Source organism: Hyla sarda, chromosome 2, assembly GCF_029499605.1.
Source record: "Hyla sarda isolate aHylSar1 chromosome 2, aHylSar1.hap1, whole genome shotgun sequence".
In the NCBI taxonomy this organism is placed as follows: domain Eukaryota; kingdom Metazoa; phylum Chordata; class Amphibia; order Anura; family Hylidae; genus Hyla; species Hyla sarda.
The window spans coordinates 409,779,441-410,067,798 of record NC_079190.1 but is presented as its reverse complement, the minus strand read 5'-3'; the positions used below and the strand labels follow the sequence as shown (position 1 = coordinate 410,067,798).

Below are 288,358 nucleotides of genomic sequence, written 5' to 3'. Positions count from 1 at the left end.
GTTCATATGTCTCAGGTTTTCCCAGGTTGCAGTGAAGCCGGAGACACTACATCACTAGTCAGGTGTTCAGAGGGAGCCTGTCTGCTTCAATGGGTGGAGCGACCGCTGCATTCTCCACAGGGCTGCAGCTGTACTGCAATGGGTGGGGTGGCTGATGTGTGGGAGGGAGAAAATTTTCCTCACACTTACAAACAAGTGATTATGGGACTTGTAGTTGGAGATGGGGACCTCCAACAGCAAATAGACATTTCACAAAAAGATAGCAGCAGCATTATGGTGAAGTCAGAACACAATCATTTAAGCCCAAGACAAACACAGATCCTTCCTAAGCATGTCCATTACTGTCTGGCAGGTAAGTACTGAAGTCACTTTAAGGTGGATAACCCCTTTAAATGGGTTGTCACATTTGAATATGCACTTTACACCTTGTTTGGATATTTAGATGTCATAGGTCTCAGCACAGGGGAAGGCAGATTGTTCCCCTCATGAATACACTGGACTACACAGCAATACCAAAAAAAATCAGATATCAGGAGCACAGGAAGAGTTTAAGAAAATTGTTGCCTCACAGGACACAATTCAGAAGCCCCATATGTGTAGATCCTACAGTATATTAAACAACACAACATTTCAGATCTCTGAGGGCCTTTCTGAATCTTTTCCGGAGCTTGCCTAAATCTTTTGTACTCATAAGCTGTTTGTCCAGGGTAGTCTATCAGTCCTAATAACCAAATAGCACAATATTTTTTGTGCCATTTGGCTAATTATAGAGTGGATCTATCTCCATATTACACAGAGAGAGCAAGGGGGCTCAACCTATCCAGTGTATTAACCGGGGTGCTACTAACAGTGAAAAATGCCATATTGCATAAAGGAGAAGAAGGATCGCTTTCAATTAAAAACGCTCATAAAAGAGCAAAAGCACAACAAGGGGAGGGGCCATGAAACCCCTGTCCCCAAGTCCTGTCCTGCAAGAATACTAAGTACAACAAAGCTGCTACTCCAAGGTGCACAGTGCTGACATTGGGCACAAAAATTCAGTGCAATAATATCCAAAATACATTAGAATAATAAATAACTTAACCAAACATAGGTAATAGAGGGTAGCGAACCACAGACGGAGGAGTAGCTGGATATGGTTTAGCTGGACAGGACAGCCGGACACGAGTCCGGCTGTCCTGTCCTGCTACACCATATCCAGCTGCTCCTGGGTTTTCTTGGCCAATTTATTACCCTGTTTATTAATTTATTATCTGCCAGCATTGTTTATGGATACAAATTGTTAAAGGTGCTTTTTCCTTTATACCACTAACGATTCTACTAAAGGGGATATATAAAAAAAACATTGGGCCAACTGCTGTTGACTTGTTTAAACAGAGTCTATAAGTCCCAGCATGCCCACTAACTAACATTGAGATTCAAAGAGCAGAGAATACCAGCTTACTCCTGTTGGATGCGCCTGGACTGGACTTGGACAAATCCACATGAATATCAGAGAAAAGAAGGAAGTGTCCAGCGCTGACTTTTAATCAAGGAACTGCTTTATTAAGTCATCATGGTTGCCATGGGATACAACAAGGGTTCATGTAATGTGACGTGTTTCAGCCCGCAGGGTCTTAGTCATACAAGTGTTACAGATTTGTGGATCAAATTATATATGCATGGTGGGAGTGGTATCAACAGGATCGGTACAAAATTGAACTTAAGACACATTATAGTTTTTTTTTATTATTATTTATATCTCTCCCTCGATACTGTCTGTCAAATGAATTTTTCATATAAATATATAATAGCTGTATAGAGCAAAAATATAAATCATGCTTATATTGTCCAAAAACAAGAGACAGTCAGAGAAAGAGGGAGAGAGAGAAAAAATCCACAAATAGAAGGAGAAAAGTGCATGAAGTGGGCACTACTGGAGACTGCTTCATCGGTAATATCAAGCTGGAAAACATTAGCTGCCATACAGAGAAAATTGAAAGGGTATGGAAGTATATTGAAACATTGAGATTGTACCACACTGGAGGCTTAAAATCAATAGAGGCATAAGGACTATTGACCCCAGCCCACCTAAACATAATATATGTATGGCAAGCAGCATTTTTAGACATTTTTATTATCGTATATCATTATGTTGTTTTATTGTTTAAATCCATTTGTATTTACTGGTGGTGAGTCACAAGTGCCCCATTACTGCATCATCTAGTGCATTTCTAATTTTATATAAAAAATGTATATCTATTACACTAATATATACTGATCTATCTTGGTTCCTAAATCTGCACATATATCCTGATACTTATTGGAGACTATTGCATCTATTTCAAAAAATATCCATATAACCTAGAGGACTGAAAGATTCCTTGCTTTGCATTATCTCTATTATCTACTCCCGGGGTGTGGGAGTCCTTTTTAGTAACCTCGGCTATATATAGAAAAAGTGAGCTGAACCCAATTCTCCCTTTGTATATTTTACACACATGTACATGCATTTATCATCACACAGATCCACAGCTTGAGTGTTGTTGTGCTGTGCTGAAATAGGTTGGGCAACTGATGTGTGGGAGGGAAATAAGTCACCTCCCATCTTGAAACAAAGGATCATGGGGATTGTATAGATCACAATTTTAGGGACAAGCCCCTCAGGACTGCCCTAAACTAGAGACTGCCTACAGTCTTGTTAAAACTTAGCTTTTATTTATTCTTGTATAAACGAGGAACTTAAAGTGCTTGTGGTATGTACAGTGAAGAAATAAGGGGGGGGGGGGGGGGTTTGGATAAAAAATCCGTCCAGCCCAAGTGCGTGCACTTAAGTGCAGATTTGCTTGTCATTTAGACCAAATAAGCAGTTTATCAGTGTACCGCTACTGGCAGCGCCACCGCGCCTCTCAGTCTCAGCGGAACACTGGAACACTGCTGAAAAGTACCGATATTTGTAGTGCCGCTGGGAATGCCGATATTAAATTAATGCCTCCTAAAATAACGTTTCGCCCGTGGACCGGGCTTTCTCAAAGTAGTGAGGTCCTCACTACTTTGAGAAAGCCCAGTCTCTGGACTTTACCCAGCATAGGTTTTGTGTCCTTCACCCGTTTCTTAAATTAAAAGGGAACCCTTCAGCTCTCCTGGTATGCCTGTTTAAATAAATACTTAAAGAGTACCTATCATAAATTAGTCTGTCCCTAAATTCCTTCAGCATCTGTCCCTGACTGATCCTGACACTAATCCTGCCTGTTATTCTTTTAAATCTGCCAGGGCCGGCTTCCGCCCTTCTTCCTGGCTGTGCAGATTATATGGTCCTCTCTCCACGCCCACACCCACTGCACTGGGGTTGCACGCAGCGGGATAAATAATACAGGAGGAGAATGGGGAGATGCACGGGGCGGGTATATGTAAATTAGATGTGCGACGCCCGCACACAAGCACTGCGCTCGCTCTATTTAATCAGTCACCAATTGTGCAAGTTCTCCCACTTAAAAAGATGAGAGACCTGTAATTTTCATTTTAGGTATACCTCAACTATGACAGACATAATGAGAAAAAAATCCATAAAATCACATTTTCTGATTTTTTAAAGAATTTATTTGCAAATTATGGTGGAAAATAAGTATTTGGTCACCTACAAACAAGCAATATTTATGGCTCTCACAGACCTGTAACTTCTTCTTTAAGAGTCTCCTCTGTCCTCCACTCGTTACCTGTATTAATGGCACCTGTTTGAGGTTGTAAACAGGTGTCTTTTATACTAACAACAAGTTCAAACAGTCACACTCCAAACTCCACTAGACTAGACCAAAGAGCTGTCGAAGGACACCAGAAACAAAATTATAGACCTGCACCAGGCTGGGAAGACTGAATCTGCAATAGGCAAGCAGCTTGGTGTGAAGAAATCAACTGTGGGAGCAATTATTAGAAAATGGAAAACATACAGGACCACTGATAATCTCCCTCAATTTTGGACTCTCACCCCGTGGAGACCAAATGATCACAAGAACGGTGAGCAAAAATCCCAGAACCACACAGGGGACCTAGTGAATGACTTGCAGAGAGTTGGGACCAAAGTAACAAAGGCTCCCATCAGTATCACACTATGCCGCCAGGGACTCAAATCATGCAGTGCCAGACATGTCCCCTGCTTAAGCCAGTACATGTCCGGGCCCGTCTGAAGTTTGCTAGAGAGCGTTTGGATGACCCAGAAGAGTATTGGGGGAATGTTATATGGTCAGATGAAACCAAAGTAGAACTTTTGGGTAAAAACTCAACTTGTCATGTTTGGAGGCGAAATAATGCTCAGTTGCATCCAGAGAACACCATACCTACTGTGAAACATGAGAGTTCAAACATCATGCTTTGGGGCTGTTTTTCTGCCAAGGGACCAGGACGACTGATCCATGTAAAGGAAAGAATGGGGCTATGTATCATGAGATTTTGAGTGAAAATCTCCTTCCATCAGCATGGGCTTTGAAGATGAAATATTGCTGGGTCTTTCAGCATGACAATGATCCCAAACACACCACCTGGGCAACAAAGGAGTGGCTTCATAAGAAGCATTTCAAGGTCCTGGAGTGGCCTAGCCAGTCTCCAGATTTCAACCCCATAGAAAACCTTTGGAGGGAGTTGAAAGTCTGTGTTGCCCAGCGACAGCCCCAAAACATCACTACTCTAGAGGAGATCTGCACGGAGGAATGGGCCAAAATACTAGCAACAGTGTGTGAAAACCTTGTGAAGACTTACAGGAAATGTTTGACATCTCTCATTGCCAACAAAGGGTATATAACAAAGTATTGAGATTAACTTTTGTTATTGACCAAATACTTATTTTCCACCATAATTGGCAAATAAATTCTTAAAAAATCAGACAATGTGATTTTATGGATTTTTTTTTCATTATGTCTCTCATAGATGAGATATACCTATAATGAATTACATTACAGGCCTCTCTTATCTTTTTAAGTGGGCGAACTTGCACAATTGGTGGCTGACTAAATACTTTCTTGCCCCATTGTATACAGACAGAGAGCGAGCTGCACGGACATGACTTCATGTAGTTGGACCACTGGCCTGGCAATCAGTGGTCCGAACGTGCATTACATGAGGGGGAAATACCATCCTGGACCAAGTAGGGTGACACCTAGTGGCCAGGATTTCAAAGGACAAAAAATTTTGTAAATGTGAACAAATTTTTTATAGAAATATATTAGAAAGATTTTAATTTTTTACAGACCTATATTTTATAAAAAGTTTACTTTAATGAGAGTGCACATTTAAACTATAAACTAATACTATAATATTTTCCATGAAATACTAACTCTGAAATAGGTCATCTTAGAACTTTGCATGTGAAATGCTGTTTGATGTCCTGGAAATGTATTAATAAATGTAATTACATGTGCATTACCAATTTCATTCTCAACAGGTCATGCTCCTACTGACATTGTTAGCTCTGAATAGTCAGAGTTGGTAGGCAATGCCCCATTTATTGAACTGCAATGTCTAGTTGACACTTTATGTACACACACTTTTATGAAGAATTCAAGTATTTACTAAGCAGAAATGTCAGGAGGGCTCATGAGTACTCTGTGTTAAATTAACTCTTTTCACAAAAAAAGCTTTTAACATCAGCTCTCATTCATATGAGTAAAATGTTTAAAATTGTGTATGATTTCAGAGGGAAAACTAGACTAGAATTATGAAGTATGCTTGTTCTGATAATACTTAAACTGAAATTACATACAGTATGTAAATGAGATTATACTCCAGAGCTGTTTCATTTACACCTGTAAAAGATCCCCTTTGGAAACCTTACATCATTTCTCTAGACTAATGTGATCCTCTGACCCAGTAATTGACTTTGGAGAATGCATTCATGATTAATAAATCATCGCTGATGTGAAATCATCACTTGTGAGGATGCATAGTAAACACTGGTAAGTTTCAATGTTTCCCTATGGCAGCAATTACCAGCTTCCTGCTGTCAGACAGGGTGCCCAGACAAGAAATATTGCTGGAGCCTAAAGAGGAGCATAAACCACCTGCCATCAGTTACTTACTCCCTATTAGAACAATAAGGAAATAACATATACATTATATACTGAGACACAGTGACAGGAATGGTGGTCACAGATCACTATACTGTATTTCCCCAAGCTACCTGTCGTATGTAACCACAAGGCTTCAGGAAGGGCACATCTCATCCAGGGAAAGCTGAGTGATATATGGAAAATCCAGAAATACCTAAAGGGGTATTCCAGCCAAAGGTCTCTTATCTCCTATCCAAAGTATAGGAGAAAAGATGTCTGATCGCGGGGGGCCTACTGCTGGGACCCCCTGCGATCTCCCTGCAGCCTCCGCAGACTGCTCCAGTCCCGGAAACCTCTGTGTTTCCTGGACTGGAGATGTGAAGTCAATTCACGCCCCCCTCGTGATGTCACACCACATCCCCTGCATTCATGTCTATAGGAAGGGGCATGACGGCCGTCAAGTTGTCTTTGGCTGAAATACCCCTTTAATATCCCTGGCAAGACGTAGCTTGCTAAGGACTTGGGTAAGTCCTGTTTCAGGCCTGGATTTCAGGCCTTAAGGATGCAGTCCATTTTGACCTTAAAGACCAGGCCAAATTTTGTCTTTGCATTTTTGTTTTTTTCCTCCTCCCTTTCTAAAAATCATAATGCTTTCAATTTTGCACCTGCGGACCCATATAAGGACTTGTTTTTTGCGTCACCAATTGTACTTTGCAATGACATCAATTATTTAATTACAAAATCTTCAAAAAAAAAAAAAAATATATATATATATATATATATTTGTGGGGTGAAATAAAAAAAACGCCATTTTGTAAATTTTGTCGGCTTTCGTTCCAACACAATGCAATTTTCGGTAAACATGACTCCTTATCTTTATTCTGTAGGTCCATACGGTCACAAGGATACCCAATTTATGTAGGTTTTGTTTTATTTTAGTACTTAAAAAAAGCTTATAACTACATGCACCAAAATTAGTATGTTTAAAAGTTGACCAAATATGAAGTGACCAAAAATGCAAAATTTTGGACTTTGCTATTTTTTTTTACATGTACGCCATTGACTGTACAGTTTAGCTAACCATATATTCTAATAGTTCAGACATTTACGCATGTGGCGGTATCAGATATGATTATTTTTATTTTTTATTACATTAATTTATTTAAAAAATGGTAAAAGGGGGTTGATCCAAACTTTTATTACGGAAGGGGCTAATTCACTTTTATTAACTTTTATTTTACACTTCTCTTTTTTTAAGCCCCCATAGGGGGCTATAACATGCAATCTTCTGATTGTATATACTGATCAATGCTATGCCATAGCGTGGCATTGATCAGTGTTATCAGTGCTCTGCTGCCTCCTCAGATGGCGAGGAAGCAGGTAACGTCCAGTCAGCTGATCGGGATCCGCGGCGTTGCCGCAGATGTCCCAGTCAGCTCCACTGAGCTACCAGCACCGGTTAACCCACATTTTAGATGCCATAATCAACTTTCATCACGGCATCTAAGGGGTTCTTGCTGGGCATTGGTCCGATCAGCAGTGCTCGGCATTGACCTCGGGTCCTGACTGCTCCTAGTAACCGGGACCAACCAGGTTTAAAGCGTTTTCCGTGTCTGAGAATGGTTTAAACCCTATTAACGGGACCAGGCCGTACAGGCCTTAATACTTGTACGCTCTTCCCCTTACACCCTTCGTCCTGGTGGGGTTAAGGACCAAGCCCATTTTGGCCTTAAAGAAATTAAAATGAAAACCGCAATTTTGCAAATTTTGGAGAGTTTTGTTTTCACGCTGTATACTATACAGTAAAAATTACATGTTTTCTTTATTATGTGGGTCAATAAAGTTAAAATGTTAACCATGTTAGCATATTTTTCTATTATTGTACTGCTTTTAAAAAGTCTTAAACTTTTTTTTTTACATAACCAATATGTGTAAAATTGCCCTTTTTTTTACCACCTTTAACTTTTCGTATACGGGGCTGTATGAGGGCTCATGTTTTGCGCCATGACCTGTAGTTTTTTTTAGAACCACTTTTGTGTACATATCGGACTATTTGATCGCTTTTGTTTTTTCTTTTTTTTGTGAATGTAAATCTATAGCAATAATTAGATTACTAATACTGTTCAGTGCTATGCATAGACATAGCACTGATCAGTATTATCAGCGATTTTCTGCCTTGGTCTGCTGGAAGGGAGATCAGAGCAGAAGACCCTGGGAGAGTGGCAGAGGTAGATGATGGGACCTCTGTCCGCCATCTTGGCTGATCTAATCCCTGCTGGCTGTGCCACAGGTGATCAGATCAGCCATTACAATTGCATCACTGCCACAGATTCCATGATCTGTATTAAGCATGGCATCTGAGGGGTTAATGGTGAACATCAGTGGGGACCTGCCATGCATGACGTGAGTACCGATCCGATGCTCAGGTCATGTACAGGACATAAATGTACGTCCTGATGTACAAAGTACCAGCTCATCAGGGCGTACATTTAACCCCTTAAGGACGCAGCCCATTTTTACCTTAAGGACACAGCCGTTTTTTGCAAATCTACCTCTGTCACTTTAAGCATTTATAACTCTGGGAAGCTTTAGCTTATGAATTTGATTCAGAGATTGCTTTTTCGTGACATATTCTACTTTATTTAAGTGGTAAATTTTTGTCGATACTTGCATCATTTCTTGGTGAAAAATTCCAAAATGTCATAAAAAAATTTGAAAATTTAGCATTTTTCTTAACACTGAGCCTTTACACCCCAAAGGTGTATGAAGAATTTTCGCTAAAGTTGGACATGAAAATGAAAAATTTGATATTTTTCACTAAAATGATGGTGTTGCTTCAAATTTTTCATTTATACAAGGGGTAATAGGTAAAAATGTCACCCAAAATTTGTAACCCCATTTCTCTTGAGTAAGGAAATACCTTATTTGTGGATGTTAAGTGCTCTGTGGGTGCACTAGAGGGCTCAAAAGGGAAGGAGCGGGATTGGGCTTTTGGAGAGCGGATTTTGCTGAAATGGTTTTTGGGGGGTATGTCACATTTAGGAAGCCCCCATGGTGCCAGAACAGCAAAAAAAAAAAAAAAACACATGGCACTTCATTTTGGAGACTACACCCCTCAAGGAATGTAACAAGGCTACAGTGAGCCTTTATGCCCCACAGGTATTTGATGAATTTTTGCTAAAGTTGGATGTGAAAATGAGAGAGAATTTGGTTGGAATAGAGGTTTGTTACAAAGCCCTGTGCTGCCAGAACAGAGGACCCCTCCCACAAGTGACTGCATTTTGGAAACTACAACCCTCACAGAATGTAATAAGGAGTGCAGCAGTGAGCATTTACACCCCCCTGGCGTTTGACATATCATGCCAGAATCAGACCATATATTGCACAATCTTATCTCCACTATTACGGAAGGCAGCAGTAATAAAGTGATATTTCAACATTGACAAATGTATGCACTGTCAATCACTTATCTCTTAAGTTTGATGGCTTTAGCAGTTATCATCTTTTTTGGTTAATGTTCACATGATGAGTTACAGATCCTACATGTTTCCTCACATATGATTCATCAGGGATCTTGTTGTAGCTCTATTTAGTTGCATCTCTTATTTCATTTCTGGTCATGCTAATGTGTGCAGCCGCAAAATGTTCCATATAGGAGCATAGAGACTTCCTATGGCTCAGTGATCTTGTGATGCAATTGTGCAAAACATTCAGAACACACGGCACACAAAATAGACTACTACTGATGGCCAAGTATATTGGTTTCATTCATAAGTGTGTTATATAAATTTTTTAAACTAACCAATAAAAGTCAAGTTTTAAGGTTCCCTAACTTCTGCCCAATTTCACTTGTAAGGTCAGCAGTGATGAAGGGTGAAATAACAATTTCCAGCAGACCTGACTTGGTAATTGGTAGAAATGGTTATAAGAGTTTAAACAATTTTCTGTAGTGCACAATAATTTACATCCTAATGACATTTTAAGGTTCCAATTACATAGCTAGGGTCTTGCATTCCAGGGCAGGGGTCGGCAACCCCTGGCACGCATGCCACTCATGGCACGCGGGGTGCTTTTGAGTGGCACCCGGGGCTCCGGGAAGAGATGCGCTCTCTCCGCTAATGGGGATCCAGGACACTTGTCCCGGATCCCCAGGCAAGCCAGCGCCGCTTTCAGCTGTGTACGCACACACAGCTAAAGCCTCCTCTCAGTGTGAGCCGCAGGACTTGTAGCTTCACTGAGAGGAGACCTGTGGCCTCTGCCCGCACGCAGCGCAGGTGCCGATGACGTAACTCATCGACACCTGCACTGTAGCGGGAGAAGAATGCAGCAAGCTTCTGCTGCCTAGGAGATCCCTGTCTGCGATATAGGTGAGTAAAACTTTTTTTTTTTATTATCTTGGCATCAGCAGGGAGAGAAGGGGGGGTGCAGGTGAGGGGGGGGGGGACAATTCAGCAAAACAAATATACTGCCCTTAGGAAAAATAAAATACAATACTTTATTGGTAATCACTATTAAAAAGGTATCGGAAAGGTAATATTGGTAACCATACACAATAAAACAAAATCTCACACGTGGTTAAAGATGTAATAATGTGATGGTGTGCAGTAAAAGGTTGATGGGGTGACGATAGGGTTGGGTTATCATGTTATTTCAAAGTTCTCAGATGGAAAAATGGGATATAGTAAAAGTGCCCACCCTACACACTTCAGACCCCCTTGATACTGTCCCTGCGTTTTGAGGGACCCATCTCCTAAATAGGATGGCCATCCTATTAAGGGTGGGTGCAGGTGACAGGTAGGGGGTGATGATTTGGATGTGGAAGAGCACTGGCTACTTCCCTACCTTGCCACCTACACAATTACCTGCCTGGCTACTTCCCTACCTGGCTACATACCTTATTAATTTCCTGGCTACATACCCACCTACTTAGCCACATGGCTACCTATCTACATAGTTATTTACCTACATAGCAACCTAATTACCTAGCTACCTACTTGCTACCTACCTATCTACCCAGGTACCTACCTACATACATACATAGCTACCCCTTTTACCTACCTTGCTACCTACCTATGAACTTACCCCATAGCTACTTACAAACCAGAATAGCTACCTGCCTATATCCAAGGAAAATTGTAGCTCAGAATTCAGTGCAGAATTCAGTGCAGTTTATTCTATTTCAAATAGTGTTACAGAACAGGCTACATTTCCTCGCCTCTCGTGCTTGACAAAGGTGAAGACAGGTCGCTGAAACGTAGTCTGGTCTGGAATAAACTCCACCGAATTCTGCACTTTATACTTGAATTGTGAAGAGCACTGGAAAAATGCAGAAACTAAGATGTTTGTCTAGCAGATGCTGCAGTGATGGGTTTTGGCTGTAAGATGTCGTCATGGCGTTCTGAGCCAGATGGAGAACAGAAGGAAAGAGGACCATGCCGATAGTAAAAGACGTGAAATGTGAGTCAGTTCATGTAACTGTATGTATATTATTGCGCAACATGACTGGGGTCTGTATTATGAAAGGGGGGTATGTATTATGGTGGGGTCTGATTCTGAGTTATGTATTATGTAGAGACATCTAATTCTGGGGTCTGTATTATGGCAAAGTCTGATTCTGGGGTCTGTATTATGTAGGGACGTCTAATTCTGGGGTCTGTATTATGGTGGGTGGGGATTCTGGGGGTCTGTATTTTGGCGGGTCTGATTCTGAGGTCTGTATTAGGGAGGGGTCTGATTCTGGGGTCTGTATTATGGTGGGGACTGATTCTGAGGTCTGTATTATGGTGGGTGGTAATTCTGGGGTCTGTATTATGGTGGGTGGTAATTCTGGGGTCTGTATTATGGCGGGGTTTGATTCTAGGGTCTGTATTATGGTGGGGTCTGATTCTGGGGTCTGTATTATGGTGGGGATTGATTCTGGGGTCTGTATTATGTGGTCTGTATTACGGTGGGGTGTTAAAATGGTTGTTCTCACGGTAAGGTCCTTACAGGGAGAGCAATATTTAGGAACAAAAAATTTGGCCACAGCACTACCAAAAGGTTGCCTATCCCTGTTCTAGGGTATGAATTTTGGAATCTGGAATAATTTGGTGTCTGAATTAAAATGGTTATCCATTTATCCATACATAAAAAAAAACAAAAAACTGTAACATACATGTCGTTATATAAAAATAGTACAGAAAAAGTAAAAAATTAAAATTAAAAAAAAACCTGGATAGTTTTGTTAGAATAACCCATCAAAGTGGTAACAAGATGATTTTAGTGCTCCCACTGCTGAGCCACTGAAAGCCCCTTCAATGGGCTGTTTCCCAGTAGTACAAACACAAGGGTACTTTCTCCCTTAGTTGCTTGTTCAATCTCAGCAATACCTCACAACTCCTCACCATGCCATAACATAATGATAGTGAAAGTGCACTGAACAGGCTGGTATTGGGAAGGGTTAATGATTTACACAATACAGTACTATAGATGGTATTTAGGGTAAAATAGGGGCTACTGATACCCTAGCTTTGCCAAGTGCTAAGCGGAAACAAACCTAGAGGTCAAAACTTCAATGCTTTTTGTACTATTGTAAGGAGTCAAGTGATTTACAGACATGTTAGGAATCATATAGGCCAGTTGTCTTCAACCTGCGGACCTCCAGATGTTGCAAAACTACAACTTCCAGCATGCCCGGACAGCCATCGGCTGTCCGGGCATGTTTTGAAACCTCTGGAGGTCCGCAGGTTGAAGACCACCGATGAAGGGATTGACAGGCGGTGATGACGAAGGGGGGGGATGATGACGAGGGCCGCAGTGGTCTTCAACCTGTGGACCTCCAGAGGTTTCAAAACTACAACTCCCAGCATGCCTGGACAGCCGATGGCTGTCCGGGCATGCTGGGAGTTGTAGTTTTGCAACATCTGGAGGTCCGCAGGTTGAAGACCACTGATATAGGCTATCATATATATAGATGGAAGTGCCTCATCCCTCAGTATTATCCTAACTGTAAGATTATTATAGTGAAGACAATATGCAGGGAACATTCAGATTTTTTTTTATATCTAGCAAATCCTACCAATGACAAATCATGCTTTAACAAACCCTGCCACTGCAAACACAACCTTACCAACAACAAGCCACACCACGCACTGTGAAAGACAAAGTCCTGGAAAAATGTTTATGTATAAAAGATGTGCTATAATTCATAAAAATCCTATAATGTAATGACTGCTCAGAAGTGAACTTTACAGAATAGGAAGTGTTGCTAAAATTCTTAAAAAACAAGATATAATGTCCAATCACATTTGTGCCTACTGAAGGGGCTTTGGTTCATTAAATAGTGTATTTTATCTCCTGGATGAGTATCTGGTGGAACTTTTATGATGTACCAAACTCTTTGCCTAAGGTGCCTGAGCACACGCTCTATTTTGGTTGTTGATTTTTTTTGTCTAATTGCTTTTTTATTTGATGAGAATAAAAGTTATATTATAGTTTTTTTTTTTCTGTGGCTTATTTGGCAAACTCAGTCTCACATATTATTGTCTGTGATATGTGTTGATATGTCCTGGTTTTACTTGTTCCGATTTAAATATCATTGTGTATCCCAGTTTAATTATACAATACATACATTAAAGCCCCATTAAAATAGGACCATTAACCCCTTAAGGACCCCCCGGTCCTTAAGGGGCTAATGGTCCTATTTTAATGGGGCTTTAATGGGGCTTTAATGTATGTATTGTATAATTAAACTGGGATACACAATACACAAATGAAAATGCAAAAACGGAAAAAAAACCGTTTTCCATTTTTGCATTTTTGTTTTTTGCTCCTTGCCTTTAAAAAATCATAACTCTTTCAATTTTGCACCTAAAAATCCATATGATGGCTTATTTTTTGCGCCACCAATTCTTCTTTGTAATGACGTCCATCATTTTGCCCAAAAATCTACGGTGAAATGGACAAAAAAATCATTGTGCGACAAAATTGAAAAAAAAAAACGCAGTTTTGTAACTTTTGGGGGCTTCCAATTCTACGTGGTAAATTTTTCGGTAAACATGACACCTTATCTTTATTCTGTAGGTCCATACAATTAAAATGATACCCTACATATATAGGTTTGATTTTGTCGTACTTCTGGAAAAAATCATAACTACATGCAGGAAAATGAATACGTTTAAAATAGTCATCTTCTGACCCCTATAACTTTTTTATTTTTCCGCGTATGGGGCGGTATGAGGGCTCCTTTTTTGCACCGTGATCTGAAGTTTATAACGGTACCATTTTTGCATTGATAGGACTTATTAAAAAGTGACCAAAAATGCACTATTTTGGACTTTGGAATTTTTTGCGCGTACGCCATTGACCGAGTGGTTTAATTAATGATATATTTTTTATAATTTGGACATTTCCGCACGCGATGATACCATATATGTTTATTGTTATTTTTATTTACACTGAGTTTTTTTATGGGAAAAGGGGGGTGATTTAAACTTTTAATAGGGGAGGGGTTAAATGATATTCATTCACTTTTTTTTCCACTTTTTTTTTGCAGTGTTATAGCTCCCATAGGGACCTATAACACTGCACACACTGATCTTTATCATTGATCACTGGTTTCTCATAGGAAACCAGTGATCGATGATTCTGCCGCGTCGTTCGGCGATCGGACAGCGAGGAGGCAGGTAGGGGCCCTCCCGCTGTCCTGTAACCTGTTCAGGATGCCGCGATTTCACCACGGCTATCCCGAACAGCCCACTGAGTTAACCGGCAGCTTTTACTTTCACTTTTAGCAGCGCGGCTCAGCTCTGAGCGCACAGCTAAAGGGTTAATAGCGAGCGGCGCCGCGATTGGCGCTGCGCGCTATTAGCGGCGGGTCCCGGCTTCACTATGACGCCGGGCCCGCCGTGATATGATGCAGGGTTACCGTGTAACCCCGCGTTATATCACGGGAGCAGGACCAAGGACGTACCTGTATGTCCTTGGTCCTTAAGGGGTTAAATGGCATTAAAAGGGTATTCCATATTTTTTTTATTCAGCCTTTGAGCCCATGATGTCCAGTTATATTACTGTCTAATTTGTTTCTATTACTTCCATGCTCCGCTTTGTACTGTTTTCTTGGACCGGACCTACACCTAGAAGTGCTATAGTGCAAGTTTTTATTTTATTTTACTGATGTCTCTGACCTTTCCCTGCATTCTATGCAGCCAAAGACAATGGCCCTCATTTACTATTGCAAACCCGACATGTTTTGTCGGGCTGTGTGCCAGATTCTGTCGCATTGGTCAGATTTTCTGTCTGCGCCAGAATTTTCACCAGAATTGAAAAAACCCAGACTAACTCTCCATTTTGCTAAGAAAAACCCCCAAAAGGGGCGTGGCCACTGGGAAAAGGGCGTGGTCTCTCCAAAAAGGGGCGTGTTCCTGACATTTTCACAAAAAACCACCAACATAAGGTTTCCACATTAAATGTGGTGTATTTGAGCTGAGGAAAACCCTACAGATCAGAGCATGTGTAAAAAAAAAGCAAAGTGTAGGGAAAGTGAAAAATGTAGGGAAACTTAGTAAATACCGTGGAAAATAAATTGTAGGGAATTAAAACCCAAAAAGAAATCTACACTCCACTCTTAGTAAATAAGGGCCAATATGTCATAAGTCACATGGTCTACAGGGAGGGCATGGCTATTATGCAGGGTGGAAGGGATTTACTGAAGGAATGCTATCCACCAACTGCAGCATAGCCACACACCCTAAGAACCATGTGACTTATGATATGTTTGGTTTGTTTGTTTGTTTTTGCCCATATCATGCACATTCATCATTACTAGTCATACAGCGCCATCTGTTTCATTCCAGCAAAGCTGCATCCATGCATGTATTACTGTCATAACCAGCCTGATCTACATAAAATCCCAGTGTTAAATGTGTCAGAGGAAGTGGTCTGTCCTGGGTTATCTGACTTGATCTATGAACTACAGGAAGCCAACATCACCTATAAGATCTTTCTTGGCAGCTCACAGACCCCTCCCTACCCCTTCCAGCTATTTCTATATGCTGCTGTTCTCTCTCTATGGGATCATGATATATAGTTATTATACACGTCCCCTGGGAGTGTATTCACATGGGGCCTTTTTGACATGTTTTTTGTATTTGTCATGATTTTCACAAAGGTGCAGCAAAAATGGTGATCTTACTGCAGTTGTGCAAATAATGGTAAAGCCCTGTAATTTTTACAGTGAGTTTGGAAAATCAAAGCAAAAACATAGCCACAATGCAGTAACAATTCTGTAAAAACTCAATGTATGAACATAGCCTAAAAACTTAAAATCCTTATAAACACAATAGGCCAAATCACTTTCACCTCATGGCCATATTTCTCTAAAAACTGCAAGTTAAATAAGGAAACGCATCAATACTGCACATAATCTGAACTGACCTCAACCCACTTATGAGTCTAACCAGTTCACCTGCTGAAATGCAGTGATGAAATGCCATCCCCTCTCTCTGCAAATCCAAAGTGTTCATGGGAAATGTAAGTAGCATTATGAAAGAATTTTAGTAATAAATAGGATGAACGTGCTTACCTGCTTTATCAGGTAAGCACAAAGCATATGCAAGTACTACTAAATTATTTCTATTAAAAGCATATGCTGCATTATAAAAGAAAAAAAAATACATTTATCCTGGACTGCTTTAAAGCATTAAACTAATACATACAAAAAAAGTAAGTAATTCTATGTTACTGTTTTAAAAATACATCAAATGAATACTTTACAAATGGAGCAACTATCATATGGTATTATAGAGAAATTCAAGTACCTAGCATTTGGATAAATGCACTCCAAAGCAATTGATCTACATTTATTATGTATTAAGTATACAGTGACTATCCGCGTGTTGTGCATGTGCCAGCTTTCTGACATGTCTACTGAATGAGATTTATTTCTAGTCTCTAGAAAAATAATTCAAGTGTTCTAATGGTTGAATTGAAGTTGACAAACATATTTATTTATTCACAACCTGATTTATTGTAGACTTGCTTTCAGATCATTGTGATATATTATTTACTGTTTCTGAATGTGTCAGTTAAAGAATAATGTGTAAATTAGAAAAGTCGTCCTTTTTCTTAAAAAATAATAAGCTTTCCAAAGTGTTGGCTTGTCAAAACTCAGCTAAAAACAAATACAATATATTCAGTGAAAGACACGTTTTGTAAACAAAAAAAAAATACAAAATACAAAAGGTAACCAAGGACAACTGGTGTCCTATTGAAAGATAACCAAGGACAACAGGTGTCCTATAAATGTTGTATACATAGAATGTTACTTTATCTGGAACTAGCTGAATACCCGGCGTTGCCCAGTTTTTCCTTCCTAATCCTTGCTGGGGAGGAAAATAAACAAAGGAGGAAGCTTTTGACTTCATATCCCGTCCTCATATATTGTTGTCATATCCCAACCCTACATCCTGTCCTCATATCCTGACCTCCTATCCCGTCATCATATCCCAACCTCATATCCCATCCTCACATCTCGTCCTCATATCCCGACCTCCTATCCCGAACTCTTATCCCAACCTCCTATCCCGTCCTCCTATCCTGACATCCTATCCCATCCTCCTATCCCGAACTCCTATCCCGACCTCCTATCCCGAGCTCCTATCCTGTCCTCCTATCCTGTCCTCCTATCCCGTCCTCCTATCTCGACCTCCTATCCCGACCTCCTATCCTGTCCTCCTATCTCGACCTCCTATCCCATCCTCCTATCCCGACCTCCTATTTCAACCCCCTATCCCGTCCTCCTATCTCCACCTCTTATCCCGACCTCCTATCCTGACCTCCTATCTCAACCTCCTATCCCGTCCACCTATCTCGACCTCCTATCCCGATCTCCTATCCCGACCTCCTATCCCGTCCTCCTATCTCCACCTCATATCCGGTCCTCATATCCCGACCTCCTAACTTGACCTGCTATCCCGACCATCCCGTCCTCCTATCTTGACTTCCTATCTTGACCTCCTATCTCGACCTCCCATTCCGTCCTCATATTCCAACCTGTAATATGTGCACCAGGTATTGAAATATCTCCAGCCATACGGAAGTTATGTGAGAACATACATTTCCCATTGATTTGCATGGGACTATAAACAAAACCCCTGACCCTCACAAATGGGGGAAGTTAAGGGTTAAATCAACTATCCTATATTTTAAGTGGACATATAAGTAACATGTGACCAAGTATTATCGAAATATCTCCAGCCGTTTGGAAGTTATGCAGTAACATATATTTCCCATAGACTTGTATAGGACTTTAAACATAAACCCCGCCCCTGGCAAATTGGGTAAGTAAGGTTTAAATTATCTATCCTATGTTTGTTGTTGACATATAAGTAACATGTGTGCCAAGTTTCATGTTAATATCTTTAGCAGTTTGGAAGTTTTTGTGGAACATACATACACACACACACACACATACACACACACGTTGAGTTTTATATATATAGATAAAGATAGATAAATGGTTAGGATATGGACATTAATGTAGAAATTGTTTGGATGCACACAATCCCACATGACTTTTTGGATATAAATTTTGTTCATTCTATATCGAATCTGTGAAATTAATTTCACCATTAGACACACCCCTAACATTTTCTACTTACAACTGTGCCTTACAAACTAATTTCTTTAAAAAGACCTATGTCATACAACCATAACCCATAACATCACATAAGAAGATCATGAATGATGAAGCACTCAACCACAAAATGCTGTAAAATCTCCAGGCTTTATTCCATATAGAAGCAAAGAACAAACAGGTACAGGAGCACTGGGAGTGTGGTGGAACAGGTGAGGCAGCGACATGTTTCACGCTCTGTGGCACTTTATCTGCCCTGTTATGGGCCAGGTGAAGTGCTGCAGAGTGTGAAACATGTCGCCGTCTGCCTGAGCGTCCCCCGCCTAAAGATTTTACAGCATTTTTTGGGTGAGTGGTTCATTATTTTCTTATGTGATGTTATGGGTTATGGTTGTATGACATAGGTCTTTTTAAAGAAATGAGTTTGTAAGGCACAGTTGAAAGTAGAAAATGTTAGGGGTGTGTCTAATGGGGAAATTAATTTCACAGATTCGATTTAGAATGAAAAAAAATTGATATCAAAAAAGTCATGTGGGATTGTGTGCATCCAAACAATTTCTACATTAATGTCCATATCCTAACCATTTATCTATCTTTCTTCCAGATAAAGTAACATTCTATGTACACAACATTTATAGGACACCAGTGGTCCTTTGGACACCATTTGTCTCTATTTTAAATTTTTTTGTTTTTTTGTTTACAAAACCCGTCTTTCACTGAATATGTTGTATTTGTTTTCTAAAACTTTTTGCAAGTGCTTTCCAAAGGCAGTCCCGTAAGCCAGATCTGTGCTGATGTAGATTTGCAGTGTTTTGAAGGGGTTTGTGACTTTTTGTGCAACAGTCGCACTTGATAAATTCATTACCACTGCAACGTGAAAACTGAAATTGGCATTTCAAGTCCCCAGAGTAGGCAAAAAAAAAAAGAAAAATGAAAAATCTCCCCAATGTTTCCTCCTGTAGAAAACAAACCCTCATTAAACTAAATCGATGGGATAAAAAAGTTTTGGCTCTAGGAATGTGTTAAGGCAAAAAAAAAAAAAATGTAGTAAAATATTAAATTAAAATTAAATGTAGTTAAATATAAAAAAAGGATTGGACCCAACATCATTTTTCTCACTAAATACTGTTTCTTTGAGACAACAGTACCTGATAATTCCAGGACTTTTTGGAGCTCTCCATAAGTGTCCTTGGACAACTCTTCTGATTATTCTTTTCACTCCTTTGTCAGAAATCTTGCGAGGAGCACCTAGTCGAGACAAATATTGTGACAAATAAAGTGAATTTCTTGTCTTTTCACCTCTGTATTATGGGAGATGTGTCTGTAACCAACACCATTGTTATGATTTTCAACAATTAGGTTGTAAAGGTTTTAAGACAGCTCTTTGCCTTTACCCATCATGACATGTGTCTTATGTGACAACTTAGCAATGAGACATTTTTGTAGGCCATCAGTTGGGACTGAACCACTAATTTACGCAGACGAGGGGCTGGGTTGCTTTTTAATTACTGATAGATTTCAGTTGATGTCTTGGCTATCTATGCTTTTTGCACCTCCCTTTCCTCTTGTGTTTAATACTTTTTCCGTGTGTCATTTCACCTTATTACAAATAATACAATTTCATTGCTTATTTGTTTTGATTTCTTTGTATGTATGAATTACCTAAGTTGTTACCAACATCTGGTGAAAATTTCATGCCAATTGCACCTTTGGAAATATATTTAGTGATGCAAATGGTGACGTGTTCTATACTTTATTTCACCTGATGTATATGAGGCAAAAATAATGCATCATAATAAGGATGAATTAGTGGATACAGAAAAAAATTAGGGAAATTAGATCCCATTGTACTATTTATTGGTGAGATCTCTGGAGCTCTGTGTGAGGGACATTTATTTTTATTTTTTCATTTAATGGAATAAGTTACACATTGGATAAAACTATACTACATTTGACCAATGTGGCCGAAACTCTTTTGATTCCATGGCACACACTTAGGGTCTATTCACATTTCCGCACATCCGCACCAATTCCGCTTCTGCATTCATTTGGATGGTTTCTGGCTTGTGCAAATTTTGTGGGGAATCGGTGCGGAATTGGTGTGAAATCCATGCAGAATCCACATGTGGAAATTCAGAAGTGTGAAAGAGAGTGCGGAATCCCATAGAAGTCTATTGGGCTTTAATTTGATGTGGAATCTGCATCAAAAGTGCAAAATATAGGGAAACCTTATGTTAGGATTCGGCAGGCTGGTTGTGGATCCTCTGTGTCAGCGAGGGATTGGCGTGGACCGGGACGTGGACCGGTTCTAGGGTTGCTACTGGTTTTCACCAGAGTCCGCCGCAAAGCGGGATGGTCTTGCTGCGGCGGTAGCAACCAGGTCATATCCACCGGCAACGGCTCAACCTCGCTGACTGCTGAGAAGGCGTGGGACTGAAGGACTAGGCACAAGCAAGGTCAGACGTAGCAGAAGGTCGGGGCAGGCGGCAAGGTTCGTAGTCAATAGTAATAGCAGGAGGTCAGGAACACAGTAATGGTAAACACAGTAGTAGCTTTCTCTAGGCACAAAGGCAACAATATCTGGCCAGGAAGTGCAGGGGAAGTGAGATTATATGGACAGGGAGCAGGTGGAAGCTAATCAGACTGATTGGGCTCGGCACCAATCACTGGTGCACTGGCCCTTTAAATCTTAGAGAGCTGGCGCGCGCACGCCCTAAGGAGTGGAGCCGCACGCGCCAGGACGTGACAGCCGGGGACCGGGACAGGTGAGTGACTTGGGATGCGATTCGCGAGCGGGCGCGTCCCGCTATGCGAATCGCATCCCTGCCGGCCAAGTCAGTGCAGCGCTCCCGGCCAGCGGGTCTGACCGGGGCGCTGCAGAGAGAGGAACGCCGCGAGCGCTCCGGGGAGGAGCAGGGACCCGGAGCGCTCGGCGTAACACCTTAGTAAATACCGTGGGGAAAAAATTTAGGGAATTAAAACCCACAAATAAAAAAACACTCCACTCTTAGTAAATCAGGGCCAATATGTTTGCTCTTTTACTTGCTACCACTTTATCATCACTTTTATATGCACCATTTACGGTCATAAACACGCTTTACTTTAGAGCTAAGAAAATAACTCAATATGCAAATATGCTGCAATAAATGATGTTCATATTTAAGCCTTATTTCCCTTTACAAATTTAATCACTGTAACGAATTTTTACTTTAAGCTGCTCCCCAGTGATTGTAAAGATTCAGAACCGAGGAGAACCCTGTAGCACTTCTCCATAACACTTGGCTTGTCTCTATCATTTTTACCAGCCTTGATATGTTGATAACTTGAAGTTAAAACCTGTTTAACATGCAGATTTTCGCCCACAAGAGCAATTAAGAGTTTCCTTCATAAATATCAGTAAATGGCAGAGTAGCACAAACACCCACTGTCTTGCAGTTTGAGAATCTTCAGCAAGTGTATGGAAGGAAGATTGGATGTATATTATTCTGCAGAGTGTTAGGAATACGATGACTCATGTAACAGGTGTCCAGTTGTACAGCTCATGAAAGCAGCAAAGAAATCCAAGGCACAAGTGAAGCAATTGGAATACATAAATATGTTATAGTATATGGAGATACTCATGCTAAGTAAACATGTTAATAGCTTAAAGGGGTACTCCGCTGTTAGACATCTTATCCCCTATACAAAGGATAGGGGATAAGATGTCTGATTGTGGGGGGCCCGCAACTGGGGTCCCCCGCGATCCCCCTGCAGCAGCCCGGCACCTCAGCAGCCTGGAGCTAAGTTTTCTCCGAGGCTGATGATGGGCGGTGCAGGGGACAGGGCATCGTGACTTCACGGCCCGCCCCCTCGTGACGTCACGTCCAACCCCTTCAATGTAAGTCTATGGAAGGGGCATCACGCCCCCTCCCATAGACTTGTATTGAGGGGGCAGGGCATGGCATCATGAGGGGGCGGGTCGTGACGTCACAATGCCCCATCCCCTTCACCGCCCATCATCAGCCTAGGAGAAAACTTAGCTCCGGGTCGCTGAGGTACTAGGCTGCCTTTGGATAAGGGATAAGATGTCTAACAGCGGAGTACAATACAACACACAAAGAGGATGATCGGCACTGCTAAATTGTGCTGTCAAAAAGTCCTTTATAAAAAATAAAGAGCCAAACAGCTCACTGAATGCAATGTGTGGGTGCCAAATTGTAGATGTTTGTTCTCTGGTACAATACAAATTCAGTCTAGCCATCAAGACGCAATTTGTTATCATGGATTCGAAAAACGGCTGTTTTTATTTCCAGAACCATACCTGTCCTCAGTTTGTATGTGGTATGCTCCATTCACTTCAATGGAACTAACCTGGACACAAACTGAGGACCAGAGTGGTGCTGATTTTGGATATCCCCTTAAAGGGGTACTCCACTGTCCCAGTGTTTGGAACATTTTGCTCCAAACATTGGGTGCGGGCTGCAGGGGTTGTGACGCCACGGCCGTGCCCCTCATGCTGTCATACCATGCCCCTCAATGCAAGTCTATGGGAGGGGGTGTGGCAGCTGCATAAAGGGGCTTGGCATTACATCATAAGGGGCGTGGCCATGACATCACAACCACCGCAGCCCGTACCCAGAGTTTGGAACAAAATGTTCCGAACGCTGGGGCAGTGGAGTACCCCTTTAAAGGCAGTTTTGAGTTTATGGTGCCTGTCCAGTGGTACTTAGAGTTCTATTGATTCTGTTTTACCATGCAATAGGCATTCTGTGTCCGCCATAAATCCCCCACGTGGCACAGTTTTTCGCCACTACAAATAATGCTCCTAGGGAAGAATACAAATTTTTTTTCTCACTTATCCCAAATAATTCTTGAGAAAATAACTTATGTGCCTCTTCCAAAAAAACTTGAAGACACACAACAGTACTGTATGGGGTCATAAATTATTATGGGGCCATAGTACAGAAGCACAAAGCAAATATATGTATATTCATGTCCATATGGTGATGTGTATTGGTAAATGTGGATAATGGTGCTACTTTTATTATATGTACAAATTGCCACAACTGCCTCATATCTTTATGATGGTAATATTCAAAAACCTCAGTCACATACTTCTTCTGATATCTGCACTGTTTCTAGCGAATGCTGGTTTTCTTTTTATAAACAGTATGTCCTATCCCTTCAATTTTTTTCTCTTCTCTCTTTGTTTCCTTTGTTTTTTTTCCACACCTGGTTTTAAAGGGGAATTTCCATGGCATAAGAAAATGCATACAAAAATACCAGAAAACTGTGATAAAACAATGTACCTATGTAATGTCATACCTATTTCAGGGCCTGAGGGGTCAATGCAAAACACAAGGAATCTCTGTGGTGTTCTATGAATTCCTGTGTCTTGCACTATGCCCCCTCAGGTCCTTCATTAGATATAACTCATTGTATTGTTAGAGCAAAAGACGACCATAGCACTCACAAGAGGAGGTGTATTGTTAGGCATAACTCATTGTTATTTAAACCATTTGGACTCACTTTAGTATCTGAGCAATTCCATATATAATATGGAATATATGAAATATCTCATTTTATTATAGAGAATGTGTCATGAGAAAATGATCTATTGTTTTAATCACGTTTTTATATTTAAAACATTTTATTTTTATTTTCTATTCAAGTTTTTTTTTTTTTTTTTTTCATATACTGAAAATATTGTGGTTTTACCCTGGACACTGAGCCTAATAATAAGCTGTGACTGCCTGTTCTGTACAGATCACTTTTTTAGCAGTGTCATCAGAGACAGAATTACAGCGAAAGGAAAAACTTGTATATAGATAAGATGAAATCATTCACAATAGGCGATGGTCACAGGTCACTTCTTTCTCCTCTTCCTGCATTTAACCCCTTAAGGACCAGGCCATTTTACACCTTAGGACCAGAGTGTTTTTTGAACATCTGACCACTGTCACTTTAAACATTAATAACTCTGGGACGCTTTTAATAATCATTCTGATTCCGAGAATGTTTTTTCGGGACATATTCTACTTTAACATGGTGGCAAATTTTTGTCGATACTTGCATCCTTTCTTGGTGAAAAATCCCAAAATTTGATGAAAAAACTGAAAATTTTGCATTTTTCTAACTTTGAAGCTCTCTGCTTGTAAGAAAAATGGATATTCCAAATATTTTTTTTATTCACATATACAATATGTCTACTTTATGTTTGCATGATAAAATTGACAAGTTTTTACTTTTGGAAGACACCAGAGGCTTCAAAGTTCAGCAGCAATTTTTTTCACAAAATTTTCAAACTCACTATTTTTCAGGGACCAGTTCAGGTTTGAAATTGATTTGAAGGGTCTTCATATTAGAAATACCCCACAAATTACCCCATTATAAAAACTGCACCCCCAAAGTATTCAAAATGACATTCAGTCAGTGTGTTAACCCTTTAGGTGTTTCACAGGAATAGCAGCAAAGTGAAGGAGAAAATTCACAATCTTTATTTTTTACACTTGAATGTTCTTGTAGACCCAATTTTTGAATTTTTACAAGGGGTAAAAGGAGAAAATGTATACTTGTTTTTGTAGCCCAATTTCTCTCGAGTAAGCACATACCTCATATGTCTATGTAAAGTGTTCGGCGAGCGCAGTAGAGGGCTCAGAAGCGAAGGAGTGACAAGGGGATTTTGGAGAGTACATTTTTTTCTGAAATGGTTTTTGGGGGGCATGTTGCATTTAGAAAGCCCCTATGGTGCCAGAACAGCAAAAAAAAAACATGGCATACCATTTTGGAAACTAGACCTCTTGGGGGAACGTAACAAGGAATTAAGTGAGCCTTAATACCTCACAGGTATTTCGCGACTTTTGCATATGTAAAAAAGAAAAAAAAATTCACTAAAATGTGTGTTTCCCCTCAAATTTCACATTTTTGAAAGGGTTAACAGCAGAAAATACCCCCCAAAATTTCTCTTCTGAGTATGGAGGTACCCCATAAGTTGACCTGAAGTGCACTACGGGCGAACTACAATGCTCAGAAGAGAAGGAGTCATATTTGGCTTTTTGAGAGCAAATTTTGGTCGGGGGCATGTCGCATTTAGGAAGCCCCTATGGTGCCAGAACAGCAAAAAAAAAAAACACATGGCATACCATTTTGGAAACTAGACCCCTTGAGGAACGTAACAAGGTATAAAGTGAGCCTTAATACCCCACAGGGGTTTCACGACTTTTGCATATGTAAAAAAAATATATATTTTTTTCACTAAAATGTGTGTTTCCCCCAAATTTCACATTTTTGCAAGGGTTAATAGCAGAAAATACCCCCCAAAATTTGTAAACCCATTTCTTCTGAGTATGGAAATATCCCATGTGTAAACGTCAAGTGCCCTGCGGTCGAACTACAATGCTCAGAAGAGGAGGAGCGCCATTGAGCTTTTGAAGAGTGAATTTGTTTGGAATGGTAGTCAGGGGCCATGTGCGTTTACAAAGCCCCCCCGTGGTGCCGGAACAGTGGACCACCCTACATGTGACCCCATTTTGGAAACAACACCCCTCACAGAATTTAATAAGGGGTGCAGTGAGTATTTACAACCCACTGGCATTTGACAGATCTTTAGAACAGTGGGCTGAGCAAATGAAAAATTTTATTTTTCATTTTCACGGACCACTGTTCCAAAAATCTGTCAGGCACCTGTGGGGTGTAAATGCTCACTGTACCCCTTATTACATTACGTGAGGGGTGCAGTTTCCAAAATGGGGTCACATGTTGGGGGGTCCATTATTCTGGCACTATGGGGGCTTTGTAAACACACGTGGCCTTCAATTCCGGACACATTTTCTTTTCAAAATCCCAATGGCGCTCCCTCTCTTCTGAGCATTGTAGTTTGCCCGCCGAGCACTTTACATCCACATTTGGGGTATTTTCTTACTCAGAAGAAATGGGGTTACAAATTTTGGGGGGCTTTTTCCCTATTTTCCTTTGTGAAAATGAAAAATTTAGGGTAACACCAGCATTTTAGTGAAAAAATAATTATTTTTTTCATTTTCCCATCCAACTTTAACGAAAATTTGTCAAACACCTGTGGGGTGTTAAGGCTCACTATACCCCTTGTTACATTCCGTGAGGAGTGTAGTTTCCAAAATGGGGTCACATGTCGGTATTTATTTTTTTGCGTTTATGTTAGAACCGCTGTAAAATTAGCCACCCCTGTGCAAATCACCAATTTAGGCTTCAAATGTACATGGTGCGCTCTCACTCCTGATCCTTGTAATGCGCCCGCAGATCATTTTGCGCCCACATCAGGGGTATTTCCAAACTCAGGAGACATTGTGTTTCAAGTTTTGGGGGTCTTTTTTTCCTTTTACCTCTTGTGAAAATAAAAAGTAAAGGGCAACACCAGCATGTTAGCGTAAAAAAAATGTTTTTTTTACACTAACAGGCTGGTGTAGACCCCAACTTTTCCTTTTCATAAGGGGTAAAAGGAGAAAAAGTCCCCCAAAATTTGTAGTGTAATTTCTCCCAAGTACGGAAATACCCCATATGTGGCCCTAAACTGTTTCCTTGACATACGACAGGGCTCCGAAGTGAGAGAGCGCCATGCGCATTTGAGGACTAAATTAGGGATTGCATAGGGGTGGACATAGGGGTCTACACCAGTGATTCCCAAATAGGGTGCCTCCAGCTGTTGATAACTCCCAGCATGCCTGGACAGTCAGTGGCTGTCCAGAAATGCTGGGAGTTGTTGTTTTGCAACAGCTGGAGGCTCTGTTTTGGAAACACTGCCGTACAATACGTTTTACATTTTTATTGGGGGGGGGGGGGGGGGCAGTATAAGGGGGTGTATATGTAGTGTTTTACCCTTTATTTTGTGTTAGTGTAGTGTAGTGTAATGTTTTTAGGGTACATTCACACTGGCGGAGGTTTACAGTGAGTTTCTTGCTAAGAGTTTGCGCTGCGGTGAAAAATTTGCCGCAGCTCATACTTGAAGCAGAAAACTTACTGTAAACCTGCCCGTGTGAATGTACCCTGTACGTTCACATGGAGGGGGCAAACCTCCAGCTGTTTCAAAACTACAACTCCCAACATGTACTGACAGACCATGCAGGTTGGGAGTTGTACTTTTGCAACAGCTGGAGGCACACTGGTTGGAAAACCTTCAGTTAGGTTCTGTTATCTAACTCAATATTTTCCAACCAGTGTGCCTCCAGCTGTTGCAAAACTAAAACTCCCAGCATGTACTGATCACCGAAGGGCATGCTGGGAGATGTAGTTATGCAACAGCTGGAGGGATCGCAAATACAACTCCCAGCATGCTGGGATTTGCAGTTTTGCAACATCTGGAGAGCTACAGTTCAGAGACCACTGCAAACTGTGGCCCTCCAGATGCTGCAAAACTACAAATCCCAGCTTGCCCAGACAGCAAACAGTTGTGTGGGCATGCTAGGAGTTGTAGTTTTGCAAGATCTGGAGGGCTATAGTTCAGAGACTACCATATAGTGGTCTCAAACTGTGGCCCTCCAGCTGTTGCAAAACTACAACTCCCAGCATGCCCAAACAGCTGTCTGGGCATGCTGGGAGTTGTAGTTTTGCAACATCTGGAGTGCTACAGTATAGAGACCACTATATAGTGGTCTCGGACTACAGCCCTCCAGATGTTGCTAGGCAACTTACCGGCTTCCGTCGGATCCAGGGAGCCTGCTGCACGACATCGCCGCCCGCCGATCTCTGACAATGATCGTCGGCCGCAGCCTCCGAAGATCAGTAAGTCGACTCCGGCGCCGGTCCTCTGTCGTTTCCTCATCCTGCCCCGCCTATTGTGGATGGGCAGGACGGGGAAAAGGTAAGTTAACCCCCCCGCCCCCGATCTGCTATTGGTGGTCGCGTCTAGACCACCAATAGCAGGGATAGGAGGGGGTGACACCCCTGCCACCTCACTCCTATCTCTTCAGGGGGATTGTGGATGTCTTAGACATCCGCGATCCCCCTTATATTCCGGGTCACCGGGTCACCATAGACCCGTAATGACACGGAATCGCGCAAATCGCAAGTGTGAATTCACCGGGCGTACAGGGACCGAAATTCCCACGGGCGTACAGGTACGCCCTTGGTCCTTAAGTACCAGGAAGCAAAGGCGTACCTGTACGCCCTTAGTCCTTAAGGGGTTAAAGTGACCTCTACACAAGTCACACAGAATGCCTAGAAAACTCTCCCATAAAAGATAGTGGCCCTGATTTACTAAGAGTGGAGTGTAGGTTTCTTTGTGGGTTTTAATTCCCTACAATTTGTTTTCCATGGTATTTACTAAGGTTTCCCTACATTTTGCTTCTTTTTTTTTTACACATGCTCTGATCTGTAGGGTTTTCCTCAGCTGAAATCCACCACATTTTCTGTGGAAACCTTAGTAAATGTGTTGGGTTTTTCTGAAAATGTTTGGAACACACCCCTTTTTGGTGACCACGCCCCCTTTCTCCAATGGTCACGCCCCTTTTCAGGTTTTCTTAGGAGAGTTAGGCTGGGTTCACGTTTTCGGCCGTATGCGGTTTCCCGACCGCAGGCAAAAACGTGGTCGACCACGTTTTTGCCTGCGTTCGGGAAACCGCATACGGCCGAAAACGAAGCCGACTGGAGGCTGCGCTTCACTCCGGTCGGCTCATAGACATACATTAAATACGGTTCCCGAATACGGCTGAGTGCGGGCGCCGCAATTAATCCCCGCCCCCCCTCCTCCCAACCGTATAGGGGAGCCGTATTTAAGAAAACGTGGTGTGAACCCAGCCTTAGTCTGTTTTTTTTAAATTCTGGCGCAAATTCTGGTGCAAATTCTGGCACAGACAGAATTTCTGCCGCAATGCTCCAGAATCTGGCGCAAAACCAGATAAAACATGTTGGGTTTGCAATAGTAAATGAGGGCCAGTGGGTCTGTTGCAGACTACAGGTTTCATAATCGATGTTGCTACTGTAAAACATATCTCTAAACAAATTCTAAGGCAAGATATCTGCCCCCATACTCAAGTAAGAAAACTAAAAATTAAGAATATATTTCTGTGGTTCTAAAGGGGTATTCTCATTTTACAAGTGTGAACAGGATTGGAAACATTTCACTGAAGGTATCATTATATTTTATTCTTCTAATAAAGAACACAAAAAATTGTTATTTTCAAGTTACTATAAAGTTATGGTCACACAGAGTAATATTGTAAAAAATGTGCGCATAAAATCGCAAAAAAATTTCGCCCATACTTTTTATGCGCCCATACAACATAAATGTGCTCTGTGGTTGTCGGTGCACACAGTATATAAAAAGGACTTACAGTTGCGTAAAAAAATTACATCTTATTTATGAGGCTGGCAACAATACGTCTATTTTTTATATACTGTGTGCACAAACAACCACTTTCCAATAGACTTACATAGAGCCCATTCATTTTGAAAAAAAGGACATGATTTGTCTATGATTTTACGGACACATCTTTACTAATAAAATATAAAAATATGGTGTGACCATAGCTTAATAGTAAAAGGCCATGGATAATCTTTACTACTCTTAAGGTTTTCTGTCCTGTAATGTTAGGCCAGTGTTTTCATCTTATTGATTTTATAGTACTTTTAGGGTGCTATTACTAATTATATAGATTTACATATGGAATAATGTGGAATAATGTGGTTCTTTTTATGACAGAAAAATCATTTGAAGTCAGTTCTAAATGAACAGGAAACAGCTGTCTAGTTCCATGCAGTCTTAGGTATTTACCACACACTTACAGATACTTCTATTTCGTGCAGACATTGCAATTATGACCAACCAACATATATGTATTGCTGTAAAGAGATATTTCAACAATACCACTTCTTCATCTCATAACATATGTGTTGTGTTCAGAGTACTGAAGTTGGGCACTACACAGACATACAGCCTCCAGTCATACACTGTATATGGCTTAAGGCTGTATGTCTGTGGGGGCCACTGCCTACCTAATGTGGGGGAACTATACTGCCAACCTTATGTGGGGGAACTATACTGCCAATTTCATGTGGGGGAACTATACTGCCAACCTAATGTGGGGAAACTATACTGCCAACCTAATGTAGGGGGAACTATGTTGACAACCTAATGTGGGGGAACTATACTGCCAGCCTAATGTGGGGGAACTATACTGCAACCTAATGTGGGGGAACTATACTGCAACCTAATGTGGGGGGAGTCATGCTTACAACCTAATGTGGGGGGAACCATGCTGACAACCTAATGTGGGGGGGGGAACTATACTGCCAGCCAAATGTGGGGGAACTATACTCAGGGCCAGCCTTAGGGGTGTGCGAGCTGTGCGGCCGCACAGGGCGCCGTAGCAATAGGGGCGCCGGGCGTCCGACACAGCTCGCAGTGTAGCAGGCCGGCCGAAGATGGGGAGAAGCCATAGGCGTGCGCACGGGGTGTGCCTGGGAACACCCTTATCAACCCCGGGTGGATCCACGGCCGCCACTAAGCAGCCCACAGGGGCCCCATCACATTCTGGACATCCCTGTGTCCCGAAAGATCTTTTCAGGACACAAGGCTGTCTCGTTACCTCTCTGCGGCGGCTCCCCACATTAAATTTAAAAATGCAGGGGCCACCGGGAGATAGGGCATGCAGGGACGTCACTGACGTCCCATGCATGCGCCCATATCAACAGCAGAGCAGAGCAGCGAGGAAGAGGACACGCGCGCATGGTAAGTTACCTGTATGTTGTACATCATCTTCAATGTTCAGACCACCACTCCTCCGGTCCCAGGACCTACTGCTATGGTCTATAGGCCATAACAGTAGATCGTGACCCCGGAGCAGTGGTCGTAACACTGAAGTGGGGCAGTACACAGACATACAGTCTCCAGCCATACACTGTATATGGCTGGAGGCTGTATGTCTGTGGGGGAACATACTGCACCTAATGGGGGGAACTATACTGCCAACCTAATGTGGAGAGCTATGCTGCACCTAATGTGGAGAACTATACTGCACCTAATGTGAGAGAACTATACTGAACCTAATGTGGGAGAACTATACTGCACCTAATGTAGGGGAACTATACTGCACCTAATGTGGGGGGAACTGTACTGCACCTAATGTGGGGGAACTGTACAGCCCCTAATGTGGGGGAACTGTACTGCGTACCTAATGTGGGGTAACTGTACTGCACCTAATGTGGGGAGCTATACTGCACCTAATGTGGGGAACTATACTGCACCTAATGTGGGGAACTATACTGCACCTAATGTGGGGAACAATATGGCACCTAATGTGGGGGAACTGTACTGCCCCTAATGTGGGGGAACTGTACTGCACCTAATGTGGGGGAACTGTACTGCGTACCAAATGTGGGGGAATTGTACTGCACCTAATGTGGGGAGCTATAATGCACCTAATGTGGAGAGCTATACTGCACCTAATGTGGAAGAACTATACTGCAGCTAATGTGGGGGAACTATACGGCACCTAATGTGGGGGAACTATACTGCACCTAATGTGGGTGAACTATACTGCACCTAATGTGGGTGAACTATACTGCACCTAATGTGGGGAAACTATACTGCACCTAATGTGGGGAACTATACTGCACCTAATGTGGGTGAAGTATACTGCACCTAATGTGGGTGAAGTATACTGCACCTAATGTGGGGAACTACCATATATGGCACCTAATGTGGGGAACTATATGTCACCTAATGTGGGGGAACTATACTGCACCTAATGTGGAGAGCTATACTGCACCTAATGTGAGGGAACTATACTGCATCTGATTAAGTGGGGCAGGGGACTGGTGAAGGGGGACATGGGACTGATTAAGGGGGCAGGGGACTGATTAAATATTTATTTTTAAATTTGTTGCAAAGATTTTTTTCCTCTTTGTGTATGTTTATGGGGTAATGGGGGGGGGGGGGGCACAAGGTTAGCTCGCACAGGGCGCCTGAACACCTAAGGCCGGCCCTGACTATACTGCCAACCTAATGTGGGGAAACTATGCAGACAACCTAGTGTGGGGGAAGTATGCAGGCAACCTAATGTGGGGGGGAACTATGCTGACAACCTAGTGTGGGGGAACTATACTGCCAACCTAATGTGGGGGGAACTATACTGCCAACCTAACATACTGCAAACCTAATGTGGGTAGTACCTGGAGGGGTAGTCTTATATGGTGAGTATATCCCAAACTCAACGCCCAGTCGTCTTATACGGTATATGTCTTCACTCTACAGTATCTTTATTTCTTTGCTTTACAATTTCAAAGTCAGTATAGATGTTATACATAGAAGTGATGACAATGAACCACTCAATTGATCTCATCCCACAGGTTCCTTCAAGTGGAATTGTGTAGTTGTCTGGTTTTATATTGTGTATGTTCAATAACAAAACAAATATAATGTTTAACTTCAGGCAAAAGCAGATACAATATAAATCCTAAAATAGACAAATAGAAAGTGACAGTACTCGAAGTTAAATGAATACTGGGTCTCAATAATTGTAAATAAATGTATTAAAAAATGTATTTATTAAAATATCACAATAAACATAGCTGTTAAAAATATATTGATGTTATATATGTATCTATAGCTGTCTGGAAAAGCCACAGGGCCCTTGTGGCTTACTTCAAGCTATATAATAATGTATAAGCAAGTAATAAAATACAATGAAGCATAAAAATAGTAAAATAAAATATACTGAGGACTACTGCTGAATTAAAATGCAATTCTTATAACACTAGTATTAATGCAATAATCTCCAATCAGAGCAAAAAAAATGTCAAATGTCCATTAATCCGGCAAAATATTTTCAAATGTCCATTAATCTGGCAAAATGACCGGCAGATGCTTTTAATTCGGCAAAAAAAAATGTAACTGCAGAAATATTACTGTCACTGTTCAACAATGTTTTTAGATGTCTTGCAACAATGTAACTGCAGAAGTGTTACAGCGGTGCTATGCACCTATGTCTGGCAAGGAGATAACTGTAGCTGGGTTTTTTTTGGTAGTGAATAACAAAACGGGGGTGTTATGCACCTCTTACCTCTCCCTCCGATTGCAAGCGGGAACCGGGAGTGTAGACCGCGGCAGTGATTTTCGCAGATCCTGGAGGCAGCGCGACTCCGTTAGTCCAGGCTGTATGCAGCCGTCTCTGCCTTGGTGCAGGTACAGCAGTGAATACTTACAGCTCCTGGAGTTGTCCGCAGCAAGGGTAAGATATGATAGAAGATAGTTATTTTCAGATTACCAAATTACAAGGCACATCTTTACCAAATTAACAAATTCAGCATGTCATGTGGGTTCATAGTAAAACATGGGTGTGGCTTGAATGGTTACTTGGATGTCAGACATATCAAGGGGCTCTCCTAAAAATACGGAATACTATGTGATAACTATTAGTTTGTTCATGCTTGCAATTTAATGTGTAAATAAAGTATATATCAATCAACATTTAAAACCATCTGATATGTCAGACCGTAATGTGGGTGTATATCTATCTACAGCAAACTGTCTGATTGTATGTGGATGTTAGAATGTGGTAGGGGAAGTGAAATATATCTTGTGAATAGAATATATGTAGTACATGTGTAAGTGAGAATAGTGTATTTGTGAAGGTAAATTAAATATGTGCATACAAATAAAAACCAAAATAATAATAATAAACATCATAAAAATAAAATAATAAAAATAGAAAAATAAAAAGAAATATAAAAATAATTATAAAGAATATAAATACAAATAGAAATAAAAATAAAATAATAAAAATAAGAATAAAAAAAAACAGCAACATTTGTGGGTATAAATGTTTTGATTGAAGAAATAGGAGGTAAGGGGCCGTCTAAGGATCCGTCAGAGTGCTGGTAAAACAGCCTGCCTCTGACAGACCGTTCAGTGGTCTAGGAAGCTGAACAGTTCCAAATCTGAATTCAAACCTCTCGGCATAAGTGACTCAAACTCAAAACTTTTCTTGGACTCTGCTCTGGACATTTTGCTAAAGTAGTTTCCTCCACGCCAGATAGGTTTGACTGACATGATTGCTGAATAACTTAAATGGTTGGGGTTGCTATTGTGGACAAAGGGTGTTTATCATTTTTTTATTTAATATTGTATCTATGCTCAAGAATACGTGTTTTAAGTGCGCATGAAGTTCTGCTTATATATTGTTTGTGGCAAGGACACACTATGACATAAATCACTCCTTTGCGCATGCAGTTCAGGAATTCTTTAAGAGGGTACTTTTTTTTTTACAAACAGATTTGTAAATTACTTCTATTAAAAAATCGTAATCTTTCCAGTACTTTTTAGGGTCTGTATACTACAGAGGAAATGGTTTTCTTTTGGAACACAGAGTTCTCTGCAGACATCATGACCACAGTGCTCTCTGCTGACATCTCTGTCCATTTTAGGAACTGTCCAGAGCAGCATATGTTTGCTATGGGGATTTTCTCCTACTCTGGACAGTTCTTAAAATGGACAGAGATGTCAGCAGAGAGCACTGTGGTAATGATGTCAGCAGAGAGCTCTGTGTTCCAAAAAGAAAACCATTTCCTCTGTAGTATTATGCAGCTAATAAGTACTGGAAGGATTAAGTTTTTTAATGGAAGTAATTTACAAATCTGTTTAACTTTTTGGCACTAGTTGATTTAAAAAAAAAAGTTTTCCTTGGGAGTACCCCTTTAAATTCGAATTTTAAGTAATTAGCAGTGCTTGCGGTTTTGGTATTTTTTTGGGGAAAATTAGTCGCCTCACAGTTTGGACATTGTCCACATCTAAAGAATCCATTAATGTCTAAAACCATTGTATCTTTATTTTTAATTTTTGAGTTCTGTCATACGGTAGGAGCTACTTTTATTGCTAGGTTGGGGGCCTTGGTATAAATAATAGGTGGTTTGTCTGGTAAAAGATCCCCCAACATTTTATCCTGACGTAACAATGGCCAATATTGTCTTATCACTTTTCTGTGTTGCGTATTAAAAGGGATAATCAATTTTGGTGTTTCGGAGGTTACTGTACTAACTGTGGTGGTTGTAGGTTAAAAAAATTTTGACCAATCAAGTTTACAAACTTTATCAAGTGATATTTGAAGGTTGTTTAGTGGATATTTTTTCTCTAAAAACTTTTCTGTAAGTGTCTCAGCTTCTTTTTCGAACTGTTCGGGTATGGTACAGTTGTGTTTCAACCAGCGATATTGGCTAGTGGGGACATTGAGTAACCATTGAGGGAGGTGGCAATTGGTATGTAAAATAAAAGCATTCTTGGCTACTGATTTCCAAAATGTGCTGCAAATTAAATTATGTTCTGTTGATGTAATAAGTACATCTTAAAATTCAACTGAAGTGGTGCTGATGTGTGGTGTAAAATTTAGGTTAAAATTATTTGTATTCAACGTAATTAAAAACTGATCCAAATCATCTCTTGACTCTCCAAATAAAAAATATGTTGTCTATACTGCGGTGCCAGGTCACCAGGCTCCTGCCCAGTAGGGGTAAGATTGTAGTGTCCTCCCAATCTGCCATGAACAAATTGGCATAACTAGGCAAGAACCTGGTGCTCATGGCTGTGCCATTAGTTTGAATATAAAAATCTGTCCCAAATAAAAAATAATTACGTAATAAAATAAATTCAATGCTTTCTAAAATGAATAAAATTTGGTCTGCATGTAAATCCATTTTGGTGGTTAAAATGTGTTTTATTGCCTCTATCCCCTGTTTGTGATTTACAATTGTATACAGTGAGCTTACGTCTAATGTGCCTAACAACCAATCAGGATTCCATGTGATAGATTCAACTATTTGTATAATCTGGGTTGTGTCTTGGAGATAAGAAGGTGTAAGTTTAACGTATGGTTGCAAAAAGTTGTTTATGTACTGTGATAGATTCGCCGTTAAAGAGCCGATGCAGGGTACGATTGTATCCGGCATCGACTCTTTAAAGGGGTACTCCACTGCCCGAGCTTTCAGACCATTTAGTTCCCAAAGCTCGGTGCGTGGTCGTGATGTCACGACCACGCCACCTCAATGCAAGTCTATGGGAGGGGGCGCATGCCCCCTCCGATAGACTTGCATTGAGTGGGCGTGGCGGAGCTAAATGGGCTTTTGGAACCAAATGTTCTGAACACTGGGGCAGTGGAGTACCCCTTTAACGACGAATCTATCACAGTACATAGACAACTGTTTGCAACCATACGTTAAACTTACACCTTCTTATCTCCGAGACACAACCCAGATTATACAAATAGTGGAATCTATATAATTATTTTTATTTCTATTTGTATTTATATCCCTTATAATTTTTTATATATTTTATTCTATTTTTATTATGTTTATTTTTATTTTACTATTTATTGGTATGCACATATTTAATTTACCTTCACAAATACACTATTCTCACTTACACATTGTTAAGTTATGCGCTCTGGCCGTGAGCGCATGGTCCCGTTACCTACTGCTGCCGGAGGGGATGGGCCGGCGGCGCTGGGACGCATCCGCATGCGAGCCTCAGTCCATCACTCACCTGGTGCTTCTCCTGCCCCAGCCTCGGCCTTACTGCTCCGGCGCGCGTGTCCCCGTCCCCGGCATGTGCCGAAGCTTTAAGATTTAAAGGGCCAGTGCGCTCATTAGTGTGATTCACCTGTGGCTCATTTATATATTCCTCCACCCTCCTCAGTCCCCAGCCGGATCTTTGTTGCCTTGAGCCTGAGATAAAGCATTCCTGTTTCTGCCTTGCCGTGTATCTGATCCTTCGCTTTTTGACCCGACCTTGCTTCTCTGCCGCCTGCCTATTGACCTCCTGCTATGTCCTGACTACGCAACCCTGCCGCCTGCCCTGACCTTCTGCTATCCAGACTACGAGCTGCCTTATCCCTCCTGTGCCTCGCATCTCCTCAGCCATCTGTGTGGTCAAGCCGTGCCAGGGATAGCGACCTGGGTGCCGCCTGCCGCAGAAAGTCCATCCCGCTTTGCGGCGGGCTCTGGTGAAAACCAGCGACACCTTAGACTCCACTCCCTGGTAGGATACGAATCATCTGCCACACAGGTGCAGCGGATCCACATCCAACGAGGTTCCTGTCTTCTGAAACGTGAGTGTTACAGTAAGATCCGGTCATGGATCATGCTGAGGTACTCCTGCATGAAGTCCCGGATCTTCCCTCCATTGTGGTACGTCAGTCACAGCAGTTGTCCTGACAGGCGCAACAACTTTCTCAACTTCCAGCTATGATGCAACAGCTTTTGGCCTTGCAACAGCAGCAGGTACCGCAACCTGGCCCACTCCCACCACCAGCTCCTGCAGTGTCTTCTGGCTCCAAGTCATGCAGAGGCTTCGTTACACAGTGCTTCATGCACTTGGAGCTCATGTCTGAACTGTTTCCAACAGAACATTCTAGTCTCAGAACTGACATGGAATGATGGGGCCATGTGTGCCACATTCAAAAAAGGACTAGCTAGCAGGATTAAAAATGCCCTTGCTGCACTTGATCTTCCTTCTTCTCTGACTGAACGTATCCACCTGGCGACACGTATTGATTTGCGTTTTGCTGAGAGGCAGGAAGAATTGCGCTTAGAGATGGCACCTGCCCGAACACGGAGATATCCTTGCCTGGCACCCGTGTTTCAACGTTCACCTCTACAGTTTCCTGCGCCTCATGCCGAAGAGGCTATGCAAGTGGGTTGTTCCCGTCTTACGCAACAGGAGAGATCACAATGACGCAGTGAGAATTTGTGCTTGTATTGTGCTAGCCCCGAACACTTCCTCAAAGACTGTTCTGTTTGTCCACAGTATCCGGGAAAACGCTTGCACCTAGGGCACGTAGTAGAGGCATCCCTAGGTGTGAATACCACCTCTCAACATTTAAATATTTCAGTACAAGTCTTCGCTTCTGCCAAGTTTTCCTTCAGATCTACAGCATTTTTGGATTCTGGATCAGTAGGTGACTTTATTGATGCTTCTTTGGTCCACAAGTATCATCTTCCGCAACTGGATTGGAGAACTGGAGAGATTATTTGTTGGTGACAATCCTGTCAAAAAATTTGCCTCCAACCAGTTCTGCGTAAAGTTGTTTCTCGCCTTCCCCCTTTACCTGGCCTGCCACCACCTTACCAAGATTTCTCTGACGTTTTCTGCAAGAAACAGGCTGAGTCTCTGCCTCCACATCGTCCTTATGATTTCCCTATTGATCTTCTGCCTGGTACCACTCCTCCTCGTGGGAGGATATACCCTCTATCGGTTCTTGAGACCAAAGCCATGGCTGAGTATATCCAGGAGAATCTCAGAAAAGGGATTTATCCGTAAGTCCTCTTCTCCTGCTGAAGGTGGTTTCTTCTTTGTAGGGAAGAAGGATGGCTCACTCCGTCTATGCATTGACTACAGGGGACTTAACAAAATCACGGTCAAGAACCATTACCCTCTACCTCTTATCTCAGAACCTTTTGACCGTTTACGTGGTGCCAAGGTCTTCTCCAAATTGGACTTATGTGGAGCGTATAACCTCATTCATATCCGCAAGGGAGATGAGTGCAAAACGGCCTTCAATACTCGTGACGGACATTTTTAGTATCTTGTAATGCCATTTGGTCTCTGCAATGCTCTAGCCATTTTTCAAGAGTTTGTCAATGATATCTTCTGTGATCTTCTCTACACCTGTGTTGTCGTATACCTAGATGACATCCTGATATTCTCCTCCAACTTAGAGGAGCATCGTACTCATGTTCGTCTGGTTCTTCAGCTACTACAGAAGAATCATCTCTAAGCCAAACTGGAGAAATGCTTGTTCGAGAAATCTAGCCTTCCGTTTCTTGGCTACCTTGTCTCTCACCAGGGCCTGCAGATGGATCCAGATAAATTGTCTGCAGTATTGGATTGGCCTCGTCCTTCGGGCCTACGTGCTATTCAACGCTTTCTGGGATTTGCTAAATATTATCGTCAATTTATCCCACATTTTTCATCCTTGGTTGCTCCAATTGTGGATCTCACTAAGAAGGCATCTAATCCTAAGTCTTGGCCTCAAGAGGCTGAAGAGGCCTTCTCCCGTATTAAAGTCTGCATTTGTCTCTGCTCCCGTGCTTACAAGACCTGATCCAGAGAGGCCCTTTGCTTTGGAGGTTGATGTCTCATCTATTGGAGCCGGTGCCGTTCTTACTCAGAAAAACACCAAGGGCAAGACTGTTACTTGTGGGTTCTTCTCCAAGACCTTCTCTCCTGCTGAGAGGAATTACTCCATTGGAGATCGTAAACTCCTCACTATCAAGCTAGCTTTGGAGGAATGGCGACATTTATTGGAAGGTTCATTTCATTCGGTCAGCATCTATTCCGACCATAAAAATCTTCTATACCTTCAGTCTGCTCAGCGTTTGAACCCCCGCCAGGCAAGGTGGTCACTATTCTTTTCTAGGTTCAACTTCTTCATTCACTTCCATCCAGCAGACAAGAACATCAGGGCTGATGCTCTCTCCAGGTCCTTTGACGTAATTGGTTTGGACTACACGCCTAGGCATATTATTCCTCCTGACCGTTTGATTCCTGCAGCTCCTGCCAAGATTCAGCAAGTTCCTCCGGGAAAATCCTTTGTGCCCGCCAGATTGAGACGCAAAGTCCTGAAATGGGGTAATTCTTCCTTGACAGCAGGACTGTCACGATTCGGCTTCCAGGTAGTGGATCCTCTGTGTCAGCGAGGGATTGGCGTGGACCGTGCTAGTGGACCGGTTCTAAGAGGCTACTGGTATTCACCAGAGCCCGCCGCAAAGCGGGATGGTCTTGCTGCGGCAGTAGCAACCAGGTCGTATCCACTAGCAACGGCTCTACCTCGCTGACTGCTGAGAAGGCGTGGGACAGAAGGACAAGGCAGAGGCAAGGTCAGACGTAGCAGAAGGTCGGGGGCAGGCGGCAAGGTTCGTAGTCAGGATGGATAGCAGAAGTTCAGGTACACAGGCTTTGGACACACTAAACGCTTTCACTGGCACAAGGCAACAAGATCCGGCAAGGGAGTGCATGGGAGGAGGTCAGATAAAGGCAGGGAGCAGGTGGGAGCCAATTAAGCTAATTGGGCCAGGCACCAATCATTGGTGCACTGGCCCTTTAAGTCTCAGAGAGCTGGCGCGCGCGCGCCCTAGAGAGCGGAGCCGCGCGCGCCAGCACATGACAGCAGGGGACCGGGACGGGTAAGTGACCTGGGATGCGATTCGCGAGCGGGCGCGTCCCGCTGTGCGAATCGCATCCCCAACGGCCATGACAGTGCAGCGCTCCCGGTCAGCGGGACCGACCGGGGAGCTGCAGGGAGAAAGACGCCGTGAGCGCTCCGGGGAGGAGCGGGGACCCGGAGCGCTAGGCGTAACAGTACCCCCCCCCCTTAGGTCTCCCCTTTTTTTTGTCCGGTGACTGCCTCCCCTGGGATGAGGACACCGGGAAAGAATGGATGGTTTCCTCAATGGCAGGCAGTACAGCAGGAGTGGGAATGGGGAGGGAGGGCAGAGGGTGGAGCTTGGCACGGGGCAGGGAGACACAAGGACGGGAGCCATGAGGAGACACAGAGGCTTGCCTGATGGGACTGGGAGGGGGGGAGAGGCACTTCCTGTGGCAGGCAGAGTCCCAGTTCTTTATCTCCCCGGTGGTCCAATCAAGGGTGGGGGAATGAAGCCGGAGCCATGGCAGACCGAGGAGGACCTCAGAGGTACAGTTGGGGAGAATGAAGAACTCAATCCTTTCGTGGTGGGGTCCGATAGACATCAGGAGGGGTTCTGTGCGGTAACGCACGGTGCAGTCCAATCTGGCTCCGTTGACCGCGGAAATGTAGAGCGGTTTGACGAGACGGGTCACCGGGATGCTGAATTTATTAACAAAGGACTCCAAAATAAAATTCCCGGAGGCACCAGAGTCCAAGCAGGCCACGGCTGAGAGGGAGGAGTTGGCTGTAGGAGAAATCCGCACGGGCACCGTGAGACGTGGAGAAGAAGACTTAGAACCAAAAGATGCAACACCCACGTGAGCTGGGTGCGTGCGTGCGTTTCCCAGGCGTGGAGGACGGATAGGGCAATCCACCAAGAAATGTTCAGTACTGGCACAGTACAGACAGAGATTTTCTTCTCTACGGCGATTCCTCTCTTCCTGGGTCAGGCGAGACCGATCCACTTGCATGGCCTCCTCGGCGGGAGGCCCAGGCGAAGACTGCAAAGGATGCTGTGGGAGAGGTGCCCAGAGATCTAAGTCTTTTTCCAGGCGGAGCTCTTGGTGTCGTTCAGAAAAACGCATGTCAATGCGGGTAGCCAAATGGATGAGTTCTTGGAGGTTGGCAGGAATCTCTCGTGCGGCCAGCACATCCTTGATGCGACTGGATAGGCCTTTTTTAAAGGTCGCGCAGAGAGCCTCATTATTCCAGGATAGTTCAGAAGCAAGAGTACGGAATTGTATGGCGTACTCGCCAACGGAAGAATTACCCTGGACCAGGTTCAGCAGGGCAGTCTCAGCAGAAGAGGCTCGGGCAGGTTCCTCGAAGACACTTCGGACTTCAGCGAAGAAGGACTGGACTGTGGCTGTGGCAGGATCATTGCGGTCCCAGAGCGGTGTGGCCCAAGACAAGGCCTTTCCTGAAAGAAGGCTTACTACGAACGCCACCTTAGACCGTTCTGTAGGAAACAAGTCCGACAACATCTCCATATGCAGGGAACAATGAGACAAAAATCCACGGCAGAGTTTAGAGTCCCCATCAAATTTGTCCGGCAGGGACAAGCGGAGGTTAGGAGCGGCCACTCGCTGCGGAGGAGGTGCAGGAGCTGGCGGAGGAGATGGTTGCTGCTGTAGCAGAGGCAGAAGTTGCTGTAACATGGCGGTCAACTGCGACAGCTGCTGTCCTTGTTGGGCAATCTGCTGCGATTGCTGAGCGACCACCGTGGGAAGATCAGCGAGACTTGGCAGCGGCACCTCAGCGGGATCCATGGCCGGATCTACTGTCACGATTCGGCTTCCAGGTAGTGGATCCTCTGTGTCAGCGAGGGATTGGCGTGGACCGTGCTAGTGGACCGGTTCTAAGAGGCTACTGGTATTCACCAGAGCCCGCCGCAAAGCGGGATGGTCTTGCTGCGGCAGTAGCAACCAGGTCGTATCCACTAGCAACGGCTCTACCTCGCTGACTGCTGAGAAGGCGTGGGACAGAAGGACAAGGCAGAGGCAAGGTCAGACGTAGCAGAAGGTCGGGGGCAGGCGGCAAGGTTCGTAGTCAGGATGGATACCAGAAGTTCAGGTACACAGGCTTTGGACACACTAAACGCTTTCACTGGCACAAGGCAACAAGATCCGGCAAGGGAGTGCATGGGAGGAGGTCAGATAAAGGTAGGGAGCAGGTGGGAGCCAATTAAGCTAATTGGGCCAGGCACCAATCATTGGTGCACTGGCCCTTTAAGTCTCAGAGAGCTGGCGCGCGCGCGCCCTAGAGAGCGGAGCCGCGCGCGCCAGCACATGACAGCAGGGGACCGGGACGGGTAAGTGACCTGGGATGCGATTCGCGAGCGGGCGCGTCCCGCTGTGCGAATCGCATCCCCAACGGCCATGACAGTGCAGCGCTCCCGGTCAGCGGGACCGACCGGGGAGCTGCAGGGAGAAAGACGCCGTGAGCGCTCCGGGGAGGAGCGGGGACCCGGAGCGCTAGGCGTAACAAGGACATCCTGGAATACGCAAGACTCTACTTCTTATCTCCCGGCATTACTGGTGGCCCCATCTTGAACGTGATGTTTCTGATTTTGTTAATTCCTGTGAAACTTGTGCCCGCGACAAAACTCCTCGACAGAGACCTGCAGGACTCTTACAGCCTTTACCCATTCCAGAGACTCCGTGGTCCCATATAGCCATGGATTTCATCACCAATTTGCCACCATCTCATAACAACCCTGTCATCTGGGTCATTGTAGTTTGGTTTTTCAAGATGGCTCATTTCATTCCTCTATCAGGTCTTCCTTCTGCCCCGAAGCTGGAGAAGTATTTCTTGTTGCATGTCTTTCATTTACATGGTCTTCCTCAGCATATCGTTTCGGACCGAGGTTTGCAGTTTGTCTCTAAGTTCTGGCGAGCCCTTTGTAACTGTCTGGACATCAATCTGGACTTCTCCTCGGCCTACCACCCTCAGTCCAACGGACAGGTGGAGAAGGTTAATCAAATCCTAGGGACTTTTCTTTGGCATTTTGTTTCAGCTCGCCAAGACGATTGGGTCGACCTTCTTCCCTGGGCTGAATTCTCATATAATCATAAGGATTATGATTATCATAAGTCCACGAGGTCGTCTCCCTTTTTTGTTGTCAATGGACTCCATCCCCGTCCTCCCCTTCCTCTCCCAGTCTCATCCGGTGTGCCTGCTGTTGATGAGCTGGTCAGTGACTTCTCTACCATCTGACAACAGACCTGAAAGTTGTTATCTCAGGCTTCTTCACGCATGAAGGCACAAGCGGATAAAAGTAGAAGACCTCCTCCGTCCTTCTCTCCTGGTGACATGGTGTGACTTTCATCCAAGTACATCCGCTTCAAGATTCCCCGTTACAAGCTCGGTCCACGCTACCTTGGTCCCTTGCGGATTCTACAAAAAATCAACCCTGTCTCTTACAAACTCCATCTACCTGCTACGTTATGTATTCCTAATTCCTTAAACATATCTCTCCTCAAGCCTCTTGTCATAAACCGTTTTTCTCAGAAGAATCTTGTCCCCACACCTGTCTCTGGTACTTTTGACATATTCAAGGTTAAAGAGATTCTTGCTACAAAGACTGTGAGAGGTAAACAGTTTTTTTTTTTTGACTGGGAGGGTTACGGTCCTGAGGAGAGATCTTGGGAGCCTGAGGAGAATATCCTGGACCATGACCTTCTCAGAGGTTTTCTGAGTCGAAAAAGGAGGGAGAGTCTGAAGGGGGGGTACTGTTACGTTATGCGCTCCGGCCGCACACGATGGCCGTGAGTGCATGGTCCCGTTACCTGCTGTTGCCGGCGGGGCTGGGACTCGCATCACGGGATACGTCCGCATGCGAGCCCCAGTCCGTCACTCACCTGGTGCTTCTTCTGCTCCAGCCTCTGCCTCACTGCTCCGGCGCGCGTGTCCCCGTCCCCTAGGGCACGCATGCGCCGGAGCTTTAAGAATTTAAGGGCATTAGTGTGAATCCCCTGTGGCTCAATTATATATTCCTCCACCCTCCTCACTCCTCTGCCGGATCTTTGTTGCCTAGAGCTTGAGAGAAAGCATTCCTGTTTCTGCCTTGCCGTGTATCTGATCCTTCGCTTTGTGACCCGACCTTGCTTCTCTGCCGCCTGCCTATTGACCTCCTTCTACGTCCTGACTACACAACCGTGCCACCTGCCCTGACCTTCTGCTATCCAGACTACGAGCTGCCTTATCTGCTTTATTGGGCAGACTAGATGGGCCAAATGGTTCTTATCTGCCGACACATTGTGTTTCTATGTTTCTTTCCCTCCTGTGCCTTGCATCTCTTCAGCCGCCTGTGTGGTCGAGCCGTGCCAGGGGCAGTGACCCGGGTGCCACCTGCGGCAGCAAGTCCTTCCCGCTTTGCGGCAGGCTCTGGTAAAAAACAGCGGCACCTTAGACTCCGCTCCCTGGTAAGGTCCGAGACATCTGCCACATGGGTCCAGCGGATCCACATCCACCAGGGTTCCTGTCTTCTGAAACGTGAGTGTTACACACATGTACTACATACAGTGGGGATCAAAAGTTTGGGCACCCCAGGTAAAAATTTGTATTAAAGGTGCATAAAGAAGTCAAGGAAAGATGGAAAAATCTCCAAAAGGCATCAAATTACAGATTAGACATTCTTATAATATGTCAACAAAAGTTAGATTTTATTTCCATCATTTACACTTTCAAAATAACAGAAAACAAAAAAATGGCATCTGCAAAAGTTTGGGCACCCTGCAGAGTTATTATCTTGTACTGCCCCCTTTGGCAAGTATCACAGCTTGTAAACGCTTTTTGTAGCCAGTCTTTCAATTCTTGTTTGAGGTATGTTTGCCCATTCTTCCTCACAAAAGTCTTCCAGTTCTTTGAGATTTCTGGGCTGTCTGTCACGCACTACTCTTTTAAGGTCTATCCATAGATTTTCAATTATGTTGAGGTCAGGAGATTGTGAAGGCCAAGGCAAAACCTTCAGTTTATGCCTCTTGTTGTAATCCCCCGTGGATTTTGAGGTGTGTTTAGGATCATTATCCATTTGTAGAAGCCACCCTTTCTTTAACTTCAGCTTTTTCATGGATGGGATCAAGCTGGCATCCAAAATTTGCTGAAAATTTTTTGAATCCATTTTTTCTTCTACTCATGAGATGTTCCCTGTGCCACTGGCTGCAATACAACCCCAAAGCATGATTGATCCATCCCCCCATGCTTAACAGTTGGACAGAGGTTATTTTTATTAAATTCTGTTCCCCTTCTTCTCCAAACGTACCTATGCTCATTCTGGCCAAAAAGTTAAATTTTAACCTCATCGGTCCACAGAACTTGTTTCCAAAATGCATCAGGCTTGTCTATATGTTAATTTGCAAAGTTCAAACGCAGATTTTTGTGGTGAGGTCGTAGAAGAGGTTTTCTTCTTATGACTCTTCCATGAAGACCATATTTGTACAAGTATCTCTTTATAGTGGAATAGTGTACCACAACTCCAGTGTCTGCCAGATCTTTCTGGAGGGATTGTGCAGTCAAACGTGGGTTTTAAATTGTTTTTCTCACAATCCTGCGAGCTGCTCTGTCTGATATTTTTCTTGGTCTTCCAGATCTTGCTTTAACTTCCACTGTTCCTGATGACTGCCATTTCTTAATTACATTCCGAACAGAGGATATTGACACCTGAAAACATTTTGCTATCTTCTTATAGCCTTCTCCAGCTTTGTGAGCGTCAACTATTTTCAGTTTCAGATTTCTAGACAACTGCTTAGAAGAACCCATGGTGCGGATTGTTGGGGCAAGGTCAGATGAGTCTGGGCATTTAAAATCTTTGAGATTGATATCACCTGGTCTTCCCAGATGATGATTGCAGCTTTGCAAAGGGGGCAGTGCATGCTATCAATTCTACAGGGTGCACAAACTTTTGCAGACACCATTTTTTTTGTTTTCTTTTATCTTGAAAGTGTAAATGATGGAAATAAAATCTAACTTTTGTTGACATATTATAAGAATGTCTAATCTGCAATTTGATACATTTTGGAGATTTTTCCATCTTTCCTTCGCTTCTTTAAGCACATTAATACAAATTTTTACCTTGGGTGCCCAAACTTTTGATCCCCACTGTATGTTCTATTCACAAGATATATTTCACTTCCCCTACCACATTCTAACATCCACATACAATCAGCCAGTTTGCTGTAAATAGATATACACGCACATTACAGTCTGACATATCAGACAGTTTTACAGGTTCATATATACTTTATTATATATACTTTATTTACACATTAAATTGCAAGCATGAACAAACTAATAGTTATCACATAGTATTCCGTATTTTTAGGAGAGCCCCTTGATATGTCTGACATCCAAGTAACCATTCAAGCCCCACCGAGTTTTACTATGAACACACATTACATGCTTAATTTGTGAATTTTGTAAAGATGTGCCTTGTAATTTGGTAAAGATGTGCCTATATATATACTCTGAAAATGACTAGCTTCTATCATATCTTACCCTTGCTGCTGAGGAAAGGATCTATTGCGATCCTGAAACACGTCCAGCCTTTCTATACTTAAAACTTTATCACTATCTAGTGAGGTCTGCTGCTGTTGAGCAATTGCCACTTGCTCATATTTTAATCTTTCTTGACAGATAATACTCTGTCTATTTGCGAGCTCCTCGTGCTCAATTGCTACACGAGGATGCCAAAGTTATCATTATCTGCCGCAGAGCAGAGATCATTCACTGTGAATTTGACCTACATGGATCTTTAACCCCTTTACAACAATGGACGTAAATGTACGTCATGGTGCCGTGGTACTTAAAACGCACCATGGCATACATTTACGCTCCGTCATTACCGCAAGCACCAAAACGGTGCTCGCGTCATGCGCGGCAGGTCCCGGCTGCTATCAGCAGCCGGGGACCTCCTGGTAATGGCGGACATCCATGATCGCGCGGATGTCCGCCATTAACCCCTCAGATGATCTGCGCAGTGCGGCACTTTAAATAGATGATCAGATTACCCACAGCGCTGCCACAGGGATCCGATCATCCAACATGGCAACTGGAAGTCCCCTCACCCAGGTCCGGCACCTCCCGGGGTCTTCTGCTCTGATCTGAGATCGAGCAGACCAGAGGAGAAGATCACTGTTAACACTGATCAGTGCTATGCCCTATGCATAGCACTGAACAGTATTAGCAATCAAATGATTGCTATAAATAGTCCACTATGGGGACTATTAAAGTGTAAAAATGAAAGTAAAAAATTAAATAATAAAAAAGAAGTTTGAAAAATCCCCTTTCCAATAAAAATGTAAAATGTCCTTATTCCCATTTTACCCCCATAAAGTGTAAAAAAAAAAAAAATAATGAATACACATATTTGGTATTGCCACATGCATAAATGTCCTATCTATTAAAATATAATGTTACTGATCCCATATGGTGAACGGCGTGAACGTAAAAATAAAAAGTGCAAAATTGCTGCTTTTTTTGTCCCATTTTATAAAAAAAACTATAATGAAAAAATGTATAAAAGTTTTATATACACAAATGTGGTATCAATAAAAAGTACAGATCATGGCACAAAAAGTGATCCCTCATACCGCCGCTTATACGGAAAAATGAAAAAGTTATAGGTCATCAAAATAGAAGGATTTTAAACATACTAATTTGGATAAAAAGTTTGCGATTTTTTTTAAGCGCAACAATAATAGAAAAGTATGTTATAATGGGTATCATTTTAATTGTACGGACCCACAGAATACAGAACACATGTCATTTTTACTGTAAATGGTACAGCATGAAAACAAAACCTCCCAAAATTTGCTAAATTGCGATTTTCTTTTTAATTTCCTCACACAAATAGGTTTTTTTTGGTTGTGCCTTACATTTTAAGGTAAAATGAGTGATGTCATTATGCAGGACAACTGGTCACGCAAAAAACAAGCCCTCCTACTAGTAGATGAAAATATAAAAGAGTTATGATTTTTAGAAGACGAGGAGAAAAAAACGAAAATGCAAAAATAAAATTGGCCTGGTCCTTAAGGTCAAAATGAGCTTGGTCCTTAAGGGGTTAAGGAGACAGAACTACAGCACCGCCACATTGGAGTTGCGCTGACAACTCCAGGAGCTGTAAGTATTCGCTGCTGCACCTGCACCAAGGCAGAGCCGGCTGCTTACAGCCTGGACTAACTGAGTCATACCGCCGACTCCTGGAACTACGCAAATCACTGCCGCGGTCTACATTCACGGCTGCCACTCACAAAAAAAAATAAAAAATTACAATTATCTCCTTGCCGGACATAGGTGCATAGCACCGCTGTAACACTTCTGCACTTACATTGCTGCAAGACATCTAAAAACATTGTTGAACAGTGACAGTAACATTTCTGCAGTTACATTATTGCATTACTACTAAAAAAAAAAATTTTTTGCCAGATTAAAGGCATCTGTAGGTCATTTTGCTGGATTAATGGACATTTGAACATTTTTTGCCGGATTAATGGACATTTGAAAATGTTTTGCTCTGATTAGAGATTATTGCATTAATACTATATAGTGTTATAAGAAAAGCATTTTAATTCAGCAGCAGTACTCAATATATTTTAGTTTACTATTTTTTATGCTTCATTGTATTTTATTACTTGCTTATACATCAATATATAGCTTGAAGTAAGCCACAAGGGCCCTGTGGCTTTTCCAGTGAGCTATATATACATATATAACATCAATATATTTTTAACAGCTGTTTATTGTGATTTTTTTTTATAACTACAATTTATTTAATACATTTATTTACAATTATTGAGACCCAGTAGCCATTTAACTTCGAGCACCGTCACTTTCTATTTGTCTATTTTAGTAGTTTTTACACCTAGGGTATAGGTGTTAAGACGGTTAATTGCTCAGTTCAAGGTGTTTTTGAGATAGGTGAGCACTTTTCACTCCTCTTTTCTACAAAATAAATCCTGTTCGTTCAGCACTACCTACACAAAATCTTCCCTGTTTATATTGGTATCTTACTGCCAGCCACCAAACAAAACAGCCACCAAAAATGTATTACTCACACAAGTTAAATGTCCCCTTTTTCAGGAAGTACACCTCAGGGCTCCAACCTTTTAATTTACATTGTGTTTCAATACAATTGTCATCACCTTTGTTTGCTCTTAACATAAAATAATTATTTTTGGTATCATCCACAGTGCGAATACACAGATTTACTTCTGCTCACAGCTGATAGATACAATTGTGTATAGGATACACACTTTGAAAAACAGCTCCCCCTTAGGGTATGTTCACACATACTGCACACGCTGAGGATCTGATGGTGCAAACTGAATGATGTGCTCAGCTATTTATTTAAATTAATCGCTTCTCTGACTTTTGGCTAAGATCAAGTGTAGTATCTGTTCTTATCAGGCAGTCCACTGGTAGGAATGGATGGCTACATGGAGGAGCAGCTGTACAGGGGCCACAGGACACACTCAACGGCTGCCCTGATGTGACCTGTTTCCTCCGGGTCTCACCATGAGGCTGGGAGGGTCTAGAGCCGAGATACTTTTTTGCCTCGGGGAGTGGTGACCCTGAAGTGCCAAAACTCACTGGGTGTTATAACTCACTGAGTGAATGCACTGCACCACACACTCTTCACTTTTGGCACTCGCCTTTGGTATCCTGGCCTTCTGGCTAGGATCAGGGAAATGTTTATAGATCCGTCCGGATGACCAGGCAGTATATCTGCACCTATCCACTTACTTTTTTTTTTTGTATTGTAAGAAAAATATGGCACTCTCTATATGGGTTAATGGTGCTTGAATAGGGTCCCAATCCTTTATCAATAGTAGAAAATAAATTTGGCACTCTTTCTGAAGTTTTATTCCGCAATGTAGCAATCTGACCTTCATCAGATATCTGTAATAAATCCATATAAGGTCATAAGAATCTGAACAAAAAAAAGGGAAAACCAAACATGAAAAACTGCATATACGCCAGGGGGGGACGAGGATCAGGAGACAATTTGTAAACAGGACTCATATAGTAATCGGTACAAGGTAAGATATGTAAGGGTGTTAATTATGATCCTGTCTCAATTAAAACCCTTAGGCGTTAACATAGTATCAATGAGGATAGTATGATATATACAGGTAGTATACAAGAAGTATAGCTATATACACATCTGTGTATATTCAGACATTAATAATGGTATAGACTGTCTGTTTAGTACAATAACGAGGAATTGAATGTTAGAATCATTGTTGGGGATCACAACATCAGAAGTTAGGGAAATCTGGCCACAAAAGAAACAATTACAGCAATATAGATATAACTTGTTAGTGATCCCATAGCTTATAAACAGGCAGATGGCATACAGATTGTGAAAATTGTATACATAGGAGACAGACACTTGACTATCCAAGGAGAACCAGCCACAAAAAATCTGTCCCAGGTATATGGACATCATATGGAGGGGGAAGTACAGAGCAAAAGCAAGCAGGTATCTAAGAAAAATCTGTAAGGAAACTCAACAGGGATACGAGTTGTAAGGATTCCTCCTTGGGGATTAGCTCCGGGATCGTCCTGGACACTGCCACGGGACACGTTTCCACTCAATAAACCCGCAGACAATGGTTATTCATGCTAACCTGGCACCTTGCCAGCTTTATTTAGATAGGTTGCAGGTGAAACAAAACATAACTCAGGAACAAACCAAAATCCTAGACCGTCTGGTCACTGACTACACATATCAGCATGCCCTGACTACTATCTGGTGAGCTACCCTCAGCCAGCATAAAACATGTGCCCCTGCAACCTGTTACTCACAGTTCACACCACTTCTTCACTTCTTGGACCGCTCACAGTTCGCTGTGTGTTTCCTCAACAGGGTCCGTGTGTCTCCCCCTACAGCGACATGCTGTTACCCAGGGAGAGCCCCAACTATTCTGTTTCTTTTCCTTTTAAACACACTTTCCCTTCCTGATACCTCATTAATCAGGCCACAGGTGGAGCATTCAGCAGAGTTAGCAAGGGAAATACACCCTTTCCTTACCACACTGCCACATATCCCCCCCCCCCCCCTCTGCTCAGACCACCGGGAAAGAGCACTTGTATTCAAAAGGCAGAGTCCAACTGCCTTTCCTTTTCCTTGAACAACTACGTCCAACAAGTTTTGAGGCACTTGGCTTCCTTCATCAGTAGATTTTATCTGCACCACTTCAATGGTGCACCCTTCTTTCATTTGCACTTTCATCAGCCTCCAAGCACAAGACTTTTGGTCATCTTTGACAAATTCCTTGTAAAAAGCTCCCTTCATGTCACACCTTTCCAACACCAGGTTCTTCATCTTGGTCTGTGCAGTGCTCTGGACACTAGGTGCGGACAAGGCAGATGCTCCAGGCCATTGTCTTCTTCTGTCACTGGTATGACCATCGCCCGAACTTTTGCAGGACTTCTAAGACATCCTCTACAATTTCAGGAGGCTTCCCTTTAATGCACCTGTCCATCTTCTCCTTGAGACGGACTCTTCTCCAAATTCTACTTCTGCGGACTTTCTTCCAGTGTTTTCTGGAACTAATCCAGTGCCTCTCAGGGTTTCTACCAGGACCCAGTCTTCTATAACAGTGACCTCTTTTTAAGGACTCTGCTTTCTTATTAGCCCTTTCTTTAGGGACACCGACCTTCACAGGCTCATTTTTAGGCTGAGAACTCTTGGCTCCTTTAGCCAGTTTTTCACCTGCACCTTCAGATGTGTCACTGACTTTACTTGCAGCTTCTGCAGTTATCTCTGGTTTAACTTCTACCTCAGAGAACTTCTCTGCCTCAGAATTTTCACCATGCAATGTCAATATCTCTGCAGCTTCAGAGGACTTCCCATATGGTTTCACCTCAGTCTCAGCTTCAGAGGACCTTTCATATGGCTTCTTCTCATAGTCTTCAGACTCTACTGTTCCTTGCGTCCATTGTTCAGACTCCGCGTTTTTTAGAGAAAGCATCCCTGTCTCCAGTAGCTTTTGCCCCACAAGCAGTTTTTCTTCTTTTACATGGACAGCTGTGGCTTTGGCCTCAGTTTCCATCTGAGACACTTTTAACCTCTCGTTAGCCAGTTCTACTATAGCTTGGTCACGGCTTTCTTTTAGGACCTTCATGTCCCCTTCCAGCTTTAAACATTTCTGCTGCTCACTCTTGAGCTTAGCAGAGTTCTTCTTCTCACTTTCCAGCAATTCTGTCAAGTTTTTGACAGTATCCTCCAGAGACAGCAGTTGTTCTCTCATCTGCTCATTATCTTTATTCAGTTGCGCCATCTTGGACACTTTCTGCTCATAGATTTTTAGCTGAGCCTCTTGTTCAGAGAGCTGAGTACCCAGTGAATCCAAGGCAGCTGCGCAAGACTTAATGTGCATTTCGTTCTGCGCCTCCAGGCTCTGCACCTTGTGAGCCATTACCACTTTCTCTTTCTCCAGCTCTTCCATGACTACCAACCTAGCCTTGTGATCACTTTGTAGAGCCAGATATGCCCCACACAGGACATTCACTTCTTCATCCTTGAATGAAATCTGCTTGGCCAGAATCTCCAATTCTCTCTCCTTGCTGGTCATAAGACACTGGGAGCGGGACAGTTCATCCTGCAGAGCCGCAAACTCACTTTTGTGGCGCTCCATATCTTTCTGCACCTGAAGCGTCGCTTCCTGCTCTTCATTCAAGTCTGCAAGCATTTTTTTCTTTCTCCTCTGTCAGGTGATGAACCACTTCTTCCTTTTGAGACAATTTAGCAGAAACCATCTGTAAGGTTTCTTCAAGGTACTGGATCTGCTCCCTTTTTTACCAAGACCAGCGTGTTTTTTCCGAGATCTCTTACTTACAGTGGTCTCCTTACTCTCGCTGCTGGACCTTGAGACATTCTCTTGTCCTCTGACAGTCACCTGTCCTTGGCCGGTCTCTTCCTTCAAGCCAACTCGTTCAGACTCTTCTCCACCTTTAGGAGTAGTCTCCCCCTTTTCAAGGGTCTTGGCAACTTGGGCTTCAGGGTAGTTCCTGGACAGTCTCTCTGGACTATCTCTCTGCTCACTGGCAGACTTCTCTTTCACTTCAACACTGTCTCTCTGCTGCCCAGCAGAAAGGTCTAGGGCTCCTGGGTCTGCAACAACATCTGGTCCAGTGGTTCGAACTTCCTGGTCACGATCCATCTCTGGTCCAGATGTCACATCTCATTCACTCAGGACTCTGTCTGTGACAGTAAGCCCAGCACCCAGCTCCACATGTACTCTCTTCAGTACTTCTGCATTTTCCACAGACATCTCTGTAGCTTCTTTTCCAGTCACCTCTTCCAGATGACCGCGCAATTTCAACCCCACTTTTGGCTCATCTTTATTCACAAGGTTCAGCATAGCTTCCTCTTTTCCAGTCTCATTCACTTCTTCCAGGTGACAGCGCAACTCTAGCCCCACCTTGGGCTCATCTTCAGCTAGCGGATGGAACCCATGTTCCTGTACCTGATCCGTTTCTGGTTTCACTGAAGATTCTCTTTCAGTCAGAGGCACACTTGTCACTTGAGTCGCTGGATCCTCTTGGACTTGACTCACGGTCTGGTCTTCAGCTCCCCCAGCAGTCTGGCAGACCCCTATCTGACCTAAATCTAGTGACTGCTGACACTCCCAGTCCTCAGCCTCTGCTGAGTAACTCTCCACTAGTGTGTGGTGCAAGTCAAGAGTTGTGGGCCCATCAGGTGTACCTGCTCTAGTCACCTGACAGTCTTCCCATAATTGCTGAAAAAATGGAAAATCCGTCCCCAGTACTACATCATACTCCAAGGAGGGCTCTATTGCAACCTTGTGACCTATAGTACCATAGGGAGTAGAAATACAGACATTAACCGTTTTATATCCCCAAATACCAGCCTGCATAGACACTATAGCGGGGTCTGGCTTTCTGCTGCTGGACTTTACCAGACTTATTACACATCTAGGGTCTAACAAAACCATCATCTTTTTACCTTCTATTTTCGGCTCACACAGGTTTTCTTTTGTCCTGTCAGAGGTGGCAGCAGTACTCTTTACATCTGAACACAACATAAGTTTTTCAACTAAAACATTATCAGATTGCACATGTTCAAAATTTACAAGACAGTTCATAGCACTAGGACTTAACTCAGGCAAGTGTGTTTTGTTACATTTTCTCCCAGTCCTGCATTCAACATTTTCTGTTCACCAGATTTTTTCAATCCGATCTGCACAGTGTGAACAGTCTCATCAATCTTCATGAGGGGTTCCCCACCCTCACATGATTTTGCAACTGGACATAGGTTGGTACCACCTTGAACACTATTCACACAGTCAACTAGGGAAACACCACCCTCCGACTCAGCATTTTTATGCACAGTCCCATCATTTTTATGCACAGTCTCATAGTCTCTAAACATGGCCCCATAACCCCTGGAACAGTCTTACCAGAATCTCTTGCCGTCCAGTCAGTTAAGTGCTGGTGCTGGACACCTCTCACCAGCTTCTCTGCTGCAGAACATCGCTTCACTTGCTCTTTAAGTAGCTCTGCAACTTTAGATCCAGCATCACTGTTAGGCTGCAGTGCACTCTGTAGTGTTGCAGCTTGGCTTACTCCCACTTGAGTCAGGATCTCTGTCTTGACTTTCTCATAGTCCCGTAAGATCTTTGGATCCAGTTCACAATGAACTTTTTGGGCCTCCACTCCAATGAATCCAAACACCAAGTTTCCCCAGTGTGTCTTGGGCCATGCCTCATGCATAGCAATCCTTTCAAACTCTGCAAAGGTTGCTTCCTCTTGCGCTGCAGCTGTCTGCAACACCACACTTATCAGGACATCCATCTTGCAACACAGCACAGTCCTCTGCCAAAATGTCAGCCGCTTGGCAACAAAAATTTTCGTTGCCCCTAGCAACGCCTTTATACACAGTTTCAAAACTTAATTTGCACTCTGCAGGTGGCCTGTCCACCTGTCTCCTTACTTGAGAAAGAGCGCCCACTCACTTGATGCGATCTGTTGGCCCTAGCAACAATTTCACTGCAACTCAACCATTGGTTGCTCCTAGCAACGTGTTTGCCCGCATCCGACACCAATTGTAAGGATTCCTCCTTGGGGATTAGCTCTGGGATCGTCCTGGACACTGCCACGGGACACGTTTCCACTCAATAAACCCGGTCTGCCTGGTGGTTTATGTAAATTTTTATGTATTTTAGGTAAGGTGTAAAGTACTGGGGTAATGGGATTGTTGTTAATGAGAAAATCTTTCGTTTTCAGATCTATGGTGCTGGATTCTAGAAATCTGTTGACAGTAGTAATGATTTTTTCTGTGATATGATTAATGGGGTCTCTATCCAATTTCCTATATACATTATGGTCTGATAGCTACGTCATAATTTCTTGAATGTAGTCTTGTTTATCCTGAATGACTATGGCTCCACCCTTGTCAGCAGGTTTAATGATGATTGTATTGTCATTGCATAAAGATAGTAGTGTTCTGGAGTCTGTGGTACTAAGATTATTATGAAAGTGGAGGTGGCCTTTATCAATGTCCTTCCTAATGTTGGTAACGTCCTGATTGACAAGATTGATGAAAGTTTCTAAAGTCGGGGAACCTCTAGGTGGTGTAAATCTACTGGGCACTTTCAGACCAAGGTCATTAAGATTAATGGGACATGACTCAGATTGTTTGTCTTGGAATGTGTGTGTGTCAAAGAATGCTTTGAGACGAATGTTCCTGAAAAATGTCTGCAGGTCAAGATCCAACTGAAAAAGATCATAGTGATGGGACGGACAAAAGGATAATCCCTTTTGAAGAATGTTAATTTCAGTTGGATCGAGACTGCGGGAGGAAATATTTACAACAAGGGGGGGTGTGGCTGGTATCTCCTTACCTGGGATCTGGTTGTCAGTGTGGCCCTGTTGATGTCACCTCCATTGGCCCCCCGCCTTGTCTTCTTCGTCTGTTGCGTCTTTGTCCTAAAAAACGACCCCGGGTTTGGGAAGAGTAATTCCTTTCGGAACCTGAAGAGGCTGAGTCCTGTGACATGGGTCTGGTACCATGTTGGTCGGATTGATTGTAATATGGATCTTGCCATCTGTGGACACGTTTGTTAAGGTAATCTTCTGTGTCCCTCACAAACTTTTCCTTTTCTTTCTTTGTGATTCTTTGCGGTGAATAGATAGTGAGGTATTAATCTTGTCTTTGAGGGTAATTAACTCTTCCTGGTTGAGTCCGTCTGACAGTTGAGTTTCAATTGAAGTGATCTTGGTGTTGAGAGATTAAATTTATTTTTGTAAAAATTGTACTGTAAGTGTAATGATGTCAAAAGAGCATTTATTCAGAATTCTTTCAAAGATATCACAGTACTCTATGTTGTCATGGAAGATCGTAGGGCGAAGGCGAACTCTCAGGCCTCGTGGTATCCGTTGAACCCGAAGGTATTCCGTCAATGTGGCACAGTGGAGTTCTAGATTCGTAAGATGTCTGGTTTCTCGTTCGAAGTCACGTGTTCTGTATTCATATGCAGGTACTGATAAGAAGTCGCTCGATACTGTGGTCCTGGATACTATGTCTGCTGCATCTTCGGCGCTGAAGAAGAAGGTATTGCTGGTCATACCTCAAGAGGTGCCCATATAGGGAATAATAAATTGTAAGAAAAATATGGCACTCTCTATATGGGTTAATGGTGCTCGAATAGGGTCCCAATCCTTTATCAATAGTAGAAAATAAATTTGGCACTCTTAATTCAGATATTGAAGTTTTATTCTGCAATATAGCAATCTGACAGAATACATATGATGTTTCAGTCCAAGTAGAGGACCTTCATCAGATATCTGTAATAAATCAATATAAGGTCATAAGAATCTGAACAAAAAAAAGGGATAACAAAACATGAAAAACTGCATATATGCCAGGGAGGGACGAGGATCAGGAGACAATTTGTAAACAGGACTCATAGGATATAGTAATCGGTACAAGGTAAGATATGTAAGGGTGTTAATTATTATCCTGTCTCAATTAGAACCCTTAGGCGTTAACATAGTATCAATGAGGATAGTATGATATATACAGGTAGTATACAAGAAATATAGCTATATACACATCTGTGTATATTCAGACATTAATAATGGTATAGACTGTCTGTTTAGTACAATAACGAGCAATTGAATGTTAGAATCATTGTTGGGGATCACAACATCAGAAGTTAGGGAAATCTGGCCACAAAAGAAACAATTACAGCAATATAGATATAACTTGTTAGTGATCCCATAGCTTATAAACAGGCAGATGGCATACAGATTGTGAAAATTGTATACATAGGAGACAGACACTTGACTATCCAAGGAGAACCAGCCACAAAAATTCTGTCCCAGGTATATGGACATCATATGGAGGGGGAAGTACAGAGCAAAAGCACACAGGTATCTAAGAAAAATCTGTAAGGAAACTCAACAGGGATACGAGTATATAGTAACAATGCATAGTACTCACCTATAGATTGCTGCGAAGGCAGGTGTAGTATGGCCTATAGCCAGGTAGAAGAGAGAGTCGGTGCTTGCGATACAACGATCGCGTGGTGTGAGTAGGAAGATGTATGTCACTGTGCCACTTTTACGTGTTTGTTTGTACACAGGATTTGTCAGGATGTGGTAGCCCTTCTGGATGTCCCTACTGGAGGTCTAGGGGAGGTGTGTGTGGCCATCAGGTTCATCACCTCCCTGCAAACCCTGGGCATCTTGGCTCGAGATGCCATCATTATATGGCTCCTTGGCTGATACCCTGGTTAACGCCTAGGTTGAAGCCAGGTGCATTTTTGGCCCCTTAGTAGCTTTGGCAAAAAAGGGCATCGAACCCAGATCCTTGCAGGTGCCTTTTGGCCTGGAGGTGAAGGGTAGGTTTGCTCAGGGGCCTCTCTCCTGTTGGAGAACGGCTTAGCGATAGACCGCATGCTTTGTGCACATCTTTTTTTAGTGTGACACGTTTGCACTTTTTCTTGCACTTTGGGTGATAGAGAGCACTTGCCTAGGCTCTTAAAACGAAAAAAAAAATATTAATATTAATTTACATTAAAATTTTTTTTAAAATGTCTAAGGTGGTGTAAGGCACAAAAAAGATACACAAAAAAAGATGCATCAAGGTAAGGAGGCTATAAAAATACTGTTATGATTGTTACTTCTAAGTGTTCTAGAAATTATAGAGTTACAGATTCCACACTATGCAGACATGTAGATCTGTTAGGGGGCTTCTTTTTTTAAACCAATTTATACCATAATTGGATTAAAAAAGAAAAGTAGCATCTGTTTTTATATTATTTAATTCATTATGATCCACACCTGGTTATGACTTGAAAGCTGTAGCAAAAACTGTACAGTATAAGAGCACCCTTTATGGGGCTTATGGACCTCAATAGAATGATGCTTTATTTTTCAGAGCACACAGCTTAGGGGAAACTCTGGTTGTTATCTTCAGTTTATAATGAAAAAAGATCCATATGGCTAAGAAATCACCCCCTACCCATTGTTGTGTTTTTTTATACCCAATACTCATTATTTTTCTCAATTGTCTTTTACTGGGTCCACCCCGTTAATGCCCTCTGGAGTTTTTAAGGCCATCTAGGACAGAAGTACAAAGAATTGTGACAGTATTTATTTTTTCATCAGTGAAATGTAGGCTATTTTTTTAATCATTAGTCATTTCATATTTCTTTTCAGCTATCCAGAGACATTTACAGCCGTAAATGTTGGCACCCCTGAAATTTTTCTAGAAAATGAAGTATTTCACACAGAAAAAGATTGCAGTAACAGATGTTTTGCTATACACTTTTATTCCCTTTGTGTGCATTGGAACTAAACCAAAAAAGGGAGGGAAAAAAGCTAATTGGACAGAATGTCACACCAAACACCAAAAATGGTCTGGACAAAATTATTGGCACCCTTTAAAAATTGTGGAAAAATAAGATTGTTTCATGCATGTGATGCTCCTTTAAACTCACTTGGGGCAAATAACAGGTGTGGGCAATATATAAATCACACCTGAAAGCAGATAAAAAGGAGAGAAGTTCACTTAGTCTTTGCATTGTGTGCCTGTGTGTACCACACTAAGCATGGACAACAGAAAGAGGAGAAGAGAACTGTCTGAGGACTTGAGAAACAAAATTGTGGAGAAATATCAACAATCTCAAGGTTACAAGTCCATTTCCAGAGATATAGATTTGCCTGTGTCCACAGTGTGCAACATTATCAAGAAGTTTGCAACCCATGGCACTGTAGCTAATCTCCCTGGGAATGGACAGAAGAGAAAAATTGATGAATGGTGGATAAGCAGCCCCAAAGAAGTTCCAAAGATATTCAAGCTGTCCTGCAGGCTCAGGGAACATCAGTGTCAGCACAAACTATCTGTTGACATTTAATGAAACACTATGGCAGGAGACCCAGGAGGACCCCACTGCTGACACAGAGACATAAAAAAGCAAGACTACATTTTGCCAAAATGAACTTGAGTAAGCCAAAATCCTTCTGGGAAAAGGTCTAGTGGACAGATGAGAACAAGATAGAGCTTTTTGGGAAAGCACATTATTCTACTGTTTACCGAAAACGGAATGAGGCCTACAAAGAAAATAGCACAGTACCTACAGTGAAATATGGTGGAGGTTCAATTATGTTTTGGGGTTGTTTTGCTGGCTCTGGCACTGGGTGCCTTGAATGTGTGCAAGGCATCATGAAATCTGAGGATTACCAATGGATTTTGGGTCGCACTGTTCAGCCCAATGTCAGAAAGCTGGGTTTGCATCCAAGATCTTGGGTCTTCCAGCAGGACAATGACCCCAAACATACGCCAAAAAGCCCCCAGAAATGGATGGCAGCAAAGCGCTGGAGAGTTCTGAAGTGGCCACCAATGAGTCATGATCTAAATCCCATTGAACACTTGTGGAGAGATCTTAAAATTGCTGTTGAGAAAAGGCGCCTTCCAATAAGAGAGACCTGGAGCAGTTTGCAAAAGAAGAGTGGTCCAACATTCCAGCTAAGAGGAGTAAGAAGCTTATTGATGGCAATAGGAAGCGACTGATTTCAGTTATTTCTTCCAAAGGGTGTGCAACCAAATATTAAGTTAAGGGTGCCAATAATTTTTTCCAGACCATTTTTGGAGTTTGGTGTGACATTATGTCCAATTTGTTTTATTTCCTCCCTTTTTTGGTTCAGTTCCAATACACACAAAGGGAATAAACATGTGTATAGCAAAACATGTTACTGCATTCCTGTGAGAAATATTTCATTTTCTTGAAAAATGTCAGGGGTGCCAACATTTACATCCATGACTGTATAGACTTCAGGAGTTTGCCCATAGAGGTGTTTGACAAATTGGTAGACGTCCTGGGCTAGCACCGGCAAGATATAGATTTGTGGGTGCTGTTTATCACTTTATGCTGACCTTCTCCTGGCATATAATTAACTTTTTTCATGGTTTTGCCTTTTTGACCCTCTTTAGTATCGTATTAAATGAAGGTAGGTATGGTCAATTTAAATCTATATGCTTTCAGATACCGTATTTATCGGCGTATAACACAAATTTTTTAGGCTAAAATTTTTTGCCTAATTCTATCTGCGTGTTATACGCCGATAAGCCGCTGCAGTTCAATGATTTAAAGTGGGCGCTTTAAATCAATGAACTGCAGCGGCTTTTGCAGGTGCAGAGACCTGCCGTCACTGCCGGCTTCTCTGCCCCTTCCTGTCCTGGGGTCTAGAGCCCTGTTGCCACCACTTCTCTCCCCCTGCTATCGGTGCCGCTGCCCCTTCTCTCCCCCTGGTTATCAGTGCCGCTGCCCCATTGCCGGCGCCGATAGCCAGGGGGAGAGAAGCGGCACCTTCAATGGGGCAGCGGCGCCGACAGACAGGGGGAGAGAAGGGGCAGCGGCGCCGACAGACAGGGGGAGAGAAGGGGCAGCGGCACCCATTGCCGGCACCGCTGCCCCGTTGCCTCCCCCATCCCCGGTTGTATAATTACCTGTTGCCGGGGTCGGGTCCGCGCTGCTTCTGGCCTCCGGTGTGCGTCCCCTGCGTCGTTGCCATGCGCTGAGAGACGCAATGACGACGCAGGGGACGCACACCAGAGGCCTGAGGCAGCACAGACCCGACCCCGGCAACAGGTAATTATACAACCGGGATGGGGGAGGCAACGGGGCAGCGGTGCCGTCAATGGGTGCCGCTGCCCCTTCTCTCCCCCTGGCTATCGGCGCCGCTGCCCCATTGCTGGCGCCGCTTCTCTCCCCCTAGCTATCGGCGCTGGCAATGGGGCAGTGGCACCGATAGCCAGGGGGAGAGAAGGGGCAGCGGCAATGATAGCAGGTGGAGAGAAGCGGCGGCAGCAGGGCTCTAGACCCCAGGAAAGGCAGGGGGAGAGAAGCCGGCAGCGACGGCCTCTCTCCCCCTGCCTTTCCTGGGGGCTTCTGCGGGGTCAGAAACAGTGTATCGGCGTATACACATGCACACACACGCAACCTCAATTTACCAAGGATATTTGGGTAAAAAACTTCTCCTACCCAAATATTCTTGGCAAAATGAGGGTGCGTGTTATAGGCCGGTGCGTGGTATACACCGATAAATACAGTATTTAAAAAAAAAAAAATAATAATTCTGACTTTTGGAAGAAGGGGAGAGTTTGTATCATTATACCTCCAATTACAGCTTTGAACATTTACCCCATGGAGAATTGTGAGTAGCACATATCCCATGATCTGGCAGAACATACACTTCACTGTTATGCTCAGTCTAACCTATGAGGTCTTTTGCAGATTCCCCAACTGCATACGTGCCATCACTGGTAAGCACATACATTTACAGCAGCCACTGCAATCAGGATTACATTAGCTTAAAGGGGTTATCCAGGAAAAAAAACAAAACTTTTTTTTATATATCAACTGGCTCCAGAAAGTTAAACAGATCTGTAAATTACTTCTGTTAAAAAAATCTTAATCATTTCACTACTTATGAGCTGCTGAAGTTGAGTTGTTCTTTTCTGTCTAAGTGCTCTCTGATGACACCTGTCTCTGGAACTGTCCAGAGTAGAAGCAAATACCCATAGAAAACCTCTTCTGCTCTGTGCAGTTCCTGAGACAAGCAGAGATGTCAGCAGAGAGCACTGTTGCCAGACAGAAAAGAACAACTGAACTTCAGCAGCTGATAATTATTGGAAAGATTAAGATTTCTTTAATAGAAGTAATTTCCAAATCTGTTTCTTTCTAGAGCCAGTTGATATATATATATATATATATATATATATATATATATATCATGTTTTTTCCTGTAATACCCCTTTAACTACAAAGAGTACTGTTCTATGGTCCTGTGGCACTTCTAGCATCAGAAATCAGGTGCTGAGAACTGTAAAATCAGATGACTTCTCTAAAACCACCTCCAAAACCGGGTACCAGGCATACAGTCATACAGGCATACATACTACCTACGGAAGGGATTGGATGCCCAGGAGAAAGTCTTCAATGCCAGGCTTAGCCAGTTACAATTATTTTTGAAGTTTACGCTGAAAGATCATCACCAATGGGCTGTAGTTGGATGAAGCTACAGTTGACCTTGTTCTAATAATAAGCAGCCTCAATGGCTGTGAATTGTGACCATCAGTTAACCCATTCATCCCGGCATTTCTTGGTCCTGTTTAGCTGTGTTTTATTTATCCTGTTATCCAGTATTGTTCCAGTATTGTCCATATTATCATATCTACTGTTTATCATGTCTCTGGTTCTTCAACTGATTGTCAGTATGCTATATGTGCTATATCTTGCCTTGATATGTCTGTTTGTTGCTATTTAGCATTCCTGGTGTGTGTAAGGTCCTTAGTCCTGCTTGCTGGTTATTGTGTTAACTCCTTATGTTCTTGACGTGTACACCGACCTTGTACTATTTATTTATTTATATAGTGCCTACAGATTCCGCAGCGCTTATTTGTACTATCCATTTATTATTTTGACACTGATGTCCCAGCACAGCGTATGGACCGGCTCTAAGTTGTGATTCAGGGTGTCTTTGAAGGCAGGGAAAGTGGCTTTAGGGAAAGTTAGCACGCACTTTTTTTTCCTGCTATACGTGATGTGATCATGACAACATCACTCCAATTTAGGCTTTATGGCAGATTGGTCATAAATAAGGTTCTTCTTGGTAAAAGACACAAGATAGCCTGCCTGGAGTTTGCAAAAGCGCACTTAAAGGACACTCACACTGTGAGAAACAAAATAATTTGGTCTGATGAAACCAAATCTGAACTTTTTGGCCTCAATTCTAAGCATCATTCTTGGAGAAAACTGGGTACTGCTCATTACCTGCCCATAACCATCCTTACAGTGAAGCATGGTGGTGGCAGCATCATGCTGTTGGGAAGCCTTTCAGCAGATGGCACAGGAAGACAAGTAAGGGAGCATGGACCAAAGTACAGAGATATTCTTAATAAAAACTTGATCCAGAGTTCTCTGGACCTCAGATTGGGCCAAAGATTCCCCTTCCAATAAGACAATGACCCTGAGCACACTGCCAAGGCAACACTGGAGTGACTTGAGAGGCTCAGCAAAAGCCTTTACCCCCTCTGGAGAAATCTGAAACTCTCTATTCACCAACAGTCCCCATCCAACCTGACTGAGCTCGAGAGGATCTGCAAAGAAGAATAACAGAAAATCCTTGAAGCCAAGTGTTTAAACCTTGTGGTATAATACCCGAGAAGTATAAAGGCTGTTATCACTGCCAAAAGGTGCTTCAACTAAGTACTAAGCAAAGGGTCTGAATTCCTTTTTAATGTTTCCTTTTCAGTTAAGTAGTAAAGATTTTTATTATTTTAACCCCTTAAGGAAAATGGACATAATTGTATGTCCTGATGCGTTGGTACGCCATTAACCCCTCAGATTAATAAAGATCACAGCATCTGCGGCAGTGCGAGCATTTAACCCCTTAACCCCTTAAGAACCCAGGCTTTTTCCGTTTTTTCATTTTCAATTTTTCCTCCTTAACTTTAAAAAATCATAACTCTTTAATTTAATAAAAAAAACTTTGGGTTCACATATACAATATGTCTGCTTTATGTTTGCATCATAAAATGTATGAGTTTTTACTTTTGTAAGACACCAGAGGGCTTCAAAGTTCAGCAGCAATTTTGAAATTTTTCACAAAATTTTCAAACTCACTATTTTTCAGGGACCAGTTCAGTTTTGAAGTGGATTTGAAGGGTCTTCATATTAGAAATACCCCATAAAAGACCCCATTCTAAAAACTAAACCCCCCAAAGCATTCAAAATGACATTCAGTAAGTGTATTAACCCTTTAGGTGTTTCACAGGAATAGCAGCAAAGTGAAGGAGAAAATTCTAAATCTTCATTTTTTACACTCGCATGTTCTTGTAGACCCAATCTTTGAATTTTTGCAAGGGGTAAAAAGGAGAAAATTTTTACTTGTATTTGAAACCCAATTTCTCTCGAGTAAGCACATACCTCATATGTCTATGTTAATTGTTCAGTGGGCGCAGTAGAGGGCTCAGAAGGGAAGAAGCGACAAATGGTTTTTGGGGGGCATGTCACCTTTAGGAAGCCCCTATGGTGCCAGGACAGCAAAAAAAAACACATGGCATACCATTTTGGAAACTAGACCCCTCAGGGAACGTAACAAGGGGTAAAGTGAACCTTAATACCCTACAGGTGTTTCACGACTTTTGCATATGTAAGAAAAAAATTATTTTTTTACCTAATATGCTTGGTTTCCCAAAATTTTTACATTTTTAAAAAGGGTAATAGCAGAAAATACCCCCCAAAATTTGAAGCCCAATTTCTCCCGATTCAGAAAACACCCCATATGGGGGTGAAAAGTGCTCTGCTGGCGCACTACAGGTCTCAGAAGAGGAGGAGTCACATTTGGCTTTTTGAAAGCAAATTTTGCTCTGGGGGCATGCCGCATTTAGGAAGCCCCTATGGTGCTAGAACAGCAAAAAAAAAAACACATGGCATACCATTTTGGAAACTAGACCCCTCGGGGAACGTAACAGGGGTAATGTGAACCTTAATACCCTACAGGTGTTTCACGACTTTTGCATATGTGAAAAAAAATTTTTTTTTTACCTAAAATGCTTGGTTTCCCAAAATTTTTACATTTTTAAAAAGGGTAATAGCAGAAAATACCCCCCAAAATTTGTAACACAATTTCTCCCGAGTACGGCGATACCCCATATGTGGCCCTAAACTGTTGCCTTGAAATACGACAGGGCTCCAAAGTGAGAGCGCCATGCGGATTTGAGGCCTAAATTAGGGACTTGCATAGGGGTGGAAGTAGGGGTATTCTACGCCAGTGATTCCCAAACAGGGTGCCTCCAGCTGTTGTAAAACTCACAGCATGCCTAGACAGTCAGTGGCTATCTGGCAATACTGGGAGTAATTGTTTTGCAACAGCTGGAGGCTCCGTTCTGGAAACAGTGGCGTACCAGACGTTTTTCATTTTTATTGGGGAGGGGGGCTGTGTAGGGGTATGTGTATATGTAGTGTTTTTTACTTTTTATTTTATTTTGTGTTAGTGTAGTGTTTTTAGGGTACAGTCACATGGGCGGGGGTTCACAGTAGTTTCTCGCTGGCAGTCTGAGCTGTGGCAGAAAATTTGCCGCAGCTCAAACTTGCAGCCAGATACTTACTGTAAACCTTCGCCCATGTGAGTGTACCCTGTACGTTCACATTGGGGGGGGGGGGGGGGACATCCAGCTGTTCCAAAACTACAACTCCCAGCATGTACGGTCTATCAGTGCATGCTAGGAGTTGTAGTTTTGCAACCGCTGGAGGCTCCGTTTTGGAAACAGTGACGTACCAGACGTTTTTCATTTTTATTGGGGAGGGGGGCTGTGTAGGGGTATGTGCATATGTAGTGTTTTTTACTTTTTATTTTATTTTGTGTTAGTGTAGTGTTTTTAGGGTACAGTCACACGGGCAGGGGTTCACAGTAGTTTCTTGCTGGCAGTCTGAGATGCGGCAGAAAATTTGCCGCAGCTCAAACTTGCAGCCAGATACTTACTGTAATCCTCCGCCCATGTGAGTGTACCCTGTACGTTCACATTGGGGGGGGGGGGGGGGGGGGGAGAAACATCCAGCTGTTGCAAAACTACAACTCCCAGCATGTACAGTCTATCAGTGCATGCTGGGAGTTGTAGTTTTGCCACAGCTGGAGGCACACTGGTTGTGAGGTTGTGAAACACCGAGTTTGGTAACAAACTCAGTGTTTTGCAGCCAGTGTGCCTTCAGCTGTTGCAAAAGCTATAACCCCCAGCATGTACGGACAGCGGAAGGGCATGCTGGTTCTTGTAGTTATGCAACAGCCAGAGGCATACTACTTTGGCTGGGGATGCTGGGGATTGTAATTATGCAACAGCTGGAGACACACTGGTTTGCTACTTAACTCAGTGTGCCTTCAGCTGTTGCAAAACTACAACTCTCAGCAGTCACCGACAGCCAACGGGCATGCTGGGAGTTGTACCAGATGCACCACTACAACTCCCAGCATGCACTTTAGCTGATTGTGCAAGCTGGGAGTTGTAGTTATACAACAGCTAAAGGTACCCTTTTCCATAGAAAAATGTGCCTCCAGCTGTTGCAAAACTACAAGTCCCAGCATGCCCATAAGGGCATGCTGGGAGTTGTGGTGGTCTGCCTCCTGCTGTTGCATAACTACAGCTCCAAGCATGCCCTTTTTGCATGCTGGGAGCTGTTGCTAAGCAACAGCAGGAGGCTGTCACTCACCTCCTTCTGCTGCTCCACGATGCCACCGCACATGTCAGTCCCGTCGCCGCCGTCGCTCCTGGGGCCCCGATCCCAACAGGGACGCCGGGGATCGGGGTCCCCAGCACCCAGGGTCTTCTGCCCGCACCCGCTCACGTCCTCCGGAAGAGGGGCGGAGCGGGTTGCGGGAGTGACACCCGCAGCAGGCGCCCTGATTGGTCGGCCAGGAAACCGGCCGACGAATCAGGGCGATCGTGAGGTGGCACCAGTGCCACCTCACCCCTGCTGGAGACCCTGCTGGAGACCCACCTCACCTCACTGGAGACCCGATTGACCCGGAATCCGCCGCAGATCGCTGGACTGAATTGTCCAATGATCTGCGGCAATCGCCGACATGGGGGGACATAATGACCCCCCTGGGCGATATGCCGGGATGCCTGCTGAACGATTTCAGCAGGCATCCGGCACCGGCTCCGCTCCAGCTAGCGGCTGGGGCCAGAAATGCGCAGGGCGTATATATACGCCCTGTGTCCTTAAGGACTTGGAAACGGGGGCGTATGGATACGCCCTGTGTCCTTAAGGGGTTAAAATGGTCATCTTCTGACCCCTATAACTTTTTTATTTTTCTGTGTTCCGGGCGCTATGAGGGCTCATGATCTGAAGTTTTTAGCGGTACCATTTTTGATCTGATCAGACTTTTTTATCTTTTTATTCACTTTTTTGTGGTATAAAAAGTGATCAAAAATGCGCTATTTTGGACTTTTGAATTTTTTTGCATGTACGCCATTGAACATGCGGTTTAAAAAGCGGTAAATTTTTATAATTCGTACATTTCCTCATGCGTTAATACCACATATGTTTATTTTTATTTACACAGTTTATTTTTTTAATTCTTGGAAATGCCGCGTGATTCAAACTTTTATTAGGGGAAGGGATAATTCAAAGGGTTAATGATTTTTTTTTTTACACTTTTCTTATGCAATATTATAGCTCCTATAGCGGGCTATAACATTGCATTAACTGATCTTTAACACTGATTGATGCATCTCCATAGGAATGGATCAATCAGTGTTTTCGGCGATTGATTGCTCAAGCCTGGATCTCAGACTTGAAGCATTCATTCGGCGATCGGACAGTGCAGGAGAAGGTAAGAAGACTTCCTTCTGTGCTACAGCTGTTCGGGATGCCGCGATTATGCCGCGGCGATCCCGAATAGCTCCCTGAGCTAGCCGGGCACTTTCACTTTAGTTTTTAGCCGCGCGGCTCAGTTTGAGCGCACGACTAAAGGGTTAATAGCGTGCGGCACCGCGATCGGTGCCGTGCGCTATTAGCGGCGGGTCCCGGCTTCACTATGACGCTGGGACCGCCGCGATATGATGGGGGGTCGCCGTGTGACCCCGCGTTATATCGCAGGACCGGGACTCATTACGTACGCGTACGTCATGGGTCCTTAAGGGGTTAAGGACTGAGCCCTTTTTTGAAATTCTGACCACTGTCACTTTATGCATTAAAAACTTTGGAATGCTTTTACCGTTTATTCTAATTCCGAGATAGTTTTTTGTGACATATTCTACTTTAACATAGTGGTAAATTTTCGTTGTTACTTACATCCTTTCTTGGTGAAAAATCCTAAAATTTCATGAAAATTTTGAAAATGTTGCATTTTTCTAACTTTGAAACTCTCTGCTTGTAAGCAAAATGGATATTCCAAATAAATTATATACTGATTCACATATACAATATGTCTACTTTATGTTGGCATCATAAAGTTTACATGTTTTTACTTTTGGAAGACATCAGAGAGCTTCAAAGTTCAGCAGCAATTTTCCAATTTTTGACGAAAGTTTCAAAATCTGAATTTTTCAGGGACCAGTTCAGTTTTGAAGTGGATATGATGGGCCTTCATATTAGAAATACCCCATAAACTACCCCATTATAAAAACTGCACCCCTCAAAATATTCAAAATGACATTCACAAAATTTGTTCAAACTTTAGGTGTTTCACAGGAATAGCAGCAAAGTGTAGGAGAAAATTCAAAATTTGTAACCCAATTTCTCTTGAGTAAGGAAATACCTCATATGTGGGTGCACCAGCGGGCTCAGAAGGGAAGGAGTGACAATGGGATTTTGGAGAGTGAATTTTGCTGAAATGTTTTTTGAGGGGCATGTCACATTTAGGAAGCCCCTATGGTGGAACAGCAAAAAAGAAAACCATATGGCATACTATTTTGGAAAGTACACCTCTCAAGGACCGTAAAAAGGGGCACAGTGAGCCTTAACACCCCACAGGTGTTGGACAACTTTTCGTTTAATTCGGATGTGTAAATGTAAAAAATGCCCCCCAAAATTTGTAACCCCATTTCTTCTTAGTATGGAAATACTGCTGCTGGTGCACTACAAGGCTAAGAAGAGAAGGTGCCAATTTGGCTTTTGGAAAGCAAATTTTGCTTAAATGGTTTTTGGGGGGCATGTCTCATTTAGGAAGCCTCTATGGAGCCAGAACTGAAAAACTACATCCCTCGAGAAACGTAACAAGGGGTACAGTGAGCCTTAACACCACACAGGTGTTTGACGACTTTTTTTTCATTAAAATGCAGTTTTTTCCCCAAATGTAGCATTTTTACAATAGGAGAAAATGCTCCATTTTTACAATAGGAGAAAATGCCCCCCAAAATTTGAAACCTCATTTCATGTATGGAAATTCCCCTATGTGTTGACATTAAGTGCTCTGCTACTGCACTACAATGCTCAGAAGAGAAGGAGTGCCATTGGGCTTTTGGAGAGAGAATTTGTTTGGAATGGAAGTCAGGGGCCATGAGCATTTACAAAGCCCGCCGTGGTGCCAGAACAGTGCCCCCCCACATTTGACCGAATTTTGGAAACTGCACCAATCACAAAATATAATAAGGGGTGCAGTGAGCATTCACACCCCACTGGCATTTGACAGATCTTTGGAACAGTGGGCTGTGCAAATGAAAAATTACATTTTTCATTTTCATTGACCACTGTTCCAAAAATCTGTCAGACACCTGTTGGGCATAAATGCTCACTGTACCTCTTATTACATTCAGTGAGGCGTGCAGTTTCCAAAATGGGGTCACATGTGTGTGTGTGTGTGGGGGGGGGGGGGGGGGTATGTCCATTGTTCTGGCACTATGGGGGCTTTGTAAACACACATGGCCTTCAATTCCGGACAAATTTTCTCTCCAAAATCCCAATGGTGCTTCTCTTTTGAGCATTGTAGTTCACCCGCAGAGCACTTTACATCCACATATGGGGTATGTTCTTACTCAGAAGAAATGGGGTTACAAATTTTGGGGAGATTTTTTTCCTATCTTCCCTTGTGAAAATGAAAAATTTAGGGTAACACCAGCATTTCAGTAAAAAAAAAAAAAAAAAGTTTTCATTTCCCATCCAACTTTAACGAAAATTTGTCAAACACCTGTGGGGTGTTAAAGCTCACTATACCCCTTGTTATGTTCCATGAGGGGTGTAGTTTCCAAAATAGGGTGTATATGTAGTGTTTTATGCTTTATTTTGTGTAGTGTAGTGTTTTTATGGTACATTCACACTGGCGGGCATTTACGGTGAGTTTACCTCTAGGAGTTTGAGCTGCGGGGGAAAATCTGCCACAGCTCAAACTTGAAGCAGAAAACTCACTGTAATCCCGCCCGTGTGAATGTACCCTGTACATTCACATGGGGGGGGGGGGGGGGGGCAAACCTCCAGTTGCTGCAAAACTACAACTCCCAGCATGTACTGATCGCCGAAGGGCATGCTGGGAGATGTAGTTATACAACAGCTGGAGGTACGCAATTACATCTTCCAGCATGGCGAGACAGCCATTTGCTGTTCGTGCATGCTGGGAGTTGTAGTTTTTCAAGATTTAGAGGGCCACGGTTTACAAACCACTACACAGTGATCTCCAAACTGTGGCCCTCCAGATGTTGCAAAACTACAAATCCCAGCATGCCCAGACAGCAATCTGCTGTGTGGGCATGCTGGTAGTTGTAGTTTTTTACAAGATCTAGAGGGCCACAGTTTAGAGACCACTGCACAGTGATCTTCAAACTGTAGGCCTCCAGATGTTTCTAGGCAACTCACCGACTTCCGTAGTCTGCACCAAGGATCCAGCCGTATGTCATCGCCGCCCGCTGCCACCGATGGTAAGTGACCTCTGGCACCGGTCACAGGACAGTTCCTCGTTCTGCCCAGACTACTGTGGGTGGGCAGAACAGGGGAACCGAACTTTAATCCCCCCCCCCCCCCGCCCCCGATCTGCTATTGAACTGCTTCAATAGCAGGGATAGGAGGGGTGGCACCCCTGCAACCTCACTCCTATCCCTTCAGGGGGATCGTGGGTGTCTTGGACACTACCGATCCCCCTTATTTTCCGGGACAGCGGAGACCCGTATGACCCGGAATTGCCGCAGATCTCTGGTCTGAATTGACTGGCGATTTGCAGCGATCACCGACATGGGGGGTCTCATTCTCCACTCTGTCTTAGTGACTACTGCACAAAGCAAAACTACAACTTCCAGAATGCCCGGCTGTCTGGGCATGCTGGGAGTTGTGGTTTTGCTTTGTGCAGTAGTCACCAAGACAGAGTGGGGAATGAAGTGAATATTATTTAGCTGGGCCGATCGCTGAAGTCACTGTGCACAAGGCCGGGATGGTAGCCCCGTCCATGCCCCAGGCTGCTCATTTGCATATTCTGAAAAATAAAGATATTTCCTCAACAGAGCGACAGCTGGTTATTGCAGGTGAAACTTGTAACATATTTCCTTTACGTTCTCATAGGGGACTAATATAGGCAATTGTTTGATTGCATTCACTGTGCAATGCTTTGCTGTTGCATGGAATTGAACAGTAAATCAGAGCCAGAGGCAGATTGCAGGGGTGTGGGAAAAAAAAAAAAAAAAAAACTACTTGCCCAAGGGACTAAAACAGGAGCACAATCTACTTTTCTCTCATTACAATCCACTTGTCCTGGTACACAAAATAATATTTTGTAACTTTAACCCCTTAAGGACTTAGTACGTACCTGTACATCCTAAGCCCGCTCCCGGTGTTAAAAACGGGGTCACACCGTGACTCCGCATCACACCGGGTCGGTCCCGGCTGCTAATCATAGCCGGGACCCTGGGCTAACAGCGTGTGGCATCAATCGTTGTGCCACGCGCTGTTAACCCTTCAGACGCGGCGATCAAAGTTGACAGCCTCGTCTGAAAGTGAAAGTAAATGCTTCCCGGCAGCTCAGTCAGGCTGATCGGGACATCGCGATAAAATCGCGATGTTCCGATCAGCTGGGACGCAGGCGGAGGTCTCCTTACCTGTGTCCGCGGCGTCCGATCGGGGTTTGATTGCTCCAAGCCTGAACTACAGGCTTGAGCAATCGAGGCCCTATCTCGCTGATCCGTGCAGAGCTATGGCTCTGCAGGGATCAGCATAGGAGATCAGTGTGTGCAGTGCTATAGGTCCCTATGGGAGCTATAACACTGCAAAAAAAAGGTGAAAAAAAAAAAAAAGTTAACAAAGGTCATATAACCCCTTCCCTAATAAAAGTTCAAATCACCCCCCTTTTCCCATAAAAAAAAACTGTGTAAATAAAAATAAACATATGTGGTATCGCCGCGTGCGTAAATGTCCGAACAATAAAAATGTATCATTAATTAAACCACACGGTCAATGGCGTACGCGCAAAAAAATTCCAAATTGCAAAATAACGTATTTTTGGTCGCTTTTTTCATATCATGAAAAAATGAATAAAAAGCGATCAAAAAGTCCGATCAATACAAAAATTGTAGCACTAAAAACGTCAGATCACGGCACAAAAAATGAGCCCTCATACCGACCCATATGCAGAAAAATAAAAAAGTTATAGGGGTAAGAAGATGACAATTTTAAACATATAAATTTCCGTGCATGTAGTTATGATTTTTTCCAGAAGTACGACAAAATCAAACCGATATAAGTAGGGTATCATTTTAATCGTATGGACCTACAGAATAAAGATGAGGTGTCATTTTTACTAAAAAAGGTACTGCATAGAAACGGAAGCCCCCAAAAGTTACAAATTTGTGTTTTTTCTTCAATTTCGTCGCACAATGATTTTTTTTTCCGTTTTGCTGTAGATTTTTTGGGTAAAATGACTGATGTAACTGCAAAGTAGAATTGGTGGCGCAAAAAATAAGCCATCATATGGACTTTTAGGTGCAAAATTGAAAGGATTATGATTTTTAAACGGTGAGGAGGAAAAAACGAAAGTGCAAAAACCGAAAACCCCTCAGTCCTTAATGGGTTAAGGGGATTACGTTTCTACGCAGTGCACTTTTCAGTAAAAACAACACTTTTTATCTTTATTCTGTAGGGCCATACAATTTGCATAGATTTAAATTCATTGTACACAAATTATAACTTGTTGTACGAAAATAAGTATGCTTAAAATTTTCCTCTTCTGATCCCTATAACTTTTTTATTTTTCCGTATTCGGTGATGTATGAGACAATCCAAAAGGAGAAAGTGACTTGGCACTGCACCGCTTAAAGGGGTACTCCATCCCTAGACATCTTATCCCCTATTCAAATAAAAAAAAACATATCTGATCGCAGGGGTCCTGCCACTGGGACCCACCGCGATCTCCCTGCAGCACCCGGCTTTCACTTAGAATGCCGGCTGAGGCGCCTGAGGCTCGTGACATCACACCACGCCCTCTCAATGCAAGTCTATGTGAGGGGGCGTGGCTGTGACATCACGAGCCTCTGGCGCTGCATTGCTAGTTATCCGGCACGGAGCAAAGTTCTCTCCGTGCACCGGATAACTGGGGTGCTGATGCAGAGATTGTGAGGGGTCCTATCCTTTGGATAGGGGATAAGATGTCTAGGGGCGGAGTACCCCTTTAACTTATTCCTTATACAAAAGGAAGTCCCCAGCTGACAGCCAATGTCCCTTGTTCCTATTACGTTTGCATAATGGCGGTGTTAGCACATATAGTTGAACAGTCCATATAACAATCACGAGGAAAGAAGAAAATGCGCACTCACCATAGAAGTTGCTTGAAAAGTGTTCATACTTAATTAGATGTGTATCACAGACTGAAGGAAGGAAAGGGATCGCCGGGAAGGCAGGAAGGATTCAGGCAGGGGAAGAGACGGATGCCTGAATCCATCCTGCCATCCTGCAGTCCCGTTCCTTCAATCAGTCTGTGATGTACATCTCATAAACTGTGAACAGCTTTCAAGCAACTTCTATGGTAAGTGCGCCATTTTCTTCTTCTTTAAACTTTTAACATGGGAGGAATGAATGTATGTGGGTTAAACTAAATTTTTTTTACACTTTATTTGTCCCTTTTTAAGAGAAATCATTTGATTCCTCATTCAGATCAATGAAATTCAATAGAACTGCATTGATCTTTGAGCTCTGCGCTCGATTTATAGAGCCTTCTCCAGAGAGGTTCTATCAAACCCAGAGCGACAGATGGGGGGAAGGAGAGGTGTAACATTCACGTTTCAGTAGACTGGAACACTGATGAAAGTGGATCCGCTGGACCTGTGTGGTAGATGAGTCGGTAGGGAGTGGAGTCTAAGGTGCCGTTGGTTTCCACCAGAGCCCACCGCAAAGGGGATGGACTTGCTGAGGCAGGCAGCACCCAGGTCGCTACCCCAGGCATGGCCTGACCACACAGGCGGCTGAGGAGATTCGAGGCACAGGTGGAATAAGGCAACTCGTGGTCTGAATAGCAGGAGGTCAGGACAGGCGGCACAGTAGCGTAGTCAGGAACGTAGCAAATAGTCAGTAGGCAGGCGGCAAAGGAGCATGGTCAGGTCACAGAGTAAGGGTATGAAACATGGCAAGGCAATACACAAGAATGCTTTCTCTAATGCTCTAAGGCAACAAAGATCGAGCAGGGAAGTGTGGGAGGTGGAGGAATTTTTTATGAGCCATAGGTGTTACTTCACTAATGGTCGCACTGGCCCTTTAAATCTTAAAGCTCTGGTGTGCGGGCGCCCTAGGGGACGGGGACATGCACGCCGTAGCAGAGCAGAAGCACCAGGTGAGTGACGGGCTGGGATTCACATGCGGGCATGTCCCGCGATTCGTATCCCAGGCCCGCCGGCAGCAGCAGGTAACCATGCACTCTAGGCCAGCATGTGGGGACAGAGTGCATAATGTAATGGTACCCTCCCCCTTTGGTCTTCCCCTACTTTTACAATTCAGAAAACTCCTGAGAAGATCACGGTCCAGGATATTCTCCTCAGGACCGTAACCCTCCCAGTAGACCAGAAAAAATTGTTTACCTCTCACGGTTTTAGTAGCAAGAATCTCATTAACTTTGTAGGCGTCAGAAGAGCCGGAGACAGGTGTGGGGACAAGATTCAAGAAGCTTGAGGAGAAATCTGTGGAAGGAATACATAACGTAGCAGGTAGATGGAGTTTGTAGGAGGCAGGAAACATTTTTTCCTAGAATCTGGAAGGGACCAAGGTAGCGAGGACCAAGCTTGTAACAGGGTTTCTTGAAGCGGATGTACTTGTATGAAAGCCACACCATGTCACCAGGAGGGAAGGACAGAAGAGGACTTCTACTCTTATCAGATTGAACCTTCATGCATGAAGAAGCCTGGGATAACGACTGTCGGGTCTGTTGCCAGATGGTGGAGAAGTCACGGACCAGCTCATCAACCGCATGCACACCGGAGGAGACTGGGAGAGGAAGAGAAGAACAGAGATGGAGTCCGTAGACAACAAAAAATGGAGACAACCTCGTGGACTCGGAATCCTTATGATTACATGAGAATTCAGCCCAGGAGAGAAGGTTGACCCAGAGCTGAAACAAAATGCCGAAGATAAGTCTCTAGGATTTGATTAACCCTCTCCACCTGACCGTTGGACTGAGGGTGGTAGGCTGAGGAGAAGTCCAGATTGATGTCCAGATGGTTAAAAAGGGTGCTACAGAACTTAGAGACAAACTGCACATCACGATCCGATATGCTGAGGAGGACCATGTAAACGAAAGACAAGCAACAAGAAGTACTTCGCCAGCTGGCGGGCAGAAGGAAGACCTGGTAGAGGAATAAAATAAGCCATCTTGGAAAACCGATCTACAACAACCCAAATGACAGTGTTATTATGGGAAGGTGGCAAATCGGTGATGAAATCCATGGCGATATGGGACCAGGGAGTCTCTGGAATGGGTAAAGGCTGTAAGAGTCCTGCAGGTCTCTTTCGAGGAGTTCTGTCACGGGCACAAGTTTCACAGGAATGAACAAAATCAGAAACATCACGTTCAAGATGGGGTCACCAGTAGTGCCGGGAGATTAGAAGCAGAGTCTTGCGTATATAAGGATGACCTGCTGTCAAGGAAGGATGACCCCATTTTAGTACCTTGCGTCTCAATCTGGCAGACACAAAGGATTTTCCCGGGGGAACTTGCTGAATTTCAGCAGGAGCATCAGGAATCAAATGGTCAGGAGGAATAATATGCCTAGGCGTAGAGTCCAAACCAATGACGTCCAAGGACCTGGTGAGAGCATCTGCCCTGATGTTCTTATCTGCTGGATGGAAGTGGAGGAAGAAGTTGAACCTAGAAAAGAAAAGTGATCACCTTGCCTGGCGGGGGTTCAAACGCTGACCAGACTAAAGGTATGAAGATTCTTATGGTCAGAATAGACGCTGACCGGATGAGAAGAACCTTCCAATAAATGTCCCCATTCCTCCAAAGCTAGCTTGATAGCAAGGAGTTCACGATCTCCAATGGAGTAATTCCTCTCAGCAGGAGAAAAGGTCTTGGAGAAGAACCCACAAGTTACAGTCTTGCACTAGGCATTTTCTGAGTAAGAACGGCACCCACTACAATAGATGAAGCATCAACCTCCAAAGCAAAGGGCCTCTCTCCGGATCAGGTCTTTTAAGCATGGGAGCAGAGGCAAACGCAGACTTTAACCCCTTAAGGACCCAGCCAATTTTCACTGTAGGACCCGGCCATTTTTTGAACATCTGACCACTGTCACTTTAAGCATTAATAACTCTGGGATGCTTTTACCTTTTATTCTGATTCCGAGAATGTTTTTTCGTGACATATTCTACTTTATGTTAGTGGTAAAATTTTGTCGATACTTGCATCATTTCTTGGTGAAAAATTCCAAAATTTGATGAAAAAATTGAAAATGTTGCATTTTTTTTTTTTTTATAATTTGAAGCTTTCTGCTAATAAGGAAAATGAATATTCCAAATAAATGATATATTGATTCACATATACAATATGTCTACTTTTTGTTTGCACCATAAAGTTGACATGTTTTTACTTTTGGAAGACATCAGAGGGCTTCAAAGTATAGCAGCAATTTTCCAATTTTTCACAAAATTTTCAAAATCAAAATTTTTCAGGGACCAGTTCAGTTTTGAAGTGGATTTGAAGGGCTTTCATATTATAAATACCCCATAAATTACCCCATTATAAAAACTGCACCCCTCAAAGTATTCAAAATGACATTCAAAAGGTTTGTTAACCCTTTAGGTGTTTCACAGGAATAGCAGCAAATTGTAGGAGAAAATTCTAAATCTTCATTTTTTACACTGGCATGTTCTTGTAGACCCAGATATTGAATTTTTACAAGGGGTAAAAGGAGAGAAATCTTCCTAAAATGTGTAACCCAATTTCTCTCCAGTAAGGAAATACCTCATATGTGTATGTCAAGTGTTTGGCGGGCACAGTAGAGGGCTCAGAAGGGAAGGAGCAACAATGGGATTTTGGTGAGTTTTTCTGAAATGTTTTTTTGAAATGTCACATTTAGGAAGCCCCTATGGTGCCCGAACAGCAAAAAAAAAAAAAAAACACATGGCATACTATTTTTGGAAACTACACCCTTCAAGGCACGTAACAAGGGGTACAGTGAGCCTTAACACCCCACAGGTGTTTGACGACTTTTCGTTAAAGTTGGATGTGTAAATGATTTTTTATCACTAAAATGCTGGTTTTCCCTAAAATTAATTTTTTTTACAAGGGATAATAGGACAAAATGCCCCACAAAATGTGTAACCCCCATCTCTTCTGAGCATGAAAATACGCCATGTGTGGACATCAAGAGCTCTCCTGGCTCACTACAATGTTCAGAAGAGGAGGAGTCACATTTGGTTTTTGAAAAGCAAATTTTGCTGAAAAGGTTTTTGGAGGGCATGTCACATTTAGGAAGCCCCTATGCTGCCAGATCAGCAAAAAAAAAACACATGGCATACCCTTTTGGAAACTACACCCCTCAAGGAACGCAACAAGGGGTACAGTGAGCCTTAACACCTCACAGGTGTTTGAAGACTTTTTGTTAAAGTCGGATGTGTAAATGAAAAAAAAAATTTTTTGCACTAAAATGCAGTTTTTTCCCCAAATTTTACATTTTTACAAGGGGTAATAGGAGAAAATGTGTGGACGTCAAGTGCTATGCTGGTGAACTACAATGCTCAGAAGAGGAGGAGTGCCATTGAGCTTTTGGAGACAAAATTTGGTTGGAATAGAAGTCTGGAGCCATGTGCGTTTACAAAGCCCCCCGTGATGCCAAAACAGTGCCCCCCCCCAATGTGACCCCATTTTGAAAAACTACACGCCTCACAGAAGTTAATAAGGGGTGCAGTGAGTATTTACACCACATTGGCGTTTGACAGATCTTTGGAATAGGGGGCTGGGCAAATGAAAAAATGTAGCCCCCAACTTTTCGTTTTCATAAGGGGTAAAAGGAGAAAAAGCCCCCCAAAATTTGTAGTGCAATTTCTCCTGAGTACGGAAATACCCCATATGTGGCCCTAAACTGTTTCCTTGAAATACGACAGGGCTCCGAAGGGAGAGAGCTCCATGCGCATTTGAGGACTAAATTAGGGATTGCATAGGGGTGGACATAGGGGTATTCTACGCCAGTGATTCCCAAACAGGGTGCCTCCAGCTGTTGCTAAATTCCCAGCATGCCTGGACAGTCAGTGGCTGTCCGGAAATGCTGGGAGTTTTTGTTTTGCAACAGCTGGAGGCTCCGTTTTGGAAACACTGCCCTACAATACATTTTTTATTTTTATTGGGGGGGGGGGGGAACAGTGTAAGGGGGTGTATATGTAGTGTTTTACCCTTTATTATGTGTTAGTGTAGTGTTTTTAGGGTACGTTCGCACTGGCAGAGGTTTACAGTGAACTTACCGCTAGAAATTTGCGCCGTGGCGAAAAATTCGCTGCAGCTCATACTTGAAGCAGGAAACTTACTGTAAACCTGCCCGTGTGAATGTACCCTGTACGTTCACATGGGGGGGGGGGGAACCTCCAGCTGTTTCAAAACTACAACTCCCAGCAAGTACTGACAGACCGTGCATGCTGGGAGTTGCAGTTTTGCAACAGCTGGAGGCACACCGGTTGGAAAACCTTCAGTTGGGTTCTGTTACCTAACTCAATATTTTCCAACCATTTTGCCTATAGCTGTTGCAAAACTACAACTCCCAGCATGTACTGATGCTGGGAGATGTAGTTATGCATGCAACAGCTGGAGGTACACAACTACAACTCCCAGCATGGCGAGACAGCTGTGTGCTCATGCTGGGATTTGCAGTTTTGCAACATCTGGAGGGCTATAGTTAGAAACCACTGCACAGTGATCTCCAAACTGTGAACCTCCAGATGTTGCAAAACTACAAATTCCAGCATGCCCAGACAGCAAATAGCTGTGTGGGCATGCTGGGAGTTGTAGTTTTGCAAGATCTGGAGGGATACAGTTTAGAGACCACTGTATAGTGGTCTCAAACTGCAGCCCTCCAGCTGTTGCAAAACTACAAATCCCAGCATACCCAAACAGCTGTCTGAGCATGCTGGGAGTTGTAGTTTTGCAACATCTGGAGGGCTACAGTTTGAGACCACTGTATAGTGGTCTCAAACTGTAGCCCTCCAGATGTTGCTAGGCAACTCACCGGCTTCCGTAGGATCCAGGGAGCAAGCCGCACGACATTCTGCATGCGCCGATCACCGCAGCCGATCGCGTCCCGCAGCCTCCACCGATGGGTAAGTGGACTTCGGCGCCCGGTCCCCTTCGGTTTCCCCGTTCTGCCCCACCTATTGTGGGTGGGCCGAACGGGGAAAACAAAAGTTAACTCCCCCGCCCCCGATCTGCTATTGGTCGTCGCTTTTGACGACGAATAGCAGGGATAGGAGGGTGGCACCCCTGCCACCTCACTCCTATCCCTTCAGGGGGATCATAGGTATCATGGACAACCGCAATCCCCCTTATATTCCGGGTCACCATAGACCAATATGACCCAGAATAGGCGCAAATCGCAAGTGTGAATTCACTAGCGATTTGCGCCGATCGCCGACATGGGGGGTCTGATGACTCCCTGGGCATTTGCGTGGGGTTCCTGCCGATCGATATCAGCAGTCACCCCGGTCCGGTCCCCGCCCGGCGTGCGGCGGGGACAGAAATTCCCATGGGCGTATGGATATGCCCTTCGTCCTTAAGTAGCAGGACGCAAGGGCGTATGCATACGCCCTTCGTCCCCAACAGGTTAAAGGGGTACTCTGCTGGAAAAAAAAAATGTTTTAACTGGTGCCAGAAAGTTAAACAGATTTGTAAATTACTTCTATTTGAAAATACTTTCAGTACTTATCAGCTGCTGTATGTTCCACAGGAAGTTCTTTTCTTTTTGAATTTCCTTTCTGTCTGACCCCAGTTCTCTCTGCTGACACCTCTTTCCATTTTAGGAACTGTCCAGAGTAGGAGCAAATCCCCATAGCAAACCTCTCCTGCTCTGGATAGTTTCTGACATGGACAGAGGTGTCAGCAGAGAGCACTGTGGTCAGATAGTAGGGAAATTCAAAAAGAAAATAATTTCCTGAGGAGCACATAGCAGCTGATAAGTACTGGAAGATTAAGATTTTTAAATAGAAGTAATTTACAAATCTGTTTAACTTTCTGGTACCAGTTTATTTGAAAGAAAATGTTTTCCACCGGAGTACCCCTTTAACCTCTTAAGGACCCAGCCATTTTACACCTTAGGACCCGGCCATTTTTTGAACATCTGACCACTGTCACTTTAAACATTAATAACTCTGGAATGCTTTTAGTTATCATTCTGATTCCGAGATAGTTTTTTCGTGACATATTCTACTTTAACATAGTGGTAAAAAAAAATTGTAACTTGCATCCTTTCTTGGTGAAAAATGTGAAAATTTTATGAAAAATTTGAAAATTTTGCATTTTCTAACTTTGAAGCTCTCTGTTTGTAAGGAAAATGGATATTCAAAATATTTTCATTTTTTTTTTCACATATACAATATGTCTACTTTATGTTTGCATTAGAAAATTGACAAGTTTTACTTTTGGAAGCCACCAGAGGGCTTCAAAGTTCAGCAGCAATTTTCCAATTTTTCACAAAATTTCCAAACTCACTATTTTTCAGGGACCAGTTCAGGTTTGAAGTGGATTTGAAGGGTCTTCATCTTAGAAATACCCCACAAATGACCCCATTATAAAAACTGAACCCCCCAAAGTATACAAAATGATATTCGGTCAGCCTTTTAACCCTTTAGGGGTTTCACAGGAATAGCTGGAAAGTGAAGGAGAAAATTCACAATCTTCATTTTTTACACTCGCATGTTCTTGTAGACCCAATTTTTTTATTTTTACGAGGGGTAAAAGGAGAAAATGTATACTTATATTTGTAGCCCAATTTCTCACGAGTAAGCACATACCTCATATGTCTATCTAAAGTGTTCGGCGGGCGCAGTAGAGGGCTCAGAACCGAAGGAGTGACAAGGGGATTTTGGAGAGTACGTTTTTCTGAAATGGTTTTTGGGGGGCATGTTGCATTTAGGAAGCCCCTATGGTGCCAGAACAGCAAAAAAAAACACATGCCATACCGTTTTGGAAACAAGACCCCTTGAGGAACGTAACAAGGAATTAAGTGAGCCTTAATACCCCACAGGTGTTTCACGACTTTTGCATACGTAAAAAAAAATAATAATAATTTCATTAAAATGGGTGTTTCCCCCCAAATTTCACATTTTTGCAAGGGTTAATAGCAAAAAATACCCCCCCAAAATTTGAAACCCCATCTCTTCTGAGCATGGAGGTACCCCATAAGTTGACCTGAAGTGCACTACGAGCGAACTACAATGCTCAGAAGAGAAGGAGTCATATTTGGCTTTTTGAGAGCAAATTTTGCTCCCGGGGGGGGGGGGGGGGGGGGGGGGGGATGTCGCATTTAGGAAGCCCCAATGGTGCCAGGACAGCAAAATAACCCCCACATGGCATACTATTTTTGAAACTACACCCCTTGTGGAACGTAACAAGGGGTACAGTGAGCATTTACCCCCACTGGTGTCTGTCAGATCTTTGGAACAGTGGTCTGTACAACATTTTTAATTTGCACAGCCCACTGTTCCAAAGATCTGTCAGACACCAGTGGGGTGTAAATTCTCACTGCACCCCTCATTACATTCCGTGAGGGGTCTAGTTTCCAAAATGGGGTCACATGTGGGGTTTTGTTTTTTTTGCGTTTGTCAAAACCGCTGTAACAATCAGCCACCCCTGTGCAAATCACCTCAAATGTACATGGTGCACTCTCCCTTCTGGGCCTTGTTGTGCGCCCCCAGAGCACTTTGCGCCCACATATGGGGTATCTCCGTAATCGGGAGAAATTGCATTACAAATTTTGGGGGGCTTTTTTCCCTTTTACCTCATGTCAAATTGAAAAGTATAGGGCAACACCAGCATGTTAGTGTAAAAAATTTATTTTTTTACACTAACATGCTGGTGTAGACCCCAACTTCACATTTTCATAAGGGGTGAAAGGAGAAAAAGCCCCTCAAAATTTGTTAGGCAATTTCTCCCGAGTACGGCGATACCCCATATGTGGCTCTAAACTGTTGCCTTGAAATACGACAGGGCTCCAAAGTGAGAGCGCCATGTGCATTTGAGGCCTAAATTAGGGATTTGCATAGGGGTGGACATAGGGGTATTCTACGCCAGTGATTCTCAAACAGGGTGCCTCCAGCTGTTGCAAAACTCCCAGCATGCTTGGACAGTCAACGGCTGTCCAGCAATACTGGGAGTTGTTGTTTTGCAACAGCTGGAGGCTCCATTTTGGAAACAGTGGCGTACCAGACGTTTTTCATTTTTATTGGGGAGGGGAGGGGGGCTGTGTAGGGGTATGTGTATATGTAGTGTTTTTTACTTTTTATTTTATTTTGTGTTAGTGTAGTGTTTTTAGGGTACAGTCACATGGGCGGGGGTTTACAGCGAGTTTGAGCTGCCGCGCAAAATTTGCTGCATCGCAAACTTGCAGCCTGATACTCACTGTAAGCCCCCTGCCCATGTGAATGTATCCTGTACATTCACAGGGGGGGACCTCCAACTACAACTACAACTCCCAGCATGCACAGTCTATCAGTGCATGCTGGTAGTTATAGTTTTGCAACAGCTGGAGGCACACGGGTTGGGAAACACTGAGTTAGGAAACAGACAATGTTTCCCAACCAGTGTGCCTCCAGTTGTTGCAAAACCACAACTCTCAGCATTCTCAAGCATGCTGGGAGTAGTAGTTCGGCAACATCTTTAGAGCCAGATGTTGCCGAACTACAACTCCCAGCATGCTTGGAGTTGTAGTTTTGCAACATCTGGAGGACTACAGTTTGCAGACCACTAATACAGTGGTTCCCAATCTGTGCCCTTCCAGATGTTGCAAAACTACAACTCCCAGTATGCCAAAACTGTCCAGGCATGCTGGGAGTTGTAGTTCTGCAACATCTGAAGGGCCATATGTTACAGAACTACAACTCCCAGCATGCCTGGACAGTAAGGGCATGCTGAGGATGTGTAGTTTTGCAACATCTGGAAGGGCACAGTGGTCTCCAAACTGTGGACCTCCAGATGTTGCAAAACTGCAACTCCTAGCATGCCCAGACACCAAGGGCTGTCTGGGCATGCTGGGGGTTGTAGTTTACAGGGTCACATTACAGCAATGCATGTCGCTTTACGGCGACGTGCATTGCTGTAAAGGGCCCGACCGCGGCTGAAGATCTACTCACCTGTCGCCGCCGCCGCCGTCTCCGCCGCCAGGATCCGGGTCTTCAGGGACGAGGTAAGTACCGGGGCCGGTCCCCAGCACTCCCCCGTCCCCCGCCGCGTCCTCTGGTCTTCCTCCCGTCCTCTCCGGACTTTCAGGGGCCGGGCAGGGCGGGAGGAAGTAAACGTCCCCCCTCCTGCGATTGGTCGGTTAACTAACCGACAGATCGCAGGGGATCGGAGGAGGTGGCAGGCTTGCCACCTCGCTCCTATACATTAGCATGGTCCTGGCTGTCTGTGACAGCCGGGATCATGCAAAATTACCGGGCGGTTGGGTCGCAGAGACCCGATCAGCCCGGTATCGCCGCAGATCGCAAGGGCGATTTCCCTTGCGATTTGCGGCGATCGCCGACATGGGGGGCCTACATGGCCCCCTCGGCGTTTGCCCTGGATGCCTGCTGAAGGATTTCAGCAGGCATCCAGTTCCGATCTCTGCCCGGCGCGCGGCAGAGACCGGAAAACGCCAGGGCGTATGGATACGCCCTGGGTCCTTAAGGCCCAGGGTGTGAGGGCGTATCCATACGCCCTGGGTCCTTAAGAGGTTAAGTCATTCTGGGAGCTGTAGTTTTAAATGGTGAAGACTTCTTTAGCGCTTTCCCATTCTATGGCAATTGGTATATTTGATTATTATACTGGATTTTTTCACAATGTGCTACACCAGTGGCGTCTGTCGCAAGTGGCCCAAAAATTACTTTGGGAGGGGGGGGGGGGTGTAGGTATGTGGTGACACTATTTTCTACCGCACCGGGTGACACCAACCCTAGCAATACCACTGGCTGTATTCTATGGGTGACATTATATTTATATATATATTAATAAGCAAATTAATATAGATGTGTGTATATATAGAGAGGGAGAAGGAATCACTGCAGCACATCTGTGTTTCTTGCAAAAATAAAAAGTGGGTTTTATTCCAACGTGTAGAGTTGCAGGCAACGTTTCTGCTGGCTCACCCAGACATTGGGGGGAGATTTATCAAAATCTGTCCTAAGGAAAAGTTGCCTAGTTGCCCACAGCAGCCAATCAGATCACTTTTTTCATTTTTAAAAGGGCCTTTGCAAAATAAAAGCAGCGTTCTGATTGGCTGCTGTGGGCAACTAGGCAACTTTTCCTCAGGAAAGATTTTCTTTATAAAATTTGCTGTGGATTTGTGACCAGGATTCCTACACTTGCCTGCACTCTTCAATGCATTCAGGTGCTGTTTTCTTGAAAAAACTATACATACACACACACACACATATATATATATATATATATATATATATATATATATATATATATGCCTGCCCGCATGCCGGCTGTTGGCTGGCACAATGACACAGTGCTGTGGGGCTGGTATGCAATAATTTCCAGGGCTGTTTTTTGTCCCCAGTCTGGCCCTGCCCATGAGCACTTCCATCTCTACTGCTTATACTTCTCCCTATACACTCATGCGCTCTTCCCACTCTACTGCTAATACCTCTCCCTATACACACATGAGCACTTCCCTCTCTACCGCTAATCCTCTCCCTATACACCCATGCGCTCTTTCCTCTTTCTACTGCTAATACCTCTCCCTATACACACATGAGCACTTTCCTCTCTACTGCTAATACCTCTCCCTTTACACCCAAGAATTCTGCTAGCATTTCCCGCTGCTCTATTACATTGTCTTCCTACCTTTAAGTCTTCTGAAATAATGATCCCTAAATCCCTGTCCTCAGATACTGAGGTCAGGACTGTGTCAAATATATATTCTGTACTCTGCCCTTGTGTTTTTATGCCTAAGGTGCATTATCTTGCACTTATCTACAATAAATTTTAGGCTATGTTCACACGGCAGAATGTCCATGTGGAATTCACATGGACGTTGATTTCAATGGGATTCTGCTGCACTGCTCAGACGCCAGAATTTTTGCTGCAGATGATTCTGGTGCGGAAATTCAGATTCTGGCATCCGCAGAAAGAATAGTCAAGTTTGCAAGAAAATGCATTGCCATCTATGAGACGGCACATTACTGAGTGCTCCTAGCACCCGCTAGTCAGTCAAATGTGTGGAATGTCCGTACCTGTTTTTCGTGCAGACATTCCGCACATTTTTTGCCCGTGTGAAGTCGGCATTAGTATGCCTCAGAATTCAGAATGTCTTTAGGGTTAAGAGACAAATGACATTCGCTCTTACTGCTGATGAGGTGATAACATAAGAATAACAGTGAACTTTAAAGCACAATGGTTTGGGGCATATCACCTAACCACAGTGTGTGTAAAATATGTCTCCAGCCTTACTTTTATCCCTCTTATTACGGCTTTTATTGGCTCAAAAAACATTTTTATATGCAGTCACTGACAGTCGGATAGGCGTGGCCAGGGGTTCGCTATACCCCGCGGCAGCCACGCCTATCCCCTGTACACCAGCGCTGGGACTGCTGTGTTATTGACTGTGCTCACTCTCTGTCTCCAGTATTGCTCGGGCGCATGGAGGTGTCAGACAGAGCGCTCGCTCTGTAATGTTAGTCGGCGCTCACATATGAAAGATAAGGGGCGCATGCACTAGGACCTGTGTGTCAATCACACAGTGGTCCCAGCACTGGTGTACAGGGGATAGGCGTTGTGGCCACGGGGCATAGCGAACCCCTGGCCACGCCTATCCGACTGTCAGTGACTGCATATTAAAGTGTTTTTTGATCTAATAAAATCAGCAATAAGGCTGCATTCAGATAGCTGGGGGTTTGAATATGTCTCCAGCCTTACTTTTATCCCTCCTAGGCTGCATTCACATCTTGTTTTTACACTACAGGTGCCGAATCCGGCTGGGGGAGGGGCAAACTGGGCTCTCCCATACCCCAGCCGGACCAGCGCTGAACTCCATTCACTTTAATGAGCCAACTCATTTTTGAGTATACTACGGTTTTAGGTACGGTCACAAAACTGGATACGGGTCAAAAATGAGCCGACCGGATGGATAAAAGTAAGGCTGGAGACATATTCGAACCCCCAGCGATCTAAAACTTATCCCCTATCCTGTGGAAAGGGGATAAGTTTTTCTGTACTTCAAGGCCTGGGACTTCTTAACCTCTTGAGGACGCCGGGCGTATGCATACGCCCTGCATCCGAGTCCTTAAGGACGTGGGGAGTATGCATACACCCGTGGGAATTCCGGTCCCTGTCGCTAGCCGGTTGGGGACCGGACCGGGATGCCTGCTGAAATCATTCAGTAGGTATCCCGGCACATTGCCCAGGGGGGTCCTGAGACCCCCCCATGTCGGCGATCGCAGAAGATCGCATGTCATTCAAGACATGTCATTCAAGACATGTCTCTGGTGACCCGATCACCCGGAAAATAGGGATGATCTGAGCTGCCAGTGACAGCCCTGATCATCCTGAGGGATAGGAGCGAGGTCGCAGTGCTGCGATCTCCTCCTATCCCCTGCCATTGGTCAGAACTGATTCTGACCAATGGCAGCGCAGGACAGTGGATTGCCATGGCAACCCCCCGTTCTGCCCACCCCTGGGTGTCGGGGGGGGTTGGGGTTGATGGAGGCCGGTACCTGACCAGAAGATGAGTGGGGACTGCCGTGGGTGGCAAACTGCAACTCCTAGCTGGGTATGCTGGGAGTTGTAGTTTTGCAACAACTGGAGGGTCTCAGTTTGGAGACCACTGTTACAGTGGTGCCCAAACGGCAGCCCTCTAGATGTTGCCAAACTACAACTATCAGCATGCCTAGACTGCCCAGGCATGCTGGGAGTTGTAGTTCTGTAACATCTGTCCCTTCAGATTTTGCAATTTTCATGAAATTTTTGAAAATTTCTGCTCTACTTTGAAGCCCTCTAATTTTTTCAAAGTCTAAATATGTCCATTTTATGATGCCAACATAAAGTGGACATATTGTATTTGTGAAGAAAAATAAATTTTTTTTGGAAAATCCATTTTCCTTACAAGTAGAGAGCTTCAAAGTTAGAAAAATGCTAAATTTTAATGAAGTTTGGGGATTTTTCACCAAGAAAGGATGCAAGTAACGACAAAAATTTACCACCAAAATAAAGTAGAATATGTAACGATAAAACAATCTCAGAATCAGAATATTCGGTAAAAGCGTTTTAGAGTTATTAATGCGTAAAGCGACGGTGGTCAGAAGGGCTGCGTCCTTAAGGGGTTAATAATAGGGGATTTTCGCCCCATTATCCAAACATACAGCTCATCTCTCCTGGCAGAAGCGCTTAGCCTATGTGGCCTATAGGATACTTTCACACTTGCGGATTTTGCTGCAGATTTTCTGTTGATAAAACTGTGAAAAAAAATGCATAAATGTATCCATCCATAAGCCCGTGTTTCCCAAACAGGGTGCCTCCAGCAGTAGCAAAACTACAACTCCCAGCATGCCCACACAGGGAGTTGCAGTTTTCCAGCAGCCGGAAGTGCACTGGTAGGTGAACACTGCCATAAGAAGTATGACAGGACTGGGGTGAGACCGGACATACAATACTACAAACCAGCGGAAAGACCCCAATATTGTAGAGCTGACAGGAATCCATGTAAGAAGGGGACAGCACAGCTGGGGGTCCCATGTACCCCATACACAGATTCCAGTGAGTGACACGTCCCCCGTATACAGACACAGCACCTCTAGGTGTTTCTCTGACGTCACGGGCTCACCTGGCAGGGCGTGTGTAAGGCGGTACAGGTGTGCAGCCTCAGGCCAGGCTACGCTCAGGATTGGCTACACGATGCCCCGCCCATTTTCCCCAGCACCAGACTGTACGCGAAAACAAACAAAGCGGAGACGCCAGCCTGAGGAGTGGGCGTCCCCCTTGGGCCAGTGACAGCACGTGGGCGTGTCACATGACGGATAGGCTAATTAAATAAAAAAAAAAAGTCAGAAAGCTCTTTGAAAGCGCGGCCCTAGTGGGAGGAGTCAGGTGGTGGGCGCGGCTCGTGGGGAGTTTACAACCAGTAGGTGGGTCATTTGTGCGCTTCTTGGGCGTGTCTTAGAAAAGAGTGACAGGAAGGGGGCATGTCATTTTTGGTACGGGCTCCGGGGTGTGGGCGGGTCTTGTATCAGATTGACGGCGCGGAGACATAGCGACACGCCTTGTTACTTGAGGATATGGGCGGGGTCAACCGGATAGGCTCCGCCTCTTCTGGACGCTTTCCTTGTGTGAATACGCTGCAGTTTGAATCTGCAGGGAAGGGGAGGAGTCGGCGGCAATGTGGTGAAGCGGACACAGAAAGTGGCACAACCTCTCACTACTACTGTCCGGACTACCGCCATACAAAGCTGCCTGTGTGTGCGGGGCCAGGAGACGGGCACGGCTGCCAACTCAGGGCACTGACGGGAGGCGAACCCCGGAGAAAGGAGACTTCTTCCCTATTGGTGGGTCACACGTCAGCCAGCGGGGCAGAGGCCGGGTAACAGCGGGCTGCCCCAAGCTCCGGGTCACTTGTGAACTGTATTATGGGCAGTGCCATTGTCTAGATCTGCTACCTGCATCCACCAGTGTGGCAGTGCCAGGCTCCAGACACAATGACGGCTGACAGGTCCAGACTGATGACTGCCGGCAGTGCCACCTGCCCGTCCCCGGGGCTACTCCCGTCTGCCCAGTGAGGAGAGTGCTGCCCCCCGTACTGCCCCTGCTGGTGCAGCTCAAGTGGCTTCTCCCCGTGCCCGGCTCAGGTTACAGCGATCAGGTGGCAATACATGGTGCCCCTCACCTGCACATAGGAGAAGTGCAGCCTCACTCATCGCACAGTCCTTGGATATCGGCTAATCGAACATCGGGCTCCGATGGAGGCAGCAGCGACCGGATCCGTGAAAGCCAGAGCAGGTTCCAGAAGTGCCAGCAAGGGCAGCAGTGATGGGGGGGTCGCCAGCCCGAGCCCCGGGTGCCTTGGACTGACTGTGTGTGGGCACAGCTCCCCTCCCTGCCCCGAGTTCCAGCATCAGTACAAGTTGGATGACTTTGACACTGTGGCCACTGTGGGTGAGTTGTCCCGATCTATTGTATTGTAGACATATTGTCATGTGATCTGATGGACCTCCAGGACTACTCACTTATGGAGGGAGAGCTGGCATAGTGCCCCCTGCCAGCCATAGTGTCATAGTGCCCCCTGCCAGTCATAGTGCCCCCTGCCAGTCATAGTGCCCCCTGCCAGTCATAGTGCCCCCTGCCAGCCATAGTGTCGGAGTGCCCCCTGCCAGCCACAGTGCCCCCTGCCAGCCACAGTGCCCCCTGCCAGCCACAGTGCCCCCTGCCAGCCATAGTGTCGGAGTGCCCCCTGCCAGCCATAGTGCCCCCTGCCAGCCATAGTGCCCCCTGCCAGCCATAGTGCCCCCTGCCAGCCATAGTGCCCCCTGCCAGCCATAGTGCCCCCTGCCAGCCACAGTGCCCCCTGCCAGCCATAGTGTCAGAGTGCCCCCTGCCAGCCACAGTGCCCCCTGCCAGCCACAGTGCCCCCTGCCAGCCACAGTGCCCCCTGCCAGCCACAGTGCCCCCTGCCAGCCATAGTGTCGGAGTGCCCCCTGCCAGCCACAGTGCCCCCTGCCAGCCATAGTGTCGGAGTGCCCCCTGCCAGTCAATTGGTTTGGAGTATTGTTGTTTTCTGAGGGATGGAGTGTTTCCAGAATATTGACCATTGATTCCATGACGTTTCCCTGGGTTCCCTCCTGATACTGTTTGTATTTCCACATCTGAAACTGTTCTGCAGCTGTTGAAAGGCTTAGAGGCTGATCTTCTTGGACAGTGTTTTCCAAACAGTGTGTCTCTAGCAAAACTACAACCCCCAGCATGCCCAGACTGCCAAAGGCTGACAAAAGGGATTAGTTAGCTATAAACAAAAAGCCCCCCACCCCCTATACAGCTCCTAAAGGGGTACTCCACTGGCCAGCATTCCAAACATTGTTTTCACGTTGCGGGGGTCGGTCTCGCTCCCTCCCATAGACTTGCATTGAAGGGGTGTGGCTGTGACGTCACGATTGGGCGTGACCGACCCCACCAGCGCAAAAACAATGTTCGGAACATTTAGTTCCGAACTCTGGCCAGTGGAGTACCCCTTTTAAAAGCTCCCTCCATTAAAGTGTACACTCAAAGAAACTGAGCATGCATGTTTAGCACGATATCAAGAACCTGCATCTCCTAGGCCACAGTCGTGATGCCTCTTTACACGTGTGACGTCTGTGGGATCAGCAATTATTTAATCTGTGTGGGGAGTTCTTATGTGTTTTTTTATTGTTGCTTTGGATCTACTTGGAAACTAGTACAATGACCCCCCGACCTACGATGGCCCCGACACACGATCATTTCAACATATGATGGCCTCTCAGAGGCCATCACATGTTGAAGGCAGCATCAACATACGATGCTTTTGTATGTCGGGGCCATCGCATAAATGGCTATCCAGCAGCGCAGACTGCTTCAGCTGCCACCAGATAGCCATTTACTGTGCCCCGTGTGGTCCGCTGACGATCACTCACCTGTCCTCGGGGCTCCGGAGCGTCCTCTTCGGGATCCCCTGCATCGTCAGTGCTCTCCATCGTCGTCATCACGTCGCTGCGCACGCTGTCCCGTCATCCAATAGGAGCAGCGCGCGTAGCGGGGTGATGGCGGCGACGGGAAGCAGAGGCCTTGCCGGAGCGTCGGGGTCACCCGGGGAACGCAGCAACAGCGATGGAAGGCGACATCCAGGGCAGCGGTGACAATCCGGAGCAGACAGGTGAGTATAACCTCCAATACCAGTGGTCTTCAACCTGCGGACCTCCAGATGTTGCAAAACTACAACTCCCAGCATGCCCGGACAGCCGTTGGCTGTCCGGGCATGCTGGGTGTTGTAGTTTTGCAACATCTGGAGGTCCGCAGTGTGAATGGGTCTCGCGGAAGACCCGTTGACACTGTTGGTAATGTTCACTGCATGGAATTCCGCAGTGGGAACATACTCTTAGGGCCACAACCTGGCTCCTTTTACACTAACTCTGTGCTCCATCCTTAAAGGAGAACTCCAGCATGTACAAATTATCCCCTATCCTAAGGATAGGGGATAAGTGTTAGATCATGGGGGGGTCCGACCGCTGCCCCCCGCAATCTCCCAAATGGATATACAAGCATTTTTGACCATAGCACAAAGCTGCGGCAGTGGTAGAAAATGCCCGTTACATGCAGGGAGCCGGGGCTCTGTTCGGGAGATCGCGGGGGGCCCAGCAGTCACTTATAACACTTATCCTCTGGATAGGCCGGATAATTTGTACATCCTGGAGTTATCCTTTTAAACTTTTCGTCTACTACTGGTCCGCCTCTTCAGCCTCACTTGTCTCTCACAATGCAGACAAGGTCCGACCTACCTGTAATAGCAGACCAATAGTCGGCCTCCTGAACCCCACAAACAGTTAAACCACATAACACCAGTCGTGCCAAGAACACATCCCTGTTATCACAACCACAAAACCCTCCTCCTGGCGTTCAGGCACAAGTTACCTGTGTCACAACAAGCGCCATCATACAAGCCATAGGCGTCTCCAGGGCTCCCAACCTTCTCCGAGCAGCTGACAGCTGAGAGCGGGTCTATTCACATGGCGGAATTCTGCCCGAAATGAAAACCCCATCCACTTCTAATGGTTTCCGCACTCCTGTTGACACTTTGGAATTTCTGCTTGCAGATTTCCGTCAACGGTATCGCGTAATCCCATAGAAGTGTATTGGGCTTTAACTTCAGGCGGAATTCTGCCCGTGTGAATAGACCCTTATGCTTTGGGAGCCAGTGTGGTGTAGTCTGGGTTTTCTGCCAAATACTCGGTCCTAAAGTGAATTGTTTAATGTAAAGGAATTATGACCAAAAATCTGTTTATTGTATTTAATGGAAATGACCGTATTTGGACTCCATACCTGCTTCACCTGAAAGAGTTTGCTTTTTGTCACTGTAGTAAATTTGGTTGAGTGTAGATATTTCTAATACCGTGTGAGATGAGATATATATATATTCTAATTTGGTTTTAGTATAATTTAAATGGCCATTGTTACAAGGGCATGTCAAAAGTTATGATTTGGCTGGACCCCCGTGCTTGCCGACCGGGAGAAGTGTGTGGCATTGCTGTTTACTATCCAGCTCGTAGTGATCTTTGTCTTGCTGCTTTATTATAAGTCTGTGGAGCAGCAAGACAAAGATCGCTTTGAGCCAGGCAGTAATCAGCAAATCCGTGCACTTCTCCAGGTTTGTTCTCTTGGTTGGTGGGGGTCTCAGTGCTGAGGCCCAGACCAGGTGTGAATGTCCATTTTATGACATCATCAGTCATCAGGCGAAACGGCGTCCCACCTCATCTCCGTCAGGAATCAGCCACAACTCCCTCCTCCATCATCCAAAACTCCGTCATCCCTCAGACAAATAACTTTCCTGCCGTGTAGCGGAGCCGAGTCAGTGTTTTCTCTCTGGTATGCGGGTTCTGCTGTACACGCCATTCAGTGTCGGCTCTCTGCTATACGGGTTCTGCTGTACACGCCATTCAGTGTCGGCTCTGCTATACGGGTTCTGCTGTACACGCCATTCAGTGTCGGCTCTCTGCTATACGGGTTCTGCTGTACACGCCATTCAGTGTCGGCTCTGCTATACGGGTTCTGCTGTACACGCCATTCAGTGTCGGCTCTGCTATACTGGTTCTGCTGTACACGCCATTCAGTGTCTGCTCTCTGCTATACGGGTTCTGCTGTACACGCCATTCAGTGTCGGCTCTGCTATACGGGTTCTGCTGTACATGCTATTCAGTGTCGGCTCTGCTATACGGGTTCTGCTGTACACGCCATTCAGTGTCGGCTCTGCTATACAGACTCTGTAGCACATGTAGTGTCTGTAGTACGCGTGTAAGTTTCACAGTTTCGTCCCTGCTATACATGCTGTGCTATGCGGCAGGAAGTTTCGTCTGAGGGAGAATCGTCTGAGGCATGATGGGCGAGGGAGTTTCGGATGAGGGAGTTGTGGCTGAAGGATGACGGCGATTGGTCCAAGGGAGGAGGCGGGACGCTGTTTCGCCTTACGCGGGATGGAGTTACGGCTGATGACTGACGATGTCCTAAAATGGACGCTGTATGAATGAAAAGCAAGTGTCCTAAATTTGATATCGCTCTCACACTCTCTAAGGCTGGGTTCACACTATGTTTTCTCCCATACGGGAGCGCATACGGCAGGGGGGAGCTAAAACCTTGCGCTCCCGTATGCCTTCGTATGCGCTCCCGTGTGTCATTCATTTCAACCACGGTTTGAGGTCTGGTCGTAAAAGCGCATACGGCGCAAAAATGAGCCGACCGAACGTTTCACTCCGGCCGGCTCATTGAAATGAATGACACAGGGGAGCGCATACGAATGCATACGGGAGCGCGAGGTTTTAGCTCCCCCCTGCCGTATGCGCTCCAGTATGGGAGAAAACGTAGTGTGAACCCAGCCTAATACTGGTCACTGGAAGTTCAGCACGGCACCTCATGGCAAAGAACTCTAAAGATCTGGAAAAAAAAATCAATTGTTTCTCTACATAAAGATGGTCTAGGCTATAGGAAGATTGCCAGGACCCTAAAGCTGAACTGTAGCACGGTAGGCAAGACCCATACAGCGGTTTCGCAGGACAGGTTACTTAGAACAAGCTTTGCCTGAAACAAAATTTTTCACAGCAAAAATGCCAAAATAATGCTAATGCTAAAACAACATGGCATTTTTCTTGGTGCTTTTTTTTTTTTTCCTCCTATAGACTTCTTATGGGAGAGAAACATCGAAATTTTCGGGCAAAAAAACACCATTGTTTAAGCCTGGTGCTTTCTTAAAGGGGTACTCCCCTTGGAATTTTTTTCAGAGATAGAGATAAATCGAAAAAAAATCTTTTCCAAAGGAGTACCCCTTTTAAGAACCTTCCAGTGAGCCCAAAAGTGGAGAATAACATCAAACCCAAAAAAGTTTAAGTAAGTTTGGCGTTTCATAATTCCCTTTTGACTCCCTGCCAACATCTGGCCGCTGCATTTTTGCTGTAAAAAAGTGCTGTGTGGGGCACTTATGCGCCCCCCCCCAAAAAAATAAATAAAAAAAAGGGGGCAACACCATGTAATAATGGTGGTTGTTTTTGTGAAAAAGGAACTTTTTATTGAACTTCATCACTGTGTATAATGATCTGTGATTCTTATGGTACTATGCAGACTGTGGTTCTCGCACATATCTAATCCAAAAAATGGTGTTTTGATTTGTTTTTTAGCGCACCTATATGACTTTGAAGGCTGCTTAGTCAAGAAGATATCGAATGTAACTACCTCTTTGGGTCTGCTTTCTTTGTTGTAGTGTATGAACACACGGTGCAGAAAGGCTGCAGAAAATATGCCAAAGGCAGAAGTGGATCCAGCTGGAAGTGAAAGTATAACTGCTTCCATTATCTTTCCCTTTTCAGTTGGATCCACCTCTGCATTTTGGCATATTTTCTGCTGCAGAACATCTGCAGCATATCTACAACATGTGTTCTTATCCTTTTTGTAGTATTGTAGTATTTTAGGTGGCACTGGTATGGTGAAGATATATGTATATGGTGAAGATATATATATGTTCAAGGTTGTTAGACCTTTGGCTGAACGTGATCTCTACTTTCCTGTGCTGGAAATACTCACACAGTTGTTGCTTCCCTTCAGCCTTTTCTGTTAACAGGTCATACAAAGTGATTCGGGGTCAGGACACACACTTTTTAGCAGATTCTGTTTCAGTTCAGTAAAAACTACAGTAGAGACTATTATATAACCACAGTCTTTACTTTCCAAGACTCTGCAGTCAGCCCCAGACAATTTCCTTTTGGTTTACCATCCCACAGCACAGTGTTTCCCAACCAGGGTGCCTCCAGCTGTTGCAAAACTACAACTCCCAGCATGCCCGGACAGCCTTCGCCACATGAAGAATGCTTGTGTAACGTGCAGGGGTTGAATACCCAATACTATTGGAAATCCAGGGTTCCTTATGGCTTTACTGGATAATCTAGGGTCCATCCTGAGGTATTACGTGGGTCGTAATAATAAAATGGCACAGTGGTGTCTTGTCGTTCACATAGTGAGTTGTCAAGGTTGGTGTGTTGTTCTTACGTGAAGAGGTCTTTTACCAAAGGAATGTGCTTATACTTTATTTACAAATGTAGAATGAGAAACCAATCATCAGCACCAGTTTAGGTCATACCGTGTCCATAGATTTCCTAGGCCTCCTTTACACACATGCTGCTTCAGTTTTTTTCCCCCCTCCGACACTGCAGAAAATGCACCGGAGGGAAAATGAAGCAAGAACTGATCCCATTTGTTTTAATGAGACAATTCACAATCATTTGGTGTCTGTTTGGATGCCGGATGATTGGACCCGTTGGATTGGCACAGACAGGGGAACGCAGCTTGCTGTATTCCCCTGTCTGGCGATCACAAACAATGAACGCCGGATGTTACACAATGGATGCCAACTGATGCGCTTCTGTCATCAGTTGTGGCAATTTTCACCCAGTTTCAACAAAGCCAGACGCTTGATATATGTAACTCTAGCCTTAAAGGGGTACTCCGCCCCTAGACATCTTATCCCCTTTCCAAAGGATAGGGGATAAGATGTCTGATTGCGGGGGTCCCGTCACCGGGGACCCCCGCAATCTCGGCTGCAGCACCCCAGACATCCCAAACTTTGCTCCGTGCCGGATGACTGGCGATGTGGGGCAGAGGCTTGTGACCTCACGGCCATGCCCCCTCAATGCAAGTCTATGGAAAGGGACATGACTGCCCATAGACTTGCATTGAGGGGGTGTGGCCATAAAGTCACAAGCGGGGCACGGCCTCTGGCGCTGCACCCGACGCTCTTAACGAATGCTGGGTGCAGGCAGGAGATTGTGGGGGTCCCCAGCAGTGGGACCCCGCGATCAGACATCCCCTATCCTTTGGATAGGGGATAAGATGTCTAGGGGCAGAGTACCCCTTTAACACTTTAAGCCAGTTTTAATAAGATTTACTGTTAACCGCTATAAGAAAACATTTTTAACAGATCTGAATGACGCGTTTTGTGTCTGGTACATCAAAGATCTTGTTAGAGTTTAACATGTCTGATCACTTTTCCCGTCGGAGGGAACTGCTCCCAGAGGTGTTTTGCAGCAGCTTATCCCTCATTTCCTATGGGAAATCCAGTCAAAATGATCTTCTGATGTGTCATACATACATGAGAGACAGAGAGAGGAAAAGCATAAACGTCTGTAGGATGGCGTTTCTTACTTGATGTTGTATTCTGGGGCACATTTTCCTATGTTGTTAAAGAAGATGCTTGCTATAAGCCAGTGTTTCCCCTAACACGGTCCTCAAGTCCCCGTAACAGGTCAAGTTTTCAGGACTTCCTCAGGTGATATAATTGTGATTATAATGTTATCACCTATGAAAGACTAAGGACATCCTAAAAACATGACCTGTTGGGGGGACTTGAGGACCCCACTTGGGAAACGCTGCTCTAAGCAATAGGCTTTGCAGGGCACCGACTGATGTTTTGTAGGTTTTTTGTTTTTTTTTACCAACCTTTACCCACCAGGGACTCAGGATTTTGCATTTTTTATTTTATTCTTTAACTTTTTGTGGGTTGTATGCAAATGATCGACATCTTGTGTCCTACATGCAAGTGTTTGTATTTGTAAATGGGGGGTTAGAAATATGTGCATACCATAGTATATTGCTTGTGATATAACATGCAAAGGCCTGTTAAAGGGGTACTCCACTGCCCCAGAACAAAATGTTCTGAACGCTGGGGCAGTGGAGTTACCCCTTTAAAGCTTTGAGCCTTAGGGTTTATCAGTTCACCAAAGCAGATAAACGGCTTTATATATGAAAGAAATAAATCACAAAGACTGATGAAAGGTCAGAAATCGTCACAAGCTGTTTTCTGTTTGTGTCACCATTTTAAAAGGTTGGTCCTAGCAGTATTGTGCGCTCTGTAACATTTATCCTTTTTTCCTAAAATGAGAGGTACTTGGGACAAGCATTCTTTTTTGATAAACCGCAGCATTTTCCATAAAGCTATGTCTGATAACTAAAACACACAGTAAATGGGGTTCAGGGCATGCATACCCGTGCTTTGGTGCAAATAATCTGCCCTGGTGACGTAGGGTATGTTCACACGGCGGAATGTTTGTGCAAAATTGATTTGAATGGGAATTTGGTGCATTGTGCATATCTGCTGCGGAAATCGCGATACTGGAGTCCACAGAAAGAATGGACTTGTCTATTCTTTCAACAGATTCCTCTCAGAAATGCATTGCGGTCATAGACTGCACATTTCTGAGTGGTCCTAGTGCACCCTGGATTATTATGTGCGGAATGTCCTTCCATGTTTTCCGCGTGGACATTCTGCAGATTTTCATACATGTGAACCCAGCCTTAAAGAGCCTTTACAGGAAAAAAAAAAAAAAAACTCCACTAGCTGGAGGGCTTATCTCTGATCCCATGGCTGCCGTGGATCTGTATTTAATTGAGCCTGCCTGGAGCAGGCTCAACCAAATGAGCACAGATCAATGGAGTTCAATAGAACTGCAGTGATCTGTATGAGGAATCTAATGATTCCTAATAAAAGTCCTCTAAGGAGACTAATCAAGTGTGTATTAAACTTTCAAACTATTAAAATATAACATTATATATCCCGTACGGTCAATGGCATTAACATAAAAAAATACCAAACCACAGGTAATTAAATTAATTAGTTAAAAAGTAAAAAAAAAATAATAATAATGATACTAATTTGCAAAGCAAAAGTGCAAAAACAAAATAAATATACTAATAAAGTCCTTATTTACATATTGTTCTGGTTGAATTATTTTGTGTACCAGGACAAGTGGATTTTCATGAGGGACAAATAGATTGTGCTCCGTGTTAGACCCTTGGACAAGTGTGTGTGTGTGTGTGTGTGTGTGTGTGTGTTTTTTTTTTACATTTCTACACACATATAGGATTTGAGGGAACAAAATATATAATCATTTGAGTGACTCAAATGATTATTTTTAGATTTTTTTTCTCAGTCTTTAACCTTGCAGCATTGTTTAGTGTAGGTTTTTATGTTTAGTGTATACCAAGATTTAAAACCTGTGATTGTCCATCGGCTTTCGCACCGATAACAAGACCTGTTTGAGGGAAGCATGTGACTGTAAGTCAAAGATATTTCAAGGAGACTCAAAGCCTATGGTTGGAAACCACATGCCTTAGATTATGTTATTGAAAGTAGATCTGTGGCCTTATTTTTTTTAAATTATATTTAATGTTTGGTGCCAGATACTGAAACATGGTGCCATTGGACCACTGAACCACCATGTATGCACGCCATAACTGTTTCAATGTTGTAATTGCGGCATTTAAACAGTTAAATAATATCCTTATTTACCATCAAGTATCGGTCAGTACCTACCAGGTTTGGCGCGGGGCCAGCTCCCGGGTGCGTATCATTCTTCAGCATCTGACCTATGATATAAATGTACATCATGGGTTGGGAAGGAGGAAGACCTGCAAATAGAACAAGGGGTGCCCTATTCCCCTCCCCCCTTTCCCTTGGAATATGTAGAGCCCTGACTGCCGCTTTACCTGCTAAGGCCGTGGAAGATGACTGCCTGACCGGGATGTCCTCCTTTGCTCCCCCACCATCACAGTGTGGGGACACAGCTTCCAACATGCCAGAACAATCCTTGTTGTCCCCTATCATAGCGAGTTTTGCTCACCCTCCAGGCTGGACACACAGGCTGTTGTAGTGAAGCAGGTAATGTCGGGCACAATCTGATGATGGTACCGTGTGAAGCCTTAAAGGGGTTATCCACCGTAAGGTGATTTTAGTACTTACCTGCCACCCAGTTATGAACATGCTTAGGAAGGATCTGTTCTGTTCTTGGGGCTAAATGATGCTGTCCTGAGTTCCTCATAATGCTGCTGCTTTTTATTTTGTAAAATGGCTATTTCCTGTTTGAGTTCCCTCCCTCCAACTAGAAGTCCCAGGATCTCTTGTTTGTTCACTCTTCTTCCTCCCACACATCAGCCACCCTACTTATTGAAGCACACTTGGGACAATTCCCTGCAGCCCTATGGAGAATTATTCCCCCTCCCCCAGCGGTCTCTCCACACATTAAAGCAAAGAAAGGCTCCCTTTCCCTTTCATCACCTGAATAGTGGTGTGATGTCTCGGGTAGCACTGCAACCTGGAGAAGCTTGAGACAATACTCTGCAAATATCACATAATAATTGCAAGACCAGCCATTCAACACAGGTACAGACACTATATTATGAAGTGCACTAACTTTACAGCCCCTGTAGCACCGTCAAATACACAAAAATCCTGGAAGACCCTAGTCTAACACCACCTCACAGTATACTTACATCACCACTACAGCCAATCAGTGGCTTAAAGGGGTACTCCGCTGCCAGAGTTTGGAACATTTTGTTGATGTCACTACCGCGCACTTCACCACGCCCTCCCTCAATGCAAGTCAATGGGAGGGGGCATGGCGTGACGTTACGAGGGGCGTTGGCGTGACGTCACCACCCCCGTCGCCTGCACCCAGCGTTCTAAACGAACGCCGAGTGCTGCACAGAGATCGTGGGGGTCCCAGCGGCAGATAGATCTGATTGACAGGCAGGGAGCGAACTTTAGACAGTAGGTAACTGACTAAATTCGGACTGATTCCCGGCTTGGATCAGTCCAAATTCAGAGGTGACGTCAGCTGCACTGCAGCCAGCACTAGAAGGGAGACCCCTAGTGGCCGGCTTTTCAAAGGCAAAAAAACACAAATACAGAGATAATTGACTGATGAAATATATTAGGAATATGTTTCAATATGTTTTGTGTAAAAAGTTTTAAAAATGACTTTAATTATTTTTGGCCTTAATTTTTGGGTCATAACTAACTAGATCTTAAAGAGGTACACCGGTGGAAAACTTTTTTTTTTGTTTTAATCAATTGGTGCCAGAAAGTTAAACAGATTTGTAAATTGCTTCTATTAAAAAATCTTAATCCTTCCAGTACTTATTAGTGGCTGTATGTTACAGAGAAAGTTCTTTTGTTTTTGGATTTCTTTTTTTTTTTTTCTGTCCACAGTTCTCTCTGCTGACACCTCTGCCTGTATCAGAAATCATCCAGAGCAGCATAGGTTTGCTATGGGGATTTGCTCCTGTTCTGGACAGTTCCTGATATGGACAGAGTTGTCAGCAGAGAGAACTGTGGACCGAAAAAAAATCCAAAAAGAAAATAACTTTCTCTGTAGTATACAGCAGCTAACAAGTACTGGAAGGATACATATTTAATAGAAGTAATTTACAAATCTGTAACTTTCTGGCACTAGTTGATTAAAAAAAAAATGTTTTCCACTGGAGTACCCCTTTAAGGAGTTAAAGTTGGGATGCTCTGAGTAAAATAGTCAAAAGAATAGTCAACTGCTTCGATCTAGTAGATGAGTCTGAGCTTCCCAAGCAGACGGGACCGTCCAACAGCCCTCGGTGACCAGGAAAATGCCAACATTTCCACATTACACTAATTATCTTTGCTGTGTGTATCACGAAGCAATATGTTTAAATATCTCCTGCCCTAAAAACTTGGCCCGCGAGTGACTCATGAGGACTGGATTTGGAGAACAGACATGTAACACATAATCTAGTATTTAAACAGCAGATGCTGATCCTTATCTTTGTGTGCCATGTACCAGAAACTGAACCCAGCGCGGCACTGCATATACATTGTAATGGATCATGCCCATACACTGCTGCAGGGCTATACTAATCTGTTAGTTACTTTTTGTGTCATGCCAGAACCTGTTTCAAGCGTAAAAAATAAAAATAAAAGTTTTGTAAATTATCAGTAACATATTTTCTGTATATTTACAATATTACAATATTCGAGCAGTCGGGTATCATGTAGAGTTAAAATTACACATTGAAAGCCAATGGCCCAGACTTGCCTTGACTGTTCTAGAATTTTGGCTCCAAAATGAACCAGAATTATGGCACACAACAATTTCTTATTTATAATGAGGGAGATTTATTAAAGGGGTACTCCGCCTCTAGACATCTTATCCCCTATATCAGGGGTACTCAACTATTTTTAGTGAGGGTCCGCTCATGCAGGTCTGTCACTGGTAAAGGTCCGAGCTAAGCGCTAAATCCTGGTCTACACCTAGTGGCCGCAGGGCCATGAAGGATATAGGTAAAATTACTGAACTCTGGAGGATGTAAATGTACTGTTTCTTGTGTTTTCTGAATAATGCTGCATACTGTACCCCTAAAAATAATGCAGCTGCCTACTGTACCCCTAAAAATAATACAGCTGCCTACTGTACCCCTAAAAATACCCCTGCTTAGTGTACCCCTGAAAATAACACTTCTGCATACTGTACCCCTGAAAATAATACTGCCAGACTCTCTAAAAATAATACTGCCGCATACTGTACCCCTAAAAATACCACTGTCTACTGTACCCCTGAAAATAACACTGCCGCATACTGTACTCCTAAAATAATACCGCTGTCTACTGTACCCCTGAAAATACTGCCTCATACTGTACCCCTAAAAATAATACAGGTGCCTACTGTACCCCTGAAAATAAAACTACCGCATACTGTACCCCTATAAATAATACAGCTGCCTACTGTACCCCTGCAAATAATACTGCTGTATACTGTACCCCTGAAAATAATACTGCCGCATACTGTACCCCTAAAAATAATACTGCTGCCTACTGTAACCCTGAAAATAATACTGCTGCATAATGCACCCCTGAAAATAATACTGTCAAGACTGTATCTCTGAAAATACTGCTGCCTATTTTACCACTGCCTACTGTACCCCTGAAAATACTGCTGCATAATGTACCCCTGAAAATAATACTGCTGCATAATGTACCCCTGAAAATAATACTGCTGCATAATGTACCCCTGAAAATAATACTGTCACAGACTATCTCTGAAAATGCTGCTGCATACTGTACCTCTAAAAATACCACTGCCTACTGTACCCCTGAAAATAATATTGCCGCAGACAATAAAATACTGCCCCTGAATTTAATACTGCCACACTGTACCCCTAAATAAAATACTGCCGCATTGTGTACCCCTAAATATATAACTGCCACATACTGTAACCCTAAATATATTACTGCCACACACTGTACCCCCTGAATATAATACTGCCATATACTATACCCCTGCATATATTACTGCCTGCACGCGGTACCACTGGATATTTTACTACCTCCCACTGTGCCCTGGTATATTTCTACTGCACAGTATGCCCCTGGTATAGTACTGCCACACGCTATATCCCTGTTATATTACTGCCACACACTATGGGGGAGATTTATCAAAACCTGTGGAGAGGCAAAGTTGCCCAGTTGCCCATAGCAACCAATCAGATTGCTTCTTTCATTTTTCACAGGCCTTGTTAAGAATGAAAGAAGCGAGCTGATTGGTTGGTATGGATAACTTTGCCTCTCCACAGGTTTTGATAAATCTCCCCCTATGTCCCCAAATATAATTTTGACAAACACTGTGCCCTGTACCAACTTATTGTACCATAAAACAATGAATGATGCCGCTGCGCCCTCTCAATAAATGATGCCGCTGTGCCCTCTCAATAAATGGTGCCGCTGTGCCCTCTCCATAAATGATGCCGCTGTGCCCTCTCCATAAATGATGCCGCTGTGCCCCTTCTCCCCCCTCAACTCTTCTCACCCCCCCCTCATCCCTACTCACCCCCCCTCATCCATACTCACCCCTTCTCACCCCTCACCCCTTTTCACCTTTCTGACAGGAGATCAGCATCGCTCAGTAGCTTCCAGTGGCAGGGGATGTAGCGCGGGTCGGAAGCACTCACAGACGACTATGACAGGACGCCAGTGTACCGGGCTGTCATTCACTTCTGAACCGACGTGCGTGCCTGCGCGGGCCACGTCTGTTCCCAGCAGCCTCTGTGCCCCATCTCCCGGCATTCATTCTGCACGGCATCAGGTGTGCCTGCCGCGCTACTTCCTAAAAGCCACAGCTGTATGCTGTATAAAGCAGCGATGCCAGAGCCAGATGATGCAGGAAGCGCTAATCACGCAGCCTGCATCTCAAAAGAAGTGCCGGGCAGGCGACACAGCGTTCAACCGCGGCTATTCATTTGTATCGGTGTCTAAAGACACCTATACAAATGAATGAGGGGAGATCCGGCGGGCGGTCCAGATGACTGGTGGCCGCGGTCCGGATCTGGACCGCGGTCCGCCAGTTGAGTACCCCTGCCCTATGCAAAGCATAGGGGATAAGATGTATAGGGGAAAAGACCCCCGCAATCAGACCTCTTATCCGCAATGCTTTGTATAGGGGATAAGATGTCTAGCAGTGGAGTATCCCTTTAAAACGTGTGCAGAGGAAAAGCTGACCAGTTGCCCATAGCAACTAATCACATTGCTTCTTTTGTTTTTCAGAGTCCTTTTTAAAAAAAATTAAGAAACAATCTGGTTGGTTGTTATTAGCAACTGGTCAACTTGTCCTCTTCACAGGTTTTGATAAATGTGCTTGGTTTTGTGGGAAAGGGCGGTGGCAGGCATGGAAGGGGTCATGGTTTAAAATTTGGTGCCAACATTTTGGCATGTATGGAGGAATTTTAAATGTTTTACTTTTTCAAGCTTGCACCTTCTCCTTAACGGTAAGTTCACACGTGCATATCTTTTCCGCCTATTTGCTTTAGCAGATTTTGATACCCATTGAAGTCAATAGGCTGCTGAAGGACCGCTACATTCTGCCTTTAGATTTGCCTGCTCGGAGTGGTAATACACCGCTACAAACAGACACACTGAAGCGATGTGCGAGTCGCCGCGCATGCGTGGTGTACACGCACACCTCACGACCGCTCCCCCGCTCCATGAGCTAGGCCAAGAGCGTCCAAGATGTACGAGTACACTGCGCATGCGCGCCGCGACTCGCGCATGCGCGCTGCGACTCGTACATCGCAGTGTGTCTGCTCATATCGGCGTATTGCCGCACCAAGCATATTTTTGGGCTGTGACGTACATTTTGTGGTAAAATATTACAAAGTACAGTTGGTCCTTCAAACAACAAGCCTCATCCTGGTCGGTAAATGAAAGACATATAGATTTTAAAAGGAAAAGGTAAAATAATGAAAACACAAAAATGAAAAATTGCTGTCTCATTATGGGGTTGTTTCATTAAAGGGGTACTCCAGCGTTCTGAACATTTTGTTCAGAATGCTTGGAGCCGTGATCGTGACGTCACACCACACCCCATCCATTCATATCTATGGACATAAATAGAGGAGCAGTCATGAGGGGGCATGGCCGTGACATCACGTGACTGCTGGGACATCCCAACCACTGCTGCAGGAACCCGAGCGGAGCGGTACCTTCGCGATTAGACATCTTATCCCCTATCCTTTGAATAGGGGATAGGATGTCTAGCAGCGGAGTACCCTTTTATTACAACCCATATCCATATGATCTATTAGGGCCTTTAGACTTCATAAATGGAGCAAAGTTCCCTCCTATCAAAGAATAAACCCGCACTGTCCAAGTACTACATGTTCGGGGGGTTGGCTGGCTTTTTGATTGCTGAAGACCCCTTTATAGTTTTTCTAAATTTACCATTTTATAAATGTCTGTAAACTGGGAAAAAATTCCTCAGGACATTGCAGGTCTACGCATGTGATATCTTTAACAACAATGGCATTGGGAACTTCTGGCAGAATGCTTTTAAAGATAATGAAAAAATGTATTTATCTCAAATTCATAGGCCGCAGTTATACAGGACAATGGTAACAAAGTAAAAGTAAATATGTCACTGGTTGAACTGAAAGGTCACCCATCCAAAAAGCTCATTGTAATCCAAGTTTTTTAGTGGCACACAGGTAAGGCATACAAAGGGTGCAGGGAATCGTTACATGATAACATGTAGTGCACCATGCTGGCTTACAACGTATTAATGTCGCCCATACTATCAGATCAGTCAGGCTGCCCCACAAAGCACTGACACCCCGGGCTCCCCCCGCTTCACAAGACCAGACCACATCATGAAGAAAAGTTAAAAATATATTATATTTTTATATTTCAGCTACTAATGTAAGATCTGTGCAATATAGCTAATAACATTATACTTGTAAGTTGCTTTACTATACTTTTTGACACCACACAGAGGTTGTTTCTAGGGATCGACCGATTATCTTTTTTTTTTTTTTTTTTTTTTTTTTTTAGGACCGATAATCTGTGGCCTTTCAGGCCGATAGCCGATGACTTATACCGATATTCCGGTATAAGTTATCGGCTATTTCTCCACCCTCCCCAGCCTCGAAGAAGCGGCTGCAGATCATTGATTTAAAGCGGGCACTTTAAATCAATGAACTGCAGCAGCTTACAGTTTTTGCGGGGCCAGAGACCGCCACCCGCCTCTCTCCCCCTGCCAGTCCTGGGGTCCTTCTTAGTCCAACCCCCCGCCGCCAGAGACCGCCGCCGCCCGCTTCTTTCCCCCTGCCGGTCCTCATCCTTAGTCCAACCACCGCCGCTGCCCCATTGCCTCCCCCATCCCCGGTTTTATAATTACCTGTTCCCGGGGTCCGCGCTACTTCTGACTCCGGCAGCGTCCTGAGCTGTCACTGTGTGCACTGACGGAGACGTCGCATTGAGGACGTCACTCCTCATTGCGCAGCGCACAGCGTAACACACGACGCCGCAGGAGCCAGAAATAGCACGGACCCCGGGCCCTGGGAACAGGTAATTATAAAACCGGGGATGGGGGAGGCAATAGGGCAGCGGCGGTCGATCCCTAGTTGTTTCTTACATTGGACAAGTCAACAGTTAGTTTGGTCTCCTCGCGACCTAGCAGGAGACCAAGTGTGGCGGGGCATGATGAGGCACAGCTCTCACAGACTTCAGTGAACATTGCGCCTGCTGGGGAACTACCACTTTCTCCTGTTGGGAGCTCACAAAAAGTGAGCAAGGGGAAAGGTATGATACAGAACTTTTTAAAGCTCAGAAACATTTTTTAAGGGCAGGAGGGGGTGTTAGGAGTACTTGGGGAATATAATCTGAGTTATGGTTTGATGACAGGTACTCTTCAAGTCTTCACATGTTCACTCCCAGCTTTTTTGTATGTTTTGTAAATAAAGGTTTATAGCCAAAAGAGAGTCAGCAGTCCCCTTGCTTGACTTTTGTCTTTCTACCAATGTTAAAGGGGTTGTCCGGGACTTTCCAGTGAACTAGCATTGCTTTTGACTTTTGTGGGTGTTGTATGTTTTATATAGACTTAAATGTTATGTTTCCAGCGCTTCTTGGGTTCTCTTGCTGGTTCACATGACTTCTTTGTCAGGCTCTCCTTTTGGTGGCGTTAAACATTTTTCAACCTACTGGACCATGTCCCCCAGCAACTAAGTCATTTTTTCTCTTTGTTGATTTGTTTAGGGAAGAAATGCTTCATTACCAACATGATAGCTCTTTACAAATGCGTAAGTAATGTGGAGAAACCTATTTTATGCCTAACTAACTTTTTGTAAAATCGGCCATAATCACTATAGTTGTGTAAAGCTGGCTATACACTTAACTGACAGTGATATCAGTGATAACAGTGTGGTTTTTAACATGTTCATTCCTATGTGGCACCATATGTGAAGTGGCACCATATGTGTTTGATAGGAGTCTTATAGGCCCTATATCAATAATCATGCACACTTGGCCAATCTACGCATGCCTCTTTTCGGGAGATAAAGTTTTTTTTTTTTTTCACTTTCCACAGCAAACTTAATATTTTGTTAGGTTGAATAAAATTTAATGTCTACATCTGAAAATAACAGATATGAACTTATGTCCTGGTCTATACCATCTTTTTATCCCCCCCACAAATAAATCTATGTGGTGGGCGGAAATTCTGATTGTCACATGGATTGTTTTGAACTTTATTTTCCAGCAGTCATTAATTCAAAATGCTCATTCCTGTGCTGTGTCCAAAATGTAGTCTTCATAATGGTAACATTATCTTTCTAAATCCTCACACAGAGTAGAGTGTTATTATAGTGAATAATATCCTTTTCCCTCCTGCCAAGTGAATTTAGTGTTACAATGTTAGTTCTGCTCTGTAGAGATTTATCAATATCCTGTGTAGAGGAAGAATGGTGCAGTTGCTCATAGCAACCAATCAAATAGATTATTTTATTTTTGTCTGTTGCTCTGAGCAACTGCACTACTCTTTCTCTACACAGGTTTTGATTTATCTTATAACTGACTAATATAAAAGCTATAGCATAATGTTTATTTACCTCATCCTGGCCAGTGAATATTCAGCCAGACTCCTTTTAACATAAGTATGTAAGTGAACTTGCAGCAGTTGCATGCTACAGTCTAGTTGACTTTATATTTACTGTGTGAGGAGAACTGAGCGTGTCAGACAAAAACAGCAAACTTTCTACAGGACATATTCCATAGCAACCAGAAAAAAATGAGCTTTCTGCCTTTCAAAAATAATAGGTTTCCGATTGATTACTTGTATTTACAAATTTTATTTCAAATTAAACTCAGTTTAGACCTATTTATTTTTAGGGCAAAGTATTAGGCCAGCCTAAAGGTGGGGGGGGGGGGGGGGGGCTTACCTCGCTGACATATTTTTTTTTTATATGTCGTCTTTGGGCTTATGGAATAATCAGGGTGGACAAAGCTGCAGTAGTTGATGCACCTTTTTATGTTAATAAGTGAAATACTGTAGCGATTTGGGATTCATGTTATGTACTGAAGGCAGTGAGTGATGGATACATTAGTGAAAAGAGTTTTAATAATTTTTTTCTTATGTTTTGATCCTATTCAAAATATAAGAAATTTGAAAATGTGAATGACAGTAGGTTCGCTGTTGCAATCCGCTTGCATGTTTTTATAGTGTTCCGTCTGTACATCTGATTCATGAAGGAAGTTTAGCAAGCCCTATGATGAAAGCCGCTGATAAAGGAGATTGAGCAGCTGCACTACTTCCTCACTCTTTTTTTTTTTTTTTTTTTTTTTATAGAACCAGATCCTGTGTTTGTAAACAGGTTTACCGTGTTTCTAAGGGAAAATACACAGGTATTACACTTGTTACGTGGTTTAGGAAGCTATTAAGAGGGATACTCTGGCCCTAATACATCTTATCTCCTATCCAAAGGATAGGGGATAAGATGTATGATCGCTGAGGACCCCCACAATCTGTCATTCCACACCTACCTCCGAGGCGCTGGAGGCTCACCGTGTGAAGCGTGACGACCACGGGGCCGGAGTATCGTGACGTTGCGACTCCGCCCCTGTGTGACATCAAGCCCTGCCCCCTAAATGTAAGTCTATGGGAGGGGGCATCACGCCCCCTCCCATAGACTTGCATTGAGGGGGCGGGTTGTGACATCATACAGGGGCGGAGTCTTGACATCAAGATACTCCAGCCCCGTGGTCATCACGCCACCTCCCATAGACTTGCATTGAGGGGGCGGGGCATGATGTCAAACGGGGGTGGAGTCATGACATCACGTTACTCCAGCTCTGTGGTCGTCACACTCGGAGCCTCCAACGCTGCGGAGAACTGACAAAGGTGGGTGCGGAATTACAGATTGTGGGGGTCCCCAGAGGTGGGACCCCCGAGATCATACACCTTAGGGGATAAGATGTATTACGGCTTGAGTAACCGTTTAACTAAAATCCTTTTTTTTTTTTTTTTTATTTGCAACGTGAATGAAGTTTCCTCCCATAATTTATTCTTTTAAGAAAGATTGCATTGTACTTCATATGTTACATCAGTTCTTCTTTGTGTAAAATGTCACTTGCAAGGTATTGCAGGTTTTATATGGTGGATTACATACTATAGAAAGATCATAATTACATATATGATCTAGGGGCCAATAGGACAATGTGTTACTTTGGTACACAGGTTTTAATGATCAACAAAGACTCTTCAAACTTCACCATTCCCTAGTTTAATGGTCAACAGAAGCCTTCCGCAACGTGTCGAGGTCCCAATGGAACTTCCTATGGATATACCATGATATCGTACTGGGATATCCCTTAACATTAAATAATGAGTTTAAATATGTTACGAAACTCAAAATGGGAGAGGAGAAATCTAACTTGTGCATTCTGTTTAATTTTAAACAGCCGCAAAAAAAAAAAAAGTTAATCGATGACTACTGGTTCCAGTGCTGGCATGAAGAAAAGGAACAGTTGTACTAAAAACACTTGTTTCTTCCTTTAATGAAAGTTGAAGGGTAACCCAGAGGCCAAGCAGCCTCCAGAAGAACCAAACTGGAAAAACAGGTTGCATTATTGGAGGATAATTTTAACGAAGTTGCCCAAGGAGAAGTAAAATGGTCTTTACTGATCTAGAAAACCTACCTGAATTTATTAAGAAACAAGACAACCTGCTAAAACACCTTGATACCTGTTGGCTTCCTGAATCATCAAAACTTTCAGAGCTCCAGATAATTTGTGAGAAAGCTACCCAAAGCCCCAGGCATTTATCACTGGTTTGTAGTGGAGACAGCCCATTGTATAGACTCAGACAACAATCCTCTCCTAAACCATGGTTCAGATAAATGTCAGTAACGCCCTCACTAGGTCATTATGAAGTTAATAGCCTTCGATGACAAAACAAACATATAAAAAAGCCTGAAAAAAAGCTCAACACTCATGCAGCTTCACCCTGTTCTGCTGGTCTTGCGTAACAACCTTTATTTAGGTATAAGGTGAGACCTGTCAGTCAGCCCAATTAGGCTGTGAATAACTGGTGGAGAGGCACCCACCTTAACCTTTTACTTTTCTCCCAGCTTGTAATAAATCTTTTTAAAGGGTACCTCTCATCACATCAAAAAAACTTTTGATATATTATAGATTAATGTATACAGAATAACTTTACAATTGCATGTTATTAAAAAATATGCTTCTTTCTATTTAATTTTCCACTTTGAAGAAATGACCACTAGGGGTCTCCCTACCAGTCCTGGCAGCAAGCATTTCAGACTCATGCTGGAGTCTTAAACACTACGAGCTGCCAGTCTGCTTTGTTCACAAAGGAGAACACTCAGAGCTGCCAGTCTGCTTTGTTCACAGCCTGTTTGGCTGTGAACAAAGCAGGCTGGCAGCTCTGAGTGTTTAGGACTCCACCATGAGTCAGGAATGCTTGCTGACTGGACTGATCGGGAAAAATACAATAGAAAGAAGCATATTTTTCATTAACATGCTATTGGAAAGTTATTCCAAATTCATTAATCTAAAATATATCAAAAGTTTATTTGATGAGAGGTACCCTTTAAAGCTAGCCTATCCTGGACATGTGATAGATCTCCATATAACGGCTTCACCAGACAGGTGACCTCCTCTAAAATAAAGACACCTACTGTAGAATAAAAAATAATAATAATGTATTTGGAGCATGTGAACACACCCGCCTAGCTCAGCTATAAAGAAATAGATAGATAGATAGATAGATAGATAGATAGATAGATAGATAGATAGATTAGATAGATAGATTTTTTTAATAATTTATTTTGACCACTTAAAGTAAATCTGTCATCAGAATCACCCGCACTAAACCTGTTACACCGGCTTGTAGTGTGGGTGATCCTGATTAAAATGCTTCTTACCTCATTAAGAACTGTGCAGCGGTTCGCCAGATATCTTCATTTTTAGTTATATGGTATTCCCAGGCTTGGGAGATCCGCAGCATCAGCGCGGACTCGCTTACGTCATTTTCGTCGTGCGGAGCGGCTGCCCGGCTCATGAATATTCATGGCTGCCTCATCGCAGTCTTCCTCCTGGTGTAGGTCACGTGGGTAGCGCCGCGCATGCGCCACGCGGCGTTCTCCTGCATAGATAGATATGACTGTTTCTTTTTACCCTTCTTTTTTTTCACTTTGGTTTTCGTGGACATGCACCAAATGTATCATTTGGTGCAAGTTGTTAGTAATTTTGGCTGAAATGTTGAAATCAGCTGTTCACAGCGCCTTTTACCCAGAACTTACCACCACAGAGGACGCGTATTTTACCCTATAGAGCAGCCATTTCGGAGTCCCTCCTGCAGTATATCAGCAAGCGACATGAGTTATTTTCTTTTGTGGGGTTTATAGCCACCATCTGAAATGGATTTTATTTTCAACTTGAGTAGTTTTTTTTTTTTGTTATTTCAGTGCAGTGGTCTCCAACCTGCGGACCTCCAGATGTTGCAAAACTACAATTCCCAGCATGCCCGGACAGCCGTTGGCTGTCCGGGCATGCTGGAAGTTGTAGTTTTGCAACATCTGGAGGTCCGCAGGTTGGAGACCACTGCTTTAGTGCTTACCTTTCCTGTACCTGTGAGGCCATGTCCAATGCTGGCTCAAAGGAGGGTGAAGGTTCCTCAGAGACAACTATGTCGCAGGATAGTATTGAGCAGCCCTGGAGGCGTCGCTGCTTTCACAAAAAATGAAATTTTGACGCCTTTATATTTTCTGACATTGCTAAGTGTGTTTTCCATGTGTAAAAATTTCTTGGCGGGGATTTGCGCCCCCCCCAAAAAAAACGGGATTTGCGCCAAAGATCGATTGGCGCAAATGATTAATTACTGACTAAAGTTAAAATCACACACAAGACTGTGTGATTTTGAGATAGTTGTAAAAATGACAGAGGAGAAGATGCGCCAAACTTACGTGAAAAAAACCACATACATCCTTTGATAAATAGAGCCTATACAAGCTATACACAGTTCAAATAGGGAAAACTGTGCCCTATAGTGGGAGGAACCCAGTCAAGTAGAAAATCTAGAATAGGAGATACCATCTTCATCTTATTTCTGAAGGTAATAGTTTGAGATAATTGGAAGGAAATTCCCCTAGACATGCAGACCAAAGAAAGATAGCATATACTATCCTCGAGTCACCTGTCACGCGGAGTCATTGAGACAGCGTAAATTCACAGATGGGAGGGATTAAGCTTTACATGGTGCTTCCATAATTTCATAACCAAAGGTTGGTAGTTAGGTTACACAAGCAGAAACCCCAACCATGCCAATGGCCTTCCCCTATAGTCTGCTAAAGCAAAAGTAGTCCTACCCCAAAACTCCAAATACTGGCCTAATATAATCATTTAAGCTCTAAATTAACAGAGAAATACTTGGCTTTTCAAACCACTATGTAGATTTACTTAAATGGGTACTCCACTGCTCAGCGTTCAGAACAAAGTGCGGGAGCTCGTGATGCCATAGCCCTGCCCCCTCATGATGTCACCCCCCCCACCCCCTCAATGCAAGTCTATGGGAGGGGGCGTGATACCCCTCCCATAGACTTGCATTGAGGGGGTGGGGCTATGACGTCACAAGCTCCCGCCGCCGGCTCCAGTGTTCGGAACAGTTTGTTCTAAATGCCGAGCAGCGGAGTACCCCTTTAAAAAGCCTCATTGTACATGCTGTTTTTTTTTTTTTTAAGCTGTAGCCGTTGGCATAAATTGCTACCCTAGTGCACAGTGTATGGAGGACGTGAATGTCACATGCTCTTTCTTCCATGTGCAGACATTTTACGGACTAGTTCATGGACAGAGCTAATCTGAAGGGCGGGGGAACAGTGGGCTGGGCCATGACTATTTTGTACAACAAGACACCATGTGGATGAAGCTACACTGAGTACAAACTATTAGAGAGTCAGATCTGCTGAGATCTGGGGGTTCAGCAGACCTTTCTGGTGTGTATGGGGGCCTTGAGTCTCATCTGTTCTAAATCGGTCTTTAGATGTAACTTAGGAAGAAAATCTTCAGTAACTCGGGATCTTGAAAAACTCTTCACACAGCATACTATGTTAATTCTGATGGCAGAATGTTCTTGAGTAATGTTGCAAGGCAGAGTTTTCCTTTCATACTATTTATAAAGAGAATATCCCCGATCACCTATACTGTGCAGACAACAGCACTGTAAGCTCATCCAATATTCATAAGACTCTACGTTATCAGGTCCCCAAGAACTAGTATCTTCTGCATAGGAGCCGGGCATTATGACTATTAGACTGTGCTATTGTAGACGTGGGGTGGGGGTTGTCTAATGAAATGTCTATCCAGTAGTAAGAGTTTATGGTCAGCCTACATCTATATTTCCATGTTATTTATTAGTCTAAATAGGAAGATGAATGGCATTGCTGATTGCTGATGGGTCTAGATTGGATTGAGTGCTGCTGCTGACATTGTAACCTCATTTTGGAAGAAAACAAATTGGAATTACACACACACACACACACAGACAGAGTGAGAGAGGTTTTAACAGCTATGCATCCACTGTTTTAGCAACAGCTAGTTTATATTCTTTCCCTAAAGGAAAAGGACAGCCAACCACTGGGAATGTCACTTGGCTTTATTTGCAGAATATCATTATATGGGAGTATTGCAACAATGCCAGTACTGAATGATGGAAAGCTGAGGTGTTTATAGATGATGGGATCAAATACTCCAATGCTATGATCTTTACCATAATGTGAACTAGCCACTGCTCAAAACAATATAAGCACTGAAATGAAGGAGCCTTGAAATCCCTGGAGTCCCTGTAGTTGCAGAATAAGAATTAGTAGACATACTATGTCAGGGCTCAACAAATCCCAGGCTCCAGGTCTCCCTGGTGACTGAGAATTTCATCCTGACTCCTTGGTTCTTTGTCAGCTCTTCCCAACTCATGTTGTACATTTATGTCATGGGTCGGGTGGGGGAGTATGGCTCGAGTGCTGGGGCTGCATCATAGCCGGCAGGGTGACCCCTGACAATAATGACTGACATCGATGATCAGTGATATCCATCGTTTAGCTCTTGGAATGTTGCGATAGTTTAAACAGTGTTTAGGTGCATGCCTGGTGGTCCAGGAGTCTGTTCGCCCCTTGGTTAGGCCAGTGTGCCTACTGTGGCATGACAATTGATACAGGCTGCATATGGAATAAATGATTATAAAAGGCCCCTAGGGTGGCAAAAAAGTTGTATTAAAAAAATATAACACCCCCCCCCCATTAAAAAAAAAAATAGACATATTTTGTATTGTCCTGTGTCTAAACTATTAACACCTTAAGGACCAAGCCCATTTTGACCTTAAATGGGCACTGTCATGAAATCTAAAAATTAATATGCTGTAGTACTTACTACAACAACATATCTCTAATATACTTTAATAAAAAAAAAAGTGATTTTAAACAAGTTTAAAATCACTTTTAAATTTGGCCACTAGGGGTCGCCCTCCTAGTGGCTGAATGCATTCTGCAGTGACGTCACTACTGGATTTTGACTCATTTAAGCCTGGCAATGAGTCGAAATCCAGTCACTGTGGTGCTCGCTCCCGCCTGTCAATCAAACAGGCGAGAGCGAGCACGCTGATAGCTGGGGCTGCACGCATTGGCCAGCTCCACTGGCCTCGCCCGCCCCCGTTACCCTGTCCGGAGGCAGCTCATTGATCCTCCGGTAAGTCTGCACCACTGGAGGAATGGGGTGGGGGATGCGGGGTTCGGGGGAGCGCCGCCGCTCAGCACTAGAGGCATGGGGGTGGGGTGGGTGATGAGCGGGGTTCGGGAGAGCGCCGCCGCTGCTGCTCCCGTAGTAGCACTGCTGCGCTGGTTAAACAAAGTTATTGTTTTCACCACAGGGTGCCTCCAGCTGTTTCACCACTATAACTCCCAGAATGCCCTGACAGCCAGTAGATTTGAGTTGTAGTGGTGAAACAGCTGGAGGCACCCTGTATAGTGAGCTAAGGGCGGAAGTGCCGGCCCCAGCAGGCATCAGTGACGTGGTGCCTGCTGGGGAAGTCTGCCTGGTAGTGAGCACACTACCAGGCAGACAAAAAGGCATTTTAATATAGTAAAAAAAAAAATGTAAAGGCAGGGAGGGGGTTAGGGATAGATGGGCAATAGGCAGGGACAGAAAGAAAAAAAAATGGATGGTGGGAGCTACCCTTTAAGGACCAGACCAATTTTATTTTTCCGTTTTCGTTTTTTCTTCCTCGCCTTAATCCATAACTCATTTTAGATTTCCATCCACAGACACATATAAGGGCTTGCTTTTACATGACCAATTGTACTTTGTATTGACGCCTCTCATTTTACCATAAAATGTACGGCAAACTCCCAAAAATATTTTTTTTTTGTGAAAACCACAATTTTGCAAATTTTGGAGGGTACACTGTACACTTCACTTTAAAAATGACGTGTTCTTTATTCTGTGAGTCCATACAATTAAAAAGATACCCATCTTTACATACTTTTCTATTTTTGTACCGCTTTAAAAAAATATTAAAAATTTGTACAAAATCAGTATGTTTAAAATCGCCCTATTTTGGCCACCTATAACTTTTTCATTTTTCCGTATACGGGTGGTATGATGGCTCATTTTTTTGCACTGTGATGTGTACTTTTTATTGATACCACATTTGCGTATATTAAACTTATGTACTTTTTTTTTTGTTTACGTTTACGCCGCTCACCATATGGGATTATATTTTGATAGTTCGGACATTTACACATGCGGCGATATCAAATATGTTTAATTTATTTTTACGCTTTTTGGGGGTAAAATGGGAAAAAGGGACAATTTCATATTATTGGGGGAGGGGATTTTTCACTCCCCCCCCCCCCCCCCCTTTTTTTAGCATAGGGCATAGCACTGATCAGTGATATCGGCAATCTTCTGCTCTGGTCTGCTCAATCTCAGACCAGAGCAGAAGACCCCTGGAGACGGCCGGAGGCAGGTGAGGGGACCTCCGACCCCCATTTTAGATGATCAGATTCCCACGGCAGCGCCACGGGTGATCCGATCATCCATTTAAAGATGCGCATTGCTGCAGATGCCGTGATCTGTATTGATCACGGCATCCAAGGGGTTAATGGCGGACATCAGCGTGATTGCTGATGTCCGCCATTACAGGCAGGTTCCCATCTGCCGATAGCAGCCGGCACCGCTCTGATGCTCGCGGTCATGTACAGGACGTAAATGTATGTCCTGGTGCGCGAAGTACCTCCGCATCAGGACATACATTTACATCCGTGGTCGTTAAGGGGTTAAATTATTGCATTCCTGGTCCACAGGAAACTGTGTAAATGCAAATAAATTTCAGACACCAAACTGCTGAATTTTGGTCATATCACATCCCTGAAAAAACTGAATAAATAGGGAATAAAAAGTCAATACTGTACATAAGAACTGGTAAAAACTACAGCTTACATTGCAAAAAATGACCCTCGCACAGGTCCATAGGTGGAGAAAGAAAAAAGTTATATGCGTCAAAAACTTGGCTCCTAACTTTTAATTTTTTTTTTGCTGGCTGCAAGTTTTAAAACAAATTAGTAAAGCCCTGCACCATGTGCTGCAATATAGATTCTCTGTATGCCATTGTACAAAGCTTTTTTGTGTGGAATAAACCTATAATATAACATATGATGAAGTGTGGCATTTTTTTGTAATTTATCAGTTAGATCCATAAGGATTCTGACAGTAAAATCCTTTTGTATGCCCCTCTATACATTTTTAGAATGCTACGGGTGCCCTTATGGCTATATGCTAAGCCCTTGAGCAAAAATGTTCCCTTGCTGGCTTTGCTTATCATCCCCAGTCATGTTTTAAGGGGTACTCCATCCCTAAGACATCTTATCCCCCTCCCATAGACTTGCATTGAGGGGGCGGGGCATGACATCACGATACTCTGCCCCATAGTCATGAGTCTTCAGGCACGGAGCGATCATCGCTGCGTGCAGATGAGACAGGTGGGTGCTGCACGAGAGCGGCAGGACCCCCGTGATCAAACATCTTATCCCCTTTCGTTTGTATAGGGGAAAAGATGTCTTAGGGCTGGAGTACCCCTTTAAAGACTCTTTGATCATTGATTTTCAGGCATATTACCTCTGATAGAGTAAGAGTCCTTTCTTTAGGAAGGGCGGGGGGGTCGGGGGACACCCTCCAATAGTTGGTGCCAGAGTGATAGCTACCTTCCTTCTAGAGGAGGGCTACTATGCATATAAAATAAAAATCTGTGTCTCCTCCATGTTTTCACAGGGGATAATGGATTTCATGTTGTAACCCAGTCTTAGTAGTTTTCTAAGTGTAACTGAGGAATGGGAATTGTGGCTACTTTACATATGAGTGACCTGTTACATGAAGAATGATTGGTAAGTACCTGGGAATGGTTATCAAGCATAACCCTCTACTGGCCATGACTGTCCCATCACATGCTGAACAATTACTAGCTAAATTTAACTTGTTTATGGTGAAGGGACATTTTGAAGTACCCACTTCTGTCAGTTTAAATATGTAGTGACTATTAATACCTTGGGGTATGTGAAGAATGCATTTTGGCCACACTCCCAGCAATTTTCACAAAAAAAGAAGGTATCGAAATGGCCTCTTAAAGGGCTACTCCAGCCCTAATACATCTTATCCCCTATCCAGAGAATGATGGATGATGTCTGACCCCCGCAATCTGTCATTCAGCACCCCTCCCCATAGACATGCATTGAGAGGGCGGGGCGTGACGTCACACGGGGCGGAGTCGTGACGTCAGGATACTCCGGCCCCTTGGTTGTCACGCTGCACACTCGGAGCCTCCAGCACTGCTGTCACTCAGACCTGGGCACATTTGTTTGTAAACAGAGATGTGGATCTTCAGCTATGTATCAAGAGTAACCTGTTGGGGAGGGTTCTTCTTATGCTAAAACTCTTGAAACATTGGACAGTCGCTGCTTATATGTTTCAATACAGAACAAATGAAGAATGTTTCTCTTTCTTTAGCACTTATATGCATAAATGTGGGCAAACAGTTTCTTTTGTTGTCTTTTGCTTATCCCGTTTAATCTCAACGTTTCAGGCGGAGACATTAACTGGGGCAAGATAAGTTTTAGAAGCCAAGTAAGCGGGGGATTTTTACTGATGTCTAATGTTTTAGGTTTGGTTTTGTTTTAATGTTATTGAAAAGGTATGTATAAAGAATACATAATACATAATTAATAATATAATACATAATTTTTGTCTATTAAGATACATTCCGGACTCTCCTGCCAAGAATGGGATGCCAACGTATACTGTGGCTTAGAGCAGTGGACACAATTTATTCCAGTGGCCTAGTGATTTGGTTCAGACCCCTTTCTGCTGTTAAAGGGTTAATTTAAAGGGGTACTCCGGTGGAAAACATATATATTTTTCTTAATCAACTGGTGCCAGAAAGTTAAACCGATTTGTAATTTCTAAAAATCTTAATCCTTCCAGTACTTATCAGCTGCTGTATGCTCCACAGGAAGTTCTTTTCTTTTTGAATTTATTTTTTGTCTGACCACAGTGCTCTCTGCTGACACCTATATCCATTTCAGGAACTGTCCAGAAGAGAAGCAAATCCCCATAACAAACCTATCCTGCTCTATACAATTCCTGACATGGACAGAGTTGTCAGCAGAGAGCGCTGTGGTCAGACAAAAAGAAATTCAAAAAGAAAAGAACTTCCAGTGGAACATACAGCATCTGATACGTACTGGAAGGATTAAGATTTTTAAATAGAAGTAATTTATAAATCTGTTTCACTTTCTGGCACCAGTTGATAAAAAAAAAAAATAGTTTTCCAATGTACCCCTTTAATGGCCAGCTGTGCTATTGAGCGACCCTAGATTATACCACCAGAAAGTGGCTATTAGGTAACTGTATATGTCTGCATACCGTTTTCAGTGGGGTGCCAGCAGATACCTGTGACAGACAGTATAAACGCGGTGTGAACTTTACCTAGGCTGAAGTTACAAAAAGCATTTCCCCATGCACCTTATGCACAACGTACCTCATGTTTAGTGGCAGGTACTAACTCTACTTTTACACAGAAATGTTTTATGTACTTATTTTTCATTTCTCTAATTTCTATTTAAACATACTGTAAGTTATATCCCTTTATTTCTATGTCATTTTAACAAAAAATTAAGCCAGCAACCGGACAAAGAGACCCTTACGGTGCGCTCTTTCTTTTTTAAAACTTGCGCATGGAATTTGGTGGATTTGTTAGTACCGGTATTTATAGACCTGGAGGACCTGAGCAGATGGATACGTAGTTTTTTTTTTGTTTATTATTTTTATTTATATATTTGCTGATTCAGGGCTTATAATTCTAAAGGAGCAGTCCTATCAATGACTGACAGCTTTCACTGTGTGATTGTGCATGGTGATGGCTGTCACCGCCCTCTGGACTCCTGCACATGAAAAAAGCAGAGATGTAAATAAATAGATTCAAGAATTGTTTAGATAACTATCTATATACTTAGCCCTTCCTGCACTATAAAATGATGCCTGCAGATCATACACCATGTTCAACATGACCGGTTCCCTTTACGGTACATTCTATACACTGTGTTAAGCTTACTGAAGGGGTGGTGAAGGATAGACATTCTGCTTTAATCCCTATACCAAGCCCTGTATTAGGCATTTAATGTCTCCCTCTGCTTCTATGGAATTCATTGTTGCTGTAGTTGTATACATTTTCAAGTATTCTCTTTTCCCCACTGTCCTGCCATTCTTTCCTGTATACCCCCACATTTCATATGGTACTGTATCATGTTTCATATGTTATGCTCCTGGAAGGGAGTAGAGCTGGGCGGTATGACCAAAAATGTGTATCACAGTATTTTTGCAAGTTATGGCGGTTCCTCTGTATTTAACGGTATTCTCCCCCCAATCATCATGTGACCCGTGGGCGCTGCTTCTCTAGTATGTGACCCCCCCACTTTCCCCAACATCGGGGAACTAATCATGTTACCCACAAGCACCGCTCTCCTCGTACTCCTGTGAGTTGCGGGCCGCCGGTGCTAGAACTCTGTACTGTACTACATATTCCTTGTGCCTGGGCTGCAAAAATAAACAAAATAAACTTTAACTTACCTACGTTCCCCCGTTGCTCCGGTAACAGCCTCACGCTGGGGATGGAAATGTCACAGAGCCGTCAGCCTATCACCGGCCGCAGTGTGAGGCCGTTACCAGAGCAATGGGGGAACGTAGGAAGGTAAGTTAAAGTTTAACTTGTTTACTTTTACAGCCCGGGCACAAGCAATATGTAGACAGTACAGAGTTCCAGTGCCGGCGCCCCGCAACTCACAGGATGACGAGGAGAGCGGTGCTTGCGGGTAACATGATTTGTTCCCCGATGTGGGGGACAGCGCAGTGCTGGGCTGATAAACCGGGGGGAAGAGCTTCAGAACAGCGCCCGCGGGTCACATATGATTAGATCCCCTGTGGCTGATAATTCATTCTTTCGAGGGGGAGGGGCCCAACCGGTATTGCGGTATGGGAAAAATTCATATCCAACGGTGTGGAAATTTCATAAAAAACTACTTGTCCACCGGACAAAAATGGAGCAAAATCTACTTGTCCCTCATGATGATGCACTTGTCCCGGCCAATTTTCACGTTTACACTCTCGTTTTTTCCTCCTCGCCCTATAATAGCCATAACTACCTACTATAATGATACCTTTTGATTTTTCAATAACATTCTCCGACACAATAAAAAACAAAATTGTATATAATGTGTGTGTGTGTGTGTGTGTGTGTGTATATAAAATCGGTGAAGTGAAATTGAAATAGTAAAAGATAACTTTGCAAATTTGGTGGTTTTTCTTTTCTACGCCATTTACCTTCTGGTTGAGGTAACATGTTGTTTTGATACTTTAGGTCGCCTGATTACAGCAATACCAGATTTGTATAGTTTCCGTCATGTTTTTTACAAATTAAAAAAAAAATTCTAAACTTTTTAGAATTTTTTTTTAATAGGCATTTTTTGACCCCTGTAGCTTTTTTTAAATACAAATCTTCACATTCCAGGCCGTATGAGGGCTAATTTTTTGCGCCATAATCAGTTTTTTGTATCGGTACCATTTTGGTATTGATCTGACTTTTTAGTTGCTTTTTAACTTTTTTTTTTCTGGGATATTATAAAAATTGCAATTCTGTGGTTTGGCATTTTTTTTTTTTTACATTTACGTCATTTACCGTACGGGATACATAATGTTATATTTTAATAGTTTGTACAATTACGCACGCAACGATACTAAATATGTTTATTATTATTTTTACATGTTTCTATATAGGAAAAGGGGGTGATTTGAATTTTTAACATGGAAGGGCTTACTGCAGGGGTCTCAAACTCCCGGCCCGCGGGCCTTTTGCGGCCCGAGGAACAAAAGTTTGTTGCCCGCACCAGGGATGTGCGATTTTTATTGCCCGACGCCCGAGACATGCAGTTCCGGGCGCCGGGTAGGTGGTTTCTTCAGGCATTTAGCCCTGCTTCAGGCAAGAAGCGCTAAATGCCGGAAGGCTTCACTTACCCCGCCCTCCTCCTCCCCGTCTTCGGTTGGCCGGCCGGCCCGAGTCTGATGAGGGTCGTTGCGCATGTGACGTCCCTCCGCAGACCCGCACAGTAGGACGTCACTCGTCAGGTCGCTGCTGAGAATCGCAGTGCAGGACAGGTAAGAGTGTGTGTGTGTGTGTGCATGTGTGGGTGTCTGTCTCTGTGTGTGTGAGAGTTGGGGGGGGTGACAACAATGCTACCTAATGTGGGGAACCTGCTGCCTACCGAATGTGGGGAACCTGCTACTACCTACCTAATGTGGGGAACCTGCTGCCTATTTAATGTGGGGAACCTGCTGCCTATTTAATGTGGGGAACCTGCTGCCTACCTAATGTGGGGAACCCCCAGAAGTAGCACCCCCATCATCCGTCAGCTCATGCTATTACCACACAGGGGTAGTGGGGTTTGCTGGTGGATGATGGGGGTGTTTCTGGTGGATGATGGGGGGTGTTTCTGGTGCATGATGGGGGCATTATATGTGAGGGGCGCATGATGGGGGGCATTATATGTAAGGGGCGCATGCGGCCCAGCCTCACCCAGCTGTACCTCCAGTGGCCCCAGATAATTTGAGTTTGAGACCCCTGGGTTAATGTGTGTCTTTTAAACTTTTATTAAAACTTTTTTGTTTGTTTTTTTAACACTTTGTTAGACTTTTAGGAGGAATCAGATTCCTCATACAGATAAATAGAGTTCTATTGAACTCCATTGATGTGTGTGCTCTGCGATCCATTGATAGAGCCTGGCTGGACTAGGCTCTATCAATACAGACAACAAAAAAAAAAGACACATACAGCGCTCCGTAGTGTAATACTGTTTTCAACAGGAATAGATGTAGTAAAAGTGATGCTTACCACATCAAGTTACACTCCACCAAGTGTAACTATGGAAAAGAGCAAAGGTTTTAGGTGCCTGCAGCCACTCCATGTCCAACTTCAATGTAAAAGCAAAGGTTTCCTCCAACGTATTGATGGGATTCAGAGGCGCTGGACACACAAACTGAAGGGATCTCAAGTTTATTCACCCATGATGCAACGCGTTTCACAGTAAGACTGCTTCATCAAGCATACTCCTATAAATGACAGAGCCATGGGACAGCAGGAAACAGAGGTAAGCCCTCCGGCTACCTCTATAGTGGCTCGCCCCCCGCGGTCGTGCTGCGGGGGGGTCGGGGGGGGGGGGGGCGATCCACCTCACTAGCCCACCTTTATGCTGTTTTTCCTCCTTTTTAATAATTTTTTTAAGTCTTGAACATATTTGGGCTGCTAATAGCTGTCCCATAATGTTAATCAGCCAACTACTATCTGTTATGATGACCTCCCCCTTAAGGACCGGCCCATTTTCACTTTAAGGACCCGGGCATTTTTTTTGCACATCTAACCACTGTCACTTTAAGCATTAATAACTCTGGGATGCTTTTACTTTTCATTCTGATTCCTAGATATTTTTTTGTGACATGCTTTATGTCAGTGGTAAATTTTTGTCGATACTTGCATCATTTCTTGGTGAAAAATTAAAAAAATTAGATGAAAAATGTGAAAATGTTGCATTTTTTTTTTTTACTTTGAAACTCTCTGCTTATAAGGAAAATAGCCGGTAGACTCAAATATACATGCAAAAATGAAGACAATCTTTATTAAAGTTACACAACAAATTTACGTAATAAAATCATGTAAAAACACAGGATACTGATGCAATGACTTTATACAACCCCATTCACCTTTTTTTCCAGGTCACCGGGTCGCCAGAGACCTGATTGACCAAAAATCGCCTGTACACCCTGGGTCCCTAGGTGGTTAAAATATGTGAGAATATTCTGGTGTAGGTACCCATATACATTTAAAGGGGTACTCCGCTGCTCAGCGTTTGGAACAAACTGTTCTGAATGCTGGAGCCGGTGCCGGGAGCTTGCAACGTCATAGCCTCACCCCCTCAATGCAAGCCTATGGGAGGGGGCGTGACGGCTGTACAAGCAAATCCCCATAGCAAACCTTTCCTGCTCTGGACAGTTCCTGACATGGACAGAGGTGTCAGCAGAGAGCACTGTGGTCAGACTAAAAAGAACTATACAAATTCCTGTTGAGCATACAGTAGCTGAAAAGTACAGGAAGGATTCAGATTTTTAATTAGAAGTAATTTACAAATCTGTTTAACTTTCTGGCACCAGTTGATTTTATTTTTTACCCACCGGTGTACCCCTTTAGTGGATGGATGGTGGACACTTTAGATGACGCAAACTCAGCCAAAACAAAACTTTATTAAGTGAGCACGTTACAGACTCCTGTTCACCCACACTATAACCCTATGTATTGGGTTTAGTGTGGGTGAACTTGCTGACAGTTTTCCTTTAATAATAACAATAAAATAGGTGTGCAGTCTACCGGTCCTGGCTTCCATTGGCTGACATCAAAGACTACATGTTGAATCAAAGTTTCAGTGTTTGTGTTGTAGGGTCTCTTCTGTTTTACTGACAGTATTGTATACCAACAGTTGGTAAATAAGGAACATTATATATTGATTTGTAGCAGCTTAAAACTCTCATAAAATCCTAATATACTGTATGTCATTCACTGCAAGGAACTCGTCATATTAATAATTAGATGTAACATATGGAGTTCTACAAAGTTCCGTGCTTACTAAGTACTCCGGATTCTACTCCCCCTCCTCCGCATCAAACAGTGTATCAGGCAGAAGAGGTCTAATAGACTTGGCTTGCACAATAAAGTCGAAAGTGATAAGTCTTAGTGGGAGGAAGATATTTTCTTAATTCTGAAAAGGTCAACAGCTGTCCTTCTATTTCACAACAATAATACAAAGCAAGCAGTCATGGCAAATATATTGTAAATGGCCTGGAGGTAAAAGAGTAAATGCAACCCATTTCAGCCGAGAGCCTCGTAGACATATAGTTGCCATTCAGCCAGAAGGTCCATATCTCCGGTGTCATACACCATTTCAGCCTATGGAGCATCTGATGCAAACGTTCTAGCTTGTGGCATCCAGCATTCCCTCCGGGGACTATGCTGGATCGTTCCGGCAATGTGAACCCAGTCTAAGCAGGAGTGGACAGTATGATATCTTATGCTACTGTACCATAAGACTAAAGTAAAAGAGTACCTCTCATGATCTTGTAAAATGTTATAATCCTCCCAGTTCACTGCCCCATCATGATAAACCACCCGCTGCCTTTATTTTTATTATTAGTTTTCTGCCTTGATATTGCTCTGTATTTTCTGCTTAGCCTCAGTCAGATTCACGTACTGGGAAGAGGCGTTCCCCAGCAGGCGTGACATAATCTGAAGCCGTACAGGGGAGAACTTCCTCCCTCACTCTGCTGCACACAACCCAGAGCAGTTCAGTGTGTTAGATGAGCTAGGATTGGCTAAGGCTGCACTCACCCCCTCAGCACTCCAGACTGCATTTCCTGATTTTGGACTTCTGCCAGGCCAGCAGGAGTCCAAAGTCTTTGCAACAGATGGGGGTACTTGGGAGACACCGAGTGGCAGCTTTTTTTGTTTTTTATGCAAGTGAAACATAGAAAACTTTCTTTATTTTAAAACAAAGTACATTAAAAATATATTTTATTTACCCTAAGGCGTGCAATAGCAAAAAGTTGTTTTTATGGCAGTGCCGATTTAAGCACTCACACATCTGTTGGTGCTCCGTGGAGCTCACTTCTTTCTTTTTCCCCTCCCGCTATGTGCACCATCACTGAGGCATGAAATAAAGCGTATTCTTTTTGTACCAACAGACAGGTGAGTGCTTAACTTTGATATCTTTTGCTTAATGATCCCGCCCATGGTTTGTGTGGACTTTAATGTGTAGTGCCGAGTGAGTATCCTATCGTTTGCCTCCATAGTGTTATGGTGCCTGTGTAAAACAATATTTCTTATATGGTATGACTGGTAGCACATTAGATTTAGTGCATGTCAGCTCTACTACCATTAGAGAATAATCTTCATGCCATTTAGGCTGCATGCTAGCCACCGTGGAGTCTACGATGCTTAAGTACACACGGGTGGATCCTGAAATAGCATTTAGTCTTTCGGAAGGTCACTTAAGTGTGCTTTGATCTAGATTGCTTTGATGTGTTTCACAACAGGTTTGTATTACTTGAATTACTTGGACATAGAAATAGTTTTTTCCAATATATTTAATAAAAAAATATTTCTAATTGTCCACAAATCCAGAACTCTCATATATCAGATGTATCTATCTTATGTAGATCACTTTTGCCTAGTGCATATGGTATGGTATTCATCTTGTAGCCATCATCTTGCCGATTTGAATGATATGGAGCCATAAAGGTATGATACAATTTTTTGTCTTTTTAGTTGCTTTGTCTCAATAGATGGTCTAGTGAATCCACAGCTGCACACAAGTACATAATATACACACACATACATGTACTCCTACCCACACTTTGTTAGTGACATCATGTAGATCATTACTGGATTTAATATGAGTAACTCCTTATTTTAGTCCCTGCACCCCTTTTCCGGCTCATCTAGAAAGGTGAGGTAGGAATTGGGTGCAATTTTGTGAGACTCAACCCAATACACTGGGTTATGGTGTGGGTTGACTGGAGTCCAATGAGGGGTCACTTACTTAAATATGTCCAGTAGGTCCCTGAGATATGTCCCCCAGAAGATCCTCTGCTGAATTCAGGGAATTGTGCGCCGGGACTGGTACTTTGCAGGGGGTGGGGCTTTGTGACTCCACTTCACTAGGATGTGGAATCACAGACAATTAATATTTAAATTAAGTGGATTGAAGCCCCGCCCATGTGCGGGATTCACTGAATTTAATAGAGGATCTTCTGGGGGACATATCTCAGGACCTACTGGACATATTTAAAGGGGTACTCTGGTGGAAAACATTTATTTTTTTATTTATTTTAAATCGACTAATGCCAGAAAGTTAAACAATTAGTAAATTACTTCTATTAAAAAATCTTTACCCTTTCAGTACTTATTAGCAGCTGATTATTAGTTATAGCTGATTATTAGCTACAGAGGAAACTTTTTTTTTTTTTTTTCTTTTTGATATTCTTTTTTTTGTCTTGTCCATAGTGCTCTCTAATGACACCTGATGCCTGTATCAGGAACTGTCCAGAGCAGCATAGGTTTTCTATGGGATATGTATCCGTTCCTGATACAGGCATCAGGTGTCAGCAAAGAGCACTGTGGACAAGACAAAAAAAAAAAAAAAAAAGAAGAATTACCTCTGTAGCATACAGCTGCTAAAAAAGTACTGAAAGGATAAAGATTTTTTAATAGAAGTAATTTACAAATCTTGTCGTCATCATTACACGAATTAATGAATTAATTAATCACAATCACACTTACACTATAATTAGTTTAGGTTATTTATATCTTCACATTATGTTCACTAGCACATACAATGATCACAAGTACACTTTACAGGGAATTATCACCAGGTGTTTCATTGAGTTTTGCTCTCTTATGGGAATAATATCAATTGCATATTTGTATGACATATCATTCCATTTTTTTGGGTATTATGATGTTGGGTTGTGCACGCATGGGTATGTATGTGGGTGTGTGCGCATGCATACATGTATACACATGGGTGTGTGTGTGTGTATTTGCGCATGTGCATTCACTTCACATATATATATAATTTTTTTTTTTTTTTTTTTTTTACATATATAGAGGAGAAATAAATTTCACATAATATTATTTCACTTTTTCAATCATTGTTTATATTGTTTTCATGATAAGTGTAAATGGAGGGTTTGGTTAGAATGTCATTGGATATGGGATATTAGGTGTAGGCTGTGGGACTCTTGTGTAGATTTCATAATAGTATATAAGGGGGTTCCCTAAAGATAAGGTTACATAGTTACGAGAGATATTAAGTGATTATACGATAAATATGGATAGTGGTATGGTTCATATGTCCTCATGATTCTTGCTTTGATAGACAATGAGGGTATTAAATTGTATTGTAAAAATTGATTTATATTTGCTCTGATGGGTAATGAGGGTATCAAGATTATATTGCAAAAAGTGATCATATTTAGGATCGAATGGTATGATATTCCTTCTTCTGATGTTTGATATATGATCATTATTTCTATTCTATATACATATATTTTTTAATACAGTGCAAACAATTTATAATCTTATATACCTTTCCCTTGTTGGGATATGCGATGCGGCTCCCCTAGTGGATACCTGAGAATGGTTACGCTCGGAGCGCATGCGCGGATGCATGGCGCTATGCCGTCTTTCGGAGGGCAGTCAGTACGGGCGGATGTGCTTCAAGTTATGACGCGCATCCGTCGGTGACGCCACCCGGAAGTCGGCCGGCGTCCGGTTCCGCTACATGCGCCATTGGAGGGCGACCATACAAATAGCCGGTAGTTCCTACCTCATGTAGCGCCTCTTGAGAAAGGAATCATCCGAAACACGTGTCGAGGTTGCAGGATCATCACTGGGAAGCCGTCAGCATGTCACAACTAGGTATTGTGTTGATTTAAGTTATTGTGTTTCATGTGCTGACCAAACTAATACTGCTAGATTGTATATGGCATTACTGATTACTGTATATATCCTAGTGATATCCTGCTTAGCTTTGTGTTGGGTTTTTTTTAAGGGTGGGTCATTTTATGGGTGTTTTTTCTACCTGTTTTTGTATATATAATAAAGAGGAATTTTCTTGATTATATCTTTGGGCTAATTTTGTAGGTTATTGATTAAATTATTAGCCGCATTGGGCTTGTAGGTAATATATAATTTACAAATCTGTTTAACATTCTGGCCCCAGTTGATTACAAAAAATAATGTTTTGCACCGGAATACCCCTTTAGGTAAGTGACCCCCTCGTTAGACTCCTGTTCACCCACACTATAACTCAGTGTATTGGGTTTAGTGTGAGTGAACTGGTTGACAGTTTTCTGGTGTTGGGACATTAGTATGTGAAGCATGTTAGAACTGTTTTTTCATCTGTGGTGGTCAGAAATGCCCTTTGACCCTCTTTCTTGTTAGGCAACCATTTTATGTTAAACATGCTGTCTGATCTGCAGGCACCAGTTTATAGAACATGTTGAGCAGATGCATCTATCTCATATATGTCTCTTTATGTAAAAGGATTCAGTATAACTTGTAATGTTAGCAGAGACTGACGGCTATCGCTGTACAAACAGGGAAGGCCGTCAATCATTTAGAGACTCCACCCATTGGACTCCTAAGCCCAGAATGCTCAAGGATTTTAATTGAAACATTAAAAGTTATACGGAGTCTTTTTACATAAACTGTATGTCAATCTGCACAGCTCCTCCTGCTTTATAACATGATGTTGGTAGATAGGACTATATTTTGAGTTCTGTCATGTCTCCTATTCTACCGTGTTGGTAATTTTATTTTATATATTAATATCTATATGTATATGTAATGTGTGTGGGATCTTCTCCCCTCCCTGTCGACACAGAGTGATTGATTGACAGATGTTCCTGCATACATTTGTATACAGGTAGAGCTGTCTATCACTCTGTGTGGGCAGGGAAAACGGACTCACAGGCTTTCTCGATGACTCCTGACAGGATTTAAAGAATTATTGTCAATACAAAAAACTTTTGAAATTTCATGCAGACATATGTTTGAGGTTTTGATTGGTTTGGGTCTCAGGGCTCAGACCCCCCACTGATCGCTATATGCAGCCTCTTCTTTATCGCCCAGGGTGACTACAATTGTAGTAAGTGTTGTGTCGTGGTGACAGGTCCATTTTGTAAGGCGATAGAGCTTTATATGCTTAAATGTGCGGAATGGAAAAGACCATGCCCGTTTCTATTATTTATGAGGTTTATTGCACCCTTTCGATGACTGACAGCCATTGCCTCTCTCTGCCATTTAAACATTGTTGACATTCGGCACTTCAACACCACAGAGCTCTGAGGAATAGCACTTACAGCTGAACTCTGGTTGCCACCTGACTCCCAAGTCAGATAAAATTGCTGACATTGAACTGTGTAAGGTTTCCTCCGCGAATTGGTGATTGGAAAAGTAATATTACAGAAGTGCTAGATTGTCGTATTATCAAATTGAGCTGAACAGATCCTGAAGGATCACTGGAAGGAAATAAAGCATCTTGAACCACATCCTATAACTGGTCTGGAAGGAGACTTTAACCCTTTCCACACTCTCATGGCATTAGCAGTAAAACTTGTGATGTTGGTATTACAGATGACTGGAGTATAGAGCGGATTAACATTTTTGTACCTTTTAGTTCTTTGTCTTTGTGTGTCATGTGAAAGTCCTAGAGCTAATTCTATTCAGCTTTTTTCAATGATACATAGTAGACGTTTTGGTATGGATTCCACCATTATTAATCAGTATATTATTTGTATTAGAAGTATATTTTTATGTGTTTTCTCATGTAATCTGGAGAACAACTGACAAAAAATAAATCTTTGTATATCAAATTATTTAAAAATGTAAATGTGTGTTTTGGAACTGCTGTGACATATCCATGCTTTTTCATCACCACCTTTAGTGCAGTTGTCACTCAGTGTCAGTATAGTATTGCAAAAGCATCTTCTTTTATTGTATTTTTTTTGTCACTTAGGTATTTTCCAGCTCTGTCTGTCGCCTACACGTTGGGAGCGAGCACCAGGCACACTAGTATGAATTTCCTAATGGCAAATTAGCAAGTGATGAAACTAATAGGCCCTGGATACGGTACGGCAGACTGGGTATTCCAATTTTAGATGAAATTCTCAATGGAATTACAGGAGGATTGCAATTATTTCAGTGACATAATTCACAAGTCTATTCTGTGTTCTGTTAACCCCTGATTTGCAAGATGGATTTACATAGCTGAATCATCTGCAAACCTATCGATCATGAACAAGGATAATGTTAGAAGCGCTGCCCTCCACATTAAGAGTGCCATACACTTACATCCATCATTAATATTAACACGGTGCCCTGCAGAGATCAGTTTGATCAGGCGGTTGTTGTCCATTAGTCATAAAGAAGACAGAAATATAGATTCAGAAAACAGTGCTGTATGTTTTTATCATTGTACATGCCTGTCATTCTACTTTACTGAAAAGGAATGTTTCATCAAAAAGTGTCCGATTGTTTAAATCAAATTTTTATGTTAAATAGATTTTTAAGAATTTCTGGTGAGGTTTTCTTCTTCATTTTAAATATCTATATGATAAAATTATCCTAAATCTTACAGTTTGCATTCTGGCCACTAAGCCTAATAATAAACTGACCCCTTCCTCTTCAGTAAAAATAGCTTTCCAGCTCTCTGCTCCTTACCGCAGACAAGGTTACAATGAAAAGTCACAGCAGTAGACCAGACCATTCACGATATAGGTGATATTCAATCCTCATATGCCCCTCCCCCCACTTGTACAATGACCTGGGCACAGAGCATGCCTAGAAGACTCTTCCCTAGAAGTGAATAGGGTCACTTCCAGTGTATTGTCTATGTGGCTGCTGTAAAGCAGATTTCTAAATTCTGTTTAAAGCAGCTCAAGCAATATGGCTGCCCCCATAATAATGTGCAAAAAATGAAATAAAAAATGACAATTTGAAAATAGGAGCAGATTATAAAAAAGAACAAATACCTGTATGGGTACCTGTTTGGGTGACACTTTAAATGTACCTTCCCATGTACATAATCTTCTGCGGATTTCCTGTAGTGGAACATCTTTGCTACAGTTGACTTCAATGGGTCATTTAAAAATCTGAACTAAGGGCAGTTGCAGAAATATGGCCACACATAAAGATGTAAAATGTTTGGAAATGTTTAACCCATGGAAAAAAACATGATCAGAAAAATTATAATTTTTTTAGAGTGGAGTAGTTTTATGAATTGGAAGCTATATTAATGCTGAATGTTAGTATCACCATTTGAGGGGGAAAATAAAAACACAATTACTATTCAGCCAAACATTATCTGTGATGGGGGAGAACATTAATAGGAATCACATAGAAAAATGTAAAGGCCGATCTTAGAGGACAAGAACAGTCAACTACTGTAACATCAACAAGATAGAACCCTGAAACAACCAAACTAAACTGAAACCTTTTCCCTGCAGCGCCCCTAGAGACAGAAATGCATATTACTCTGTATCTATATTACTCTTTCTGTGCATAGGGGATAACTTCATGAAATGGGAATACCCCTATAACTTTCTCATTAATATCGATGGGGAGAATCCACAATAAATCCACAGCATAATGGCACCATGTGTTTTATTTATTTATTTATTTATTTTTTTGCAGCATGGAGGAGACATTAAACATTCTGTGTAGAAGATCTGCATCAAATACACCATGTGCAGAGATAAGTGAAACTGCTATATGAATCTACCATTTTTTTCGGTGTTCCTTTCCTAGACACAACAAATCAACCACCAATTTTTTTGGTTTTATAGATTCAATCTGTAATTTCGCTCATCTCTGGCCCTGTAAGACAGTAGTGCCTTGCTTTGTTGCATTCAGTAAAAATTTCCATTTCCTATACTATAGGATACAGAGAACGAGAACGCGGCCGGTGACAGCAGCCTCAATACAATGATAATAAATCAGTCTTTATTTGCCGTATTAGGTTTTTGTTTTCAGTTATTTTCTTGGTATTTACAACCTGCGTGAAGTTTATCAAATAGTCAACAAAGCTGCACTGAAATAACACGTCGGCTTTTTATTATGACACATGAGTGTGGGACCTGTCTGCTTTATGACTTGTGATCGCTGATAATAGCGAGGAATATCTACACATTTTCAGAGCGCAAACATGAAGCTTGCATTACTTTGTCGTCACTGACTTGCTCATGTACGTCATACTGTGATTTAGTATATGTAAAATTGTCATTCCTTCGATCGGATGCTTAAATTATTATGGATTTTATCAGATAACAGAATATTTTACAAAACTGTAGTGAAGAGCCGTGCTGAGAGAATCGATCTTCTTCTGACAGATTTGATGGTCACGATGCTTATAATGAGGGGTGTTGGGTCACATAGGCCCTATATCATTTGTGCCATCAGGTAATGCACATTCCTCTGATATAAATACATACTGCCCTTGTGTGGCTTCGATGAGTAGGGAATTTTATTACCAATCTACAATCCACTCTACTTTTTTTTTTTTTTTTTACCTAAGCATCCCAGGGATCCTCATGTTTGAGAGACCAGGACTGAAGCAGGGGTGGCCATGGCACCCACCTTTTTGGACTCCTTTGGGAGTTCTTTACGTTCATAGAGACAAACCATGAACCATTTGATGATCAAGTCACTTACTGAATTATTACCTGCTGCAGAATTTTCTGGTGCTTTATAAATAAATATTATATTCCTTTTTTTTATTTTTTTATTTTTTTTTTAAACTGTACAGTTTTATTAGGGTTTTAGAGAAATACAATTAAACAACATGGAAAGGGAATACAATTTCCGGTAGCAATAATCAACAAATGACATGTCAAAGACAAATAATACAACGGATCAAGTCTTAAGCAAACCTGTTAGGCCAAGGGTATCAGGAAAAAAGTCACAAGGGAAGAAAGGGGTCAGGAGAGGGGGGGGAGTCGGGGGGGGGGTGGGGAGTAAGAGGGGGGGGGGAGTGGACACATACTGTCAAACCAACAACATAAAAAGGGGAGGAACAAGAAGAGGAGAAAAAAGAGGGTGAGAGAAGAAAAGAGAGGAGGTCCAATCATATAGAAGGCAAAAGAATGAAAATCAGGGGTGCTGTCTATCGGTGAATCTGTACCACGGGTTCCATATGGAGAGAAACATGGGGACGGTGTTGTTCAATGAGGCAGTAAGAGATTTGAGAGAGCGAATCTCATTAACCCTAGCAACTAGCTCATCCTTAAATGGGGGCAAGGACTGCTTCCAATGCTTGGCAATAAGGCTTTTGACCGCAAGGACAATGTGTAAAAATAGTTTTTAAATGTTTTTTTGGTCAAATCCCAAGATGATAGGTGTAAAAGGAAGACCAGATCGAGAGGAACCACAATCCCCGATACTGTATGAATCAACTGCTGCACCTGTTCCCAATAAGTAGCTATTAGTGGACAAGACCAAAATATGTGGAAAACATCACCTAAACCCACACCACATCTCCAGCATTGGGGAGGGATATCAGGGTTTATTCTATTAAGTAAGACCGGTGTGTGGTACCCATCCCATGAGCATCTTATATTGCGTCTCCTTATAGGCCGTAGAAATAGAAGCCTTAGAGGCTTGTTCCCAGATCACCCACCACTGAGCAATAGAGATAGAAGCGTTGAGTGCCTCTTCCCAATGCCCCATATAGCTATGGGAAGGAGGGGGATCATCCGAGACGGTTAACAAGGAGTAAATACTAGAGAGTAGTCCCCTCATCTGAGATCCACTCCTATACAGCCTCTCGAAGCCTGTAGGTAGAGAAACAGTCAGCGAGCTCTGTTTAGAGGACAGGTAATGGCGAAACTGTGTATAGTGAGCTTTCTCAGAGGCGGGGAGATTCCACTTCTATCAAAGGATAAAAGTGAGTGTGAGATGGGGTCATCCACATCTGCCCAGCAAAAAAGACCTCGAGAGCCCCATGCCCGAACCATACCAGAAGTCAAGCCCGGAGATAAGTCTGGGTGATAGAGGAAAGATTGCAAAGGAGAGAAAGAGGAAAGAAGTCTGAATCGCCTAGAGCAGTGATGGCAAACCTATGGCACGCGTGCCACAGGTGGCACGCCGAGGCCCCTCTGTGGGCACGCGGCCATAGTTCGCCAGGCGGGTCAAACCAGGACATCCCTAGATCTTTTCGGGACACAAGGATGTCCCGGTTACCTTTCTGTGGTCCCATGTTAACTTTAAAAACAGGGGTCGCCGGGAGGTAGCACACGCAGTGATGTCACTGACGTCTCGTGCGTGTGCCCATAGGAAGGGAGGAACGGCGCATCAAGAAGGACGCGCGGTGGCCATCATGGTAACTTACCAGCTACACTTCAGATTTGATGCTCCGACCACTGGTCCCGGGACCTACTGCTACAGTAGAGCGTGACCCCTGACCGGAGGAGCAGTGGACAGAGCACTGTGAGGCAGTACACAGACATACAGCCTCCAGCCATACACTGTATATGGCTGAAGGCTGTATGTCTGTGTGGGAACTATACTGCACCTAATGTGGGGGAACCTACTGCCAACCTAATGTGGGGGAACTGCAACCTAATGTGGGGGGAACTATACTGCCAACCTAATGTGGGGGGAACTATACTGCCAACCTAATGTGGGGGGAACTATACTGCCAACCTAATGTGGGGGGAACTATACTGCCAACCTAATGTGGGGGAACATACTGCCAACCTAATGTGGGGGAACATACTGCCAACCTAATGTGGGGGAACTATACTGCCTACCTAATGTGGGGGAACTACAACCTAATGTGGGGGAACATACTGCCAACCTAATGTGGGGAAACATACTGCCAACCTAATGTGGGGGAACTATACTGCCTACCTAATGTGGGGGAACTATACTGCCTACCTAATGTGGGGGGAACTGCAACCTAATGTGGAGGAACATACTGCCTACCTAATGTGCGGGAACTACAACCTAATGTGGGGGAACATACTGCCAACCTAATGTGGGGGAACATACTGCCAACCTAATGTGGGGGAACATACTGCCAACCTAATGTGGAGGAACATACTGCCTACCTAATGTGCGGGAACTACAACCTAATGTGGGGGAACATACTGCCAACCTAATGTGGGGGAACATACTGCCAACCTAATGTGGGGGAACATACTGCCAACCTAATGTGGGGGAACATACTGCCAACCTAATGTGGGGGGAACTATACTGCCAACCTAATGTGGGGGAACTATACTGCCAACCTAATGTGGGGAAACTATACTGCCAACCTAATGTGGGGAAACTATACTGCCAACCTAATGTGGGGAAACTATACTGCCAATCTAATGTGGGGAAACTATACTGCCTACCTAATGTGGGGGAACTGCAACCTAATGTGGAGGAACATACTGCCTACCTAATGTGTGGGAACTACAACCTAATGTGGGGGTACATACTGCCTACCTAATGTGGGGGAACATACTGCCTACCTAATGTGGGGGAACATACTGCCAACCTAATGTGGGGGAACATACTGCCAACCTAATGTGGGGGAACATACTGCCAACCTAATGTGGGGGAACTGCAACCTAATGTGGGGGGAACTATATTGCCAACCTAATGTGGGGGGAACTATACTGCCAACCTAATGTGGGGGAACATACTGCCTACCTAATGTGGGGAAACTATACTGCCAACCTAATGTGGGGAAACTATACTGCCTACCTAATGTGGGGAAACTATACTACCTACCTAATGTGGGGGAACTGCAACCTAATGTGAAGGAACATACTGCCTACCTAATGTGCGGGAACTATAACCTAATGTGGGGGAACATACTGCCAACCTAATGTGGGGGAACATACTGCCAACCTAATGTGGGGGAACATACTGCCAACCTAATGTGGGGGAACTACAACCTAATGTGGGGGAACATACTGCCAACCTAATGTGGGGGGAACTATACTGCCAACCTAATGTGGGGAAACTATACTGCCAACCTAATGTGGGGAAACTATACTGCCTACCTAATGTGGGGGAACTGCAACCTAATGTGGAGGAACATACTGCCTACCTAATGTGGGGGAACTACAACCTAATGTGGGGGAACATACTGCCAACCTAATGTGGGGGAACATACTGCCTACCTAATGTGGGGAAACTATACTGCCTACCTAATGTGGGGAAACTATACTGCCTACCTAATGTGGGGAAACTATACTGCCTACCTAAGTTGTTTTTACTAAACTTAACCCTCAGTTTTCTGATTTAATTGATGTGCTGGCACTTTGAGGGGGAAAAAAGTTGGCGTGCATTGCAGTTTGGGCTCAAAAAGCACTCAGGCTCAAAAAGGTTTGCCATCACTGGGATAGAGCAATAGGTCCAGACATACCCAGAAAGCGACATCAGGCCTGAAAGGATGTTTACAGGGGAGGGGGAGTGGAAACGTCCACAGGAGAGAGTTGGGATGGATAGGAGCCGCCCAGAATTTTTCCAACTCCATCCATTTAAATTAATGTTATATTGTATCACTATATACAGATTAGGAAACAAATGGATTTCCTGTTCGCCTATTCTCTCGGCAGAGAATAACCTATTCTGAACCTATTTCTTTCCGCTAGAGCAGTGTTTTCCAAAATGTGGCCCTGCAACTCCGGACATGCAGGGATTTTGCAACATCTGGAGGGCCACAGTTTGGACACCACTGTACTAGAGGTTAGTGAATATACTGTAGGGCCTCGTTCACAAGGCAGACTTTCTGAGCGGAATCCAGCTGAATAATTCTGCTCGGATATTCCGTTTCAGCAGATTCACATTGTTTTCATTTATGGGATTATGCAACATCACACACACTGCAGAATTTCTGCCCTGGAAACATCTGGCTTGGAATTTCAAATTCTGGCCTCCTCCACTGGGGCCAAGTTCCAAAACTAATATGTTTTTTTTTTTCTATTAGTGTTTGTCATGTGTTATTGGCTTGCTAAATAAAGTTGAAATCAAAGGGGTTGCTGGACTCATGTTTTTCCATATTACTTCCACATTGCCTGCCAGCAGCTGGTCCTGGGAACTCCACAGATGAACAACAGAAAAAAAGCTACACAGGCAGTAGTGATGGGCACTCATTAAAATTGTACAGTAAGATGCAATGAATCTAATGAGGCAGATGTTGAATCATTTAGATTTGGTAAAGTCCCGTAGTTTCCCTTTCCGAGTGTCCTAATTTCCTGGAATATTCCTTTTCCAGGAAACAAGAGAATTTGGAAAGCGGAACTACCTTTTTTAAGACTGAATTAATAAATGATCACTTCATTAGGTTCAGATTCAGCAAATCTTACTGTAGAATCTCTCACTTTAAATGGGCACTGTCAGATACAAAAACTTCTGATATGTTGTAAAGCATGCAAAACCAATAGGTTTTGTAATTGCTTTCATTAAAACATTTTTCAGTATTTCATACTGAAAAAGACAGTCAAACAACTACCCCCCTGACTGTTTGGACACATACTAGTCCTGCTGTGTCCATGCGTCATGGACACACTTCCTTGATTGACAGCTGAGAGCGCAGGGCTCACAGTTACAGAAAAAATCCTCACACTGTCAGCTTATGTCCAGCTACTGTCAGTGAGGACAAGCTGGGAGTTGTAGTTTTGCTAATGCTAGGGGAGATGTGAGCAGACAGCATACTGAGGGAGGGGGCGGAGACCTGCACAGTGAGGCCATGCCCCCTCCCTTTGAGAGGAATTCAGACTAGTGAGCTAAATTAAAAGTTTCATTAAAAAAAATAAAGGTGCTAGACACATAAAAATTAGATGTACATGATCAGGATTAGGTACTGAGTGATATATTTAAAAAAAAAAATGTTGGATCTGACGGGTACACTTTAATTCCTAAGCTTTTACAGGGAAACTGACAGCCGATTCACCCAAACTAAACCCAATACATGAGGTTTTATTGCAGGTGAATCGGATAACAACGTGGTAACACTTAACTGGATACACAGTTTCAGAGATACCCGTTGTATTTTCGTCCATTACGAACAGCTAGCTCTGCACAAAGGAGACAGGTGTTTCCGGAATCTTTTACCTTTAATTCCTTATCTTTTTACAGGGCCACTGACGGCTGATTCACCACACTAAACTTCATACAATGGATTATAGTGCAGTTGAACTGAATTACAATGAGGTATCTATCACTTACCCGGATCCGCGTTGTATTAGCCTCCATTGCTAATAGCCGGATTTGCACAATGGAGGCGGGACCTGACATACCCAGCAGGCCGGGTCCTGCCTCTATTGCTCAAAGCTAGCTATTAGCAATGGAGGGTCATACAATAGGTATCTCCAAAAACGGCCCGCGGATCCGGGTAAGTGACACCTCCTTTTAATCTGTTTCACCCACACTATAACCATATGCATTGGGTTCAGGACTCATGTCCTGCAGGAACGCATGGGAACGGAGTTCCTGTACTTTTCCACAGCAGGAACACCGTTCCCATTAACAGGAGTCCTGCAGGACCAGCACTTCAGTGGAAATCTTGGGTGAGTTCCCTCACTTTTTTTCCCAGTACTTGACCCCTGATAGGGTTTAATGCGGGTGACCCGGCTGCCTGTTTCTTTTGTAATGCTAAAAGCTTGGAGCAACCATTGCAGTATATTCAATGCCAGGAAGCTACTTCTCTCCATGTCTTTGCCTTGGAGTGATTAATTAATATGATGAGAGATATTGTCTCTTTCCTGGAAGAGAATTGCAACCGGATTCCAAAGTAACTTATTTTTCTTGGTATGTATGCAGTATAGAATGTGCTGAATACAAAGCAAATACCTTGTTGTAAAGTAGAATTTTACTTCTAGGGATTTCTTGCATGTTGAGGACAAACACATTTCTCATCCCTGATTTGTTTACTTGTCTCCTACATATTACGTGGGTGACGGCCTGTTTTGGAATACATTTTTTTTGGCGTCCTAAGGAGCGACTTTGGTAATGCATCACCGCTTTATCATTGTGATCTCACACGCAGACCTAGGATAAACCGGTGGATTAGTCAGTCGTCTAATTATAGTTTACAAATTCCAGACTATTACAATGTCGCCTCCTATAAATACATTGTTAAATCGCTGTGTTACAGATACTACAATACCTATCCCAGTGAAATTTGGGATTTTCCCAAGTTTTAGTATGTACGACCAATTTATTGTGAGTGTTGGGAACAGATTTTCTATCGGTTTCTGGATTTGATGCCAACACGTTCACCACCATAGTTACGCTAATACCCTATTAACAAACTGGACCCCCAGCTGTTACAAAAGTACAACTCCCAGCCTGCCTGGACAGCCAATGGCTGTCCGGGTAGGCTAGGAGTTGTAGTTTTGCTCTGCAGTTTGGAGACTACGGATATAAAATGGCACAGGAGGGTAGCAGCCACATTTCTAATGCTGATACTGATATTAGGTTGTGGATTGTCAACGCACAACACAATACGCACATGTCTAAAAGGGTATCCCCAACATGAAAAGTTTGGAAAGCTTTGACTAAGGGAGTATACTTGTTTAGATACGAGCCCTACCTCATGGGGTACATATCTATCTGGGGCCCTGTCTACCTACTGGGGGATCCCTACCTGCCTGCCTTCCTGATGAGGGGATGTACCTACCTGATAAAGGGACATACCTACCTGACTCCCTACTTAATGGGGGACTTACTTAACAGGGGCCCCATTCACCTAATGATTGGGTGAAATACCGGTCTGCCTGTTAAATATCTACTAATAAAGACCTTTATTTACCTACTATTTTGGTTGACATTTTTTTATGTACCAGAACAAGTGGATTCTCATGAGGGACAAGTAGATTGTGCTTGGTTTAAGTCCCTTGGACAAGTATAGTTTTTTATTTTTCATTTCCACACCCCTGTACTGCTCTCCAAATATTTGCCTGGAAATGTGGAAGTAAAGGTTTTCTCATAGACAAGTAACAGGATGCCAAGGTAACCCATTTTTCTCAGCATGTATGCAGTGTCTATATACAAAGCAGACACTGGAATGTAGTTGCAGTATATCATACTATTACTATGGACTGTTGACATAATGAGGAAACAAAACACATTGCTCATTCCTCATATGTTTACTTATGTTCCGCTTATTACTTGGGTGACGGCTCATAAGCTGGCCCGTCTTTGTATCCTGGTTGTTGGCATTAAAATTAGCACCATTTTTTCAATGCATCACTACTTTTATTGCGGAGATCTCACTCATAAACCTAAGGGATGTTTATGTGATTGTGACAAGGCAATGAATGTTCTGTCCAGTCTACAAAGAGCCAACCTTCCACAATAATCTCCAAAATTCTATTAAAATTATTTCTTACAGAGCTAACCAGTGTCTAGAAGTATCCGTTTAATGCACTCAATGGGAAAGGTATATTTTTTGTAAGGATCTATGGTAGGACATGATTTATCAATAAATATTGATAATTGAAATCATTGTTGAGGCATGGCCTCGGTCATTAGGGGGCATGGGCTAGCAACATAGTATACCTATTTTTTTCTACTTTCCCTGTCTTTTAGCCCCTCAGTCTGGCCCTGAATGTCCCCTCCGTCTCCCCTTACCCTTTGGGGCCTTTTTAAAGATTCTTCTGGCCTGCAACATCCGCGACCTGGCTCCAGCACAGAGACCACGACCTGGAGTGTAATCCAGAAGCCGGCGCCACCTCCTTGTCCTCAGCGCCTCCAGTCACAAGAAGCCTACAGCCCTGACATCGCGGGTGCCCCCCCTGTCCGGCCAGAGGCTCCATTCTCCATCCTCAGTGCAGTGACAGGTCTTCCTGGTGCAGGGAGAACAGCCATCTCTAAGGTCTGTGAACTGCTCCTTCTCCCCTGCAGCAAGGCTGTAGTTGGGGGTGTTTGCTAGTGGGAATAGTGCATACTTCTGGATCCAGAAGGAAAAAAAAAAAAAAAAGTAAACTGTATGGTGCGACCAATTGTAATTGTTAATGGTACCTTTCATTCAATCATAAAATGTACCATGAAACAAAAAATATTTGTGGGTGGAAATTTTAAGAGAACTTAATTTTTGCTACTTTTGTGAGGTTTATTCTGTAGGTAAATGCAAATAAAAGGATACCCAATTTATATAATTTTCTTTTTATTATTGTAGTACTTTAAATAAATAACTTTACATTTTTAAATAACAAAATTGAAATGCATAAAATTGTCATTTTCTGACCCCTATAACTTTTTAGGTATTGAGGCTCATTTTTTGCACAATGATCTGTGTTTTTGTTGGAACCATTTTGTTGTCTGTATTTTTGGTATACTCTTACATTTACACCATTGATTGTGCAGGATCATGTACATTATATTTTAATAATTTAGATAATTTATGCACAAATCACTTTTTTTTTTTTTTGTAAAATATTTATTAGGGGAGGGGGTTTATATGATTTTAGAGACTTTTTATTTTTTATTTTTTTTATTTTACACTTATTAAAAGTCCCCATAGAGGACTTTCATATGCAGTCATTAGATTGCATTCACTGTATTATGCGATGCCTACGGCATAACGTTATCAGTGCATTGCCAATCTCACTGTGTAAAGCCTGGCTAAACCTGACTGCATCAGTGACTCGGTGATCGGCAGCAAGAGGAAAGTAATGGGCCCCCCTCTGCCATTTTAGCTCTGTGGGTACGATGAGCTCCAATGCGCTACCCTCAACTTTTTACTTTCAGTTTAGATGCCGTGATCAGGATTGATCATGTTGTCTAAAGGGTTGATGACGGGCAGTGGCGAAATCACCACTTCTCATCATTAGAAACTGCATTAGACTCTCTTTTTTTTATTTTATTTATTTATTTTTTATGTGAGGTGCTTAATCTTTATGTAATTGAGGGAAGTGGAAATGCTGGTGGAGTATATGAATATTTATCACCAATCCTTTTTGATCTGCCGGAAATGTAAAGCTGCTAAATGTCGACACCCGCACCGAGATAGCACCACCAGTTGTTAGGAAGAAACCCAAATCTTGTAATAGTTATTGAGACTAGGATTTCACTGGAATATGCAGTTACATACTTCATGAAGACACTTTGTGACAATGTAGTAATTTTATAAATAAATAATAAGTTCATTAAAGTAAACACGTTAAATCCAAGGGAGCCCAGCTGAAATAAGAAGGTAGTGAACAGCCCAGAGCAAGTTGTGTGGGAAGCAAGCGCTGCAGGGGAATGCACTTCCATGGACTGATTTCCAATTTAAATTCGACAGGTGTCCTCATTTGAGCAGCTGCAAAGCAGTTTCCCCCTTCACTGCCTTCAGTATATCCCTTCCCTTTTGAGCTACTGTTTGGCAAGTTCAGGTGAAAATGAGACGAGTGAACAGGAGGCTTTGCATTGAAGCATGCTTTTAGAAAGCGGTTTTTACCTAAACGCCACTTTGGGAGCTTAAAAATCTAGTAAGAAATGAATTAACTATGGTTGCAATATAATTCATAAGAAATTAATTGTTTAGTATCTGCCTAAACAGATTATTTTACATGTGCCCCAAAAATTGACAAGGAAAACAATTTGGAAATGTAAGCTGGAAAAACAAATTGCTCACAAAAAATACAGTGAAATCTCACTTAGCGGACACCTTCCAATAGAGGGCAGTTTTAAATTCCCCTACAGAGTCCCATAACACTTAAAGGGGTTATCCACCATAAGGTGATTTTACCTGGCAGACAGTAAAGGACATGCTTAGGAAGGATGTGTGCTTGCCTTGGGGATAAATGGCTATGCCATGAGATTACCATAACACTGTGGCTAGCTTTTTGTGAACTGGTATTTCCTGTTTGACTTTTTTTTTTTTTTTACAAATCCCATAATTCCATTTTCCTCCTTCCCACACATCAGCCACCCCACCCATTGAAACATAATTGAGCTGCATCCATTCAAAAAGGCCTGTGGTTTTCAATCACAGTGCCTACAGCTGTTGCAGATTGATCTCTCTCCCACCAAGAGATCGCTCCACCCATTGAAGCAGACAGGCTCCCTGTCATCAGCTGACTAGTGAGTCAGGTCTGGGCCACATTGCAACCTGGAAAAATTCTGAGACAACAGTCATTTTGTATGCTGTTAAAAATAAATATTGGGATGAAGATCTCATAAGAATTGTGAGAAAACCGTCACACACAGGTACAGACACTATATTATGAATTACACTAACTTTACAGCCCCTGTAACATAGTCAAATAAAAAAAATCCTGGAATACCCCTTTAATGTATTTGCATCCTCTGAATAGGGGACACTCCCAATAGCGGATGCGGACACACTCAATAGGGGACAAAAAACTGAATGAAGCAGCTGCCTCTTCTCTCTCACAGCATGACATCTCAGATCTGCCATAAACATTAGCAGCTGAATTAGGGTGCATTCACACCACATTTTCTTCCTTCGGTCATCTGGTCCGGCAGTGACGTGTCAAAACCGGCCACTGCCGTATCCGTGCCGGACTCAGCCCGCATCTCATTCATTTGAATGAGCCGTAGTCAGATAGTGACTCCAGAAGACTAATTTTTGCACCGTATCTGGGTTTGTTGCCAGACTGAAAACTGCAGCGTACCACATTTTTCAGTCCAGTTTTTGACATAGCGGACAGTTTTGACATTTCCCCTCCGGATCCGGTGACAGTATGAAGAAAACGTGGTGTAAATGCAACCTTAAACCCAGCCAATCAGCTGCCTGCACAGAAAGCTTTGTCAGCTTTACACACACAAGATGTCCGCCTTGCCAAATACCCCTCTGATCATTGGGGGGGAAAAACAGCTGTTCATTATTCTAGACTTCTCACAACCTATTGCAACTGTATAATTTATTATCTCCGCACTAAATTCTGCTCTTTGTGGTTCTGAGTTTGACCTTTTTAGCTGGGCCAGTGACCATAATAGTTGCTTATGACACTTATCAAACAAGTGAGCTACAAACTAAGGCATGTGCTTGTTTAAAGGGTAACTTATGACTGCAATCCAAAAATGGAGGCATTTTGTGTAAATGATTGTGAAAACTTAAGTTAGTCTTGTTTCTTAATAAATAAACAATCATGTTAAGGGTATTTTTATTTTTTATTTATTTACAGGAATAAAGGTATATTTACATGTGCTGGATATGCTGCAGATTTGTGGAAGATTGTTACAATTAAAGGGGTATTCCAGGAATTTTTTTTTTATTTGACTATACTACAGGGGCTGTAAAGTTAGTGTAGTTCATAATATAGTGTGTTTACCTGTGTGTGACGGTTTTCTCACAATTCTTATGTGATTTTCACCCCAATATTTATTTTTACCAGCATACACAATGACTGTTATCTCAGAATTTCCCCAGGTTGCAATGCAGCCGAGACCTGACTCACTAGTCAGCTGATGACAGGGAGCCTGTCTGCTTCAATGGGTGGAGGGATCGCTTGGTGTGAGAGAGATCAATCTGCAACCAATGCAACAGCTGTAGGTACCCTGATTGAAAACCACAGGTCTTTTGATGGATGCAGCTAATTTATGTTTCAATGGGTGGTGTGGCTAAAGTGTGGGAGGGAGGAAAATGGAATTGTGGGATTTGTAGTAAAAAAAAAAAAAGTCAAACAGGAAATAACAGTTCACAAAAAGCTAGCCACAGTGTTATGGTAATCTCACAACATAGCCATTTATCCCCAAACAAGTGCAGATCCTTCCTAAGCATGACCATTACTGTCTGCCAGATACGTACTAAAATCATCTTATGGTGGATAACCCCTTTAACTTCGATAGGAAAGACCAGAATCAGCAAATTCACATCAAACTGCAACGTATCTGCAACGTGTGAATACATACTGGCAGTTCTGAAGAAATTAACTCAAAATTTAAGTTATTTGAAATATCCTGCAACAAAAGGGGCATTCCGGGGAGGACATTTTAGCTTTAAGGGGGTAGCCCGCCCCTACACATCTTATCCCCTATCTGAAGGATAAGGAATAATATGTCTGATCGCGGGGTTCCTGCCGCTGGGGATCCCCTCGATCTCTGCTGCGACGGGACCCCTACGAGCAGACATCTTATCCTCTATCCTTTGGATAAGGGATAAGATGTCTAGGAGCGGATTACCCCTTTTAAGGGCATACTACAAGTTTTCCTTCCAGAGAAATTTTGGTGCAGCAGCTTCCTTTTGTCTTCAATGGAATTCTGCTGCACTGTGTACACTGCTGAAAAGTCAACAGTGTGCACAGTGTAGCAGAATTAGAAATGCTGGTCAAAATAATAAACATTAATTCTTTTGATGCGATCCATTCATAGTACTGATTCATTATGACTGCACCTGCTATACACGGACTGTCCGCCTGGAATTTGTCCTTGCAGATATTTCGTAGTGTGCTCTTACTATGCTCCTCCTGGTGGGAAAAAAAATATTAACCTCCCTTACTACCCATGGCATCATTGTCCTCACAGAGCTAGTCCTACTGCACATCACTATCTGTGTTTAGGGTCTGGCATATGGCATTGCCCACTAAGCCAATCCCAAGCGCAGGTGCTGTGCAGCGGTACAATTTTTTTTATTCCAGAAAACTGTTGAAATGGCTTCATAAATTCCCTCCATATATGATTTTGGAAATAAAGAAATGAAACTACTATGGGAACGAAAATCAGTAAGCAAGCTAACAACACAAAGCTGTAAAGTAAAAGTGCATGGGTGATGTATAGAGATGAGCGAACTTACAGTAAATTTGATTCGTCATGAACTTCTCGGCTCGGCAGTTGATGACTTATCCGGTATAAATTAGTTCAGCCTTCAGGTGTTCCGGTGGGCTGGAAAAGTGGATACAGTCCTAGGAAAGAGTCTCCTAGGAGTTTATCCACCTTTTCCAGCCCACCGGAGCACCTGAAAGCTGAACTAATTTATGCAGGAAAAGTCATCAACTGCCGAGCCGAGAAGTTTGTGACGAATCGAATTTACTGTAAGTTCGCTCATCTCTAGTGATGTACTATAGTCTATTGGGAAAAATGACTATAAGGTTCCTTCAACTCACCTAGTAGAAATATTCTTTAATTTGGGGGAGAAATTGAAATTTATAGAAATATGGAATAACAGTATTGTGATCCAAGACATCACTGGTTCCCCTTTATTACTCTGCCGCTCTCCTTTGTGAAGGGGAGACAATCCCTATGTCATCCAGAAATCAGACTAAGCTAATAAAAGTTTAATAGCATTGCCGCGCTGACTTCTCAAGTACAGTAAAAACAATGTTGTTTACAGGTTTAGTCATGTAAGGCTTATGTGCTTTGGGATTTTATCACATGATTCATTTCTCCGGGGATGTAACTAGTTTTAAATATCAAATGAATAATAATAATAAAAAAAAAATCTTCCTACTTTCTTCTCTGTCTTTTCTTATTCTGACCGTGCACCATTTTTAGAATTTGCAGTTATCACAGGAAGTAGGAAGTTATAAGTTAAAAATATTTTATTATCCAGGTCCTTGTTATCAAAGGAAAACTAACCATAGTGGTGTAATGCTTAAAGGGGTACTCCGCCCCTAGACATCTTATCCCCTATCCAAAGACTTGCATTGAGGGGCGGGGTGTGACATCACACAGGGGCGGAGTCGTGACATCACAATCTTCCGTCCCGGTGGTCGAGATGGACTCAGCCTGAGGACCTCTAGCGGTTCCGAAAGCTGCTACAGGTAGGTGCTGCATGTTAGATCCAGGGGGTCCCCTGCAACGGGACCCCGGCGATCTGACATTTTATCCCCTATCCTTTGGATAGGGGATAAGATGTCTAGGGGCGGAGTACCCCTTTAACTCCACTGCCGCAGCGTTCAGAACATTTTGGTCCGAACGCTTGTTGTGATGTTATGGTCACGCCCCCTCAATGCAAGTCTATGGGAGGGGGCGTGTCCCCTCCCATAGACTTGCTTTGAAGGGGCATGATGTCACCCAGCGTGACACACCCAGCGTTTGGAACAAAATGTTCTGAACGCTGGGACAGTGGAGTACCCCTTTAATCTTTTCAGCTGCGATCTGGATGGTAAATTGAGAACATGACTTCCACTAGTTAAATGGGCACTGTCATTAAAATTATTTTTTTGGCATATGATACAGCAGGTAAAACAAATAAATAAGATTTGTAATTTGCTCCCTGTAAAAATATATATATATATTTTTTTGTCCCTTTCATGGCCTTCTAAATATGGCCTCTAGGGATCTCCCTTCTGGTCCAGACCACATTCTGTCTGCTCAAAAGCACAGACTTTAGTCTCCTGCTGGACTGGCAGGAGACCAAACTCGGGAGGTGCTGTCTGGCAGTGAATAGCACTAGCTCTCTGCCTGGGTATGAAACAGCGAGTGCTATTCACTGCCTATGGCCAGACAGCACTTCCTGAGTTTGGTCTCCTGCCAGTCTAGCAGGAGACTAAAGTCTGTGCTTTTGAGCAAAAATACAAAGCATTCTCACATCTCTACCCCAGAATGTAAAATTGCATATAAGAGCATAGAGTAGACACCAGAGGCCAAAAAACTCGTACATATGAAAATATCACATTAAAACCCATATATAAGGTGCATCAACTTTCCCAAACTGTAAATGCAATATGGATCAGTGATAGAATATAATGATCAAAATCCGTAATGATATGGGTCCTTCTGAAGGAGGAACCAGTGTTTAGCTAATATTTTCTTTACAGTGATCCCTCAACTTACAATGGCCTCAACATACAATAGTTTTAACATACGATGGTCTTTTCTGGACCATTGTAACTTGAAACCAGACTCAACATACAATGCTACGGACAGTCCAGATCTGTGAAACGTGTCAATGGCTGAAAGAACTGACCAATCGGAATGGGCATTTTACTGGTAAAACCCCCTGTATTACTGAAGTGCATGCACTGACTGGCTGCCTGGTAGCGTCCCCTACAGTACAGGGAGGTATCACATGTTCTGTACTACTCTTTACCTGTGCCAGGGATAGCTGCTCCAGGTGAGGGCAGCTCTATGTTACTTTTTTTTAGGACATTGTGTATACTGTACAGGACCCTGAAGAAACTCTTGTCCTCTACATAGACAGTGATTACAGCTCCCAGCAGATCTTTCCTACTATTATATATAAGGACTTGCCTTATCTATATTAGTTATCTACTCATTTTTCTTTAATTCTCGCTTTTTCCTATTTTTGGATGACATTTTGATGGCTTCAGAACCAATTACCAGGTTTCCATAGAGTTTTGGTCTCAACATACAATGGTTTCAACATAAAATGGTCGTCCTGGAACCAATTAATATTGTAACTTTAGGGATCACTGTATTTGTCTGTGGTTTGTAATAGATGTGGCGATAAAATGAGGTGAGGTATCTCTCTTTTGCTTTGCTGGAGCTAGAAATTATTTTTGGTGACAAACATGTCGATCTACTATAGTCTAAAGTTAATTGGATGCGGTACCCTTTTTTATTTTTTTTATTTTTTTTGGAACCGGCTCAGTAAAATTTTGGCCTGGTCCCTTTAGTTAATATCACGGAAACAGTTATTTTGAATGGACTATAAGAGGTTGGTGAGTACTTTTTTATTTCTTTTTTTTATTTTTTATTTTTTTAAATGTCTACTACCATAATCGGTATAGCTGTATGCAAATAGAGAGAGATCTGTCAATCTGTCTGGGACCACCCTGATAACTTGGAGCCCTGTTCCAATTTATATCTAAAGTCTTGTTCACACCTACATTTGGAGCTCCAGTAAGTGCAGTTTGAGAGTCTGTTCAAGCTGAACGATTCATTGCACAATGGGTCCCAGTGGATCCCATTGACTTTATTAGGGTCTTTCTGATAGAGATGAACACTGATGTGCACTGTACAGTATTCTTCAAGCTGTTATGAAGCTCATAGGGAGGGATTCACCAATACTGTTAGATGCGCCATTGGTGGTGTTTCCAACAAATGTTAATGCATAACTCTTGCCAGGCTCCAAATTTTGTTCACAACTTATCCTCGCACCAATTCTCTTTTAGTGTATTATGTGCCATAGAGTACCTCACCTTTTTTTGTCCGCATACACACACTTGTATCAGTCAGAAGTTGTATCAGTATTTTATTTTTTATTTTTTGGTGCATGCCTAAAATGTGTCAAGTTACAAAAATATTTATCCAGTGACCATAGTTTGGGAAGCCACAACACTGCAGTATAAGGTTTAAAGGGGTACTCCACTGCCCCAGCGTTCAGGAGCATTTTGTTCTGATTGCTGGCTGCGGGGGTGGTGACATTATGATCACGCCCCCTCAATACAAGTCTATGGGAGAGGGCGTGGCAGCAGCCACGCCCTCTCCCATAGACTTGCATTGAGGGGGTGTGGTGTTACATCACGAGGGGCGCGGCCATAATGTCTCCACCCCCGAAGCCCAGACCCAGCAATCGGAACAAAATGCTCCCGAATGCTGGGGCAGTGGAGTACCCCAATAAATATTAGATTCACATATCACACATATTAAAAGCACATGTTGGCACATGGCAGGACAGCAAAAAAGCAAGAAATACAGTTCTAGAATGTATGCAATATGCCGTCTTTGTCATCATTTCTAGCGTGTGTGATCATTTTAGTGTTTCTCTTCATGTATTGTGCATGTTTACCGACCGCATTAAACTCTTTACCCAGCATGCTGTTTGTAGACGTTACATTTATTATATTTTAGTTATTAGTGCTTTGCAATTTTCATTTCATAGCTAGCTTCTGATCGGGATCACATCCAACTTTTTTATGACTTTTTTATGACTTTTTTTTTTATAACCATTTAGCACTTTAGCATGGGCAGCACCTTCTAAATGTTGTTAATTTGTCTTTCTTCCACTGTCCAGCTGAGTTTCTCGCTGCTTAAAAGGCTTCTGTGTATACACCCAGAGACTGAGCCTTGCGTGTGAAGGACGCCGAGCTGTAATTATGCTACAAATATTTGCACAAAGCATTAAGTGATATAATGGGAGATGGGGAAGCTGCCTTAATTTTTGCTACGCCTCCCTTGTAATTTACACCGCGCAATGATATGATTCATATTGAATGGTTGTCTTGCAGACTTTTCTGTACAATAGTATATAGTTTTTGTTTTGCATTTTATCATGATAGGCGTATGTCTGTGAGATGGGATGGTGGACAGGCTTTCCCGTGAAAGTTTGGCGGTCCTTTTCAGGCCTACATGAGGGACACATTCACACTTTCTTAGTAAGGCTACATTCACACTGCCATTAAGCCATCTAGAATGGACGTTAATCTCTTTTTTTTTTATTTTTTTTTTGCCTTTTTAACAGCCGTTATGTGGACAGGGCAAAATGGGTCCCGATGGATCCCATTATAGTCAATAGGGTCCGTCGAACGGCTGTTGTTTTGTTGCGGCAGAAAAAGACGGTGCTTGCAGTATTTTTTCTCCCACAATTCTCCCCGGGATCCCTGACGGCTGTCACTCTACAATGTCTTAACGGCATTGTGAAAGTAGCCTTAAAGGGGTACTCCGCCGGAATATATATATATATATATATATATATATATATATATATATATATATATAATTTTTTTTTTTTTTTTTTTTTTTATCAACTGGTGCCATAAAGTTAAACAGATTTGTAGATTACTTCTATTGAAAAATGGGGTCTTTATCAGCTGCTATAAGCTCCAGAGGAAGTTCTTTTCATTTTGAATTTCCTTTCTGCCTGACCACAGTGCTCTCTGTTGACACCTCTGTCCATGTCAGGAACTGTCCAGAGCAGGAGAGGTTTTCTATGGGGATTTGCCCCTACTCTGGACAGTGCCTGACATGGACAGAGGTGTCAGCAGAGAACACTGTGGTCAGACAGAAAATAAATTCAAACATAAAATAACTTCCTGTGGAGCATACAGCAGCTGATAAATACTGGAAGGATTAAGAGTTTTAAATAAAAGTCATTTACAAATCTGTTTAACTTTCTGGCACCAGTTGATTTTAAGGGAAAAAATGTTTTCCAGTGGAGTACCCCTTTAATCCAAAAGAAACAAAGTATGCAGGGATGTATCTCCTCCTGTGATTGGCTAATAAAGTAAAATATGCACAAGCATCACCACAAACTATATGTGTGAATCCACATCTGCATTCATTTAAAACCAGAAGCCTCATTCATGCTATGGACCTGTCACACAATGGAGACCAACAAATACCATTGACTTATTAGGGAATCCACAGAGCCTTAGGGCAGTGTTTCCCAACCAGGGTGCCTCCAGATGTTGCAAAGCTTCAACTCCCAGTATGCCTGGACAGCCTTCGGCTGTCAAGGCATGCTGGGAGTTGTAGTTTTGCAACACCTGGAGGCACCATGGCTGGGAAACACTGCCTTAGGGTCTATTCACATGGGCGAAATTTCCGCACCAATTTCGCTTCCTTGGGTGGTTTCTGGCTTGTGCGGATTTTGTGTGGAATTGGTGCGGAAATTCAGAAGTGTGTAATCCCATAGAAGCTTTCATTTGAGGCGGAAATTCCACCCGTGTGAATAGACCCTAAGTCTAGGTTCACACTGTGAGTGCGGCCAGCACCGACTGATTCAGGACCGCACAGACACTGCAATGTCCAATAGACTGCAATGTGTTCCGTGAGTATTGCTGCCTGAAAATGAGCAACACTATTCTTCAGCCGGAAATTTCCAAGCGGGTTTTCCGTTCACAAATTCCGCTTCACAGATTCCAAAATGTGAATTTGTGAACGGAAACCCATTCACTATATTATACATTTTAGCAAGCGGAATTTCTGCCTACAATTTCAAAGCAGAATTGCAGGCAGAAATTCCTTAGTGTGAACCTAGCCTAAGAGAACTGCACTATAATTAGCTATACTGATCAGATTGACTGGCTGGCTACCTACCTGCCTCCTGGGATATGGTGGGGGGAAAAAACATTGAAACAGTCTAAATTTTTTCTGCTTGCAAATTACTTTTTTGAACTGTTTAATGCTGAAGACTACGAAAGTTCTTACTGCTTATGGAAACATGCATCAAAAACGTTGGCAAAAAGATCTTTGTTAGGTAGTTGTTTTTTATGGGAAGCGTGACGGTGGGTCACTGGTTGGTTAGCCCTGTTGCCTTGCAGCGCATTGGGGAATAATAGACACAGCCTTTCCTGGATAACAGTTAAATAATATAAACTTCAAGACTCCACCAACAAGCAGGGTAACATTGGCTCTGAACAGATAGGAGACTTTATATGATGGTAAGTAAATATCTATCTTTATTGCAACGTGTTTCCAGCATGACCAGTGTTTTCAGGTCTGACTGTACTGGTAACACGTTGCAATAAAAATGCCTATATACTTACCATCATATGAAGCTTTTCTATCTGGTCAGCGTCAATGCTACCCTGCTTATTGGTGGAGTCTTAAAGGGGTACTCCGCCCCTAGACATCTTATCCCCTAACCAAAGGATAGGAGATAAGATGTCTGATCGCGGGGGTCCCCAGCAGCACTCGGCGTTCGTTTAGAGCATTGGGTGCAGCACTGGAGAGCCAGAGGCTCGTGACCTCACGGCCGCGCACCCCGTGTGACTTCATGACCACACACCCTCAATGCAAGTCTATGGGAGGGGGCATGGCGGCCATCACGCCCCTTCCCATAGACTTGCATTGAGGGGGCGTGACGGCGACATCACAAGCGGGTGTGACCGTGACATCACGAGCCTCCGCCCTGCATCGCCAGTCATCCGGCCCGGAGCGAAGTTCGCTCAGTGCACCGGATGTCTGGGGTGCCCCTTGGAATACTCGAGTATTTACGGTAATCGTGCATCGGATCATCAGGAAAGTCTGATCTGTTACCTGTTCCCACCACAGAACTGTAATTTTAGGCAGAATTTCCTCTTGCTAGGAAATTCCTTTGCTTAAAAAAATAAAATAAAAAATAGCCAATTTCGTGTTGACACTTTGTTCTGTTTTGGGATTTCTTCCTGAAGGTTCTCCACCCTTGCAAGTGAATTATCTAAACATTTTTTCCTCCAAAATATGTTGGCCTCTATAAAGTGCTAATGTTTTAATAACCTGAAGAGCACAGGGTGTACAAATATATGTCCATAATGCTTCATTCTTTCAGCATCACTAAACTAGGTCATGAAGAGGTCTGCATACTGTATATCTACAAACATGTGCTCGCAGGCAAGATACTATTAGAAGATAATGTGGTACAATAGAGTCGGTGGAAGGTGCCAGGCATAGTGGGAATCTGGCCTGCAGGTCTCCATTTGTACAAACCTAATCCAGGCCAGGCAGAATGCCAGGGGTATGAGGCATCTAGAGCCCAAGCTGCTATCACAGAGAAAAATGTCCGCATTAAGATCACATATTCATAAAATCCATAAAGCTGAAGCATTGCCATTTGAAATGTTCTATTTAATGTGGAGCACATCCTCAAAGCTTTCCTATTGTATGAATTCTGTGTTCTGCCACGCCTAATGATATAAAGGTGTATTTCTCTCCGTGCACTTCCTTTTTCTTTGCTTGTAGTGTCTGTTTTCAGTCACATTCACTGGCGTATTCTCATTCACTATACAGATTAAATGGTCATGGAGTTTGGCCGACACATTTTTATTACACATGTATGGTCGTAGTAATCTAGGCTTAGCCGAATGCTTGAATGGGTTCTCCAGGGACATACTGTAAAAAAATGTTTCCATATGGCTGGGGCACTGTAAATGGGCTCTGTCTCAAAAGTTTTGATCCGTCAGGGTCTGATTGACCAGAAGCTAGACCAAAATGGTCACATAATACAAGTCTAAGGGACTATTCTAGTCCCATATACACAGAAGGGGGGGGGGGGGAGTAGTGCTCAGCAACGAGCTTCCCTCCCTGCGATCAGTCGTGACCACTCACAGCCGGACCTCACTTGTCTCAAAGACATGCCAAAAGTTTTTGCTAATGACAGGTACACTTTTTAAACATAAAAAATAAGTGATACTTACCTACTCTGTATTCCACAGCTGCCATTATTTTGTCTCTCAGTCTTTGCTTCTGGTTCTGAGAGGAGCAGTCTCGTCAGGAACTGACTGCTCAGCCATTTACTTAGTGAGAAGGGACACCGCTGTGGCTAGTGATTGACTAAGCAGGCAGTTTCTCCTGAGAAGGCTCTTCGAAGAAGCAGGAACTGGAAATGGGGGAATGACATCTGTGGGGGATCAGGGTAGGGGAGTATCACAATTTTTCTATGTTTAATAAGACCCCAGCCATATATAAAAACAGACAACTTCTTTTAGTATCTTGTATTAACCTTGCTTGTAAAATATATTAGATGATTTCATGTTCTGTATATTATTTCCACAAAGCAGTGGGGAATCAAACTCCTACCACTGATGTACGATTCTGTCAATAGAATGGAAACCACTTATGTAACAGCAGCCTATGATCTGCATGTAGTAAAGCTTGTATCTGCTGTTGGTCTATATATGTAAGAGAGTGCTGTATTAGAAAATTGCCGTACATGCTCTTGTATACAGGTATAAGTAGGGCTGGGCGGTATGACCAAATATGTGTATCACGCTATTTTTTTTAACTTACGGCGGTTCCACGGTATGTAACGGTATTTTCACCCCCCGCCCCAATCATGTGACCTGCGCGGTGTTCGGCTCCCCCTCCCCCCAAATCATGTGACCTGCCAACACTGTTCTGCTCCCCACAATTAATTATCAGCTCAGCGGGGTACTACTCACATATGTCACCTGCAAGCACTGCCCTCCTCCTCTTTGTTGGGGGCCGCCGGCGATGGAACTCACTGTACGCCAGTGGTCTCCAACCTGCGGACCTCCAGTTGTTGCAAAACTACAACTCCCAGCATGCCCGGACAGCCAATGGCTGTCCGGGCATGCTGGGAGTTATAGTTTTGCAACAGCTGGAGGTCCGCAGGTTGGAGACCACTGCTGTACACTGTATACCTATGCCCCGGCTGCAAAAAATACAGAAAATAAACTTTAACTTACCTATGTCGGCCACATGCTGTTCCTTGGGACTGGAACGTCGGACAGCCGTCAGCCTATCACCGGCTGCAGCGATGTCCCGCCCCGGCCAGTGATAGGCTGAGCCCACTGTCATGTAAGAAGCCGGCCAGAGCTCCTTACATGACAGTGGGCTCAGCCTATCCCTGGCCGGGGCGGGACATCGCTCTGGCCGGTGATAGGCTGACGGCCGTCCGACGTTCCCGTCCCCAGCGTGTGGTCGACGTAGGGAAGTTACAGTTTATTTTCTTTATCTTTTGCAGCCCCGGGTATAGGGATACAGTGTACAGCAGTGGTCTCAAACCTGCGGATCTCCAGCTGTTGCAAAACTACAATTCCCAGCATGCACCGACAGCCGGTGAAATTCATATCGTGCAGCCCAAAAAATTTGGTATTCGGTATGAACCGGTATACCGCCCAGCCCTAGGTATAAGTTCACCAAAGGTGCCCCTATGATGGGCTTAACGTGTGTGCGCTTCATCTGCTAAAGGGCTCCTATTGGCACAACGATATGCCAATCCCATAGCTTTGTACTTGTTAATCACTCGGCTTTATCTTCTTAGATGCTGCCTTTTTGTTTCTTTGTGTTAATGCTTAAATTGACACATCTCTAACCCTGCTGGCTGGACACTTGCCTAATCTCTTGGGTAAATGACTGGCACTGAATGATTCCGGCAGGATCTTTGTTCTAAGTAGCTGTGAGGTTCCTATCATTCTCTGTGAATTATCTTTCCCCAGGGACCAGACTTAACGGCACATCATAAAGTTCACTGTCTGCTTCCATTTAGTGTCCCTTACCAGTAACTTTATATATCGTGGTCACAGTTAGAGGAATAGATAAGGCTCAGAAGTATCTTTTTTCCTACTGAGTGGTGGAGGCAGCCATTTTTATTTTTCTCCTGAAAATTGTTCAGGCTTAAATGTTTCCAAGGTAGTTTACGCAACACCAATTGTTTCTTTATATGTACGATAAAACTCTTTCACTCTGACATCAAAAATAGGTCTGTTCCTAGGAAAGCTGGATGACAACCAACATCGTTGTCACAATGTGTGTCATTCTCCTTTCCCAGACTTCTGAATAGCAGATCAGCCTTTCTGCTATTCAAGGGACTGGAAAAGCTTAATGACACATGGTGTCAGCCATGTTGACTGTCATCCAGCTTTCTCAGGCTTCTGAATGGCTTAGGCTAGGTTTCCACACAGGTTTTTTCTGATGTTTTTTGGAAAACTGACACTGTAGTTTTTTGAGCCAAAGTCAGAAGTGGATCTAGTAGGAAGGAGAAGTAGAAGTCCTTCTTTTATATTTTCCATTCCTATTGAATACACCTATGGCTTTGGCTCAAAAACTGCAGTGACAGTATTCCAAAAAATGCCAGATAAAAACCAAGTGGAATCCTAGCCTTATCCTTGTCTCTGCCATTCAGAAGTTTTGGGAAACCAGCAGTTTGTGTCATTCAACTTTCCCAGACACTGGAATGGCAGAGAAGCTGATCAGCCATTCAAGAGTCTGAGAAAGCTGAATAACACACCACACATGCAACAACGATATTAGGAGGACCAAGATGTTGGCAGTAGCATAAGGGGAACTCCGGTGGAAAAAATATCAAATCAACTGGTGCCATAAAGTTAAACATTGTGAAGCAGGAAACAAAGATACCAGCTCACTCCTGTAAGCGCCCGGACTGGATTTGGACTAATCCAGTTAAGTAATGAGCAAAGGAAGGGATGTCCAGCGCAGACTCTCATGCAAAAGGAACTTATTTATTGGTTAAAATTCATAGTTGCTAAGGGATACAACAAAGATTCTTGCAGCGTGACGCGTTTCAGCCCGCAGGGCCTTAGTCATACACCAGTGTATGACTAAGGCCCTGCGGGCTGAAACTCGTCACACTGCAAGAATCTTTGTTGTATCCCTTAGCAACTATGAATTTTAACCAATAAATAAGTTCCTTTTGCATGAGAGTCTGCGCTGGACATCCCTTCCTTTGCTCATAAAGTTAAAAAATTACTTCTATTTAAAAATGTTAACCCTTCTAGTACTTATCAGCAGCTGTATACTACAGATATACTACAGATATATTTCTGCCTGACAACAGTGCTCCCTACTGACACCTCTGTGCGTGTCAGGAACTGTCCAGAGCAGGGAGGTTTTCTATGGCAATATGATTCTAATCTGGACAGTTGCTGACACAGACAGAGGTGTCAGCAGAGAGCACTGTTGTCAGACAGAAAATAAATTCACTAATTTCTCAGTTTTATACAGCAGCTAATAATTACTGGAAGGATTAAGATTTTTTTAATAGAAATATCAGTTTAACGTACAGGCACCAGTTGATTTGAAAACATTTGTTTTCTACTTGTTTCTACCGGAGTTCCCCTTTAACTCCTGAGGCGCTGTACAGAATGGCAATTTGTGTTCACTTACAGCACCCCCACACTTCTTTCATCTATGCGTGAGAAAATGAGGTTCCCCCTAGATGTACTTACCGGCATGTGCCGCGAGGGACGATCCCAATTGGCCGGCATCTGAATGCAGAGAATGTGTAGAAGCGAGCAGCTGTTACAACAACAGGCTGACTAGGCTGCAGGCACCAGTGCAAAATTTGACCTGGCACCTGCCAATTGTCAAGGCCTTTTTAATGATTTTTTGGTCAGTGCTTTTAGTCATAACATTATTTTAGCAGTGGGCCTAAAACACACAAAAAAGGGTCAAATCTTACAATATCCATTATAATTTTGTGTTGGCTCCACCACTGGTTTTACCTTAAATACTGACCAAAATAGTCCAGTTTAAGGCTGGGTTCACACCACTTTTTTGCAATACTGTTCCCTGTTATATGTTTTCAATGTGAAAACCGTACAAAACTGTATGCATTGACTCTCCATTCAAAACCGTATGCCTAACGATGCATCCTGTTGCATCAGTTTTCCCGTCTTGTACGGTTTTGTCCATTTTTTTTCCCCCCGCACCCAAAACCGTAGCCTACCACAGTTTTTGATCCAGGTGAAAAACCGTATTAATCCGTACAGTGATCCCCCCCCCCCCCCCCCCCGACCTACGATGGCGCCGACATACGATCATTTCAACATACGATGCTTTTGTATGTCGGGGCCATCGCATAAACGGCTATCCGGCAGAGCAGACTGCTTCAGCTGCACCGGATAGCCGTTTACGGTGCCCCGTGTGGTCCGCTGACGATCACTTACCTGTCCTCGGGGCTCCGGCGCATCATCTTCGGGATCCCCTGCATCGTCTGCGCTCTCCATCGTCATCACATCCCGTCATGCTGTCCCGTCATCCAATAGGAGCGGCGTGCGTAGCAACGTGATGGCGGCGACGGAGAACAAGGATGACGGGGAAGTAGAGGCCTTGCCGCAGCGTCGGGGACAGCCCGGGGACGCGGCGACAGCGATGGAGGGCGACATCCAGGGCTGCGGTGACGGTCTGGAGCGGCGGGGACACTCGAGTATAACTTCCTATACCAGTGGTCTTTAACCTGCGGACTCCAGATGTTGCAAAACTACAACACCCAGCATGCCCGGACAGCCAACGGCTGTCCGGGCATGCTGGGTGTTGTAGTTTAGCAACATCTGGAGGTCCGCAGGTTGTAGACCACTGTCCTATACTTTACATTGCACGGATCCCTCAACATTTTTTTTTTAAACATGGGAGTCAATGGGAACCTTATGTGCGTACGGTTCCATCCAGTTTGCACCATACGTTTTTTTACTTTGCACAGTTTGTTTTCTTGGAATTTCAATCAACCAAGTGAAACTTTATTTATAATGGAGTGAAAAGTTAAAAACGTATGTTTTTTTTTTTTTTTTTTTTTTTTTTTTAAACATATGCAACCGGACATCATTTTTCAAACCGTATACCAGTTAAAATTTATACATACGTTTTGATACAGTTTAGTCCAGTTTTGAGGAATCCGTTTTGCATCAAAAACCTGATATGGGAACTGTATTGCAAAAACGTGGTGTGAATGCAGCCTAACACTGATAATATGTCCACTACAAAAAAAGACACTAAATAGGACAGAGCTCGGTGGCGATGTGAACTTGGCCTAAACCACTAATGCTGCAGTAATGTGTTTCCCTTCCTCTGTCTTGACCCATTTTCTTGAGATCACGTAGAAGAAAGGGGAAGAAATGGTAGGTCACATGACTGTTTATTTGCTTTGTTTTGCTTATGGGCGACACATTTATTATACTATTGCAGGGGGGTTTATCATTTTTGGTGCACATAAGCAAAATCAAATCACATCAGAACACAATTTTGTATGATTCCTCCTCTCCTCCTCTCCTGTGTATCAAAAGTGCTCTCCAAAGGCAGTTTTTTAAGGCAGGTCTGACCTGGCTTTGACTTTGATTTTGGAGGGGGTTTGTGACTTTTTTTTTTTATCCCTACATGTGACATTAAAGGGGTACTCCCGTGGAAAACTTTATTTTATTTTTATTTTTAATCAACTGGTGCCAGAAAGTTAAACAGATTTGTAAATTACTTCTATTAAAAAATCTTAATCTTTCCAGTACTTTTTAGGGTCTGTATACTACAGAGGAAGTGGTTTTCTTTTTGGAACACAGAGCTCTCTGCGGACATCACGAGCACATTACTTCCTGCTGACATCTCTGTCCATTTTAGGAACTGTCCAGAGCAGCATATGTTTGCTATGGGGATTTTCTCCTGTTCTTGACAGTTCCTAAAATGGACAAAGATGTCAGCAGAGAGCACTGTGGTCATGGTGTCAGTAGAGAGCTCTGTGTTCCAAAAAGAAAACAATTTCCTCTGTAGTATTCAGTAGCTAATAAGTACTGGAAGGATTAAGATTTTTTTAATAGAAGTAATTTACAAATCTGTTTACCTTTCTGGCACCAGTTGATATAAAAAAAAAATAAAAAAAAAATTTCCACGGGAGTACCCCTTTAACACTTCATAACATAACCACTGCAAAGTGAAACTGAAAGTTGCTTAGGTAAGGCTGTTGGCTACTCGATGCGTACCTACAAAAGTAAAAAACAAAAAAAAAGTGCTTAGGCGCATGTGAAACATTTTCTGCGCCCAGAGTAAGCAAAAAAAAAAAAACCCTCTAAATGCAATGATACATCTTTCCCCTGTGTCCTTTCTCTAGAAACTAGGTCTCTAAACTGTGGACCTCAAGATTTTGGAAAACTATAACTTCCAACATCTTTATGGGAGAGGCGGAGACAGTGCGCAGCATAGTACCAAGGCCCCTAATGGGAAATCGTGGGTTTCCCCAGCGGTCAGACCCCATGCAATCAGACTTTTTTATCCCCTATCCTGAGGATAGGGGATACATTTCTTTGCACTGGACATCTTCTTTAACAGAATTTTACTGTGTTGCTAAAGAATGTTTGGGCTTTCCATAATTATTATAACGGGTAGGATCATAAGGGTATGGTCACACAAGCAGGTTAACTCCGGCAGAATTTCCACAGCTAAAAATAATCAGCAGACCACATTAAGGTCGATATAATCTGCTGCGGATATTCTTCTGCGAAAAACTCAAAACTGCAGTGTGAAACTCGCTGGTATCGTGACAGTGTAAACGTATCCTTAGGGTACGGTCCCTTGTATTGCAAAATCTGCACAGCGGGAAACACGCTGCATATTCTCCGAGTATTCACTCAGGGCTACCAGGCGGCAGCCCTGTGTGTTCAGTGATGTTTGGAGGCGGGGCCGTGCGCCGGCATTACTGTTATGTGCAGCCACGCCTCCAAACATCACTGAATACTCAGGGCTGCCGCCGAGTAGCCCTGTGTGTATGCTCATCGGAGAATACACTGTGCATTTCCTTTTGCGCAGCGTGAAATAAGTTGCTGAAGTGCTTTGTGGGACCGTACCCTAAGGGCATGTTTACACGTGCGTATTTTCTGCTGTGGTTCTGCTTTAGCAGATGTTGCTACCCATTGAAGTCAATAGGCAGCAGATCTGCAGCAACAGTACGCAATTGTGACCGTACCCTCCTTAGACAGAAAGCAGTGTTTTGGATTTCATGCATTGGAAGCTGCACTGCAAATATTTCCAGAGTTCCATCTTGGAGTTTGCACAAATACAAATAAAGTAAAAATATTCTGCGCATTGGAAAGAGAAGGAGGAATGCACAGGAGACATTGGTCCATATTTATCAATGAGCCTGAAACCCTAATTGTCTGTCTGGTTTTTCCCATAACAACCAATGACAGCTCAACTTTCACTTTATAAGAGCTTGTTAAAGAGTACCTCTCATGATCTTGATACATTTTATAATCCTCCCAGTTCACTGCCCCCCATCATAATAAACCACCCTCTGCCTTTATTTTTATATATTTTTTATTTTTGTACCTTGATATTTTCTGCTCAGTCAGATTCACAGATTGGGAAGGGGCATTACCCAGCAGTTGTGACATCATCTGAAGCCATACAGGGGAGAACTTCCTCCCTCACTCTGCTACACACAGCCCAGAGCTGTTCAGTGTGTGAGTTGAGCTATGATTGACGATTGACTAAGACTTCACCCCCCTTCAGCACCTCAGACTGCATTTCCTGATTTTGGACTTCTGTCAGGCCAGCAGGAGTCCAAAATCTATGTAAGAGATGGGGGGAAATGTGCTCTGGCTAAGTGGGGAGACACCTAGTGGCAGCTTTTTTAAACACAAATAAAACATAGAAAACATAATTGTTTTAAACAAAGTACATTAGAAAGATTTTTTATTTACCCTATGGAGTACAAGCAAAAATTAGTTTTAATTAAAGTGCTCATTTAAGAAATGAAAGCGGAGCTTGGGAAAAATCAGACAATGAGGGTTTCAGGCTGATTAATAAATCTCTCCCATTATGTATCTTGGGTAACAAATGATATCCTGAGGTCATTAGAATGATACGTTCACATTGGTCTTTTGACCTCTGTTAGGAGTTTGTAATCATTAAAAATTCTCAGGTATTCATTGACAATATATAAGAAAAGCACATTCCCTAGAAGTTTAGCTTGTGTCTTTCCAGTGTTTTTGTCTTATTTCCCAACTATTCTAAAGAAACGCATATCAGAATGTAAAAATCAATACTGATCAGAACAGCAGACTGTTGCATAGCTTTTAGGCTTTATTCGCTTTGATAGGGAAAATATTTAATCTTACTAGAGCATCATGAAAAATACAGTTGTGTAAAAACTGAAGCTGTGTTCACTCACCAGATATTTACCAGTATCAGGAAAAATATACTTGTGTGAAGGAGTGCTTACAGTAAATTATTGCAGTTAAAGGGAATCTGTCATCGGTGTCACCTGCACTAACCTGTTTGTAGTGCATGTGACAATAATAAGAATGATACTGGGGTTATCCTCCTGGAGAGGTTAGGTTAGCATTAGAGAAAGCTAGGGGAAATAGGCAATGTCAGCTTTTGATGCATAGGAAAAATCCCTCAGCAGAAAAATGGTTCATCTTTTCATTTCAGCACTCTTCTATGAATATGGTCATCCAGTCTGCCATACGATGCCATTGGCATCTTGTAGAGCATGACACCGACCTTAGAGAAGTGGCACTTAGGCAACCACTGCTCTCTGGGTAACCAGTTGAGCTGTACACGTCTGGTTGAGAACAGTGAGAATTGGCTAGAGAAAAATGCCACCTAAGGGCAATTTTAAGTGTAGGCATTGTTCTATGTGTAAACTGAATGGTGAATTGAAGTTTTGTAAACTGGGGGGAGTAGATTGGAAGATACCTCACTTCAAGACTAAGTTCGTAGTCTATGTGATCTTCTGCCCTTGCAGATCTTTCTATATTGGGAAGACGATCCGATGTCTTTTTGTTAGGGTACAGTAACACATACCCTCGATTAGAACAGGTCAGGGATGCCCCCGCCTCATTGAACACATTAGGAATGTTCATGCGGGTAATATGGATGTGTTGTAATTCTCAGGATTGGAGGCTGTACATATACCAAGAGACGGCGGTGACCGTCACAACATTTTACTTCAGAAAGAATCAGCCTGGATCCTGAGAACCAACGCCCTGGGAACACCTGGACTGAACGACAAGAACGATATGAGTGTCTTTTTGTGATTTCCTTCTAGTTATATGTGCTCGTTTTTCTACCTTTGTTTTTAATTTCACATGTAGGTATTACCTAGCAGCAGCACCAATGTGCGCATGTGCCGGCATTTGTTTACTGGTTGCCATGGTGCGGGCTTCGGCTGACGCATTTAGCCGCGCCGGTACCATCTCACAGCCAGTGAGCCGGAAGAAGCGTATAACTCAAAACGTCGCTCCATTAGTCTGTACCTGTTTGCTTTGCACCTGTATCAGCAAATAAAGAAGTCCTGGATACAAGTAAGTTGCCGTCCGCTTCATCTCTTCCCGTATTTATGAAAATGATACTTACAGCTTCTTGCTTAGTGCTTCCCATCTTCCGTAATCCTTGGTCTTCGGTGTATGCTAATGTGACTTGGTGGACAGTGGCGTCCAGCTGGCAGTTCTGAGAGTAACGCCTCCGCTGTATTGAGCCTCTACAGAGTGGAGCTCCAATCTTCAGCACAGGAGGCTCATCACAGCGGAGGCGTTACTCTGCCAGTCAGACTTCACTGTTCACTAGGGGCTTCAACACCCCTGTGCACCAAGCCACATTTGCATATACCAAAGACTAGGGATTAGCGGAGAACAGAGGCACAGATCAAGGAGCGGTAAGTATGATTGTCAACAGTGTTATCCGCACTACAAGCCTGTTCCACCAGGTTAGTGCGGGTGACACGGATGGCAAATTCCCTTTTAATAAGAAAAAATGTAACAACTTTTATATAGGTGGTGTATGTGCACTGAATAGTATAAGAGGTAAATGTTAAGAGAAAAAGTTTTCATCACTGTTATTTGACAAAACTTTTCATAGATCAATAGTGCTAGTGAATATAAGAAGCTTTGTAATATATCTTATTAGACAGACAAAAGTGCTTCTTTGTCATTGTGCTCCAACTTGTTCTTGGATTATTCAGCTCTTTTTTTTTATTTTTATTTTTTTGCCCCTAACTGACCCAGATCAGGTCATCTGACATCACAGCGTTCCATTGGATCCCATTAGCTTGGATGGGGTCCATAATCGATGTGGTATTTTACAGGAATTGAGTGGAGAACAAAAAATAGGACATGCCCTATTTTATTTTTCTCTGCTCAATTCGCATCCTCCCAATGGACTGGCCCTTTACCGGATCACATTGGCTATGTGAACAAGCCGATATTAAAATACTTTAAGGGTTCTTGTAGTTTAGTTAAAAGATGTTCTTTGGCTGTAGACAGGGGCTTACAAATGGTGGAGACATGAAGGTCATCTTTAAGCTGTGATATCCTTTTGTATGGGTCTCTTAAATGCTAATGGTCTTGATGGTTTGTTTTAGGAGGCCTGGTTGTTTAAGGGGATAAGATCGTGGGGACCCCCGCGATATTCCTACTGCACCCGGCGTTCGTTTAAAGTGTTGGATGCAGCGCCAGAGACATGTGACGCCCCGGCCGCGCCACACTCGTGATGTCATGGCCAACGCCCCCTCAATGCAAGTGTCTGGGAGGGGGCTGGATGCCCATCATGCCCCTTCCCATAGACTGGCATTTAGGGGACATGGCCGCGACGCCACGAGCGGGGCTTGACCGAGACGTCGCGAGCCTTTGCCCTGCATTGCCATTCATCCGGCACGGAGCAAAGTTTGCTACGTGCATCGGATGTCTGGGGTGCCGCAGCCGAGATCGCGGGGGTCCCTGGAATCAGATATCTTATCCCATATCCTTTGGATAGGGGGATAGGGGATAAGATGTCTAAGGGCAGAGTACCCCTTTAATGTCTGGTTTAGCTGACAGTAAAATCTCACTTAGCTAATTAGACAAATGTTCTACATTCTGACAGATATATGCATGACATACATTACTGTCTGGAGCGGTCCTCTCACCAGTGCTAGATTATCTTACTTATACAACAGGTGCTTGTCGCCATCATTAGCTGAATGTCTAGATTGACTAGATCTATGTGCTGCAAATTTGGCCCTAGTGATTGGCGAAGAACAATACTATACTGCACGCAGTCCTAAAGCACCAGATTAAGTTTCTTCAGCAGTATTCTTTAAACAAGATCTTATGTTCCCAGTTGACCTTGAAAAGGCCTATGTAGAAGCAATTCACTATAGGCTGTTGCTACTATTATTTATGTTTTTTCATTGCTATTAGCATTGGGCTGTGTTCACATATAAAGGGTTCACAGCCTTTTTTTTTTTTTTTATGTTTTTGAGATTGTGATGGATGACAACTACTAATATATACTGTGAATATCATTGCTGCTCTGATGCTCCCCCACATGCCGGTCATGATCCACATAACAGTTTATTCCAACAACAAAAAACCTTGCTTGCTCTCTGTGCAGTGACTAGTGATTGTATAAAAGGGGTGCCTGTGTGTGCTGTACAATAACTAGGCCAGCCCTCTTCTTTGCATAAAATGCAAATAGGAATAGTTACCTAGCACCACGTAGAAGTAAAAAAAAATAAAGCAATTTTTATTAGTACATGTTGAAACAAGGTAAATAGATTTGCTTTACGTATAAAATTACAGATGAAACAACAACGCATTTTGAACTCATGAGTTCTTATTCATTGCTTGTAAAGCCATGAATAAAACTCTTATGAATTTGAAACCCGTCAGTTTAAGTAGCATTTTATACATAGATCATTGATGCACCTTGCTCACCTGTTGTGAGCTACGCAATCTGAATTGTGGCAGCTAGTACAGATTTTATTTTTTTATGTGGGGTTTTATTTATTTAATTGTTGTTTTTTTTTTTTGTTTTTTTACCCAGCCCAACCACTTTTACACATAAAAAGAGCCTTTAAAGGGGTACTCCACCCCTAAACATCCTATCCAGAGGATAGGGGATACGATGTCTGATCACGGGGGTCCTGCAACTGGGGACCCCCACAATCTCGGCTGCGGCACCCCAGACAACTTCGCTCCATGCCGGATGACTGGCGATGCGGGGCGGAGGCTCGCGGTCACGTCCCACTCGTGATGTCACCGCCATGCCCCCTCAATGCAAGTCTATGGGAGGGGGCGTGACGGCCGTCACGCCCCCTCCCATAGACTTGCATTGAGGGGGCGTGGCTGTGACATCCCGAGCGGGGCGCGGTCATGGGCCTCCAGCGCTGCATTCGACGCTCTAAACGAAGGGGTGGAGCAGGGAGATCGCGGCGGGACCCCCGCGATCAGACATCTTATCCTTTGGATAGGGAATAAGATGTCTAGAGGCGGTTAACCCTTTAAAGCAGTGCTTAAGTGTTGAGTCACATTGCGTCTCGTCTGGTTTCGAATTTATGTGATTTATATATTGGCTATAACAAACTCTGCTTTTTGGCATCTAGGCTTGGTAAGAGCTCTAATTTTAAGATATCTATCCTTCATAAATGTGTAGGTCATATAGATAACATGTGAATATCTAACAGATCCGTAAGTGATGGTAATGATGACACACCGCTAAAATGCTAGCTCATCCGTACCATCCTGTACTTTGAGAAAGAATAACTATGCATTCCTTCACAGTTCAGCAAAACTTGTTTTTCTGTCATCGATATCTCTTGTAGTCGCACTTGACATTGAAGACACTTCCTTCGTCCAGGCGTTTTGCATTTTCCCAGTAAACGTCTTTGGTGTTATTTCTTCAGTCAGTGTGGGAAAGGGTGTTGAAAGCTTGGACAGGGCACGGTGCTATATTTATCCTTCATAACAAGCAGGTGAATTTATTACGGATGACTTGAAATGTATTTTTTTTAGGACTTAACAGCGATCAGAATGTAAATACCATTTCACTAAAGTAAAATGAGGTTGAAGGTTAGTTTATAGAAGAAAGCTGACATTGGTTTATGGGTCTGCATAGTTTATTTTTTCAGGAAAGTCAAATATTTACAGCAGGTTTGAATAAAAATGCACGGTCTGTGAAGCGATTTAAGACGTATTTTATGCAGAGATGTAGGATGGCATAGCGTGTGGTAAGGCCTAGGTGTTTAGATTTCCTGAAGAGCGCTTTCATTCCATAGAGTCGTAACACAGTGATTCAGAACACAAGCAATACCATTGGGCTTAAACATTAGTGGTTTGGACTCATCAGACTTGATTCTCTAGTAGTCACCCATACTTCATGGGTGTTTTGTGCTACGGGCCTATTAATTCTCATTCTAGCTGAAATACAGTCTATTGTCTGTTAGTAATATTGGTGCGGTATACGCTGTTTAAAAAAAGGCTATAACCTAGTGGAGTAGATTTACTAATATTGTATAATTCTTGGACACTGTAAACTAAATGGCCATTTACATGGGCCGATTATTGGACAAATGATCATTCTCATTAATTTGCCTGTGTAAAAGAGCCAGTCATCCGCATTTGTCCATTCGTCAACTGACTGGATCTTTTGTTCAGCCAATAAATTATCGCTATTGGCCGCAATGTATAAACAGGTGTTGTGAAGCCTACAGTGATGAATTTGAAGGTTTACTATCATTTTAGTTGATGACAGAATATGGTTGAAACGAAGAGTGCAATCCCAGAGACTAGTGCCGAAACTAACGTGATCAGACGGACTGCCTGATATCCCGTCCCAGAAGTCTCAAACATGACTAGGACTTCCAGAATGGGTCATTGGGCAGTCTGTCTGATCATGTGTGTTTCAGCGCTAGTCTCGGCCAATGGAATTGTATTTTTAGTTTCACCTGTATCCGTTCACTAGCTGGAATGATAGTAGTGCTTTAATGGGCCGCAGAAACCGTCCAGCGATTGTTTTCCATGCTGTTATCTGCAGCCTGTTGGCTTGTGTTAAAAGGGCCCTAAGACTAGACCTAAGAATATGCCAGATTTACCGGAGTGGCTTACGAGGTTTGAAAATCTGGCAATTCTTAGATTGTCTTGTCTACACAATGTAGACTGCAATGATATTCGTACAAAGCGTGACATTTCACAAGCCATGTTACTTGCCATGCTCCTTTGTTAAGCCAGCGCAAAAATGTCTAAAAGACATCTAAGATGTGGTGCAAGTCGATTGTATTTAGAGGGGTACTCTGGTGGAAAACAATTTATTTATTTATTTTTTTCATATCAGCTGGCTCCAGAAAGTTAAGCAGCTTTGTAAATTACATCTGTTGAAAAATCGTAACCCTTCCAGTACTTATCAGCTGCTGTATACTACAGAGGAACTTGTGTTGTTCTTTTCTATGTGACCACAGTGCTCTCTGCTGACACCTGTCCATGTCAGGAACTGTCCAGAGCAGGAGCAGATCCCCATAGCAAACATTTTCTGCTCTGGACAGTTCTTGACATAGACAAAGGTGTCAGCAGAGAGCACTGTGGTCACACAGAAAAGATCTACTCAACTTCCTCAGTAGTATATAGCTGCTGATAAGCACTGGAAGGATTAAGATTTTTTTAATAGAAGTAATTTACAAATCTGTTTAACTTTCTGGCACCAGTTGATTTGGGGGGAAAAATAAAGTATCCCTTTAAACCAGTTCTTTGTTAAAAAATGCACAAAAATGTTGGTGTACTTGCCATAGTAAAGCTGTCCCAGTGCACCAGAACATTTCATAACTTTTCATTTTACAATAATTCGTAAAGGCTCAATTCACATAAACGCTTCTAAATTGTGATTTTATGAGAATCTGAAATCTTTTTGCCTGTAATAAACTATAAGCGAGAGGGAAGTGGCACGTTTCTTTTCGTAGTGACTCTAAGTGTTACTGACAGTACTTGTAAATATAGCCATGTATTTTTCTATTAATAGTCAAACATCACATCAAAATGTGTCTCCCCCTGGGGAATGCTTCTGGTTGGCCTGACCTCAGAGTCCTCTCTGAGATGTACGGCGGAGATAAAAAGTAGCGCAGCTGCAGCGCATAGATTACTTTGATATTTTCAAAAAATACCTAGTTTTATTCCACATCAGTACTTACAGAACATACAGTTGTGTTAGAGTATTATTACAGTGGATAGATACACATCTCTTGTCTCACTATATTCTGATATCGTACTTTGATCCCAGGTCAGAGATGCCCTCACTATTACTGGTAAAGAAACAAAAATCCTTATTAGGATGAGTGCTTAGGTTCTCGTCTGTCTGGTTGTAGAAAATGGTATTGACTTGAGCTCTGTTTCTTTCCAGTTATATTCATGTCTGGAAAAGGTGGGTGCCAACCATTATTGCCACCATTACAGCCATTATCACCGCTATTACAATTCTCACAAATCTGCTTCTATGTAAGAGTCGGTGATAAATAACCCCATAAAAGGAAGAATTGCCATTTTGAGGATTGGTAACCTGTGTGAGAGTACCTGTTGGAGCTGCAGTGCAGGCTATATTGGTTATTATAGCTTAGAAGTCTTTACTGTAGACCCTTAAATCTAGAGAAACTGGACAACTGCTATACCATTTGTGACATTAATCCCATTGTCTTCCTTTTTTTTAGGGACCGGAACATTCGGGAGGGTTCATTTAGTAAAAGAGAAGACAGCAAAGCACTATTTTGCACTAAAAGTTATGAGCATTCCTGATGTCATTCGCCTAAAACAAGAACAGCACGTACACAACGAGAAGTCAGTCTTGAAGGAAGTGAACCATCCGTTTTTAGTCAGACTGTAAGTATTCAAAACATTTTTGGGACTTATTGGTTCTGGGACTATTAGGCTGTTATTCACCACACAATGATATGAAAAGGTAAGTTTACCTAGACCCACCAGGCAAGGCTTATCATTTTCATAAAAAGTATCTGTTTTACTCTTATCTACGATTTTGTCACATTAAAGCAATATCTGTCATGAAAATATGCTCTTATTTACATTGTTACATAGTTCAGTTTGATAAATAAAGGTCGAACACATCCAACCTAACAAATATGTTTACACAGCTCTGTAGAGTCTGTCCTCAATTACATTGGGCTTTGTCCCCACTGTCCCCAGCCATCACAACATCATGTATCACAGAGTTCTAGTCAGGGCCGGCTCTGCCTATAGGCAAAATAGTCAGCTGCCTAGAGCGCCCTCTTGATGGGGGGTGCCACTCTGCCTGCTGCAAGAAAGTTAGACAACCAGCATCCCAACCACTCACTCAGCCTACATGAGGAGGGGGCTTGTTACAGTGTGTCACCCCAGTAGTAAGGAGGGACGAGCCAATGGGTGGAGTCAAGGGGGCAGCAAAATTAGCTTTTGCCTAGGGTGGCGAAAAACCTTGCACCAGCCCTGTCCATAGTCTAACTGCTGTTACAGTAAGGAATGCCTTGATTCTGCATCTTTATCTCCATCTCCGTTGCTGCCATTTTCCGATATTGAAATTTAACCTGGTTCACTTTGGTTTAATACCATTTTGTCTTCCACTTTTTACTTCAGAAAGTGTGCTCTGAGGTGATTCTGCCAGCTTTCGTGGAGTTGCGAGAAATTTATTATACATCTTGGGACTTTTCATAAAGAAACCACAAGTACACTAAGAAACCCGCCACTAAAGCCAACTTAATCAAGACTTGAAAAAGACTTTAAAGAAGAAATCCAGTGGTAGACAACTTATCCCCTATCCGCAAGGTAGGGGATAAGTGTCTGATCGAGGGGGGTCCGACTGCGCATAACCTCTGCAATCTTCCATACGGGGCCCTGGCTCTGCTTCCGGAAGTGACGTTTCGCACCCAGAACTGACACTGGTTGAAACACGCCCCCTCTATTCATTTCTATGGGAGAGGCCGCCCCTACGTCAGTTTTGGGTGTAACAGTCAACCTAGTAAAGCAGAGCCGGGGCCCTGTACGGGAGATTTCTGGGGGTCCCAACGGTCCTGCGGATAGGGGATAAGTTTTCTACCACTGGATTTCTTATTTAAAGGAAAACTCCAGAATATAAAAATTGTCCCCCATACTGCCGGCAGTAAAAAAAAATAAAGATGTACATACCTTCCTCCGCTCCCCCAGGGCCTCCGGTAACCGGCTCCGGTCTCCGCCGCGATCCTCTTCCTGGTTGCCGATGGTCGGAGAGTCTTACTGCACTCAGCCAATCACCAGCCGCAGTGAAGTCCCGACTCGGCCGGCGATAGGCTGTGCGGCAGTGTGACGTTTTTGGCCCCGGCAGCAGGTGCCGGTGTAGTGAAGAATTTTGTGTCCTGAAGCGTTCTCACACTGCAGCTCAGCCTATCGCCGGCCGAGTCGGACTTCGCTGCGGCTGGTGATTGGCTGAGTGCAGTATGATTCTCCGACAACCGGCAACCAGGAAGTGGATCGTGGCGGAGACCGGAGCCAGTTACCGGAGGCCCCAGGGAGGAAGGTATGTACATCTTTATTTTTTACTGCCAGCAGTATGGGGGACAATTTTTATATTCCGGAGTTCTCCTTTAATGATCAATGTATCCCCATTGTGTTCTGAGCATTTATGCCTCTCTTGATACATCCCATGACTGTATAAGCCTTCACATTGGACACTAAAGTTCAGTTTACTGTCCACCAATGTCTCCAGATCTAGTTATTACTCCATTGCACTCCACGAACACAGCAGCGGGAGAGGCAGGGGGACCACGGACTCATGAACACAGTCCCCAATAATGAATTCTTCATGACTAGTCAGAGCTGTCCTTGAAGCAAGCTACCCTTAAAGCATTTTTATGCTCAACTCACTTTAATGTGTCCGTTAGAGATGAGCGAACTTACAGTGAATTCGATTTGTCATGAACTTCTCGGCTCGGCAGTCGATGACTTTTCCTGCATAAATTAGTTCAGCTTTCAGGTGCTCCCGTGGGCTGGAAAAGGTGGATACAGTCCTAGGAGACTCTTTCCTAGGAATGTATCCACCTTTTCCAGCCCACCGGAGCACCTGAAGGCTGAACTAATTTACGCAGGATAAGTCCTCAACTGCCGAGCCGAGAAGTTCGTGACGAATCAAATTTACTGTAAGTTCGCTCATCTCTAGTGTCCGTTTCCAAGAATGGGCTAGGTGGGGAACTGCTTTCTGTACGGTTAACAATATTAGATGTGATTACTTTTTCTGGCATCATGCAGCACTACTAGGTATAAAAAACAAAAAACACAAACAGGGTAGTTTTTCATGAGGCCAGGATATGCATAAATCTCATGTATAAAGATCTGGCCTGCAAAAGGGGTGGTTATAGCGGAAAGCTTGGGAGCCCTGCTTACTGAGGCTGGCAAGCTGTGTGATCTTTGCAGATGGGTAAATCCTCTTTATCCTTTTCATCCAAAAGTTTTCCAAAAGGAAAAGTCCAGGTGGTCAAATGCCTGATCTAACGTTTGGCTGTAGTCTGGCCAAGAGACAATGGTACTTTTATTTATTTATTTTTTTTTTCTTTAGTTAAAGGGGTTGTCAAAATCAGCATAGATTTAGGCAACCTTGTTTGTGTTTGTCCCGTAAGATGATGTTTTTTTTATTTTTTTTTATTTTTTTAATAAAGGGGCAAAGTGGCTCTGTGAGACATCACAAGGTCCTACTGATGGTTTCGGCAGCACCAGCAACCTGTGGACCTCCAGATGTTTCAAAACTACAACTCCCAGCATGCCCGGACAGCCGATGGCTGTCCGGGCATGCTGGGAGTTGTAGTTTTGAAACATCTGGAGTAGAGATGAGCGAACGTACAGTAAATTCGATTCGTCACAAACTTTTCGGCTCGGTGGTTTCTGACTTTTCCTGCATAAATTAGTTCAGCTTTCACATGCTCCGGTGGGCTGGAAAAGGTGGATACAGTCCTAGGAAAGAGTCTCCTAGGACTGTATCCACCTTTTCCAGCCCACGGGAGCACCTGAAAGCTGAACTAATTTATGCAGGAAAAGGCATCAACTGCCGAGCCGAGAAGTTCGTGACGAATCGAATTTACTGTAAGTTCGCTCATCTCTAATCTGGAGGTCCGCAGGTTGAAGACCACGGTTATACATGTTTTACAACATGTATAAGGGTGCATGCACACCACGTTTTTGTTATACAGTTCCCGTATACAGTTTCAAGTTAAAAACCGTATGGAACTGTATAGAAAACTGTATGCATTGACTTAACATTATAAACTGCATGTCAAACGCATCATCCAGTTTAGTCCGTTTTGCATCTCGTATGGTTTTGTCCAGTTTTTTACCTGTATCCAAAACTGTAGCCTTCAAAGTTTCTTGGTCCGGGTGAAAAACTGTATTAAACTGTATACAGTTTTTTTTTTTTTTTTTAACATGGGAGTCAATGGGAACCGTACAGAACTGTATGTGCGTACGGTTCCATCAGGTTTTCACCATACGGTTTTTGACTTTGCACAGTTTTTTATTTTCTTGGAATTTCAATCAAACAAGTGAAACTTTATTCAAAATGGAGTGAAAAGTTAAAAACGTATACATTTTTTTTTCTTAAAAAACTGATGCAACCGGACATCATTTTTCAAACCGTATACGGTTTTCAACTGTATATGGGTTAAAATTTGTACACACTTTTTGACACAGTTTAGTCAGGTTTTGAGGAATCCGTTTTTCATCAAAAACCTGATACAGGAACTGTATTGAAAAAACGGGGTGCGCATGCACCCTAATCGAGGGAAAATGAAAAATCACTCTGAAAAGGGGAAACAATTGTACATGAAGCCCAATGTTGTAAGGACTAGTGTTTATAAAATATGTCCTGTCCTGGAGCATAACCAGAATTCATAGGGGCTCATAACAAAATGAGAAGGCCCTAAAGAGAGCACTAAACGAAAAGGTACCTGAGTGGTTCCCTAAACCTATGGGGCCCATATCAGGTGCTGCAGCTCTAGTTTGGCGCATGGTCCTGTAAAAGGTATTCCCTGTAAAGTAGGTAAAGCTGTGTAAACATGTTTTCATTCCTAGTAAAAATGGCAGATGCTTTTATTCAGTGCAGAGCTGCATCCATCACCGAGCACTTTGTTATGCAACTTGTCACTGAGCTTTTGGACAGTGGCGCAAGTGTCATAGATTTGACCTTTTGTGTTGCCAGCGGCAGTGGATACATGCAGGCTTACAAGATGATTAATCCGCTAGATTACCGGATACTGTATAATAAAGGCCTGGACAGCACTTTTCTACACAGGACATTGAAAAACAGAAAAAAAAAAATAAACATTCAGTTCTTCTTTTTAGAATCTACGTTTTCACCATCAGCTGATCTGTGGAGAATGTAGAACCAGCCATATAGATGTCAGGGAACCTTCTATCGGACACTTCTTATACTGTCATTGCTTATGGTCCTGGAACCTGCACACAAGGCGGCCCCCTTCTTAGTATTAAGTAAAATCTACTGCTGTATATGTAACTATTATGACTGGTAAATTTGTTGTCCTCATAAAAAATGCATTAAATATGATAAAACAAACAGTCTATTATAATAAGCAGAATATTAAAGAGCAGGACAACATGCAGGAGTTATTTGATCTGGTGGTGTTAATGAGTTTCTATAGCTATATATTGTGTTCTCATTGAGGGTATCTTGTTACAGGAGCTATAATAGCATAAATGTTTGTGGTCTTTACACCATTGTATTGTGGACCAGTTCACATAACTCGGACTTAAAGTCCCTCTCTGGCGCCACCACTCTATCCCTAACCCCCCCCCCCTTTTAAACGCAACCCTGTATGGGGGGGAAAGTGTTATTTTTAGTTTAGAACAGCAGTACCCATCCTCATCCCATTAGTGGTGCATCTGGAAGCCCTGTTGGTTATCATTCTTATGTCTGTTCTGCAGTAAATAAAGTGGCACCTCTGGTTAGGGCTGGGCCGTATACTGGTTCATACCGAAATTTTTGTCCTGCACGATATGAATTTTTCCATTACCGCAATACCGGTTGGGCCCCTCCCCCTCCGGAATGAATGAATTATCAATCCAGCGCTGCGCTGTTCCCACATCGGGGAACTAATCATGTGTAACCCGCCAGCGCTGTTCTGCTCCCCCCCCCCCCAATTAATTATCAGCCCAGCGGGGTACTACTCACATATGTCACCTGCAAGCACTGCCCTCCTCCTGTTTGTCGCGGGCCTGGAACTCTATACTGTACGCCAGTGGTCTCCAACCTGCGGACCTCCAGATGTTGCAAAACTACAACTCCCAGCATGCCCCAACGGCTGTCCAGGCATGCTGGGAGTTGTAGTTTTGCAACAGTTGGAGGTCCGCAGGTTGGAGACCACTGCTGTACGCTGTATCCCTATGCCCGGGCCGCAAAAGATAAACAAAATAAACTTTAACTTACCTACGTCGGCCTAATGCTGTTTCTGGGGACGTCGGACAGCCGTCAGCCTATCACCGGCCGCAGCGATGTTCCGGCCCAGCCAGTGATAGGCTGAGCTCACTGTCATGTAAGGAGCTCTGGCCGGCTTCTTACATGACAGTGCATTTAACCTATCACTGGCCGGAGCGGGACATTGCTGCGGCCGGTGATAGGCTGACGGCTGTCCGACGTCCCCAGGAACAGCATTAGGCCGACGTAGGTAAGTTAAAGTTTAAGAGGAGGAGGGCAGTGCTTGCGGATGACACATGTGAGTAGTACCCCGCTGGGCTGATAATTAATTGGGGGGAGCAGAACAGCGCTGGCGGGTCACATGATTTGGTGGGGGGGGGGGAGCAGAACAGCGCTGGCGGGTGACATAATTTGGTTGGGGGAGCAGAACAGCGCTGGCGGGTGACATAATTTGGTGGGGGGAGCAGAACAGCGCTGGCGGGTGACATAATTTGGTGGGGGGAGCAGAACAGCGCTGGTGGGTGACATGATTTGGTGGGGGGAGCAGAACAGCGCTGGTGGGTGACATGATTTGGGGGGGGGAGCAGAACAACACTGGTGGGTGACATGATTTGGTGGGGGTTAAATAAATACCGTTGTATACCGTGGAACCGCCATAAGTTGCAAAAATTCTGTGATACACATATTTGGTCATACCGCCTAGCTCTACCTCTGGTCTCCGCATGCATAAAGATCTAGGGATGAGATCATCGAAATATGGCAACCATTGCTAAGCCCAACCATCTACATGCAAAAAGTCAGCATCATTGTGTGCAAACCGATCAATAAGTCCTATCAATGCAAAAATGGTACCGCTAAAAACTTCAGATCACGGCACAAAAAATGAGCCCTCATACTGCCCCATATGCGCAAAAATAAAAAAGTTATAGGGGTCAGAAGATGACAATTTTAAACATATTAATTTTCCTGCATGTGGTTATGATTTTTTCCAGAAGTACGACAAAATCAAACCTATATAAGTAGGGTATCATTTTAACCATATGGACCTACAGAATAAAGATAAGGTGTCATTTTTACCAAAATTGTACTACGTAGAAATGGAAGCCCCCAAAATTTACAAAATGGCGTTTTTTTTTTTCAATTTTGTCTCACAATGATTTATTTTTCCGTTTCACTGTAGATTTTTGGGCAAAATGACTGACGTCATTACAAAGTAGAATTGGTGGCGCAAAAAATAAACAATCATATGGATTTTTAGGTGCAAAATTGAAAGAGTTATGATTTTTTTAAAGGCAAGGAGGAAAAAACGAAAATGCAAAAACGAAAAAAAAACCTCGGTCCTTTAGGGGTTAAACTCCTTCAATTTATTTGCAGCGACCACTTCTGCAGGAAGGCTATTCCATGCATCCACTACTCTCTCAGCAAAGTAATTCTTCCTCATATTACCGCATAAACCTTTTCCCCTCTAATATAAAACTATGTCCTCTTGTGGTAGTTTTTCTTCTTTTAAATATGCTCTCCTTCTTTACCGTGTTGATTCCCTTTATGCGGCATGGACCGGAATTCCCACCTGCGTACAGGTACGCCCAGGATGTCAGGGAGTACCTGTATGCCCTTGGTCCTTAAGGGGTTAAAGGAAATCTGCCAGCTGTATTTGATGTTAAGAGCTGCAAACACCATCAGAAAGCTGTTGGGGGTACGATAGCAAACTGTACTATTCCTGGAGATAATGGTGGTTGGCAATCTTAAAAGCCAAGTGTCAGGGAGGTGGGGCTGAGCTGCTCATGTTCCATAGTCTGGCACACCACCTCGCTTAACCGCACCTAATGTGTGTGTCATTCAAGGTAAAGCTGAAAGCCAAGCACTTAGGCAGCTCAGCTCCGCCTCCTTGACGCTTGGCTGAGAAATAAAAAGGAGATTTTAGAAGTTTTCGAGCCACCATGAACTCTAGGAAATGTACAGTTTGCTTTTATACCCTAACGACTATTCAGCGGTATCTACAGATCATGGTGCTTGTCGGATTTATGAACATACCGTAAAAGAATGCATATACACAGATGTACATATGTGTGTGTATGTATGTGTGTATACATATATATATATATATATATATATATATACATATACACAGTGGTCCCTCAAGTTACAATATTAATTGGTTCTGGGATGATCATTGTATGTTGAAACCATTGTATGTTGAGACCATAACTCTATGGAAACCTGGTAATTGGTTCTAAAGCCCCAAAATGTCATCCAAAAATAGGGAAAAGGGAGAATTAAAGAAAAATAAGTAGATAACTAATACAGATAAAGCAAGTCCTTATATATAAACGTAAGAAAGATCTGCTGGGAGCTGTAATCACTGTCTATGTCAGTGTTTTCCAAGCAGCGAGCCTCTAGCTGTAGCAAAACTACAACTCCCAGCATGCCCGGACAGCCAAAGGCTGTCCGGGCATGCTGGGAGTTGTAGTTTTGCAACAGCTGGGGGCACCCTGCTTGGGAAACACTGGTCTATGTAGAGGACAGGAGCTTCTTCAGGGTCCTGTACAGTACAGGCAATGTCCTAAAAAAGTAACATGAAATCACCCTTAGCTGGTGTCCAAAGGAGCAGGTAACCCTGGTACAGGTAAAGTGTACATGTAATACCTCTCTGTACTGTAGGGGGCGCTACCAGACACCAGTCAGTGCATACGCTTCAGTAATACAGGGGTTTTACCTGTAAATTGCCCATTCTGATTGGTCAGATCTTCCGGCCATTGACACGTTTCACAGATCTGGACTGTCCGTAGCATTGTATGTTGAGTCTGGTTTCAACTTACAATGGTCCAGAAAAGACCAATGTATGTTGAAACTATTGTATGTTGAGGCCATTGTAAGTTGAGGGATCACTGTATGTATATATATATATATATATATATATATATATATGTGTTTGGATAGTCTTTTGGCAGTGGCATGCTGACAGGTCACCTGCATGAGCGAGAGGTGTTTTTGTGCTATCTCTTCTCTTGAATTATTATAGATATTCTGACCATTGACTCTTTGCTGTTTCTGTTCCTATAGGTTTTGGACCTCTCACGATGATCGCTTTTTATATATGCTAATGGAATATGTACCCGGAGGAGAACTTTTTAGCTATTTACGTAACATGGGACGTTTTAACAACAGCACCGGACTATTTTACTCTACAGAAATTATTTGTGCAATAGAATACTTGCACTCCAAAGAAATTGTTTACAGAGACTTGAAGCCTGAAAATATATTGCTGGACCGGGAAGGTCACATCAAACTTACAGATTTTGGATTTGCGAAAAAGCTTTCAGACAGGTATCAGTTACGTTTTGAACATTTCCTCTGCTTCATTACTTGCCCTGCTGGGGATTTGGCTTTATACCAACTGTTAGCTTATCTCTCACAGGCAAGGCTATTTTCATGCCCATATAATGGTGATAATTGGAATATACTGCAGCAGTGCGATAATCCGTGTAATGTTATTGTTTCGTGTTTTCTTTTTCTATGTCATTTGTGAAAAAATAAGGCTTGTCAACTATAGAGTGTGTTCAATACGTGACTCCACTTACTCCTCTAGCAAATAAGGGTTAATTTTAGGAAACGCGGTAAAAGTAGCGCTCCACTGAAAAGGTACTTTAAAGGCGTACTCCACCCCTTGAATTCTTATCCCCTAGCCAAAGGATAGGGGATAAGATGTCTGATCATGGGGGTCCTGCCGCTGGGGACCCCCGCTATCTCCCTGCTGCACCTGGCATTCATTTAGTGTCAGGTGCAGTGCCGGAGGCTCGTGATGTCCCGGCCGCGTCCCGCTCGTGACGTCACTGCCGCGCCCCCTCCCATAGACTTGCATTGAGGGGGTGTGGACATGACGTCACGAGCAGGGCGTGACAGGTGACGTCATGAATCTCCGCCCAACATCGCCAGTCATCCGGCACAGAGCGAAGTTCACTCCGTGCACCGGATGTCTGGGGTGGCGCAGCAGAGATCGCGGGGGTCCCCTTTGGATAGGAGATAAGTAATGGGTTGGCTCCTTGTAGTAGAACAGTTTAGAAACCCTTGAGTTACTCGTGGTTTTGCACTACAGCTCCGTATTGTGGGGTGTAGGACAGTAAGAAGACATATGGCATGGAAATCAAGTTGCGCTGGCTCTGGTCAGAGGTCCCCTAAGACAGAGGTCCCCATCCCAGTCCTCAATGCCCACCAACAGTCTAGGATTTGACATTTTCTTTGTTCTATTCCAGTGGAGTAACTGAGGACCGAGTTGGAGACCACTGCCCTAAGACACAAGTAGATGCAGGGAGGCACTTTTCTTCCATTCTTATCCCCATTTTGCTTTTTAGGAATTGAAGAGGAATAATTTTGGTCGAGAAAATCTTGATTTTTGCCATTTTCTCCCTTCCGCAGAACTCGTGCAAAATTTCTGCATAGAATTTCTGCGCTAAACTCATTTTGTCAGTAAAAAAAAAATCCATTGACTTCAATGGGCTTTTATTTGTGGATTCCGTCTGAAGAATGAAAATGTTCTATCTTCAGATGTCGGAATTCAGTGTCGGAATTCTGCTAGCAGAAATTTCTTTGTGTAAACAGGGCAGCAGAAAGTCCATTAAAGGGGTACTCTGGTTAAAAACTATTTTTTTTTTTTTAATCAACTGCTGCCAGAACGTGCAAAGGAGTACTTCAATGGAAAACATTTTTTTTTTTAAATCAACAGATGCCTGAAAGTTAAACAGATTTGAAAATTACTTCTATTAAAAAATCGTAATCCTTCCAGTACTTATCAGCTGCTGTTATGATCCACAGGAAGTTCTTTGAATTCTGGCTTTTCTGGCTGACCACAGTGCTCTCTACTGACACCTCTATCCATTTTAGGAACTATCCAGAGCAGGAGAGGTTTTCTATAGAAATTTGCTCCTACTTTAGACAGTTCCTAAAATGGACAGAGGTGTCAGCAGAGAGCACTGTGGTCAGGCAGAAAGCACTTCCTGTTGATCATACAGCAGCTGATAAGTACTGGAAGGAGTAAGATTTTTTAATAGAAGTAAATTACAAATCTGTTTAACTTTCTGGCACCTGTTGATTTAAAAAAAAAAACAATTGCAGATTTGTAAATTACCCATTCTAGGACTTATTGGCTGCTGTATTCTACAGAGGAAGTTCTTTTATTTTTACATTTATTTTCTGTCTGACCACAGTGCTCTCTGCTTACTCCTCTATTTGTCTCAGGAACTCTCCAGAGTAGGAGGAAATCCCCATAGCAAACCATCCGGCTCCTGACAGTTCCTGAGACAGACAGAGTTGTCAGCAGAGAGCACTATGGTCAGACAGAAAAGAAATTTGAAAAGAACTTCCTCTGAAGTATACAGCAACTGATAAGTACTGGAAGATTTTTGAATAGAAGTCATTTACACTTCTTTTTAACTTTCAGGTACCAGTTGATTTAAAAAAAAAAATAGGATCTTGGATTTACGTTTAGTGTAAAAGGTGTAACCTGAAAAAGTGGTATTTATGTGTGGTTGTTGTTCCTCCCTGTATACCCTGCTTTCTAGTCCTCGAGGTGTATGTCCATGATGTCTCACTGCCATACTTACAACTAGAAGGCTTTCTAAGTTATTTAACTGGATGGCAGGGGGGTTCCTTTTGTCTTTTGGTTATGTTGTACATTGATGAATAGGTATAGCATTCTTCTCTCGCATGCGTTCTCCAGTTACTGTGACAGTTTTGGATTTCACCCCTTTGTGATGCTTGTGTTTCTCTGTCTGTAGTTTCACATCCGTTTACTTATTTATAGATCAGCCGGCTTCCTGGAGGAACAGATTATTAGTTGTTGCCTAGTAAAGGTTGCAGTTAGATAATGGTAAAACCTAAGATGAACTTTCTGAGAACTGAGCCGATCTGTATATTGATGTCCTACTGTTATAATATTGGTGAAACCCTTCACACACAGACGGGCAAAGATCTTCCCAGTTATAATAGTCATTATTTCCATTTTAAGAATTAAAGGGTTAGTTGTTCCTAGCGCACGGAGCTGGCAGCGGGGGATCGTGACATCACGGCCACGCCCCTCGTCATATCACACCACGCCCCCTTAATGCAATTCAGTTGAAGGGGGCGTGACAGCTGCCATGCCCCCTCCCATAGACTTGCATTGAGAGGGTGTGATGTGATGTCACAGGGGGCGTGGCCATGACATCACTGCACCCGGCGTTCGAAACGAACGCCAGGTGCTGCACAGAGATTGCGGAGGTCCCAGCGGCGGGACCCCTGCGATCAGACATCTTATGCCCTATCCTTAGAATAGCGGATAAGATGTCTAGGGGCGGAGTACCCCTTTAAGGCAATTGTCAGTTTTACAACAGACTATGGATCCCACTGTAGAAAATGACAAATGTTTATGATACAAAAATATATTTATGATTTTGTTTCTAGGGGAAAAAATATTTTGTAGTGATAAAAACACTTTATAACACTTATTGACTTTGGTTCTGTTCAGTTTTGCATTTGAGCCTCTGTTTCAAATTCTCTCATATTTTACAGGAAGAATAGCGCTGCATACCATTTTTTTTTTTGTTTTTTTCAGTCTAAACTTTGAATTTTGAATGTCTGGACCCAGTGATGACCCTGTTACCAGTCATGGACTTAATCACTTGTGGTATCAATAGATCTTTCACAGTGTTGTGTTTTCTATTCTAGATGGAACCATAACACAAGTAGAGACAAGGGCGAGTATGACCGACCGCCTGCTGTAAATTTTGTAACAGGCAGTCGTGATTCTTACTCTGCTCTATAGCGTATTTGAGCCAACTACACAATCAATTTTGACTTCTCACTTGATGTTAAATGGGCACTAACAAAGGAATTACAGCAACACACTGCTAGCGCTAAGATATGTGTAATAGAACACTTTTTTTTTTCTTCCATTGCAATACTGCTATAGAGGAAAATAGAGGTTCTTATCTTACCATTTGGCCAAATAGTGTGTACCATCCCACCATCATAAGGTGACCCCTTTATCCTGGTGTGATGGTACACACTATTAAAGGGGTACTCCCACCCTAGACATCTTATCCCCTATCCAAAGGATGGGGGATAAGATGTCTGATCGCGGGGGTCCTGCCGCTGGGGACCCCGCAATGGTGCATTCGGCACCCACCTATTTCTTGTCCGGAAGCGCTGGAGGGTCTGGGTCGCAACCATGGGAGCGGAAGTCCGTGACGTTAGGACTCTGCCCCCGTGTGACGTCACGCCCCGTCCCCTCAATGCAAGTGTATGGGAGGGGGCGTGACGGCTGTCACGCCCCCTCCCATAGACTTGCATTGAGGGGATAAGATGTCTAGAGTGGGAGTACCCCTTTAAGCCAAATGGTAAGATAAGAACCTCTATTTTCCTCTATATGCAATGGAAAAAAAGTGTCATATTACACAAATATCTTAGCTTTAAATGTGTGCTGCTGTAATTCTTTTGTTTTTACGTTTAGCTCAGCCGCAGCAGCTTGCACCTGTGTACTTGAGATATATATATAATAGTTGTGTAGGATGTACGGACCATTTTTTGTTACATTTGCACGGCCACTTTAAAAAAAAAAAAATGTTGTTCAGTTGGGGTCTGGGTGTTCAGAGGAGTACGCACTAAGTGCTCTCTCTCCCAGCTTTATGCCATGCGATCAAGAAGGAAAGTAGTAAGTCTATGGGACCATCTTGGTCGTGCTCACAGATGTGCGTTTCTCTCCATGCTCATTCTAGTAATTGGTTGGGGTCTGAACACTCAACCACCAACCGATTTAAAACTTTTGACATGTTATATGAGAAATTCCACAACAAATTTGCAGTGTGCGAACAAATTTAAATAGAAAGGATTTCCTCTGTAGAGTAGAAAACTACTGTATAAAAAAAATTATAACTTGCCAAAGGTCTTTATCAGATAAATATCAGCTAGAATCTGAAAATAGTTATGTTACAGAAAATAGAATGCTTATTTTTTTTCAAGCATGTTTAAGGTTTGTTTGTTTGTTTGTTTTTTCTGGTCTCCACCAAAGCATATTTATTGCTTGATCTTCAAGAAGAAAAATGTACGGGGAAAAGCTGGTCAAAATGATCGTACATATCAAAGATACATCTGAGGAGGTCTCTTTGATGGCGTCTATGAACTCTGTCGACCCCTGATTTCCAGAACACAAAGTTACTGTATATGAAACACATTGAATCTTTTGTCAGGGCTTAGAGCTTTGTTACTGTAAATTTGTATTTGTGTTGTGAGCTACCGGTGTTGATTTGAATTGACGTTTGCTTAAAGGGGTACTCCGCTGCTCAGCATTTTGAACGCGTAGAGCCGGCGTCGGTAGCTTGTGACATCATAGCCCTGGCCCCTCACAACGTCATGCCCCGCCCCCTCAATGCAAGTCTATGGGAGGAGGTGGTCATGCCCCCACCCATAGACTTGCATTGAGGGGGTGGGGCAGGACTTTGACATCAAGAGCTCCTGGCGCCGGTGTGAGGTGGTTTTTTGCGCCCCCGTAGATCCATGCGTCCGCTCCTCCCCCAGCTCTCCGAACATTTCCGAAGCTAGAACTGGGGGAGAGCAGAGCAAAGGAAGGGAGGAGGTTCACGCCCCCTCCCCCATCTCCCCTCTCTGAGCTCGGCTGGATGCAGATCTCCACGGCCCGCCCCCTCCCTGAGGACATAGATCTCCACGGCAGGTCCCAATGCTCCCAGTGCTCCCAATGAGCTCTATGTGTAAAGGGGGACATACTGTAGAGGCTAAATGTCCCCCTTTAGCCCATACAGTATGTCCCCCTTTAGCCCGTGCAGTATGTCCCCCTTTAACCTGTACAGTATTTCCCCCTTTACACATATGGCTCATTGGGAGCACTGCTCTATGTCCTCAGGGAGGAGAGATGAGGGAGGGGACCTGCTTGCTCTGCCCTCCCCCAGTTCTAGCTTCGGAAATGTTCGGAGAGCTGGGGGATGAGCGGACACATGGATCTACGGGGGCGCAAAAAACCACCTCACACCGGCTCCAGCGTTTTGGAACAGTTTGTTCCAAATGCTGAGCAGCAGAGTACCCCTTTAAAGGGGTAGTCCAGTGGTGAAAAAAACTTATCCCCTATCCTAAGGATAGGGGATAAGTTTCAGATCGTGGGGGTCCTACCGCTGCGGTGTGTTGACCGCCGCTTCATGCGTTGGTCAACACGCGCTATCTGGCTAGTTAGCCGGGGCCCCGTGCAGAGAGATAGAAGGGGGCCCCAGCGGTCGGACCCCCCCGAGATCTGAAACTCATCCCCTATCCTTAGGATAGGGGATAAGTTTTTCACTACTGGACTACCCCTTTTTAAGGCCCTAGGAACACTTAATCAGCCCGTGCAGAAGGGCTTGTGATCAGCCAAAGAATGAGCAAGCGTCAGGCCAATAAATCTATTGTTCTCAGCGACCCATCTCCCTGTGTAAACTGTGACTGAGCCTTGTGAAGGCTTAGCAAATGGGTGCAAATCCGACATTGGGGCTTGTTTCTCTCTACCCATTAGCCCGTGTGAGGCTATGTTCACACATTGCAGCTTATTAGCAGTACCGCAATTACCGCATGCAAATCACGGTAAAATGTGTCATTTTGGTAAAATACACAAAAAATGCATGTGGTAACTAGTTGCAAAACAGATAATTAGCTGCAATGTGTGAACACAGCCTAAAAGGGCCTACAAATTACATGAACAATTTCCTATGGGTATTCAGCACTCTGCCTTCCTAAGACTAGGTTCACACTATGGAATTTCCGAGTGGAATTCTGCTGCACAGTGCACACTACGGAATTTCAGTGGCAGATGTTTCTCTGCTGAATATCCACAGCTGAAAGTGTGACCTTGCTTGTCAGAATCCACATGAATGTGCAATCCTAGCGCCAACTGATTCAGTCGGTGCAGGCCGCACTTGGAATCTTGATGCTTACTTTTTTCAGCTGAAAATTGTTAATTTGGAACCTAGCTTAAAGGGGTATTCCAGGCAAAAAATGTTTTTTTATATATCAACTGGCTCCAGAAAGTTAAACAGATTTGTAAATTACTTCTATTAAAAAATCTTAATTCTTCCAATAGTTATTAGCTTCTGAAGTTGAGTTAGTTTCTGATGACTCACGTCCCGGGAGCTGTCCAGCTCCTTTGGGGATATTCTCCCATCATGCAAGGGATATTCTCCCATCATGCACAGCTCCCGTGACGTGATATCATCATTGAGCAGTTAGACAGAAAACTTCAGAAGCTAATAACTATTGGAAGGATTAAGATTTTTTAATAGAAGTAATTTACAAATCTGTTTAACTTTCCGGAGCCAGTTGATATATAAAAAAAAAGTTTTTGCCTGGAATACCCCTTTTACTGTAGTTTAATTTGGCCATTAGGCTAGGTTCACACTGCGCAATCTCCAGGCAGAAAATTTTATTTGGTGATAGGTACTCTTTAAGACAGGATGGCAGAAGGGAATGGAGTCTTTGTACAACAGGGTTGTATATATGTTTTTACAAAGGGATTATCACCTGAAAAAATGTCATACAGGATTGAACTACTAGAATGTCCATTTGTGTGTCAGCTAGAACATCACTTTGGTGTCATCTTCTAGATGTCTAATCTCAATTTTTATTTTTTTTACACTTTTTAAGTCCCCCATAAGGAACTATTTAATGCAATCAATGTATAGCATTGTGCAGGGAGATTGGCCATTCACTGATAAAGCCTAAATCATTGAAGCAGCTATTCTAGCAGCAGTAGCACTAAATAGACAGCCATGGGGTTCGTTCTAGTTCCCCAATGCTGACTGTAAAGCATTTGTCTGATGTCACTGGGAGACTTTTTGACCTGATAAGAGCAGTGAATCCCCTTTGGTCAGGCCTTAAAACCCTCCCTCAACTGCAGGAACGACAAAAGACATCGCTGCTGACTGAGGGCCTTCACTGCCCAACGTCAAAACACAGTAAGTGGTCCTTAAATGGGCACCGTCGGATAAAAAAATTATGTTGTTACTAATGGAAATTTAAGACCTTTTGTGATATGGTTGTTTAAAATGTTTTTGAATATTTCATAGAGAAAAAAGTAGTGAAAAGCCCACTACTAGGGGTCCCCATACCTACTGGGACACTAACCTGTCCTGTAGCAGCATCAGGCTTGTCCATGAGTCATGGACAAGGCTGCATGAGCAAACAGACCAATCACCTCCCAGCACCACAAGGGAGGGACACGCCCCCTTTCCTGATAGGATTTCTAAACTGTGAGCTAATGAAAAGAGGGATTTTTATAATAAATATAAATGATAAAAGGCAGAAAAATTAGATGTACATTCAGGATTCAGGTCAGGATTAGGTACTGAGTAACATTTTAATTATATAATAATTTTTTTTTTTTTGGCGGGGGGGGGGATCTGACAGGTTTTTTTCCTCCGGCGTACTCCTTTTAGGTGCCTCCCTTATGCCCCTGCACATATACCTGTCTGTTCTCTCTTTGCACTAGGTGTTTTCCTCTTATCTGCTATGAAATAAAATAGAACAGATACCTACGAATTGGTGAGTGCTAGGTATTTACTCTATTTCTCCTTAAAGGGGTACTCCACTGGCCAGTGTTCCGGCTAAATGTTCAGAATGCAGCCGAAACACTGGCTAGTGGAGTACCCCTTTAATACAAAATTTTAAGTCCTGTATACCAATCCAGGTGAGAGCACCCCAAACAGTACACCAGCACCCTATCTACTCTGTACCTGCTGTGCCTGACACTCTTTTCTCTTTAAGTGCTAAGCTTCAATTTCATTATTTTAGCCTTAACACTGGTCAGTGGAGTACCCCTTTAAGGAGAAATAGAGTAAATACCTAGCACTCACCAATTCGTAGGTATCTGTTCTATTTTATTTCATAGCAGATAAGAGGAAAACACCTAGTGCAAAGAGAGAACAGACCGGTATATGTGCAGGGGCATAAGGGAGGCACCTAAAAGGAGTACGCCGGAGGAAAAAAATTACTATTCAACAATACAAATTTCTGTCACAAGTTGATCTAAAATAGTGCCCACAAATTGGGAACAATTGTCCAGTGAAAACAAGGCCTCAAATAGCTATATCGTCTTACAAATGAACAGTAATGGCTGATAGAAAGTAGGAAGTCCAAAATAGAAAAATTCCTGAAAGCATACCTGTCAGATCCCACAAAAAAAAAAAAATAATAAATAAATAAATAAGTATATATATATATATATATATAATATAATTAAAATGTTACTCAGTACCTAATCCTGACCTGAATCCTGAATGTACATCTAATTTTTCTGCCTTTTATCATTTATATTAATTATAAAAATCCCTCTTTTCATTAGCTCACAGTGTTAGAAATCCTATCAGGAAAGGGGGCGTGTCCCTCCCTTGTGGTGGTGGGAGGTGATTGGTGTGTTTGCTCATGCAGCCTTGTCCATGACTCATGGACAAGCCTGATGCTGCTACAGGACAGGTTAGTGTCCCAGTAGGTATGGGGACCCCTAGTAGTGGGCTTTTCAGAAACTGTCTTCTCTATGAAATATTCAAAAACATTTTAAACAACCATATCACAAAAGGTCTTAAATTTCCATCAGTAACAACATATAATTTTTTTATCCGACGGTGCCCATTTAAGGACCACTTACTGTGTTTTGACGTTGGGCAGTGAAGGCCCTCAGTCAGCAGCGATGTCTTTCGTCGTTGCTGCGGTTGAGGGAGGGTTTTAAGGCCTGACCAAAGGGGATTCACTGCTCTTATCAGGTCACAAAGTCTCCCAGTGACATCAGACAAATGCTTTACAGTCAGCATTGGGGAACTAGAACGAACCCCATGGCTGTCTATTTAGTGCTACTGCTGCTAGAATAGCCGCTTCAATGATTTAGGCTTTATCAGTGAATGGCCAATCTCCCTGCACAATGCTATACATTGATTGCATTAAATAGTTCCTTATGGGGGACTTAAAAAGTGTAAAAAAAAAAAATGTTTTTAAAATTATATAGAAGCCCTGCCCATAATAAAAGTTAAAATAGCCCCGTTTCCCATAAAAATTTTTATGACATAAACCTCTTTGGTTGTTACTGCGTGAAGAATTGTCAGATATATTAAAATATATTGTTTATGATCCCGCACAGTAAACTGTATACACTTAAACACCAGAATTGCTGATTTATTGTTACATTATATTAGGGGGAAAAAAAATATAAAGTGATCAAAAGTCCCATTAAAACAATAATGTTACCTGGTAGGTACAATCACAGTGCTCCTACAGCCCTGTATACAGAAAAAAAAATTGTAGGGGTCAGAATAGGGCAATTTAAAGCATACTCATTTTGATTTAATAGGTTTTTCTTTCTTTAACGTAGTAGAATAACAGAAGAACTATGTAAACATGGGCATTGTTTTCATTGTATTTACCCACAGAATAAAGATATGTCAGTTTTACTGTACAATCCACTGCAAAAAAATCAAACCCCTGAAAAGTTGTAAAATGGTGAATTTTTTTTTCCAGTTGCCTCCCCCAAAGATAATATTTTTTTGGCTGCGCAGTACACTTATGGCAATATGAAAGGTGTGGTTACAAAGTACCATTGGTAGCACACAAAAAAGGGTCTGTAGATGGGAAAAATAAGTTATGTCTCTTTAAAGGCGAGAAAAGATCAAAACACAAATATGTAAACTAGCAAAATCCACTAGGTCAAAATCGGCTGTGTCCTTAAGTGGTTAAGTGGGTTTTCCTAGGCCAGTGTTTCCCAACCAGGGTGCCTCCAGCTGTTGCAAAACTACAACTCCCAGCATTTCTGGACAGCCAACGGCTGTCCGGGCATGCTGGGAGTTGTAGTTTTGCAACAGCTGGAGGCGCCCTGGTTGGGAAACAATGTAATAGGCTCACACCATGTAGAATCAAAAATAATAAAATCAATTGGACAAAGTATTTGCCCATAAGAGCTTCCGATGAAACTACAGTGCTTACAACTTAAAATGTGACTAGTGTGGATTTCAATTTGTTTAGGAGAACATTGCTTTTTAGTGAGTAAAAGTAATCGGATATATTACAGTTCATTTGTAATGCACCTGTTAATGTAGACCAAATTACATTATCTTCTACCCCCACCTAGTGGTCAAAAGTGTTTACTACAACTAGTGGATTTTTGTATTCTATCTTTGGAGTAACCTGTACAAGAAAAAAAATTGACATAATTTCTATTGTTATTGTGTGCTGAAGACTGGACATAAAAAAATTGTTATATTCTTATTTCTAGGTGCAGTATTTGTGTAAAAAGTAAGCTTTTGATTAAGCATATTGCTTTAGAAGGATCTTCCTTTTTAATCCTTATGTCCTGCTATTTGGGTGCAGGCTGGTAATACATAAAATGTGTTTTTGTTATCATCCATTGCACCATTTTCTAAGGCTTTGTTTACATAAATGCCTCTAACGTATAGCCAGAAAGTATCCATCCACTTTTGTGGCCCTGAAGCATGAGAAAAGTGTGTCCTCTTAGCATTTCACTGGGTTAAAGGGGTACTCCTCTTGAAGGCATTTTTTTTTATAAATCAACTGGTGCCAGCTTGAGCCTGGTACCTAACGGTGTGTCTCCTGCGGGGTGCACACACACAAGCATGAAGCATCAACGATAATGAATAAAGAAAAACGTAGGTGCACTCACCACTCGAGGGAGACAGCTGCGTGGCGGTGTCCGTGAACTGGACCCCGCCACGCAGCTGTCTCCGTCGAGCGGTCAGTGCACCTACGTTTTTCTTAATTCATTATCGTTGATGCTTCATGCTTGTGTGTGTGTGTGTGCACCCCGCAGGAGACACACCGTTAGGTACCAGGATCAAGCCGCATTCCAGTCCAGGCGAAGTCTGCCTCTAGTGCGCTCTCTCTTATCTCGCCTCATTATTGTTTAGATTTGTAAATTACTTCTATTAAAAAATCTTAATCCTTCCAGTACTTATTAGCGTCTGTACACTACAGAGGAAATTCTTTTCTTTTTGGATTTCTTTTCTGTCACAAACACAGTGCTCTCTGCTGACACCTCTGGCCATTTTAGGAACTGTCCAGAACAGGAAAAAATCCCCATAGCAACTGCTCTGGACAGTTCCTAAAATGGACAGAGGTGTCAGCAGAGAGCACTGTGTTCGTGACAGGAAAGAAATCCAAAAAGAAAATAATTTCTTTTGTAGTATACAGACGCTAATAAGTACTGGAAGGATTAAGATTTTTAAATAGAAGTAATTTACAAATCTGTTCTGGCACCAGTTGATTTAAAAAAAAAAAGTTTTCCACCAGAGTACTCCTTTAGGACAATCACCCAAAGTAGCAATAAAAAAGGGGTCTTCTGATGAGGGGGGGTTCTTCTCAAAGAATATGACTAGTGTGCGTAATGTGGTCGTTTAGAGAGGTTTCACTGTATTGATAATGTAGTATTAAATACAATATCCTAAGATTAAAAGTTATCCTCTATCCACAGGAGTGTAGGTAGCCAGCTGCAGGTACCTCTGCCAGTCATAAGAACAGAAATGCCCTGTCCCCAAAATTATTCAACTCCGGTCGTCTGCCCAGCTAGCAAAAGTAAACTATGTTGAATTCGGCGGACGGGGTGGCCACCCCCCTCCTCTGTAAGCTCCGCCTACTAGGTGAGCACGGGGGGGGGAATTATCAAAAAGTCACATTTTTTCACAAGAGCCTTCCTTGCGCAAAAATGATGTGGCTTTTTGATCCTTTTTCCACAATTGCAATAATAAATTCTCCTTAAATTGTGTCTATATGATGATTGTGTGAAGTAACCCGCTCACTATGAAAGAGAGAGAGAGAGACTGGTCCGGGACCGATGTAAGCATGGAAAATATGGAGAAAAAGGGAACTTTGAGATTAAGGTTTCTAAGGCTCTTAGTGGTCGCCTCCATCGCCATCTTCCTCTTATAGTTTAGGTGTTCCGACATGATGTGATGACCATGTACGGTATCTTCTACTAACTGTACTTGCAAATCCCTGGCAACTTGCAGTAACCGCATTGTATAGAGCAGTGTTTCCCAACCAGGGTGCCTCCAGCTGTTGCAAAACTACAACTCCCAGCACGCCCGGACAGCCAACGGCCGTCCGGGCATGCTGGGAGTTGTAGTTTTGCAACAGCTGGAGGCACCCTGGTTGGGAAACACTGGTATAGTCATTCTCTGGCATGTTCCAACGTGTTTTTTTTGTTTTTTTTTCCATTGTTGCTGTGATTTAGGAAATTGTGATATCACGGTGATAAAAAAACTCAATGTGTGATCCCAGCCTCAAGCTGTAGCAACTACAGGGCTCAAGTGCTGCAGGAACGGTTGGGAACTGAGTTCCTGCACTTTTTCCACAGCAGGAACGCCGTTCCCATTAGCAGGAGTTCTGCAGGACCAGCCCTTGAGTGGAAATCCTGGGTGAGTTCCTGCACTTTTCTTCCCAGGACTTGACCCCCGAGTATCTAGTGTCAATTATTTATATTTTTATTTATTTTACAGTCAATGTATATCTCTGTTTTATCAAATATGTCATTGAGACCTCAAAAAATGTCAAGAAGTCTGTGCGGTATAGGTTATCCGTAATGACAAGGTTGTGCGTTTTTTCTTTTCTTCTTGCCGGACCTAGAAATGACCATAGCAACCAATCGCCGCTCAGCTAACGAGCTGTGGTAAAGTGAAAGCTGAGCTGTGGTAAAGTGAAAGCTGACCTGTGGTAAAGTGAAAGCTGAGCTGTGATTGGTCACTGGAAGGAAATCCCTCCACTTTTTCTCTCACACAGTTTGATAAATCTGGGCCCTTATGTATCCATAGGATGCTAAGCTCCTGTGATGAGGAGGTTGCCCCGAGTTGTCTTGCTCTTCAATACTGCAGGACATGATAACTCTGCCGCCTTGTGAATGTTTAGATGTTGTTTGTGCTTGTGAGTGATGAAATACGTAAGTGACGGATAGGTGACAGATGTGTATTTTCAGGGAAAAGGAAGTAGAGGTCACTTCTTCCTGTGTTGCTACCTGTCTTGTTAACCATTTTAACAACCACTGTGGAACAGAATGCTATTGTAAATCATGTGTTAAAAGGATGCAACCTGTAATTTACGGTATGTTAATAGCAGTTCTGTGGAGGAGGAAACATGACAGGCGTAAAACACTTTTGGCCATGGCTAAAATTAAGATGCCTCACAGCTGACTTCACATAACTGGGATGGCTAACATTACATTGGCTATGGAGCTGGTTAGATGACATTTGTACCCAATTTAAAGGGGTACTCCGCTGGAAAACGTGTTTTTATTTTAATTTTATTTTTTATCAACTGGTGCTAGAAAGTTAAACAGATTTGTAAATTATTTATATTAAAAAATCTTAATCTTTCCAGTTCTTATTAGCTGCTGAATACTACAGAGGAAATTATTTTCTTTTTGGAACACAGAGCTCTCTGCTGACATCATGACCACAGTGCTCTCTGCTGACATCACTAGCACAGAGCTCTCTGCTGACATCACAAGCTCAGAGCTGTCTGCTGACATCACAAGCTCAGAGCTGTCTGCTGACATCACGAGCAAAGTGCTCTCTTGCTGACATCTCATCTATTTTAGGAACTGTCCAGAGTAGCCTATGTTTTCTATGGGGATTTTCTCCTACTCTGGACAGTTCTTAAAATGGACGGAGATGTCAGCAGAGAGCACTGTGGTCATGATGTCAGCAGAGAGCTCTGTGTTCCAAAAAGAAAAGCATTTCCTCTGTAGTATTCAGCAGCTAATAAGTACTGGAAGGATTAAGATTTTTTAATAGAAGTAATTTACAAATCTGTTTAACTTTCTGGTACCAGTTGATAAAATATATACAAGTCTTCCACCGGAGTACCCCTTTAAATCAACTGGTGGCAGAAAGTCAAACAGATTTGTAAATTACTATAAAAAAATCTAAATCCTTCCAGTACTGTATGGTCCACAGGAAGTTTTCTTTTTGAATTTCCTTTCTGTCTGACCACAGTGCTCTCAGCTGACACCTCTGTCCATTTTAGGAACTGTCCAGAGTAGGAGCAAATCCCCATAGCAAACGTTTCTTACTCGAGGCAGAAAGGAATTTCAAAAAGAAAAGAACTTCCTCTGTGGTATACAGCAGCTGATAAGTACTTGAAGGATTACGTTTTTTTAATAGAAGTAATTTACAAGTCTGTTGAATTTTCTGGCACCAGTTGATTTAAAAGAAAATGTTTTCCAGTGGCGTACCCCTGTAAGTGTTTATTTTTTGCTTTATTTTTCAGTCGCCCAACAAGAACTTTTGTATCAATCAATAAAGGGATTGTCTTTATAATATGCATAAAAATCTGATCTGTACGAGTCCAACTGCTGTGACCACCGCTGAGCATAGCGCCTCTTCTCCTTTAGACTCAGGTCAGGCACTAAAGGATAAGTATCATGAACAAATACTTAAGTTTTAGATCGCAAGGGGTCCGAGCTATGGTCCCCCAAGCGGTCTCCTGTTTGGAGCCCCCGTTCTCCAGCACAGGGGCACGGCATGACCCCCGTCCAAAGCGGAGGCCGCCACACCCCCTCCATAAAGCTCTATGGGGAGCCGAAGATTGCCGAACAGCTGTCCCATAGAGCTATATGGAGGGGGCGTGGCGGCAAACAGGAGATTGCGGGGGCCCCAGCGCTCAGACCCCCCCCCCCCCCCCTCGCCATCTCCTTCTGATAGGGGATACGTTTTTGTTCATGAAACTTGTCCTTTAATAATAATGGTCCGACCATGTATTTTCCACGGAACGGAGAACTGACAGAAGACAAAGCAGTAACAGCACTTTCTGTTCTGCAGCTTTTTTGTCCTATAAGTTTTCAGGGATACACTAGTTGGATCCCTGTTGCCTATCATTAGACAGTCCCAAAAAGAAGGGCGCCAGTAACAAATTTATTTTGTGGCACTGACCTCTTAACCTTGGCTACTATACCTTAGTACATGGACATCTTGTAAATCGTTTCTAAAAGATGAGGGATAACAGAACAAAACCAAATATTTATTTCTACCTTTCAGGACATGGACACTGTGTGGCACACCGGAATACCTGGCACCTGAAGTAATTCAGAGCAAAGGTCATGGGAGAGCAGTGGATTGGTGGGCACTCGGCATCCTAATATTTGAGATGTTGTCTGGGTAAGACATTTTTTTTATATGCTTTTGTAAATGTGTTTGTAAATATTAATATTTTAGAGATGTAGAATAAAATTATCTTGCTCTGGCATGCTTTGGAGTTAAAGGAGTACTCCACCCCTAGACATCTTATCCCCCTATCCAATAGATAGGGGATAAGATGTCTGATTGAAGGGGTCCCACCGTTGTGGACCTCCGCGATCTCCCCGCTGCACCCGGCGTTCGTCTAGAGCATCGGGTGCTGCGCTGGAAGCTCGTCACGGCCACGTCCCTTTAATACAAGTCTATGGGAGGGGGCGTGACGGCAGTCATGGCCCCTCCCATAGACGTGCATTAAGTGGGCATGGCCCTGAAGTCACAAGTGGAGCGTGACCGTGACATCATGAACCTCCGCCCTGCATCGTCAGTCATCCGGCATGGAGCAAAGTTTGCTCCGTGCACCAAATGTCTGGGGTGCCTCAGCCGAGATCGAGGGGGTCCCGAGCGGCGGGACCCCCCGCGATCAGACATCTTTTAGCATCTTTAAAGCGGTAATCCAGGATTATTTTTTATTTGGCTATGCTACAGGGGCTGTAAAGTTAGTGTAGTTCATAATATAGTGTCTGGACCTGTGTTTGATGGTTTTCTCACAATTTTTCTGTGATTATGACCTCAATATTTATTTTTAACAGCATACAAAATTATCTAGGGATTTCCCAAGTTGCATTGCGTCGAGACCTGACATCACTAGTCAGGTGATTAGAGGGAGCCTGCCCTGCTTAAATTTTGCAAAAGCTGTAGGCCCCCTGGTTATAAAACACTGTTTCAATGGGTGGGCTGGCTGGTGTGGGAAAGGGAGGAAAGTGAACTCATACTTGCAAGCATGGAACTATGGGATGTTTAGTTTAGAGAACAAAATCCAACAGGAAATACCCAATTCTGGCAGGTATGTACCAAAATCACCTTATGGTGGATAACCCCTTTAAGGATTATAAATGCCAGTCAGGTATTCTGGATTATCAGTGATTGAAACCTAAATGAAACTCATGAGGAAAGAGGTGTGGGGGGGGGGGGGGGGGGGGGGAGTGTTATCATCCCTGCTCCAGCCGTATTTGTCGAAAGGTTGGAAATTGGTATGCAAACTGCTGCTTTGCGCAGAAAAAAATAACTTTTTGACACCCAACTTACCAAATTGTCTGCTCTACCTTATCCAATTTGAGGCATTTAAGGCATAGAAGTATGTACGCAGTATACCTCTTTTTGGACTACTCTGTGCTTAAAGGGGTTTTATAAGCTTTAAGACTGTGGGGATTAGACGTCTCCCCTCTATATTATAGGTAAACAAACCTCAAATCCTTCTCCCAGCTTCAAATGGAGTTCCCGCCAACTATTCAACTATTTGCCACATTTTTGCAACCTTGTCTCACATACTTTGCTATGATTAGTTTACAAACTCTTTAGATAACCACCTATTCAATTCCTATGCCGCGGTTTTATAGACCTACCGTATACTAGTAAAACTTTCTGTGAAGCAGGTCTCAAGAAAAGTGGAAGGTTTGTGAGAATTCCATCTCGTAATGAAGCTCATCGAGCCTATTCAAGAGGTGATGGGCTTTATATTCTCACAGATCTATTTGATACACATGACATATAGAATCCTACTAATTTCTTTGTAATATAGATATTCAGGCCTCAAAATGTATGTTGATGATATAAAGATGACAGGGCAGATCTCACTCATGGGATGTATGTAGTGAGGCCAAAAACTGTTAAAATCTTGGAGAAAAGTTCTGAACGTGGTACATTCCATGTACAAACTGTCCATCTCCTCTTTTCCCTTTCATGTCTTCTTCTTGGATATCTAGACGACATACAGGTGACGGAAAGAATTAGGGTACGTTCCCACTATGGAATTCCGCGGTGTGAACTTAACATTAGTGTGAATGGGTCTCCGCAAAACCTGTTCACACTGCGGAATTTCAGCGTCGGACACGCCCCCTCCCATAGACTTGCATTGAGGGGGCGGGGCGTTGCGTCATACGGGGGCAGAGTCGTGACATCACGATACTCCGGCCCCGTGGTCGTCACGCTGCACACTTTGGTTATCTCTGCTCATTCATCCCTTTCTGGATTTCTGAAATTCCACATTATATTGCAGTGCTGTGTGGGAAAACAGGAGGCAGATTAAAATTAGCGAATGGCGGATTAAAGGAAATTCACTGTATTATATTTGGTTGCTATAATTAGAGATGAGCGAACTTACAGTAAATTCGATTTGTCACGAACTTCTCGGCTCGGCAGTTGACTTTTCCTGTGTAAATTAGTTCAGCTTTCAGGTGCTCCGGTGGGCTGGAAAAGGTGGATACAGTCCTAGGAAAGAGTCTCCTAGGACTGTATCCACCTTTTCCAGCCCACGGGAGCACCTGAAAGCTGAACTCATTTATGCAGGAAAAGTCATCAACTGCCGAGCCGAGAAGTTCGTGACGAATCAAATTTACTGTAAGTTTGCTCATCTCTAGCTATAATGTAGATGATACACCTTGTGTGCAAACTAGTTGTTAGCCAGAGGTAAAATGTATGTGCTGTTCTTTTACTGAGCCCTAGATGGCAGAATTGGTGCAATATCACAATATATTGTTATTACTGAACATCTCACAACACTGCTGTCATTCTTATAATATACATACAGTGCATATATAAAGTCTACACACTCTTTACTATCACTAGAACCTGGTATTTTAAATGGATGAGACAAAGCTAAATCATGTCGGAACTTTTCCCACCTTTAATATGGCTTGTAATGGGAACTAACATGTGTAAATTAGTGAGCACACACTCATAACTGGGGGTGTGGTGGTGCTCAGAGTTAACAAATCACATTTAAACCCATGTTAAGTAGAATTCATTATATACCTGCCATTATTTAAAGTGACTAAATAATCAAAAATAAAGTTCAACTGTTGTAATAGGATTTTCCTGGCATTTATTTAGAGCAAAAGCCATGGTCCGCAGATAGCTTCTAAGGTGTCAAAGGGGTCTAATTGTTGAAATATCAGTCAGGTGAAGGGTATAAAAGATTTTCCAAAGCATAAGAGTATATTCACATCACGATTGTGTGATACCGCGGCCGGATTTAAAAACTGTCTGCTGCCGGGACTGTGCTGCATCCAATACATTCATATGAGCTGAATAGACTCACATAGTGACTCAGATCGACTCATTTTTCAACCGTTTCAGTTTTATTCCGGACTAAACCTGCGGCAGACCACGGTTTTCAGTCCGGCAACAAAACCGGATAAAGTCCAAAAGTGAGCCAACCAGAGTCACTATCTGACTCCGCTCAGCTTATTTAAATGTATGGGATGGGGCACGGGTCCGGCAGCCTTATGATGTGAATGCATCATAAAAACAGTCCTATTTAAGTGGAGAAAATATGGCACAACAGAGACTTCACCAAAAACTAAACATCCCTCAAAAATTGATGAAAAGACGAGAAGAAAACTAGTCAAGGAGGCTTCCAGGAGACCTACTGCAACATTAAAGGAACTGCAGGAATTTCTGGAAGTACTGTATGTGTGCTACATATGACATCAATCTCCTGTATTTTTTGGCTATGGGATAGAGGGGCAGGACAGAAGCAAGAAAAACCAAGAAAAACATCCAAGCCTTGCTGAAGTTTGCAAATACAAACATTTAACCCCCAAAAGTACATGGGAAAAATTTGTTATTTTCTGATGAAACAAAGGTTGAACTTTTTGACCACAATTCCAAAAGGCGCAGTGATGGTTTTCAGCCAAGCATGCATCACCCATACTAAAGGGGTACTCCGCCCCTAGACATCTTATCCCCTATCCAAAGGATAGGGGATAAGATGTCTGATCATGGGGGTCCCACAGCTGGGACCCTCACGATCTCTGTGCAGCAGCAGGCATTCATTTAGAATGCTGGGTGCAGGGTTCGTGACGTCACACTCACGCCTCTCGTGACATGACTGCGACACCCCCTCCCATAGACTTGCATCGAGGGGACGTGGCTGTGACATCACGATCCCCGCCACCTGCTCCAAGCGTTCGGAACAAAATGTTCTGAACGCTGGGGCAGCAGAGTACCCCTTTAAGGGTATGCACACTTTGGCAACCACATTATAGTGTGCTATTTGATTTATTTTCCCCTTAAAATTTTCATTTTGTTTTGCAATTGAATTGTAACACCACAAGAACCTGGCAATTTAAAAGGGCTTTTTATATCTACTGTGTAGTTTCTGTACAGTTAGTAACAATTGCACACAATGCCATGTGATACAGATAAAACCAAGAATCAAGACCAGAAATTGTACAATGTTGGCATGGCTTTGGCTTTTTAGGATTTTTTCTTTTTTATGGGTAGCAATAGTGGGTACCTGAACCTTTTATGAAAAAAGGGGTTAAATCCAATTGTTACAGAGGAGGGGGCAGGCAAGTAACTTAGAACATGTAGATACATTATTATGCCATTGGATACATATTACTTTCAGATCATGCTAATGTAATACAGCTGGGGTAGTCATTTCTTCCTGTTACAACATACATCTTTGTATAAGGAGCATAGCCACAATCAATGATTGAGTTCAAGGCTGCATATAATGGATGTCAAACACTGGAAGACTGCAATTTTCCCAACAAATGCCTTGATTGTGGGGAAGGGCAGAATGTACAAAGTGCTCTTATACATATTCCCAAGCCGGTGCCTGACGTCAGCACATTTATAAGCATAGTGTGGGGGTCAGCTCCTTGGAGTCTCTATTTAATTTAGCCCTTCGTTTCTTTTCTACCGAAGAAAATCACAGAATTGTGCAATTATTGATTCTGTGGACACTTACACATTATCTTACCTTGAGCTAGAAAACTGTCCTATGAACATGGCCAGTGAGTTATGATAAAGTCATGAGTAATGAACGAAACGTTCTCCATGTTTTAAAGTAAGTTTTCATTGACTTTAAAGGGTTACTCTGCTGCTCAGTGTTTGTAGCAAACTGCCGGTGCCGGGAACTTTTGACATCATAGCCCCGCCCTCTCATGAAGTCACACCCCACCCCTCAATGCAAGTCTATGGGAGGGGGCGTAGTTACGCCCCCTCCCATAGACTTGCAATCAGGGGGTGGGGTGTGACATCATGAGGGGGTGGGGCAATGACGTCAAGAGCTTGTGGTCCAGCATTCGGAACAGTTTGTTCAGAACGCTGAGCAGCGGAGTACCCCTTTAAAGATGTGGATATGCCAATGGTCTTTATAGATGTGTGTCCCACCTCTGGCTACCATAGTCGGTGAAAGGATTTAGAGATGTAAATGGGTATTATAGAAACTGGAGCTGGCTTTACTGTTTTTGCAACTCCCAAGTTATCGAGACAATAAAGCAAGCTTTGTTAAACCATCTTCATGACTCCATTCCCTTTCGTAGGAGTTACAGCACAATGCATCGAGCTTTGCTGTTTCTGGTATCCCAACACTTCTCCTATCATAAGCCATTTGGAAGCAACCCCAGCAAGTTGAGGTTCTGGTAGAAGTATCCGAATCGGAACCTGGATCTATCAGACATTTATGGCATATGCTGTTGATGTCTAAAATGGGAATAAGACTTTTGGCTAGGTTCACACCTGCTTTTAAACACTTCTGATTTCTGTTTGTCTCATGTGTTCATGCATGAAATGAATGTGTACTTGAACATTTATTTCAGTCGGTCTAATGTTGACTTCTTTCAACAAATTTGGGTCGGTTCCATTGGTTTTCTGTGTTTTCAACTTGTTGATGTGTTATAATTCTAATTTTAACTATCATTTATTTTTTTCTTTAACAGGTTTCCCCCATTTTTTGATGATAATCCCTTTGGAATATATCAGAAAATTTTGGCTGGCAAAATCGATTTTCCAAGGCATTTAGATTTATATGTGAAGTAAGTTTTGTTTACAGTATTTTATTTTATTAGTTTATACAATGAATGGATTGTTTTTCCCAGGAAGTAGCAAAATGTTTGTTAAATACACTGGGCATATTTCTCCAAAAATCTGTAACAAGAGTTAGGCAAGCTATAATACCATGTTTGATTCTTCTCTTCCCCTTTTTGGGTACACTCAGTCGGACCCTCGTTAATATATCAATCACTGGTCCTGCATTGAATGGACTGGCAGGTTTGACATTTATCTAATGTGCATGACCACCTTTAAAGGGATGTTTCGTCAATGTCCCCTGCACTAACCTGTTGGTTCAGGCTTGTGGTGTGGGTGACACTGAGGCCAATGATAGTTATGGTACCACCGGCAGATCCGTTGATCAGTGATTGCCTGAGCAGGTAGGGCCTGATTCAAAAGCAGACGGAAACACTGAGCAGCAAGGGACAGGAAGTGTATGGATTGGAAGCTGGAGGAAACCTTGGTAGGTAAGTATGCTAGCAAGAAACACATATCACTTATTCCCATCATCACAGATACAAGGCATCCTAGACATCTTATCCCCTGTTCCTCAGCTGCAAGGAGCGAGGGTCGCTCTGTGGCTGATGACGGGCGATACAGGGGACGGAGTATTGTGACGTCACGGCTCCACCCATCATGATATCACGCCCCACCCCCTCAATGCAAGCCTATGGGAGGGGGGCTTGCATTGAGGGGGCGGGCCGTGACCTCACGATACTCTGTCCCCAGTATCGCCAGTCGTCAGCCACGGAGCCATCCTCGCTCCATGCAGCTGAGGAACGGGGGTTCTGCAGGAGCGATCGCAGGGGACCCCAGCGGTGGCACCCCCACGATCAGACATCTTATCCTTTTGAATAGGGGATAAGATGTCTAGGGGCGGAGTACCCCTTTAAGTGTATGGTTATATGGTGCATATAGACTTTAGGGTTGTAGGCATGTAAATTAGGGCTGATCCACATCTCAGACTTCCTTACATGACTTGGGCCACGCTTTAAATGTCTTTTAGACACTTTATTTCCTTGATTAATGAAGGGATAGACATTATTTGAGAGTAAGAGTGGCTTCTATGAAAGAAGGCACTTTTTGGTGTAAAACTAAGCCAACTAATATATGGTGTAAACTTAAACGTCAAGCAGCCTGAGTCACTGTTATAAATCTGGTGCATTTGTAGACTGTTGAGTCTGAGTTTAAATTGTCTAAAAATTAGTTTTTATTTCTCTCCCCTATAGTTTTAATTCTCCTCTCAAGTCGTAAAACACTTTACGGTTCTCCTGTATTTTTTCTCCTGTTCTGCACATGCTTGCCTATGACATGACTATGAACAGCCATCTTTTTTGTTCTTTACTGTTTATGTAAACATTCCATTAAGGCATGATGTGGAGCCTTTTCTATTTTATTGCCAGTAGAGTTCCTGAACTTGAAAAAAAAAATGGTTCAGCACATTAGCGTAGATCAAGACCTTAAAGACTGGAAATCAATACCACCATTTACACCAGATATCTGGATTGAATTTAGTTTTTCCATTTAATGATTAAAATGATGTCTCCGGAGAGCCTTTTAGGAATTAATCAGAAACATTATAGCACTAGGCATTGAATGAAGTCATGTGTTCCTGGGTCAGTACTGTACGTCAATGAGTATGTGGTTCAGCTGCTCATCATTGTGGGTCAGTAGAACCTGTAGTTTGTGCATTGTATACCGACAAAGCCCTTCTCTTGGTATTAGTAGTTGTCTGTGCTGATTGGCATTTATGTACAATAAACATGACATTATGCAGTGATTTTCGTAACATGGCCCAGGCAATCATGGAACTATGCCTACAAGATGTGTGCATGCTGAGAACACATATCCTATACATCTGTGCAGGGAGGCTTCATCACCCATGGGAAGTGAAGGCTCCCATTTTCTCCTGTATGAATATTTAATCCTTTTAAGGCATACAAACACTTAAAGGACTATTCTCATGGATAAAAACATATCCCCTATCCACACGATATAGATTACGTTTTAGATGGGGGGGGGGGGGGGGGTCCGAGCTCTGGGCCCACCACATTCTCCTGTATGGAGCCCCGGCTCTACCACTCAAGTGATGTTTAGGTATCTTCAGCTCTCCCAAAGAGTTATATGGAGGGGAGGGGCATGCGGATAGGGGATACGTATTTTCCATAAGACTACTTTTTAAGTGATGATGAAGAGTAGAAAACATTTACATTTTATTCCCTTCAGCCAAATGATTGGGAATGTATAGTCAATGATATTTAGACTTGTAGGTCTGAGATGGAACATCTATGACACTAACCCACATCCTGACCAGCAGTTATTTATATGTTTTCTAGCATTCAAACAAAACCAGTATGAAGACCACGGTGGGAAAATACAATAATCACTGTAGTCTTGCTCTACAGACAGAGGCTTCTGGTGATGTGTGTTCATTATTCTGGAAAGTCTTTTAATGTTCTGTAGAACCATTAAAAGGACTTAGTCAAGAGGAATTTGTGAGCACGCTCTTGGATGCACAAATACAATTCACCTATAACAAATCCCTAAGAAAATCCTAGACCCTTTTACTTATAGATATGCCCATCTTAAAGCCTTTGACAACAGTGCCAAATCCCAAAAAGCGCACAGGGTTAGTAAATCATGTTTGTGTGTCCAGTCTTCTAACCATTGGGCTGATGTCAATGTATCATGAATTTTAACAGGTACTTCTAATGACTGCTCAGGCAGAAGGATTTCTGTTTAAATTGTCCAATAACCAATGTTGATCCTGTAACTCGCTATGAGTCTAGTCTATGTGGCTTCTGGTGAATCCGTCTCTGGAGCATGCTCCTACTGAGGCGAATCACAGAATCGCAGGTTTCCAGAAAATTTAAAGGGGTACTCCACTGGCCAGCTTGGAACTAAATGTTCCAAGCGCTATTTTTGCGCTTCGGGGGTCGGACACGCCCCTCGGAAGATTTAGTTCCACTATGGCCAGTAGAGTACCCCTTTAAATGGGAATCCATGACCCAGGATAGTCATTAGAAGTACAGTTTAAAGGGATTATCCAAAGATTACAATATATCATCCAGTTCACATGATATTTAATAGGTATCTAAAAGGTAGGGGTCAGAATGCTGGGAACTCCACACAATTTAACTGAACAAGGACCCTGTGTCCCCCAATGTGAATAAGGCAATGGTTGAGTATTCATGCTGCTGCTTTATTCACTATGAAATGGCGAGTACAGCACTAAACTATCTTCATCTGTCTCATAGCCAGCATAAGACCTTCATTCTCATGACCGCGGGGAGTCCCAGTAGTCTGCTCCTTGCTGGTCAGTTAGATTGTCATCTTGGGATAACCTATTTCACATGCACTAACTATGTGAAGTTATAATAGCTACCTGGCCTTACAATACTATTATGGAGGACTCCTAATAATGTCCATAGGTACCAGAGAGAAAGTGTCTGCTCAGAAACTCTGTTAGGAATCTATAGAATACCGCAGATGACTGCAGGCAAGTATTCGAATGACTGATCATCTCCAGTGTAGCCCTGGACTAATCTCTAGCACAGATGTTAGCAGATTAAAATAGAACACTTCTATAAATATTCACCTGAACAAATGCACAGTACACTACTAAACACCTGTGCAGCACAGATTGTTCGTAGACTATTTGCTACTCTGCCCCAGAGGACTAAATGAGCGCAGTCTTTGTACGAAAATACACATTTCTCCAGGTGCCTTAAAATAATAACATTTTCACCAAAATGTCATGCCAGAGCAACTCCGGCTCATAGTTGTAGCCCCTTTTATGAGAACTATTTATTAATACATACTTTTATTGTGTCACACATTGAAACTTCATCATTACTGTTTCCAGCGTTAGTAATTCAGTACACAAGTCTGTAGAGACCAACCTGATAGATGGTAGAGATCACGGCTCCCATTGCCATATGGTATTCGTTTTGTAAACTGGTAATAGTGTTAGTAATAGCTGAATTTTACCTAACTAGGAAATAATGACAATAACAGCAACATCAATAATTATGGCGAACCAAGGAGCACAAATATCTATATGTGGCTATAAGAACATCAGATTGTGGTCAAAAGATACCAAATAACTAGTAGCCAAAACCTTTTTGGCCTGCAGTGATATGTCATGCTCCAATGACATTGTGTGATTGATTTACACCTCTATGTAATGAGAAGGGATAAGCAGCGTACAGGACACCTGCTATAACACTAAAAGGGGTTGGGTGCAATGCTCTGCAGTCTGCACATATCCCCATATGTATAGGAGTGCTATATAAAAAATAAAAAAATAAAAAAAGTAAAAAATTAATAAATAAAATGTAAATAAGCAGCTCCACCAATAAAAATTAGCTCCCCCTTTTCCTATTGCTATACAAAAAAGTAATACGGCTAACTGTTTGAACGATTAAAATTTAATGTTAATAAATCATTAACATTTTATTTTAATAGTTCAGATTCAGTTATCAAATTTACGCTGGTTTCTGTACAGGATCATTAATAATGATCCTGTACAGCAACCGGCATAATATGGCTATTGTACATCATTTTTCAAGTAGAATCAGCTGAACCCCCTTTTTTTTTGGCATTTTGAAGTTTTTTCCGATTTAATCAATAAAATAATCGACAACTAATCAATTATTAAAATAATCGTTAGCTGCAGCCCTATTTAAAGAGGTACTCCGGCCCTGAGACATCTTATCCCCTATCCAAAGGATAAGGATGTCTCACTGCGGGGGTCCCGTCGCTGGGGACCCCCGCAATCTTGTATTTGCCACCCACCTGTTTGAGCTGGATGCCGCGGTGCCAGCTCACAAACAGCCGGGTGGTGACCACGGGGCCGGAGTATCGGCCGTCACACCCCCTCCCATAGACTTGCATAGCAGGGGCGGGGGGGGTGACGTCACACGGGGGCGGAGTTGTGACCTCACAATACCCGTGACATCTTATCCCCTATCCTTTGGGTAGGGGATAAGATGTCTCAGGGCCAGAGTACCCCTTTAAGACCCATCTCTACAAGCGCACCTATGACCTAGAATAACCCTGCTGCTACTGCCCTGGGATCGGTTACCTCCCTAACTTCTCATAGATGACCAGCTGCCACCCTTACCTACTGTTTCCCTCCCCGTCCCTTGTAGATTGTAAGCCATATGGAAAAGGCCCTTTTATCAGTCTGTCATTGACTATGTGTTATGTTCACTGTACCTGTGTTTGCATCATGTATTTTAACTCCTTATCAAATGTAAAGCACCCAGTAACCCAGGCTTACTTTACATATGTAAAAATAATAATAACAGTCCTGTCGATCAGGGATAAGTTCAGTTCCTCGGAATACCCTCGGAACGAGCCCAACACATCAGATATAAAAGGACATACACAGTTGAGTGAGGTTAAGTGATGGTGCAAAGGAAATACTAAATGATTTGTAAGAAACATGTTGTAATCCATTCACATGAATGTTCCTATGATGTGAAATGTGACTAATGTGGGTTATATTTTTTTCTTCTGCAGAGACCTGATAAAGAAATTGCTTGTTGTAGACCGCACTAGACGTCTAGGTAATATGAAGGTCAGTAAAATAAATATTTTCTATATTTGGGCAACCCTCAGCTTATTCATAGATTGTGCAGTTATGGGAATCTCTTAAAGGGATTATTTGGTTTCTTGTTATTAATAGCCTATCCATAGGAAAAGCCAGCAGTATCAGATTGGTGAGATGTAAACCCAGGTTTTCGGCTAGGTTCACATAATGATTTGTGCCTCATAGTCACGGTACGTCTGGAAACTGTGAAAACGCATGCAAACATATCCGTTCTCAGACAGCCCATTTATTATAATGGACCAAGTGTAGTCAGCTATTGACTACATTTAGGTGATATTCCAAGTGTATACATGTTTTGGCTTAGACTGAGAAGCATGGCTTACAGCACATTTCAGTCAGAGACAAAACTCTGATATGTGTGGAAAATTACCCAAATGCTGACTACACTTGGGCCTCTGAAATGCATGTCTGTCCAAGAACAGATACAGCCCAACATAACCGTACCTCGGAGTCACAAATTGGGATGTGCACCTAGACTTCAATTGATTTGAAGGAAGTGCCATGCTCTGGTCTGGAAATCACCAGGTTCCGTTTTTTTTGTTTTGTTTTTTTAAATGGCAAAACTCAGTTAAAGGGGTACTCTGGTGGAATTTTTTTTTTTTAGGTCTTTATAAGTCAGCTGGTGCCAGAAAGTTAAACAGATTTGTAAATTACTTATATTAAAAAATCTTTACCCTTCCTGTACTTTTAAGCAGCTGTATGCTACCTAGGAGATTTTGTTCTTTTTGAATTTATTTTTTGTCTTGTCCACAGTGCTCTCTACTGACACCTCTGTCCATGTCAGGAACTATAGACAAGGAGAAGCACTCCTAGTGTGATAACGTAATGTAAAAAGGAGATGAAAAAAGCAAAAATGCTCACCGAGTATAGTTGTACTACAGCCAAGTACAACTATGGTGTAAACATGGGATAACCCTCAACGGGCAAAGATCGGCAGCCTCTCCTGGCAACACAGGTGAAGCACTCAGATGGATCCCTCCAAGGAACAGCACAGGATAAAAGCGGCGCTCAGGGCTTCAAAGGTAAAGTGATTTATTTACCCGGCATGCAACGCGTTTCGCTGGACAACCAGCTGATGAAGCTGGTTGTCCAGCGAAACGCGTTGCATGCCGGGTAAATAAATCACTTTACCTTTGAAGTCTTGTGCGCCGCTTTTATCCTGTGCTGTTCCTTGGATGGATCCATCTGAGCATGTCAGGAACTCTCCAGAGCATCATAGGTTTGCAATGGGGATTTTGTCCTGCTCTGGACAGTTCCTGGAACGGACATCAGGTGTCAGCAGAGAGCACTGTGGGCAAGACAAAAAATAAATTCAAAAAGAACAGAAAAATCCTCTGTAGCATACAGCTACTAAAAAGTACAGGAAAGGTAAAGATTTTTTAATAGAAGTAATTTACAGATCTGTTTAACTTTCTGGCACCAGTTCATAAAAAAAAAAGTTTTCCACCGGAGTAATGCTGTAGTGGCTGTGTCTGGTACTGCAGCTCATTGATGCAGAGTCCATATTGATTGCATTTACCTCAATTACTGTACATGTACTATTCATTGCTACTACTGACATCTTTACATGCCCATTACTATAACACTATAACAGTATTTAAGATGATGTTGCCTTATTTAAAAAAAAATATATATATATATATTTATTTATTTATTTTTTTTTTGGGGGGGGGGGGGGGGGGGGGAAGCATGGGTAAACACCATAGTATATGTATAGTAATGGTGTGTGTGTGTGTGTATATATATATATATATATATATTTAGATTTATATATATATATATATATATATATATATATATATATTATTTATGCACATTGATAACATTAGAACAGTGATGAAAATGTATATCTGTCTGTTTTTACAGAACGGAGCAGAAGATGTCAAACGTCACCGGTGGTTTAGGTCTATAGACTGGGATGCTGTACCGCAGAGGAAATTAAAGGTACAAAGTTAATACAACCAAATGACCTGAACAGTTAAAGGGATTATCCAACCACCAAAAAGGTTATATCTTGCTGGGAATTGCGTTAAAAAATAAAAAAATAAAATAAAACAAAATAGCACTCTCTCCTATCTGGGTCTCTGCAGCTCCCGATGTGATGTAATCTGGTCTGGAGCTGCTGGGGACCCAAGTTGGTGAGTATATTTTATTGCCACCCTTTCAAAATTGTGGAAAAATAAGATTGTTTCAAGCATGTGATGCTCCTTTAAGCTCACCTGGTGCAAGTAACAGGTGATGGCAATATAATAAAAATCACACCTGAAAGCTGAAAAAAGGAGAGAAGTTCACTTAGTCTTTGCATTGTGTGTCTGTGTGTGCCACACTAAGCATTCACAACAGAAAGAGGAGAAAAGAACTGTCTGAGGACTTGAGAACCAAAATTGTGGAAACATATCAACAATCTCAAGGTTACATGTCAATCTCCAGAGATCTATATTTGCCTTTTTCCACAGTGCGCAACATTATCAAGAAGTTTGCAACCCATGGCACTGTAGCTTATCTCCCTGGGCATGGACGGAAGAGAAAAATTGAGGAAAGGTGTCAACGCAGGATAGTCCGGATGGTGGATAAGCAGCCCCAAACAAGTTCCAAAGATATTCAAGCTGTCCTGCAGGCTCAGGGAGCATCAGTGTCAGCGCGAACGATCTGTCGACATTTAAATGAAATGAAACACTATGGCAGGAGACCCAGGAGGACCCCACTGCTGACACAGAGACATAAAAAAGCAAGACTACATTTTGCTAAAATGAACTTGAGTAAGCCAAAATCCTTCTGGGAAAACATCTTGTGGACAGATGAGACCAAGATAGAGCTTTTTGGTAAAGCACATCATTCTACTGTTTACCAAAAAACTCAATGAGGCCTACAAAGAAAAGAACACAGTACCGACAGTGATGTATGGTGGAGGTTCAATGATGTTTTGGGGTTGTTTTGCTGCCTCTTGCACTGGGTGCTTTAAATGTGTGCAAGGAATCATGAAATCTGAGGATTACCATTAGATTTTCGGTCGCACTGTACAGCCTAGTGTAAGAAAGCTGGGTTTGCATCTGAGATCTTGGGTCTTCCAGCAGGACAATGACCCCAAACATACGTAAAAAAAGCACCCAGAAATGGATGGCAACAAAGCGCTGGAGAGTTCTGAAGTGGCCAGCAATGAGTCCAGATCTAAATCCCATTGAACACCTATGGAGAGATCTTAAAATTGCTGTTGGGAAAAGGTGCCTTCCAATAAGAGAGACCTGGAGTTTGCAAAGGAAGAGGGGTCCAACATTCCGGCTGAGAGCTTATTGAAGCTTATTGATGGTTATAGGAAGCGACTGACTTCAATTATTTTTTCCAAAGGGATAGTGTTGTCCAGCCCATTTTTGAAGTTTTGTGTGACATTATGTCCAATTTGCTTTTTTTCCTCCCTTTTTGGAGTTAGTTCCAATACAAACAAAGGGAATAAACATGTGTATAGAAAAACGTGTTACTGCAATTCTTTTCTGTGAGAAATACTTAATTTTCTTGAAAAAAAATTGAGGGGTGCCAACATTTACGGCCATGACTATAATATAAACAGGAAGTTCTGACAATAGCTGTGATACGTATGTATTAAAGGGGTACTCCGCTGGGGGGGGGGGGGGGGGGGGGGAATAACTTTAAACCAACTGCTGCCAGAAAGTTAAACAGATCTGTAAATTACTTCTGTTTAAAAATCTTAATCCTTCCAGTAGTTATCAGCTGCTGTATGTCCCACAGGTAGTTCTTTTCTTTTTGAATTTCATTTCTGTCTGACACAGTGTCCTCTGCTGACACCTTTGTCCATTTTAGAAACTGTCCAAAGCAGGAGCAAAAACCTATTCTGCTCTGGACGGTTCCTAAAATGGACAGAGGTGTCAGCAGAGATCACTGTGGTCAGACAGAAAGGAAATGCAATAAGACAACATATTCCTTGTGGAGCATATAGCAGCTGATAAGTACTGGAAGGATTAAGATTTTTAAATAGAAGTCATTTACAAACCTGTCTAACTTTCTGGCACCAGTTGTTTAAAAAAAAAAAAGTTTTCCAGTGGAGTACCCCTTTAAGCCTTATTCACGTCACATTTTAAGGCTACTTTGCAGAATATCTTTAAAAAATTAAATAAAGCTACCCCAGTGTTTACCATTGCATGCCAATGGTGCATAAATAGACTTTAGTAGACCAGATTTGTGGTTATTTCCAAACATGTTTTGTTTACTAGACTCAAGAGTCTGAAAACAGACCAAACAGGCACTATTATATTGGTTTATTTTAATTAAAGTCAGTGGACATGCCACAGTATAGACGAATTGCTTTTTGAAAGTATTTCAACCCATACCAGCAGCGTAGCCCTAAAACGTACTTATCTGGGGTTGGTTTCATCACTTCACTAAATTCTGGACCTCTTTTATATTCAGTATCGATTGACTTAATAGTATTGACATACACAGAAACTAAGTGGTAGTAGTTTTTATGTCTTATCTATTTTATTATCTTTCTTCCTTTCTTTAGCCTCCCATAATGCCAAAAGTATCCCATGAAGGGGACACATCAAATTTTGAAGCTTATCCTGAGGACGATTGGAACAAAGCACCGCCTGTACCCCCAAAAGATTTAGAAATGTTTAAAAATTTCTGAAGTGGTAAGATGTCCAAAATGTATTTGCATTTGTAACTCTGCACATGTTGGGATGAAACTTTGGTTTGCTGCAGTGATCCCATTTCTATTCATATATATATACATACACCATATTTTCCGGCTTATAAGACGACTTGGCATAGAAGACAACCCCTAACTTTTACAGTTAAAATATAGAGTTTGGGACATACTCACGGTATAAGACTACCCCATACCAGTGTATGGCTTGAGGCTGTATGCCTGTGTACTTCCCCACTTCAGTGCTCCGACCACCGCTCCTCCGGTCAGGGGTCATGATCTCCTGCTATGGCATATGGGCCTAAGCAGTAGGTCCCGGGACCGGAGGAGCGGTGGTCGGAGCACCGAAGATGACGTGCCGCTGGTAGCTTACCATGCGCGCGTCCTCCTCCTAGCTGCTCCACACTGTTTCTATGGGCGCACGCACAGGACATCAGTGACGTCCCTGCATGTGCTACTTCCCGGCAGCCCCTGTGTTTTTAAAGTTTACACTGGGCCGCAGAAAGGTAACCGGGACATCCTTGTGTCACGAAAAGATCTTTCGGGGCACAGGGATGTCTCGAATGTGACAGGGGAAATTAATCTCGGCCAGGACACGTGGGGTATGGATAATCCATACCCGAGGCATCCCGGCCCGACTGCAGCATCTGCCCTATAAGAGGACACCTGGCGTATAAGACTACCCCCGACTTTTGAGAACATTTTCCTGGGTTAAAAAGTAGTCTTATACAACGGAATATACGGTATATAAAATATACTGGAAATCCTTGTTATAAGTGCGGCCATGCCCTGTAGAAATGCTGCAGATTTTCTAGAGTGGAATAGCTTAATCAGTTCTGCACTAAAATCCACAGCAGATAGTCTGCTCTAAGATGTGTGGATTTTGGCATGGATTTGGGTGGATTTTTGTGTGCAGAATTATAAAGTAATTAAAAAAATCAAAAACCTACCAGTTTTAAGAGATTTTGAAAAAAAAAAATGGCATGGTTCTTATAGGCTGCTTCACACTATAAAAATACTTCAGTTATAAACGGCGTCATAAAAATCTTGAAAATCGACCGTTAAACGGCCATTAGAAAATCCCTAACGAACGTCAGAAAATCCCATTATAGTCTATGGTATTTTTCTAATAGCAGTTTTAACCCGTTATCGCCCGTTATTAATAACGGCCGTTATTTTGTAACGTGCGAATGAACGGGAGAAATAGTGCATGCACTATTTCTCCCGTTACTAACGCCAGTCACAAAATAATGGCCGTTATTAATAACGGGCGATAACTGGTTAAAACTGCTATTTGAAAGATACCATAGACTATAATGGGATTTTCTAACGTCCGTTTAACGGTCGATTTTCAAGATTTTCATGACGGGCGTTTATAACGGAAGTATTTTACAGTGTGAAAGCAGCCTTAGTGTCATTGGGGATTTTAGAACTTTTGCTTGTGTTTTTGAGTTGCACAGCTGTTTCTTATTCTCTTCATTTCAGGGGATGGTAACAGAGCTTAGCTGTTTGCCAGTAGTATACACCCATTCCTTTCTCTCTTACCTCTCTGGCCAATCGCACCATAGCATTTAGAGGGGAGATTTATCAAAACCTTTTCAGAGAAACAGTTGCTGAAATAAGCAATCTGATTGGTTGCTAAAGGCAACTCAGCAACTTTTCCCCTGGACAGGTTTTGATAAATGTCCCCCTTACTGCTATGCCATGACATAATGCTGGTGAGAGTTCACTGGACTGTACAGGCTAGCGTTGTGCTGAAGAATGGTTTACAGTACATAGTGGCATAGATTGCATGTGTTGGGCAGAAGGGGAATATTGATACACTGGGTTTGCAAAGTGCAGTGTGAGCAGAAAGGAAAGAAACGAAACAGCTGCAGCAAGTCAAGGAAGGGGTAACACTAAGCACTATACTGTTTTATACCTTATACTATATTGCCCCTTAAGGACAATATGGATTTTTTTGAGGCTAACAGATTCTTCCCCCTCTCCACGTAGCAGTAGCTAAGCCCTGTCCCCACTTTCTGTAATTCATCTTGATCTCTGTTATTATAGACAGATTTCCTCTAACAAGCAGCAATGTAAATTGCATGGAAGTGAGACACATAGTAACCAAGACTTTAGGGCAGCTTTTTTTTTCTCTACACCTTGTGGCTGATTTTTTTAAATTTCCTCCATTCTTCTGCTACTGTAAATACTGCAGATTTTTCACAATGCAATTCTGAACCTTACTGTTTTTGATACCCATATAATCTCACAGTTCTAAAAGACTTTTTACACTTTTAAAAATGTTACTCGTGGCTGTGAAGCTGTGTTCCAAGTCCACATGAGGTTTACATCAAATCATCATAGTTTTCGACATGTTTTTCATACATGTGGCTATTATAGTGGCTATTAAGTGAACCATGTAGTTTTTAACATGATTCAACTATACCTGCTGTGTGGCTTAAAAACCTTGCAATAAACATGGCGAATAGCAGAAAACCCAATTGTGTTTTTTTGCCACAAAAATGTGCCCGCACCCGTAGTCTCCAACATTAAAGGGGTACTCCGATGCTAGACATCTTATCCCCTATCCAAAGGATAGTTGATAAGATGCCTGATCGCTGGGGACCCCCGTGATCTTGCACGCAACACCCCAGTTAAAATCAGTCCCCTGAGCATGTTCGCTCCGGGTCTGATTACCGGCGACCACGGGGCAGGCGGCTTGTGACGTCACGCCTCCGCCCCCGTGTGACGTCACACTCCGCCCCTCAACGCAAGCCTATGGAGGGGGCATGACAGGGGGCATTGAGGGGTAACACAGGGGCGGAGGCGTGACGTCACAAGCCGCCTGCCCCGTGGTCGCCGGTAATCAGACCCGGTGCAAACATGCTCCGGGGACTGATTTTAACTGGGGTGCTGCGTGCAAGATCACAGGGGTCCCCAGCGATCAGGCATCTTATCCCCTAGCCTTTAAATGGTGCTATATTAATCTCTGTCTGTTATCTTTTTGTTTGTTTTTGTGTTTTTGCTGAGAAGATTTTCATTGTTTCTCTAATAACAATGAATTTTGTTTCCAACCTTTTCAGAAAAGCTACAAAAGCAGCTTAGGACTTGCTGTTTTAAAATGGATATACATGGGCATCCGTGAAGGTTGGAGCCTCGGTACAAACAGAAGATACCTCTGTTATGATCAAAGGAGCAACAAGCCATTGACCTTTCTATTAGCTTGAAGACGCTGCACAATTTCAATGATTTCCTATGACAAGAACATTCCAGTACCCAGAGTACTTGTACTAGAATGCGGGATATTGATATTGGCTTGACCACAGACCATAGCGCGAGATCAACACTGCATCTGCCGATGAACAGTACACAGTGGTCCCAGACCATTTGGATAGTTGGACTGATTTATGATGTTGCTGCAACAATTCTGCTCCTACAGCTTTATTAGTAGATTGACATTCCTTAACTTGTATGGATTAGGTGCTCAAAGGGAATGTATTTTGACCATGGTATAGGTGGTTTTGTGTAATATGCAAATCAACAGTTTTCTACTTGTAATTGTATTCTTGGCTTATCTGCCACCCCCTTCAGATTGGTTCAATATATGTCAGCAGGAAGAGGCACAATAATACAGGAGGACTGGCACAATTTTCAACAGTAGTTGAACCATTAGTTTAAAGCATTGCAGAGCTTCGGGGCCTTTTCTCTGGCACATTGTGTACTTCAATTTTGTAAATAGCTTTCATTTAGGAAGGTTCAGTGCCAACCGCACATTACATATAACAAGTACTTGTCTAAGCCTGGGAAATGTTGACGTTATTTATTAGAAAAAAAGGAATGATTGTTTTGAAATATAAATGTATACTTTATACTGTATTTCGAGCTATAAGATGCATTAGTTGATGGACTATAAGACACTTATTCTAAGTGAAGGCACATGTCACAACTGATCAGCATGATACACAGAAGACGATACCAAGTGCTACCATCTGCTTTCCCTTGGCCTATTGTTATCTGCAGCTACTGGATGTTACAAGAAGTGTGAAGGTGCACAAAGACCTTTTGCTTGCCTGTAGCTATCGTTGTTAGGTATCACAATATACAATATAGGTCTCACAATATACAATAGCTTCTGACAAAAGGGTCTTTTGAGCATGTACATGTTTCTTGTGACACTACAGCATCTGCAGCCCCAACAGGTAGTGTCTTAGGTATATTCATGCTACTTTGTTATCTTCTATGTATCGTGATACTTAGGGTACATTCACACTGCAGAATCTCCGCTTGCAGAATTCCGAGAGCGGAGATTCCGTCTGGCAGCCGTCACCACAAAAATACTTCAGCGGTGAGACCGCGCGGCACTGCGCCGTCACCATTGATGGCTAAGCAGTGCTTGCGGACTTCCGCGCAAAGAATTAACATGTTCCTCCTTTGCGCTGAACAATTTTAGCGGTGGAGTAGTCAGCTGCTGAAATTCCTCGCAGAATGGGTCTCGCAGAAAACGCGTTCACAGGAATTCCGCAGTGTGAACATACCCTTAGGAGGACTGACAGCAGGGGTTGCTGGTGGCATAGCCTTCTGGCACTGTTCTGGATTTTACACCTGTAACTGCATGTCATAGAATTTTCCTCTAACCCAGGCAAAAGTACATCCCAGCCCTGTGGCACAACCCAAAGGTCCTGTATCGCCATCAAATGTGTCCAATAGGTCAAAAATACAGTTTGAAATATATATATATATATATATATATATATATATATATATATATATATATTTTCACTGTCCATAATGTCATATTTCCCATTTTATCCATTAAGCACAATGCCTGACCTTTCCATAGAACTAAAGAGGAGAGTGTGTGTCGGGGGAGGGGGTGCTTTTTTCTCTTCGCTGATTTTGGAAAGCACCAGTATCTGTATATAAAAGAATATTAATGTGACCATGAGCACAAACCATGTGCAAAGATGTAAATGTTTCTACTTTGCAAAGTCTGAGTTTTATTTTTTAAATATTTGTTTTCAAGACTTTGGTCAGGGACGGATAGAATGCAGTTCTTCTTTTTATTTGTTTTAATAAAGTAAACTTTGTTTTATGCCTGTAAATATATAGTTTATAAATAAGTGTGTGCCTGATAAACTTTGAAGGGCTTGTCCATGGGCTATACCTGGTATTGCAACTTCGCCTCATTCACTTAAGTGGGGTTAAAGAGGTACTCCGCCCTAGACATCTTATCCCCAATCCAAAGGATAGGGGATAAGATGTCTGATCGCGGGGGTCCCGCCGCCGGGTTTCCCTGCTGCACCCGGCGTACTTTTAGAGCGTCGGGTGCAACGCCGGGGGCTCGTGACGTCACGATCACACCCCTTCAATGCAAGTCTATGGGAGGGGGCGTGACATCCGTCACACCCCCTCCCATAGACTTGCATTGAGGGGGGCTTGGCTGTGACATCACGAGCAGGGCGTGACCGTGACATCACAAGCCTCCGCCCCGCATTGCCAGTCATCTGGCTCGGAGCAAAGTTTGCTCCGTGCATCGGATGTCTGGGGTGCTGCAGCCAAGTTCGCGGGGGGATAGGATGGCTAGGGGCGGAGTACCCATTTGGATAGGGGATATGATGTCTAGGGGCGGAGTACCCCTTTAAGCTGCCATGCTAGACAGTCGTAGACAAAATTGGCACCGTCCCTAAAATAAAAAAATTTAAAGACTTTGTTTTCTAACTTTGCACAATTCCTTGTAAAGTAAAATATCTGAGCTGACTAGAATCAAGATAAGGCACTTTACAGTTTATTGTATTACAAAAATTTCGGGTTTTATCATGGTACTTTTAATCGATCATAGTGGGAGATCCCCGGGATACGTCACTGTGCTTTTGAGTTAACTTTTATTCAAGTTAAAGTGAGATTACAATCCAGATACTTGCAGTGTCAAGTTTAGTAGCTACTTTGTATCAATTGATTTAATAAAGTCGGTTAAACTTGCGACATTTCTGACATTTGTGTATAAACTGAAGCTGCCCTTCATCTAGCTGCTTGTATCCTACAACATAGTGTTTCAAATGATTTCCAGTATGTTTCGCTTCATCATAATGCAGATAATTCATCCATTTATGATTGATTTTTTTACCCCCCCCACACACACACACATACCCTCAAGGTTATTTATTAAAATGTATAAATAATTCTTAATATAACAAAGTGAAACATTCTCACTGTGCTGGTTATTTTCATATTTCTGGAAGCTATTTGGTGGAATATTTAGGCCGGGTTCACACTACAGAATTTATGACCTGAACTCTGCTCAGTGATTTTGGTCAAGGAATTCATCTGCATAAAGCTTAACATGCAAGTGAATGGGTTTTTCGTGAATCCATTCACACTGCAAAATTTCCCGGTTAGAATTTCGACAGAAAATTCTGATCAAATAATGTTGCTAGAACCTTAAACTTGCTCAATGTTCTTGGGAAATCCACTCTGCAGACATTGCTGTCTATGGGGACCACAATGTCTGCAGTCTCGAGTTTGAACCCGGCCACAGGCTATGTTCACACGGCAGAATTTCCACATTGAATTTTCTCCTCCATGCAAAAATGATGGCAAATAGAGATGAGCGAACTTACAGTAAATTCGATTCGTCACAAACTTCTCGGCGCGGCAGTTGATGACTTATCCTGCATAAATGAGTTCAGCTTTCAGGTGCTCCCGTGGGCTGGAAAAGGTGGATACAGTCCTAGGAGACTCTTTCCTAGGACTGTATCCACCTTTTCCAGCCCACCGGAGCACTGGAAAGCTGAACTCATTTATGCAGGATAAGTCATCGACTGCCGAGCCGAGAAGTTTGTGACGAATCGAATTTACTGTAAGTTCGCTCATCTCTACTGGCAAACATTGGTCGTTTGAAGCGGATTCCGAGCAGAATTTCTATGTGTAAATTTTACCTGTTTTACCCTATTGATGTCAATGGAAGGTCCTGACAAGGACTATTTTTCTGCTTCAAGAACTGACTTGTCGATTCTAGAACCAATTGTTAAGAGCAGTCACACTTTACAGAGAGTAAGAAGAGACTTCCCGATTGTAGATTCAGAGCACTGTGTGTACAGCAAAACACCGGACAAACAAATAATAAACATTATCCATCTTTATTTGCATAAATACACATCATAAATTGGTTAAAAGCTGAACAGTGCCATCTACAGCACCAATGCCTAAACATGTACAGTGACTTTTTTATAGGTCCATAGAAAATAAATGCATAGTTTTTAAAGTAAGCAAACCGAAATACATCAGTGAAAGAAATGTACAAGTGGTCCCTCAACATACGATGGTAATCCGTTCCAAACGGACCATCGTTTGTTGAAACCATCGCATGTTGAGGGATCCGTGCAATGTAAAGTATAGGACAGTGGTCTACAACCTGCGGACCTCCAGATGTTGCGAAACTACAACACCCAGCATGCCCGGACAGCCTCCGGGCATGCTGGGTGTTGTAGTTTTGCAACATCTGGAGGTCAGCAGGTTGTAGACCACTGTTAGAGGAAGTTGTACTCACCTGTCCCCGCCGCTCCGGACCGTCACCGATGCCCTGGATGTCGCCCTCCATCGGTGTCCCCGATGCTCCGGCAAGGCCTCTGCTTCCTTAGCATCCTCGCTCTCCGTTGCCGCCATCACGTCGCTACGCACGCCGCTCCTACTGGATGACGGGACGGCGTGCGCAGCGACGTGATGACGACGATGGAGAGCGCCGATGATGCAGGGGATCCCGAATAGGACGCGCTGGAGCCCCGAGGACAGGTAAGTGATCGTCAGCAGAGCACACGGGGCACCGTAAACTGCTATCTGGCGGCAGCTGAAGCAGTCTGCGCTGCCGGATAGCCGTTTATGCGATGGCCCCGACATACAAAAGCATCGCATGTTGATGCTGCCTTCAGCATGCGATGGCCTCTGAGAAGCCATCGCATGCTGAAATTATCGTATGTCGGGGCCATCGTAGGTCGAGGGGTCACTGTATATACCCAGGGCTTATTTATAATCTTTTTTATTTTTAATTTATGTGTTTTGGTTTGCACACTTTAAGGCAGGGTTCACACACACAGTATTTCAGTCAGTATTTTAGCCCAAACCAGGCGTGAAACCAATACAGAAAAAAAACTATAATGGAAGATTTGCAGCTTTTTCTTCAGTGTTTTAGCTAAAAATACTGAGCTAAATACCATGGAGGAGATTTATCAAAACGTGCAGAGGAAGAGTTGCCCATAGCAACCAATCAAAACACTTCTATTTTCAGAGGCCTTTCTAAAAAATATTAAGAAGCAATCTGATTGGTTACTATGGGCAACTGCTTCACTTTCCTCTGCACAGATTACCTCCCCCTATATGTAAACCCAGCCTAAAGCAGACCTGTCAGCAGGAAAACATAGGTGTAAATTAGCAAAGGGCTCGATACGGCTTCTCATCAGGATCTCGGGCATACCTTTTTGTTTTTTTTTCATAGCCCCTTCCAGTGCCGAGATATAAGCCTTATGTAAATGAGGCGCAATATGTAAATGAGGTGCAAAAGGCCACAGGGTGTACCCCAGCACGATAAAAGCCCAGGTAACTCCAGTCTATGTGCTCTTATTTACCGCCTCTGTACCTATTTGAATTTGCCCACCGCAGTTAAGTAACATTTAATAAAGAGGATGTGGGCTGGGCTCTTGCTTTGCTGGGGAATACCCTCCACACCACCCCCCTGAGCGCCCCCCCCCCCGCTGGGCTTTTGAGCCTCATTTATATATTGACAAAAAAAATCTTCGCACTGGATAGGACTATGGAGATAAGAATGGTGTGCCCGGAGTCCTGTAGACTAGCCATGGGCTTATTTACTTCCCTGTTTTCCTGCTTTGACTCTATTTCTAGTAGGATTGTGGCATTATAAACTGTACATGTGCCTTGGTGGCATATATACAGTACTCTTTCTTTCTATTTTTATGATGCATACAATAAAGATGTATAATGTTTCTTATGTGTAAGGTACTACAGCCTTGACCCATTCACTTCAGTGGGACAACTGTGCAGAACCTTGAACCACCAGGACTAATGGTTGCATGATGTAGGTACAAGCGCTGGTAAACAATAAAGAGGTTGCGGCTCCAGGACAAGCGCCACAACTCCTTAAACCCCCTGTGTGCACGCTGTGGGTCAGACCCCTGCCAATTCAATATTGATAGCCTGTTCTGAGGATAGACCATCACTTTCTCAAAGAGGATCCAGGATTAATAAAACCAGACCTACTTTGTTCCAAAGACAGCACCACCCCTGTCCTGTATGGAACCGAGCTGCAATACCATACACCAACTTAGGACAAGGGTGACACTGTTTCTGGAAGAAAGCAGCTGATTTTTTTTTATTTTTATTTTTTTATAATCCTGCATAACTTAAAGGGGTACTCCTTTTTTTTTTTTTTTTTTTTTTTTTTAATCAACTGGTGCCAGAAAGTTAAACAGATTTGTAAATTCATGAAACAAATAAAGATATCATCCGCGCTGGATGGTACTGTGGGCTATAAACCCTGCTGCGTTACTCCAGTGTGCTTCCCTGTAAGGCACACAAGAAATAAATAATAAAATGTAAATAAAATAAGAGTATGCGCTGGGTAAAATAGCAAGAGAGCAATAAATGAAAAAAAGAAATAGTGGCCTACCTTAGAAGTGTCTCAGTGGTGGCAGTAATATTCTGAAACCTGAATATAATATATTCAAAATAGTCGCAAGTAACTGATTGAAATGGATAGATAAGGTAATAAATTACATATGAAGATACCTGTTATAAAAATGCCATGTACAAAGGACAAAGGTCCAGTAGTTGTATGACGGCACTAAGATGAGTCCTTCCTTTAATGTAGTGGGCCCGTTTTAGGGGTACTCCAGCGCTGCAATTGTGTTAAGCAACAAGCTTATTAAAGTCTAGGATATGCGTAATACATCGCTCCCCTGGTGAAAAAAGGGTACCTGATGTCTCCTGTAGATCGGGATGGTCTCCCTCCAAGGTGGTGATCTTCGGACGGGGTAGCGGGAGAACGCTCCGGCCGGTAGCGTCTCAACAAGCTAGTGTCCTCGTTACAAGTAGCTCAATGGTATGAGTGAATGATCGTGATGTCATTATGGGGGCACAGAGAGTCCACAAATCTATCAACGCTTTTCGGAAACTGCCGGTTTCCTTCATCGGGATACGCTATGTGGGTGTGTGGCCGGTACTTGTAGGAGAACCCGAGCTGGGAATTAACCCTATGTTCGATTTGTAAATTACTTCTTTTAAAAAATCTTAATCCTTCCAGTACTTATTAGCTGCTAAATACTACAGAGGAAATTATTTTATTTTTGGAACACAGAGCTCTCTGCTGGCATCATGACCACAGTGCTCTCTGCTGACATCTATGTCCATTTTAAGAACTGTCCAGAGTAGGAGAAAATCCCCATAGCAAACATATGCTGCTCTGGACAGTTTCTAAAATGGACAGAGATGTCAGCAGAGAGGACTCCGATCGTGTTTCAGCAGAGAGCACTGTGTTCCAAAAAGAAAATAATTTCCTCTGTAGTATTCAGCAGCTAATAAGTACTGGAAGGATTAAGATTTTTTTAATAGAAGTAATTTACAAATCTGTTTAACTTTCTGGCACCAGTTGATAAAAAAAAAAAAAAAAAAAAGTTTTTCACCGGAGTACCCCTTTAAGGCCAGATAACCCATGTTAGGATTCGATCTAAGTGTGGAGGAAAATGAAATGAGAATTTCACCTCTTATACACTGTGTGAATAAAATGTTGTTTGGATTATGCTTTAAAAAAACATGACAAACAAATTTGTTTGTCCCACACAAAGAAAAACTGCAAATAGTGCTAAATTGTGTAGCTTTATTCTACACTTTTCTACACAAAATGCATTTTTTTCTAGCTTCCACTAGATGGCGCTTGCACATCTTGTATCCTGTAAGAATACTATATCTATATTGCACCAACATATTCTGCAGCACTTTACAATACAGAGAGAACATATGCAGACAAAATCAGACCTTGCTAAGTTACAAATTATTTAACAATTTAAACAAAAGGTGTAAAAGAGCTGCTCACAAGAGCTTACAATCTATCCCTCTGCCAAAATAGTCTGAAGCATGAAATGATGCAGAAATAAATGTCTAGTCTGATTATCGACAATCCTAATCCTTTCACCTCCACAGGCTTCATGTATAAGATTATTTGCTTAAAAATCAAAACTTAAAGAATTGTTTTACTAAGATATATTGGCTAAAGTTTATTACTCAGCTAGAGATTACAGCTAAATAAAATTAGTAAAAATGAGAAAGCCAGAACTGAACATTTAATAATGATGTTGCCACTAGATGGCACTGTACCAACATATACACAGTCAGGAAACCCCTGCCTTTTTTGTAGCACATGGAAACATTATGTTTATACACTTTTTGAAGAAAGATCAAATATTAAAGATGATATAAAAGGTTAATAACAAAAAAACACAAAACAAATTGACTTAGTCTGAGTAAGGCTGCATTCACTCTATGTTTCCAGCCTATGGCTATGTAGCTGGGAAATGTCAAAATCTGGTGCTCCAGTAATGCAGCGGACCAGTGCCAAAACCCATTCACTTTGAGACAACTGGAGTCAGACATTAACTCTGGTCGGCTTATCTTTGCCCCGTATCCGGTTTTGCGACTGGACCTAAAACTGTAGTATACCACGGTTTTAGGTCCGGGCACAAAACCGGATACAGGGGAAAAAATTAGCCAACCGGAGTCACTATCTTACTCCGGTCGGCTCATTAAAGTGAATGAGAAGCTGCGAAGGTCCGGAGCCGTAGGCTGCAAACGTAGTGTAAATGCAGTCTGAGGCTAAGTTCACATTGCCGTTGTGCACTGTCCCAAAATGGGTAAAATGGGTAAAAGCATAACAGACACCACCAAGTCTCAGTGGATCCCTTTGATTTGAATGGGGTATGTCGGGGATCTGGTATTTTACCAGAGTATAGCAGAGCAAAAAAAATAAATTTTTTATCTGTTCAACTCCTGTCGGAACAATGGTCTTGCCGGTGGAGCTTCTTCTACCTGAGCCAAACGGCAATTTGAAAAAGCCCTAATATGACAGTTTGGCAACTGCTTGGGATTGTGTTAAAATACCACTTTTTTCGCCAGCTTTAGTAAAGTGGTGATATCTATGGGAGATATGGAAACAGGCTTGTATTCAGCTCTTTCTTTGCCATTTGTTGGCCCATTATTCTAGCTGTAAACTGACTGTAAATGGAGCAAAATACTGCAAGTGAACACGACCAGAATCTGCATAGAAATCTGCAGAAATTAAGCCCAATGTTAACATTACAGAAACAATGTTGGGGATGGCTCACTAATATGACTGACTGTGGTTATGTGTACAGTTCGGTACCTTTTCCCCAAATAACCATAAATAACAGCAGAAAAACTGCTAATAACTGGCTCCTGGGAAATAATACCAAGGAATCACAATAAATGCTTTATAATACTTTTAAAAAGTTAACCAAATATATACAAAAAATTACACCAAATTGTAAAAATGGGTTACCAGTAAATATGCATAAATACATTATAAATCCTGGGAAAAAAACAGTACGATGCAGAAAGGTATGATTTGTAGAAAAGTAAAACCACCTATTCTCTATGGCAACATATAAGTCTTTTGTTCTAATGCCTAATGGGCCAGTTTATTTATAGCCCAATTTACCAATGTTATTTTTGCTACAGTTCACTGTATACAGTATATAAAATCCATTGTTTAAAATGGTCCAACAATAGAAAACAAAGTCTAATTAATCGAGTTAGATGTCATACATATATATTGCTTAGTCTCCATGGAATGCCGTTGTGCTCCTTCAATTGTAAATGCACTAGGGTGAGCGGTGTGTAAAGTGTATCTGACATTTTAATAAACTTTTGACATGTCATAAGTTTTGATCTAGGTGTTCAGACCATCACCAATCACTATAACCACTATAGGAAGAAAATAGATTTATTTAACCATTTACTTGTAACAGGAGTTGTCCCAAAAGATTGGAAATTAGCAAATATTGTCCCCGTTCATAAGAGAGGTAGTAGAGAGGAATCAGGCAACTATAGGCCAGTAAGACTGACCTCAATAGTGTGAAAACAAATGGAAATTACTACTTCCTAAAGGATAGGATTGTGGGACATCTAAAATCCAATGGATTGCAAGATGAGAAACAAAATTAGTTTACTTCAGGGAGATCGTGTCAAACTAATGTTATTGATTTTTCTGATTGGGTGACTAAAATAATAGATTGCAGAGGTGCAGTAGACATCATTATCTAGATTATCAATAAACTGCAGTCTTTGAGCTTGGACTCCCATATTGTTGAGTGGATTAGGTAGTGGCTGAGGGGCAGGCAACAGAGGGTTGTAGTCAAAGGAGAATATTCAGAGCAAGGTTTTGTTACCAGGGGGTAACTCAGGGATCTGTACCCATATTGGTTAATATCTTTATCACTGATATTGCCGAAGGTCTCTATGTAAGGTCTTGGTCTTTTTGCTGATGACACAAAGATTTGTAACAGGGTTGATGTTACTGGAGGAATACGCCAAATGGAAAGAATTAGGGTAAAGCAGAGGAATGGTCAGAACTCTGGACACTGACATTTGATGTGGATAAATGTAAGATAATGTATCTGGGATGTAAAACCCCAAGGGCCTCATGTTCCGAGGAAAGGGATTTAGGGATCATTATTTCAGAAGACTTAAAGGTAGGCAGAAAATGTAATGGGGGAAATGCTAGCAGAATGCTTGGTGTACAGGGAGAGGTATTAGCAGTAGAAAGAGGGAAGTGATCATGCTGCTGTACAGAGCACTGGTGAGACCTCACTTGGAGTATTGTGCGCAGTACTGGAGACTGTATCTCCAGAAGGATATAGGTATTTTGGAGAGAGTTCAGAGAAGAGCTTCTAATCTAGTTCATGGGTTGCAGGATAAAACTTATCAGTAAAGATTAAATGATCTTATCATGTATAGAAGAAAGATGAGGCAGAGGAGATATGATAGAAACTTTTAAATACATAAAGGGAATCAACACAGTAAAGGAGGAGAATATATTTAAAAGAAGAAAAACTACCACACGAGGGCATAGTTCTACAGGGTGGGCCATTTATATGGATACACCTTATTAAAATGGGAATTGTTGGTGACATTAACTTCCTGTTTGTGGCACATGTGTAGTATATGTGAGGGGAGGAAACTTTTCAAGATGGGTGGTGACCATGGCGGCCATTTTGAAGTCGGTCATTTTGAATCCAACTTTTGTTTTTTCAATAGGAAGAGGGTCATGTGACACATCAAACATATTGGGAATTCCACAAGAAAAACAATGCTGTGCTTGGTTTTAACGTAACTTTATTCTTTCATGAGTTATTTACAAGTTTCTGACCACTTATAAAATGTGTTCAATGTGCTGCCAATTGTGTTGGATTGTCAATGCAACCCTCTTCTCCCACTCTTCACACACTGATAGCAACACCGCAGGAGAAATGCTAGCACAGGCTTGCAGTTTCTGTAGTTTCAGGTGCTGCACATCTCGTATCTTCACAGCATAGACAATTGCCTTCAGATGACCCCAAAGATAAAACTCTAAGGGTGTCATATCGGAAGACCTTGGGGGCCATTCAACTGGCCCACTATGACCAATCTACTTTCCAGGAAACTGTTCATCTAGGAATGCTCGGACCTGACACCCATAATGTGGTGGTGCACCATCTTGCTGGAAAAACTCAGGGAACGTGCCAGCTTCAGTGCATAGGGAGAGGGAAATGCATCATCATGTAGCAATTTCACATATCCAGTGGCCTTGAGGTTTCCATTGATGAAGAATGGCCCCACTATCTTTGTACCCCATATACCACACCATACCATCAATTTTTATGTTACAACAGTCTTGGAGGGATCTATCCAATGTGGGATAGTGTCAGACCAATAGCGGTGATTTTGTTTGTTAACTTCACCATTCACATAAAAGTTTGCCTCATCACTGAACAGAATCTTCTGTGTAAACTGAGGGTCCTGTTCCAATTTTTGTTTGAAACTACGGATACTGGAAGCCTGTGCTAGCATTTCTCCTGCGGTGTTGCTATCAGTGTGTGAAGAGTGGGAGAAGAGGGTTGCATTGACAATGCAACACAATGGGCAGCACATTGAACACATTTTATAAGTGGTCAGAAACTTGTAAATAACTCATGAAAGAATAAAGTTATGTTAAAACCAAGCACATCATTGTTTTTCTTGTGAAATTCCCAATAAGTTTGATGTGTCACATGACCCTCTTCCTATTGAAAAAACAAAAGTTGGATTAAAAATGGCTGCCATTGTCACTGCAATGGCTGCCATTGCCACTGCCGTTGCCCCCCTCACATATACCATTTCCATTTTATTAAGGTGTATCCATATAAATGGCCCACCCTGTATATTAGAGGGCAAAGGTTTCTGCGGTAATATCACTAAGTATTACTTTACTGAGAGAGTAGTGGTTGCATGGAATAGTCTTCCTGCAGAAGTGGTAGCTGCAAAAACAGTAAAGGAGTTTAAGCATGTATGGGATAGGGATAAGGCTATCCTTCATATAAGATAGGGACAAGGACAATTTATAAGTATTCAGAATATTGGGCAGACTAGATGGGCCAAATGGTTCTTATCTGCCGACACATTCTATGTTTCTAAGCACTTCTCTCCCAGCCCTCTGTCTATGGGAGCAAGACAATCCCACAGTCTTGCACTATGACACAGTCACAGGACACAGACTTGGAAGAAAACACGCTTAGTTCACCCTTCTCCTGACTCTCTAGTGATTGCTCATGATCTGAGCCCTCAGACCCTGACTGATCAAAACTTTTAAAGGGGTACTCCTCTGGAAAGCATTTTTTTTTTTTTATCAACTGGTGCCAGAAAGTTAAACAGATTGTAAATTTCTTCTATTAAAAAAAATCTTAATCCTTCCAATACTTATCAGCTGCTGTATGTTCCAGAGGAAGTTCTTTTCTTTTTGAATTTCCTTTCTGACTGACCACAGTGCTCTCTGCTAACACCTCTGTCCATTTTAGGAACTGTCCAGAGCAGAATATAAACATATGTGGTATTGCCACATGTGTAAAAGTCCGAACTATAAAAATTTACAGTTAAATAAATTGCATGGTCAATGGCGTACACGTAAAAAAAAATCCAAAATAGCGTATTTTTGGTCACTTTTTATACCATAAAAAAATGTATAAAAAAAAGCGATCAAAAAGTCCTATTAAAACAAAAATGGTACCGATAAAAACTTAAGATCACGGCGCAAAAAATTAGCCCTCATATCGTCCCGTATACAGAAAAATAAAAAAGTTATAGGGGTCAGAAGAGGAAATTTTTAAACATATTAATTTTTGTGCATGTAGTTATGATTTTTTCCAGAAGTAAGACAAAATCAAACCTATATAAGTAGGGTATCATTTTAATCGTATGGGCCTACAGAATAAAAAGAATGTGGCATTTTTAATGAGAAATGCACTGCGTAAAAACCGAAGCCCCCAAAAGTTAAAAAATGGCAGTTTTTTATTTTTTCAATTTTGTCGCACAATGATTTTTTTTTTTTGTTTTGCCATAGATTTTTGGGTAAAATGACTGATGTCATTACAAAGGAGAATTGGTGGCGCAAAAAAAAAAAAAAGACATCAATTGAGTCTGTAGGTGCAAAATTGAAAGGGTTATGCTTTTTAAAAGGTGAGGAGGAAAAAACAATTAGGGGAGCATAGTGGCATTTCACGGAGGATAAGTGGCATTTGTGGTCGTGGCAACCATGGAAAATGAGTTAAACCTACCTTATCCTACCTATAAGGCACAAATGTGTACCAAACTGGACACGTGAAAGTGCTAGTATTCCTGTTGACCATTCCCCCTGAGAATGACAAACGTGTGTAAACTGTACATGGTGACAACTCCTGTAGATGTGGCAGGACTTGACATGCAAGCACAAGCAGCTTGATTTTTGCCATAGTTGCTAAGGATGGTATACCTAAATGGGAGAAAAGTCTGCTAGTTGAGTAAATAAGAAATACCTGAAAAATGAGGGGGAGGGGGGGTTACACAAGAAAAACGCAGCATTATTTGAAAAAACTAGTACATGAAACGCCCTAACCCCCAGTGGGCACATCCCACTTACTACAAGAGAACTGAAACCACTCATGTCCAAGTCACTGTGTCTGCTAAAATAAAGATCTATCTAGATAACACCCCTAGTGCCAACCCCTATAGTAATACTAGAATAGCACTGACTCCCATCTAATCCCCCCCCCCCTTTGAAACCTAATTACTGCAATCCTACTAGTAAATACCCACTACTGAGAAACCAAAGGCAAGGCACAAATGTGTATCTAACTGGAGACGAGAAAGTGCTAATATTCCTGTTGACCATTCCCCCTGAGAATGACAAACGTGTGTAGACATGAGATAAACTGTACATGGTGACAACTTCTGTAGACATGGCAGGACTTGACATGCAACTGTGCCTGTAGACGTGACAGGGCTATACACAAAGAAATGGGCCCTCTAAACGAGACAGACACTGACATAGCAATTGTATCCGCAAAATTGAGAGTACTTGCATTGTGATAGGATTTATTTAGCATTTAAACCAGTAAGCATGACAAAATGGAAAGCAATAGTGTATGAAAAAACGAGATTTTGGAAACAAGGAACCCCAAACAAAAGTGAATGGTAATTACTTGTTCTCTGCAGACCCAGTTGGTTACCAGCAGAAAAAAGATGCAACCTTAATTCAACCTGGACCTCTAGCCACCAGCAGAGGCAACCCCTGCTACATTACTCAACCCATAAAGCAACCTGTACCACAGCCCCTGAACCTGTTTACCCATAGCCAATATCCCATTAAAGGAAAACTCCAGCTAAATTATCTGTGTTGTCTTCTGCAGCTCTTAGTTCCCAGCAAAAAACAGAAAGTACTTGGATTTTCAAAGGTTATTTATGGCGGCTATGGGGGTCTTGTTTTGAAACCTATGGGGTGGCTATAAGGGGTCTTATTTAGGTAACCTAGAGGTTTATTAATAGTGTAAATTGTTCTTACCTCGAGTCCAAAGGCAGCACAGATGGGTTATATTACCCTTTGGCCCCCTCATAGGACCGCCCTCCTAGAATACAAAAAAACTATTCATTAGTGTGGTTACCATGGTTACATGCTACTATAAACACTCCCCTTATATCCTGGAACTTTGTGTTCATAAATAGAAAAAAAAACTCTAAAATTTAGGGAGAGATATACCTGTGCTGCCTTTGAACTCGAGGAAAGAACAATTACAGTAAGAACAAGTTATACTTTCCTCATCGTCCAAGGCAGCACAGATAGAATTTATGTAGAAATCTCAAAAAAGGTTCTTTGGATGACAAAGCTTGTAATTCACCAAGACGCTTGGCTGATGTTATTGTCACAAGAAAAGAAACTTTAAAAGACAACCATTTTAAATCGCAATCAGTCAGAGTCTCAAACGGAGGAAGAGTTAATCTTTTGAGTGCTAAAGGTAGATCCCATGTTGCAACTGGAGTGCAGATCACTGGTCTGAGATTTTTCAACGCCCTAAAATATCTTAACAAAGGATGATGCAAAAAACCATTTTCTGTAAAAGCCGTAACCTGCACCCACAAGGTGTTTTGGTTTTAAACCTTTTTTGTATCCATCCTGAAGAAAATGCAATAGAGATGTGATATTAATTTCTTGACAATTATTTTGTTGATGCCACATAGCAAATTTTTCCCAAATTCTAGAATAAATTCTGTTAGTTGGGGGTTTTCTGGATTGTAAAATTGTATTTATTAAATCTTCAGAAAGACCTTCCCTTCTTAATCTAATTCTTTCAGATTCCAGGCCGTCAATTGAAGCCTGGCTAGAGCTGAGTGGAATAGACCCTTTTGGGAGAGAAGATCCATTTCCAGCGGAAGCTTCCAGAATACTCCTTTAGATAGTCTCACCAGAACGGACAACCAAACCCTCCTGGGTCAAAAGGGAGCTATCATTATTGCAGATGGTTTCTCTTGTATTTTCTTCAGGACTATCTGAATTATTGAGACTGGAGGAAATAGGTAAATTGAGAGGCCTCTCCAAGATATTGATAGGGCATCCACTACTGTATCTGCCGGATACAGAGAGCAGTTTGCGTTTCTCCCGCGTTGCCATAATGTCCCAGACAGGGGCGCCCCACTTCTGCATGATTTTTTGAAAACATGCCGGACTCAATAAGTCGGAATTTTGCGACTCAATAAGTCGAATTCTGTTTTCTTTTTATTTGAAGTGCTTGAAGATCCAGCAGATAGTTCTCGGCCCAAGCAAACTCTTGCACTCTCTTAACAGGGACTTGCTTCTGGTACCCCCCCTGTCTGTTGACATAATGGACTGCCACCAGGGGCTCCGCCCCCAGCCTATGGCTCATGGTGCTCAGAACTCGCGCTGAACACTGCTTCCCGACGTCAGATGCTTCACTTCTGCCCACCTTTGCCAGCCAGGACCGGCAGAAGTGCACGCCCGACAAATGATTACGGCGAATGAAAACTGCACAGCACTAAGCAGCGGAATAATATCAGAGACACACCTCTGATGCACAGAACACAATTATTATCAGAGACACACCTCTGATGAGTGGAGCAATACTAAATAACCAGAGCAATATTATATTATCAGAAACACCCCTCTGATCTAATGGGAAAATATTTCATCAGAGACACCCCTCTGATGTAATGGGATAATCTTTCATCAGAGACACCCCTCTGATGTAACGGAATCATAATTTTTAATAAAATGTGATATATATCAGAACAAACACCTTCTGATCTTAGAATATACTTACCTAACAAGGAGGGCAGTCTGCAGGTGAACCACACTTGCCAGGTCAAGGACAATAAAAAACACACAGTTCCAGGATGTCAGGGGAGTGTTTATATTAGCATGTAACCATGGTAACCACACTAATGAACTGTTTTTTTAGTATTCTAGGAGGGCGGTCCTATGAGGGGGTCAAAGGGCGATAAAACCTATCTGTGCTGCCTTGGACGATGAGGAAAGTACTATTTAATACAGTTGTTATAAAGATTTGATAACCTTTTTCGCCATAATATAACATTTACTACAATAATTCATTGTTTTCATTATTGACTTGAGCCTTGAGGGCAAATTATTGGCAAATTATTTTACTATTTATGTTTACAGAGTGAACTTTACCCTTGGAAGGAAAAGGAGCCACCAGCAAGGCTGCCTGATACATAACTGGTACCCGTTTAGATGACACATAATGTATCCACTTCAGATAATTGTGAAACAGCTCAATTATAATGAATGACTTCTAATGTGGCCCTATGTCCTCCATTCTGAGCATTGATGTGGGAAGGGCAGTTTGAGATCTAATTGCTTTTGGGATAGGCTGGACGTACAGTATATACGATGGTAATATCATCTGAGTAGAGGAAATGTTCTTAATTGCCCATCACTCTTTAGCTCACCGGCTGTTAGTAATACTTGGTGTGATGCTTTAGGTAATTTTTCAGCTTCCAAATTAATTTTTTGAGGCTGGAAATGTGAAACGAACACTCAAAGTACTGGCACCAACTCTTGTGTTTCATTTCCACAGAGTACCTTAAAGTTCCTACAGCCAGGCCAAACGTGTTATTAAAGGGGTATTCCGGGCAAAAACATTTTATCCCCTATCCAAAGGATAAGATGTCTGATTGCGGGGGATCCGCTGCTGAGACCCCCCGTGATGCGGGTGCTGAATCTCCAGTTTAGGAAACCTCCGGGTTCCCGGGGACTGGGGACGTGATGTCACGCCACGCCCCCTCCATTCATGTCTATGGGAGGGGGCGTGGCGGCCGCCACGCCCCCTTCCATAGACATGAATGGAGGGGGCGTGGCGAGACATCACATCCCCAGTCCTGGAAACCCGGAGGTTTCCGAAACTGGAGATTCAGCACCCGCATAGAATGCGGGTGCTGCAGGGAGATCGCTGGGGGTCTCAGCAGCGGGCCCCCCGCGATCAGACATCTTATCCCCTATCCTTAGGATAGGGGATAAAATGTTTTTGGCTGGAATACCACTTTAACTTACACTATTTGCTAGGTGCTATTAAAGCTATGAATCATAGGCTGCACACAAAAGAACCTGTGATTTCAATATGAGGAAAGGCTGCTAAAATGTAAATACTGGGAAATGTAAAGACAAAACTTCATAAGTAGCCTGTGAACATTTATTATACAAACTATACTCAAACATTCCTCCATCAAAGGATCCTTGGAGAGATAATATTAGACACTGGAAAGTAGAGACACATTTTATGCATTTACAAAATTGGTGGTTTTACTTTACAAATACAGGATGTTTACCGTACCTTTATTACTATGATTACGATGAGGTTGGGGAAGGTTAGCACCAGCAGACAGCTCTAACTTTTCTAAGAAGTCCAGACATAATGTAGTACAAATGTTGTGTATATAATGCCTTCCCTGTAGGACACATGGTCTGTATGTATATTTCATACCAATAACTGGCTGATCATATCAGAGGAAAGCAAGGAACAGAAATGTTGTCTTACATTACTGTGGTAGGATCTGCTCCCAATTTTGGTGAGAGATATTATATATGTATGTAATATAGCAGTTTACATGTGCTGGTAAATAGCTCCTTTAAACTCAAAACTCATCTATGGTTTTTAGAGGGGTTGTTCAGGTTTATATAACCTGGAGGATCCATCTTGTCATCCATTACGTAGACAGCTCATTGATTAAATAGACTAATCAATGCTATATTTTCGCAGGTGGTGGCGCTACAGGGCATTTGAACACTTACTGGCAGATTATTGCTGGGGTCCTAGCTGAGAGACACTTTGTGATCTATTGTCTGGCGAGGGATTCTTCTGAAAAATAGAGATTGTCCAAAGCAGACACACACTATTTTTTTTTTTACTATGCTTTACATAGTAGGTGGGAAAAGGAGCTTTAAACGGGGTACTCTAGTGAAAAACATTTTTTTTAAATCAACTGGTGCCAGAAAATTAAACAGATTTGTAAATGACTTCTATTTAAAAATCTTTATCCTTCCAGTACTTATCAGCTGCTGTATACTACAGAGGAAGTTATTTTCCTTTTAAAGGGGTACTTCACTGGCCAGTGTTCGGAAGTAAATGTTCCGAACACTGTTTTCGCGCTGCAGGGGTCGGGCATGCCCCTCATGACGTCATGGTCACCTCCTCTCAACGCAAGTCAATGGGGGGGGGTATGACAGCCGTCATGCCCCTCCCATTGACTTACACCATTGACTTACATTGAAGAGGCATGGCCATGATGTCACGACTGAAATGTTCGACCCCCGCCGTGCGAAAACAGCGTTTGGAACATTTACTTCCAAGCACTGGCCAGTGGAGTACCGCTGTGCTATACAGCAGCTGATAAGTACTGGAAGGATTAAGATTTTTGAATAGAAGTAATTTACAAATCTGTTTCTGGCACCAGTTGATTTAAAAAAATGTTTTTCACTGGAGTACCCCTTTAATTTCAATCATTTATAGTTACAAACCCCAGTTGATCCACATGAAGGTGAAGCACAGTCTCCCATTTATCATAAAGTTATCATGTTTCTTAAGGTTGAGGTCTTGGATCTCTCTGGGCCACAACTGGTTTGCCACTGATTAAACTGGGGTGAGGAGAGTTGGACTTGCAAGGTATTCCCAAATCATGGTCAACCAGAGTAGTCACCAGTTTGAAGTACAATTCATAGTGACCACAAGGCACACATCACCTCTGGGAAGTGATCTGTACAGAACAGGAAGTTTCTTTTTTTTTTTTTGTTATTTTATAGTCATTTAAAAAAAACGCACACATATACCAGTTATTTAAATTTTGCCAGTAACACCAGATTTTTTTCCATTTGACCAATGATTTGGTCGATTTTCCATTATTTAGATTTTTCCCACTTCTGCCTCCCACATCTTCACTGTGGGACCTGTTGCAGACAACCAATTCCTTAGTATCAGTAATCTACCCATAAATAGTACTTTCAGTAAGAATTCACTTTTGGAAGATCTGGAGTACTCATGGCAACCCAACAAAAAGAGTAGCAGATGCTTGGAACAATCTTCTAGCAGATGTTGTTGGTATATCCAGTGCCTAAAATACAGATATATCTATCTTTAGGTAAAAAGAAATTGGAAATAAGAGTAGACAAGATGGACTGGTTGGTCTTCTGTAGTCAATCTTTTATGTTTACTCTCATTATGTAAAAAGCCAATCACACGACAGGAAACCTGCCATGACTTTCATGCTGCCTGAGCAACGACTGATAGATAGATATCTTTCAATACCCATCAAGGACAGATCTATCAATCAAGGCTTGTGTGGTGGGGAGAAGCTGCTGGGGACCAGGCCACAGGAGAGGGATGACAGGTTCCTTTTGAGGCCTCAATCGCACTTTTGTTATAAGGATGTAGCAAAACTACTTTATGTAAAAAGAACACATGGCTTTGCTGTTTTTTGTACAAATCTGTGTTGTATGGATCTGTAATGCAGCAATCTTAGAAATCTAAGTACCCATACTATACCATAATATGTCTCGGATTTCATACAGAAAAATAAATGTTGTGCTACATGTTCTTAAAGGGGTACTCTGCCTCTAGACATATTATCCCCTATCCAAAGGATAGGGGATAAGATGTCTGATTGCGGGGGTCCTGCTACGATCTCTGCTGCGGCACCCCAGACATCCGGACCACGGAGCGAACTTTGGAGGCTCCTAACGTCACTGTCACGCCCTACTCATGATGTCATGACCACGCCCCTTCAATGCAAGACTTGTGACGTCACAAGCCTCTGGCGCTGCACCCGATGCTCTAAATGAACGTTGGGTGCAGCAGGGAGATTACGGGGTCCCGCCACTGGGGGGGATAGGGGATAAAATATCTAGGGGCAGAGTGCCCCTTCAAGGGGAGAGTACCATAGAAGTACTTTACAGCAGGAAAGGCTCCATAAGTAAGACTTTTCTAAGCGGATGAGGCCTTAGTGTTTTTGTATGTTTTTTTCCCATTTGTTTTTTAACCATAATTTTTTATGAAGATTACTTTTTTATTAAGAAAAACATTTCTAAGGCTGCATTCACATCTTGTTTTTGTAATACGCTTCCCATATCCGGCTTCAGTGTAAAAACCATATGGAACCCTACTGCAAACCGTGAGCATAGACATGTCATTGAAAATCGTATGCCAAACGTAGCATCCGGTTGTGTACATTTTGCACCATTTACGGTTTTATCCCTTTTTTTTTTCCCGTACACAAAACCGTAGTCTCCTACGGTTATATATCTGGGTGAAAAACTGGATACAACCCGTACACGTTTAAAAAAAAAATGGTGGTCAATGGGAACAGTACAGAACCGTACGGTTCCATCCGGTTTGCACAATACGGTTTTGCAGTTTGCACATGCGCAGTGCACGCCGAAAGTTCTTCCCACAAATAGAACAAGAAGAACTTTATATAATTAAGGACAAACATAAAACTGTATCCCTTTAAAAAAAAAAAAGTATTAAACCGTATGCAACCAGACAACGTATGCAACGTTTTCAAACCGTATATGTATATATGGTTGTACATGGTTGTATAAGGTAAGGTACGGTTTTGAGACATACTTTTTTTTTTTTTTTTTTTACAAAAAACCTGACATGGGAGCTGTATTGCAAAAACGAGATGTGAATGCAGCCTAAGATAAAGCACTAGTAGAAAAAAAACAGTGAACATAGCCTATAGAACTCCTTAGAATGTAGAGTCCAAATTGAATACAGTAACCCCCCGACCTGCAATGGCCCCGACATATGATAAAATCGACATACGATGGCCTCTCAGAGGCCATCGCATGTCGATGTCAGCATCGACATACAATGCTTTTATATGTCGGGGCCATCACATTAACTGCTATCCGACAGCGCAAAATGCTTAAGCTGCTGTCGGATAGCAGTTTAAGCATCCCGGGCAGGTTCGACTACCTATTCCCGCTGCTCCGGGTCCACTTTGCGATCCTCCGGTGTCTCCTGCATCTTCTCCAGGGTCCGGGCCTTGCTTTCTGGCGTTGTTATTACGTAACTATGCACGCCACGCCGGCGCAGCAGCGTAATAACGTCACCAGAAAGTGAGGCCCGGACCCTGCAGAAGATGCGAAAGAAGCCGGAGGATCGCGAAGAAGACACCGGAGCAGTGGGACAGCATCGGGAGCCCCTGGGACAGCATCGGGAGCGGTGAGGACCTGGTCCGGAGTGGCGGGGACAGGTGAGTACAGCTTCCTATACTTTACATTGCACGGATCCCTCAACATACGATGGATTCGACGAATGATGGGTCGTTTGGAACGAATTACCATCGTATGTTGAGGGACCACTGTAGTTGACTCACTTAGGACTCAGGGGTTAAGCTGGGTAGACATTTAACAAAGGAGATGCCTGGTAGCAGTCAATGTGTTTACAGGATTTACTGACTGCAGTGAATGGGGATTATTACAGTACTTCATTTTCCAATGATATGCTTGTTGTATTTTAACAATCTTCTGAACTATGCAGAAATAACCTTCTAAAACATGAACTTTGCAATATTTCTTTTCTTTAGGTGGGGCAAAAACTACAGTGCATTGAGGAATCATGTGCAAACATACAAAGAGAACATACAAACTACATACAGATGTTGTTATGCTTGGATACAAATCCAGGTCTCCATCCCCATAATGCACCAGTGCTAACCAGCGATCCCTCTGCATTCACAGTTATTCTTAAGGTTTATAATAGCAATAGTATAAATGATAAAATATTACACACTTGAATTAACCTTCACAGTAAAGGAATGGGCCGGCAGGATGAAATCAAGATCATTACACATCTGAATACTTTACACATAGGAATGAAGCAATGTGAAACATCTGTTCTGAGCTGTGAACATGTGTGACTCTGTTTATCACCTCCCATTAGTATGGCGACATGTTATCTTTTACAGGTTTTTAAATGAATGTTATGCTCATCTGATGAAGGACTGTTTAAGAGTTGGAATTTTTACAGTTGACTTAAGGATCAGCTGTTGTTTTCATAGCCCCTTATTGGTCTTGCATTTCTTATAGATTTTAGAGCCTTTTTAGCTATCGTATTTTTCGCCGTATAAGACGCACTTTTTCTTCCTCAAAACTGGGGGGGGGGGGGGGAAGTTGGTGCGTCTTATACGGCGAATACCTGCGGCTAATACAGGACATCACCGATCGCGGTGATGCCCTGTATTAACCCTTCAGACGCAGCGATCAAAGCTGACTGCCGCGTCTGAAGCGTAAATAAACTAACCCGGCTGTTCGGTTGGGCTGTTCGGGACCACTGCGGTGAAATCACGGTGTCCCGAACAGCTTACAGGACACCGGGAGGGAACTTACCTGCCTCCTCTGTGTCTGCTCTGTGCCGGGATCCCCTGCATGGCCGGCGCTCTCCTTCAACGTCATCACGTCGTCGCGCATGCCGTCCCATCATCCAATAGGAGCGGCGTGCGTAGCGACGTGATGACGTCGGGGACACCACGGGGACGCGGCGACAGCGATGGAGTGACATCCAGGGCAGCGGTGACGAGTGGTGACGGGTCCGGAGTGGCGGGGACAGGTGAGTCCTACCTCCTATCCAGTGGTCTTCAACCTGCGGACCTCCAGATGTTGCAAAACTACAACTGCCAGCATGCCTGGACAGCCAACGGCTGTCCGGGCATGCTTGGAGTTGTAGTTTTGCAACATCTGGAGGTCCTCAGGTTGAAGATCACTGTTGGGTGCAGAATCTTTTTTTTCTAGATTTTGCACCTTTAAAATAGGGTGCGTCTTATATGCCGGTGCGTCCTATTGGGCGAAAAATATGGTAACAGAAAGGTAAAATGCTAAGGATCCCCTCCAGTCCCTCATTGCTACCACTAGTTAAAAAAAAAAATACATAACACACAGTCATGCTAAATTAGTGGATTACAGGGAGGCTAAATATTAGCAGTGTTTTTATTGATTTAAAAAGGAACGATTCCACACTATGGTAACACAACCACCACCATTACCTATTGCACACACGACACTATTACAGATACTGTACAGTGGTCCCTCAAGTTACTATATTAATTGGTTCCAGGACGATCATTGTATGTTGAAACCATTGTATGTTTAGACCAGAACTCTATGGAAACCTGGTAATTGGTTCTAAAGGCACCAAAATGTCATCCAAAAATAGGTAAAAGTGAAAATCAAAGAAAAATAAGTAGATAACTAATATAGATAAAGCAAATCCTTACATATAAAAGTAAGAAAGATGTGCTGGGAGCTGTAAATCACTGTCTATGTCAGTATTTTCCAAGCAGGGAGCCTCCAGCTGTTGCAAAACTACAACTCCCAGCATGCCCAGACAGCCTAAGGCTGTCCTGGCATGATGGGAGTTGTAGTTTTGCAACAGCTGGGGACACCCTGCTTGGGAAACACTGGTCTATGTAGAGGACAGGATCTTCTTCAGGGTCCTGTACTGCACAGGCAATGTCCTAAAAAAGTAACATGGACCCGCCCTCACCTGGTGTCCAAAGGAGCAGCTAACCCTGATACAGGTAAAGTGTACAGAACATGTAGTACCACTCTGTACTGTAGGAGGCGCTACCAGACATCAGTCAGTGCATACACTTCAGGAATACAGGTGTTTTACCAGTGAATGCCCATTCTGAATGTTCGGTTCTTCCAGCCATTGACACGTTTCACAGATCTGGACTGTCTGTAGCATTGTATGTTGAGTCTGGTTTCAAGTTACAATGGTCCAGAAAAGGCCATTGTATGTTGAGGCTATTGTATGTTGAGGCCATTGTAAGTTTTATTAATAAAGTTCCATCTTTGATTCTTATTTTTTTATAAAATGTATTATCCAAGTATTTGCACAGAATTTATATTTTCTCGTATAATGCATCACTGTTCACATACTTCTGTCATCTCGGATATGTTGTCAGTTGGTCGTGTGTTATAAATCACTCATTATGGGAACATGGGATACTTTCATATTACTATGTCACAGTTCACACTGATGTTTATATTGCCGATCCATTAGTGGTTATTACTATGCTACAATACGCATAAGAATTTGTTTAGCCGGTGCTTTAGCAATTAGTAGTATGCTTTCAGACACATTGCTACCGGCTTTGTTAGTTTTCCAGTAGTTGTACATGCAAATATGCCCCCAAATCACATTAATATCACTCCTCAGAGATGTAATACATCCACTTGTTAAAGGGGTACTCCGGTAGAAAACTATTTTTTCAAATCAATTGGTGCTAGAAAGTTAAACAGATTTGTAAATTACTTCTATTAAAAAATCTTAATCCTTCCAGTACTTATAAGCTGCTGTATGCTCCACAGGAAGTTGAGTTGTTCTTTTCTGTCTGTCCACAGTGCTCTCTGCTGACACCTCTGTCCATGTCATGAACTTTCCAGAGCAGGAGAGGTTTGCTATGGGGATTTGCTCCTACTCTGGACAGTTCCTGATATGGACAGAGGTGTCAGCAGAGAGCACTGTGGTCAGACTGAAAAGAACAACTCAACTTCCTCTGTTGTATGCCGCAGCTGATAAGTACTGGAAGGATTAAGATATTTTGATAGAAGTAATTTACAAATCTGTGTAACTTGCTGGAGCCAGTTGGTATGAAAAAAATAGTTTTCCACCGGAGTATCCCTTTAATGGCACTCATTTGGAGCGCTCCTTCCGGATCACCCATTATACACAGTCTATTACTCAAATTTGTAAAGCAAAAACCTGGACTTTCTCAACCTTGTGGTCCTCATAGGAGTTTCCTTCATAGGTCCTACGCTTTTCTTGTGTAGGCAAATCCTCAGGGGCCTTGTTTACAATATTTTTAGATCAGATTGTTCAGCATGTAGATGCTATGCTAGATTGGAGAATTACAGTGATGCTAAATTTAAGCAGTGTATGCCATTACATTTTAGCATTCGTTCCCTACTCTACTTTTATGAGTATGTATGCTTTGCCTCTCAGTGTATAGAACCAGGGACTCTTAGCTTTGAAAAGAGTCCCTGCTTCTGTTCAAATCCACATCAAATCTGACATCTGATTCAAACAAATCTAGCAAAAAGGGAATCTATTGGCATATTCTCTAGGACTGGCAAATATCTCCACAGTGGGATCTCCATACTGCCTTCCTGCATCTTGAGGCCACACACTTTTAAATTTTTCCTGCTGCCTACATGGTTGTACTGAGTTGTTCATTAGGAGAAAGATATTCAGTGCACTGGCTCTCCGCTCTGTCTGATAGATAAAGGCCTGTAAAGATATTAATCTGGAGGATATCCCCAATAGGCCATAGACATTATTAAGCTAGGACAACCACTATAAAAAAAAATATGATGCCGCACCTGTCCTGCTGTTACCTGAACCCTGACTTTCCATAATCTACAACTTCTTTGCTATACTGTAGACCTGAAGTCTGTGTATCTCTATAAAACGTGTGTCCAGTGTCTCCTGGGGATACATTAGGGCAGTGACTTCCGGTCTACAGCTAAGAAGCTGTAGATAATAGACTTAGGGCCACTTGGGCCTTCAGCTGGATAGGAGTAGTGTTACAGCAGTCTGGCTGTCAGGGCCAGACAGAGACCAAAAATAGGCCTGGGGATTCTAGACTAAGCAGCCCAAGTAGACCATGGGTTTGACTATGTGAGGGAAGAGCCACAAAAGGGAAGAGCCAAAAGTTAATCATAGTTGGATAAAATAGGGTATAGCCCCCCTGTAGGAGGTTAATAGCCCCCTCATGTATGCAGTAGCATTCTGTAATTAGTAGGTAGTAAGTAGTGCCCCCCTTGTAGGCAGTAGCCCTCCTAAAGGTAGTGAGTAGCATACCCCCTGTAGGTAATGAGTACCCACCTTTCAGGCTGTAGCTCCCTGTAGTTAGTTAGTATAGCCCTTCCCTGCAGGCAGTAGTCTCCCTGTAGGCAGTAGTACCCCATAGGCAGTAGTCCCCCTGTAGGCTGTACCCCCACTACAGGTAGTAGGCAGCACCCCCCTGTAGGTAGTAGCACCCCCCCCCCCCACCCAGGCTCACCCAATGCCAGGTTTGCACTATAGCTAGTCCAGGCCTGCTGACTGCACAAGAAAAGTGGTGCTCAAGATGATGTGGAGTCTGACTGCCTATTTAGAAGAGAGACTGCTACAGATTCCTTACCTACCAATTGTGGTTTATTCCTTTTTCTGACTTTCCTCCCTTGCAAAACTGATCCTGATTCCTTATTGATCCTGACTGAGTACAGCAGCACATAAAAGTTGCAATCAAGTATAACAAATTTGAACTTTTGCAAATTTTATACTGTACTCTAAGTCAGGATCAATAAGGAATCAGGATCAGTAGTGCAAGGGAGGGAAGTCAGAAAAAGGAATAAACCACATTGGGGTGGGGTTGGCATGGAATCTTTTCTCTTTTCCCCTTCTTTTTGTGTGTCCTGTCTGAGTGTTTTGTAGTGTCTCGTCTCGATGTACTGTTTACTTGGATGGATATCATGACTGTTAGACTTTTTCCCGGAGGGCTGGAGGGGAACAAGGACTTAGATAGCTCAATGTGCTAGTTTAATGACTGCTTTGAGTGGTCATTCCTTCTCTGAATTCCTCTTCCTTAGATGCCACTGTGACGGATTCAGGGTTTTGGATTGGTTACTGCTAGCATACTGTTATATTACTCGCATGTTATATTATATATAGATTATTTTTCTGCTCTCATTTGGGTCCCTATGTTTTTGTTGTAAAATGGAAGAACCTTTAAATAAACAGTTTGAAAAAAAAAGTTGCAATCAGGCGTGACCAAGCGGTTTTTGGCGTGAAACGTTGCTGCAAGGACTCCATTGAGTCCTCATTCCTGTTCTCCCCCCCCGGACCCCACTGTACTGCGGATCTTCACTTTCCTGTGTATCGTTTGATCTGAATAAACCACTATCAAGGGTGAGTGCTGAGCTGTCATCATTCTTTGTTCCTACAGTAGTTAAAAAAGGCTACCAATCCAAAAGGGGTTCAGTAGTCATTAGAACAAGACAATATATGATTATATCTTTCCAGGTGCAAAAGTTGACTTCTTTATTGAAGAATCTGACACATTGCTATATTTTAACACATGCAGGGTTTTTGTCAACTTAGTCGTGTCCCTAGATATCATGCTGGCCTCAATTTTAGGATTGTTAGACAAGTATTTGCTGGTCTACTCCTCTCTATGGCCCTTGACTTTATTTCTAAATATGTTATTGCTACATCAGTGCTATTGCCACCAGTGGATAACTATTCTGGAAACCATGACCTTGTAATATGAAGGACAAAGCCTATAGTTTATTTCAGTGGTCAAGGAGCTAAAGCCAATCATGTAGTTTATGATAATTTTCTGTTGGGGGCGATAACATGCAGCATTTTGTGGCAGTTTTTTATTTGCGAGCCAAAGCCAGAGGTGAATCTAGAACTTTGCTGCTATTGGTGGTGTCCCAGCACCAAAGGCTGTCCTGTGGGCTAAAGATTGCTTTGGGCATTCCTGATGTCTCTATGTTGGGCCCATTGCTCCATGGTCTAATTTTATATACTCAGAAAAACCCCAGTGCACAGATGAAATTCAAAGCCTGGCGGTAGAAACAGTCTTCAGTCAGTCAGCATAAAGTTTCTTAATCCAGAGTCAGTCTGTCTCAGCAAGGCCACACCCTCCCTGGGTTACAGTCTGCACATACCTCTGCACTAAAGTTTGTACTGTCAAGGAATTTCTAACTCCTGCAACAGTAAAGATAGTCATCTGTAACCTTGCATCAGTGTCATCCTTGTCCCAGCGCTGGCCCTGGAAAAGCTATCTCATACTCGGACCATGGAGGATAACAGTGCCCTGGTGTCATGAACTGTACCATACACCCTATGTTCCATCACCCCAATAGCCAGTGTCCTCCACAACTGTAATACACTGTGAATCTTCCACACATAAATCCATTGTGGGAAACCTTCTGTGTATCCATCCTATGTGAAGTTACAGTTGATTTGGAATCACTTTAGGTTTGCAAAATCCCCATTGGTTAGGTAATTTTTAAGTTAAAAGATGAAAACTTAAACAATAACCTAATCCATCCACCATATATTTTTTATTTTAGTTTGGCTAATAAGGTTTCCATTGTACTGCATGTATGAACTAATGTTTGACAACTTATGTACACTGTAAGTAACACACACTACTCCATATAATGGAGTCCAGACCAGTTTAGGTTGTCACATATGACCTTTCTGATGTGTATGCCTTCAAATGTGTAAATGTTTAAAAAGACCTCATGGAATAAAGATATTGTTCTTTGCCAAGTTTATAGACTGTACCACACCATGGACAAATATAAGGGTTACAATATGACCACAACTTTTTATGCTGTGAAAAATTTTGATTTTGAAGAAAATATGTTAATAATATTTAGTTGCAAGTATCAATAAAAAAATAATTTATGACTGCAAGGATTTTTGAAGTGTGCAAAAAATATAATAGATAAAATTCAATGGCTAGATAAACATCTGCTCATACTTAAATAGTGAGTAGTGTTATTTCAGAATCTATGTATTTTATGAACCATAGTAATCCCTTACGTATGGATTATGTCTTTATTGAGTTATGTCTAAAAGTTCCCCACCCATACACAAGGGAAATCAGATACGCAGCTTACATAAAGCCTCAGACTACCTCACTTGCCCCAACATCAAAGGACAATGTGACTATTATCAGCTCCTGTGAGTTCAGCTGTCATCCGCACACACAGCCGAAATGACATCACCACTATGTGCCCATTTGTTACGATTGTTGCAAGCATGGCTCCCTGAATCCATTGCGCACAGCAGCGCAATAGCAATGAAAGAATAAAGGGCAAATACTCTGCAAGTACTACACAAATAAATGACCAATGTTTTTGTAACGGCAGTGGTGAAGTGGATCCGCTGAGCCTGTGTGGATGATGGTGTGGGCCGTACCAGGGAGCGGAGTCTAAGGTCCGCTGGTTTTCACCAGAGCAAAGAGGGATGGACCTGCTGTGCCAGGCGGCACCCAGGCCACTACCCCTGATACGATTTGTCCACACCGCCTGCCAAGGTGAAGCGTGGCACAGGAAGGATAAGGCAAACTCATAGTTGGGGAAAGGCAGGAAGGTCAGGACAGGCGGCACTGGAACCAGTGGTCAGGAAACGTGGCAAGGGGGTCAGGTACACAGTAAGGCAGGACACAAGTATGGAATGCTTTCTCTAAGGCTGTGGGGCACAAAGATCTGGCAGGGTTTAAAGGAAGTGCAGACATATAGGGGCAGGAAACAACAAGGACCAATTAGTGGCGTACTCGCCCTTTAAATTTCAGGAGCCAGCGTGCATGTGCCCTAGGAGATGGGGATGCACGTGCTGGCAGGCAGGAAGAACAGAGGAGAAACAGGGATGACGGGGAAGGTAACGGGCAGTGGGCTGGGCGCAATCGCATCACGGGCACGACTCCTAGCAGTAAGCTCCCTTAGGTCTCCCCCTCTTTTTAGGCCAGAGAAACCTGAGTACCAGATCCCGGTCCAAGGTGTTCTCCTCATGTTCCCAGGACCTCTCCTCAGGACCAAAACCCTTCCAATCAACCAGTAATACCATTTCCCCCTGACAGTCTTTGTGGCCGGAATCTCTTTAACTCCAAAGACATCGGCTGCACCGGACACAGGAGTAGGAGAGACTTCCCCTCAGGAGAAATGGTTGAGGACTAGTGGCTTAAGGAGAGAGACATGGAAGGAATTATGTATGCAAAGGGAAGGAGGGAGGCAGAGCTTGTAGGAGACCAGGTTAATTTGACGTAAAATTTTAAAAGGACCCAGGAACCAAGGACCAAGTTTGTAGCTGGGGATCTTCAGTCGAACATATTTAGCAGACAGCCTCACTTTATCTCCAGGAAAGAAAATCGGATGTGATCTTCTTCTCTTGTCAGCGTGAGACTTCATGAGGGCAGTGGCGTGTTCCAAGGACCGTCGAGTCTCCTGCCAAATAGACAAGAAATCCTGGACCTGGTCATCCACGGCAGGTATGCCAGAAGAAGTGGGTAGAGGAAGAGGAGGGCGTGGATGGTGGCCATAAACAATGAAGAACGGAGACTTTTTAGTAGACTCAGACTCCCGTGATTATAGTAAAATTCAGCCCATGGTAGCAAATTGGCCCTATTGTCCTGTCATGTGGAGAAAAAGTGATGGAGGTAATCACCCAGAATTTGATTCACTCTCTCTACCTGTCCATTGGTCTGAGGGTGATATGCAGAAGAAAAGTCCAACTTGACTTTGAGGCGAGAACAGAGAGCCCGCCAGAACTTGGAGACAAATTGGACCCCTTGGATAATGCGTAATGACAAATCATGTAAATGAAAAATTTGCCTGAAGAATTGATTCCCAGCTGAGGAGCAGAGGGAAGTCCAGGCAAAGGAACAAAATTAGACATTTTGGAGAAATGCTCTGTGACAACCCAGATTAAAGTGTTGTTAGAGGAGGATGGTAGGTCAGTGATGAAGTCCATGGCGATGTGTGTCCAAGGGCACTCTGGAATGGGCAAAGGTTAAAGAAGACCTGCATGTTTAAGACGTGGAGTATTGTCTCTGGCACAAGTAGTGCAGGAATGGACAAAATCAGAAACAGCGCGTTACAAGTTCGGCTACCAATAATGACGAGAGATGAGCCAAGTAGACTTTCGAATTCCAGGGTGCCCTGCCAATAGAGAAGAATGTCCCCAATTCAATACCTTAATTCTAAGGCATGAAGGTACAAAAGACTTCCCAGGTGGAACTTGCTGTAGGTCAAGAGGTGCGACAGATGAAACGTTCAGGAAGCACTATGTGCCGAGGGAAGGAGTCCAGACCCACCACATCACAAGCCCTGGAGGGAGCATCGGCCTTGATATTCTTTTCCACAGGCTGAAAATGGATTAGGAAATTAAATCTGGAGTAGAAAAGAGATCACCTGGCCTGACGCTGAGTGGACTGAAGGTACAAAAGGTTCTTATGGTCTGTGTAGATACTGACTGGATGAGTAGAGCCTTCAGGTAGGGGATGCCATTCTTCCAAGGCGAGCTTAATGGCCAATAGTTCACGATCTCCAATGGAATAATTCCTCTCGGCAGGCGAAAAGGTCTTGGAGAAAAAAACACAAGTCACAGTTTTACCCCTGGAAGTCTCCTTGAAGCCAGACCGATTGAAGAGATAGGTATAAGGCTATCCTTCATATAAGATAGGACAAGGCACTATTACTATAGTGTTCAGAATATTGGGCAGACTAGATGGGCTGAATGGTTCTTATCTGCCAACACTTCTATGTTTCTATTAATAACAATAATAACAACGAATAATGGTGGACAATGGATCTGATAGAAAACTATTTCAATACCATTTCAGGCTACAGACAGATGAAACTTAGACTACCCTATGCTTCCTGAGAACATTACACCACAAGAGTGATCATCGGTCGGAATGGGGCCTAGTGTTTTATGACTATAGCAGTTGGATGTACAATTTCTCACCTCTCACCCAATTTCCTCACCTTTTTATGTCATTTCTCAGAATGCTCTGATTTCTTTTCAAGTATTAATAATGTTACAAAAGAAAAAGCAAACAAGTATATATGTCAAGCAATAAATCAGTCTTCAGCGGTGCCTTAGTGATGTAACACAGCTGACTGGAGACATGTAGAATTTGACACCAGATAAAAGGACTATGTTTATCTTCCCAAAACTTTTCATTTCTCTCTTCAATCTTCAAAAAAACTTTGTGATTGGATTTATAAATGGCAGAAGACTGGAAGTTCAGACTGCTGATGGGAGACATGATGAGAGGTTACGTTACTTGCTGTCATGAAGAAACAAAGGACATTTTCCAGCAGTAAGACATAATACTGTATGGATGTTGATTTGTGAGTCTGGTAAATGAATAACAATTGAAAGAAAACATGATGCTGGCGGCACCCTCTAAGCTGTGTAACATTTTGTACATAAGGAAACACAAAGTGGCTTCTCGTATAACACAGGCAAGAACAACAAAAAATTGTATACAAAGGATATCTTATCTCTGTCACCAGACAAAACCCTTTAAAAAGAACATCCATGACCTAATATTTTTATTCAGAGGGTATTATTTTTCTTGGTGAATAGTGTCGCAAGGGTGTTGTATTCTAATTCTGGCACCTCTTGGCCACTGTAGTGGCGTCTCCTTTCATTATGTGTCTGGGGGGCTCATACACATTCTTACATTGATGCGATTGTGAATAAACCATTTGTAGTATATAGGAATCACAGCTGCTTTTTACGTTTTCACAAATTGTATAACATATTAGAGTTATGATTGGTCTTACTTAAAAGCGTTCTCCACCCCTAGACATCTTATCCCCCTATGCTACACCAAAAGTAAGAAGACGCTAGTGCTACAAAAATACAAAATATATCTTTATTAAGGAATGAATAGAAAACAAAACATGTAAAATTGTAATGGCACAGTGAGGAAGCTCGACGGAGCGAAACATATGTAGGGGTTTGGCATATCCCTGGGTAAGGCTTATTATTCCATTTGGTACTGGTTATACTTTTTTTTTTTACCCCACTCTGCTTGATTACCTTACATTACTATGATGTTTATACTATTGCCTTTGTATGAGTGTGGCTTATACTTATCAGTTGTATATTTGTTTACTGCCTTCCCTGGTATGTGCTCACCATAGATATTTTCTCACTGTGCCATTTTAATTTCATATATATTTCGTTTTCTGTTCATTCCTTAACAAAGATATATTTTGTATTTTTGTAACATGGTTTAGGCTAGTGTCTTTTTACTTTTGGTGTAGCATTATTAGTTAAGACACTACTCTATGTACACTTACCTTGCAGTGGGTGGCCCTTGCAGGATGTTTTTGGGAGTATTTTATCCCCTATCCAAAGGATAGGGGGTAAGATGCCTGATCGCGGGGATCCCGCTGCTGGGGACCTTCGTGATCTCGGCTGAAGCACCCCAGACATCCGGTGTACAAAGCGAACCTCCCTCCGTGCCAGATGACTGGCAATTCGGGGTGGAGGCTCGTGCTGTCACGGCCATGCCCTCTCCATGCAAGTCAATGGGAAGGGGCGTGACGTCCGTCCATGCCCTCTTCAATAGACTTTCATTGAGGGGGCGTAGCCGTGATGGCACGAGTGGGGCATGGCTGTGACGTCATGAACCTCTGGTGCTGCAAACAACGCTCTAAACGAATGCCAGGTGCAATAGGGACCTTTGGATAGGAGATAAAATGACTAGGGGTGGTGTACCCCTTTAACCAACAGTTAAGAGATAGCAATATATTATAAAATAGCAGGATTTTATATTATTTTACCAATATAGCTTGTATAGAGTTAAAGCTGGTCTCCTGTCAGCCCTTGTTTTTTCGGTCACACATGTGATTTCAATTGGCTTCTTACAATTGGTGGGTTTATGGTTTTTAGCATGGACATGTGCAGTAGTACAAAGAGTAAAAGGGTGTTGTTGGCACCTGAATCATGTAGTTTTTTTTCTGGTGTAAGGGTGCATTCACACCACGTTTTTGCAATACAGTTCCCGCATACATTTTCAATGGGAAAAAAACATACGGAACCGTATTGAAAACCGTATGCATTGACTCTCCATTGAAAACTGTATGCCAAAAGATGCATCAGGTTGTGTCCGTTTTGCATGCTGTACGGTTTTGTCAGTTTTTTTCCCGTACCCAAAACCGTAGCCTACCAAGGTTTTTGGTCTGGGTGAAAAACGGTATTTAAAAAGTATAATTTTTTTTTAACATGGGAGTCAAAGGGAACTGTACAGAACCAGTTTTCACCATACGGTTTTTGACTTTGCACAGCTTTTTTTCTCCAAATTTCAATCAAACAAGTGAAACTTTATTAAAAATGGAGGGAAAAGTTAAAAACGTATATGTTTTTTCTTAAAAAATGGAGGCAACCGGACATCATTTTTCAAACCATATAAGGTTTTTAACCGTATACGGGTTAAAATTTGTACACACGTTTTGATACAGTTTAGTCAGGTTTTGAGGAATCAGTTTTCCATCAAAAACCTGTTACGGGAACTGTATTGCAAAAATGTGGTGTGAATGCAGCCTAACACATTACAGAAGTTTACAATTAAGCAACTTCTACAAGCAAAGGCGCTGGATTTTTTTTCCTGCAAAGCATACTGTTGTAAAGATCCCTTTGTAAGTAGCACTTTTGGGGATATTCCAGGATTTTTTTTTATTTGACAATGCTACAGGGGCTGTAAAGTTAGTATAGTTCATAATATACAGTAGTGTCTGTACCTGTGTTTGATGGCAGTCTCGCAATTCTTATGTGATTGTTTTCCCCCAAAGTTTATTTTTAACAGCATACAAAATCAGGTCCCAGGTTCCAGGTTTTTCCAGGTTGCAGTGCTGCCTGAGACATGACATCACTAGTCAGGTGTTCAGAGGGAGCCTGTCTTCGTTTCAATGGGTGGAGCAACCGCTGGTCGGGAGGGTGATCATTCTGCAAGTAATTGTATTTTTACATCAGCTGGAGGCATAATGGTTAGAAAACACTGAACTATTGCGTTGAAAGGAACACAAGTGTGTGTCAATGAGTGATGTGCGGAAGGGAGAGACGTGATCTCACACTTATAAGAAAGGCATTATGAGACTTATAATTGGAGAGAGGGACCTCCAACAGGTAATAGCCAGTTCACAAAAAGCTAGCCACAGCGTAATGTTATTTTTGATCTCACAACATAGCCATTTAGCCCCAAGACATGCGCTGATACTTCCTAAGCATGTCCATTACTGTCTGGCAGGTACGTACCAAAATCACCGTTTTTCCGTTTTTGCATTTTCGTTTTTTCCTCCTTCCCTTTAAAAAAATCATAACTCTTTCAATTTTGCACCAAAAAAATCCATATGATGGCTTATTTTTTGCGCCACCAATTCTACTTTGTAATGACATCAGTCATTTTACCCAAAAATCTACGGCAAAACGGAAAAAAAAATCATTGTGAGACAAAATTGAAAAAAAAAAAAAATAAACGCCATTTTGTAACTTTTGGGGACTTCCGTTTCTACACAGTACATTTTTAGGTAAAAATGACACCTTCTCTTTATTTTGTAGGTCCATACAATTAAAATGATACCCTAGGTAGGTTTAATTTTGTTGTACTTCTGGAAAAAATCATCAACTACATGCAGGAAAATGTATACGTTTAAAATTCGCATCTTCTGACCCCTATAACTTTAAATTTTTCTGCGTATGGGGCAGTATGAGGGCTCATTTTTTGCGCCGGGATCTGAAGTTTTAACGGTACAATTTTTGCAATGATAGGACTTATTGATCGCTTTTTATTCATTTTTTCATGATATAAAAATTGACCAAAAATTTACAATTTTGGACTTTGGAATTTTTTTGCGCGTACGCCATTGACCTTGCAGTTTAATAAATTATATATTTTTATAATACATTTCCACACACGGCGATACCACATATTTTTATTTACACAGTTTTATTTTCTTTTTGGGAAAAGGGGGGTGATTCAAACTTTTATTAGGGGAGGTGTTAAATGATCTTTGTTAACTTTTTTTTTTTTTTTCACTTTTTTTTTTTGCAATGTTATAGCTCCCACAGGGACCTATAACACTGCACACACTGATCTTTTACATTGATCAGTTGTTTCTCATAAGAAACCACTGATCGATGATTCTGCCGCTTGACTGCTCATGCCTGGATCTCAGGCACTGAGCAGTCATTCGGTGATCGGACACCACGAGGCAAGGTAGGAGACCCTCCTCGTGTCTTACAGCTGTTCGATGCCGCGATTTCGCTACGGCGATCCCGAACAGCTCCTTGAGCTAACCAGCATGGTTTTACTTGACTCATGGGTCCTTAAGGGGTTAAAGCTAGGTTTCCACAAAGGTTTTTTCTGATGTTTTTTTTTATTTATTTATTTTTTAAACTGCCACTGCAGTTTTTGAGCCAAAGCCAAAAATGTATTTAAAAAAAAAGGAAATATAAAGGAAGGAATTATACTTCTCCTTCCTCGTGTTTTCACTTCTGACTTTGGCTCAAAAACAGTTTTCCAAAAGACAACAGAATGTTTTTTTTACCCTATACAACTGTTGGCAACACAGATAGGGTTAACATTTTGGCTGTATCAACAAATTCCTCATTAAGCTTTTATATTTAGTAAAATACATTTTAAAATATTAAAATGGTGGTTTTCGGCAGAATTCCCAAGTTTGAACCATTTGAGGAAAGTTATGGAAAATGAGAAGGGCCGTAGTAAAGAGTCTAAGAAGGTCTAATGGCATTTCAAGGTACATGGGGGTAGATTAAGGTGGAGTTTTAAACAATTTTATTTTCTTTGTTGTGCCAAATGGGTGGAGGGGTGGTGGTGGGTATAAATGTATATGGACATAAGTATTGTATTCATTTCCTTGTCTGTACTTTTGTAAAAATAAAGAAAAATGTTAATTTAACATAAATAGGGTTAAATACATTTTTCACTATGTCCAGAAGTCCTGTTTTTCATTCTCCATAGTGCCGAAAATTACTTAAAACAAAATCTCCTGCACTGTATACTAAGGCCACGTGAGTAGGAATCAGGGCATTCGCCATTATGAGCTAGTCAGAGTAGCACTATGACTACCTGAAGATGCTGTATCCCCCTGGAATTATTTGAAGCTCATTACCATTCAGTGCAGGACATTTTCAAACTAATTTTCAGCACTCTAAGGCCATGTTCATATGTTCATTCTTTCTGCGGACCCTGTACAGAATGCATAGCTGTCTAGGAGACGACACACTTCTGTGCGTTTCTGCCATAGTTTGCGAAAGTTTGTGCAGGTTGCGGAATGTCCGCACAGAGATTCTTCATGGGGAGATTCCGTTGTGTGAACATAGCCTAATAGAGGCAATGCAGGACATGGAGAGAAAACTTAGTTCACCTTATTAAACATGTTACCAACAGTTATATAGGGTGAAATATGCTCTTATGTTCCCTATAAGAATACCATCTAGGGGTTCTTTCTGTCCAGTTATTCTTTTCCTGTGTAAGGCTAAGTTTCAACTTGTTTTTTTGGGGAAATATGCCAAGAAAAATGCCAATTTTTTTCGGCCAAAAAACGCTGCGGCCAAATGTTATCTGTAAATCAATGAGAAATCACTTAATTCTTTCCACTATGGGAATGAAAAAACGCCAAGAAAAACGACATGTGCAGGCATTTTTTATTGTTTTTTGGACTTTAGCGATCCAAAAAAGTGATGGAGATACCTTTTTTAATTAAATTTCGTAGGGACCATAAAAAAAAAAGATACAGTAGTGAAGGAAAAGATTGTATCTAACGAAATTTATGTTTTTTTTAATAACAAAATTTGTATTAATTTTTAAAACAGTGATCAATTTATGTGGGTGGGCAGGGAACTAAAAATGTGTGTATGTTTTTCACTTTTTTTTTTTTTTTTTTTTTTTAGGTAGTACTAGTACTCCCAGCATGGAACACACTGTTCCATGATGGGAGTAGTAGTACCTGTACTAATAGACAGATCGTCCCGGGTCCGTTGCGATCCTTCTGTATAATGTATAGATGCAGCAGGCCGCTCTTCTGTGGTCCCCTGCACTGACATATATATACACCTATTCATATTTCCGGCAGAGAGCTGTGATTGGGCAGATGGTTCCAGCCAATCACAACTCTCTGTGGCAAATATGAATAAGTGTATGTATCTATCTATATATATATATATATATATATATATATAGCAACAGGAGAATACAGCAGCACACTGCTAGCACAAAGATATAGATGAAACACGAGTATATAGATAAAACATGAGTATATAGATAGAACATGAAAAGCTATACAGCTGTAATGCAATAAATGAAGATATGAAACTATGAAAATATGAGGTACTTAGCTTGCAAATTATCTATATACTCATGTTTTATCTATATACTCATGTTTCATCTATATCTTTGTGCTAGCAGTGTGCTGCTGTATTTTCCTGTTGTTGTATATTTAGCCCAGCAGCTTGCACCTGCAGGCCAGGTTTTTACAATAGTTTGGATCAATAGTGCTGGCCAGTTTATCCTTTGTCTGTATTACACATACGGGGGAGTGGCTACCTCCATGTTGGCTCCTGCACCCCACCCACCTCTATTAGGTGTATATAAGGTGCCTTGGATGTTTCAGACCTTGCAATGCCTGTTGTACTGTTCACACAGAGGCATATACACAGTGTAGGGTCCGTCCCAGAGTGAGGTCACCTTACCATGGTGGGACGGTCCACGCTATTTGGCGCCAAATTTGCAAGCTAAGTACCTCATATTTTCATAGTTTCATATCTTAATTTATTGCATTACAGCTGTATAGCTTTTCATGTTCTATCTATATACTCATGTTTTATCTTTATACTCATGTTTCATCTATATCTTTGTGCTAGCAGTATGCTGCTGTATTCTCCTGTTGCTGTATATTTAGCCCAGCAGCTTGCACCTGCAAGCCAGGTTTTTACAATAGTTTGGATCAATAGTGCTGGCCAATTTATCCTTTGGTTATATATATATATATATATATATATATATATATCAGTGCAGGGGACTATAGAAGAGCGGCCGCCCACATCAATACACTATACAGGAGGATCACAGCGAGTGTCAGGAGTGACATCGGTGCTATGATCTTTCCTTAACTGCAGGTACTACTGCTCCCAACATGGAGCAGAGTGTTCTCCATGTTGGGAGTAGTGGTACCTGCAATTAAGGACAGATAACAGTGGGTGTCACTCCTGACACCCGATGCGATCGTCCTATCTATTGCAGAGATGTGGAGTGGCTCTATACAGTGCTCGCATCTCTGCATTATACTTCGGCCAGTGATATGAATAGAACATCACTGATTCATATTTCCCTCAGAGCTGTGATTGGCTGCCACCATCCAGCCAATCCCCACTCTGGGCGGAAAATATGAATGACTGATGTTCTATTCACATCACTGGCTGGAGTATAATGCAGAGAAGCGAGCGCTGTATAGAGTCGCTCCGCATCTCTGCTATATTATGGACGATTGCATCGGGTGTCACGACTGACACCCAGGGAGATATGTGTATTAGTACAGGTACTACTACTCCCATCATGGAACAGTCTGTTCCATGCTGGGAGTAGTAGTACTACCTAAACAAAATATGGAGAAAAAAAAAGTGAAACACACACACACACACACACACTTTATTCAAAATTAATTAAAATTTCGATATAAAAAATTTAAATTTTGTTGAACACATTTTTTTTCCATCACTACTGCATCCTTTTTTTTGTTTTTTTTGGTACCCAACAAATTTTGGGTACCAAAAAAAAAAACACCAAAGGGAACAAAAATTCAATTTCCACTCAAATGCAAAAAATGGCAGAAAAAATGCAAGAAGAAAACACCAAACACAGGAAATTGCTGTGGTGTTTTTTCTGGCATTTTTTTCTTGCGTTTTTTTGGGCCACAAAAAAACCAAGTGGAAACTTAAGACATGAAACAGCTTACATTAGCGTGGTCTGCAATGGCAAGAGATACTCAACCCCAAGTGCAGTTGTGCACTATACGCTGGGGCGGAGGTCCTGCACTTGTGGTCCGTTGCTATGGGCGATCCCCAGCATAATATGCATACAATGGAGGATGCCTGCAAACGGTCACAAGTACCACAATGGCATCCTACACATGATAAACGTGTGGATGCATGAAATTTAGACATTAAACAAATTCACCGATGTGGTCTAAAATGGCAGATGATCCTCAACCCCAAGTGCAGTTTTGCACTTTAAGCAGGGGTGAAGGTCCTGCATTTGTGGACCACAATATAGGTTCACTACTGTGGTAGATGTAACAATGACATTAACTAACCCTCAAAACTTATGTTAAAATTGAGACATTAGCCAGTATATCATTATATGAAGGACATAACCAGAGCCCGCACACCAACGTCAAGGTTTCTCAGATGGTACGGGACCTAACGCTAACCTATCTGTGCGTGATAAGCAAAACCAGGAACCATATTGTAGCAGCATCAGGTCCAACTTGTAGACCGCTCCCAGGTTAACTCCAGTGTGACTATGAACCTATATTGGGGTCCACAAATGCAGGACCTCCACTCCAGCTTAAAGTGCACAACTGCACTTGGGGTTTAGGATCATCTGCCATTTTAGACCACATCGGTGAATTTGTTCAAGTAGAAACTTAGCCTTAAAGAAGTACTCCGGTGGAAAACATTATTTATTTTTAAATCAACTGGTGCCAGAAAGATATACAGATTTGTAAATTACTTATATTTAAAAAACTTAACCCTTCCAGTACTTATCAGTTGCTGTATGCTAAAGGAAGTTCTTTTCTTTTTTAATTTCTTTTCTGTCTGACCACAGTGCTCTCTGCTGACACCTCTGTCCATTTTAGGAACTGTCCAGAGTAGGAGAAAATCCCATAGCAATCCTCTCCTGCTCTGGACAGTTCCTGACACGGACAGAGGTGTAAGCAGAGAGCACTGTTGTCAGACAGAGAGGAAATCCAAAAAGAAAAGAACTTCCTCTGTAGTATATGCTGGACATTGCCGTTCAGGCAGATATCCAGCATTAACTCTTTAGATCGCCGCATCTGAAAGTGAAAGCTTCCCAGTAGCTCAGTCGGGCTGATCGGGACCATTGCGGCAAAATCGCGATGTCCCAATCAGCTAGGATGCATCAGAAGGGTGCCTTACCTGCCCCCTGCATGTCCGCTCGGCGATTGATTGCTCCAAGCCTGAAATCCAGACTTGAGCAATGAACTGCCGATAACACTGATCAATGCATTGCAATGCCCCTATGGGAGCTATAACTGCAAAAAAAAAGTGAAATTTTCTTTTTATAAAGATGATTTAACCCCTTCCCTAATGAAAGATTGAATCACCCCCATTTTCCCATAAAAAAAAGCTATGTAAATAAAAATAAAAGTAATCATATGGGGTATTGCCGCGTGCATAAATGTCTGAACTATAAAAATATGTTGTTGATTAAACTGCACGGTCAATGGCATATGCACAAAAAAATACCGAAGTCCAAAATAACGTATTTTTGGTCACTTTTTATGCCATAAAAAAATGAATAAAAAGCGATCAAAAAGTAGAATGGTGTTGATAAAAACTTCAGATCACGGTGCAAAAAATTAGCCCTCATACTGCCCCGTATGGAGAAAATATAAAAGTTAGAGGGGTCAGAAGATAACAATTTTAAACGTATAAATTTTCCTGCATGAAGTTATGATTTTTTTTTTCAGAAGGAATACAATATCAAACCTATATAAGTAGGGTATCACTTTAATCATATGGACCTACAGAATAAAGAGAAGGTGTCAATGATTTTTTTTCCCGTTTTGCCATAGATTTTTGGGTAAAATGACTGATGTCATTACAAAGTAGAATTGGTGGCACAAAAAAATAAGCCATCGTATGGGTTTTTAGGTGCAAAATGGAAAGGGTTATGATTTTTAAAGGGCAAGGAGGAAAAAACGAAAGTGCAAAAACGGAAAAACGCTATGTCCTAAAGGGGTTAAAGAACATCTGTTAGGTGTGTCATGCCACCCAAAACACAGACAGCATGAACAAGCTCCCTACTTACTATGCCAGTGTTTCCCAACCAGGGTGCCTCCAGCTGTTGCAAAACTACAACTCCCTGCATGGGCGGACAGCCAACGGCTGTCCGGTCATGCTGGGAGTTGTAGTTTTGCAACAGCTGGAGGCACCCTGGTTGGGAAACACTGTACTATACTATGCTTTACTTTACCCTGAATCACTGTTAAAACATGTTAAGAGAAATCAGTTTACTGTAAAAATATTATGGCACCACCTAGTGCAGTAAAACTAGCACATTGCTGGCAGATAAAGCAATGGCAGCTGGTAGTGGTAGCCTGTCATCTGTTGCATTTATTGTTCTAAACAGTGTTTCCTAACCAGTGTACCTCCAGCTGTTCCTAAACTACAACTCCCACACTGGGTAGGAAACACTGGTTTAAAAGAATACAATCTTTCCAAGTTGTACTAACACAGATTTATTATCCCTACTATATGTTCAATCTATAGTCCAAGCCGATGTAACCAATTCAATAGATTTAGAATTATTATAAGTAGCAATATGAATTGTGATCCTATGCAGAAGTAATAGTTTACAACAAAATGCTCTAAATCAGTGGTCCCCATACTGTGGCCCTCCAGATGTTTCAAAACTACAATGCCCAGCATGCCTGGACAGCCGTTGGCTGTCCAGGCATGCTGGGAGTTGTAGTTTTGCAACATCTGGAGGACCACAGTTTGGGGACCACTGCTCTAAATATTCTAGAAAATAGTGTCCTATGGAAAGATAAGGAATCCATCAGGACAATCGGGTTTAGATTCCAATATGGATTCCAGACCTTGTGTTACTCCATATAACACTCTAGAAAAGTTCCAGGAAAGCTGAGTGATGGAATTACAAAAGAGCCCCCTCTTCCCAGGGGACGGTCACTAATACATTTTGTATTTCCTACTTGTTTTGGAAGCATCAAGGGCAATAAAGAACCATGTAGTGTTTTATGGCAGAGGTTCAGCCATCCCATAAAACATTAGTATGTTTAAAATTGATTTGTTTAAAATTGTCTACTTTGTATTTTATTTTACTTGTTTTGCTGACACAATCTTATGTGTCACTATTTTTCTCCTTGTAAAAATTTTGAAAAACTGTTTAATAAAAGAAACAATTATTTAAAAAAAAAAATTCCTACTTTTACATTTTTTCATATATAGGGATGTATGAGGCTCATTATTTGCGCCATGATCTGAAGTTTTTATTGCAACCATTTTTATTTTGATGGCACCTTTTGATCGTGTTTTACTCATTTTCTTTTCAAGCATATGAAGTGACCAAAAATACGCATTTCTGGACTTTGGAATATTTTTACGCTTGCACCTTTTACTGTGTGGTTTAATTAACATTATATGTTAATAGTTTGGACATTTACCCACGTGGCAATACCCAACATGTTTTTTTTTTTTTTAAATGGGTAAATGGGGGGTGATTTAAACTTTTATTAGGGAAGGGGTTAATGCATATTTATTTACTTTTTTATAAAAAAAATTACACTTTTTTTTTGTCCCCATAAAAACACCCTCGAAAACATAAAACACAAAAATGCCTGAGTTCCCATTCCAATTGACTTTAATGAGAAACGCTCAAAAAAGCATGGAAACAGCACCTAAGTGATGTTACATTATCAGAGTTCTACTTACCATATATCCCGGCGTATAAGACGACTTTTTAACCCCGGATTTTCTTCTGAAAAGTCGGGGGTCGTCTTATACGCCAGGTATTGAGGTCCGGGATAGGAAAACTTCTGATTATCTGTCCAGGCCGGCTCCCGTGTGTGGCTGCAGGCAGCGGCCGGCCAGAGCAAGTAAAAACTAATACTGTATACTAAAAACCAGGGTGCTTCCAGCTGTTGTGAAACTACAACTCCCAGCACGGCAAAGGCTGTCCGGGCATGCTGGGAGTTGTAGTTTTACAACAGCTGGAGGCCCCCTGGTTTTTAGTATGCAGTTTTAGTTTTTAGCTGCTCTGGCCGGCCCCCGCCTGTAGCCACACACGGGAGCCGGCCCGGGCAGATAATCATAGGTATTCCTATGCCGGACATCCCTGTGTCCCGAAAAATATTTTCGGGACATAAGGATGTCTGCAGGTCACTTACCATTGCCCGGTGTCCTCCTGCGATTCTCCTTCGGTCCTCCTGCGGTCCGGTCCTCCGTCTCTATGGTTGTACGCACGGGACGTCAGTGACATCACGTGCCTACAACCATAGAGGCAGAGGAGCGCAGTACCAGGAGGACCGCAGGAGGACGCGCCGACCGGGGCCTGGTGAGTGACCGGCCGTGCCATCTTAAGTGATCCGGTCACCGCTCCCCAGTCCCGGCACCTACTGCTATGGTCCATAGGCCATAGCAGTAGATGGTGACCCGGGCCGGAGGAGCGGTGATCGGAACACTGTGGGGGCAGTACAGACATACACTGTATATGGCTGGAAGCTGTATGTCTGTTGGGGGGAGCTGCCTACTATTGTGGGGGAACTGATGACCTAATGTGGGGGGGAGCTTCCTACAAATGTGGGGGGAGCTGCCTACAAATGTGGGGGGAGCTGCCTACTATTGTGGGGGAAGCTGCCTACAAATGTGGGGGGAGCTGCCTACTATTGTGGGGGAACTGCTGACCTAATATGGGGGGAGCTGCCTACAAATGTGGGGGGAGCTGCCTACAAATGTGGGGGGAGCTGCCTACTATTGTGGGGGGAGCTGCCTACAAATGTGGGGGGAGCTGCCTACAAATGTGGGGGGAGCTGCCTACTATTGTGGGGGAACTGCCTACAATTGTGGGGGAAATGCTGACCTAATGTGGGGGAATTGCCTACAAATGTGGGGGGAGCTGCCTACTATTGTGGGGGTACTGCTGACCTAATGTGGGTGGAGCTGCCTACAAATGTGGGGGGAGCTGCCTACAAATGTGGGGGGAGCTGCCTACAAATGTGGGGGAGCTGCCTACTAATGTGGGGTAACTCCTGACCTATTGCGGGGGAGCTGCCTACTATTGTGGGGGAACTGCTGACCTAATGTGGGGGAACTGCCGACCTAATGTGGGGGAGCTGGCAATCTAATGTGGGGGAACTGGCAATCTAATGTGGGGGAACTGGCAACCTAATGTGGGGGAACTGGCAACTTAATGTGGGGGAACTGGCAACTTAATGTGGGGGGAACTATACTGCCTACCTAATGTGGGGGGAACTATACTGCCTACCTAATGTGGGGGAACATTATGTCTACCTAATGTGGGGGGAAATACAAGGTACCGTACATCGCGGTAGGAGGGGTAGTCTTATATGGCGAGTATATCCCAAACTCTATATTTTAACTGTAAAAGTTGGGGGTCATCTTATACGCCAAGTCGTCTTATACGCCGGCATATACGGTAGAAGCTCACGATTTTAATGAAGATTTATCAAAACCTGTGCAGAGGGAAGATTGACCAGTTGCCCATAGCAACCAATCACATCACTTTTTTTTTTTTTATGTTAGAGGCCTTTTTCAGGAATTAAGAAGTGATTTGATTGGTTGCTATGGGCAACTGGTCAACTGTTTCTCTGCACAGGTTTTGATATTTTTCCCTCAATAGGAGCTTTAAAAAAAAAAATTAAAAGCCACATCAAAAGAAGTTATTAAATCACCTGTCTTTTTTGCAAAGGTGGATTTTATGAAACTTGTTTAATATGTGTGAATATACCCTTAGATTGAAAATATCAAAAACAAAACGAGTCTTATCCATTGTTATTTGGCATTGAAGCTAAGCTTCAGTCGTTCAAAGTTTTTTTTTATGGAGGATATATTTTATTAAGGCTCAGGCCTCTGTTAAACAGAAAAAAAAATCATATACTTACCTTCCAGGCTTTGCTACTGCTGCTGTTGTCACAGTATCTGTCCCCACTGCCCTGCACTACCTTGTATCAGTATCGGCCAATCAGTGGCTGAGGTGGAACACTTCTATAACATTTTATTTTAAAAATAAATAGCATGGACATTTCTGCACATGGCAAGACCAACAATGTTTTTCTTAACATACATTTATTTGCAAAATGGAAAACAGAATTTTTATTAGTGGAATTTTTATGTTTTAAAAAATATATTTTCCAAACACATTTTAAGGGAGTTCTCCACCCTTAAACATTTTATTCCCTATCAAAAGGATAGGGCATAATATATCTGATTGTGAGGGTCCAGCCATTGGAACCCCCTGATTCCTGATGCGGCACCCCAGTCATCTGGTGCACGGAGAAAATTCAGTTCCGTGCTGAATGCTGGGCGACCACAGCCATCACACCCCCTCAATTTATGTCTATGGGAGGAAGCATGAAAGCTATGCACTAGCCGTCACACCCCCTCCCATAGACATGAATAGAGGGGGCATGGTATGACATCACAGACATGGAAGCTCCAAGCTTCCATGTTGAGAACACTTCTGTGCAGGCCCGGAAATCGCAGGCAGGTCTGGCTGCTGGGATAGGGGATAAGATGTGTAGGGACAGAGTAACCCTTTAAGTCCCCCTAGGGAACTTCTATAAGGAATCATTACATTGCTTATACTGATCAATGCAACGTTATTTCATTTCATTGATCAGTTGAAGAAGCACTGAGACAGACTATACTAAAGATCTACTATGGCATACATAGAAGCCTTTAGAAGACCATAGAAACCTATAGTCTCCATGGGATCATGTTTTGGGGGTGCTAATTGGACCCCCCGACAACCACAATAGCATTAAGAAAACTTTTAAGGCTGGGTTTCCACTTCACAGTTTTTTGGTCATTGAAGGAGAGTGTCAGTTGCTGTTCAGCTCCTGAACTTGCTTAATAGTCCCCGAGCCTGCGTTCATTGTACATTTATGGCAGATGTTGCTAAGGAGTTACCGTATTTTTCGCCGTATAAGACGCACTTTTTCTTCCCCAAAACTGGGGGGGAAAAGTTGGTTTGTCTTATACGGCGAATACACACCTATCGCGGCAGTCCCTGCGGCCATCAACGGCCGGGACCTGCGGCTAATACAGGACATCACCGATCGCGGTGATGCCTTGTGTTAACCCTTCAGATGCGGCGATCAAAACTGACCGCCGCGTCTGAAGCGAAAGTGACACTAACCCAGCTGCTCAGTCGGGCTGTTCGGGACCGCTGCGGTGAAATCGCGGCATCCCGAACAGATTACAGGACACCGGGAGGGACCTTACCTGCCTCCTCAGTGTCTGCTCCCTGCCGAGATCCCCTGTATGGCTGGCGCTCACCTTCGAAGTCATCACGTCGTCACGCACGCCGTGATGACGGCGATGGAGAGCGTGGATCCCGGGGAAGAAGACGTCCGGAGCGTCGGGGACACCACGGGGATGCGGCGACAGCGATGGAGCGACATCCAGGGCAGAGGTGACGTGCGTTGACGGGTCCAGAGCGGCGGGGACACGTGAGTATTACCTCTTATACCAGTGGTCTTCAACCTGCCAACCTCCAGATGTTGCAAAACTACAACTCCCAACATGCTCGTACAGCCAACGGCCGTCCGGGCATGCTGGGAGTTGTAGTTTTGCAACATCTGGAGGTCCGCTGGTTGAAGATCACTGTTGGGTTCAGAATCTTTTTTTTCTAGATTTTGCACCTTTAAAATTGGGTGGGTCTTATATGCGTCTTATAGGGCAAAAAATACGGTAATTCATTTAGCCTTATTGTTACATTTCTAGTGGTCTGGATGAAAACATTCTGACTAAATGTTTTAAAGCCAAAAATACATTGACTATTGGCACAATCGTACACTGACTATAAAGACTTAAAGAAAAAATTTTGGGCCCCAATGGTAAATCTCCCACATACCTCATGCCATTTAAAAAAAAGTGGTGTTTTATGTGACAGAAGGGCATATGGGCTACTCAAGGAACCAGGTCCTAGATATGACTGCTGTTCATAGCTTCTTGGTTGATTTAAAGGGGTTCTCCGGTGCTTACACATCTTATCCCCTATCCAAAGGATAGGGGATAAGATGCCTGATCGCGGGAGTCCTGCAGCTGGGGACACCCGTGATCATGCACACGGCACCCTGTTTGTAATCAGTCCCTGGAGCGTCTTTGCTCCGGGTATGATTACGGTCGACCGCATTACAAACGGGGTGCCACGTGCATGATCACGGGCGTCCCCAGCTGCGGGACTCCCGCGATCAGGCATCTTATCCCCTATCCTTTGGATAGGGGATAAGATGTGTAAGCACCGGAGAACCCCTTTAAAAGATGCATTAGCCTTATGACAGCTTATATAGATGATAGGAAGTAGATCCTTCTGAAAGAAAGTTGAAATCATTAAAGGCTTAGCCTCCAAGAGAAAGACTGCACATAGTTACTATTTGTAAGGATTTGGAAGCAACGCCAAGTTTTTGGCAAGAGGTTAGATTGTCTATTTATATTATATGTAATGACAGTCGAACATTTCATTTTAATGTACACTTGAGTACAAGGCACTAGTATGGAGGCAGAACAGATTACAGTCGTAGTGGTCTAGTGTCATTGATCCATCTACATTCCTCAATGTGATGGATGGGGATCTTCTATTACTGACATCTTTGGCATACTTTACTCCTTTTCTGATATAACACGTAGTTGGAGTAGTTTGGGTCTTAAATGAGAAATAATAATGCCGATAAATGTTTTCGCATGGTATCCATCTATTGCAAAATTCCTGAAAAACACAAGGAGAGCACACACAAATGAGAAAATGCCAGGATGTCTCCCAAATGGCCATTTTAACAATCACATAAAATTCAGCATATGGCTGTAATGTCACAAGGTCATACAGCAAGTATGAGCCAAGAATGACTGCAGAGGCTTATTAGGACACCCACTTGTGTAGTATAGTGGATGTATATTTAGTTGCCATCTTCTGCCATGTCTGCTACCAATTTATTCATACTCTGAATTTACTTACAAAACACCAGAGATGGGGAAATATTGGCATTGAGCATATGAGATGCAACGCGTGTGCCTCATGTAGACCAAAACAGTCCACTTTTTTACATAGGCAGTCACTACTTAAAGGGGTATTCCAGGCAAAAAGGATTGGGGATAAGATGTCTGATCGCGGGGGGCCCGCTGCTGACATCCCCTGTGATCTCCCTGCAGCACCCGCATTCTATGTGGGTGCTGAATCTCCAGTTTCGGAAACCTCCGGGTTTCCGGGACTGGGGACGTGACGCCATGCCCCCTCCATTCATATCTATAGGAGGGGGTGTGACAGCCATCACGCCCCCTCCCATAGACATGAATGGAGGGGGCGTGGCGTGACATCACATCCCCAGTCCTGGAAACCTCGAGGTTTCCGAATCCGGAGATTCAGCACCCGCATAGAATGTGGGTGCTGCAGGGAGATCGCGGGGGGTCTCAGCAGCAGGCCCCCCGCGATGAGACATCTTATCTCCTATCCTTTGGATAGGGGATAAAATGTTTTTGCCCGGAATACCACTTTAAACTTGGGAAGCAGTCCTAGTCCTAATGCTTATTGGGAAGTTTATCTCGGACATGTGATGGAGAGTACCACATTTAATTTATTAATTCAAACTCCATGTGCCTTTTTATGAGCTTGGAAGCCTATGATGTACAGCATTCGATGGGTGCTGTGCTACAAATCTGTGCAACAGATATTTTGGTCATGTACATTAGGCCCAATAAAAAAAAGTCTCTGAATAAATAGACCTTTGATACAACTATTTATGATATACTGTAAATAATTGCCACTATATGTTAAATTGGATTTTGAAAATATTTGGTACGATACAAAGAGCCATTCTACCAATAGTGATTTAAAGCAGTAACACGACAAAACTAGCAAGCGCATGTGGTTAACAGCTCCACCCCAGCCGCATTTACACACCTGTGCATCGGACCCACCGACACCACCCCGGGCTCAAACAGTAAAGTCCAAAAACCCACAGCTCTGAGAAGTGTGCCATAGAGAAGGAGTGCACGGTAGAGCGAGGGGCGGCGTTTTTATATTTGCGCAAAATTTACCAAAGGACGTGCACAACTTTTGTAAATTTTGAGCAAGAGTTTAAATTAGACAAACAGTGTAAAGGGGTAGATCTGTGTCTACAATAGACACCTAATGGTAACTGTCCCCCTATGAGTAGAAACACTCTAAAAAATCTCATACAACCACCACAAAATGGATTTATTTTTAGCATTCAGAAATAAAAACCACTAAAACATTAAAAACTAGGCTAAACACTGTGAGTAAAACCTAAACACTTATGAAGACAACTGATATGTATGTGTATATATGTAATGTACACAGTTAGTACCATTGTAAATATTAGTGCTGTAATTGATTTAGAATCCTGATCCATGTTTTCCTCTGTTGCTGTTGATTATTATGCCTTGTTGTGTCAGTTATTCCTACCCCCTCCCTCTCCTCTTTCATTTCAGTAAAGAAGTTGATCAGATTCAGTCCATTCTCGTGTATGCTTATTTGGATAAAACCATTATATATCTGACTGGAAACAGTACAACAGCAGCATAACAGATCCTTAAAGGGGTACTTTTTTATTTTTTTATTCAACTGGTGCCAGATTGTTAAACAGATTTTTAAATTACTTCTTTAAAAAAAAATCTTAATCCTTCCAGTACTTATTAGCAGCAGAATACTACAGAGGAAATTATTTTCTTTTTGGAACACAGAGCTCTCTGCTGAATCACGAGCACAGTGCTCTCTGCTGACATCTCTGTCCATTTTAAGAACTGCCCAGAGTAGGAGAAAATCCCCATAGCAAACATTTGCTGCTCTGGACAGTTCCTAAAATGGACAGAGATGTCAGCAGAGAGCACTGTGCTCGTGATGTCAACAGAGAGCTCTGTGTTCCAAAAAGAAAATAATTTCCTCTGTAGTATTCAGCAGCTAATAAGTACTGGAAGGATTAAGATTTTTTAATAGAAGTAATTTACAAATCTGTTTAACTTTCTGGCACCAGTTGATTTAAAAAAAAAAAGTTTCCCACCGGAGTACCCCTTTAAAGGGATACAATGCTGTTAGACGTATTCTCCCCCATCCATAAGATAGTGGATAAGATGTCTGACCTGGGACCTCGGCGATCTCTGTGCAGACACCCGGCATTCTGAATATTGTTTTCAGAACACTTGGTGGGGGCGGCTGTGGTCGTGATGTCACGCCACATCCCCTCATGACTTCACGCCACGCCTCCTCCATTTAAGTGTGTCGACATCAATAAAGTGGGCATGGACTGGGGATAAGATATCTAGCAGTGGAGTTCCCTTTTAAACATTTGTGTTTTACAGAACTGTAATATGGTATCTATAGAAATCTCTGGAAACCTACCGCACTCTGTATGCCTCTGAAAAGAGCCATTAGATTATTTTATGATAAATGCATTCTACCCTAACAATATTACTGATATGATAATAAGGATATATTTTAAATATGGAACTATATGTAAGCGCTATCTGTCAGTGTATGGAGTTCCTCTATGTGCGTTCATAAAGGATTTCTGCATACAGCTCTGCCATGTGCATTAGGCCCCGTTCACACTACGGACTTCTCGCGGATAAATTCCGCGAGCGGAGATTCCGCCTGGCGGCCGCCGCCGATGATGCTTCGGCGCTAGGGCCGCGGGGCACTGAGCCATCACCATTGAAGGCTATGGTCCGCTCGCGGAATCCACGCAAAGAATGAACATGTTCTTTCTTTGCGCGGAACACTTTCAGCTGCAGAAATGTCCACCGCGGAAATTCCGCAGTGTGAAGGGGTCTCGCAGACACCCATTCACACTAATGTTAAAGTTCACACCGCGGAATTGCGCCCGGAAATTCCGCGGCAATTCCGTAGAGTGAACGGGGCCTAAGGCCGAAAGCAGATAGTAAGAACTAAAATTTGAAATTGAAAATGCTTCAAATAAAATGCTAATCTTGAGGGCGGCAAATGGTATATGAATATATTCCCTTTTGTCCACAGCCTTACTATTGAACTCTGCAGGCTCAAAAAGTCCTCCAGCATCAGGTGAACAGATGAATCATAGTTTTCATATATTACTTAATCAATGATTCATAGAAAAACAAATTCATTACACTGCTCAAAAAAAACAAAAAAAAGGGAACACTTAAACAACACAATGTTACTCCAAGTCAATCCCACTTCTGTGAAATCACACTGTCCACTCATGAAGCAACACAGATTAACAATCAATTTCACATGCTGTTGTGCAAATGGAACAGAAAACAGGTAGAAATTATAGGCAATTAGAAAGAACCCCCAATAAAGGAGTGGTTCTGCAGGTGGTGACCACAGGCCACTTCTCAGTTCCTATGCTTCCTGGCTAATGTTTTGGTCACTTTTGAATGCTGGCAGTGCTTTCACTCTAGTGGTAGCATAAAACGAAGTCTACAACCCACACAAGTGGCTCAGGTAGTGCAGCACATCCAGAATGGCACATCAATGCGAGCTGTGGCAAGAAGGTTTTCTGTGTTTGTCAGCGTAGTGTCCAGAGCATGAACGCGCTACCAGGAGACAGGCCAGTACATCAGAAGATGTGGATGAGGTCGTAGGAGGGCAACAACCCAGCAGCAGGACCGCTACCTTCGATTTGTGCAAGGAGGAGCAGGAGGAGCACCTCCAGCAGGCCACAAATGTGCATGTGTCATCTCAAACAGTGAGAAACAGACTCTATGAGGGTGGTATGAGGGCCCAACGTTTACCGGTGGGGGCTGTGCTTACAGCCTAACACCGTGGAGGACGTTTGGTATTTGCCAGAGAACACCAAGATTGACAAATTTGCCACTGGCGCCCTGTGCTCTTCACAGATGAAAGCAGGTTCCCACTGAGCACATTTTACAGTCATGACAGAGTCTGGAGATGCAGTGGGGAACGTTCTGCTGACTGCAACATCCTCCAGCATGATGGGTGTGGCGGTGGGTCAGTAATGGTGTGGGGTGGCATTTCTTAGGCAGGCAGCACAGCTCTCCATGTGCTTGCCAGAGGCCATTAGGTACCGAGATAAGATCCTCAGACCCCTTGTGAGACCATATGCTGGTGCGGTTTCCCCTGGGTTCCTCCTAATGCTAGACAATTTTAGACCTCATGCGGCTGGAGTGTGTCAGCAGTTCCTGCAAGAGGAAGGCATTGATGCTATGGACTGGCCCACCCTTTCCCCAGACCTGAATTCGATTGAGCACATCTGGGACATCCACCAACACCACATTGCACCACAGACTGTCCAGGAATTGGTGGATTCTTTAGTCCAGGTCTGGGAGGACATCCCTCAGGAGACCATCTGCCACCTCATCAGAAGCATGCCCAGGTGTTGTAGGGAGGTTGTCATGTCTTGGTCTGTGTTCACACACAGCTATTGGATTTGGTTGTTTTTTTAACAGTGATATGTTCCCCGGTCAGGGAATAGTTAAAGTCTTTGGCTTTCTATCCAATAGCTCTTAGGGTGTGCCTACATAAGATCTGCTCAGTCTAGCTTCTGGGCTGGTAATTTACATCTTGACTTCCTGACATGCTGCTATGGAGCTCTTTGTGAAACACTCCTTGTTTATGAGCTCTGAATCTACTATCTCTGTTTTAGCATGTACCTCGCATTTATCTTTGATATGTTCTGGGCTTTTACCCATGGCTAGATAGCATGCTCTTAATAGATTTTAATCCGGGTTTGTATAGTCGGTTTTAGGATTTTATGTCCTTTCTGCCATGTATCTGTTCACACAGTGTTACCGCTCCATGGGGACAATCCTGTGTCTACTGGAGGTTTTCTGAGGGATTGTGATTATTCCTGACTTGTGTTCAGTGTGAACAGTGTTATAATTATAGGTGTGTTGTGACAAGGTGTCAGGATCCGGACTGGTATGCAGCGAGGACACAGGAGGTGGATACTCTGTGTCAGAGAGGGATTGGCGTGGACCGTTCTGGAGGACCGGTTCTAAGTTGCTACTGGTTTTCACCAGAGCCCGCCGCAAAGCGGGATGGTCTTGCTGCGGCGGTAGCAACCAGGTCGTGTCCACCGGTAGCGGCTCAACCTCACTGATTGCTGAGACTGGCGTGGTACAGGAGGACTAGACAGAGGTGAGGTCAGACGTAGCAGAAGGTCAGGGCAGGCGGCAAGGTTCGTAGTCAAGGGCAACGGCAGAAGGTCTGGAAACACTGGTAAAGGCACTCACAAAACGCTTTCACTAGGCACTAAGGCAACAAGATCCCGCAAGGACAGGAAGGGGAAGTGGGTTTTTATACACATGGAGCAGGGAAGCTAATTGACACTGATTGGGCCAGGCACCAATTAGTGGTGCACTGGACCTTTAAATCTCAGAGAGCCGATGCGCGAGTGCCCTAGAGAGTGGGGCCGCTTGTGCCAGGATGTCACAGCCAGGGAACGGGACAGGTGAGTAGATTGGGATGCGACCCGCGGGCGGGTGCGTCCCGCAACACGGAACGCATCCACGCCGACAGTAACAGTGCAGTGCTCCTGGTCAGCGGGTCTGACCGGGGCGCTGCAGAGATGAGAACGCCGCGAGCACTCCGGGGAGGAGCAGGGACCCGGAGCGCTCGGCGTAACACTAGGCATTCCTTTTACCGGTCCATGAGGACAATCCTGTGTCTACTGAAGGTTTTCTGAGGGATTGAGATTTTTCTTTTCAGGTGTTCATTGTGAAAAGTGTTCTATAATTACATCCTGTTTTTTGTTTAGTGTGAACAGTGTTTTATAATTATATCCTGTTTTATCTGTTTTTCTGAGTTAGGTATCCCTGTTACCGGTCCATGGGGACTCTGGGAGATTCATTCCTGTGTCTACTGGAGGTTTCGGGATTGTGATTATTTTGGCTTAGCGACAGATCCCGTATACCTTTGTGTGGGGACTCAGAGGGTATTGTTATTCCTCTGTCTACCGGAGGTTTTCTAGGGGATTAAGCTTATTCCTGTTTGTTACTGGAGTCTGTTCAGACTCATCCGTTTCCTAGTCTGGTGTTTTGAACTCTATATGTTTATTAGTTCTTGATTTCAGATCTTTGGAGTTTTTGTACATGCACTGATCATAGAGTACATGATCACTTAGCTAGTGTTTTTCCTCTGTGCTTTACCAATGGTCTAAAGTGCCCTCTGTGCTGCTCACTGATCTGTGTCCTCTGAACTTAAAGTTATTATAGAATTCTATGTTCCTGTTATGTTTCTGGCTTGTGACCAACTGTTTATTAGTATGTGTTTTTATGGCCACTGCACTTTAGCTCAGGGAGGAACCGGCGCCCAGTTCTCGATCCATCATTTAGGGTGGATGAGCAAGTAGGCAGGGAGAGATGTTTTAGTGTCAGTTTAGGGCTCACTGTCCCTGTCCCCTGGTCGGTCCCTGACAGAGGTCATACGGGCACGCGGAGGTCTCACACTACTGATACTCATTTTGACTTGTTCTAAGGACATTACATCAAAGTTGGATCAGCCTGTATTGTGGTTTTCCACTTTGATTTTGAGTGTGGCTCCCTATCTAGACCTCCATGGGTTTATACATTTTATTTCCATTGATGATTTTTGTGTGATTTTGTTGTCAGCACATTCAACTATGTAAAGACGAAAGTATTTCATACAATTGGTTCATTCATTCAGATCTAGGAAGTCTTTTATTAGTGTTCCCTTAAATTTTTTGAGCAGTGTATTTCAACTTTATGGCCAGAATTAGAGATGAGCGAATCGAATTGGACAAATCCGAATTCGTTGCGAATTTCATGAAAAATTCGATTTGGGCTGAATCCGAATTTCCACTCGATTGGAAATAACAAATTTCTTCATTCACTTCATTTTTTTATTACTCTAAGGCCAGGATTCCACTAGTTTAAAAAAAATGTATTTGACGAAATTTTTATTTTCAATAACAAAATTTTTATACATTTTTAAACAGGGACCAATTTATGTGTGCGGGCAGGGACCTAAAAATGTAGCCGACAATAATAAAAATGTAGAAAGGGGCCATTTAAATGTAAAGATAATATAAGTTTTTAAAATTAATTTTGTTAAACTTTTTATTTGTAATGTATTTTAATAATGTGTTTAATAAAGTGTGTGTTTTTAACTTTTTAATTTATTTTTTTTTTACATTTTTTAGGTAGTACTACTACTCTCAGGATGGAACAGACTGTTCCATGATGGGAGTAGTAGAACCTGTACAAATGGACAGATCGCCCCCGGTGTCACTTCTGACACCTGTTGCGATCCTCCTGTATAATGTGTAGAAGCGTGCAGCTGGCTACTCTTCTGCATGATCCTGCACTGTGTTCTGCGATGTAAAGCTCTTCACATCACAGACTCATATTTCCCACCGAGAGCTGTGATTGGCCAAATGGTTCCAGCCAATCACAACTCTCTGCAGGAAATATGAATAATAAGTATATATACAGCAGTGCAGGGGACCAGAGAAGAGCGTCCCTGCCCCACATCTATACATTATACAGGAGGATCGCAGGGGGTGTCAGGAGTGATACCCACAGGTACTACTGCAGGTACTACTGTAGGTACTACTGATCCCAAAATGGAGCACACTCTGCTCCATGCTGGTAGCTGTTGTACCTGCATTAATAGGCAGATTGCATCAATTGTCTATTAATGCAGGTACTACAGGGACTAATTATTGGGAGCAATATTATATATATTTTCACTTTACTTTTTTAGCCCCATTTATTTAAATTTTTTCAGGCATTTAGATGTGCTGGCATGAATAATTGTGGGGGTCAGAGATGAGCCGAGGACAGGGACATCAGTAATAAGCATAATACGCATATTACATAGGCAAAAAAAGGCTGACAGTTTCCTTAATTTACCAAAAATCCATAAGGTTTCTATCAGAAATTAAAGATACTTCAAATTGCTATTTGTGGAGGCAGGGACAATAATGTATGTATGTATGTATGTATGTATGTATGTATTTTATATAATTAGGAAAGACAATGTCATTGTAATTATACAGTATGAGCTGGTTTTAATTGACAAATTACTGAAAAACTCTTATTGAAATTCCAATGTATCTGCTCTGTATGTGAAAAATATTTATTTTTTTTATGTAGGGGATGATGGGAGTTGTAATTCATTAATTCCAGTACAGTGGTTGCAGGGGGACCGGCAGGGAATCTATGGCCGTCCTGGGGCTGTATGAATGGAAGAAATAAAGTTTTGAAATACACAGTAGCTGCTCTAATTAGAGCACATTAAGGTTAATTGAATAATGAGACCACATCCAATTAAGGTCAAATAGGTAATAGAACATCAAATGGTTGCACAATGGCACATCCTGGAGGTGGCACCAGCATGAGGAGACCAAATTGTGGAAGAATGACCAAGCCTGGAGGTGGCAGCAGCCTAACAAGACCATAGGACCCCACAATTGAAAAGATTGAATATATATTTTTAAACATAAATTGAAGATTTTAGATAGATTAACATAAACATTTTTATGTAATGTGCCAGCAGCATGAGGAGACCACATGGCGGCATAATGACACAGCCTGGAGGTTGCACCAGCATGAGGAGACCAAAATCTGGCAGAATGACCAAGCCTGGAGGTAGCAGCAGCCTGACGAGACCATAGCGCCTCACAATTGAAAAGATTAAAGATATCTTTTAAAATTGCATGTGGCCATGTCAACATCCTCTGGATACTTGATGAAAAACTGCCACACTGCAGAGTAGCTGATTTTCCCCCCAACAGTCCGCACTGACTGACTGCTACTGCCGCCAACTCTAGAGACCCCTGTTCCACTACCTCCCGGGCAGGTAGGCTGCCGCAAAGCAGGTGGTCTACCCCGGCATGTTTGACTCCAGACTTCCCACTGCTGCTCCCATGCTTACTCCCAACCATGCTACCACCTTGCTGGCTCAACTGCTGCCTCATGGGCAACCTGCCAACCTCTTCTCCTGATGATGAGAAGAGGTTGGCAGGAGAAGAGGCTCTCAAGTGCAATTGGCTACATCATTATCGAGTTGTGTTTGCATGTTACTAATGTCCTTCTCAGGATCCTCAACAGTGTATGCTTCAGGAACCTGAATGCTCCCAACACACCTACCACGCCACTCTCCTCATCACTACTCGCCCGCCTAACGAAGAAAGCGGGGGATGTCTCCTCCACTTCTTGGCTGGGCAGTAGCTGCTGACTGTTCTCTCATAGATTTTCCTGACTAAAAAGTGGATCTGAACCCACATTATAGGATACTTCTATGGGGGAGGGAACAGCATAGGACAGGAACTGCTTCCGGACCATGCCAGATGTCACTTGTGTCAGATGTCACTTGTGATGAAGTGGATGGCCGAGTTAACCAGTCAATGATGGCAGATGGTTTGCTGGTTGAGACACGACCGCTAGCTGATACCTGGAGCAAAGGCCTCTCGCTGCGACTCCTGCTGCCACTCACCCCTAGTCTGCTTCGACCTCTGGCTGCGCCTGATGAATTTAGGCCTCTGCCATTCCTCTGTGCACTTCCTGGTACTTCTCCGCCTGACGTACTTAGAGCGTATATGAGAGGAGGACAATACGCTCCACTATGCTTAAAACTGTATATGTCTACAACACCAGCAGGTGTGTACTTTTGGCTGGCCTTTCACAGTAACTAGACCCTTAAGACTTTAACAGGAACAAAATGGTACATCACGTAGATGTACGTACGTGGTATGCACTAATGAGGGGAGTACAATACGCTCCACTACACGTAAAACAGTATTTGTCTAGAACAGCAGCAGGTGTGTGAATTTGGCTGGCCTTTCACAGTATCTAGGCCCTTAAGACTTTAACAGGAACAAAATCGCGCACCACCTATGTACGCACAGGTCACACTTAATAGAGGACAATACGCTCCTTTACGCAACCTGTATTAGGCACTTATAACAGGTGATTGTGGCTTTTAGTGCTCTGCTAAAAGCCCCTCTACAAGGTCATTAATGAATATATTAAATAGAATAGGACCCAAGACTGACCCCTGTGGCACACCACTAGTAACAGTCACCCAATCAGAATAAGTACCATTAATAACCACCCTCTGTTTCCTATCACTTAGCCAGTTACTTACCCACTTACACACATTCTCCCCAGCCCCATTCTTCTCATTTTATGCACCAATCTTATGTGGCACCATATCAAATGCTTTGGAAAAATCCAGATATACAACATCCAGCGATTCCCCTGGTCCAGTCTGGACCCTCATAAACCCAAGCTGATATGGGGTCATACATTTATTTTTATCAAGATACTCCAAAATAGCATCCCGTAGAAAACCCTCAAACAATTTACATACAACGGAGGTTAAACTAACAGGTCTATAATTCCTGGGGTCACCTTTTTACAGCTTTTTTCAATATTTGCACCACATTTGAAATGCACCAGTACTGGGGAACAGTCCCTGTCAGTATAGAGTTCCTGAATATAAAAAATAGGGGTCTGTCTATTACATTACTTAATTCCTTTAGAAAACGGGGTGGATGCCATCTGGACCTGGTGGTTTGTCTATTTTGATTTTTTGTAGGCAGCACTGTACTTCTTCCTGGGTTAGACAGGTGACCTGTACTGGGGAGTTTACCATATCTTGCTGTATTTCACCTGGCATTTCATTTTCCTTGGTGAATACAGTGGAGAAGAATTTGTTTAATATATTTGCTTTTCCCGAACCCCGTCTATAATTTCTTCTTCTTCATTTTTTAAAGGGCCTACACTTTCATTTTTGACCTTTTTTCTATTTATATAGTTAAAGAACATTTTGGGGTTAGCTTTACTCTCTTTGGCAATGAGTCTTTCTGTCTCTATTTTTGCGACTTTTATCTGTTTTTTATATATTTTAACATTTTCTCTATAGCTTTGTAACGCTTCTTCACTTCCGTCCTGTTTTAGTAGTTTAAATGCTTTATTTTTGTCTTTTATTGCCCCTTAACATTTTTATTCATCCATATTGGTTTTCTTTTATTCCTGACCCTTTTATTCCCATAAGGTATATACCTCTTACAGTGAGAATTAAAAATATTCTTAAACGTCTCCCATTTTGTGTCAGTATTCTTGTTTTTGAGGACATTATCCCAATTTATATTGTTAAAGGCTTCTCTGAGTTGATCAAACTTTGCCTTCCTAAAGTTCATTGTTTATGCGGCCCCTCGTGAGGTTCCCTTATTGAAGAACAAGTTATAATGTATTATATTATGATCACTATTTCTTAGGTATCCTTCTACCTGCACATTAGTTACTCTGTCAGGTCTGTTGATTGATATTAACCCCTTAAGGACGCAGGGTTTTTCTGTTTTTGCATTTTAATTTTTTCCTCATTAGCTTCGAAAAATCATAACGCTTTCAATTTTGCACATAAAATTCCATGTGATGGCTTATTTTTTTGCGCCACCAATTCTACTTTGCAGTGACATTAGTCATTTTACCCAAAAATCCACGGCAAAACAGAAAAGAAATTCATTGTGTGACAAATTGAAAAAAAATGCAATTTTGTTACTTTTGGGGGCTTCCGTTTCTATGCAGTGCATGTTTCGGTAACAATAGCACATTATCTTTATTCTGTAGGTCCATACGGTTAAAATGATACCCTACTTAAATAGGTTGGATATTGTTGTACTTCAGAAAAAAATGATAACTACGTGAAGGAAAATTTATATGTTAAAAATTCTCATTTTCTAACACCTATAACTTTTTTATTTTTCTAGGTATGGGGCGGCATGATAAGTTTTTATTGGTACCCTTTTTGTAATGATCGGACTTTTTGATCGCTTTCTATTTATTTTTTCCTGATATAAAAAGTCACCAAAAATACGCTATTTTGGACTTTGGAATTTTTTTGCGCGTTCGCCATTAACCGTGTATTTAATTAACAACATATTTTTATAGTCCGGACATTTCCGCATGTGGCGATACCACATATGTTTATTTTTATTTACACAGTTTTTTTTTTCTTTATGGGAAAAGGGGGGTGATTCAAACTTTTATTAAGGAATGAGTTAAATGACCTTTGTTAACTTTTTTTTCACTTTATTTTTGCAGTGCTATAGCTCCCATAGGGACCTATAGCACTGCACACACTGACCTCTTATGCTGATCCCTGCAAAGCCATAGCTTTGCATGGATCAGCGAGATAGGGGCTCGATTGCTCAAGCCTGTAGATCAGGTTTGGAGCAATCAAACCCTGATCGGACGCCGCGGAGACAGGTAAGGGGACCTCCCCTTGCGTCCTAGCTGATCGGGTCATCGCAATTTTATTGCGATGTCCCGATCAGCCCGACTAAGCTGCCGGAAAGCGTTTACTTTCATTTTCAGATGCGGTGGTCAACTTTGATTGCCGCGCCTGAAGGGTTAACAGCGTGCGGCACAACTATCGATGCCGCGCGCCGTCAGCCCAGGGTCCCGGCTATGACTAGCAACCGCGACCGACCCGGTGTGATGCAGGGTCACGACCTGACCCTGTTTTAAACACCGGGAGCGGGTGTAGGGCGTACGCCTTACGTCCTTAAGAGGTTAAGTCTAGTAGGGCGCCCCCTCTGGTCGGGCCCTGCACCATATGGGACAGATAATTGTCTTTAGCTACAGTCAGAAACCTGTTCCTTTATGAGATTCACAGGACTCAGTCTCCCAGTTTATATCAGGATAGTTAAAGTCCCCCATTATATCACATCACTCTGATTTGCTGCCTTGTTTATTTGCCTCAGTAATTGATCTTCTGCCTCTACCATTATGTTTGGTGGCTTATAGCAAACCCCTATCAGAATTTTTTTTATTTTTATCTCCATATATTTCTACCCACATTATCATTTCCCTACCTTATATCCTCCTGCAGTGCGGCCTTCAGACTGGACTTTACATAAAGACAAACTCCTCCTCCTTTCCGTTTTGTCCGATCCTTCCTGAATAGACAATAACCCTGTATGTTGACCGCCCAGTCACAGGTATCGTCCAACCAAGTCTCTGTTATACCCACTATGTCATAATTCTCCTCAGACATTATCAACTCCAGTTCCTCTGTTTTATTGGACAGACTTCTGGCATTAGTCAACATGCAATTCAATGATGTATGTTTTTTTTTTTTCCTATGAAGCCTATCCCTATTAACTATTCTAACCCCTCCCTTCGCTCCACCCCCAGGTACATTAACAAGTCCCCCCTCTCTATCTGCACTATCTTCCCCCTCTATGTTGTAGGTTCCCTAGTCCCTAGTTTAAACACTCCTCCACCCTTCTAGCCAACTTCTCCCCAAGCACAGCTGCACCCCCTCCATTGAGGTGCAGCCCGTCCCTACGGTACAGCCGGTATCTGACAGCAAAGTCGGCCCAGTTCTCCATGAATCCAAACCCCTCCTTCCTACACCAGCTTCTGAGCCACTTGTTTACCTCCCTGATCTACCGCAAAGTGTTGGTATTTGCGGCAAAAATTTGCATTTCCAATATTTGCGCTCCACACTACTTGTGACGTCACGCCCTTGCCCCATCAATGCAAGTCTATGGGAGGGTGCATGACGGCCCATAGACTTGCATTGAGGGGGCATGGCAGTGACATCACGAGCCTCTGCCCCGCATTGCCAGTCATCCGGCATGGAGCAAAGTTCACTCCGTGCACCAGATGTCTGGGGTGCCGCAGCTGAGATCTCGTGGGTCCCCAATGGCAGGACCTTAGTAATCAGACATTTTATCCCCTATCCTTTGCATAGGGGATAAGAAGTCTAGGGGAGGAGTACCCCTTTAAGTTTGTAATCTGAAAATGTCCCTCTCTATTAGATATGATGTTACAGGGGAACACAGCAGAAATATAATACATATTCAAGTCAGGTCTTTAAAGGTCTAAAATGTGAAGTGCAGTTAAAAAAATCAAAATATAGAAAAATATGTGTTCCAAGTTTACAGCTCTGTCCTTTCCAATATTAATCCACAGCTGGGATGAATATTCATGTATTATATGATGTATACGTTATTCAGTAGGCGGGGTAATAAAACTGAAGCCTGTTTTGTGGAACGTCCAACTTTTCTTTTCAAGGGAAAATATATTTTCTTTCACTATGAGAAAAAAACACTTATTTACTTAGAATAACTGCTAAATTCCTACAAATTCTCTTACCCAGGATCATAAGCCAACTCCAAATATTTACACGTCAACAATTGTAGAAAATCATTGATTTGTAATCCAGGCAATGAAACTACTTTCACATCCACTTTTAGTTTGGCTCCAGCTATGCAGCCATTTGCAGCTGCTTCTCTCCCTGTATTCCTGGCACTGCTTGATGGCATTGGTGTTCTTGATCTGGGGTTATTAACATTTCCTTGGACCAAACTTAAGCTTCATATACATATTACTACAAGCAAGCAAGAAAATACATACTGTATTAGATGTAGAAAAATAGATAGCTAATGAAGTAAACAATTAAAGGATAACTCTGGGATGTAACAACTTATCCCCTATCCCACAGATAGGGGATAAGCGTTAGATCACGGTGGGTCCGACCACTGGGGCCTCCTGCGATCTCCTGAATGTTGCCCTGGCTCCCTGCATAAAACAAGCATTTTCGACCACAGCACAAAACTGCGGCTGACACGCCCCCTCCATGCAGTTCTATGGCAGAGCCGGAGATTGCCGAAAGTAGCGCTCTGGCTCTCCCATAGAGTTGCATGAAGGGGACGTGTTTGCCGCCGCTTCCTGTGGTGGTCGAAAATGCTTGCTTCATGCAGGCAGACAGGTTGCACTCCCGGATCCCACTTTTCCCCAGCAGCTCCTGTTTGGCTGCTTATTGTCCCCTAATGCTTCTGTGTGCTTCTGAGATAAGCATTTAAAGCAGAACTTGCTCACTCAGACCAGACAGTCACTGGCCACAGTGGTGTCTTATTGTGGCCAGTGATTGGCTAAGTGGGCAGCTCTCATCTCAGAAGCACTAAGAAGACAGGAGATACAGGAAGAAGATAAATGCAGGCTGTGGGGGACTGGGAGTAGGTAAGCATTGCTTTTATATCAATTTTTCTCAGCACTATATGAATTTTTGTAAAACACAGGTAAATCCCTTCAATCTTTTGGGCCACAAGGGGGCATAGATCTTCTTCTAAGATCCAGTGGCAAGTGTGATGTTGAATGGGGAAAAAAAGGAGGTTTCTACAAAATTTTTTTGATTTATGTATATCGGAAAACTGATGTAAAAGCCTTTATAATTCCCCATACAACCCCCGTACAACAAGGTTATTAAACTATTAAAGTAAAATGCATTGTTTCCATTTTTAGCTACACAGGCCCTTCATGCCACGATTTTTTTATTCTCACATTTCATTATTTAGATCTTTTGCACCAATATTTGTCCAAATGATCAAAGATTTTTTTTTCTAATACATTTAAACTCCTTCTTAGTGAAAGATCGTGGCCTGGATGCCGGAGCGAGCAGCCGCATAGAGTGAGGGCTCCCGCTTCCACTGCTAAAAGAACCGTGTATACTCGCCCTGCCTAGCCGGTAATAGCTTCGATGTGGTCCCAGATGCTGTGTGTTCCTCCGGTAGTGGCCTGGGAGAGATCCAGTGTCTGGATGGTGTGGGCAGCTTCTGCCGCTGTGGTCCTGGCAGTGAGGAGGCTGGTGTTGGGCTGCTGCTGCTGTGGACTAGCAGAGCATTCCCCGGCTGCTGGAGGCGCGTAGTGAGGAGGCTTCTCCCAGCTGTAGTGGAGTCCTGGGCATCCTGCATTGAGGGTCCCTGGTTTGGCGCCATTGTAGGCCTTCGTGGGCGGGGGCCTTCTCCCCTTTTTAGTTGCTGTGGCAAGTCCCGTGGCCGGCGGGTGTTCACTGGTAAGGGAAGGAGCAGACATATTGTGGAGCCTCTGCTACCTTCTGTGAGTGCTGTGGGGTCCCTTTCTGCCTGGACTGCCCCCCTCGAAAGAATTAGGCAGCCCTGTGTGATAAAGAGACTGTCTGGGCTGCTGTGGTGTCCCTCATCCCTGTGCTCTGTTTGGTCTCCCATCCCTGCTGCTTGCTGTGGATTACAGTGCATCATCAGGAGGTCTCTTCTGCTGTGTTGATTGCTGAGCTGCCTGCTGCCCTGCCTTCTATCAGTGAGTACCCTTGTGAATTGCATCTGGGCTTGCTGGGACTTGTGGTGCAACGCACCTTTACTGAGGTCTGATTTCCTGCTGACTTGTGCTCTCTGGACTGTGTTCCTAATGACTTTCTACCTGCTCTCTGTGACTTGGGTGGCCCCCGTGGTAGCAATAGGAATAAGAAATCCAAATTGAATGATGCGGCCTCTCGGCCAACCTCTGATGAGGATGCCTCCTATGATGATGGGTCCTCCCACTCCTGTGGTCCATCCCACTGGGACCCTGGGGCTCAGACCCCACTTGCTGCTAAAGTCTCTGTGTAGGCAGTGAAAGCGCTGAGCCAGTTCTCTAGAGATCTGGACTGTCTTAGGGGTGACTCTCCTGACCCTCCACTGTCATTGTTTGAGGGATCTCCAACTCCTGCACAGCAGCAGTTCCCTAAGAGGCCTGCATATGATGCTGCCACAATGGATCAACAGTTCTCTGAACTTTTGGCTGCCTTTACATCCTGTCAAGCGAATATGGTGTCCAAGGTGGATGAACTGCGGCAGGAGTTTGTCATCTTAAGGCATGAGACTCAAAAGGTACGTGAACGCACTGAGGAGGTGGGGTGCAGGGTCTCTACTGTTGAGGATACTCTTCATCCTTTGCGGGATCAGGTTGCTTCTCTTCAGTGCAAAGTAACAAGAGTCCTGAGCCATATGGCTGATATAGAGAACCGCTTACGGCGCAATAATATCCGCCTCGTAATCATTCCTGAAAAGGTGGAAGGGAATGACCCTGTGTTGTTCCTTGAATTGTGGCTGAAAGAGATTCTTCCAGCAGATACCTTCTCTCCTTATTTTTCTGTTGAACGGGCCGACAGAGTACCGGCTTCGCCTCTTCCCCCTGGGGCTCCTCCGCGCCCTTTCCTGCTAAACTTCTCCACTTCAGGGACAGAGATGCTATTCTCCGTACAGTCCGAATCAAGGGGGAGGTCATCTGTGGTGGAAGCAGAGTATCCTTTTATTCAGACTTCTCCGTGGAGTTACGCAAGCAGCGGGTTCAGTACAACGCTACTTGATGCTCTCCCTTAGTTAGTGGTTAGGGAGTTAGTTTGCCTGTATTTTCCCTAGGTTCCGGTTCTCCCTAGGGATTCTCTCGGGGTTATCTTCCTTAGTTACCGGCCATTTTAGTGTTAACGGTGGGGTGGCGGGAGGGTTCTGAGCTAGTTGATTGGTTTGCTAGGGGTTCTTCTAACGCGCCATAGTAGTTGTATTTAGGGTCTAGCTCTGCATTGTTAGGACATTGAGTTTTTACTTTGTCCATTTAGTGCTAGACATGGAAGTTTTGGGAATGCTTTGTTTATGCTTATTTAAATTTGTTATTGTGTTTCTTATTTGTGCCCTGTCTTTGTTTATGTTGCTTGAGTCTGGTATGTGTGGTCCCGGTACTCTCTCCCTACTTGCTCTGGGCGTCCCTTGGTCCTGCCTGTTTTTGCACTTACTTGTCTGTAATGATGGGGGCTCTCAAGGTGGTTAGCAGGAATGTGTGGGGGCTCAACTCCAAATTTAAAATGGCGTTCTGTTTAGACTTTGTGAAATGTCAGTCTCCTCACAAATGTCTGCAGGAAACTCATATCACTGGCCAAAAGGTTCTTGCCCTTAAAAGGGCCTGGATAGTGCAGGGTTATCATGCCTCATACTCTAACTATGCCTGGGCTGTTTCCCAGGTGGCTTGTGACCACTTTGGGAGGTTAGTGGTATTGCACTGTTCTTTTTCCTTTGTTCTCGTCTCTGTTTATGTGCCCCCTCCTTTTCAAGTCTCTGTGTTGGAGTTGATTACTAATAAACTGTTTTCTTTTCCTTCTGACCCAGTCTTTTTTATAGGTGACTTTAATGTGGCTCCTGATCACTGCACCACCGCTCTACTTGCTTTACTAATTGGCACTTTGTGCTGGGCCTGACCGACCTCTGGAGATTAAAGTACTCGAATGCAACTGCCTTTTCATTTTACTCGGCAGCCCATAGGTCCTTTTCTCACATAGACCTTGCCCTGGCCCCTGAGGATCTCCTCCAAGTGGTTAGAGTTGTTTCCTGCCCTAGTCTCTCTTCCCATCTTTGGTGCATGCACCCAGGTTGTTGAGGGCGGAGGCGGTGGTGGAGGCGCTGGGGGTAGCTCATGCTGAAGATTGGGAGCATAATGCTTCTCATCCTGACCCCTTAGTTCAGTGGGATGCATATAAAGCCACTACACGGGGAGCCTTTATTGCAGGTGTGGCGGGTCAGCAGAAGCTTAGGTCAGCTATGGAGGTGGGGCTGCAGGCGGAGGTGAGTGCTTTGGAAGCAGAGTATGACAATATCCAGTTGCAATTGGCAGATAGGGAGGTGGCCCTCTTTGAGTTTGGGAACAAGAATGTGAAGTTGCTAGCTTATTTTGCGAGAGCTAGTAGGCCGGCCGCCTCTATGCCTTGTATCAGGGGTGGTGATGGGGCTGTAGTGTCAGATCCTCAAAGGATTAACTCTGTCTTTAGAGACATCTATGCCTCTTTATACTCTGATCCTGTCCAGTCTTGTCAAGGAGAGATCCACTTGTCCTTTCCCACACTTGGTCAGGCGCAGGCGGAGGCATTAGATGCTCCCTTTACACTTGAGGAGGTGAGCCAGGCTATTCATGACCTTCCTTCAGGGAAGACCCCAGGTCTAGATGGGATGATAGGTGACTGGTACAGGATGAATGAGGAGAGGTTGGCCCCTATTCTTCTTAAATTGTTTCACTTGATAGCAATTGCGGACACTCTTTCAGACTCTGAGGGAGGCTTTAATTATTGTGCTCCCTACGCCTGGTAAGGCTCCTTTGCTACCTGACTCTTATAGACCTATTTCCCTTCTTAATGTAGATATTAAAATTGTAGCTAGAGTAGTGGCTACACGCCTGCACAGCGTCATTACCTCTGTCATTCATCCCAACCAAACTGGGTTTATGCCGGGTAGAGCCACTGATGTTAATGTTAAGCGCCTACAACTTAATATTGCGGCTGTGGGGGCAGGATTTCCTTCTGGTGTTGTGGTTAGTTTAGATGTCTACAAAGCCTTTGATTCTGTGATATGGCTCTATCTCTGGGAGGTTCTGGGAGCCCTAGGGTTTGGTCTCCGTTTTTGTGCTTGGGTCCATTTTTTATATGATAACACTAGAGCTCACATTCGCACTAATCTGGATGTATCTACAACCTTTCCTCTAGGTCTTGGGACGAGACAGGGATGTCCGCTGTCCCCTTTCCTATTTGCGCTTGTGGTAGAGCCTTTAGAGGTGACCATACATATGGATCCCACTATTTGTGGTATTCCCCAGGGTTCTATTGCTGAAAAAGTACAGTATCCTTATATGCTGATGATACTTTAGTGTATTTGGGGGATGCAGCGGCTTCTCTTCTGTGTTTAATTGACCTACTTGACCGGTTTGGCTTGATTTTGGGCTTACAGGTCAACTGGGCTAAATCTTCCCTGGTGGTGCTTTCTCCTGGGGTTCCCCTTCCCTCAGCTCTCCCAGCGGGTTTGCAGGTGGTTCCTTGCTTTAGATATCTTGGGGTAGATCCATGGTGTCGAGTAAATTTCCACAACCTCTGGTATCTCCTAGGGCACCCTTGTGGGGGAATGTGCATTTTTCATACCTGCATGGGTTACAGGAAGCCGGTTTCTGGGGAACTCATCGAGTCAAATTTGTCATCCACCTGTTTGGAGAGGATCAGGTTTTCTTATCCTTTTCGGACATGAAGGAATGTTATGGCATCCCTGGAAATGCCTTTTATAGATATTTTCAGCTTAGGCATGCTGTTCAGGCGCAGTTTGGCTCCTTGACATTTACTCCTGCATTTTCTGAAGTGGAGCTTCTCCTGGGCACCAGGGACCTTCCAAACCTCTTACTCAGTCCTATGCTCTCCTTCAATCGTTGGGGCCTAGTCCTTACTCAGATGCTTATCATAAATGGGTGGTTGATATCCCGGACTTGACTGAGTGTCAGTGAAAGGAAGTGGCGATCACTTGGACTTCCCATTTATACTCTCGCCTGAGGTGTGCCTGTTGGGTGCTATTAATGGGGTTGTTTCTAGTTCCCATATGCGTCTACTGATCCGTTTCCTTCTTTTTTGTGCATGCAAGATTGTTGTGATGACCTGGAAGGATATCTCCTCTCTCCCCTTGTCCGGGTGGCTTAGTCTGGTTAATAAATATGCCCGTTGTACCAGGCGCTGTATGTGAGTCGCAAGTGCCCTAAGAAATTTGATAAGGTCAGGACTCCCTGGCTCTTACTGGATGTGTCAGCTGACCCCCCGACTAGTTTATCCTAGTAGGTCTCCTATGGTAGGCTGCTGTTTTTCTGGGTGTGGAGGTTGGGGTTGCCAGGATGTGAGCAAGTGTGAGTGTCTGTTTTTGCCTGTCTGTCTTGGGCCTTTCTCCAGTCAGGTCTCAGAACAGGCCCTTATAAACTGATGGCATCTGTTTAATCCTACTTTATACCAAAGTGTTAGTTGTGATATTGATTTCTGAGACTTATGGAGACTGTAGTTTCTTTTCTGTTTCACCATGTCGGTGTCACCATGTTACTAAACTGCTAAATCTAAATAAATACTTTTTTTTTATTTTTTAAAGATTATCAGTGGAAAAAGTTGTAAAACAGGATGGACAATGTATTAAATTACTTGGACTGTGAAGTAGAAAATCATGCCCTAATTGTAGATAAAAGTCAAAAGTGATGGAAATTTGGTGCATACTTGACCCACAAACATTAATACATAGGGGGAGATTTATTAAAACCTGTGTAAATGTAGAGTGGTGCAGTTGCCCATAGCAACCAATCAGATTGCTTCTTTCTTTTTTAAAAAGGCCTCTGAAAAAGGTAAAAGGAATCTGGTTGGTTGCTATGGGACACTGTGCCACTTTTCCTTTACACAGGTTTTGATAGATCTTCCTAATAGAGTGAAAAACATATGTATATATATATATATATATATATATATATATATATATATATATATTTAACCATAATGTATATGGAAATAGTAAATGGGGGCCAATATGAGTGCTATAGTAGCACTTTTGGATGGATTTTGCCTACAGCTATTAATTCTGCTATGTATGCAGTCAATGGGGCTAGATGCTACCTTAATATTGTACAGTGGGTCACCTTCAGCACCTTATTGGGTCACCTTTAGTACTATGCTTTACCAGAGCTTATACCAGTACCTGCTTCTCCTCTTGTGGCTGCTAACCCAAAAGACTAGTGAAATTTGGTTGTCTGTTTTATTTAGCATAGATTAGTGTAATGTAATGGCATATGCACAACAGTATGTATTGTAAAAAAAAATATATATATATATTGTAATGTCTGGCTGCAAAAAAAAGAAATAAAAAAACACAAAATAACAATGAAAATAAGCAATAAACATGATTTTCACAAAAATACTGTGTGTAAAACTAACTTTACAAAGTTTTATCTTTTTCACATTAGACACCTAATACTTAGCTTATTGCCAAGGCACAGCCTGGTGCACACACTGTGACTAAATAATATAATGAGCTGTTTCCTCAAAATTATAGTAATGTAAAGCAGCTTTTATGCATTCTAAAATGTCAAAAATACCAGCTCCAACTCTTTGGTGTGTTTATATACATAAGGTCTCTCCTTGTATAGTGAAATGCGAGATTTCAGACAAAATTTTTTATTTGTAAATAAAACTTACTTGTTATTGTCAATATTATGTATACATGCCGTTCAGGATATAAAAACAGCACTAAAAACTAAAACATCATCAGTGAGTGGCCTATGATCAGACACATTGAGAACCTCGATAAAAAATGTTATTAGAACTAAGATAATCAAATACCCTTCATCATGCAGTTCATAGGCAAAACTGTGATAATAAGGGGCAGTGTTCCTCAGAGGATAAGATTGGGCTAATCTAAAATGTAAAAACTAGAAAGTGGCTGATAATGCTGATAAAAAAGCATGTGTGAAAATTTACTTAAACTGGCCAACCCCTTTAATGCTGAAGGTTACAACCTATACCTTTTATAGTAACTTTTTCCTTTAGCATAATGCAAACCTTAACAAGATATTTTCAAGAGATTTCCACTAGATTTTCATGTTATTCTATGGAGGGAAAAAGTAGCTTCTAATGTGATTTAAAATAAATAAATACACATCCAGTCATTCTCTTGACTGGGTCAATCTTAAAGAGAGATTTTCAATCTACTCAATGCATTCTGCATATGGCAGCAATTTGTGAACGTGTTTTTTTTTTTTTTTTTTGTGAGAGGTAAGAAGTCTAGGTGTAACCCTATCTTAAAGGAATTGTCTGATTCAGAAATAAATCATTTTCAAATACCTTGTTTGGCAAAACTAAGTTAATTAAGAGGGTCCCTGATTCAAGACATTAATCCTGATGTCCAGTTACAAAAGAACTTCCTCTCATTGGCAAATTTATCACATCCAGCCATTGCATTAAAAGAGTACTCCGGTGGAAAACATTTTTTTTTTTCAAATCAACAGGTGCCAGAAAGTTAAACACATTTGTAAATTAATTCTATTAAAAAAATCTTAATCCTTCCAGTACTTATCAGCTGCTGTATGTTCCAGAGGAAGTTGAGTAGTTCTTTTCTGTCTGACCACAGTCAGAACTATGTCAGGAAGTCCATGTCAGGAAATATCCGAAGCAGGAGAGGTTTGCTATGGGGATTTGCTCCTACCCTGGACAATTCTTGACATGGATAGAGGTGTCAGCAGAGAGCATTGTGGTCAGACAGAAAAGAACAACTCAACTTCCTCTGGAGCATACAGTAGCTGATAAGTACTTGAAGGATTAAGATTTTATTTAATATAAGTAATTCACAAATTTGTTTAACTTTTTGGAATCAGTTGTTTAAAATAATAATAATAATAATAATAATCCACCAGAGTACCTTTAAATAGTCCATTAATTTCAAAGAGAACAATGTAATGCCTCATTTCCCATGTGATGAAGCTGCAGCAAAATGGAACAATTGCTGTTGGTTTTTTCCACAGACTGGAGGCCTAAGGCTAAGTTTCCACTTGTTTTTTTCTTAACTGACAGTTTTTGGAAAACTCCCACTGCAGTTTTTGAGCCAAAGCCAGAAATGTATTCAAAAGGAAAAGGACACATAAAGGAAGAACTTACACTTCTCCTCCCTTATGGATCCACTTCTGACTTTGGCTTAAAAGCTGCAGGGGCAGTTTTCCAAAAACTGCCAGAAAAAAACTTAGCCTAAAAACTGTGATTGTCTTATTGTCCTGGACCTGACAATAGTGTTTATTCCATTTATTTTCATCTTCCATGATCAGTTTTCTTTTACATATATAGCGGTGCTTGAACGTTTGCAAACCCTTTAGAATTTTCTAAGAGAACCAAATCAAACAAAAGAATCCAAGATGTTAAAATTTGTCAAGAGTGAAATTACAGTGGGGATCAAAAGTTTGGGCACCCCAGGTAAAAAATTGTATTAATGTGCATAAAGAAGCCAAGGAAATATGGAAAAATCTCAAAAAGGCATCAAATTACAGATTAGACATTCTTATAATATGTCAACAAAAGTTAGATTTTATTTCCAACATTTACGCATTCAAAATAACAGAAAACAAAAAAATGCCATCTGCAAAAGTTTGGGCACCCTACAGAATTTATAGCATGCACTGCCCCCTTTGCTAAACTGA

General features: G+C 42.8%; 1 protein-coding gene and 1 non-coding gene across 3 annotated transcripts; both read left to right on the top strand.

Annotated features, from left to right (window-relative positions):
* The first annotated feature begins 50,107 nt into the window (after positions 1-50,107).
* Positions 50,108-50,289, top strand: LOC130359912 (U2 spliceosomal RNA). Its single transcript, XR_008890500.1, has one exon. It is a non-coding gene; the product is annotated as a U2 spliceosomal RNA (small nuclear RNA).
* A 39,282-nt stretch (positions 50,290-89,571) lies between these two features.
* PRKX (protein kinase cAMP-dependent X-linked catalytic subunit) lies at positions 89,572-218,040 on the top strand. 2 transcript variants are annotated; one of them, XM_056558847.1, is made up of 10 exons: positions 90,397-90,512; positions 107,944-107,987; positions 170,859-171,027; positions 179,654-179,917; positions 195,625-195,744; positions 201,552-201,647; positions 207,190-207,247; positions 209,147-209,224; positions 211,797-211,926; positions 215,009-218,040. In XM_056558847.1, exons 2-9 carry the CDS (start codon positions 107,951-107,953, stop codon positions 211,920-211,922), a joined length of 948 nt encoding a protein of 315 aa, XP_056414822.1. In that variant the 5' UTR covers positions 90,397-90,512; positions 107,944-107,950; the 3' UTR covers positions 211,923-211,926; positions 215,009-218,040. The 2 variants fall into 2 exon arrangements, with proteins under 2 accessions (XP_056414821.1, XP_056414822.1); XM_056558846.1 differs by lacking the exon at positions 107,944-107,987 and having other exon boundaries at positions 89,572-90,512.
* Positions 218,041-288,358: the final 70,318 nt, after the last annotated feature.

What these genes read in the sequence shown, in the direction of transcription:
- PRKX (XM_056558846.1), top strand. Translation starts at nt 90,317, where the DNA reads ATGGAGGCAGCAGCGACCGGATCCGTGAAAGCCAGAGCAGGTTCCAGA. An exon ending in CATCCGTTTTTAGTCAGACT is followed by an intron (nt 171,028 to 179,653) that starts GTAAGTATTCAA and finishes CTGTTCCTATAG; the next exon opens with GTTTTGGACCTCTCACGATG. An exon ending in TACCGCAGAGGAAATTAAAG is followed by an intron (nt 209,225 to 211,796) that starts GTACAAAGTTAA and finishes TCCTTTCTTTAG; the next exon opens with CCTCCCATAATGCCAAAAGT.